Raw genomic sequence first — 283,677 nt, 5'->3', positions numbered from 1 at the left:
TCTAGAGGGAAACCCATATATATATATATATATATATACAGATACATATACATGTAACATATACATGTAACATATACATACATTTACATAAATATACAAATATACTCATACTATACATACACGCTATAAGCTTGGAACCAATTTTAGTCTTGATAAAAAATTTCGGACTATAATTATACTACATACTATACTATTGCATATTTTTATTGATATATGTATTTATTTTTTGTAATTCCTATCTCATTTTCAAACTCTCAGTCCAGGATAAAATGACAAAATAGTCAATTTCTATCCCACCTGCTTGAAGCTATTCTATCCTGTAGTATTTCGGAGCATAGGATTTGTCAACAAGCTTCAAAAGCTTTTCGTTGTAGATTTTTTTTATAATGCTCGCTTGCTATTGACATTGTCATTGTGTGTGTTTGTGTTTGGTTTTGATTTTGTGTTTGACTTTCAGCATTTTTTCGATTAGCTCGCGACCCCCACTAAATGTTTGTTTTGTTATAATTCACATTGTTGTAGTCTGGATCGCTTAATGTCAAGTCAGTCGCACATCCATGGGAAAATTGCGATTGGCATCGTTTTTGTATTTTTTTAATGGTTTTCACTGCCAAATTGTTGTTGTTTTTGCGATTAATCCTCGGCAATGGCAGCCACTTTGGCGCACATAATTGAGGATACGTTCGGCTGCACAAATTGCCAGCATTAATTGATTATGGGAGAGAGGATTGGGACGATGTCAACAGCAACGTTGCTTCATTCGAATAAAAAATGTAATAATCGGATTTTCATGGCTGCATTTTGGACCGTATGTGGCACATTTATTGTTTGACGCGCAACTCCCGCTGGGACTCTATTGGAATGAGGGCTGGGTGTTGGGTGCGTGGTGCAGTGCCCGACTCTGTCAAAGTTTGGTTCAGTCCATCGAACCTGACCTGCACAATATGCCACAGCAATTTCAAAACGCGACACTTGCGGCACGCACAGACCACAAAAGTTTACCACCCTCGCCCCCACCACAGGCTGCTGCCCACTGGCAACCAACCACCAAAAAAAAAAAAAAAAAAAAAAAATGGGAAGGCAATCGAGCATCTACAAAACATGTGCTTCACTTTTTATACTGCTCGTCTCGTCTTTTTTAACACCTCAGATTTATGGCTTGTCCGCTACCGTCAGTTAATTGTCTCACAATTGTAAATTGTTCATCTTTCAAACATGTCGGGGCTTAAGGTGACACTTGTGCCCCACATAAACATGAGAACCAATTTCGGGACAGCGCATATTTTTATGGCAAAGATGATGGACAATAGCTCAATTTAACTTTATTCTGGTTTTATATTCGTTTCGCCTTGTTTTCTTATAAGTTAATGATACATTTGGCATTTTATTGGGTCGTCGTGCCGCCAAAAACAATCTAAATTTAATTGCCCCCCAAGATTTGTGACAATTGCTGCTGCGTCGGCTTCATTTTTAATATTTCCTTAGAGGTTACTTTGACTTTTGTTATAAGGATCAGAGCACATGGTTGATACATTTATGCAATTTATTAACTTTTCGTATGATTCAGTTGATGACTAGAATATGTGTTTGTAAGATTTAAATATTTTTCCATCTGATCAGCATATTGAGATCCTATATAGACGAGTCCCAGCTACTTATGATGAGCATAGAGTGAGCAAGCTGAAAAAATCTTTTAAGCTACATATCAGCTGATTAACTGATACGTTCGGGTATATAATCTACGCTGCATCCTTAAAATGAATTAAATATTTGTATGAGCAAGTCGTTATGTCTGTTAAGAAATCATAATGCATGAAATATAAAAAAGTTTTTAGGTTTTAGACAATCAAAAACATTAGTTAAATAAAAAATATAAAAAACAAAAAAATTAACAGTTTAATTATTTGTATACAATTGAACAAATATATAAAAGGAAAGCTGCCTTTTTATAAAACTGATATGAACTGATATGGAACTGATATGGCCTTAAACTTAAACTTAATGCACATGAATAGAGTTTCTCTCTTTGTGTACAGAGTATAACGATATATTTGTCGTGTTGTAGCAGTGAAATTATATATCCAGCTAACGAAAACAATATTGTTTTCGCGCGAATCTGTTTTGATTCATATCAACAAAGCTTATGTAATTTCAGATTCCATATTGTTATTAGTGGAAATTATTTTAACAATGCACGTTGCAGATTTATATGCAAATTTATATATAAATTCGCTATTACTACAATATATAATAAAGACAATGCACTTCTTCACACAATTTTCCTGTCCAAATTTCCCAAAATTATACCAGACACCCTTTGCATTAAAATCAACCCTCATAGTTCAACTATTTTACCCCATCTCTATTAGCAGGCTCAAAAATGCTGTCACTTGCGCCATCTATCGGCAGTTAGATGCCTTAGAATAATTGTCGGTAAAGTAGTTTCCTGTATCGGATAATTTAAGAGAAACTACGCAGCAGTATTCTAAGTGCAGCTCTTAAATAACCACCCAAGGGGTGGCACAACGAAACCACCGCCCTTTCGACTCGCATGGCAGAATTTCCTACCGATAGCAAGGCTTGTGGCATGCGGATTGAGGCGTGGGCAGCCGTGCCGAATACGACTAAACGCCATGGCCGATGTTGGCAAAATGGAAGCTTGGCAACTGAATGGCCGACGCAGTGTCGGATTTTCATTGTTTAGCTGCTGCATACACACAAATGCGGGACACACACAGCCATACACAAATATACGCACACATATATGTAGCTAGATTGCGCATGTGCGTTAGCCATGCAGCCACAGCATCAGCAGCAGATGTAAAGGCAGCAAGAGCCGACGGCTGAGCAGCTCTATGCACTGGCCCTTAGTAAATATAGTGGATACAGTTATAAGCATAAATTGGAAAATTTCCAATGCAACAAACACATGAGATGGGTGGTACAGGGGGGAGGGGGAGGGTCCTTGGGTTGGCTGGGGGCTTGCGGCTGCATTGATAGACAGCAGACAAAGCAGATCTCACCCACACACACTCTCAGGCTTGCAGTAATTAATCATTTTTATGGATTATTAATGGATTTGCAAATGTTTTTGTTTCAGTTTCAGTTTCTGTGTTCGTTTGTTGATTGTTCGCCTGGCATCGGCCCATTTACTTATTTCAAATTGTAAATTGCTGGCGATTTGCTTTAGGGCACGGATTAGTGCTATTTATTCAATATCACCTTTGCGCTGGGTAGCCAGATTTGATTTATAAATGCTGTCCCTTCCCCTCAATTGACAATCAGATCGTTTGTATTTCTGCCACAATCCAGACACGCGTTAAACGTTCTGAAATGGGACCCCATAAAGAGCAGAGACAAGTAACTAGACTGTGGGGCGGACAAAAGGACAGACACATGACAGACTACAATGCCGATGATAGGCCATAAACGGGGCAATAGAATTGCTACAAAAAACAGAGACAGCAAAAATGTATAAGCAAAAAAAGGGGCAAAAAGTAAAGTGAATCTCATAATGATGCCTCGCACCTTAGACACCCTGAAGATTTATTGCATTCTACTGAAATAAAATACTGTACCAAAGCATATAATTGAGAATTCTTTTTAGTTACCTTTTCAGTATAATACTAGTGGTAAAATGACCTACGCCAAGTAAATGTTAATAATTTTTTAATAAATTATAGCCAACAAATATCATGATATAAGCAAAAAAAAAAAATGTGCAGATTGTCTGTTAAGTTATTTCGAAAATCTCCCTATCGACTTTTGGAATGCAAACAGCTTATCACCTATTCGATGCTATAACTTGTTGAGAATTACAAGCGTCAAGCAGCAATATAATGACAAAGCGAGGAAAACCAAAGGTAATTATGTGTATTTTACCCTCGGGCATCATCTGAACTACTAGTAGAATCCAATGAAACTATTATTATTATTAAAATGATGGGATATTACCTAAAATCTATAAGCCGGTAGAAATTATATCCAAATATTACATTATACGTCATGTTGTTCTTACAATGTATTATTTAATTTATATGCTTACAATAGTTGATAGTTTAGAAAAATGATTTCCTTAAAGCTAGCTTTGTATAATTTTCTTTCAGAGTAATCTTATCTCGAAATGACTTTGATATTGAAAAGGTTTTTGTCCAAGCAGAGCGCAACCTTATGATACCATTGAAGAGCGTGTACAAACAAGAAAGTGAACAACCCTATGCAAATATCAAGCAGGGGTAAAACCAGACGAGACGCAAACTCAAACCTCTTTCCGTCTTCTACAGTTTCTTTTGAATAGTTTTTGCGTCCTTGCTCACTGTCTAGTCAGGAGTATATCGTCTATTTGCCTATCTGTTTGTCTGGCTTAGCTATGCCCCTGCCCCTGCCTGCGAGTTCATTCAGCTGTCTGAGGCAATATTTGTGCGCTGCATACATTAGGTCAAGTTAAGGGCATGGGAAGAAGAAGCCAAGTGCAGTTAAGGGGTTGACATAAGGAAACGAAACGAAAAACCATTTGGAATATTTGTTTAATTAAATGCAAGTTGAGAGTAAAAATATAGCAAAGAATGATGCGTTAGATAATATTTCAAGCCTTAACTTAAAATTCAAGCCACACGCCCCACTAATTCAATAACTCATTGCCAGGGCCAGAGCAAATATTTGTAGCCAGGATGAAAATGCAAATTGAATTCGTTTGTCCCAGTCCACAGAATTGAGACCCCAATCTAACATGGCGTCTTCAGTGGCCAAAAAGTCGCAGCTGCCCAGGGTGGGTGGGACAATCGAGATTCGCAGCCAAAATGAAGCCCGCATTGCCAGCTTGGCAAAGTTGTGACTTTTGTCTGGGCAAGAATGTGAATGTGGGTTTGGCTTTAGCAAAAAGAGGGTGTTGGTTAGCAGGTGCCTAGACAAGGGTAGCGCTGGCTGCAGATCCCTCGGCGTTTTAGTGTGGGTGCAATAAAACTTATTTCCTTCTGGCCGAAGTGGTGTAGTGGTCCAAAGTTCTAACCCCTTAGAAATGCTCGGTTCTTTAACGATAGCTGTGTGTCTGTAAATTGAATTTGTTAACTGTGCAGGAAATTAAATAGTTTTAGTTAGTTAGTAAGTAATTTGCTACACAAATGAATTGAGTTTATTGCTGTGCCTGAGCCAAGCAAAGCAAATGCTTGAAAAATAATAATAAAAAGGAAAATAAAAACCAAACAAAAAACTTTTCAATTTTCTCGTTTATGTTGATTTTTTCAGCTTTTGTTTGCGTCACTCAAATGTTGCCCGCCTTTGTTCATCAAAGTAATTAGTAAAACTCTGAAGGACCTTCTCATTGCTGGTTCGCTTTTGTTCTCGCAGAAAGTTGACGACGGCCTCAGAGTCCAGTTTTATGTTCATTATGTGTACATGGAGCTTATTTGATTTCTGCATGTAAATTAGTCGACTGAGGCCATTTGTTGTATAAATTCAAGCACTCGCTCTTTTGCGGCTGGAGATTTTGGGAGCTGACCAGCGCTCGAAGAAGCCAAAAACTGGAAACTGTTTATACAAAACATGGCAGCAACACACACACCCACACACTCACCACACCACGCATTACACACAAGTAACAAAGTACCCGAGCACCCAGGCAGGGATCCCACTGCTAGAGCTAAGCGTGTAAACCGAGCGCAGGTCCTTTAACCAGGCGAAGCATGAGGAGTAATGCAAAGTTGTCAACACTGGGGAAAGGCAGAAGGAATATGTTGACGATGACGATGACGACGACGACGGCCACGGCGGCGGCGCCATGGCGCAGATTATAATTTCAAAAGAGACGAGCCAGGGACACGGACACGCACACGGACATACTGGCGGCAGCGAAGGACCTTCATTATGAAAGTTGCTGTTTTCATTATTTTCTTGCGCGAACGACTGCTGCGAGTGCCAGAGCGACGCCAGATCCTGGCAGCGGCAAACCCAAACAACTAATCTAAATAAAGCAGCGAGAGGGGTCAATGGGTAGAAGCCTTTGGCATGAGGACGAGGAAGAGCAGAGACCGTAGCTGCCGTTGCTTGTTTTATTTTTGCACCCTGAAGGCATTTGCCGAAAGGATTCATCTTACGACACTAGTGACCTCACCAACTGCGCACAAAACATGCGGCGAGCACTGGAACTGGAACTAGAGCTGTCGTTGCAGCAGGACATTGGTTAATCTAATGTGTGGGTAGTCCAAATACAGCATTGAGAGTGGGGCACTCACTGCTTTGTTATGTTTCTCTAGCGCAAATATAAGTTTGCCATAATGGCTGCCAGCAGAATAAGCAGCAGCGGCAGGAGAGAGGAGCACTTTGCTTGTACCTTGGGGTACAATCTGCCACAAATACAACAAGCAACCACCCAAACCAACCACCCACCCAAACTCCAGACCACTCCTTGCTTCGGGGTGTCAAAGTTGCGGGCCATGTTCAGGGCAACCAACTCGCAGGTCACAGCTCGGAGCTCGCATCTCCGGCATCTCTCTGAACTCGCATCTTTTGCTGGCCACGTCACGTAGCCAGCGCCGAGAGCTTCTCATTTATTTTACTTAATTGTCAAGTTTGAATTTTGAAAGGGTTGTCAGCAGCGCTCTCTACCCCGTCCGACCCGTGTCGCCATCACCCGCTCCCTGTATTAAAAATTTCGTTACGCTTTTGCTTCACTGCGTTTTGGGTTGTCAGTATTCAGATTAAGGCGTGGAAGAGGAGCTGGCATGCTCAAGGGTGAGCTAGGTGAGCAGCGCACTCGGTTGAAAATTACATTGTGAAAGTCCTTTCTAGCTTTAAGCAATCAAATTGGGGCTTACTCTAATTTTAAAGGTATTTCAGTGAGACTAGTAGGCTGCAATTATCTGTAAACTGAAGATAACATGACATTGTTCTGTTATATTGTGAATGCAAGAATATATATGTTTATAGAAGACATAAGACCTTGTGGACTGTGGTTGTATTCAATTCTTATATTCGCAAGAGTCTCAGCGTCTCAATGTCTTCTGCGAAACTGAACTAACTAGATATTTAAATTAAGTACAAAACTGAAGAATAACTAACTGCGTTTTTAGAACCTTAATAGTTGGAGCATAAGCTCCTACAACGATTGAAGAAGAAACTTTTCATAAGAAAACCTTAAATATCCAAAAATTCTATTACTAGTATGAATTAAGTTCTTCGTTTCAGGAAATATTTAGCGTCTAGCTAAGCAAAGCACTTAAAATATAGGAAAGACAGTTATACATATATATTATCAAAAGAATTGCATAGAAGGGCAACAAAACAGTGTGAATGACCGACAGAGAGACATAAAATGAGCGGCAATAAATAAAAGGTGTAAATGATATAGTATTTAATGCAGCATTAAAAAAGGAAAAGGGGAATTGAAGGGACAAATTGAAATTTTTTGCAAAGAATACTGAAATAACAAGTAAGAGGTTCTAGTGGGGAGCTCCCGACTAGGGTATACCCTGAACCCTCTTCTTCCAACAACAAATGCATTTATATATTCTATTTTAGAAGCTATACGTCAAGTTTGGTGACTCTAGCTCTTATTATTTACCAAAATTGCCCAAAAAACATGATATCGATATCAATTGCTTGGAAACGGAGTAAGTTATCGAATATCGGAAACAAACTCGATCTACGCAGGCACTAGGAGCACCTACATCTAAAATTTCAATGTCTCTAGCTCTTATAGGTTCTGAGATCCTTGCGTTCATACATACGGACAGACGGACGGACGGACAGACAGATAGACGGACATGGCTAGATCGACTCGGCTATTAATGCTGATCAAGAATATATATACTTTATGGGGTCGGAGATGCTTCCTTCTGCCTGTTACATACATTTGGGTTTTGCACAAATACAATATACCCTTATACCCATTTCTGATGGGTTCAGGGTATAAAAACTTTATTATTTTAGGAAGATCTCTAAAATGCGATCAGCTATAATCAGAATCAGTCTAAAAAAATAAACCAATACTAGCCGTAAATGGCTTAGCACGTAGCAAGCCTTACCGAAAAGTTGTAAGCAAACGTCATTGGATGCATTTTCAGTAGATTTCCATTTGGTAGCCGAACTGAAATGCTGGCCCAAAGAGTGCTGGCGGTTACAACCAACACCGCGAACTAGCATATGAGGGACACACACACACATACGCACACAAAGCAAACGGACCGAGGGACTGCCAAAGTTTGAAAACAGCTGCCCGATGTGCAATATAAATGTGGTTTTCATATTTTTGTGGTTCACTTCTGTGCTCAGCTTCTCCTGTGCGCCGCTGGCTGTAGTTTCTAGTGCCAAAGTACAGCCAAACTGAACCGCACACTCCCGCACACAACTACCGGTGGCCATAATGAACGCCATTCATAAAACTTTAGCTAAATACGAACATTCATTATAAAATAATTTCGCCCTAAAAAGAACGATAGGTGCGAGCGTAACGGGGTGGTAACTCTGGCCCTGGCAAAATTTACATGTAGAGTGAAAAAGTTGTGCAGCAAACTAAAAGATAATAACCAATCTATGCAGCTGGCGGTGCTGTTGTTGCCCGTGCGGTGCTTGGTTTGTCTGACAGGATACCAACTGAATTTTCGCCTGGCTGCGAGTGACCCTTAAGGTCCCGCTTCCCCCGATCCAACTAACTGTGTGGGTTTTTGTGGCACTGGTTGCTTCATTAAATTTCTGTTTTCATGCCGTCTCCCAACCAGCGACCTGCCAGCACTGTAGATATCCTTAACAATTTTGTAAACCGACTACAACATGGAGTGTGCCTTTCTCCACAACCTGTCCAAAGCATATTGGGCAGGACGTTTGCGTATTTCAAGAAAATGTCACAATAAATCCTCAACAGCCTGAAAACCGTTTCTAAGCCTGGCTACGTGACTTAAAATAATGAACAGCAGTCACGGTTACAACAACTGGCGCCTGCTCTAATCCATTACTAAATTAAACATTAACACTAAACTTATATAAATAAAATAAATAGCTAGACGGCGTGACAACAAATGGGCGCTTAGCTGAACCCCAAATGGCCTCAAAGTTTCACCCAAGCAACAAATGCAGACATATAAGAACCCTTTCTAATTTAGCCTAAAACGCCGACTGGTGCAAACTTTTGTCTGTCGAACAATAAATCATCAGGGCTGAAGAGTAAGAGGAAGAGGCAGAGACCTTTAATTATGGGTAGGCTCAAGAGTATTTGGAAACTAAACCAATACCCGAAGCACCAAGAGGAGCGGGCCAGACACAACTGAACACCCCAGAACAATTAAAACCCTTTACCCCTTGCTTCTTGTTGGTCAGCCATATTATTTGGGCCGGCCCAAAAATTCCAAGTAAGCTTAAAAAATTAATGACATCAAGAAGCTGACGGCAGCACTCGAAGGGTACCGCAAGTCCTTGGGGCGCGTTGGCAGGATCAAATTGCTGTGCAAACTAGAAATTTACATTTCATTTTCATTTTTGGCGTGGGGGTCGAGCATTTCTTATTAATGGGCTTTGTTTAACTTTGTTAAGTGCATGTCGGCATTCAAAATTAACCCTTCCGATATTTGAGCGGCTTTACTCACTTCTTAAAGTTACCAGCTCTTTAAAGAGCCAACAGTACATGGCAGCCGCATCCTTGTGCCTCTGCTTCTACGCACTCAGCGCACATAGTTTAATTGCACTAATTGCAAAGCAAATTTTCTAGTAGATTACCTTTTGCCGAAAGTGCAGTGCCTGCCAGGACATGCTCAGATTATATTTTTAGAATTTTAATCACATGGAAAATAAACGAAGTTGCGAATTTGCTGCATAAAATATGACAGGAGATGTGCGAGCGACAGACGGCAGAGGGCGCCAGCACGCTCGTTGCAGCAGCAACTCTGGCAACTCTGGCAGCTCTTCTAATCTCGAAAAATAATATTCATAATTATTATTTTAGCAAGCGAAAACTAAAAGTTGCCTTTGCGGCGCTCAGTCCTTAAACTGTGTCCCTCCCCCTATCAAATACCCATCGTCGAATGGCCCCAACGCAGCTGAGTGCATGAAGTTTATCCGCAAAGTTGTTGCAAAATTTTAGCAACCACTTTGAAATACTGCAAAAACTGGCAGCAACAACAAATTAGAAAAGCATTTTGCCAAATGCTCGCCAGGAGGATTTTGTGCACTGAGTTTTCAAATGCTTGTTGTTAAGCTAAATGTTCAAATGGTACGAAAACACTAATGAATAAAGAGCTTGCATAATGAAAATAGTTGTAAAGAGCATATACTGCTCTGGCTCTACATACCTTATGAGATCTAGCTGACAGTCGGCTTAGCCTCTGCCCTCAAAACGGGTCCCATTTTGGAATTTGGAACTACGAATCAAAGGGCGCACGCGTGCTGCTCACACTTAAGGGTTGACTGCCTGGCGTATCCCAGAAGCAGATAATACAGAGCTAGGCCCAAATGGGTTAGATCAATTAACCCTTGACTCTTGACACGCGTCCCAAAACGGGACAACCACAAACAAAAACCACCCCAATTAACTTTCTGAACTTTGATTTGGGTAAGTAAAAAAGCGAAAAATACTTAGGCTGCATCGGGGTCCCAAGAAATGTAATCCTTAGTGCTAGCTTACTAGCTAAGTTATGATAATTTACTTACTCTAGACTCTACGTCTACTCTGTTAGTTAGCATCATTATGCAGCGTAGTGTAGAACTTGTTTGGCAGCTTTTTGGTTCCCATGCAGCAGCTGAGGATCTTCATATAATTCCTAATGCCTGATGCCTAATGCCTACCCCTGTCAGAATTATTATTTGAAAATTTTGTGTGAATAAAACTTGTAAAAAATAGGGTGAAAAAGGTGAGGTGTTTGTGCAATGGTCAGAAACAAGTTTGAAGACATCAAAAGGTTGCCAAGATCTTCTCTTATTAATTGTCACACCAAACAAAAGAAATTTTCAGCTAAAAAAAATTGATTGTGTTTTGAGCGAGAAAACTGGTTGTTTACGCCAAAAAGGATGCACAGCCTTCAAGATTTGGATCGCCTGCGATCAGTTTCAGTTTGCAAGCGAACGCGTCGTGATCGTGTTGGAAAAACGCAAATTCGCGACTTTATAATGTGTTGAGCATATTTAAGCTAGAAAAGAAGGAAGCGCATATGGAGCTGATAGAACGGTAAGGCTTACAACTATCCCATTTCAAATGCCTTGGTTTTGGGTCAACTTAACGCGCTAGCCTAGCTTAAAGGGCACACTTGTGGCGAACCGCAGCACCAAAAACAAAAACAGACGGCGACGGCAAAAAAAAAAAAGAAAAAAAAACAAATAAAAAAGGTTACAAGGTTATTCAATCGTCCTTCGCCTTCGTCTAAAGCGGCACAACAACAAAAAACCAACGAATGACCAAAGCAAAACACAAAACGAAGCATAGGAAACTCACAAAATACAACAAAAAAAATTGTTAGCACTTTTCTTTTACTTGCACACACATTTCACATATTTTTACGCTTTTCCTTTTCGTCTGCCGCTCCACTGTTCTTTTTTTTCATTTGCCATGGCATGCTGCAAATTTCACAAAAAATAAATTTTCTAACAACCCAAACAAACAAACGGCAAAAAAATATATCAAATCCCAGCCAGACCCCACAAAGTCACGCGAAAAAATCAGCAAGTCGAGTGAGTGTGCGTTTGTGTGTGTGTGTGCGTGTGTGTTGATATGTGTGGGTGCTTTCTATACGTTATAGAAAAAATATTATAAATGTGAATGAGCTGCTTGCTTGTTGCTTGTTGCCAGGTTGGCCGGATGCTGTCCGCCCTTGGCCTTTGACCTACGCTCGCACTCAATTGATTTGATTAGAAAATGACGTCGATTTGTGCCAAAACTTTTCAATTCATATAAAAACCGATTGAATCATTTGTTTTTAAAAGTGCGCATTTTATATTTGTCAGAAGTAATATGCAAAAGCATTAGAAACTAAAATTATTATTGGAGTTTCAAAATATGGGTCAATAAGAAAGAATACAAAATTATGTATTAATGTGTTTCTGACAAATAGCTTGAAGTTTTAAATGTTTGTGGATTTTCAATTGGGCTTAATTCATACATACATTTGTCTTGTCTGATATATGTAACAATTTGAAGATTTAAGGTTTGTGATCATTTTATTCTAAGTTCCTGAAGTTTCATTTAAAATTCCATAACTTTACGATTTATTAAAATGATTTAATAATATTGTTAAATGATTGATGTTAAAATATATATAATGTTGTGTGGTTTATTTGAATTGTCATTTAATGTTGTTCGATAGTTGCCAGAGCATTTCCACGATATATGCAAGTTTGAAATCTATGTATTGTCGAACACACTATTAACTAAGATACTGCTTTGCAAATAATACGTATTGCTTATTTAACATTATATTAGCTCAATCCAATTAACTCTAATCAAAAGATACACATTACATAATTGACATACTTTGAGGCCTTTAACATTATTTAAGACCATGGAGTTAATACTCTAAATCAAGGACATTTTCGGTTATATAAAAACTCCTTGCATAAGGTAAGCCAGCAGACTTTTCTTATTAAGAAGGCAATTGGCAACTGTGGGGGCCTGGTTGGAGTCATCTGGTGGCCAAATCCGAGTTTGGGTCGGATGAAAAATAAGCAGTTGTGCAGCAAGCACCCGATTGGCTTTTGCCACGCACACAAAATGTGCATATAGAGTGCAACTTTTAGCACCAACCGAATGCAGTTGCATGCACACACACACATGCATGCCCTCACATGTACACGCACACACATGCAGCGAGCACTAACAACGCAATGCAGTGAAAAAAGAGTAGCAAGTGAATATTTGTTGTACATAGGCGAAAAGTAAAAAAGACACAAAATCAAAAAACGTGAAATTCAAAAACCCTTGTAGAAAAATGCACTTTTTCTGGGTGTGGCAGCGTCATGCATATAGGGGCGGCGTCGGCATCAACGTCAGCGTTGGCAGCGGCGCAATGCATTTGCATTAGAACCTGGGCCTGAGCTAGGCTCAAGCCAAAATGGCTGCCTAAAATGTACAGAACCAGCTCGAAAGTTCGCATGTAGTTGTGCGTGTACAGAGAGAATACAAATGCAGTTGCAAGTACAGCGAAACACACACATACAAACAATTACATATATACAGCCTCCAGGGCAGAACGAAGTAAGAGCAGAAAATATTCAAGCAACACAACAGCAAGAACGGCAATGAAAGAAAAACAACAACAAAACTAAAATGCATTTTTCACTCCCTTTTTTCTGACTGTATATAGGGCCCTGCCCCTTTGCAATTGTATATGAATGTGCTTATGTGTCTGTTTTGTATCCCTATTTGATATCCTAAAAAAGTACACAAAATTTTGGTGCGCAAGCAGCGCTGCCAGTGGAGGCAGCGAGCAGCGACGTTGACAGCACAAACACGCCCATGTTTTATGTACAAGGCGAGGCGCCTTTTACATGCGCAGCCACAGTGCTTGTGTGTGTGTGTGCGTGTGTGTATGTGAATTGCAAAAAAGGAAACAAAAAAGCGAGATGCAAAACACTAAAAACTAATGCGCGAGAAAGAGAAACAGACATTAGAAAACGAAAAGCGTCGCCTCGTTCGCATGGCCCAGCTTGTATGTATTGGTGAGCGAGCACAGTTGCCATTGTTGCGCATTACGCGAGAGAGCCGACAGAAAGAGCGAGCGTGACAGAGCACAAACGAGCAAGAGCGCAGCAGGCAAAGGTAACGACAACGTCCACTGCGGTTAGTTGTGGGTGGTAGCGGTCAGTGGGCAGCGGGCAACGCGCAGGGGTCGCCGGACATAGACGTAGTGTGTAGAAGTAGTTAGTGGCCGAGTCGCGTGGGCGGCTGTTGAGCTGCTTGCCGACTTGGCGTTGAGAGCGCCCAAGCTGCAGAGAGAGATAGGAAAAGAGAGAGGAGAGCAAAGAGGAACGAAAGCACAACCAACCTAGCTGCAACTAACTAATGATTTAAGTTTGAACAAATGGATCAAATGGATCGTGACTGGAATTTCTTAAGCCATTCAAAAAGGTTTTTTCTGATAACAAAAGTTTCTTAAGCCCCAGCTTGTACTCACTTTCTCTCTCTATGTGTGTCCCCCGAATGCGTTTCATCGTGTTTCTATGCGCTACTCTTTTCTGCGTATTTGCGTTTTCTATGTACACGACGACAACGATGATAATGACGAGTACGAGCGAGGACATACAACAACGAGACTGGGACTCGAACTTCACATTAGCTATACAAAAAAGGTCCTGAATCGTGGTTGCTCTCCTTCTTTCCTCGCATTTTATACACGTATGCATACTTATATATATATATATATATATATATATATATGTATATGTATATATATATATATTATATGTTTACGTTTGTATTTAATGTGTTCTCGTCTATCCTATGTTTTTTTGTATGTATGTATGTGTGTTTGCGGTTCAGTGTTGGACATCTTAAGCTGATGAAACTGTGTGCAATATGAAAAGTATAAAGCACGCATGCAAATACAGTTTTGAAGGCATTAAGAGACAATACAAAGAACAAGAACAAAATATCAGCTGTTTTACCGAGATTCTTATGTGCATGTATAAAAGTAGCAAATAATAATCGTAAAAAAATATTTTTTTTCCTATCGAAAAAAACACGCTCTAATGTCTTCATCCAAGTAGGGAATTAGGCAACGCTATTGCCTTATTTCATTTAAATGTTTGAATTAGTCTTCCATTTAGAACTAGCTTGGCTAGAACTAACAGATTTTAACAGACGTTCGGATTTCAATTCTATCTTTATCTGAATTCACCTACATATGTTCCAAATTAGTTTAACTCGTTGCTTTCAAAATAACTAACTAAAATTACTCTTACATTAATAATGCGTATGCTAATAATTCAGTTGAAATCGGGTCTTCTAAGATATATCAACAGATATTACAGACCTTGTCGACCAAACAACACATCCTGGAACTCGAGCCAGGCCGAGATCAGCTCAGCTTTGGTTCCATTAATCTATTAACCTATTAATATCATTTCTCTTCTCGCCAAGCAAGTGTAAAAATAAATTATTTTATAGATTAAAAAGTATAGGTAAAGATTTGCGCAGTTATGCATGGTCAGTGGCGTTATGAGATTTAAATTTGCCCGACATTTCGTTATTAATCAGCTGTATTTATCCGATAAGACCGGAGCTAACAAACAGTCAAAGCTTTATTGACACAACTTGTCAGCATGATCACAAACATATATATTTTATGAGTTCCAAAATCTTTTTGAATGAATTTTCTCGGAAAATAATATACTATATTAAAATAAAGAATTTAATGAAAAGTTAACATTGAAGCAGAAAAATAAATCAATGTGTACATTTTTTATCGAGATACGAGTTGGGTGTATCGCTATGAATTAGAGTTGAGCGCAAGCGGGCTTTTACGGCACAGCCCAACAATGCACGGACCAGTCCAGCCTAGCCCAGCCCAACACTGTTGAAAATACAGACGTTATACAAAATTCGATTCTTTGCTAAATTAAGGAATAAAAAATATCAGGATCTGCAAATAATTATATATTTCCAGCTCAATTTTTCACACTAACTCTCTTATTTCTCTTTTTTTCGACTGGTTTCTGTCTGTACAACAGGAAAAGTCTTGTCTAAGATTTTTAGGCGAAACGTGCAAATTATTGACTGATTTTTTACCGTAGCTTGACTTCTTGGACCGTCCGCTGCGGGTTGATAAGGTTTGAAAGGACCCGTACGGAACACACACCTAGTAAGGCTTAGAGAGCTATCTAGAAAAACTCGGCCTATGCAATCCTCTACTAAAAATAATCCTATAAAAGTAGCAGTATTTAAGATTAACTTAATGAATGTCTTAAAAGCGTTCACATCAATTTGAATCCACATAGCTGCCAAAGAGAGGGTGTTAGTTCTTTGGCTTAGCGAGTTAGTGCATTATGCGTTTTAGTTAAAGCATATCAATGGCTTAACTACAAAATTCTCATTAAGCAACCGAAAGAGAAAAATTAAAAACATCCATGGCATTCAATTAATTTTCCAATAAATTAAGGACTGTTTTGTATGTTCAGATTAAAATCGTGTACCCATCAATGCACACAAAAACGCATCTTTTTATGGATGGCATTCTTTTTGCCAGCAACCATAGTGATTCGGCCGGCAGCCTCATAATAAACGTAACTATAATACAAAATAAACATATAGCCGACACAATCTAAATATGGCGAAATTTATGTATTGATTTCCATTAAAATTATTTCGGTATAGTATGCTCTTGCATCGTGAAGTTTGGCAGCTGTTTTCATTTCTGGACTGGCTGTGGCGTTTTTCCAATTTGGGGCTCCGCTGGGCGTCCGGAAAATTGAAAATTTTTGCATAAACAAAACAATGCACCGGCTGCAGTTAGTGCAGCGTGCAGGGCAACAGTCGTCCCGGGAAGTGCATCATTTTTCATGGAAGGCGAGTGAGGGGGAAGGTTAGTGAGAGGGGGGCAAGCAAACAAAAAGCATTTGGTCCGGACATAGCCATCGAGCAGAGTTTAGCTTTGGGTGATGCATCATAGCCATGGGTCTACGCGCGGGTAGGCTGTGGCTGCATAAATCTATAGATAGCACTGCCTGCTTGAAATGGCTCCCGCTGCTGCCGCTGCTGCTGATGCACCTTGATATGCAATTTATGCACGTCATCTGCGCTGCGCTCAAATCCATTGTGCCCCAGACTAGCCAGAACCTAAACACAACCCACATCCACACATATTCCTATGGAGAGCTGCCCCCGCCTTCTGCTTTTTCCAGCCAATTTATAGGATTCGGTACAATCCCGTTGCTACGGGCATTTTGACTATGCTATCGTGCTATAATTTCTGAAAATTCAGAAATTTCTAGATCTCCAAATGTTCTAGTCAAATTTTAAAATAATTTTATATGGATACAAAAAAAAAAAATCCATTCCCAAACCATTTGAGAGAAAAAGTTTTCAATTTTTTTATTTTACCGATATTAAATATGTTTATAAATAAGGGAAGTACATATAGTTACAATTGTGTATCTGATATGATATTTAAAATGATGAATTATTTACAAAGAAGGGGAGGACATATTTAAATAATTCGCCTCGAAGGTAGGTCCATTTTTCCATGAAATTGTATTTTATGTTAATACTGTTGGAATATTTCCGTCAGTTTATTAAAAAGTCGCTTGATGGGCGCGGTATTGAGAACGAAGTTTGGGGATCAGGCCTACATGAAGATAGATCCACAAACATATTGATTAGAGTATTTAAACTTCGTTGAGTTCATTATTTCTAGTGGATTTTGTTGATTATTTTGTGTTTGTGGGTGTGTGTAGGCTGCGTTTTCGAGCTTTTCTATTTGCATTGTCGACCAAAGGCGTCGACGTCGACATCGGCCAGTGTCTGCAATGTTTGCCCTTTACGTTTGTTGTGCATAGAGTATGGTGCATCGTGCATTGAGTTTCAGGTACTGGGTTGCATCATGTTTTTGCCAAAATGCATTTTCATACGCCCCGTCAGCCGGCGATCCATATACATTGTGCACGCATGTGGGAGTCCCTGAATACATGACTCCCACCTTTAACGCCCGCTCGAACTGAAATGTGAATGCATCCAGTACATGGCCACCATGTGCAGTCGAGTGCACTTTTTTCTAATCAAACGAAAAAGGGAGTCCCAGGCAGCCAGTGCTGATGAAGAGCGATGGCTTTAAATTTAATTGATGTATTTCCGGCTACAATGTCCGTCCTGTGGCCTCCCTCATTCGGTAGTAATATGTAAAAATGTATGTCTGTTTATCAAATCGTGAGCTGAAACAGCTAACGGTTCTAAGAACAAGAAACAGAACAGAAAAATATTACAAAATTTCCTATATTCCAACTATAAAGAGAAGCGGTTCACAAATTTAGTTCGTTGAACGCCCATTTAGTATCAAGTTTTTTCTTTCAACATAAATTTAATTATTTAAAAAAATTTAAGTTACATGGGTTACAATAGGATGCAATTTATGTGATTTATCCTGATTTTGTGCCCTACACTGTATTTTTATATGCTTGATAAATATCAATAAATAAATCTTAGGAAACCAGTCCCTTAGTTGCATGAGTCGGACTTTCTGTTTCTAGAAGTAACAGTGTGATCATATAGATATCACACCAATGATCGGTCGACAATTAATATTTTTATGAAAAACTCTCATGGTTTTAACACAAAGTAGAGCAAAATCGGAAATAATTAGTTTTACATGTTCCTTACATATAAACATAAGCTTACCAATGCACAATATATCATACAAATCCTATAAGAACAATCGGTTGCTTCACTGCCATATGCATACAAGGGTATTTAATCTTCAGCGTCCTGAATATAGCCGATATTTCTATGGAGTATGAAAGGCTTTTACCTAATAAGTGTTATTTAAATTATTTAATTAAATTGGGGAACGGATTGTTGTGACAACAATTGTTCATCATATGAAATATTAACTGAAAACCAAAAAACTGCTGAGTTTCGCTGGAAATCGGTTGGAAGAAATAGCAATAGTATGAGCAATAGCGAACATGTTGCTGAAAATCCAGTCAGAAGGATGCACTGCCCGCAGCGTGCAACAGCAGGAAGGTACACGAACAGCATTTGCAGCCTGTGTTGCAGTCAAATATTTTTTCACTAAGCCGCGAATAACTAATAGGAGCGAACAGCAGTGGGATGGGCTGTACATAGCTCTTGATATGGGAGCATGGATATGGCTTTGACTTTGGCATCGGCTTTTGCTTTGGCGCTGTTAACGAACCAGGTCGAGCTCTGTCGTAGTGGGACTCTGAGGAGAAATATGAATTGTTCAGGATAGTTACAAAGTTATTAAAACAGTATTCGATTTGTTGAGATCTTATGTACAAGCAATAAGAAAGTTCTTAAAAAAGACGGGATTACTTTGAAATTATATCAAATGTTAAAAAGGATATTTTTTCATTTTCTAGCAAGTCTAAAAGTTTATTGGTTTTCTGTCAAAGAAAATTAGAATTTGTGCTACATTGTCAAATAAAATGTAGATCATACATAAATAAAATGGGAGATCTTGATCTTCTTATATAAGAAACAAACTCATTGCCTCACACAGCCTCACTGTGCAGAATACATTCAATTTAAATGTAGTTTTAAGTTGTGCAAATATTGTGCCCAAATGGTAACTTTCTCAAGCCCCGTTTTCATTAAAAAAGTACAAATAAATAGGCAAAGAGATGAGTAAACTGCACTTGTTTGTTATGCAGAGCCCAACCGTCCGAACATTACAAATACTTTACATCAGTCATATATGCATCACATATGTATATATGCATCTTTATACATATATATATATGCGCTGTGAGCTACAGTTCACGTATCTCTGCCCACCGCTGCTGCTGTATTTCTTCCAAAACAACAAACTAACAGCAAACAGCGCTGGCAGCCATGGCAACAAACTGAAAAATAAGCAAAAATCAAAATGCATGGCAACCATTTTGAATAACAAGTGTGCAGAGACCCAATATCACCAGCAGCAGCAGCAGCACTCGCAGCGGCCCACAACCCCCCACCCTCGTTGACGCCACTCCCACTCCATTTGCCAGGCCAAGGCCCGTTGCAAAGAGAAAGCAGTTGACGGGGCTTTTTTTCTGCTTTGGAGAAATGCATTGCGAGTGCATCGCAAGAAAAAATGCAGCCAACGGCTTCCTGCAGCCGCCTCGGTAACAAAACAACAAGCAGAGTGCAACCGTGTGTGGCAGCAACCCCTTGCCACATGCCGCCACATGACGCTAGCCAACCCTGGACTAACTGCACTTGTGCATTGTGCACAGGCTGAACGCCTCCTTTTGCGCCCAGTCAAAGCGACAAAATCAAATACTGAGAAAAATAAAATTTTACGGCACAGCAAAAGCTAAAAAGAAAAAAAATAAATAATACAAAAAAAGGGACAAGGCCAATTTTTTCAGCACTTGGCGACTTGGCGCCCGAACAGGACGAGCCGAAGCGACACAAGGATGAAGCTGCAGCAGCTGTGTGCGTGTGCGTGTGCGTGTGCGTGTGCATGGGTGGGATGGGAGTGGGGGCATGGGCGAAGCCTATTTCAAAAAATTGAAAATGCAAAATTTCATTTGTGCAGCGTGGCGCCCAGCCTGAACCAGGACTCGCACACACCCGTTGCCCCAGCCCGGACACACAACCCGCTGCCGCCAGGACAAATGCATTGGAGTTGGCAATGTCTGCAGCCACTTTTTGTTATTATTTTTGATGCCGAGGCCGGCGCAGCGACAAAGCAATTCTTCAGAAATGAAATGTCCTCTGCCTGTGCTCTGACTGCAATGCATTTGCCGTAGACCAATGCAGTATGGGCAGGAGGCAGGGATTGACTGGGGCTGGTTATGGGCGACAACTGTCAGCATCATAAGACTGCAGCCAGCGGAACAGAAGTGGCTGCACCCCCACCAGACCAGCTACCCTTTCTTGCTGCGCTGGCTGGACAAAACGTAAACGACAAATTTTGCTGCACATGCCGGAGAGGGCGGCCAGATTGGAGGCTTGGAAGCGTTAGAGGCTACAAGCGAGCAAATCAAATGCAATAAGCTAGGCCTATTTTTTTTGCCAGTGTAGCGATCTTGTTTTTCAGAAGATTTCCATATGTTGCTTGGAAACTGCAAGCTGAATTGTTGAACGCCCAAATTATGCAATACCTGAAACTGTTTTGGACATTTAAGAGCTTGTTTTTTTTAGATGCGCGAATTTCTGTCAAGCTCTAAATAAATATGAAGAGTGAGGCAAAAAATTATATTTACCTACTGCTAGGTAGTTGAACGCCAAAAAATATGCAGCGCGTTGCACGAGGCAGGCGGTAAGGAAACCCTGTGACAGCCCCCCCCCCCCTCCCCCCCCCCCCCCCCCCCCCCCCCCCCCCCCCCCCACCAACCCATTCCACGCACATCTCTCAGCTAAATGAAAAAACGCTGCAGCCGTCGCAGGCAGCTTGCAAAAAGTGAAATCAAAAACTGCAACTGCGTTGCGCAAGTGGAGCAGCAGCAGCGGCGGGGTTGAGTGTGTGGTGTGTGGCATGGAGGGGGGCATGTGCCGATGCGGTGCCATCTACTTCAGATCAAGTGAAAGGCAGCAGGAAAAAATGCAAGCCAAAGGCTGCAGTAAAAATGGCGCAAAACGAGCCAAAAACGCAAATGCAAAACAAAAAACCTACTAAGGGGGATGACCGGCGGTCCGACTGGAAAGACTGGGACGTTGGTGGCCAAGGACGACGAATCAGTGGCCATGTTGCAGTATACTACTGTACACTGTACAGCCAGCGTCGGGTCCAAGCGGATGCACATTGTTAGGGCACGGGCCGTGGAATTGGATTGGATGTCGCTGCAGCAGGGGAATTGGTGTCTGAGGGGGTGATGTCAAATCAACAGAGCCTTCGCCGAGACGCCTTATGGGGCCCAGCTAAGAATGCGGGTGTGAGTGCACATGCAACAACACCAAAAAAAAATGCATAGAAACTGCGACAAGAGGGCGGCAAGTGGGCAACTTGAAGATGCGCGCGGCAGGAATTCTGCATTTTGTATTTATTGCAGCTGAATGCCGAATGGGGATGTGGCTGCGAATGCATAGATTGGAGTCAGGGAAGGTGACAGGGACGACGGGCAGGGAGTATAAAGCGCTGGCTGGCTGCATTTGCTGACTACTTCGCCACTGCGGACAATAAGGCGACTTGGGCACGTACAGGAGTGCAGATGAAAAACACGCGAAATGTTAAGCTTGGCAATTTTTTGCTGCGTCTGGCGGTGCAGGGCGGGGCGTGGCAAAGCTTAATACTGTGGCATTTGTCTTGAACAAACGTCGTCGCAGACGCTGAAAAAATGCATAAAACGTTGCAACAAAAGTGACGCAGTGGACAGCAGGAGCTGTCCTGGTGGTAGAAAGGGTGAGCAGCGCAGCTGCTGCAACGTAGATTTGATGAACATTTCACAGGATGTGGCTGGACAACGTCTGCTGGCCGCTAACGTGCCAATGTCTAGCCTGTAATATGCAAAAACGCGACGCTCAGACTGTTGCCTTGAGGGGATTTTTAGCTGGCCCATCCAAGGCCCAGAGTCCGGGCCCGTGCAATGCAATTTTTCTTCATTGTAATTTGGCATTGGACATGAAGGCGTGGAGTTGCGGTGGTTCAAGGCCCGCTGCACTGATTCCTCCACCGCCAGACGAGCTGGGACAACTATGCCGCGCATACAAATTATGAACGCACTGTAGCTGCGGGGGGCGAGGGTTGCGGTGGGCTGCCGCGGAATCGTCATGTGTAGAACGCTGCCCATGGACCTGGGTACATTGTAAATTTTGCAATTTTTGTCGATTGCTGTGCCGTGGCTTTGTTACAGATTGGTGTCCGAGGGAGTTGGTTAGGAATTGTATGAGAAGTAGTAGGAGGAAGACGAGGACCTGGAGGAGGCGCACAAAAAACTACGCGGCATGGAACAACAATTTTTGGTCAAAATGCATTTTGATGTAGTCGACAGTCGCCATTTGAGACGTCTGGCCGGCAGCAAGAGAAAAGGATGCGTACTTTTTGGCTTGTGAAGTGCTGAAAAAGCGCTGCATGATTTTTTAGTGCGCTTTTGGACCGGACTTAAGTATTGGCAATTCGCTTTAGTTTGAGTGCTTTGCGCTGTACCCAGGACATGTCCTTTGTCTAAGCTGACAGAGCTGACTAATCTGAATGGATGCACTCTCCAGAGGTAGACACGCTGTAAATTGCTTTGGTGGGTGGGGTTAGGACACAAAGGGGCAGGTGTGCCAAATGGCCAAAAAAACTGCTATAAAAAACAAAACTTACTCAAAATTTATATAAATATGAGTTTAGCTAGCACAAAACTTTATCCTTTCAGTTCTCCACAATGCACTCTTTTCAATTAAATATTTTACGCTCTATGTCTGTTTCTGTTTCAGAAACTCGAGGGATTCACTTAAGCTCTTTTATCATATGCAATTGCAAGTTATTCAATTAATTTAATGGATTTTTGGTTTTACAATTATTACAGTGCCTGCAACCGAGCTGCCATCAACTATGTGCCATCGATCTCCGCTGCTGGTGAGCATTAATTTATTTTAAGCATGTAAGGGGCTCTAGTCAAGAGATCCTGACTAGGGAATACTCTCAAACCTCTTCTGCCAACACCAAATGCAGCTCGCGCTCGTTTAGTTTAGCAGTAATAAAAATAAGTTACCGCCGCCTCTACCCAACAGCCAAACCAGCGACTTGTCTTTAATGAACAAAAATAAAAAAAAAAAAAAACAAATCAAATAGCAGCACAGAAAACAATACAATCGCAATTGAAATGCTGCTGATAGAATTTAAAAAAGGGGCGCGTGAATGTGTCTGTGTCCATGGGTACAGAACTTCTTACAATTGGCGCTAGCTGCCGCTAACTTTTGTGTTACTTAATCGACCTTGATGAAATACATGATATGTGGTGGTAGCGAGGAGGTAACGACAGCTATAAAAAAAAGATACTTGATATATATACTATTCTAGAAGCTACATGTCAAGTTTGGTGACTCTGTCTATCAATTATCAATTATCGATTATCGAAAATAAACTCGTACTGCGCAGGCTATATTCCAAGGTCTCATCCCTTATAGGTTCTGAGATCCTTGCGTTCAGGCGCGGCTTGATCGACTTGGCTGTTGATGCTAATCAAGAATATATGTACTTTATGGGGTCGGAGACGTTCCCTTCTGGCTGTTACATACATTTGCACAAATACATAATGTCATTTTTACCCATTTTTATGGGCTCTGGGTATAAAAAGCGTTTAAGTCTCATTTAAATAAAGTTTTATTCAGTTTGCTTTCATATTTAAATATCTTCAGTCAAAATTAGTTGCAAATAATAAAATTATTATCTTTATATGCTTTGCGCTGCATTTGATAAAAATACTCATGGGACTTAAATACATTTTTTAAATAATTACTAAGGAAATTTTTCGTCTTTATCGTCCAAACCAATTTTATATTTTAAAAGTCAAAAAGATCCTTTAAGAATGTATGAATAACTCAATTGAATTTGTTATTGCAAAAACATAATTTTCTTCATGCATAAATATTCATTTTCTTTTACGAAATTTGTGCGTCGAAAATTCATGGTACAAAACCGGAATCATAAGAGCTAGAACTAACATCAGTGTTGCCAATTCAGATATTATCAACTTAAGTGTGGTTGTTTTCATAAGAAAGAGATAAAGTTTATAACAGATTTACCTATTTTAGCCTCGGGATGATTAGCAGCTGTTAGTAGCCAATTGTTGTTGAGAAAGCTAATTCAGATGTGGTCTATTTTAATTATAAGATTTAGCTATATTTTTGAAGCGCAAGTCTGTACTTTTATCAGCATTTTTACGCCTTATATGGTTTGCACTTCTCCAATGTGCACCAAAATTGAAACTCTTCAATGGCGAAATAGAGCCGAAACTTTAATTTGGGCCAACTTAAATGTGCGGTTAATCGAATAATCGAGCTAACTGCAGTGTAAACAAGCGAATGCAAAATGCATGGACTGAACCGGATAGAGCTTCCACCAGAAGATACACCGGAAGTGCGATGGCCTGGCCTGGTCTGGTCTGGTCATTAGGCGGGCACCAAGCGTCAGGGGGAATGTGCGGCATTGAAGTGGATTCTCTTTTGGTCAAATGCAAAATTGTCAAATATTTACATAGGCAATTTAGCATGCGGCAGGCGCGCAAATAATTACAAAAACGTACAGAAAACAAATACCTAATAGAAATGAATGAATAAAAATCCTAGGCCACATTCCGAATGAAAATAAATAGAGAAAGGCAAAAGCGCCGCAACGGCGAACAATTGTAAAAGCCTAAAGTAAATAAGCGTGTCGACAAATAGACACAAACGAAAACTGCAGGCTACAAAAATGAAAAACAAAATAAAATATTACGTGCATACAGCTTTGAAAGTTTAATGTCAATATAATATAATGAAATGCAATTTTAATTACCATTAGAAAACTAAAAAAAAAATAGAGACCATGCAATACTCTAAACAGAATTTGGAAACGCGCCCATAAAACAAAGAGAGACAGTGACAGGTGAAGATGCATTGCACACGAGACAGAGAGTGAGTTAGAGAGAGAGGGAGAGAGAACACATACGTATAGGACCTATGCAGTTCGCCCAACTTCGCAACGTCCCGTCCTCTTGTTCAATTGGTCGCAACTGCAGCTGACGATGCAGTTTAGACATGGCTGCACGACCAGAAAAAAACAAACAGAGCACAAATGACAACAAAACCAAAGCCAAGCAGATTCTCAGCAATAGCAACAACAATAAAAGAGCAAAAACATACGAATCCTAATGAATGATGCCAAAGATTTTTGCCAGTGTGCCTGGCTTATGGTAAAATATGGTCGCATGTCATAAGATCCCAGGCTATGAAGATTGCGGTTAGAGATGGGCAGCCGAAACCTGGATATTGAAGCTAGCCTCATCACCATCTCTTACTATCCTTGCTTAATATGTTTATAGATAATTCAAGGAAATACTCCATTTCCACATACATATGTTATATATTAAACAAAGCCGAATAAAACGGCCAGAGGGCTATGAAAAAAAAATGATTGCATTTTTTAAGGGAATATTTTCGGCTCGTGCTGGGCCGTTCCTCGAAAATGAAGCCCGGTCCCATCTCTAGATGGGTGCATACACATGTTTGCGCTGTTGCTGCACTTTAAGACTAATGCTCAATTTTATGACGGGCTGGCCTTAAACCCAAAAAAAAATGTTCGGTATATTTTTGGGAAAATCTGAATCAAGTAATTTGCATGGCATTTAGTCAGAAACCGACCGTACGTCTGCCGCCCAAGCTCATCTTGAGGACCAGCCCCAACGTGACTTTCAGATGCATTTGCATCAAAATGGTCGCCCAGCGGGTAGGAGGTATGGGCGGGGTATTCGACGCGCACTGCTAGTCATGTATATCCACACACAGACACACGATACACACGCACACACACATGCAGAGACATAGCTCCAGCAATTGTCCTCTCAACGTCATATATCGTAGCACATCCGTTGTTCAATGCAATTTTTTGGAGCTCCCAGCCCAAACGAACCTACCATTATAGTTCAGGCTACGGCTCTGGTTCCAACTCTGGTCCTGGCATGGTGCTTCCCGTCCGTCTATTCATTTGAAATGCAATTTCAAAATTTTTTTGCCACAACTTCTGCAACTCAAACTGCTCGGTCTGCCCGGCAGCCCCTAGCTCCGCCTACTGCATACCGAAAAGTGCATTTTAGGCACCGGCCTTCTCTCTGTAGTGACAGTTGGGTGCAAATGCATTGGCCGTCGCCCGTACCCAAATCCCAGCCAGAACTGGCAGGCCAACATTTGATGTACAGTATTTTTAGCAGCAGTGCCGAGGTCCGGGTTTTTACAGTTTAAATTGGGCTGCAAAAAAGTGCAATCTAGGCAAAAATGCAACAAAGGCAAAGAGCTGAACGTGTATATACACAGCGGGCTTTGTCTGATGCAAATCTATGAATGTGTGTGAGTGCGCGCGCTTGTTCTTGTGGATGTGTGCATCTATGTATGTATTGAGTATATACCCAGCATGCTTATTAGACTGGAAAGTTCTGACTGCACTTGACAGATTTATTCAAATTATTATTAAATAGATCTCTGATCTTTTTGCACATGATTACTTTAGTAAATCAATATATTAAATCATGCACTATAAATCTCAAACAAGGTAATTGATTAGTATTTATATCTCTTAAATATTGTTCTTTTAAATATTAAGATAATGCAATTGCCAGAATGGGAGATACCTTGATCCAAGTGCCAAGCTGCCGCTACCAAAGTCAAGCTTGTTTCTAAATATACATCTAAATAGTACACACACAGCTTAAATATGGCATCCAACTTTGTGTATATACCAAAGCACATGCAAATTCTAATTTTAAGAATTAATTTTTTTTTTCAATTTTAGCGAGAAATGCTAAAAACCAACTTTGGTGTATCTAGCTGTTAAAGTCTCAAGTTATACTTAAGAAACTATGTTCCCAAACCGAGGCTGTAGCTCTTGTAGTTTCTGAGATCGATTCGTACGTAAATACAGAATAAAAACACATGTTACATAACACATACACTTTTAACCCAAAAACTTAAAAATCGAAAACCAAGGTAAGACGGGTTCTAAAAGAATTTTTCGTGCGACTAGATAACCCCAGTAATTACAGAGTATTACAGGGTCATACATGCTACCGCACAGTTTAGCTGCGTGTGTATGCGTGTGGCGCTTGGTCCAGCAAAAATGCAAATTTTTTAAGCCATAATAAAAAAAATGAGTATCACAAAATTTGTGCATTGCAATTTCAAAGCCAGAAAATTTCGTTTAGGAAAATGCATCCTGGTGCTGACCTGGTGCATGCATGCCAGCCAGATGAATGGCCAGCTGCGACATTACAAGAAAATGACACAACAACTGGCGGGAGAGGGGTGGCTGTTTTAATACAGAAACTAAAGCAGACATGACAGTTGAAAGCTTTAATCTGCGTCAAGTCATAAAATTTCGACTGAAATGCGTAAGGGATCCCAGAATTTCAGCTTAACCAATCAGTTCCAGCTTGCGCTTGGCCGTAGACAACCCCCAAAAGGGCTAAGTGACAATTTCTACAATTAATTGACCGGAAAAATTTCATAAAACTTAAAAATTTGAAATTTACATGTTGAGGCATATAATAAATTACCCGATCCCAGCTTTGTCACGTACCCAACGATATCAAACCCAACCCAAAGCTTCGCAAATTGTCAACAAAAAAGGGTCTTCAAAAAATTTGGCAGCATTTAAACTGAACCCATCAGGAAAGCTCAGAATACAGCGACAATTGTGCAAAAAACCAAAAAAGACTGCCCAAGGCAATGGTAAATTGTTGCAAGTTAAATTAATGACGTTTAGAAAAGTTAAACTGGGGCGGGCTAATGTTGGGGCATGGTTGGGGAGGCATCTTGGCAACAACCCTTAGCATAATTCGAATCTTTCTAATTAAGAAATATTCTCATCTAAGCTCTGTTGACCGCCATTTGCCCTAGCTTCCTGCAAAACTGTGTGTACATAGCAAAGAGCAGCAGCTGCTTTAACCCTTGGAATGCACACAAGCTCTGCAACACACACACACACACACACACAACCAGAACAGATCTTGTGGTCCCAGAGTTCTGGCTGTGGACTGCCATTGTATGCATTGAAATAAAATAATAGTAAAAAGTTAAAATTCTATTCAAATTGTTTGCCAGCTGAAAACAATGTAATTTCATTCTATTTGAATATAAAATAGCTGACCAGCAGTCGCACTCTTCGCAGCCAACCATGAGTACAAACCCCCACCGAATCCCTTATCCAAAAACCCTACTAACCACTACAATGCCCATTCCCGGGTACATTCTCCATCTTATATGTCAGAAACTGCACAAAGTCGTCTTTTGTCTGCACTGGAAGGAGCACACAGGCACATTTATGTATATATATACATTTGCAAAAATGGGTAGAAAATTCTCACACTCAAGCAGAGAAAAGCAGAGCCCAATATACCCACGGCTGCCTAACCAGAACAATGTTTTGTATGATTACGTTGGAAACTTTACCACAGTTCCTCAACTGAACTCAAACTGAGTTTAGATAGTTGGCAAATGTTGCAGGCTGTCCCCTCTACAGCTCCCGCTCCCCCTCTTTGCCACACTTCCTCTAGCTCCCATGTAACGAATGCGGTTGCTGTGGGTGTTTTGCACTGGCAATAACCTGCACTGGACTGGACTGGACTGGACTAGACTGGCGAGAGCTGGGCTGGGCTATGGGCAACGGTCAGGTTGGTCATCTCGTGCTTAGCTTGGTTTTTATTGAAACTTTTGGTTTGCCACGAACGTAGCAAGGAATATTTGAAATTTTCCCTTTTCCCTGCACAGCTTAGAGCTGGGGCTGCGGGTGGGTTGCCTGCCGAGTGACCAATTGTATGAGCAGCTGAGGTTAGACCATGCGAAGATAAAGCTAGTCCACTAGCGTATTTTGATCACGAATTTATATTATTTATAATATATGTTAGAAATATTCTTGGGATGTGAGTTATATTTAAATTAATGAAATCGTAGCTGAACAAAAATGAAATGAACTCAGAATTTATTTTGAATCAACTGATATCATATGAAACTTTTACTTAGCATGATTGTGTTTGGTTCGCTGGTTCGAATAATTGCTTGTAAAACTCGATTTTCGACATATTTGAACCAGGTTTCGCTTCGAACTTTTGTATTCCAAGCTTGTCCTTAAATATATGAATTAGAATTGACTCACTGGATAGCTGCACGACTGGCTAATGTGTCTGAACGTCGAAATATTAACCGGGAGCAGCAATTTTCACTTTTTTATATATGTTTATTTTGTATTATTAACAAAAAAGAAAACATTTCCAACAAATTGAAAAACAGCAAAGCACACATAGACAATCTGAACGGCCTGAAGTTCAAGCGAATTACACAAGCAATTTCGGTACCACAACGAATTTCCAACATTATTCATATTATTCTTTCTTTAGTCTGTCAAACTGATTTGGCTCAAAACAAATTTGCAACTTTGATAACAAGCAATCCTTCTGGTTCAACTCAAGGTCCAAATAACTCAAAACTCTCAAAATGGCCAAGTATAAAGTCATTTCAATTTGAATTCAAAATTTTCTAATAACATTTCAGCTGAAACAATCTAATAACACACACCCATACGCGCAGGGATAAAGGACATACGCAGTACGACAAAGAGCAGAGCAATGTCCAAAAAGGACGAAAACGAAAGGCGCCACCCACGGACGTGACGATGTTCCCTGCTGCATGATAGTCGGCCCATAGTCTACATGTCTCTTGCACCCGTTTCTACTTAAATGGAAAAGCAAAAGTGTCGTTGGTCTCATTCGCGTTGAACATTTGCTCGCTTCTTTTGCCTTTGTCCTGTATCCCTTGTCCCTTGTCCCGTGTCCTGTGTCCTGCGTCCTTCAACATTGTCAGCCTGAGTCGACGCAGTCCCAGCTCCGAGTCTCGTACTCGTATCTTGGCAATAAAATAATGACTCAACTGAACTGAAAACTAGAAATGTGAATTGTAAATGGCGCACAGGACACTCGCCCCATTCACAGGCACACACACACACACCCATTCTATGAAAGAACATGCCACACACGTTACTCTTGGGTGGGCCAGCCTCTTGCTCGTAACTGACTTCCTGCCACCCCACATCCCCTTGTCTGCCTTTTAAATTGTGCAATTTTATATTCGCAAGTTTTTGTGTGGGCAGACTTTCCATCTCCTCGACACATTTTAGTCCATTCCTAAGCTTTTCTAATTGCTGCATGCCAGCAACTGGCCTTGCGCTGTGCCCTCACCTTTGCCCTATCCTCCACGAAGCTAGCTACAATGCGTAAGTTTTGTTGCTGCTTTATTTTTAGCCGCCACGTAGATACGTATATATGTATGCATGCATGTAACTTGTTTTGTAACTAAATAAAATTGTGTAGTTTCAAAATCGGTTTCGCTATAATTTCTCAAATCCGCCAAGCAGCATAAAGCTTTTGAACCAAAATTGGATTGGTTTGGAATAAATTACTTTCGCCTAACCATTGCATATATTTATCCAGGTTCACGAGCCAATCCTCAATCAGAGTGAACCACAACCTGAACCGAACCGCCTTGAATTTTGACAGACAGAATTTATTTAACTCTAATGAAATAAAGTATCTAAAATGTATGAAGATGAAATTAAAATTAACTAAAACAAAAAAGAGATCTTTTAAGGCCCATATAAAATGGATTCTCCTACGCCCTCTGTTTTTTCGTTTATTGACTCTGATTTTAGAATAGGGTGGTTTTTAAACAGCTATGTGTTTTTATTATAAGTATTTACCTAGAAGCTCCCAATGAATCAGTTTCGTTGCTATTTTATAATAAACGTTTTTTAAGTGTTGAATATGGTTTGAAGAACGCACAAGATATAGACTATGTCTTTCACTGTACTTGACTTGACATGTGCAACTGCAACAACAACAACAACAACAACAACTGTCTGTATAATGCATAAGCTGTGCCCGGGCCTTGGCTGGGTGGAAAGTTCTTCTTGTCAAAAAATAGGATATGCTGTCATATGCATTTATTGTGGCACTTTGCATAAGTTTCTCGCTTGGTTTATTCCATTGCTGGTTATCCTTTTTTGTTCTATTAGATGGAGTGGTTTTTAAAGCAGAAAGCTTTAAAACTTTAAGGACTCAATAGAAGTCTAAGGGTCCCTTTTTATTTTATAATTAGGAAATTAATGAATGCGTGGAAGTGCAAATTTGTTTGTGAAAAGGATGAAAAGTATGCAACAAAAATAAAACAACAAACAAAATAAACCAAGCAAAAATGACATTTTCGAAAGCTACAATAAATGGTTGATGGGAGTGTGTGTAAAAATAAATTGCTTGTAAAATAAAAGCTGGGTCCAAATTAACTTTTGTTTGCACTTCATAAACGTTGGTAGTCTGCGTGGGCGTGGCAAGGGCACATAATTATGTACCGCGCTTTCTTAAACCTGTATTCATATTTTCCCAAATTTCCAGCCAAAAGAGAGACGCAGCCACATCTAATATATATGCAAATGGCGCGTTTAAATGTAGCGTGGAAAGGGGGGTTTCCTGGGCGGGTAAGGGCTGGTCATTTTATTCCCGTTTTTGATGTCATTTCTTAATAGCCGCAAATATATAAAAATTCTGGCTCGTTGGGCAGCAAAGGCGCAGGGCAGCTGCTCAGCAGAAGATGTGCTCCGGCAGATAAAATGCGCATACGTCGCGTAATCCGACCAAGGCAACCGTGGACAAGCCACACGTGGCGTGTAGTCATTAAAATACGCACACACCCAAGGCGAGGTTTGTTAGTGTTTTCCTGAAAGTAGAAAACTAGCGAGTATATCCCGGGCTTGCCCGGGGCACGTATAACATAAATTCTTTCAAAAATCTTTGAAAATGAGTTTCAACAAAAACAACAACAAAATGCATTGCGATTTCCGACAATTTAACACTGTTGCGGGTGGAATTCCCGAAATTGGCGAAACTGGTATTCACTAAGTTAGGTTAACTTATGTAGAGCTTAGATAATAAGTTTGGAGCAAATTGGAAAAACTGCACTTTTTATCGAGGACGTTTGATTTTGCGATAGATCTTTGGAAATAAATTTGAGCACCACCAAATCTTTGACCCATTCCCATTCCACCAAGGAGGTAAATATTTTTCTAAAAGTATGAAACACACCTCAAATTAATTTGAACAGTAATCTTTGAACACGGATTTGAGCCCGATCGGATGTTAAGCAAAAAAGTTTCAAACGTTTTTCAGGATTTGTCCACACTTGCTGATTGAATTTCCCGAAATGTGCACTTTCATCACATAAGGTAACTAGAGAGAAAATTTCATCTTTCTAGCTCTTACGACAGAGAAAATTTTCAGCTTTCTATCTCTTACTGTTTGGGCTGTGCGTTAACCACCAATCCGTCAGTCAATAATTCAGTCAGTCAGGTAGTCAGGACACACAGTTTTATATATGGAAGTTATAAATTCTCCGTGCAAGAATCCCAGGCTAGTGCTTGTACGTAGAAATGTCTCTAGAAACTATAGTTCCCACTGCTATTTAACAAAATAGGTCTGTTGATAGTTTCAAAATAATTAAAATATACATAATAATAATAAGATGACCGTTAGTTTTTCTTCTTCAAAATAAATGGTAATAAAAAATAACAGAAATAATATAATAATAATAATAAAAATAATAATAATAATAATAATAATAATAATAATAATAATAATAATAATAATACTAATAATAATAATAATAATAATAATAATAATAATAATAATAATAATAATAATAATAATAATAATAATAAAAATAGTAATAATAATAGCAATAATAACATATTTTTAATGCAATAAACTTAAAATTGTCAGATATCTGTTTCGATATATATAAATCCAAATATAAATCGAAGTTCGTCAAGTGTGGTACATAATAAAAATTGATATTAATTATTTTTAATATTAACCAATCAATATTTAATGTACGTAACATGCCTATAACAGCAATACGGACATCGTCTCGTCTTTGCTATTATTTCCAATTTCAGTATATCCTTTTGTTGGCTATTTGCAAAAAACCAAGTTTGTAAAATACATAAAAAGGGGAATCTCGTTAAAATAATTGGAAAAGTTAAAAATGATCGATTGTTACAAATAAATATTAGAATTACTTAAAATCAAATGTAGCGAAATATATTTATTTAAAAACTTTTTAAATATTTTAAGCATTATAGAAAGGAACTATATTTTCAAATAAGGAGGTGGAAGAGCGGATCGGTAAAAAGTAATCTCTTGATAAATATGATATGATACATGCATATAAATGTGCATATTTTGCGGGCAGCTCAGTTTGTACAAGGGATATTCAATTTAATTTACTGTGGAAGCAACCCTCGTTTGAAGCGAACATACATATATAAATATATAGGCTATATATATAAGCACACGCGAAGGACATGTGACTTCTCTGCCTTGTGTGTGATTTTATGAGCGCTGGAGCTGCGCGGATTGCTGTAGCCTGAATTAGATGTAGGTGGTCAAAAATACGTATCTACCGACTGCCTTGTTGGCCCTTCCAAATGCTGCAAATCCTTGAGATCCTTGTCAACCCTTGCCGCTCCCAGTCCAGCTCATTTATGGCACCAACGCTGAAGTGTGGGTGTGGGTGTCCATGTGTGTGTGTGTGGGCTCTGTAAATATGAAAATAAATAAATCCTAAGCGTAAGCCAAAGTTTTGATGCATGCCCCCAAGCAGTTAAAATGTTGCCTGGCGAGCGGATTTCAAATCCTAGGAGCAGCTTTCTCTGCGTTCCTCCCTTCTTCAAACCTCGTTCTGTCTCGCTCTCTCTCTCTCTCTGTAACACGCTGCTTGTATTTGAGTTTGTTCGCCTGTTTGTGTGCGGGGCTGCTGCCTGGATCCGGAAGGGCAGTCAAAGTTATTTTAGGGCCACATTTTAAGCTCTTTGGCAACGCGTCCTGCGCATATACGGGCCGGTACGTGATGCTACCTTATCTGCGGCCGCGCCTCCAGTTGGCTCCCTATGTGGGTGGCTGTCTGAGTGGTTTTTGGGTGGTTTTAATATTTTAGGTGCTTTAAAGTTACATAACACCATGGTGCAACCATCTACCTCTATCTTATTTTTTCTCACACACACGCCCTTTCTCTTTACCTCCAACGTTATCTCTTTGCACGGTCGTGTGTGTGCATGTGTGAGGCACATTATTTATCAACAAACAGGAAATTAAAAAGGCATTTTTTTTTTGCTTGTCTTAGTACTTAGCTAGAATTTGATGTATGTGCGAGGCGACATCACAAAAGCGATTTTAATTAATTAGGCTTCTAGAAAGCTAAGCTCAGCTGAGGCAACCACGAGCTGCTCGTTTGCCCAAAATATCAACTTTTTACATGTGCAACGAGCAACGAGGTCCCTTATCAAATCCACCGCAGCAGCAGCAGCAGCGTCGACCAAAGCTAAAAACTATTAACTAGAATTTTCTATTAAAACTTTTAACTGCCAATGGCAAAAACTAGAACAAGATAGATATGAATAAAAGTTTTGAATATATACGATGACGAGAAACTCTACAACGGACGGGGCTTACAAAAATATTATAAGTTTGAAGGCTTAAATATAATATATAACATTGTTCGCAATTATGGTTATAAAACATTAATATTAATTACGGCAGTAAAGAAAAATATTTTAAGTTGGCACACACTTCAGACACCTCTGATTAGCTTCCATTACAGGGTATTTAAATATAATGATAAATGATGTTGTGCCGGTTATGCCCACAAGCAATTTTATTTTGTTGTAAACTCATATATTCAAAAGGAAAGCAAGCAAGGCTCCCTGTGGATCCTTCGCAGTTGCCGTGGTGCTTTTCCACTGTTGCTGTTGTAACCAAAAACAAATTATAACTTTTCTGAATGTTTTGTTTTTCTCTCCTTTCTTTACAGATTTTCCGGCACTGAACCTGTACACGGGTCTTAGTTTACTTGCTTGAATAGACGCTCACTAACCAACTAGCTTACAAGAAACGCTTTTATATATAATCCCAGTTGCTATTTGTAGTTTATTGGCTTATGTAGATACCTTAATAAATGCTTATTGCTGTACAATTATGCTTTAAATAAAAATGCTTTCAATGTTTTTAAAATTTTTGTTTTATACTAAACTATCTACGATCAAGGACAATAAGGAGAATGGAGAATAATTATATTATATAATATTACTAACGGATGGTTTCCTAACATGTAATGTATCTCATCATAAGCGTACTTTCTTTTCTATTTATATGCCCAAATTACCACATGATAGTATTCAATGCCCAAAGCCACTGACCACAGACGCCATCTATCGGCTGTCGGCTGCACTAAGCACAAGCAACCCTTGCCAAAACAAGACCGGCATCCGACAAATGCTTTCTAACATTTCAAATTAGAAAAGCTCTGGACAGAGCTTTGAACTTTTTGAAAGCATATCATACTTAAGTGCATGTCAGAAGGCCAATCAGAATCGTATTGGAAAGACATACGAATAAAATACAAGACTTGGAAAGGGGTATTCCCATCCAATTTATAAACTATAGCATACACATTTTTATTCATACTTAAGGTATTAATATCATTTAGTGAAATCAAAGATAAAATGGAATCAACTGACTGTGATTGCATCTCGTCTAACGAATACCCAAGGAAATTTACAAACGAGTAAAGACAACTATTTAGATATTTTTTGGCTCTAATTCTAATGTAACTCTTTTAAAAATCTATTGTTGCAATTTGGGGGATATTATATTGTTGAAACAGAGTCTATACAAATAAAATTTATTTAACGCTGCTCTGAACCAATTGACTAGATTTGAAAATATATCAAATTGCCATTATATAACATATCAATTTCTCATGCAAAATGCCTGAAGAGGGTAAAAGTTCCACAGAACAATCAAAGCGGCTCTTTTTAAACACTCATATTTCACTTTTGACATATTTGCATATTTTAATTGAAGCAGCAAGCAAAATCTAAGATGTAACAAGGAAGAGAACTCGTTAAAAGAGACTGTAGCTAAGAAAGAAAGTGTTAGTCGAGAAAAATTATTCTTAGGCTAAAATTCGAAATAATATTAACTAACGTTATTAATTAAAAATATTTGATAAATTGGAAAGAACATAGGAAAAAAGTTTTAAGGACAGTAAGTAAATTTGTTATAGAATAGTGACAGACGAGGACACACAATATTAATTATAAATTTTATTAAATAGAGTAGAGAAATAGTATTGGCAAATCATTGACCAGATCAGGGACACACTGTATAGTGTAGGCAGGCACTATAGGCAAACTATGCATACAGAAATACATACGATCGCATTCGGAAATGCAGTCTTCATTAACTTCAATGCTTATTTTCCGATCTTTATGAAATATTTCGTACTTAAATATGGCATAGAAAAGTGCGTATATACTAAACTGCAAGGCACATCTTTGACAATTGATGTTTCTCCAATTGTGGGTGGAATAGAATAGGTAGTTGGGGAAAGGTATTCTGAGCATGTGTATACCATAAAAAATCTGAATACCAAATCGGAATATTGTGCATCGAGCTCTAATTATATTCGGATAGTACCTTAAAAACCTCATTTAAACATTTTATATTTTTTGTTATACATTGTATAGTTGGAGATGCTTTCTTCCGCCTGTTACACACATTTGTACATTTTTTACCCATTTCTATGGCCGGTTGACAAACCGGCGAGTGTTCAGTAAACATCCACCTACCTGTTACGGCTCAGCGAAATTTGCGATAAAAAAAATCAAACAAGTGCATAATAGCAAATGGCCGAAGCGCTCCCATATCCGTGTTTTGCCTTTTGCATAAACATTAAACATTTTCAACCACCGCAAAGCAAAGACAATCAGACTGGCCATACGGACGAAGTAAGCTCCATGGTCACACGAAAAAGGTAGACGAGTATTTTGGTCCTTATCAACGACAATGCCAGGTCGTTAGGCTTGCATTCAGATTTCACTTGCAGACGACCATGCAAAGCTGTCGACTGGGGAGGTGAAGCCAAAGAATTGACCGGGGCAGGGCAAGGTGGAGCTGCGTGCAAGGACAGAGGCACATGGTGGCCGACGTGCCGGTCTAGGGCAGACATCAGTCGCACCCTAAGAGTCGACGATGGTTTTAATTTTATGATTCGGCAGGGTTAAAAACTTTTGAGCATAAAAAGGGGGAAGACTTAAATAAAAATAAAATGACGGCACAAATTTTCGCAGACACAGGATCTGGCCAAGAGCAAGTGCTTGGCCACTCTTGGAAGCCAGACAGGGTCCATGATTTGTAACACAGTTGCCAGATTCGCCTCAGCGATTCAACGGCTCAATCTCCTATAGGCAGCCAACTGGCAGAACAAGTTTATGCGAAAGCGTCTCAAACAATGGAAAATAATTCTCTTAAAAAAAGGCCACTGCACCTGAAGCAGCGAATATTAATGGACTTGTGCAATAAAGACGACAGCTGGCAGCCACGAAACAAGAACAAAGCAACGATTAAGTCGAGCAGAACAAAATATGTAGGGCCAGGTGCTGGTTGGGGTCGCAGGGTCACAAACGCAGGGTAAAGGGTGAAACAAATTTGTTGCCAAAAGAATGCGACAACAAAAGGCTCAACAACTGACAGCTGAAAAACAATAGAAAACTTTTGACTGTGCAACAAAAGAAATGGCCAAATGACGGCGAGGAAATGTGGCAACGACGATGATGGCAACCATTCTGAATAAAACTCGCTTTAAAAACACACAGCCACTCAGCTTTTTAAGGGGTACAACGGTTGCTTGGCTGGCCAAGAGGGTTGCATTTGGCCAGCCAAAGGGTTGGCCGCATTTGGCACTGCATACTTTCAGGCTTGCGCCTTAAATATTCTAATATACAGCTGGGAGCAATGCGAACGATGCTCTGCGCCGTGTCTGAAATGAATTTTAATTTCTTGTCTGTAAAAACCGCACAGCTCCATACCAACGAACCCCAAACTTCAACCCAACCCGACCTAATCCAACGCACAAGCACAAAAACAACAAGCAAGAAAGCAAAATCAAGTCGAATTAATTTCGAAAATCATGGCCGCAGCCAAGGGTGCCGCCATGTTGGTTGGTGTTCAAGGGGGGGAGCTTCTGCCATTGACAGCAAGGACACGGCCAGGACATCACGTGGTCCGTGCTGTGACCGTGCACACATTAATCTGCTTGCAGACGCCTCATGCGTGCCTCGAGCTCGTTTTGTTTGATTTTAATTGGGAGTGGTGGCATCTGCGGCTGCATGCAAAGTGCCTGCTCCTTGCAGATTTTGGGCACATCATCGGGCGGCTAGTTGGACGAGCTGACTGGCGAAAGTAAATCCACTTTCACCCTTATTTTGGTTCTCTTGCATGTCGCATGTTTGGCGCTTTGGCGCATTTTCAAAATGGCTGCTGTAATTTGTTTAGCCTTTCATTCTTTTCATTCAACGCTTTCAGTTGTTGTTTTTCCGTGTGCTTTGTTGTCTTTCATGCCATTCACTTTCGCTGTGTTTTTCTCTGTTTTTTCAGTGACCCCCCCCCCCCCCTGCCGCTGATACTCACTCGCTTTTCAACTTGCGTCCTTTTTCATGTCAAAAAAGGCTTTTTTCCTGCCTTTTGATAATTAATGCGCCGGAAGCTTTTTACAATTTATAAAATTACATTTTGGCTCATTAATTTTACTTATTGTTATTCCTCCAGCACAACAAATTGTTTTGAAGACCAACAATGGTTTCTAGCGTATTTTCCACATCGTGCATCGTGCTCTGCCATGTGATCTATGGCCAGGCAACTGATAAATGGCTAGGAATGATGTGTAGGACCAATCAATTATCCTTGAGTATCCTTGGCACCTCTCGTGTCACTAACAAATAGGCAAAGGATAATGAGAGCAGATAGACAGAAAACAACAGAAATTGCGAAAACTCAATACTCTAGATTATTGCATGGAAAATCTACGTATCATATGGATTACTTAACTATTGAGCTCACAATCAGATAAAAATTAAATTTTCGTTGTACATTTAAAGACTCAGTTTAATTATTAAGTAAATAAAACAAGTAAAAGGTTCTAGTCGAGAGTTCCCGACTAGGGAATATCCTGAATCCTCTTATTCCAACACAAAATGCAGCTCGCACTACGCACTCGATTGTAGTTATAAAGATAAATTTAAAAAAAAAAAAGTTCTCTTGGCAGGGTTCGAAATCGCAACTAACCGCATTACTTGCCGCAGTCTCAACTCAACAGCCACACCAGGCGCAAAAAAAAATTTTTCCTCGGTAGGGCTCGCACTCGCGACAGACCACACCGCCCCTACTTAACAGCCACATCAATCATTCAATGAGAAAAAAAGAAACGAATTAAAATAGCAGCACAGAAAACAATACAATCGTAATTGCAATTCGAAGCAGACGTGCATGAATTTGTAAGTGTACATGTATACAGAAATTCTTGAAATTTGCGCTAGCTGTCGCAAACACGTGTTTCTTAACCGATTTAGCTCTGCGTTGTTAGCGGGGAGGTGGCGATAAGTATGAAATAAAAGATACTTGATATATATATACTATTCTAGAGTAAACATATCACTTTTGGTGACTCTAGCTCTTATTATATACCCAATTTGCACAAAAAAGAGGATTTCGATATCGATATTAGTCGATGGCTTGGAAACGGAGCAGGTTATCGATTATCGGCAACAAACTCGATCTGCGCAGGCACTAGGAGGACCTACAGTCTTTCAAGTCTCTAGCGCTTATAGGTTCTGATATCCTTGCGTTCATATATACGCACAGATGGACAGACGGACGGACACACACGCGGACATGGCTAGATCGACTCGGCGATTGGTGGTGATCGATAATATATATATATGCTTTATGGGGTCGGAGATGCTTCCTTCTGCCTGTAACATACATTTTACATTTGCACAAATACGTATACCCTTTTTACCCATTTTCAATGGGTTCAGGGTATAAAAAAGGAAACATTTCAACACTTGTGCTCGCATTATTTATTTTAATTTAACGTTTATTATGGGAACAACTTAAATTAAATTTATATGAACATTTAAAATACTATTTAGTCACCTTTTGGTCCAACACAAAATTGTATAAGGGTAGGGTGAATTTATAAACCAATCTAATTGATTCGATTGAATGAGACCGCAATCTCCTTCGCGTCTCTTCTAATTTTCGCCAAGCCACACGAGTTGGATGATTTCCATGATTCAAAAATAAAGTTGGACCATCTGTGTCACGCTTTCAGTAAATTCATCCCAACTGCTACAATATCTGTATTATTATAAAATCTATAGAATTTATGGAGTCAACAGTCTTGATAAACGTTCTGCAATGAATTTTTAACTTAAATAACACAGTTTTTGAGCCTGCCCAAAAATTCAAATACAAATTCATTAAAATGCATTCCACGAAGCTTAGATGTTAGTATTGTGAATATTCATGTGAGTTTAATTAAAGTGGCTTCCATAATAACAGTAAAATTTAAAAAAAAAAAATAAGCAAAATGTAAATAAAAAATAAAATAAACAAATAAAAAATTCAAAGTAAACAGCAGTCCCTTTAGGTATGCAATGAAAAGTTTCTTGGAACTCGATATGATATGAAATTGACGTAGCATACCCACGGGGGCTGAACATCTTTAGAAAAGTTTAATTTGATTTGCGAAAAGTTAAAAGCAACTGCCAAATAGTGTAGTAATTTTCTGATAAAACCAACGGTGGGCATTTATTTAATAGAAAATTGTCGGTAACAATGGAACCACAGAGCGCAGCTCGATGTCGGCGACGCTGTGACCACTCTGACTAATTAAACAAATATTTAATTATAAAATATTTTACTGCAAAATGCAAGCAGACGTATAAAATTTATAGCAAAACTATTATGCCGCACACTCACTCACACACATTGGAAAATTTTGTGAAAACTCAGCGACAAGAGTCGGGTTCAAGTCCCCCATGGTACCATATATTCTAACTAAAAACGGGCAAAAGTTTTTTAATTTAATTAAATTAGAAGCAATTAGTAGAAGAGCTAATAAAAGTTAGCTAAAAACTGCAAGCTAGCGCATAATGTGGGCGTGTCGCACACAAATGCCGTTCCTGCTGGGAGTAGACACAACTCCTGGTTAGACACGGCCTTTCGTGTCCAACCGAATAAACCCGCAAATGAATTTGCTGTGGCAAGCTAAAGTTTCCAAATTACATTTCAAAGACCACGGAAATTTAGGCTACGAAATTGGCTAGAGAATTAGTTATATTGCATATCCTTATTTTAACTTACACTCAAGGAAACATACAAGAATATAAATGAGCAAAGAAAATTCGTATTACAAGAATCTTATCAACTTAAGTTAATAATTAAATAAGAATTTTGATTGCGATAGCAAATATTTTTCAGGATAAAAATAATTAATTATATGTATTATTATTATAATAATAAAAATAATATTAATAATAATAATAATAATAATAATAATAATAATAACAATAATAATAATAACAATAATAATAATAATAATAATAATAATAATAACAATAATAATAATAATAATAATAATAATAATAATAAAAATAATAATAATAATAATAAAAATAATAATAATAATCACAATTTCTAAACACAAAATTGTTGACTGTAAATTTAGAACATTTAGCTGTCAGTAAAATGTTTCAACGGTAAATATCCGTACACATGTATACGGCATTTTCTCCGAGTGTAAAGTAGTACATCAAGTAATTAAGCAAAGAGCTGTGGTGATAATTGAGTATCACTAAGTGTCATTAAGTGCTCCTATTCTGAAGCAGTCAGTGGCCTCTGGTGGCCTTTAAGCCAGCACAAAGGACTTACTGGGACGGAACGAGACGAGGTTAGACTGTTACTCACCGTCAGCCAGTGCGTAGCAAAGGATTCTCGCAACTATCTCAATGTGTGTGAGTATGTAAGTGTGTGCGTGTGGGTCTGTATGCGGTCGGCGGTTGGCAAATAACTAAATGTGTTTACTAAACCACTTACTAAACACTCAACAACTGGCACGACGAGTTGCCATGTTGTTGTTGTAACAGGACACCAAGCAGGAGCCGTATGCGACGTGACCAAGTGCGGCAGAGGCAGCGACAGCAACAACAATAAAAGGGTGGCCAAAGCACACAGAGAAAAAACAGAACCAAAATATAGAAAAAGTGCAATGGCTGGCAAACAAAACACGCGGCAACAGAGTCCAAACCAAAATCGGAATAGATGCATAGCATAGAGACTCGCCCAGAACCGCAGACGCGTCCATGGGCAGACATATTGCAAAGATTGCCAAGGGTTGGAGGGCTTTGGATAGAAGTAGAATGGAAAGGATGAGAACAAAGCGACTGTTTTCATTTTTCATAATGCTGTTAACCATGATATACATATATATATATATATATATATATATATATATTTATATATATGTGCGTGTTTGAGCTTAATATGCACATAGAACGTCACGAAACACGCACACAAAATATAAATGTTAAAAATAAAATGTGAAAAAGCAAACAACACAAAATCAAAGACTGCAAAGAACACACGCACACACACACACACACGCAACTACACACACAGACACCTCACCGTTCTTTTTTGTTGCCGAGTTAGCCTTTTTGCCCCCTTTTAGCATATTTTTGCTGCTTTTGTTGTTGCCGGCTCGTCTAGCTGCAGCTGCTGCGGCGCCGACGAGCAACGACGCCAACGACGGCAGCAGCCAATCCGAAGCCAGCAAGTAGGTGGAGCTTAAAAAAAGACAAAAAATGCAGAATTTCAGTGTGGAAAAAACGAGCAAAAAATACACAAATTTACCACTGGGTGGCGACAGCGGCGGGTGGCGCAACATTTTCCAACGTTTTTCTATACTGAGCACGAGCCGAGTGCCTTTCAACTGAGACAGGATCTCTGCACGTGGCTGTGTGTGTATGTGCGCGTGGGTATGTTGTTTTATTTGTTTGTGTTGGTGAGAGCAACGTCGTCATCGCCATCGTCTCCATTGCCATCTCCATTCCGCGTCGTTATGAACGTTGTTTCTGCTCCGAGTAGCGACAAGTTTTTCTTGCTTTGCTTTTGAGCCGCGCATTTTATTTGATTTCATTTTGTTTTTATTTTATTCCAACCTTCCTTCTTTTTTGTTTCTCTTTCTCTCTGTCGCTTTTGTGCGTTTAGCTTGACATGGGACGGGTAGAAGACAGACGAGAGAAACGCTCCCGTAGTGGGCGACATTGCACTGGCAGATTGCGTAAATTGTTTGCTTCCTGGCCATGTGGCGGTTACCAATGCACACTCAAATAGGCCCAGTTCAAGCACAGAAAGGGGAAGAGAGTGCCCGATAGAGTAAGAGGGAAAGAGAGAGAGAGAGAGACAAATAACAGAGGACACTTATTGATGTTTATATGGTTATTGATTAGCCCAAGCATTAGAAAGGAGTGAAAAGTTTGCCAATCGATAAAATTGCCATAAACGTCATTCAGGAAATTTTAGTTACAAATTCAAATGCAAGATAACTTAAAGAAAAATTGCATTGATAGGCCCTAAAATATTTATATATATATATATATACATACATCGTTGACCATTAGAAAAACTAGTCTGACAGCTTTAAGAGATCGATGGGCGCGAATAGGAGCTCTACAGCTCGAGACACAGCAAACACAAAAAGTTTTTAATCATAAAGTTGATTTTTTTTATTGTAAGATTTTTAATTTTTAACAAAAGTTCATTTTCATTCATTCATTCAGCTGTCTCAATGATGAGTTATGCTTAAGCTGATTGAGAATTTTAACGCACTAGGCAACGAAAACTAGCTAATCCACACAGACAAAGAAAACAGCAGCCAACCTAAGATTTGTAATCATTTAAATAAAAAACTATTAACGGAAATGCGTAAAAAAAAATGTTGTCTTTGTTGCATTTTCCTTAAATCGATCAATTTATCCTTAATGTGTTATTAATGTATCGTAAAAGCAAATATGTTGATGTATGTTAGCCGTATTACGTCGAGCTGAAGGTGTGATATATATTTATACATTTGAGTTATTGTTCATCACTTCGAGATCTTCACAGCTTTATCTTAATTCAGTAAAGCAAGATTCTGTAAAACTGTTTTGAATATAATGTGCAGCTTATTTTCGTAGCAGCTTTCTATAGAATTAAATAAAAGATTTTATTTATTATTGAGTTGCTAACTATAAGAAAACCAATATAGTCGTTTTCACTTTTATGAAAAACTGTTATTATAAATATAAATAATAATATGATATTAAACATTTAATATGACGAGCTCGCACGCTTAACCGATTAAACGCATCATAGTTTTTGCATTTTACATTAGATTCTATTTTCGGAAAAAATAACTTGTCTTTGATTTGTTTGAATTTTCCTAATTATTCATTAATTGCTCTCTACACCCGCCCAGATTGATCAATCAGTTTTCATGCTGCAATCACCTTTGAGCGTTTATTACAGAACTTTTCTTTCCTTATATATATATACATATATATATACATATCCACGAGTTTACGACTCAGCAAACATTCTCAATGGAATTGTAACGAGTACAAAGTAAAAATTATATTTTGTCGTAACTGTACTCATTGCGAGACCTTTTCGCTGTTTTTCTCTTTTTTCATTAATTTGTACACACACACTAACAAAACGCACACATTCGCGTCCTTTTCACTCGACTACAACTCGCCGGACGACGTGTCGGCGGCGGCAACTCCAAGTCATCCTTAAATGTTAATTTTGAATTACGAAATTTTTCATGTCAGACCCCCGCTGGCAAATGGGAAAGGAAAGATATTGGGGAGTCGACAGCAGGGAAGGTGGCGTACGAGGGCTGAATAAAGGGGGCTCTCAATAGCAACGCGTGAATAATTTAAGGACCAACAACTTTGGCCAAATGCCCAAAAAAACGCAAACAAAAACGAGAAAAACCGAAAAATCCCAGAAAACCCTTAATGCCCAATAGAGCTTAAGTTTGGACGGGGAGCTTTACGTGGCGAACCCACCTTTCCGGCTGAAGTGTTCTGGAGAGGGTCACAAAAAAATGGGCCGGAGACATCGTCGTCATCGCATTTTCCGTATGCAGCAATGCCGCATTGTTGTTGCTGTTGCTGCTGCTGCTGCTGTGGATGTTGCGGCATTTTATTTTCTATATGCGAAACGAGCGAAAATGAGAAAATAAGAAAAAAACAAAATGGCGGCTGTTTTTCTCTTTTTGTGCGTACTAAAAAGCGCCCCAGAAGCGTCGGCGACGGTCCGGCGAAGAAAAATGCGAAAAAATAAAATGCAGCAGAGCAGCAGCAAGCAAAAAAGGGCGATAAACGAGCACAAAGAAAAGAGAATACAAAAACGCGAAAAAAGGGGCGTGTGCCGACAGGGCGGTTTAAACAAATAAAATACAGAAATGCCGAGGAGGAAAAGCTCATGATTTATGATTTAAATTCTCTGTGCGTGGTGTGAAGACTGAAAGTCCTGGCAATTCCGTCTCTCTTCTGGCATCCCGTTAGCTTTCCACTGAACATGTATGTGTGCGTGTGTGTGTGCGTGTGTGTGCATCTGTGTCTGGAAGTCACTGTAGCTGCTTTTGATGCGTGTCGCCAGCAGATCATGGGCAAAGGACAACATCCAGACATCCTTCTTTAATTGTGCTCTCATCGTCGAGCCGCCCTCTGTGCCATCGCAGACATTGCATTCCTTTTTGTCTTTCAATTAAACCTGTTTTTTTTTAATAAATTACAATAATAAGATTTTCTTACTTGAGGCGCTTTTACTTAACTTTCTTACTTTAACATTCATCATTCAAGCTCCATGGCATGCAGCACCTTTCAGACGCCCATTAACAACGAAATGATCTATATAAGTTTTTGCGAGATAAACTATATGCATTTTATGCCGAAGAAGGCATTATTTGGTCAGTCCCTATGGCTAGGGATATCAAGATGTTTCCTACGAAGCCTACATTGTAGGTCTTTCCAGCAGCCTTTTAAGGTCCACAGAGAGGCGGGTCAGAAGTTGTAAAAATGTTGTCGAATTTGGTCTTTCACGAATCTTAAGGTACTATATAAATATATTTAACAAACAGTTCGCATTAGAAATGGCTAAGCTTCTTCGGTTTTCTAACTATAAATTTAATAGTATTTATTTTTTTTCTCTACGTTTTCTAGAAAACTTTTTTCTTAGCCTAACGAATATTGAAAACATATAACTTTTTACTATATTTAAAAATTACAAATATAATAAATAAAACTACAAAATTGGCTTTAATGAATATTTGTTTCTTATAAATAAGCACCTCGATACCCAAATAAAGAAACCTATTTACAACAGTCCCTTCATTTTCTGAGTTGAAAAAATTAACGTTCATAAATGTCTACATCGAAAATTTCAAAACAAACATACAATTGTAATCCCTAATTTGCTTTAGTTCCTATCGTGAGCTTTAATACTGGGTGCACCTAGATCGAAACGTAAAACACATAGAGTCTTTCTTGCCACAGAGGCCCTTTGGTGTTGGGCAAATGGAAAAGCCATTAACTACAGCTCCAACGGGTTGCAGGCAGCATTAACATTCCGCAGACCCACAACAGACTGGTGCAGTTGTCCTGTGGAATGGCTGCGAGCAGCGTGCTATTTAAGTAGGTTTTAGCTGCATAGGGAGTCGAAGCCACCGAATAAACCTATGTATGCCTTTGCACCTAACAGAAATTTGTACAAATGCAGCTGTCGCTGTATATGTATATACATATAAATAAAATAATTGAATAAAACGGACAAAAAGTTTCGCTTTGGTTGACGAGCAACAATGCTGAGAAATAATAAAAGAAATTCAAAATGGCTGACCACAAAAAACTTACCCTCATTTCACTGTGCATACAATTTTAAGGGTTCGTTTGGCCCTGGCACTGGGGTGGGTTTTCTAATAAAGCTGCAGCAGCAGCAGCTGCTTGACGAAATGATGTTGCTTCAGGGCTCGCTTTAAAGGCCAAGTACTATTCAAGAGCCAGCTGGATCGCAAAAAGGCAAATTCACTGTACTCTCCAATTAAAAGCGAGATTTTCCATGGAAGTTTTGCACATCGCGCGCCTCGCATCTGTTAGACATAAGTGAGTATATAAGAACCGGCTATGTAGATATCTGCATATGCTCGCCTACGTATATATATATATATATATATATATATATGTGGAGCATCGATTTCAGGGACCCCAAAAAGTGGGGGTTTTCTCTTTGGGGAATCATGATGGAACTTCTAAATTAACCTCTGGGAAATTTTAACGGTCTTAGAAGCATAGCCTCGTGACTTATGAGAAATTTTATATACAACCATTATTTTGGGTACACACCATGTAACGTGTTTTACGAGGACTCAGTTCCCGAAATACTCTCAGTATATAACATAAAAATTTTCCGTATAATGAACTTTATATATAAGGTCAGTTTTAGGAACAAAAACGCAGGGTTGCCATATGCAGACCTTTTTGCATAAGCAACGTGTATTATAAGGACACAGGAACGATGAGATTTGGTCCAGTTCACACTTCAATTTAGTAAATAACAGTCAAATAGCTGTCCCCAAAAACATACTGATTTTATATAAATATAGAGACTCATATATAGAGGTTATGAGGACTAGGGAACAGTGAATTTCGATAAAACTCACTAAACTAAATAAATATAACGCTAAACCACGTAAGACTCAGCAATATTTTATTAAATTTATACATTTTAAATTTAGTGGCAGACTGGCTTAATTGAAATTAAGAGTCAAATTTATTTTGAATGTAGTTTTGGATCACTTTAGGTTAAAGTAAAATTAATAATGTGAATTAACATAAATGACGTTATTAAATACATGCATTTAAAATGAATTTTTTTTTAATTCCAAAATTTTTTAACATAAATTAATATTAATATACGAAAAAGTATAATCCACTTATTTTAAATATGGTCAACATATTTATTATTTAATCTATTTGCGGAGTTCCTTGATTTAGCCTTGCGCTGATTATCTATCCATGTTTTTACTTGCGCCGGTGTCCTACATTTTAGATATGTAGAATTATTTATAACTGTGTTGCATTGATTAAGTGACGGCAATCCTTTAAGCGACAACAGGTCGCCAAAAGCCTGGTATATTTCTTCACGCTCTTCATTCGACCACCGGTTTCTTATCGTTTTTCCAAATGATGATCCTGTTAAATAATAGAGTTTAATACAATTTAGTGTGAAAAAGAATAACGTTTTAGTAATATAGAAAAATATTAAAAACTTTGCAGTCGGTTGCAACCGTCGCAATACTCAATCATAGACCAATAACAGATTAATACAGCCTACCAGAACAATTTATTAGGTGATATCAATTTTAAACATTCGCCACGCACCCAGTCAATCGTAGGCAAACTAATTTTTATCGATCTTCAGAGTAGTCCATCAATAGTATTCATGAAAAAGTTAGTCAAGCTCTAAGATTCTGTAAGATTTGCGATTGTGCAATTTAAAACGATTTTTAGGATTTACAACGCCCCCAGTGGTCGTCATTATATAATTGTAGCACTTTACCTATCGTGGATATATACGTGTATATATTTCAAGCCCAAAGTTTCTAACTTCAATGGGCCCGCAAAATAAGCACGATATATTTTTTCACTTTGCGAATGAGGATAAATAGGACAGACTAATCGCAATGCATGTAAGCACGTGACAAAAATATGTAGGTTGCAATTCAATACTCACTACTTGGACGCTTTCCTTTTGCATTGGATTTTTCTACAATTTCATCATCGGAAATATTAAATTCGCTTTCTGATCGCTGTTCAGAATAATCTGATTCCGAATCCTCTAAAGGATCATCTGCAAAATACATTTTAAGTATAATGTAAAAACATTGACAATAGGGCTTATTGGATAAGTAATTATTAGATAAGTTAAAATATTATATTCTACACAATAACTACACTTAGTATCACTCACAACCTTGATGAATATATTTACTCACTTTCTTTTAACTGATCAAGGGCTACTGTGTTTTCATCCTCAACATTATTTCCAAGAGCTGCCATAAGCATCTGGGATACTTCGGCAATCTCCGCTACTGTTACAGGGATTCTGTAGATTTCTTTGTGTATATCTTTATGATGACCCATAAAATTGGCAAGCCTATCAATTTGGACATCTTCGACGTTAAGCATCGATGTATAGGTAGCTAAATGCTTTCGAAGCATCGTTCCCCTTAAGGCCCCTGGGCAGCGAGCCCCACACTCCAGGGCAAATCTTTTTAGAATGGGGCAAGCCCGTACATACTGCTTTGCTAAAGGCTTGGCGTTAGGCACGCTAAATATGTAATCATTATTTTTCTTAACACCAGCTCTTTTACGATATTTAAGAATAGTTTCAATACAATACTTGTCAAACGGTGTGAGCAGCACTGGCACAGTTCGATTTAGTTTTCCACGGATAGTCAACCTTGTGTATTTTTGAGCAATTTCTCTAGTTTCTTTCGTGAGACGGTCGAAGTTTTCTTTATCCACATTTTCATCGATGGCGTGGCCTGTTAGATAGTTCTCAATTGTTAGTCTTTCAATTTCACCAGCTCTACGGCGGTTAAAAATTTGAAGGCCAATTAGTGTGCTTTGTATTAACGATGTCCATGACAAAAAATCAAACTTAATTTTCAGCACACTAAGAGAATTTTCAGACTTTTTTATCACATAATCAAAAAGTTTTTTGATGTCTTCTTTACATGGTAAGATAGTTGGTAGAGCTCTCTTTTTCTTTGACTGATCTTCTATAGCTTTTTTGTTTATAAAAAGAGGGATTTCGGTTTCCCATAGAACAAGAAAATCTTTAATTATTTTTTTTTTTTCATGATTTTGTGTTTTTATGCAATGAGTCCATAATATTTTTGCGCACTTTTTAATTAAAGTTGTAAGGTTCGTTGCGACTGAAGGTGTTTTAAAAAACAACAAAGAAGAGTCCCACTGAGCCACTTTTCTGATACAAGATATCATTAAATCCAAATGTTTGGGATTAATGGCGTCTTTAAGTTCCTGTATCTCATTGGGTTCAGATTTTTTTATTTCACATAATAGTCTGCTTAGCAATCTCATGTTTGCTCTGATCATATCGTACTGAAGTTCGCCGTGCTTCATAGATTCTGCGTTTGCGAATAAAACAATCAATTCATCATATATCAGATTCCGAGAAATTGGATCATCATTTAAAACAGGCATTATTTTTGTGCGCACAACGTCGTTTGCACTTTTATGCATAAAGCCGGTTTTGGAGCGACCTTGTTTAAGCAAGTCACGAGTTCCTTTCTTATGATCGCTGCCTTTGCAATTATTAATATGACTTCGTATTGTGCTTTTGGGAAAAAATCCAGAACATCCCTTGCAACATATGAAATCAACAACTTCATTTTTAGAATTAACTCGCTTTTGACGGGGCACGATTAGAGTTCCATTATTTAACGATGCATCGATATTATGGATATAATCACCATTTTTTCTAATTTCATCAATAAGTAATCTCCGAGTTTTGTCATTTTTCGGCAGGCATATGAATTTTTGTACTTGCGGCTCATTTTTATGAACAAGCTGCAAGTGACGAGCGAATTTTGTTTGCAACTTATTGCAAAATAAGCAAAAATGTTTCTTACAATTTTTTTGGGTTTTCGCAGTTTGAATAATCAAATCCCTGACATCACTTAGTGGAGTTTCAGTTGTGTAAGTAAAAACTTGTTTATTGGTTGAATTATTTAAAATGCTGGACTGGTTAGTTATATCCGGAGTATAACTGGAATCGAATCCATGAGTGGAATCTGGACAGTTAGTATTAAGCGATTGAAATGTATCATTTATCGTTGAATGATTTTGATTTTTTGCCGATGAATCTAGCCTATCATAGCCAAATTCGTTAAGTAGTTCCAAAGATCTTCTATTAGTCGATGAATTTTTAGTTGTATTGATAAATTCTTCGGATGCATCTATTTGAATATATTTAATAATAAATATATAACGAGGAATCCATATTAATTATTACTGGACATAATTCAATATTTTAAGTAAATATTTCGTATCTAATATAGTAGCACCAGGAGCTGTGCCTATATACATATTTAAGAACATTTATTTTACTTAACTTTCAGACCTGTAAGGATGTGATAGTATGACATAGTGTATACCTCCACTTCACTTGCAGTTAATTAATCATTCGGATGTGTCTCTATTACATCTTATATTTTAATGTATACAATTATTTTTATATTACGTTAAGCAGAATGAACGTTATTAAAAAATGTATATCTGTACTGATCATGATAAGCATTTTATTTATATATAGATAAATATTTATATTTTTCATTACCTTTACTAGAAACATATTAATATGAGACGAGAACAAGACAGCTGATAGGAACACAAACTAGCTGGAACGAACACGAATCAGTTAACAAACTATAAATTGGGTGATGTCAAGTATATAAAGTTAGCATTAGTAAATAAATATTAAAATTAGCAAAAAACGGTTTAGATATGTCGGGAGGCATATAGCTTAAAAGAGAATATACTAATCCAAGTAACGCAATGACGGATTGTTTCTTTGATATAGTAATTTTATGATAAGTTAATCAGATCTTACCAATATGAAAAATTTTTAATTCATAACATATAAGGTATTGAATCTTTTAATGTATATCTTCAGATTCTGGCTTTGAAACTGTGCTAATCAAAATTATACACATTTAACGCTTAAAATTGTGAAGGATTGCATTTATTTGCTGTGTCACTATTTGACTTATCTTTAAAAGTCAAATTTAACATTAGAATTTTAAACGGACATTAATATTGCAAGTACTGGATTTATCTTCATTCGTTGCTGATTCACTTTCATTTAATTTAGTGCCTGCTTCTAGTGTCTATAAATATTTTAGGTATAAGGGAAAGTTTCCTTTCATTTTTGTTTCATAATTTTGTGTTTAATTGCAATGAGTCCATAATATTTTTGCTTACTCTTTTATTAAAGTTGTAAGGTTCGTTGCGACTGAAGGTGTTTTTAAAAAAAACTTCGAAGAACTGAGCAACTTTTCTGATACAAGATATTAAATCCAAATGTTTGGGATAAATGGCGTCTTTAAGTTCCTATATCTCATTGGAATCCGATTTTTTATTTCATGTAATAGTCTGCTTATCAATTTCATTTTTGCTCTGATCATATCGTACTGAAGGTCGCCGTGCTTCATAGAGTCTACGTTTGCAAATAAAATAACGTCACTTGCACTTTTATGCATTGGGCAGGTTTTAGATCGACCTTGTTTAAGCAAGTCACGAGTTCGTTTTTTATGTTCGCTGCCGTTGCAATTATTTATGACTCCGCATTGTGGTTTTGGGGAAAAATCCAGAACATCCCTTGCAACATTTGACAAAATATTAGTCTTTAGAGTTAACTGGCTTTTGACAGGGCATGATTAGAGTTTCGTTATTTAATTATGCATCGATATTATCGATTTTATCGCTATTTTTCCAAATCTCAATAATAAGTTATCTGCTAATTATATCATTTTTCAAGGGTCATAAAAATGTTTTTACTTGCAGCTAATTATTATGTACGAACTGCAAGTGACGAGCTAATTTTGTTTGTAATTTATTACAGAAAAAGCAAAAATAAAAGTTACAATTTTTTGGGTTTTCGCAGTTGGAATAATCAAATCCCTTACATCACTTAGTGGAGTTACAGTTGTGTACGTTGAACCTTTTTTGTGTTGGAACACTTTATATAGTGCTGGACTTACTTATATCCGCAGTATAGTTGGAATCAACTACTTGGGTGGAACGTAGATAATTAGTACCAAGCGATTGATATGTATAGAATGCTTTTGCTTTTTTGATGGTGAGACTGGCCAACAAGAGGCCAGGCAAGGGATAAGTATTTTATTTATACATTTATTTCTTTTACATATTAATATAAGACGGACACAAGACAGCTGAATCAAACACATAATAGCTGGAGCAAACACAAAACAGGTAAGAATCCATAAGGTGAGTATTCTCAAGTATATAAAGTTAGCTTTAGTTAAAATATACAAATATATATAAATAATATATAATAAGGATGTACGTCAGAAGGCATATGGCGTACAAGAGAATATTCTAATTTAAGAAATGTAATGACAAATTGTGTATATTATATAGTATTTTTATGATAATTTCCTCAGATGTTGCCAATATGATTAACTCATAATACAATTTAAGACTGAACACTCAATAATAAATATATCACAATATATAACTCTGCCAGAAATTTTATGCAAATGATTTTTTATTTAGTCCTATTGGGCTTAATTTACTTATTTGCATACATACCGAAAGCTTCAAATTGGCCCGGGTTGCACTTATTTGTTGTGTCACTTTCTAAATTAAAGTCTGCTACTGGCGCGCCTTTAAAAGACAATGTTAATTAATTAATTTTAATATGACGTTAGTGTTTTACTTACTGGATTTATCTTCGTTAGTTGTTGATTCACTTTCACTGAACTTAGTGGCTGCTTCTAGTAATTCTATAAATATTTTATGTATTATTAATTTAAAAGTAACAAAATTGTTATATATGTACACACCATTATTAAGTTTCTGACATTGCTTCTCCAATATTTCTCGATCTTCTAAAGAAATATAAGAACATATACATACAAATACATATAATTATTGAAGGGAGAAATGTCAAGCCCAACTTACCATTCGAATCAATAATTTCCGCTTCAAAACTGCCTTTGCTGAATTTTGCAATGCAAATTTTACACCCTTCGTCTATTTTAATTTTTTTTTTTGGCAATACATAATATTGCTCGCACTTAATTAAGAAATACATCCTCTCGCACGCTTTCCAGAAATTTAATGGCGCCAAGTTTTCGAGCTACGCGACGAGTCAACACACGACAAGTCAAGTCATTTCTGTAAATATACTTTTAAGGCAGCTCTGCACTATCAAATTGAATACTCGAAACGCGTTCATTTTGCTCGTTTAATGGTAATCGATATTTATGCAATTAAAATAAGAGTAAAATAAGATGTGAGAAATATATTTGATTGATGATGGATGGTGATCACGAAAGCGGTCATAAAGAATAACTGCTAGCGGAAATAACTGTTTTAATTGGGAAAAAAATTAAGCCCTTTTTTTGTTAATAGATTCTTATTTTCATGCTACTATCGATATCTTACTTACATGTGAAGCAAGGTTTGTATTACGTCATAATACAAATAGAAAATACATTTTACTCTTCATGCATTATTATTAAACATTTCATGTTGCTTAATTAAACTAAGTTAATAATAAAAATTACCTATAGATGCCCGATTAATTGTAAGCATTTTTAACTAAAGACTCTAACTTAAAAATACGTTTTACATATATGGGCCTTGTACGTGATTTGAGTTAATAAAAAAACCAAGCTTATAAATAAAAAATTTGTTTTATTTTTTTATACTAAAATCACGTACAAATATATTTATAACAAAATTTTATTAGGTAAGAGTCGATAGTTAAATTTTCTTACGATAACTTGACTTTGGTCAAGATATCTTGAAAAAAAAAATTATTTTTTCTTACAACTTAATTATCGACCAATCGTTCCTCTAGCAATTATATGTTATAATGTTGCTTAATTAAACAAAGTTAATAATAATGCTTATATTTATAAAATACATGTTTGTCTAAATTACCGATATATGCTCGATTAATTGTAAGAAAATTTACCTAAAGACTCAATAAAATATATTTTAAATATATTTGGGCATTTTATGTATTCTGAGTTTATTGAAAAATAAAACAAATATTTTATGTGTAGGCCTTGTTATACCCTTGAAGAGGGTATTATAATTTTGTCGTGAAATATGTAACGCATAGAAGAAGACATCTCCGACCCCATAAAGTATATATATTCTTGATCAGTATCAACAGCCCAGTCGATATTGCCATGTCCGCCTGTTCGTCTGTCTGTTTCTATGAGAACTAGTCTTTCCGTTTTGAAACTATTTTTATGAAACTTTGCAAAAGTTCCTCTTTCTTATGCACGCAGAACATATGTTAAAACAAGTAAGAGGCTCTAGTCGGAAGCTCCCGACTAGGGAATACCCTAAACCATCTTCTTTCGACACAGTAAAGGGGAGGGGGTGATATATATAAAACGAAAAGATACTTGATATATACATTCTATTCTGCAAGCTACGAGTCAATTTGGGGACTATAGCTCTTATTATTTGCCCAATTTTCTCAAAAAATCAGACTTCGATATCGATTTTTATCGATTACATGGAAACGCGGCATGTTATTGAATATCGGAAACAAACTCGATCTGCGCGGGACCTAGGAGGTCCAACAGCAAAAAATTTCAAATCTCTAGCTCTTACAGGTTCTGAGATCCTTGCGTTCATACATACGGACGGACGAACAGACAGACGGGCATGGCTAGATCGACTCGGCTATTGATGCTGATCAAGAATATATATACTTTATAGGCTCGGAGATGCTTCCTTCTGCCTGTTACACACCATAGGAAATATCGGTCGAAAATTACGTTGTTGTATGGAAAACATTTTTGTTGTTCAAGATATCTTGACAAAACTCGGCACCTATTAGTTTGACTAACTCCTCCTCAAAATCATGTTAACATAGGAACATTTTAACATATAGCAGCCATGGGGACGATCGGTCGAAAACTAAGTTGTTGTATGACAAATTTTTTCGTATTTTAAAATATCTTGACCAAACTCGGCACTTATTAGTTATACTATACTCCTCATATATACGCAAAATCATGTCAACATCGGACCATTTTAACGTATAATTGCTAGAGGAACGATTGGTCGATAATTAAGTTGTAAGAAAAAATAATTTTTTTTTTTCAAGATATCTTGACCAAAGTCAAGTTATCGTAAGAAAATTTAACTATCGACTCTTACCTAATAAAATTTTGTTATAAATATATTTGTACGTGATTTTAGTATAAAAAAATAAAACAAATTTTTTATTTATAAGCTTGGTTTTTTTATTAACTCAAATCACGTACAAGGCCCATATATGTAAAACGTATTTTTAAGTTAGAGTCTTTAGTTAAAAATGCTTACAATTAATCGGGCATCTATAGGTAATTTAGTGAAATAATTATTTAATATTTATAAGCATTATTATTAACTTAGTTTAATTAAGCAACATGAAATGTTTAATAATAATGCATGAAGAGTAAAATGTATTTTCTATTTGTATTATGACGTAATACAAACCTTGCTTCACATGTAAGTAAGATATCGATAGTAGCATGAAAATAAGAATCTATTAACAAAAAATGGGCTTAATTTTTTTCCCAATTAAAACAGTTATTTCCGCTAGCAGTTATTCTTTATGACCGCTTTCGTGATCACCATCCATCATCAATCAAATATATTTCTCACATCTTATTTTACTCTTATTTTAATTGCATAAATATCGATTACCATTAAACGAGCAAAATGAACGCGTTTCGAGTATTCAATTTGATAGTGCAGAGCTGCCTTAAAAGTATATTTACAGAAATGACTTGACTTGTCGTGTGTTGACTCGTCGCGTAGCTCGAAAACTTGGCGCCATTAAATTTCTGGAAAGCGTGCGAGAGGATGTATTTCTTAATTAAGTGCGAGCAATATTATGTATTGCCAAAAAAAAAAATTAAAATAGACGAAGGGTGTAAAATTTGCATTGCAAAATTCAGCAAAGGCAGTTTTGAAGCGGAAATTATTGATTCGAATGGTAAGTTGGGCTTGACATTTCTCCCTTCAATAATTATATGTATTTGTATGTATATGTTCTTATATTTCTTTAGAAGATCGAGAAATATTGGAGAAGCAATGTCAGAAACTTAATAATGGTGTGTACATATATAACAATTTTGTTACTTTTAAATTAATAATACATAAAATATTTATAGAATTACTAGAAGCAGCCACTAAGTTCAGTGAAAGTGAATCAACAACTAACGAAGATAAATCCAGTAAGTAAAACACTAACGTCATATTAAAATTAATTAATTAACATTGTCTTTTAAAGGCGCGCCAGTAGCAGACTTTAATTTAGAAAGTGACACAACAAATAAGTGCAACCCGGGCCAATTTGAAGCTTTCGGTATGTATGCAAATAAGTAAATTAAGCCCAATAGGACTAAATAAAAAATCATTTGCATAAAATTTCTGGCAGAGTTATATATTGTGATATATTTATTATTGAGTGTTCAGTCTTAAATTGTATTATGAGTTAATCATATTGGCAACATCTGAGGAAATTATCATAAAAATACTATATAATATACACAATTTGTCATTACATTTCTTAAATTAGAATATTCTCTTGTACGCCATATGCCTTCTGACGTACATCCTTATTATATATTATTTATATTATTTATATATATTTGTATATTTTAACTAAAGCTAACTTTATATACTTGAGAATACTCACCTTATGGATTCTTACCTGTTTTGTGTTTGCTCCAGCTATTATGTGTTTGATTCAGCTGTCTTGTGTCCGTCTTGTATTAATATGTAAAAGAAATAAATGTATAAATAAAATACTTATCCCTTGCCTGGCCTCTTGTTGGCCAGTCTCACCATCAAAAAAGCAAAAGCATTCTATACATATCAATCGCTTGGTACTAATTATCTACGTTCCACCCAAGTAGTTGATTCCAACTATACTGCGGATATAAGTAAGTCCAGCACTATATAAAGTGTTCCAACACAAAAAAGGTTCAACGTACACAACTGTAACTCCACTAAGTGATGTAAGGGATTTGATTATTCCAACTGCGAAAACCCAAAAAATTGTAACTTTTATTTTTGCTTTTTCTGTAATAAATTACAAACAAAATTAGCTCATCACTTGCAGTTCGTACATAATAATTAGCTGCAAGTAAAAACATTTTTATGACCCTTGAAAAATGATATAATTAGCAGATAACTTATTATTGAGATTTGGAAAAATAGCGATAAAATCGATAATATCGATGCATAATTAAATAACGAAACTCTAATCATGCCCTGTCAAAAGCCAGTTAACTCTAAAGACTAATATTTTGTCAAATGTTGCAAGGGATGTTCTGGATTTTTCCCCAAAACCACAATGCGGAGTCATAAATAATTGCAACGGCAGCGAACATAAAAAACGAACTCGTGACTTGCTTAAACAAGGTCGATCTAAAACCTGCCCAATGCATAAAAGTGCAAGTGACGTTATTTTATTTGCAAACGTAGACTCTATGAAGCACGGCGACCTTCAGTACGATATGATCAGAGCAAAAATGAAATTGATAAGCAGACTATTACATGAAATAAAAAATCGGATTCCAATGAGATATAGGAACTTAAAGACGCCATTTATCCCAAACATTTGGATTTAATATCTTGTATCAGAAAAGTTGCTCAGTTCTTCGAAGTTTTTTTTAAAAACACCTTCAGTCGCAACGAACCTTACAACTTTAATAAAAGAGTAAGCAAAAATATTATGGACTCATTGCAATTAAACACAAAATTATGAAACAAAAATGAAAGGAAACTTTCCCTTATACCTAAAATATTTATAGACACTAGAAGCAGGCACTAAATTAAATGAAAGTGAATCAGCAACGAATGAAGATAAATCCAGTACTTGCAATATTAATGTCCGTTTAAAATTCTAATGTTAAATTTGACTTTTAAAGATAAGTCAAATAGTGACACAGCAAATAAATGCAATCCTTCACAATTTTAAGCGTTAAATGTGTATAATTTTGATTAGCACAGTTTCAAAGCCAGAATCTGAAGATATACATTAAAAGATTCAATACCTTATATGTTATGAATTAAAAATTTTTCATATTGGTAAGATCTGATTAACTTATCATAAAATTACTATATCAAAGAAACAATCCGTCATTGCGTTACTTGGATTAGTATATTCTCTTTTAAGCTATATGCCTCCCGACATATCTAAACCGTTTTTTGCTAATTTTAATATTTATTTACTAATGCTAACTTTATATACTTGACATCACCCAATTTATAGTTTGTTAACTGATTCGTGTTCGTTCCAGCTAGTTTGTGTTCCTATCAGCTGTCTTGTTCTCGTCTCATATTAATATGTTTCTAGTAAAGGTAATGAAAAATATAAATATTTATCTATATATAAATAAAATGCTTATCATGATCAGTACAGATATACATTTTTTAATAACGTTCATTCTGCTTAACGTAATATAAAAATAATTGTATACATTAAAATATAAGATGTAATAGAGACACATCCGAATGATTAATTAACTGCAAGTGAAGTGGAGGTATACACTATGTCATACTATCACATCCTTACAGGTCTGAAAGTTAAGTAAAATAAATGTTCTTAAATATGTATATAGGCACAGCTCCTGGTGCTACTATATTAGATACGAAATATTTACTTAAAATATTGAATTATGTCCAGTAATAATTAATATGGATTCCTCGTTATATATTTATTATTAAATATATTCAAATAGATGCATCCGAAGAATTTATCAATACAACTAAAAATTCATCGACTAATAGAAGATCTTTGGAACTACTTAACGAATTTGGCTATGATAGGCTAGATTCATCGGCAAAAAATCAAAATCATTCAACGATAAATGATACATTTCAATCGCTTAATACTAACTGTCCAGATTCCACTCATGGATTCGATTCCAGTTATACTCCGGATATAACTAACCAGTCCAGCATTTTAAATAATTCAACCAATAAACAAGTTTTTACTTACACAACTGAAACTCCACTAAGTGATGTCAGGGATTTGATTATTCAAACTGCGAAAACCCAAAAAAATTGTAAGAAACATTTTTGCTTATTTTGCAATAAGTTGCAAACAAAATTCGCTCGTCACTTGCAGCTTGTTCATAAAAATGAGCCGCAAGTACAAAAATTCATATGCCTGCCGAAAAATGACAAAACTCGGAGATTACTTATTGATGAAATTAGAAAAAATGGTGATTATATCCATAATATCGATGCATCGTTAAATAATGGAACTCTAATCGTGCCCCGTCAAAAGCGAGTTAATTCTAAAAATGAAGTTGTTGATTTCATATGTTGCAAGGGATGTTCTGGATTTTTTCCCAAAAGCACAATACGAAGTCATATTAATAATTGCAAAGGCAGCGATCATAAGAAAGGAACTCGTGACTTGCTTAAACAAGGTCGCTCCAAAACCGGCTTTATGCATAAAAGTGCAAACGACGTTGTGCGCACAAAAATAATGCCTGTTTTAAATGATGATCCAATTTCTCGGAATCTGATATATGATGAATTGATTGTTTTATTCGCAAACGCAGAATCTATGAAGCACGGCGAACTTCAGTACGATATGATCAGAGCAAACATGAGATTGCTAAGCAGACTATTATGTGAAATAAAAAAATCTGAACCCAATGAGATACAGGAACTTAAAGACGCCATTAATCCCAAACATTTGGATTTAATGATATCTTGTATCAGAAAAGTGGCTCAGTGGGACTCTTCTTTGTTGTTTTTTAAAACACCTTCAGTCGCAACGAACCTTACAACTTTAATTAAAAAGTGCGCAAAAATATTATGGACTCATTGCATAAAAACACAAAATCATGAAAAAAAAAAAATAATTAAAGATTTTCTTGTTCTATGGGAAACCGAAATCCCTCTTTTTATAAACAAAAAAGCTATAGAAGATCAGTCAAAGAAAAAGAGAGCTCTACCAACTATCTTACCATGTAAAGAAGACATCAAAAAACTTTTTGATTATGTGATAAAAAAGTCTGAAAATTCTCTTAGTGTGCTGAAAATTAAGTTTGATTTTTTGTCATGGACATCGTTAATACAAAGCACACTAATTGGCCTTCAAATTTTTAACCGCCGTAGAGCTGGTGAAATTGAAAGACTAACAATTGAGAACTATCTAACAGGCCACGCCATCGATGAAAATGTGGATAAAGAAAACTTCGACCGTCTCACGAAAGAAACTAGAGAAATTGCTCAAAAATACACAAGGTTGACTATCCGTGGAAAACTAAATCGAACTGTGCCAGTGCTGCTCACACCGTTTGACAAGTATTGTATTGAAACTATTCTTAAATATCGTAAAAGAGCTGGTGTTAAGAAAAATAATGATTACATATTTAGCGTGCCTAACGCCAAGCCTTTAGCAAAGCAGTATGTACGGGCTTGCCCCATTCTAAAAAGATTTGCCCTGGAGTGTGGGGCTCGCTGCCCAGGGGCCTTAAGGGGAACGATGCTTCGAAAGCATTTAGCTACCTATACATCGATGCTTAACGTCGAAGATGTCCAAATTGATAGGCTTGCCAATTTTATGGGTCATCATAAAGATATACACAAAGAAATCTACAGAATCCCTGTAACAGTAGCGGAGATTGCCGAAGTATCCCAGATGCTTATGGCAGCTCTTGGAAATAATGTTGAGGATGAAAACACAGTAGCCCTTGATCAGTTAAAAGAAAGTGAGTAAATATATTCATCAAGGTTGTGAGTGATACTAAGTGTAGTTATTGTGTAGAATATAATATTTTAACTTATCTAATAATTACTTATCCAATAAGCCCTATTGTCAATGTTTTTACATTATACTTAAAATGTATTTTGCAGATGATCCTTTAGAGGATTCGGAATCAGATTATTCTGAACAGCGATCAGAAAGCGAATTTAATATTTCCGATGATGAAATTGTAGAAAAATCCAATGCAAAAGGAAAGCGTCCAAGTAGTGAGTATTGAATTGCAACCTACATATTTTTGTCACGTGCTTACATGCATTGCGATTAGTCTGTCCTATTTATCCTCATTCGCAAAGTGAAAAAATATATCGTGCTTATTTTGCGGGCCCATTGAAGTTAGAAACTTTGGGCTTGAAATATATACACGTATATATCCACGATAGGTAAAGTGCTACAATTATATAATGACGACCACTGGGGGCGTTGTAAATCCTAAAAATCGTTTTAAATTGCACAATCGCAAATCTTACAGAATCTTAGAGCTTGACTAACTTTTTCATGAATACTATTGATGGACTACTCTGAAGATCGATAAAAATTAGTTTGCCTACGATTGACTGGGTGCGTGGCGAATGTTTAAAATTGATATCACCTAATAAATTGTTCTGGTAGGCTGTATTAATCTGTTATTGGTCTATGATTGAGTATTGCGACGGTTGCAACCGACTGCAAAGTTTTTAATATTTTTCTATATTACTAAAACGTTATTCTTTTTCACACTAAATTGTATTAAACTCTATTATTTAACAGGATCATCATTTGGAAAAACGATAAGAAACCGGTGGTCGAATGAAGAGCGTGAAGAAATATACCAGGCTTTTGGCGACCTGTTGTCGCTTAAAGGATTGCCGTCACTTAATCAATGCAACACAGTTATAAATAATTCTACATATCTAAAATGTAGGACACCGGCGCAAGTAAAAACATGGATAGATAATCAGCGCAAGGCTAAATCAAGGAACTCCGCAAATAGATTAAATAATAAATATGTTGACCATATTTAAAATAAGTGGATTATACTTTTTCGTATATTAATATTAATTTATGTTAAAAAATTTTGGAATTAAAAAAAAATTCATTTTAAATGCATGTATTTAATAACGTCATTTATGTTAATTCACATTATTAATTTTACTTTAACCTAAAGTGATCCAAAACTACATTCAAAATAAATTTGACTCTTAATTTCAATTAAGCCAGTCTGCCACTAAATTTAAAATGTATAAATTTAATAAAATATTGCTGAGTCTTATGTGGTTTCGCGTTATATTTATTTAGTTTAGTGAGTTTTATCGAAATTCACTGTTCCCTAGTCCTCATAACCTCTATATATGAGTCTCTATATTTATATAAAATCAGTATGTTTTTGGGGACAGCTATTTGACTGTTATTTACTAAATTGAAGTGTGAACTGGACCAAATCTCATCGTTCCTGTGTCCTTATAATACACGTTGCGTTTTTGTCCCTAAAACTTACCTTATATATAAAGTACATTATAACGAACAATTTTTGTGTTATATACTGAGAGTATTTCGGGAACTGAGTCCCCATAAAACACGTTACCCTAAATGGAGTTTGTTTCATTTCATTTTCATTTCGTAGAGTTGCCACATCGACCAAATGAGGATATATACATATTAGTAAAAAACATATATTATGGGAGAACTAGCGTACGAATTGTGTTTTGTTCTTTTTTAATGATCAAATGCATGCAAAATAAACCTAATCAGATTACATCATAGTTATGCAGATGTCAGCAAACGCATTTAAAATCTGTGTTCCCGAAAAATCTTCTCGCCATAAAGTGGACCAACTTTAAGATAATATAAAAATTATAGTATTTGAGGTACAGGCAAAGTGCTGGTTGGATAATGTTAAGAAAAGGTATTGTTATTTTTATTAACCCTTAGGTTTCTTCTAAGAACTAAGAATTATGAAGAATTATGAAAAGTCCCCAAAAGAGACATTCCAGTCCTAAAAATTTTAAGGTCAGTCCCCAAAAGAGCGAATTGTCCCCATAACCAACGCAGCATACAAAAAATGTCCTTATTATCGATGCTCCACATATATATATATATATATGTTTATATACTTACATCTGTATATCCATTTTAAATGCACACTGCGTTCGCCAACCTCAAATTACTGACAACATTACATTAAATACCCGCACACGCACATTGGAATAAATGTGTGTGTGTGTGTGTGTGTTTTGTGTGTGTTTTGTGTTTGCGTGCGCAAACGTGTCGTTAATTTAAAATTTTGCCGTTTTTAGTTTAAGCTCAACTCCAAAGTTGGGTATAAAACAAAATTTCAGTGAAAGCCAGCACGAATCGCAGAAGTGCTACTTGCTAATTGCAACATGTTGCAAATGTGTCGAGGTACTACTTTTTAAATCCGAATTCACCCTTTTTATATAGCTACATGTATATATAGATGTCTGTACAATCCATAGTATTAGAGTGGGGATTTTTAGTTCAATTTGCTGAATAAGTTCACTCGTTCATTTTCTGGTAGTGAACTAAATCAGTCATTTAGTTCACTCGTTCAGTTATTCAGTCGATCATGAACGATGAATTCTGCTAAGCTATTCAGTTGGTCATGAACTATTCGCTTAGTACAGTTAAGCAGTCGATCATGAACGATTATATTATTGGTTCAGTTATTTTTATACCCTGAACCCATAAAAAAGGGTAAAAAGGGTAAAAGGTCCTAAAAAGGCCTGTATGTAACAGGCAGAAGGAAGCATCTCCGACCCCATAGCCGAGTCGATCTAGCCATGCCCGTCTGTCTGTTTGTATGAATGAAAGGATATCAGAACCTATAAAAGCTAGAGACTTGAAAGACTGCAGGTCCTCCTAGTGCCTGCGCAGATCGAGTTTGTTTCTGATAATCGATAACTTACTCCGTTTCCAAGCAATCGATAAAAATCGATATTGACATCTTGTTTTTTGAGCAAATTGGGTAAATATTAAGAGCTAGAGTCACCAAAAGTGATATGTTGCTTCTAGAATTTTATATTTATATCAAGTATCTTTCATTTTATACCTATCGCCACCTCCCCGCTAACAACGCAGAGCTATAAATCAAGTTAATAACCCAACTTATATTGCCAACCAATTTAAGCCACAATTTTAATACAATTGACTTTTTAAGAATAAGCAAATATTCTATGGTACAATAAGGTATACTGTAGAAAATTTCATTAAGATCGGTTAAGAGCAAACCAAAGTTATATGTAACTGCGCAATTGGATGGGCAGCTAGCGAAAACATCATTGCAACAACTGCATTTGGTGTTGGAACAAGAGGGTTCAGTGTATTCCCTAGTCGGGAGCTCCCGAATAGAACCTCTTACTAGCTCATGTTTTCAGTTGAAAAAATAAGTTATACTTTTTTCTTTGATATGGATAATTACAAGTTGTAAGTTACAATTCAACAAATCGAAAGTGAGCTTAAAATCGCGCTCTCTTTTTTGTTTATTAACAACTGAGCATCTCAAATGAAAGAATCGTTCATAAACGGCTGAACTGCTGAATTTTATACATCGTTCATGAACGACTAAACGAGTACGTAACACATCGTTCATGACCGACTGAATAGCTGAACGGGTAAACTAAATGACCGACTTAGTTCACAAATCACTGAATAAGTTCAGTAGTTCATTTTAATGACCCGTTCAATCGAACTTGGTCTGAACTAAACGACACAACTTTAGATCGTATGTCAGCATAAAAGGAAAACGCAAAGTTTTAATTGTCTAAAGAACGTTATAGTCACAGGCACTTCATTTTTTATTACTTATTCGTATTACCTTAATAACATATTTATAATATATATTAAGTATTAATATATTTTTGGATACGTACCACAAATCTTTAATATAGACAAGAAATTACTTTTAAGTCAACGACAAAAACCATACCAGAGTACAATTGTTGTTTGAATTGCTATAATTAAATTTCATTATTTTGTGCTAAGCTTTTTGCTTTTGACAGTGCATATTTCGTTAAAATGAAATTAATATCTTCATTATGTACTAACAAATTTTGGGATATATTTATAAAAGTAGGGCTAATCAAACCATACAACTTATAGATGGCTCCGATTTTGCGTAGGGTGCACGATCAAATCAAAAGCCCCACACGCACAAAGCAGCCACACACTTGCAAATATGCAAACCAACACACACGCACGCTCACACATTTACGTACGCATTTACGGCAACTAACGGTTAGAAGAAGGTCCGCTCGGGGAAAGAGAAATTAAAAGCCATGCTGGAAAAAAGCGCCAGCCCACAAAAACCAAAAACAGTTGAGTAAATTATATACATCAAAAATAACAACAACAAGAGCCGCAGCAGCAGCAACCGTTCGCATACACACATGCACATAGGAGATGCCACATAAAAAGGTCTATGTACAGTAAATTATATTATATGCGGCCAAGTGTGTACTAAATAAGGTAATTTGTGTGTACACCAGCCAACGCCTGCCACACAACAACAACAACCAACAACGTCAATATCAACATCAGCGCGAACAGGCAAAAACAAAAATTCATTAAAATGAAAAATGAAATTCAACATTTTTTTGAAGTGCGGGGCTTTTTGGGGCTTTCGGCCCGGCAGCTGGTTAAATTTTCGCAATTTTCCCCGAACGTCAAATAATTTTTCCACTTGATGTATGCGCCTGACGCCAACGCAGCTAACACTAGACTCCAGGCTGTACATAAATACACACATATACAGAGCCCGGATGTTGTACTTTTTTGTATGCCATTGACTAGCTGGCCGGTGGGTTGGAGCGTACTGCAAGGGCAACTAAAACACAAATGTTAAATGTTCTAAAATATTATTCAATTTAAATTTTTGGTAGAAAATGTAACAATTTCTGAAATATATGTTTCATTTATTCTCTTAATTAAATTGAATAAAATAGTACGAATAACACTTTCAAAAAATGTCTTGTGCAAATGACTGAGCGCAAAATTTGTTCAGATTTTTAATTAGAAATAATATCATATAAAATTATTTATATAAAATATAAATTATGTATATATCATCTCTATATACATTTTATTTATGATTTTGACATCTTAAGGAGTTTGAAAACAGAAAATTTGAAAACCAGATGCATTCTTATTTTTATGTTATTGAACATACAAATAAAATAAATGAAATTATGCTAAGCTAAGCTTGGTAAAAATCAAAACGATGTGGAAATTATAATTGTCTAATTGCTTAATACATTATGCTTATATATATTTTGTTCTTTTTAAATATTATATATTTTGTATGCTATTGATGCCCTTGACACCATTCACCCCATTATAAATCATCTAAAATCTCTGTCCAATTCATTAACAGCTGTAGGCAATACTCATCGATTATAAATTAATTGAATCGGCCAAACAGCTGATTTTCGCCGAATGACCAACGACAACATTTGGGTATACACCCAGCACACAGCACACTCACACACCGTGATGCCTATATGACGTCATAATGTAAACATCATAAAAAACCAAAAAAATTAAGTTAAAATAAAAAAAGTTGCAGGAATGAAAATGACACGCGCCAACAAAAACAAACTGCAATTATATAAAAAATAAAAAATAAAAAAACGGGCGCAACAAAATAAAAAACGACAATGCCATTCGCAGCAATGACATTGACAATGTCAATGAACGGGGCAATAAACCAAAAAAAATCAACGAAAAAACGAAAAATGTAAAAAGTAAAAAGTAAAAATGAGAGCCACAACAACAAACCGTCAAAAACGATTCGAATGCCACGTGCCGGAGCATGGACGCAGTGCAACCGGCAATTATCATAAGCAGCAGCACATACACACATATGCAGACATACATGCCCACGTGTGTATGTGTGTGTGTGTGTGAATGATAGCCGAAAAAAGAATAAACTAAAAAATAAAAATATTTTTTAAAATGTCGGACTCCATGCGCGCTGGTCACTTTTTCCTCACCCGCTGTTGAGAACGTGGTGAGGGGCTCGGCATTTCGTTTAATGCCAATTACGTGTACGAGCCACATTAACCAACTCGCACACACCCCCTTGTGCACACACACACACACATGCAAACAAACACTTTCGCCTGCGCGAGTTGCCGAAAAATAAAAAAATAAACAACACAAAAATATCGCGAGTGTAGCAAATTCATCTTCATCCGAAAAATATGCAATGCCCAGAAACACGAGCGTCCACTACGTTAGGTATGACACGAAATTCCGACTAATCACGCAGCATATATATATATATATATATAAATATATATATTTAAATAGATATACATATAAGTATAATATATATATATATTATTTAAATATAATAATTTTTAAAGCATAGCCGAGAATACATATTTTCTCTAATGGTAATTTCTGTTCTTACTATATATTTATTAATTTATTTATTAAATTAAGCTTGAATTTTGCTAGGCTAACTGGTTACATATAACTGAACATAAAACAAAAGATAAACAAATCATTTTCTTTCGAATGAAAAAATTCCTTAAGCTTATGATTTACATATTGTGTTAAAAATTGAGTGTAACTTAACATTGATGTACAACAGTTTGTTCCTTAAGTTGTAAAATGTATATAAATTTAATATTATGTTAAATGTTAATTGTTGTAGGTTGGGTCCGGAAGGCCGGGGGGCATCTAGCTATAATACAACTACGTTATTTTTAAATACGATTTAAATGAATACTTGCATAAATCTATAAAAATAGTAATATATTGTTAATATATATAATAGAGGTATATATGAATAACTATTAATAGTGCACAAATTTAAAGTCCATCCCTAGCTGGTAGGAACTTAATTTAATTTTTCTTTTTTATTTTTTTTATTTTTTGCATGCACAGCTTATTGCACTTAATGAAACACGAGAGTCGCGGTCGACGCGTGGGTGGCTGTAACGGGTCGTTTGTCCTGTCTCAGGACCGTCTGCCATATGTGATGATGCATGGGGACGTGGATGCCGCAATGACAACGCCAGTTGCCATTGCCCACTCTCATACTCTCTGCCTGTAGCAAGTAAAGGCCACGCTTAAAATACAATGCCAAAAAAAGGAGAAAAAGCATTGCGCATACGCCACGTTGGACAATGCACCAGCATCAACAGCGCCCAATGTCCTCGTCCTTCACCTAGAATTATTTTTGTGATTTTTTTTCAGCAACGCTCTTTACATAATATGCAATTTTCATTTGGGTGCCGAAAAAATAAACCAAAACAAAGAAATCGCCTGCATTACGCATGTGTAAGTAGGAGTGTGAATGGGTTTGCTAGTGTGCGTGTGTCTGTGTGTACGTATATATGAGTATAAGTGCGTATTTCATCAATGTACGCATTAATAAGCCACCCAGCACCGGCATCTGGGCGCCGGGTGCCCACAGCAATGGTAGGACCATTGCCGAGGCCAACGCCAATCCCAATGCCAATTCTGATGCGGATGCTGATGAAAGTGAAAGTGTACAGAGAGTTTCCAAAAAAAAAGCAAAAAGAAAAAAAAAACTCAAATAAAATGATGCGCCCTGCCAAAAAATAAATATAATTGCAGTCCAAAAATAAAAAGAGCAACGCATTCACATGAAGCGACCGAAAACGAAAACGAAAAGTCGTCGACATTAATCGACTCGAAATTGGTTTAATTCATATTTAAATGCACGCCGCTGGACCGACAAGTGCCCGTCTGTTTGGATTGGGCGGAACTGAAGCTGGACTGTGGCTGCCCCATAGATCTGTTGCCAGCTGTTGCTGGGTTGGAAGCAACAGTTGCCATTGCCTGGGCGTTCTTTGTGCGACATTTCTGATCAATAACTCAATTAAATATTATTTATGGCAAATCAAATTGCCAGCTCTATTGCATGGCTAATGCCGAATGGCCCACATAGACGAAAATAATCCAGCGGCCAATTCAGCGAGGGTCACCTGCCAAACATTTGCATGCATATTAAGGTATAAATTTAGATTTGCACAGCCGCACACATTTCTACAAACACACACTCAGATGTGTACATAGATATGCTTGGCATGGATATACATTATTGTTTACGTTTGTCTAATACAGGGTCAATAATCTGCTGTCGACTTGGACAATTTTTAGTCAGTTATGTGCAAATATTTTGTAATAAATGTTGTTTAGAAAAAGCAAAGCAAAATGCAAAAAGCAATGGACTTATGATGACTTTAGGGCTTGCATAGATTGGTAGAGTTTGGTCGGCCTTCGCAATAGAAATAGCATTTTATTTCTGGAATATAATTTAACATTTGAGTTAAATAGATTGTTTATCTGAGAATTTCAAAACAATTCCTTCATTAATGCGTAAGTTCTCATTGTGCGCTTCTGCATCTTCTGTTATGAAAATCTATCTTTCTTTCTATTTTAAGACTCTTCTTGTTCTTTCTTGCCATTCTACATTTTGCTAGAATTTTCAACAGCCTTTTTGCTTGGTTAAGCTAACTTCTCTGTCTACTTCACGCTTCCTTTAACATAAAATTGCTTACTATTTTCATTTTCTATGTGGCACTTGGAAAGAAAACATTCCCAACCTCAAATTTAGTATTGACACTGGGAGCAGAAGAATTATGCACATAGAACGAAATTTGCACAACAATAAGATAAATTTATAAGGCTTTTTCTTTTTTTTTCACTGGTAAGCAAATAACTTAGAGTCTAGTGACTCAATCATTCAGGCAACTTAACAACGAAGATCTGGACTGTAATCAAAAGAAAATTACGTTGAACTTTATATGACTTTGCCTTTGTTCAAGGGGTTCTCTGAGTAAATAATTTGTTTTGAATCTTTGCCAAAACAATTCAAATTAATGAATTTATTAAAAAAGCTGCTCGTGTAATAAAATAAAAATAAAAATAATTTATAAATGCTAAATACGTTTTGAATTTCTAAGTACCCTCTACTGCAGCTATTAATCTTTTTTATTTTAAAATTAAATTTTGTTATTTTTTAGCAGGAATTCGCAACATCATCAATCAGAACAGGCTGCATTTTAATTAAATTTTAAGTGCTGTATCAATAACAAAAAAAAAAAAACGTGTATCCTTGAGAGAAAATAAAATAGTGTTTACAAAATGGCGTAAATAATTTCATTAGTTGAAGCGAGGTGGAAAAAGAAAATTCGCCTTGCCAGTGTTATCTTTTGCCTTTCTCTCTTTTCCTGCACAGTTTTAATCAGCAAAAGGCATTTATCTTGTTTGCCAAACTAATTTTTTATCTTGCCAGGCACAGCTGCACAGAGTACCAGGATGCCGGCCGCTGGGATACGGAGGATGTTGGCCCTGTACCCGGCGCGCTCTTCAAGCAGCGGGACAAGGAGTTATATATGTGCTTATCTAGTATGTATGATGTGGTGGCACTCGCTGGTCCCCAAAGAAATGCACATGTAACAGCAAAACCTTAACATACATTGTATGGCAAGGGGAAGAAGAGGAAGCCGAATGGTGCCAAGTTAATGGCAAAAACTTTTAACGCCCTCGTCCTGTGCGCGGTGGTGCCAGCAACAGCAACAGCAGCAGCTGCCACACATTCGCATTCACATCCGCATTTATTTAACTAACAGTAAAAAATTACTTTTGCCTGCTAAAAACCCAGACAGGACGAGCAAGTTTCCAAGGGAATTGCACGGCAGCTGATGGCTGCCAAGCGACCGTTGCAGAAAATGTTGGCAAATGGAAAAGGGACATTCGTTATGCTTAAGCAGAAGAATACGAAACTGTACTTGACAGCAAATGGCCAGGACACATCTCCCCTGCTGCCGTTCTCATTGCCAACTTGGTCTGCTCAACTAATAGCAAAAGGGAGCTATGTTTTTTTGTACATATATGTACAGAGACCTACCTATTCATACATATATATATGTATATATATGTACATATATAAGTTTAAAAAAAATAAAACCAAAATCCCCGAGCAAGCACAAAAAGTAATGGCCAACTGCACGGAGCAAGGAGCTTCTTTGCCAGCCAAAGGGTTTGTCCTTGTCTGCTTGTGTGTGTGTGTGTATTTTGTTGCCTGTTCGTTGGCTCGTTGCTTTGCTGAGGGGTTGTTTGCTGGTGGGCAAAAGTAAAATGGCGTCGCCTTAATTTATTTTAAGTGGTTGATGGGTTTAACTTACAGTACGCAAAAGAAAAAGACTTTAAAGATGACTTTTTATAGCTACGAGAGAGAGCGAGTGCGAGAGTAGCCAGCTAGTTGGAGAATAGGGCACGAGAATGTGCCAACTCTCGGCCACAGAGACCTATTATCCTGCAGGCCAGCCTGCCAGTCGGCCAGACAGCCAGCCATCCAAGCCAACCAGCCTGCCAGCCTGGCTTTGTCTTTTCTATAAACCATTATGCAAATAGCTTCGCTGGTTACCCCAAAAAGGAAGCAACTCGACCCGAGTACAAGTCAAATTTATAGCCGACTTAACAATTTGCACAACTTTGCGGGAGCCAGAGCCATTGGCCGGCCCAGGTCCAACAACAGGCCCAGAGAGTCTGGGGCGAGCAAAACAACCCCAAACAAAAACTAAAGGAGAAATCTCGAAAAATTGTAAAAACGATTAAATATAGGCGACCAACAGCAACAACAAAGACTAGCACACGAATCCTGAAGTCCCACACATACGGAGCTGAAATGAAAGCAAACGAATGCAAATTAAAATCGTCCCCTTAAGTTGGGCCTGGCTGCTCGATGGCGCCATAAAAAGGATGAGCCTGGCCAGCCAGACGATCCAGTCCAGTTCTCAGCTTCGGTCCGAGCCCATTCAATGCCCACATAGCCTGCCGCCCATTGCTTGTCCCGACATCGACCGTTTTATGCATAGGGGAGTCATTATATTGAATTGAACGTAAAAGCGCAGATAAAATGTGCAACAAAAGGACCAGCCTGGACGCAACCAAGCCAAGTATGTTGACTCGCAATCTCGTTGGGCCGAAGCAGTTAAGTGTGCCAGATCCAACAGCTGCCCCCAAACAGCCAACCGAACCGCCCATCGTCGTCGCCATCAACCTAGTCGAAAAGCCAGTAAAGCAATTGAGGCCTCAGACACTTAAAATGTAAGCCAAAGGCCGCCCCTGCTGCCTGTGTGTTCGGGGGTATGTGTGTGTGTTTGTTTGCCCAGTGTTCATAGCTGTCAGCTATAAGACACTCGGCTGAGCGCCCAGCCGCAGCATCAGAAGCAGCGATTGAGTTGCTGCCTTGGCAGCAGGCAAGGCCAGACGATAGGCAAGCGGCGGAAAGGATAACTGGATAACTCCATGTCTGTCTGTCAGTTGTGCAAAGAATGCCAAAAATGTTTGCCAATAGGGTGACTCACTAAAAAGATGCTAATAAATGCACCAAAGGAATGGAACCCCAATTTTTTTAAAGGAAAGGAAATGATAGAAATTTCAAAATTATAACTTTAGTCTAAGTAGGTAATAATCTTTCATAGAATCTTGAGCTAAAGATGAAACATATTTACTTAAAAGAATGCTTACCAATTTTACAAATTATTTACAAAAAACAAGAAATGTAATTCAATTAAAAATAGAAAATAGATAAATATAAAGTTAGATTTTTAATTCAAACGCCTATATATAACAAGTAAGAGGTTCTAGTCGGGAGCTCCCGACTAGGGGACACCCTGAACCCTCTTCTTCCAACATCAAATGCATACATATTCTATTTTAGAAGCTATATGTCAAGTTTGGTGACTCTAGCTCTTATTATTTACCAAAATTGCCCAAAAAACAGGATATCGATATCGATTTTATCGATTGCTTGGAAACCGAATAAGTTATCGATTATCGGAAACAAACTCGATCTGCGCGGGGACTAGGAGCATCTACATCTAATTTCAAGTCTCTAGCTCTTATAGGTTCTGAGATCCTTGCGTTCATACATACGGACGGACGGACAGGCAGACGGACATGGCTAGATCGACTCGGCTATTGATGCTGATCAAGAATATATATACTTTATGGGGTCGGAGAAGCTTCCTTCCGCCTGTTACATACATTTGGATTTTGCACAAATACAATATACCCTTATACCCATTTCTAATGGGTTCAGGGTATACAAATAATAATAAAAATATATGAAATGCTTAACACACAAGATTAGTAAGGAAAATATAATTAAATATATTATTAATAAGAAAATAATAATTTGTGAATAAATCTTAAATTATAAGGCATAATTTTGATAATCAAAAAATGTACCAAACAAAATTAAAAAATTTAATTTACCTTTAAAATATTTCATGGATATTGACAGAATTACTACTATTATCAGAACAAATGTTTATTATGCTTAAAAAAATTAATACTGAATGTAGCCTTTCATATATGTATTAAATCAATACGTTGCCTTAACGAACGAAATATAAATATAAATGTAATGAAGATATCAAAGCTTAGAAATACTGAACATAAGTTTTAATATTTAAGCTCAATTATGGTAAATAATTATCTATCGGCTTAGTTATATATTTCTATGTCAAAGATTTGAATATCTCGTTCAAGGAACCATTCTTCGATTAGTTAAGAAGAATAAGCAGATTATGATGTCAATTTACGATTTAAATAAATTTATTACATTTAATTTTCTACTTCTTTTTAAGCTAAAGGCTTAATCCCTGAATAAACTCTTACGTCACAACAGCTTTTAATTTTCATTCACAAATTATCTAGTAAGCATTTCAGATGGTGTCGACTTGGATCACCCTACTCCTTTTACTTGATTCTACCTGCCCGCACTTATCTGTCACCGTTACGTGTATATCAAAGTAACTGCATGCTTCCTCTTGATTTCAATGCCCCCAAAATGCCTTCCAGCTTGCCAGTGACTGCTTTTGCCAAACTTTGCTTCATATCCTGCCCAAGCAGGCGCTCCTTTCATCTCCCCCTCTCTCTCCCTCTCTCTCTCTCTGTCTGCCTTTCTCCCTTCCTGCTTATCTTCATTCAACTTTTTGCCACGTTACACTCGTTATCTTTACGCTGTGCCTGCATGTGTGAGAATGTGTGTGCTTTCTGTCGCTCTTCTTTCTGTTTGCATTTTTGAGCAAATCAAGTGAAATTACATTTTTCTATGCCATACTCTTAATGTTATTTGCATACGTATCCTGCAGACTGCAATATTTACAAATGAATTTGGAGTGGGTGGCGCTGGGCGCGGGGCGGGTCTGCCCGAGCTTCAGTTAAAGAAGCGGCAGTTATCCTCCCGCTAACCCGACCAGCCATTCTAGCTACGTTTGCTGAAATTCTTTCATATCCTTTTCCAACCGACGTTACATGCCCTCAAAGTGCCATTTTGTCACTGGTGCTTTTCCGGCCACCCACCCACCCCTTCATCTAGTAAGAGCCGCCATTTGCCTGTCATTTGCATTTCTTCTTCTTTTGCTTCCTCCTGTTTGTTTTCTTTTTATTTTTTTAATTTTTTTTTACATTAATATTTGTTTTCGTTTGATAATTTTCCTTTGCTGCCTTTTATACTTTTAAGTGCATAGTTTCAGGCGAGCTGCTGACCCTACCTCCTTCCCTGCCCCTGCCCCTGCCCTCACCACTCACAGCCTTTTCACTGGTTAGTTTCTCAGTTTTCTAGAGCATACACATGCTGTCTCTTTCGGTCGCACTCAGCACGACTTCCTTTGTCGTTTCGTCTTATTGGACTGAATAGACGCTGCAGCAAGAAATAAAAAAAGAGGACGTTGAAAGAAAAAAAAATCAAAATGAAACTATGTTCGCCGCATTTAAATGTGCTCCGCCCCTTTTATAATAAAAAAAAAACTGCAAGGATTTGCCTTTATTCACCAAGGCTTTGGTCAACGTCTGCTCCGTTCGCTCTGCTGTTTACTCTTTCTTTTAATTTATTTTATATCGCTACCTCCTTGTCCTGCGCGACAGCTGTAGCTGCATCCTGTCGCCATGATTGCGAATACTTCTGACCGGCTTGAGGTCGTGCACCGCGTCGTCGTCAAGGCTCCTTCAACACGCTTCCTGCCAATAAGATCGCCAGCTGCTGCCCCGGGATTGAGAGCAGGCGGAACTGCTATTTTAATAGCCACACAGGATGGCTTTTAATTGAAAGTTGCCATGCAATTTAGAAAAATTGAAAACGTGTTACAAGAAACAGGCAGCATCGACTTAGGGGGCTGGGGCAAGGGAATATATGTAACTGGTGCGCTTGTTAAGTTAAAGGAGTTTCTAAGTGGGAATTTGATTGCAGTTGTTGGGAAACTAAACTTACAGATAGGTTAAAAGGAAAATTGCCAGAGTGTTATTTGCTAAGTCAAATAATCAAATTTAATCTTTAATATTTGTTATAATATATAATATTATCATATAAATCAATTTATTCTTCGGTCGGTTAAAGGTTCAATCTACAAAAGTAAATTTGAAGAATTTATATAAATATTATAAATGATACATGGATAGAATATACGGGAACATAATGCCAAGATATAAATGAAATCTGTTGTTACTTATTCAAGAACTTTTTTTCTTTTCTTTCTTTTTACTTTATATTTACGTATTCATTTAAAGATTATTATTATTAGTATTATACACAATATTATGCAAAATATAGCTGCACTTATAAGCATTACTCGAAAATAAACAAATTGTTTTTTCTTTAACACAAGAAAGAACGGCTTTATTCGGCATAACGAAGAATAAAAAACTTTATAGACAAATGGCTTTCATGTTTTCTATGCAAAGGTTTTATTTCCGACTGAATACTATAAGAGCCGCATAATATAGTAGACTGATATATATGATATATATATACGGCCTTGCAGATATATTTTTTAGGAAAATAGTGAATCTTGTTATTTAAAATTTGCTCTACATATCTGAAAAAAAGTTTTCATACAAGAATTTGTTTCTGAGCGATCATATGGAAACTATATTGTACAGCGGACAACTCTACTTGTGATACGGATCAAGAATATATACATTAATAGATCGGAGATGCCACCTTCAGTTCGTCAAATATTTCTTGTAGAGATTTAATTACCCTCTACAAGAGAATGAATCAAATAAATAAATAAAATTATAAATATCTGTATATTTAAAAGAAAATCATGTTAAAACCATTACAGAGCAGATTATACACTTACAATCAATTACACAAGTATCTCATAATATTGAATAATTGCTCATGCAAGTCACACACCGAATTAACCCCTTAACTTGTTAAAGTACTCAAATCGTTTATTTTTATTCACAGCAAAATTAAGAGAACATTTTACGCTGCTTTGCTGATTATCCGCGTCCACTGCTTTGTCGGGCGATTGGTGGCGCCATCTGTGAACTGTTGGCTGCAAGAATAGAATAAACTGCTTGTTGCACTGCAGTTTATCCGCAAGAGGAGCCAACCCTAAAAGCGCACATCAAGCAGCATCCGATGTGGGAAACGGGTTTTACGCATAAGTTTTGGGATTTTGAACCCCTTCGAAATGTGGGCAAGATGAAAGGCTGATCATCCCTTGACCCAAGTCTGGACTCAATTCTCTTGACCAGTTTCAGGCAATGAAAATCATGAGAAAATGTTGAAATTTCATGCAGCATCTTCAGGTTATTTGACTCGTTTTTTTGCCCAACTTGCAGTTGGTTCAACGGTTAGTGACCAACGGCAGCAGCATCAGCTTAAAGGACCCGTTCCGAGAAATCGCTAACCAGCTGCAAGCTGCCTAGCACTCCGAGCCTGGGAAAATTGCGAGTTACCAAGTTTGGACAGGAACAAGTTGTAGACCAATTAAATGGAATTCCAACAAAGAAACTTTTCTCTCAAATTTTATTGTTAATTTATTTTATTTATTTTTTGTTGTTTTGTTTTAAATAAATGCACGCCTCGCTCTAGCTAAACACTTGCTGGCTCTTGTGCTCGTTCTATTTGAATGCGCAAAAGTTTTTGGGCTTGGCAGCAAAGTTCTGCAGAAAATATTCTAATGAGCTACAAAGTTCCAGAGCAGCTGAATGCAACTGGACTGAGAGTGTGGAACGGCCTAGCTTCCTGCCTAGACTCAGACTCGCACGGTGTGTGTGTGTGTGTGTTTTCTGGACATCCAATGTCAAATCAAATAAATTTTCAAGTGGATTTCGTTCTACTGCTTTTGTGAGCTTGCTCAAAGAAACTTTAAGCCAGGTTGCCAAATTTCAATTCACATACACGCTCACATACCCACGCACACACTAAAGTTAACTCAAAGACAAGTTGTTGGCAATTAGGCATTAATATTAATATGAGTTACACGTTACGGCTCACCTAAGCTCCTATCAGGTTTCAGCTTTCAGCACAACTCACGTGTCTTGGCCAAGCGACCAAGCAACCAAGCGACTAATTAGTTTTGGGCTGCTTTGCTTAGAGTGGCGTTTCCAATGTACCACCACCCCCCACACCCTGATGATGTCCACTGTTTATCGCCATCATATCAGGGGCCAACAGCCAACTGTAAAGTTTATTATGCAAAATACAGCGCGTTGCTGGCAAGCAAATGAAGCTCATTCAACGCTAAACAAAATGCTGCACGGCAAGGATGTGGCCAAGGCAGAGCCAATCGCCAGCGTGGAATATTTGATAAGTTGCAGCCCAGCCAACACACAGCCAGGCTGAGCCCAAGTAGCTACGCTCCTGCACATAAGGTATCATATTTAATATTTATGGTGACGCAAATGCGCAAAGTATGGGCTACTGCTGCTGGCTGCTGCTGCCTGCTTCTAAATCAGTTTAGAGCTGGGCACATGGCGACCACTAATATCGAACTATATCCCCTGGCAAGCCAATAAATCCAGCTGTGGCAGAACCTGTGAACGTGGCCAAGGCGGATAGCCTGGCAGCAACTGCTGCTGCTCCTAGTTGTTGTTGTTTGTTTGCTGGTAATTATAATTCGCCAAACTCGTGCGCAAAATAAATTAAGAAGAAAAAAAAGGAACTCAAAGTTTGTTAACTGGGCAGCCATGCCCCAACTTTATATACTTTATCCAAGTCCTAGCAACAACAACAACGACGGCATCAAATGCCTGGCAATTGCATTTTCGCTTGCATGCAAATAAAATTGCAACGACGTCGACGTTGAAAAAAACTTTTATTGAACTTGGGGAAATGAACATTTTGCATCTAGTGCTGCAGGGGGCAGCCACCACCCCTTTTCACAGCCCTGCGAATGTTGCCAAGGCACAACATTTTTCCATGCTGGTAAAAGTTAACTATGAAAACCAAAGGAAGTTAACTGCTGAAATTAGTAAAAGTACTGAAAAGTTGATAAATTTGCAAAAGAGCGGGTAGCGGATTGCCATTAACTACACTTTGGCGCTACATCTGGGGGCGCTTCAAATGCACTAGAGTAGTTCACAAATTCGAGTTTTACGCCCCGATTTGGGCCAGTTTAGTTGTGCAGATTATAGATATTAGTGTAGACTAAAGAAAAAAATGATGAGTAAATTATTGAACAAGCTTTATTCGACAAATATGTAAGTTCACTAAAAACAATCTGAACGTGGAAATGCTTAATGTGACAATTTCAAAAGGAATACGTTTTAATTTAAAAATAACTTAAAATAATCAATAATTTAAATGATAATTATGCTTCTTGTCAAAGATCACGTAACTAAAATATTTTAAAAATATATATATAATTTTTGTACTCAAATACATAAGCTATAAGAGCTAAACATTATTATATCATTAAAATTTAAAAAATAACATTGGCTTTTACAACATATTTACAAACATATTTAGAATGAAATAATTTCAATACACAAATAAAAAACAAGTAAGAGGTTCTAGTCGGGAGCTCCCGACTAGGGGATACCCCGAACCCTCTTCTTCCAACATCAAATGCATAGAAGCTATATGTCAAGTTTGGTGACTCTAGCTCTTATTATTTACCAAAATTGCCCAAAAAACAGGATAATGATATCGATTTTTATCGATTGCTTGGAAACGGAGTAAGTTATCGATTATCGGAAACAAACGCGAGCTGCACAGACACTAGGAGTACCTACATCTAAAATGTCTCTAGCTCTTATAGGTTCTGAGATCCTTGCGTTCATACATACGGACAGACGGACGGACGGACAGACGGACAGACAGACAGACGGACATGGCTAGATCGACTCGGCGATTGGTGCTGATCAAGATGGGGTCGGAGAAGCATCCTTCTGCCTGTTAAATGCATTTGGATTTTGAGGAAATACAATATACCCTTATACCCATTTTTAATGGGTTCAGGGTATAAATATATATATTACTTTTGTACTAAAATTCATAAGCTATAAGATCTAAAGGTTATTAAATTATTAAAATTTTAAAAATAACATTGGTTTTTAAGAAACATATTCAGATTGAAATAATTTTAATACATAAAAAAAAATATGTACATTTCTTTCAAATGTCAATACAACCTTAACGCAATTAGATGATAGTTATATTTTATTTTTATACCTATTAAAAGGATATGATAAAAGGCTGAAATTATTTATAATTAAATAATCCGAATTGTAATATTTAAATACGACATTAGTTTGTTAAAGAGTGTCAGATTAAAATATTTTAATTCTTAAATGTAATAAAAATTAAAAATAAACAGTCTGTTTACAATAAAAACACATGCAAGCCTATATTTATATTCAATATGTGTCTAACCATAGTCCGGCAATCATTGAAAGCATGTGGCTACCAGACGGGGCTTCTTTGGAGCGCTCCTGGAGCGCTCGTGGCGGCACAAAATGCCACCCGCTGCTTGCAGGCAACCCATTGACATTTTGCCAAACTTGATGTTGATGTTGAAATTTTTCATCAAGTTGCATAAAAATAACACCGAAAAACAGAAACATTTTTTTTGTTCGCATAGCTAGAAAAACAAGAACGAAAATCGTGATGGGAGCAAACTGTGAGGAAAACTCATCTAAAATGCATAAAATTTGAGTTGATGAACTGGCGGGCACACAAGTGAGCGGGTGTAGCAATCAACTGCAAGCTGCTGCCAAAGGATGTGAAGGAAGAGTAGCAGCAGCAGCAGCAGCAGGAAACACAGGAGCAGCAGCAGAAGTAGTCGTATCAGATGACTTATAGCTGGGACAGACGACAGAGTTATGACTGATGCAGCCCCAAAACAACTTATTGGCAAATTCAAGCCTTGAATAGAGAAAATGCAATAGCAAATTCGTGAATAATTCAAAAATCAATTTCAAATAGCCCACAGATAATAGTTGAACAAAAAGAGGCGCACACATTGATGCGCTCAGGATGAATGCATGGACAATACCAAATGCGAGAAGGCCGGACAATTGAAAGCAGGCAACATGGCAGCAACATGGCAGAATGGCAGCCCGACAGAAAGCATTTAGAGAATGCAAATATGTGAGCCCTTAGCTTTATAAATAAATAAAAGCAGTTGAAACAAATGCAAAGGACTTGGCAGACGGTCAGCAGATTTCTATTGGCGAAGGACTTGTGCATGTTTAAACAATACAAAAACCAAAAGAAACAAGATATTGAGAGCAAGAAACTGCCGCAAATGCCTGAGCACGCAGCCAGGCAAGCAAGCACACACACATTTATACTATCAAGGATCAAGCGTGCGAAGGACAACATTTGAGCACTGCTAGAAGGAGTGATGCTGTCTAGCCATAAGCAAACATATATATATCTCCACACACACACACTAACACACACACATTGTATTGCCAAATTTCTTGTTTTATTTCGACATTTTATTGTCGACAAATTCCCTTCCAGCCTTCGCTCATGCTCGACTCCTTGCAGAAGATGCGCTAAAGTGACCGTGTTGCCAGGGGCAATGACAAGCTCGACCAAGACGCAGACGTAGCCACTGCCAGAGCAGAGTCTGAGGCAACGTCACTAGCAACGTCATGTTGCCAAATTAAAGTTTTCAATTAAAATTTGGCTGTTATTGTCGTTGGGCTTTCAGTTGTCGTAGGATAAGGAAAGGGTCCTTTGCTGCAGCCCAGCCACAGAGGCGTGAGAAATAGGAGCTAAAGGTAGCCATATAAATATTAATACTTGAGTGTATAAAATAATTAAAAGAATAAGAGACTGTAAGCAGTTTGGTTCGCCTTATAATATAATCCATTTGAGGACTTACTGCGAATATTTACAGGAAGAATCTTATATATACATATATATTAGTCATTGCACAATTGCTTGAAGAGTCTATTATTAATACTTTTGTTTATATTAACAATTACTTTTTTGATCCGAACCGGTTTAAACCCGTAATTTAAAATTATTTTTACTATGAACTGCACTTTAAAAAAACCAATCGTTCAAAAAATAGCTGAACTAAATTGAATATAAAATTAATTTTCCCGGAGCATTAATAAATTACTCGACTTCTGCATTGATGGAAATTCAGGTTGATCGTAAAGACAGGGAATGTGAAAGGATGGTGCCACTAAAAATTTGTTTTGTGCTTTCATAATATTATTATTATAACTATTTTAATTCAATTTTAAGTTTATTTTAAGACCCTGACGAAGTAACAATTATACTTGGCTACAAATTTTTATGTTTTTCATTTAATGAAACAATCAAAAAAAAGTTGTAGTATTATCATTAGTAATTACTATTTATAAGTTTTGGTAATAGTGTTTAAATAAATAAATAGTATTGTAACTAAAAAAGAATTCAAATATTTCATTTATGATACGAAAAAGCTGCTAATAAAAAATTCCTTCCTAAAATTATATGAAGTTTTTATTAATATTCATCAAATTAAACGCGTAACACGGCTCAAATTTCATTAATCCTTTAATCAATAATCAAACGTCTCATTAAAATATTTCACTCCATCCTGTTCGTAAAATATATTCGATATTTTTGCATTTTAGACTCTCGCAATGCCCAACCCTTGTCCGAATGGCCGCCCAGAAACTACTCAAGCCATAGCCCCATCCACAGGGCATGAACAAATCTGCAGGGGCTCCAGCTCAACCCCCGGAACTACACTTAGAATGATCAGATTTGGGGGTGGATTTAAAGCAAACAAGGAGGAGCGCTGTGAAAGGGTTTTAAGGAGTTGGGTGAAAAATCTATGCAGGCGATAAGTTTTTATGTCTTGAGCTGATGGCATAGAAAAGTTTTTGTGGAACTATACACACACTCACACACACGCACACAATAAAAAATCGCCCACACACCCTCCGAATGGGGTCAATTTCGTTGGGGGTTGATTGCCATGAGAAGTGACTGAACGGGACTATGGCCGCACAACTTTGATGCGGGTGTGTGAGTGAATTTTCGTGAAAGAGTGAATGTGTGTGCTTGATGCACACACATACACACACAAGTACACATACAGCTTCAGAGTTGCCTCCAAGAAACATGCCCCGAGTATCGAAAGCAGCACAAAAGACGGACACAAAACATTGTTAGAGACTTTTTGCTTGGGGGCTGTGGGCGACGGGTTTCCTCTGCATAAAAGATAATGATGTTGCCTTGAACTTTTGGGAATAAATAATAGTTGTAGTTTTTTCTACCATGGCAATTCTCGTTCCCATTTACTTTCTCTCTCTCTTTCTCTCTCTCTCTTTCTCTCTCTCTCTCTCTCTCTCTCTCTCTCTCTTTCTCTCTCTCTCTCTCTTTCTACCTCTTGTCTGTTTGTGTCTCTTGTCTGTTTCTGTTGCTGTCTGCCTGTAAGCTAAGGTTATTATCTTTCAAGTTTTGCTGGCCGCTTTTAGTATCTCCTCTTGCTGTTGCTGTTGTTGTTGCCTCTGCCATGTTGCTCTTTACACGCAACCGGGCACAACAACATGGTCGAGCCGTAAAGGGACCCAAGGCCTTAAGCTTATAATTAATTGCATGTTTGGTCGAGACGAAATAATCCTTTGTACAAAAATAACACCCAGCCCAATACCCCGAATCCTGGTCCAACCGACACATCTTATATGCGACCAAGCGGCTGCCTGTGTGTGTGTGTGTGAGTGTGTGTAAGTACGCGTGTGTGGCCCCTTTGACCATAGTTTTAACAGCTCCCAAAGTTTTGTTACATGCCTTTTGGGAAATTTACAGGCAAATGAATGTTATCATAACTCAACCCCTACCCCACACACCCGACCCCCTGCCTCGCACATTAAGCCTACACTCCTGCAGCTTGGTCGGGTGTAAAGTATAGCTCACATTTATGTATCACATATACCTTTCATCAGACATCAGTCGAGCCACTGCCATTTAAAATTCGAAATGTTATTAAAATTGATGAATGTGCCGCTAATTAATGAAACACTACCTGCTTAGTATAACAACAACAACGGCAACAACAACACCTCACCCGTCAAAACCGATCTGGCTAATGTAACTTTTGTCCCACTAATTCACATTGATTCATGAGCTGCCCCAACGTGCACGGTTTCATATTATGAATATTAATGATGTTCCATTGTGCGGCTAATTACCGGCGCAAAATTTTCAATTTTACATCAAAAATATTTTCCTTTTATTGCCAAACTGAGACCAATCAATACCAGTTGTTTTAATTTTTACACTCATTGGATTTCTTACACTTCAACATATAACAAAATACTGTTATGCTATTGTTAACAACAAAAAAAAGAACTTGCATGAGAGGACATACCAGGTTAGTCTGGACGTCAAAGCAATGCGAAAGCTTTTCTGAAGTAAATATAGGTCTAAGGAAGGGAGTTTTTAGTGGGCGTAAGCCCCACATTCATTGCATCGGCTGACGACATATTCCCCCCATCACAAAAAAAATATATATATATATTTTTTGATTATTATTATTATTATTATTATTATTATTATTATTATTATTATTATTATTTTTATTATTATTATTATTATTATAATTATTAATACATTACACTTTAAAACCAATTTGGGGAAGCGCACATATTTTCAAACATTTTTTGAAAATTGGGTCTGTCTAGATTTAAGATCCCACACAGTCGGAAGGTCAAGAATATATCGACGGCGTTTTCTTCTGATCAAAAATAAATATTGCAACATTTTGTTGCGCAACTTCATTTTGTATGATGATTTTTATACCCATTTTAAAGAAGATTCATTAAATATGGGTAATTGTTTTTTACTATCTATAACTCTCAGCGTTAATCGATGAGTATTCAGGGCCAGAATTTTAAGCATATCATAAACTTGAAAAGAAATCGCGTTTAAACATAAGAGGAAATCACATTTGAAAGGTACAGTGGAATCAACTTTAGTTTTTTAATAAAAACATGTTACAAATATAAATTGCTAACAATTGCAATAAGAAGAAATTATAAGACACAAATGGCACTAAAATAGAATACAGTTTTTTGGCATATAAACTCCGTTAGCTAGCATCTTTCCCAGTCAATCAACCCCTTATACGGGCTGAGCATCTTCAGCGCTGGGCATCGTCCGGTCAGGGGTCAGATCCGTAAAGATTTTCTCACACTTTTTTTGGGCAGTTTTTTAACTCTTTTGAAGTAACTGGACAAGCGGGTTGCACCAGCTGGACCACAACCCGAAACCGATGCCTTTACGGGATGCTGTGGGAAAAGATGTTGCCCAGTTGTGGAATCATCTTCATGTGGGAAAGTGAGTATCAAGCAGCGGCAAAAAGTTAACCACAATCAAATTCCTAAATACTAACATTAATCAGGGCTCCAAGTCATGCTATAAATAACGGAGAGCAAACTCAAGCAATTCTGTTTAAGACCTTATCTGCTCGCTAAAGCTCTGGCCAACGAAATAAATTGCCAAAAATTTGCGTCAGGCGCATAAAGAAGCAGGTCCCCGAAAACTTTTCTAACAAAAAGAGCCAAATTTGGTCAGCAACAATTTGAACGCATCTTGCCCCTGCACACCCCCTCTACCATATCTTGCTACTGCAGAAGAACTATTCAAACTTTCGGTCATGGCATAATACCTCGGAACAATCTAATGGCCAGGCTCGGACGAGGACCCAGCACGTACAGAATTTAATGTCCCGCAGTGGTACTTGAGAAAAAGTAGTTGGCAGCTGGGAATGGATGGCAGCAGGGATTTAATGGTGGAAAGGGGGAGAGGGTGGCGGCTGAAGCTAAGAACTTTTACTTTGCAGCTGAAAAGTAACAGGACCCCAGTCTCAAAAATGGCAGCCAACCGAGCAAACTTTTACTAAAGCAAAAAGTTCGAGCTGCAAAAAGAAATATACACACAAATATGTATAAGTTGAGTGTATAATAAAATAAAAGAAGAAAGTCAATTTGTTTGCTACGAAACGAAACTCAAATGCTCTTGCTGATTAATTTAACAGAAATTGTAAAAATTGCAAAAAAAAACCCTTTATTTTCGGGCAGGTCTTTTATTATTGTGAAAGCTGGTATTTCCAATTATATATATTATACATATTTAAACTATGACCTATAAATTATAGTAACCGATAGCTAAGTAGTATTTTAAAAATGTTTGATATCAAACAATATATCAATAATATGTTGAAAAAAAAAATAGAACATATATCTGGGGTGCATTTGCAGACATATTGCAGATGTGCCGTTTATTTCTATATTTCTATATTTTAAATCGTTTTTTTACAAAAACTCATTTATCTGCCTATTGTTTTCATGAAGAATACAGTATATAATGAGAAGTACTCGTAATGGCTGAGTTCAGTGGGAAAATATTAATTAAACAAAAATGAAATGATATATATGATCTCAGTATTGGCCAATTGTTCATATACTAGCTAGATTATGTGTTATGTATGTAATGTATTATGTTGATGTATATGTAATTAAAACATCTTAGCTCCACTCAGGAAACTTTATTTCAGTCCACCTAATGAGATAACTTCATTTGTAATATTTTTCTAAAACTTTTCAATATTTTATAAATATATTTAGATCATTTTAACAAACATTGGGACTTATCTTTATAGATTAAGTTTAGAGATTACTGACAAATAACTAACAATAATAAACAATAATTTTGCCATCAGGTAATTCGATTCCTAAGCTTCGTGCTCAGTGGGCCGATCCTTAGCCCAACGTTAGATTTCGCTATCTAAAGAGTATAAGACCAAGTATATTTGAAAATTGTTGGCCTGGCACCCATTCGAGCCGCCCAGAGCGAGCAAGTGTGAGCAATGGAGCAATGGCAAGAAAACTTTCTCGTTCTGGGACAAACAGGCGATGGTCAGAAAACGGAGTCGAAATTTAATAGAAAATGTTCTTGTCGGAATTTTCATTTATAAATTTGCAGCAGTGCAAGGGACAAGGCAGGCACCCGGCAGGACTAGCAGGACTCAAACTATTTGCAGCAATGGCAGCAAATTCCAAGAAGTTTGGGCTGGGGAAAAGGGCTGTACGTGGCTTCTAAATGCTTTCATGTACATGTCGTTTTTGTGCCTTTTGCTTATGATTTATGGCAGCTGAGAAGCGTTCCGAGAAGATCTCAGTACCAAGCCAAGCAACGTAGTCGCCATTTAAGTGGAAAACTATGCGAAGGGAAAATGTATATGGGCTGAATGTCTGCATAACAACACACACACCCACCTACACCTACACCTACACGTATACATATTTGCATAGCGTTTTTGTATTAGTACAAACATTTCATGGCTGAATGCTTTTAATGTTTTACTTTTGATGTTGACCGCACGCATAATAGATTGATAAAAAGTGCTCGGGCAATACTGGGGTTTCTTCTGGTGTTATTGACATGCCATTTACAACACATTACCATCCAGAACAGGCCGAAACAGAACCAAGGCATAAACTAAAAATACATTTCAGTTTTAGCCTGAAGCATAAGGCTTAAACTTATGAAAACTTTTTAGGCTTTCGACTCCAGACACTGAGCGAAATCCCTCATCAAAGTCAACTTAATTAATGAACCCACTCAGCGGCAATTCCAGCAAATGGCGGGGTAACGGAAAATCAATATTTTAGCGCACACAACTCATGCCCATTCCATTAAATGCGAACTCGTCTTGCTGAGCCATGACGACATCAATTAAGGCACCATCATCTTGAACGCCTCCGAAAATGCTAACATTGAAGGTACAGTACCCACACATGTGCACAGTAAAACCCTTGCAGCTATAAGAAGAGGCGTGGTTGTGAACTCTCATCGACACACACATACACACACAAGAAAGGCACACACAGGGAACTGGTTTTTGCTTTCGTTGCGAAAACTCACCCCCGAAATATGTGAAGACTGCTTAGCCGTATACCCGCCTGTTTCTAATAAGAAACCGACGCCATTTTGAATTTTAGAACAACCCCTGCCCAGCGAGAAGCGGAAGGAGTATCAAGCAAAGCGAAAATGTTTCTTATTTATGACATTTTTATGCTAATGGAATATACGTGTGTGTTTGTTTGTGTGCGTGAGTATGTGTGTGTTTGTGTGTGGGTAGCAAGGAATGCATATATGTGTATGTGTGAAAAGCACATCCTGAGGGATTTAGGCATAAAGACGACGCATCTGATAAGAAATTACTGCGGGTCCTTCATTTGGTCCATATGAAAAAAAAATGTGTTGCAGATGGCGGCAACATTAGAATATTATAATAAAATAAAAAAAAAACAACTAAAAGTATTAGAATAAAATTGTATATACTTAGGAACTCTTAACAAAATATTATAAAATAATAGCAATTACTAATTTTTGAGAATTTCTTATTGCATTGTCCATTCAAAAAATAATACATTTTAAATCTTTTGAAATGTGGAAAGAGTTATTTACATTTACATTGAACACACCTTAAAACTGGAAATTAAAGCATGCAAGTATACACATTTATTAGTTTGGAATATGTTTTAAATTATATATTACAAATTCCCTTCACTTGTTTCTTCCCAAATAAGTTTCCTACCTTTATCAAGAAAGAGTTAACATTAATTTCTTAAATTTGTGGCGAGTTTTCAATCCACCTTCTATAGCAACTAAGTATTCCTAACATCGCACAATGAACCTTATTCTTATCTCCAAAATGGTACTAAAAGTATCCTTGTCCCCAGCTTGTCTCTTTATGGGGCTGCTCTGGCCACGATGCAAAGTAGCGCAAAAGCCCGATAAACTCTTTTAATGCGTGTGCGAAACATAAAAGAATCCTTGTGTTTGACATAATTATGAAAGCAAACAAATGTGCCACGCACACAGGAATACACAACAGCTCTTTCATAGGACACGCGCACAACTTGAAACAAAGGACTTTTCTTTTTATAATAATAAATAAATAAAAATAAAAAAATAAATGAAAATATGTACAAATGTGTGACATATAATGTGAAATGTAGCAGCGGCACGCAACGCATGGCTAAAAGGCAAACAAGGACACGCACACATACATAGATACACAGATACACACAGTATATGCTCGTAGATTTCTTAAAAGCCAAAGCTGCCGGCAATTGCCGGTTCGGATTCTGCTCCTGGCAGGTTTTAAAGAGGAGCTACCAGGACGCGCCTAGACCTCAAACGACAAACGCCCCCAGTTAAAGGAAGACCATAAGCTCTCTTTTGCTCTCTCTTTAACACTTTCTCGCTTTTGCCTTCACTGTGTACAGTCCGGAACCCAATCCAAAAGTCGTCTGCTCGTAAATCAACAATAAAAATTTCCAATTAATTTGCACATCACAAAACTTGCACGTAAATAAAACAGGAGCCATCCAGCCCTTACCCCCAAATTCCGCCCCATAGAAATGTCAAATAAATTGAGAAGTGAAGCATCAATAATGGCATAAAAATTGATTACATTTGCGACGAGACACGGACTGGTGTTGGCTGGGGCTTATAGTTGTAAATAGTTGAGGACTTTGCACAGCCCATGTTAACTATGCAGGAAATGTATGCCGGAAAATACACGCGCCGGACCCATTCGAACAGAAAGCCCCCCCCCCTTTCCCCCCCCTCCCCTTCCACTTCTCTTCAAAGCAGGAATGAGCTTTGTCAAGGGCCATAAACAGAAAACCCTTAACCTACCAAACCCAACTCAGTTAGTTTTACAGGCACATTTTCTTGCACCAACAGCATATCCTTGAGGCTCTTGCATGCGAGCATGTGCGAAAAAAAATACAAATAAGTATATATTCCAATGGGGCTTTCTGTGTGGGTTAAGTTAAACTACACATGTAGCAGGATGTGCCTCAATATAGTTTCTATACACACACACACACATGCGCATGCATACAATCTAATACCAACACATTATTTAAACTTGCACTGACGAGGGTAAAAAAGATGTTTCCTTGTCGTTGTTGTTTTTGTTACCATCTTGTTGTCCTGTTTTGATCTGTGCCAGTGTCTGTGCCAACTAATAAATATGACCGAAATGAAACTGCCCAAAAATTTCCACACAATCACACATTATGCAAAGCCATACAGCTGCACACACACACACTCACACACACAATAACATACACGCCCACTTGGTCTCACACATTAGCCGTATAGTTTTGTCAGTTGGCTTCCAAGTTGACTGCAAAATCCGCAAAAGAACGTTACACACACATTCGCATCCTTACGCGTGTGTGTGTGTGTGTGTGTGTGTATGTGGGCGAACGCTCACATTGCCAACTTTCGCTTCATAAGTGGTCGCTCTGCCTTCATGTGTGTGTTTGTGTACGTGTGTGTACGCTGAAAAATGAACCCATCATAGCCGAAAAACTACAGCAGGAAATTCGGTTAGCAAGTGTTGGCTCCCAATTCTACATACTATATGAATAGATGAGTGGGTATGAGTATGTGTGTGCTTGAGTGTGTATGCAAGTGTGTGAAATGTGTCCTTGCTCTTATATACCCTTTCGTTGGATATTTTTATTTAAATATAATTCATGCAATGTTTCAGCATCGAACGAAAATATTTCGGTATTGCTTAAAAGAGCTGAACTAAAAATATTGTATATTAATTAAATAATAGCTAGCCATATATAAATAATGACGATATTTCTTATTTAATATGAAACCTTTTTTTATACAAATTCATCCAGTTCTTAAGAAGGGAACAAATATCGCCTGGATAGCCCACCCTGATTAGGCGAAACATCATCATCTGTGTTGACATCAAAATAATTGTTATTTTTGTAAAACAAAAAACAGTAACTGTATTTTCAAATATTGCTGAATCATGAAAGCAGAAATAATAAAAAAAAAGCAAGAACTTATAGTCTTATAATCCGTTATGTTAGTTAAAGATTTATAGTTATCTAGTTTAATAAATAAAAAAAAAAAGTATAGAATCCCCTTACTTTGTACAACCTTTTAAGTCTACACTAAACCATTTCTTATTATTTAGGCACGCAGATAAAAGTACACTGTCATTAATATGTTTTACCTGCAATCACAATATTTGAATAATCACAATCAACTTACTTAACTCACAGAACAAAAAAATACATTTAACTTTTACGAAGACTGAAGGTAGATAAGACAACCAGATTAAAGGAATGTTACATTTTGTTCTTTATGTGAGTTAAGTATGTTCATATGAAAAAGTAAGTAAAACAATTGAAATGAAAAAATACTGAAAAGAATTGTTAAAGGTCATACGATTCCATCATAATGAAGTGTGTGCAATCGTCGTATATGAAGGGAACTTTATTTTTTTTTCTTTAAGTCAAATTATGGTAACATAAATGTGGGCAGCATCAGCCACATTAACATCAGCAACACCAACACCAACAGCAGCAACAACAATCGAAGAGAGAAGCAGCAAAAAGAAAAAAATATCTGGCCAACCAAAAATGAGGGTCGCCTGGGCTTGCATGAGAGATAGAAATTGTTTGAGTATTTTTAGGCGCCTTTTTAGTCCGAACATCGGGAAGCTCCCTGGACTTGCCTCCCCAATTTGCAATGTCCTAAAAAAGCCTTTTGTTGAAATTTTATTTAGTGTATGTATCTTTTGCTGACTTTTACACAAAACACATATGCACACACACACAAACGCACGCACACACACAACTGGCTACATGGTACGCACAATCCGTTTCCTTGAAAAGCGGCTCTCTTTTGTGTAGGCACTTTGCGTGTGTCTCGATTGTGTGTGTGTATTAGTGGGTGTGCTGTAAGGGCCTGGCAATGGCCGCCACAGCCATTGCTTGTTGTCCTCCTTGCCCTTGTTGTACTTACCCTTGCCAGCTGCCCCCCATTCAAAGCTATTTTCTCTCTGTCTGTTTTCACTTGTATTTTATATGAAAACTTTGCAGCACACAAATTTGCATATGTAGAAGTCGGCATGTATGTGTGCGAGAGTGTGTGTGAAGCAAATATATGCAAATTTCAAGTGTTTCCTCTTCGTTATAAACCTAACTTCAGTCCAAAATTAACAGAAATATGTAAATTCTCTTTTCGTTAAAGCCACCGACACGTCGTTCACAGATGAATCCAAAAATTATGACAAGGCTGCCAAAGAGCCTAACAGGCGCCTTCAACTCTTCGGGAGCAGCACACATTTTGTACACAACTGTACCACAGACACACAAGCACACACACACTGGCACACTCATACAAGCATGCAGACATTTTCACAATCCAAATCGTTAGACCATAAACGACTTGGCCAGAAATTGTACATCCCTTACCCCTACAACATATCTGTACTGCCCATCCATACATAGGCTGTGCTCCTAAAGAGCTGTACATCGGCAAACAATCAAGTGGGCATCCAGCATAAAGTTTGCAGCCATTTGAAATTTATGAAAATTGCTACGTTAGCTAATTGAGAAGCTCTCCGAGCTGAATGCATAAGTTTTAAAGAGCAGGGACTAAAATATCTTGAAAAAGATTAGCAAGGAATATCAAATTCAGTCGGGGTAAATACAACAATCTACAAGCAGATATATGTGTGCACACACATTTATGTTTAAGTTATTGTTGTATACAAATATTAAAAAAGTGTTAAAGCTATGATGAAGCTTAAAACTGTATTTCAGTTTCAATTATGAACAAGCATACAAACTGGAACTGTACAAAGTTAATCTGTAGCGTTATTCCTACCTAGTGTAATTGTACCAACCTAATCTCCCCTTGAGATACAACACATGTATATAGCTGTCGGTGATTAATTTGACTTAATAATACTATGCTTACTCAAAAGAATTCATAATTATAAACTCTAATCATTATTCAGAAATTTGGGCCCACAAAATGAATGTTGATTTTATTGTAAATACCATCATCATAACAAAAAACCTTTTTGGTTTGATTTTTTTTATCTTTAATACATAAATAAGAATTGTTTGATTCGTTTTGAGATATAATTAGTTTTAAAAATAATTGGAACCCGAAAAATGTAGCCGCTAGCTAAGAATTTAGAGTTAAGAATTAAGAGCTAAGGTTTCCCATCATAACCAAAGCTTTACTAAATTTATGAAAAATTATGAAGCTGACCTGATAATATGTTTACTTTCGGTAACTCAAAGCTGAGTTTGTACAATTATAATTATTATATGTGTATTATCTTATATTTATAATAAAATCTTACACTTTGGAGAATTTGTGCGTGCCTATATCATTACGATCAACTATCGCATAGGTCCGATATTTAGGTCTCTGGCCACACTTAAGGCAAAGCAGCATTCACAATAGACCGCTTTCCTCTACCTTTCTCTCTCGCACTGCTTACGTTTATTCGCCTCACAAAGTGTCCCATTTCAGAATACAATCGCACACAAATAGGAACGCGGATGCAAATGTCGTGACCCCACCTCTAACCCGTTGCCCAACCCGGGCCAAGCAGGGGCTAACGGCAACTTTAAATAATAATAAACGTACGTGGCAACCAAACGAAAAAAAGAAAAAACCCATCGAAGCCAACCCTTAACTTGTTGATATGCCCTGAGAGCCGAGGCAACAAAATGAAAACTCAAATTGAAACTTGCGAAAGCAACAAGCGGGAGGAAAAAAGTCAGCGACCGGGCAAATAACCGTTTGGCTACCAAGAAATGGTTGCATGACCCATAAGTTGGAAAAGGTATCTTTCTGGAAGAGCTCTTTACTTGGGGGACCTTACTTGTACTCTAAGGATTGGGTTGGATGCCCCGCGTTAGACCTGTGCTGCCCATAAATTCAGCAGTGACAAATTAAAGTACACAACTGCAAAACTTGTTTCCAAGCAATCCGACTGTGATGCTTATCTTGTCGGTCGCACAAAAATGCCTGAAAGTTGAAAAAAAGAAATTCTGTTAAAAATTTGAGTTTTTCCCATCACGGCAGCCAGACAATCGCAGTTCAAATGGTCAAGGATATTCAAGGATGTTGAACGCAACCGTTGGGCAGTAAAGGCAGACAAACTGGTTTTCGCGGTCCAGCAACCGTTGCAGCTTTCGACACCAGGTGTGCTACCCGATCCCAAAGCGATCTCGATGATGCTGGATGTTAAGAGCCGAGACCCACCACCATGAATAGAAAAACGCACTTTTTACCAAACATCCGAGCAACGGTTTTCTATAATAAACTAGCCTAACGGGTTTCTTTGAATGCATTGTTGCCTATTGTCCATATCCGGCCAGACAATGCACAAAGCTTTGCAGCCTCCCGATCCTGATCGTCATCCCCGTTAGCGAACGAATCTGGCTGCGTATATAAACCACGGCTGCTGCGCAGAATCAATCAGTTTCATTTCAATCTTCAAACGCTGAGGATCAACAGCAGCCAGGAGCAGCAGCAGCAGCAGCAGCAGCGGCACAAGGAACAGACGAGGACTTTGTGGATCAGCAACAGATCCTCCATCCTGCAGCGCGATGCCCAGGCAGCGCTAAGGAGGCTGTTGCACGCGGCATCACAAAAAATATTGTTTCAAGTTTACTTTCAACCGTTCCGGAAACCTCAAATCCAAAAGAACATATAAAATCAAAAAATTTACACAAGTTTAAAAAACAAAACCAAATATAACAACACCGAAAGTCAGATTAACTCTTATAACTACACAAACTAATAACACAATCTACAACAAAAATTGAAAAAACATAAAAGAACACATAAACAGTTGCAAAAGTACCCCAAAAACTCAATCTAAACATACTTTTGCGATTTTATTGAAAAGAAAAACCGAGGGAAAAATTAGAAAGTAAAATTTAAATATCCATCGCACAAGCAAAAAAGAAACTCCGCAACAAATCAAACAAAATTCATTTTTTCAAACAAATATATCAACGAATTATAAAATTTAATCAATCTTTTAAAAAGTGTACACAATTCGACAACAATTGGAAAGTTTTCAAAGCAAAAGCAAGCAAAAAAAAAACAGGACGAAAAAGGAAGCAACGCACAGATAATAATATTATTTTTATTATTTTACAGGTAAGTCAGACAAAATTTAAATAAGCTAAAATTATAAACAGTGCAAAAAAATGGTGACAAACATATCTTTTAAATTTCAAAATAAATGTGCATTTATAGGACCCACAACGAAAGCTGAGCAAATATCTAGCTGAACTTAAGCTAAACTAGCATGGATCGCACAGCAACAACAGCAAACAAATTCCAAACAATTGCCCGAAAATTGTTATGAAACTCAAACAAATTGTAAAATGTTTATTGCTCATATTTCTCTACTGCAATGACAATCGATTCAGCAAATTGACAAACAAAACGCCACAAAAACAACATAACCAGCTAAATTTGAAACGCCTTAAGAAACTGCAGTGCGGCTGCCCGCAGACCAAACCAGCAGCATTGTGCCCCAAACAAGAGACCAGGCCAGCAAATCATACAGAATTCAGACAAAAACTGCAAGGAAGGAAACCTAAATTCAAGTTAGCAACAATAACAAAATCAACTTTCGTAAATAATGGCACAAATGCCGCGACGGCGCTGATGATGATGACAAGGACGAAGATCGAGAGCATTTGACGGCGAAAGGAGCAGGCAGCAGCAGTCAATTATCTAAGGCAGCAGCTAAGCTGGGGACACAGTCGCCCCGCCGCAGATATTTAGCTGAATATATCTAAGCTGGGGCGCTGCCCCACAAAAGCAGCAGCAGCAGCAGCAGCAACCCCTAGACAGGAAGCCCTTCAAGCACACACTCACACGCACACAGACACACAAACGAGCCAAGTTCCTGCGGCGAATTCAATACAAGCACAACACACCCATACAGTTACTGCCACCAAGAGCGCAGCCAGAGAAATACAGAGAGCGAGAGCGAGCGAGAGAGCAAGAGAGTGTAAAAGCGAGGAGAGCGCAACACGAGAGCACCTTTGGCAATCCAAAAAAGCGCGCAACGAAAACCAAATTTCGCAAGTATGTTTTGAACTTTTGTTTAAGCGTCACGTTTTTCAGTTGCACTTTTAAAAACCTTTTCAATTCAAAGCCCCGCTCTTAGAGCAATTTAAAATCAATGAATTATCAAAAACGAGAATACAAATATTTAAAAAAAAAATTAATGGAAACCATTTAAAAGGTGAGCTTGTGCTGCGAACTGCACACACAACAAAACAAAACAAAAACAAAAAAAAAAAACAAAAAAAAATCGAAAAAAAAAAACAAATAATTGAAAAATATGTACATAGCAGCGATTTTCCATTAACAGCCAAATACGAAAATATCAAAATCTCAAGAAAATTATAGCCATACAGCATACTGCGAATAACACAAACAAAAAGAAACACTCTTCTTCCACGGCATCGCAGAAGCCTTCATTTCCAACCCCGTACCGAGCACCCCCCTGTTGACCACCAAATTTCACACACACAATGCAATAGTTTTTCATTTTGTGTAACAAAACGCAAATCGAATAATGAACGAAATTTTAAATTTGCGTTTCGTCTTTATAAATCTTTAGTTTTGCACAAACCAAATACTTTTAAACAAAACCCAACGAAAAAATCAAGTTTCGCATATTAAGAGCTTCAGGCATAAACCAACCACCAATTTGGCACATAACTTACACACACTCACACACACACACATACATTAGAACATAAACCAATACAGGGGCACACGCTCGCACACGAATACACCAACACACGCACACACACACACACACAAACTCACACCACTTTGGTAATAAAATGGCTGCAAAGGAAGCTGCTTCTACGATACCCAAGAAGAAAAGAAATAGCCCGACCCCAAAACATATTTCGTTAGCAAATTAGCTTAAAGAAAAAAGAACACAATTTTCATCTCAAGCCCAAATTTGTCTTAAGGCGTTTTGACGCTTTCAATATTTTTTTTCACATTTTCATAAGAACTAGATACGGCAATGGCGTTGCAGCAATTTTTCAATCGAAATTTTTGAAAATTAAAAAAAAAATATTTAATGCGCAAAAATGCTCAAATAAATTTGAATACAAAAGTGTATATATACTCGTAGCTAGCAGAAAATCGTTGCAGTCTAGCAAAAAAGAAAATAATCCTCTACTGGTCGTTGGTGATGAAACATAAGAATGCCTTTAATCCGAATTTAACTTTATTTCAAAATTCTATTTTTTATAAGATTATGGGTAATGCGGCAAATATTTACGGAATTCAAAATCAAAAATTTACCTTTAAATTATTCAGAAGCATTAGAAATAGGCAAATATAAAAAATTCATAACAAGTTATCTACTGAACTGCAAACAAATCTCAAAAAAATCTCAACTAAACTTTTTTGTAATATAAATTTTAATTATCTTTTTTAAAAATTCATATCTATATACAAAATTAGGTTTGATTTTTCAAAAATATTATTTTTAAGCAATACTAAAATCAGACAAACTCGATTTTCAAACAAACAACTTTTTTGAATAGGTTAAATCGGTTCATCAGTTAAATTCAGAGATAATCTAAAATACAAATCAAATATTATTTACTAAACAAAAAGAACAAAAATATACTAACGAACTCGAAATCAAAACATAAAATCGACCTAAAAACTTCTTTAAAAAAAAAAAAACAATACATATTTCTCAAAAAATTTAACAACTCTGCTGATCAAAATATCAAAACTTAAAACTCACAAACTCAATCACTTATATACATTTTATAAGCAAAATGGCGTGCACATTTTAAGAGTAAAATTATAATTTTAAATTACTATATATTACAAAATATTATTCGCACATCTAAAATATAGATTTAGCAATTCCAAAATCAAGCAAAATCAATTTTTGAAAAAAAAAAAATAGCTTTTTCATAAAAGTTAGGAAAGTTGTTCCAACCTTTTCATCCGTTCATTTTGAAAAATTCTCTTTTTGCATAAATGATGAAAGCTGTCCAAATCTTTTTATCTGTTCATTACGGAAAAATAATTAAATTTTATGAATATATTATTCACTAAAAAATTTTAAGAAAAGGAAAACCAACATGTATCGGAACTAAACTCAATTATTTAACTACATCAAAAACACATCTGTTTACAAGTCACTTTATCAAAACTAAGTGAAAATTAAAAGTTTACATTCCATTTTTGAATTTTACAATGAAAATCAGTCACTTCAACAAATTATCATTTGGGTTATTTCAAAAGGTCTTACACGAATTTATCATCCTTGTTAAAAGTACATTTCTCTTCTTTGAAGTGCATCAAAACTCTTAGAAAAATCAAATCTATTTTTTGCCTTTTCAACGTTTTTTATATTTTTAAAAATTTAATTCAAATCAATTTAAATTTATTTTTTTGATGCTAAAACTTTAAATTTCTAAAATCTATTTATTTGACAATTATTTACTCGCTTTATTCAACTCTTAATTTCCCATTTGAAAACTCTAGAGTCCAATTGAAATCTGCTTTAAATTATTATCACAAAAAATAAAAAATGCACAATTTTCAAAGAATTATTCTTACTAAAATTCGAAATTTTTTTTTAAGAAAGCTACCAATATTCGGTTCTAAGTTTACCAATTTTAGAGAAACCATTTTTTTAAATAGATAAATTTAATTAACCTTTCTTCATTTTATGACCGCAGTAGTTGCTTTTTTTACCTCAAAAGAGAAATTTGAATATATGTCATTTATTTTTGTTTAAACTTTAAATTAATTTAGCGATTTGAAAAACAAATTAATTTATGCCAAATCTTGCAAATATCAAAATCCCAAATATAACCCTCTAAATTACTTTTTTAATTTAACGAAATTCAATCCGACACACTCAAAATTACAATTGCAAATTTAATGAAACTAAAAACTTATCAGAGTCAAAATATGGTTTAAACTTTAAATTCAGTTACTGACCCAAAAATGTATTATTCTAAACAGTTTTCGATCCATTAAGACAAAAATCAATCTTTTGAATACATTATTTTACCAAAACAATATCAGAAATATTTAAATTGACATTTCGCAAACATTGTGACAAGCTACATACATAATTTCGAAACACTTAATAACAATTTTTTACCAAAATTATTTTATTTTAGAACTTGAAAAATCAAGAAATTCTAATTTCCAACTTTCGGCTACTCTGGCAAACATCAAATTCAACAAAATTCCAACACTAACCGGAAATCAAAATTCAAAATCTAGCACTCAAAACATAAAACGTTTCTATAGGTTAATTTCAATTTAAACAACAAAATCTGTGCAAAATAACAAAAATTAATTCAAAAACTGACAAAACTTAAGCCCAAAAATCAACCGAAACTTGTGACACAAAAAACAAACATGAAAAAAACAAACAACTCAAGTAAATTTCTAGATTTTCGATACAATCTGAGCATGTCACTGAAAACCGCCAGCAAATATGATAATATAAAAAATCCAAAAAAACCAACTCAAATTAACTGAAAAGTCGCAACATTCAGATGCCCTTTGGCGCATAATTATTACACATTAAGATGACAAATTACAACGAAATTCCCAAAAAGCAGCATTATAAATTACAAGTACCAACGGAAGTTTTAATGCGACAAAAAGACAAGAACAAAAAAAAAATCATTATAATCATAAAACAAGAGCAGCAAAAAGGCAAGCACTGGCAAGACGACAAGGATACAATTGTCCTGGCAAACTTTCTGGCAAAATCTTACAAATGGCGGCCTACTCACAGGCAGAGAAATAGGACAAGGCAGATAAATCAACGCGAACAAAACATTTTCAGAACAAAAACAACAACAGGCACGCGATTATAGTAAAAACTTTCGCATAGAAGGGGGTTGAAATTCAAAATAAGTTCAGCAGCCAAATTCGTAAGCCAAATCCCTCATACACACACACACACACCCATTGCAAAGCCAAGGAATTTTGGATAGCTTAAAATTGTAAACTTTTAACAGAATGAAAGCGTTTTTAAGGAAACCTCTGAGCGCATTATTTGCGCCTGACAAAAACGAAGACAAAAACACCAAGTTAACCGAAATCCAATTCAATATCCAAAGCAAAACCAAAATCAAAATCAAAATCAAAAAGCGACAAATGAAAACAGAACCAGCAGAATAACAACATCCACGCACTCGAAAGGCACACATATCAGGCATATCAGCACCCACTTCCAGCGATACTCCCTTTTAAATTGTGGTTAGGCAAGGTTTCTTTTGCAAAGGTTCGAATCCACCATTCAGCATCATACTCAGAGCCCTATTATGCAGTTGAGAGCACATCAAACAAAACTGTAAATTTATATAAACTACTGGCAATAGACAAGGTCGGAGCATAATTGCTATCAATAAATAAAATATGGTTGTCAGTAGGTGGGCTTGGGGGTGGGCAGTCGAGCAGCTCTGTCAGCCCACCCAATAACTCAAACCTTCGATCAACTTCAAACTCCAACGACCACTAGACAGACAAATTTTGATTTATAAATTCATTGCAAAAGTTGCCTGGCCAAGCGGCAGCATAAGCAACAGACTAAAAGCAACACCACCATCTAGAGACTTGGCAGCAGCAACAGCAACAACAACAGCAGCAACAACAGCAGCAACAACAGCAGCAACAACAACAACAGCAGCAACAACACCAAACACAAGAAAAACATGAGCAAAAAACCGTCTTTCTTTATGAAATTACACATTTCCGACTTGTACAACGACAACATTGAAGCCAAGACCCTAAAAAGCAGCAGCAAAAAGCAAAATCATCTATGAAAATTTACCCAAAAAATAAGGCAGACAACATCGATGCAGGCGCAGTCAAATTTTAACCAAATTCCATACCATTTCCACGGGTTGACTGAAAATTTAGTTATGTATCTTATTTACACACAAGAACACTTGAAAATTCTTTAGTTATTGGCACAGGCAAATAAGCAAAAACCAAAACCCAACTGTTTCATGCATTTTGGAAATCTGCAAAATCATCAAGAGAAGAAAGCACACAACAGCAACCAATCGTAGCAAATGGAATCTTGTACAATAATTCTATTGAAAAACATTCGGAAACAGAAAACAAACAACAAAAAAGAGACGAAAACAATTCCATTTATTAAAGCCTAGGATCTATGCAGAGAGAGAAACAAAAACGAAACCAAATTGAAAATACGTAAACAAAATCAGAAACGAACAAAATTCATTTTGGACACAAGGTTGGGGATACCTAGTGTAATTGCTTAGACTTAAGAGTGTTGTACTTGCAGGAAGACAAGTGCAAGACCCAATACCCAGGGCAATATAGTTAGCCAAGATTAGCTCAAAAGTAAACCAAACTAAAAATATTAAAAATCAAAACACAAGCTAAACCAAGCAAATAGCATAGGCCTCTTTCATGATATTTGGAAGAAATACTCGAATGACTAACAGTAAATTTAATTATGTAACTACACTCTGTATCCCCTTAGTTAAGCTAAAAAGAAGCTCTTACAAATTTCAGAGAAGGAAAAAAACAGAAATTAATGGGCCAAAAATGTAGATAATGCCAATCCTTTTGTCTAAAATGACAATTCTTCTAATTTTCCACAGTATTGTGGAAAATGTTTTAGACGAAACGATTGTTGCATTTTTTATATACATACATACTTATAAATGATATATTATAAACGATTTTATATTATTTTCGACTTAATCCCCGCCATCATTATTTTACATACATAGGTCAAAGTTCTCAGTTCTTTCGGCTTACATTCTAACATACATATGTGATAAGCAAAAATTAGCAAAAGTATAAAAACAAAAAATAACTGTGTTAATCAATCTCTTTGATGGATCTAAAAAACAAATAACCATTCTCATTAAGTAAACAACACATGTCCAAATATTATTTACATTTCATTTAAATCAAACATAAATTTTGTTTTAATTCTTATCTAAAAATAAAACCATATTTTTAAAGAAACTCATTTTGTAAACATTAGAAATAGTTGATATTTACCTAAAGCAAACAAAAATAATCAATAAAATTGTACAAGCCAATTTGCTCAAATAACAAAAATGCAAGATGCCTTTTCATTTAGAAACATTTTTTTATATACTATTAAAAAAGAAGGAACAATTTACAGGACCAGCACTAGCTTGGACACTAATTGGAGAATAATTTTTAAAATTAAAATGCAAAACTAATGCAAGGTTTTTAATACCCTTGCAGACATACCGCTAAGAAGTCATTTAATATAGCACTTACCATCAAATATTTAGATGTTTCGAATGTTAAAATAATCAAAAAAAGAATTTTAAACGCGAGTAAGCCCCAAGATTGCTTGCGACCATATTACATTTTTGGGTTTTCCGGAATTCTTCGACAAGCCGACGAAGAATTACCCTTGCAAAATAGGTTTCCACAGCGAACAACAAAACTATAATATAAAATATAAATATTTCATTTAGGTCATCGAAGTTTTTATTAAATAAAATTAGATCAGATTCTTCCTATTATGCCTGACTGGACTAAGAAATACATAATGGAGCATTTGAATATGTGTGCCCTTTGATACCAAAGGCACAAAAGGCACACATCTGCAGAAAAATCACATATACACAACACATGTATGTTTGTAGATCTATGGTTTTTTTTTTAAAGCTACGCAGGGAGAATGAGATGCACAATCAAAGAGTGAAAGCGAGGCACACTCTGCACACATGTTTTTGGGCTGTAAAGAATTAAAAACTAACATATATTATAAAAAAAACATCAGCAGCAGCAGCAACGTTGTGCGCATAGCGAGATACGGAATTGTATTGAATCAACTTCTAATAATTCTTAATATAAGACCAATATGTCCTAAATACAATCCCAGCTTAAGCTCGAAATAAGTTTTTATAAATCTTGATTCAAGAGCTCACGAACTTAAATCATACTAAATGTACGATCCAAAATACTTGTATTAATCAAATTTTGGTCTTTGATAAAGGCCAATTTAGTCCTTAAACAGAACTCTCTCATCAAATTCAAGTCTCCAGACTGGAAGTATAGTTTGTGGAGTTAAGAGAAAATGCCAACAACCTCATGGTTTATAATCGGTAACGACATAGTCCTCTTATTATTTGCTCAAATTTGCAATGAAAATATGTTCTATAAAATCAATGGCACATGTCGGTTGGTTACAATATTTACATACAAGGTAAACACAAATGTTATATGCAATTTGGATTCCGGTTAATACAATCAATTTGGTTCTGCTTTATGAAATGGTTTGCGATTTCTATACCACCTGAACAACGTGTGAACAGCGTAGAACATTTTTCACAGACTCTAAAGACCGGCAGCCAGCTCGCTGGGCGTCTCGACAACAGACTTGATCTTCCGCAGAAACAGCACCGCCTCACGTCCATCGATAATGCGGTGGTCGTATGTGAGGGCCACGTACATCATAGGACGAATCTTGACCTACAATTGACATAAATATATATAATTAGACGTATACACATGGCTTCAGTTGAATTCTGCGCACCTCGCCGTCGATTGCAACGGGCCGCTGCACGATGCCGTGCATTCCCAGTATGGCACTCTGTGGTGGATTTATAATGGGCGTGCCCAGCAGGGAACCAAAGATGCCCCCGTTGCTGATGGTGAAGGTGCCACCTTCCATGTCCTGAACGGTGATGGCATCTCGCTTCGCCTTGTCAGCCAGGCTGCCCAACATTTTCTCAATATCGGCATACTTCATGCTCTCCACGTTGCGGATAACAGGCACCAGGAGGCCACGAGGCGAAGCAACGGCTACAGAGATGTCCACGTAATCGCGGTAAATAATCTCCTACAATTTGGAATTTTAAAGAAAGTTTTTAAAAATATATTATACTGAAAAGGATAAAAAGTATTTTATTAATGAAATTATCTCGCATAAAGAAAGCTATTCGGCATATATCCTAATAAGTATCCACAGTCAGTTATACCCGCAAATTTTTATTTTTTTTGGTTGTTAAATCGCATAGAAAACTACTTTATAGGGTAAAAGTATAAATACATCTCAAGAATAGCATGCAATCTTTCTTATAGCCTTGTAGGGGGTATTATAGTATCGTTATATCTCCGATCCCATACAACATATTTATTCGGAATCAGTATTAACAGCCTAGTCGGTTAGCTATGTCTGTGTGTCCGTCTGTTTCTATGCAAACTAACAATTCAGTCTTCAAACGTTCTTCTTAAAACTTTTCATAGATCTATCGCCCTGTCGGACCGGAATCGGCCCAAAAATGCCACTAAGTTATAAGTCATATGTCTCTAGGGGAATTTAAAACTCATTTCTTTGCTTTTCGAAGTTTTGATATTCGATATCTAACTGACAACATCTATCAATTTTTCTTACCCTGTACCCAGGTAATAGAGTTTAAAGTATAGGCTATTATAAAGAGACGACATACTTACCTGACCACTGATGACAGCATTGACCACGGGCTGGTCCTGCAATGCCAAGGTACTGGCTCTCGAAAATATGGACATAAAGCCGAGCTTGACCTCGTGCTTCTTAACAAATGCATCCAGGTTCGCCTTTCGGAAGTCCATTGCGTAGCTGTCGGTGTAAAGATAACAAAGCGGATTATACAAGGCATGTAAAAGTTATTTTGGCAAACGCACCTCATATCAATCTCGTTGAAGGTGGTCAGCATGGCGCACGTGTTCTGTGCATCCTTCAAGCGGGCCGCAATCTTGAGTCGCATACGGCTCATTTTGACTTTTTGCTCAGAGCGAGTGCCCGTAATCGGAGGAGCTTGGCCCGCGGTTGGTTTCGCAGCTGGCGCTGCACCACTTGGTGGTGGTGGTGGTGGTGGTGATGGTGATGGTGGTGGTGTTGGTGTTGGTGGCGGCGATCGTGGTGGTGGTGGTGGTGTTGGCGCTCGTGGTGGTGGTGGCGGTGGCGCTTTGGTCGCTGCAGGTGGTGGTCCTGCTGGTACTGGAACTGGTGCTGCCGCAGTCTTGGGTGCGCCAGCTGACTTAGCTGGCGCTGCGCCAGGCTTCATTTTAAACAGTTCTTGGCCAGCCTTGACCGTGTCGCCGCTCTTAACCAGAATTGCCGTAATTGAACCCGCAAAGGGCGCCGGCACTGGCATGGTCGTCTTATCCGTTTCAATCTCCATGACAGGATCGTCGGCGGCAAACGAATCTCCCACTTTGCAGGTAAACCTGATAAGTTAAGGATGATATTCTAATTTCCGACAAAATAAATTTGTAGTGGGTTATTGAGACACTTACTTAATGTCACCCTCGGATATGGAATCTGGAAATGCCGGCACCTTCACCACCTGCTCCGACCACTTGCTGCTGGTGGTATGAAAGCTTTTCCACCCCAAGGTACTGTAAAATACTACATGTCATGAATAGTGCCCGACTCAAAGATACACAGAAGATCACTTAAAAGTTATACCTAACAGTTATTTTTTATTCTGGTTCAAGACGGAAATTCCTATTTATTTTGGTTGTCGACCGAACCTTTTACTAAATATTTTAACCGAAACGCATAACCAAACTATATTTTATTTTAACATAAAAAGCTTTTAAAGGCGATCCAGCATTTAATCATTAACTTAAGCCCCAAGCATTTAACTAATCATAGTTGAAAGCTTTCAATATTTTCAGAAGATCTATTTAAAAATTTAATTGCTTCATTAACATGTTTTATATATATGCCAAGGGTTTGAACCAAAAGCAGAATTTAGGCAGGTTCACGAACCAAGCCCAACGTTCTATTTTTTCTTTGTTTTTCATCCCTGATTATATTTAATTTCGTACCCCTCTTAATGTCAATTCTGATTTCTCCACATCTTACATCAATTTTTTTCTACACACACGAACCTGTCTAGAGCGGGTCGCCCTGTGATACTGATCAAAATATGATCGCTGTTCAGTTGCATGATAGATAGATATCTTACCGTATTTCATATTGACAGCGCAAAGTAGAACTTGTCTCTCGTCTCAAAAATTGCTGCTGCTTAACTGTCGCAATAGCAACCAGCTGGGTATACTGACGGGCGCTAATCTGAACCTGAAAGAAATATTAGAAAAGGTAAAAGTATTTTCTAAACAATCGCTGACCCTATTCCCGGAACGTTACTGAACTATTGGACTTACTTTGCGAATCCGTATGGTTTTTGAGCCAACTAATTGAATGTTTCGCCGCAAAGGTCTTGATAAAATGGAAATGACACTCATCGCTGTCTATATAATGCCTTCTACTCGCAGACGAGTTTTTAAATGCGAAAAATCTTTAAGTGAGTATAAAATTATTATCCAGATAATGCAAAGCAACCTTGATACAACTCTTGATTTCTCCCTTTTCAATAGTTCGGCTATTAGATAAATATCTGAACAATATGGCTGATCCAGGAAATTTTCTGTCCATGTGCACACAACCCCTAGTTACGAATATTTCCTATGTTTGATTTTCCACATCCAGGACTCCAGAATCTTAATTAAAACCTTTGTTTGTCATTTATTTTCGAAATATTTAAGCAATTTCGCAGTGTACTAATAATTGGAAAAAACATTTTTTTATTATTACATGTAAAATTCACAATAAAGGACATTAAGTAGCATAAGTAAAGACAGTAAAAAAAACTAATGAATACAAAGTCTTAATACAAAAATTATGATTTCTGCCCTGACCTGACACAAGAATATTCTTACATACTTGCTAAGAAGGCAATGCGTATGCCAAAATATCCTTTTGGGAATTGTCAGTTCTGCGTTTAAAGCTTAAACTGTGTTGTTAATCGAAACATTATTCAATATATGCCAATGGCTTAATCGTGTGTATCTTTACTCATAATTAAAGTTGAGGTTTTCATTGCATTAATTCCCTTAATTAATGATCCACAAATTCGACAAGAAAATATGAGTTCGCAGTATTTCGCTTTAGAAAGTTTATAGAGCAAGTTAGACTAAATACTGAGTGCCTTTCGGCTCTACTTTTATCAACAATCGGCGTTTTTTATATTCTTATTACGACCATATCATGATATCCTTAAAAAATTTCCGCTTAGTAACCAGCCAAAAACGAAGAACACCTGTGAACTGGTATCAATAACGATATCGTATTTATTAACGATATTGCCTTTCAGCAGGTGCATGTAAACAGCAGTTATTAAAGTGCAGAAAACAAATATAGTATGGGTATGTTTTGAAAACAGTTCCACGTCGTTATTAAATTTTATTATTTCTTGTGTTTGTATGTACTTTGCGCTAGTTAAACCCAAAATTTAAGTCGATTTGTGACACACTCGTAATTTTATAATAAATACATAAACGAAAAGTTCCGCTTTATACAATGAATTTGGCTGTGCTTCAGTTTTAAATATCCGATTCGATAATATCATTAGAACAACGTGGACGCAGCGCTAACAGACTTCAACTGTCCTTACAGACCGGCAACAATGATGGCTGGATTCTCGACAGCAGCCTTCACCTTACGCAGGAACAGAACCGCCTCACGTCCATCGATGATTCGGTGATCGTAGGTGAGGGCCACATACATCATGGGCCTTATCTTGACCTGCAAGAGATATTAAACGTTAAGCGAACTCCTTTTATGTTAAGAGACAATAACATACCTCGCCCTTGACGGCAATGGGGCGCTCAAAGATACCATGCATTCCGAGTATAGCACTCTGAGGCGGATTTATAATAGGCGTGCCCATTAGTGATCCAAAGACGCCACCGTTGCTGATGGTGAAAGTGCCACCGTCCATGTCCTCCACAGTGATGGCATCGCGTTTCGCCTTGTCGGCTAGCCCGGCTAAAGCTATTTCAATGTCCGCATAGTTCATACTCTCCACATTCCGGATCACAGGCACAACCAGGCCACGGGGTGTGGCCACAGCCACTGAGATATCCACATAGTCGCGATACACAATGTCCTGCAAAACATTCAAATCATGTATTGATTTATTTTAACTTCAACTACGGGAAAATATAAATGGGAATTCGTTCGTTTAACAGTATAAAATATACACAATTATTTAATTTAAGCTGTTACTGCTAGTAATAATAACTTAGTTAACAACAAAAATATTTGCGACCCCATCTCCGACCCCAGAAAGTATATATATTCTAGACCAGCTTTAACACCCGTATTAATATAGCCATGTCCGTCTGTCTTTCTGTTTTTAGCTTTATATAAGAAATCTTGGTAATATATTGTGTTTTTCAAGATATTTTCATCAAACTCAGCATTTATTCTGACATATCTATAATATCGTAATGCAAAAGGGTATTAGATCTTTAGCGGGCCGACGATTTAGTAACTCTTTCGATTTGCATAATTTTAAAAGACTGTCAATATTCGAGTTTAAAAACTGGTATGACATTTACACACATAAACAAATCCCCAAAATTAATATAACTACTTAAAATAAGCATTTATATTAAAAGACTGGCTAAACAAGCTAAGTCAATGGTTAAATAAAACAGGTTCAAGAACTAAGATACTTCGAAGATCAAAACAAATCTTTATATAACAGCTTTGTTTCGAGTCTGGTAAGCGTTAAGACGGGATTTTAGGAAATTTAACCTCCAAATGGGGTCAGATTTTATGAACAAAGAACTAATGCAGTCATATAAGTGAGCTTTGACTAATATTGGAAAGTCGCCGATTCAAATCCAGGAAAATTATAATTGTTTCTCAAAAAAAGCCGACTTTGTTTCTGAATGTTGTGACAGGTAATTTCTTCTAGTAACAATTTTATGACATGGAAATGATTGCAGGCTACTTTTAATCTGATGCATTTTCTTTATATGAACCGTTATAAATCGCTTTAGGCGGTCTACCGTGTTTCAATCAATATCCTATTACTTTATCGTTTTGCTACTATACAACATAACTAAAGTATTAAAATGTCTTATGAATTTTGGTTGACAAATATTAGATTCAGGAAATTAGAGTGCATATCTACGAAAAATAGTTTCATATCAGAAGACTATCAGATAGCGACGGGTAATTGCGTGTGATAAGGTAATAAAGAGGAGCGTCACGAGTGACTCAGTTGGGTTAATTTACCTGTCCATCGATGACAGCGTTGACTACGGGTTGGTCCTGCAGCGCATAGGCGCTGGCTTTCGAGAATATGGACATAAATCCAAGTTTGATTCCGTACTTCTTGGTGAATGCATCCAGGTTCGCCTTGCGGAAGTCCATCGCGTAACTGTCGGAGAAAAGATATCAAAGCCAATTATACAAAGCATGTAAGAGTTGCTTAACAAGCTAACCTCATGTCGATCTCATTGAAGGTGGTCAACATGGCACACGTGTTCTGTGCATCCTTCAAGCGAGCCGCAATCTTTTGCCGCATACGGTTCATCTTAACGCGCTGCTCGGAGCGTGTGCCTAAAATTTGACGCGAACCATCAGCGGGAGGCACTTTCACCTGGGCCACGGCGGGCTTCACAGCAGCTAGCGGCGGTGCAGCAGCACGAGGGGCTGCCGGTGGCGGGCGTGCAGCTGGTGGTGGTGGCGGAGGTGGTGCTGATTTCGGTGCAGCTGGTGCCGCAGCGGGTGCTGCAGCTGGCTTAGGTGGTGCTGCTGCTGCTGGAGCTGGTGCAGCCTTCGCTGCAGCTGGGGCAGGAGCACCAGCTGCCTTAGCTGGTGCTGCACCAGGCTTCATTTTGAAAAGCTCTTGGCCAGGCTTAACCGTGTCACCATCCTTGACTAGAATTTCCGTCACACTGCCCGCAAAGGGCGCCGGTACTGGCATGGTCGTCTTATCGGTTTCAATCTCCATGACAGCCTCATCGGCTCCAAAAGAGTCGCCCACTTTGCAGGAAAATCTAAAAAGATAATTCATGGCAACAAATAAAGAGAGAGCGCCTTTAGAACCAAGCATCAGATAAGCTATCAACAAAATTTACAACATGCCCCCCGCCAAACGGGCCACATGTCGGAATCTCTTGACTATAGTTTCACATACTTAATGTCACCTTCGGTGATGGAATCAGCGAACGGCGGTACCTTCACCACCTGCTCCGACCACATGCTGGTGGTGGTGTGAAAGCTCTGCCAGCCCAAGGCCCTGCAGGAGAGAGATATGCACATGATTAACTTAATCTGTATGATGTAAATAGCATTTCTTACCGCATCGCATCTTGGCAGCGCAGAGTAGGAATCGACTCTCGGCGCAACAGTTGTTGCTGCTGCTGAACTGCCGCAACAACAGCTAGCTGGGAATACTGACGGGCACTCAGCTGAAGCTGTGGGCGCAATCAGAAATGGTAAAAATTATTATCTCAAAAAAGAAAAAAAAAAGCAACAATAATTGTGCAATCTGTGGAGCTACTGCTGTTAGATGGTTGATCGTCACGAGATGAGGCTTGGGGGGCGTGGCACTGCCACGCAGGTTGCGCCTTAATGCATTGCATACATATTTTTTCAATTACATAACCACATTATGAGCTGCTAAAGCGGCCGCCAGCAAGACCGCAACAACAAAAACAACTGATCCAATACACACGAAATGTGGCAGCGCCTCCGCCTTCAACGCCTTTCAATTTTTTTGTTGCTTCGACTTTTGCTGACCAAAATATCTATGCGTATGACTCCTTCTTACGCTTACTTCATGATTCCGCATAGCCTTTAGGCTAATAGTTTGCACATTGCGCGGCAATTGCCTTGTTAATATAGATATGATGCCCGTCATTGCTGTGGTGTCGTCTCGTATTCGCTGCTGCGCTTGTTGTGTGTGAGCACTTTGAGTCAGAAAATTTTAAACTAATGCAGATTTGTGTTGGGGCTACGGCAATCCAACGTCGTTTCTCCCCTCTTGACGAACGAACGCTTCTTATGTCATGGCAAAATACTCAGCTGAGCGCGTAATTTTTCTTTTGCATACTGCGGTCACACTGTTAGTGTTGGTTAAATTATTACACATACTTATTTAGTTGAGTCAAATTGTTTAATGAACTTAATTTCGTGATGCTGTTAGATTGTTTGTTGGTTTGGTATTTATTTTATGAAACTAATATTTGTACTTAAATAAGGAGTAACCACTTAAATAAAATCTATGATAAAGTTACGAATAAAAAAAATTGATATTGATATCAGTCTGTATATATATATTAATATTGATAGTGCTAATTAAAATTTTGCCATTATGTTGTATTATTTTTAATAAAACATTTTTAGTAAAACAGCTGATTTGTTATCGATTACTTTCGCGGAAATCCAAATCTAAATAAAAAGAGGGAATATTCGGTTCAAGTTCAGTAACACTTGTTCACTCACTTGCGTACAAACTACTGACGCGTTATTGCCATTGAGCAAATTTTTGGCAAACGAAAGAAACGGAAAAACTAACAACCATGAGTTCAAAATCTCTATTTGAAACTGAAGATGATGTAGCGCAAGCCAACAAGTTCGCTAACAAGGCAAAGGAGTCTCCTTTCATGTTGATCGGTAAGTCCTGTGACTGCTGGCTAGAGTTTTTCGCTGAGGCGCACACATTTCCTATAGGATGTGACGTCACGGAAACTTTCCTATTACATTTGTATGTGTGCAAGGATGACAATGCCACCTTGACCTTCGCCGTTAATTGAAGATGTATGGTTATATATGTACACATGTATGTATGTTTGAACGTGCATAGAATTAAGTGACATAACTTTTAATAACACGGGAATTTCATCATAATATGAATGAGCGCGTAAGATGTGACATAATTGCCAACACAGCTCGCAACGCTTAGCGTTAACAGTTAGAAGAGAAAATGCATACATACATACATACATACATACATACTATTAGCACATCTATGACGTCGCGATGATTGGCGCGTGTATCGCGTTGGTGTTGGTGCGTCAGCTGCCGCCGTCTGGTGATTATCAGCTAGCAACAACAAATCAGCGCTTCGCGTAAATTTTCAATCGTATTTGGCTAATTTTTATTGTTTTCATAGGCATTGCTGGCTTTGTGGCGGCGGGTCTGATCGGTGCCTACAAATACAAAAACCGTGGCACGATGAGCACAAGTGTTTTCCTGATGCAGCTGCGTGTGGCAGCGCAGGGCACCGTCGTGGGCTGCCTGACCGTGGGACTTGGATATCAAATGGCTAAGGAGTACCTGTTTGACAAGGCGCCCAAAGAAAAGTAATGCTCGCTTCTTCGTATAATTTATTTAAATGTAGCTGTATATGTTATTTAGTGTAATTGTTGTTGGATTATCAGACACTACGCAGACGACCCGCTCATTATCAGCTCATTTTTTGTATATGCCATTATTTAACAAATTTCATTTTTATTTTAGTTTGAAGTCTTTGACTAATTAATACAAATTTGATTGATTTGGCCCGCACATTTCCCCGACACCCATCTGTCCAAACGAAACATTGCCAGAGGCTTTGACGACACTTAATACAAATTAAATAGCATACATATTTATTACCATAATATGGATAGCAAAGATTGTAACGCCCTCTACAGCCGGGGTATAAAAACAAGGAACCAGTGTTGCCTGAAAATATCAAATTAATTAGAAGACAGCTAAATTGGCAACACTGGTCACAACTGCGAGAAATTGTTTTAGCAATTTGCAAAATGTAGGATAATGTTTTGTATACCTGTGTAAGATTGTGATAATACGTGTTTTAAAAAAAAAAACCAACGATCTTAAATATGAATGTCAACTGTCGAATTGTCGGAACAGTCTGAAAGATGAATACCTCCTATGTAAATGATATATGATTAAAAACAATAATTAAGTTAATTAAAAAGGCGCTAGTTCTTTATCCATCCAACGTGACTCTCGACTTGTTAGCTGCTTGACATAACCTGTTTGCGAAATATTCTCAAAATTGACAAGTCTGATGTGCGAAATGATGAAACGCGCCTTCCTATAGCCAAAATCAACCAATAAAACAAGCTGCTCGTCTTCTCAGGTCGTCAACGATTTATTTGCTTGTTTGGATATATATATACATAAACATATATATTGCTAGTGGGTACACTTAGAACACCCTGATGTCGGGGACAATTTTCTCATTGTCGTAGATTTCCTTGGCATAGCACAGATTAGGGTAGTCAAAGGCGGCGCCGTAGCGATTCTTGCAACCGGAGGTGGCACGTTCGCCGGGTGTATACACAGGCTGGCCGATCACATTTGTTGTGGCAAAGTTGCAGGTCAGGACGAAGTGGTTGTAATAGTCGCGGGAGAAGCGCACCGCGGCACAGCCCACATGGGTGTTCTTCTCAGCGACGGCGATGGTGAATTTGGCAACGCCCTTGTTGGGCAGCTCCTCGGGGAAACTGCCCAGAATTTCAGGAGATGCATTGGAGCGTTCGGCAAACCAATTCTCAATTTGCTCCTTAATGATCTCAGCATCGGTGTACTCCGATTCGGCACCGCTGTAGCTGAAAATGGCATTGTTTTGGCCGGCGTAGGCAAAGCGTTCGGTACTACGGCACTTGTCCTTTAGCGACTGGCAGGTCTTCACATTGAACAGCGCCAAATGGGTGAGCTCCTCGCACCAGGACATCTTTGCCATACGTGCCGCCTTGGGCAGATTCTCGATACCGCCGCCGGCGACTTTGTTGCGCAGCTCATTGAACAGCGAAAGAATCAATTTCTGATGGGCATCGATCTTCACGGGACGCACATCCTTGGGGCAAAGTTCGCTAAAATTCTGCAGCGGCACAAAATTTAATCTTTGTTAATAGCGAAAACTCACATGACTTACTCCCTTATTATTGCAGGCAATGTGCTTGTCCAGGCATGTGGGCAGAGCACAGTAGTCAACAGCGGCGGCAATGCCTGCCAGAGCAGCCAATAGAACCAAAACTTTCATGGTGGAGCTGTTGCTGTGAATTGATGCCAGTTAGTTGGACTGAATTGTATTTATAGCGCAGCAACTTACTGGAATAGCTCAATATTCCATTTCAGAAGGAGATGGAATATTATCACAACTGGGTTCTGCAGAAAGTCTGTTTTCTGGATCGATTCTATTTGAATTCATGATACTGCAATACGATACGGTTGCCTGCAATGAATATGCATTCCAACGTATTCACCAATGCAGTTTTAAAGGTATGAAACTAGGTGAGAGTGCTTCACCAGAAGATAACATATACTAAGTTATGCCATGATTTTCATATACATATTAATATGTATATTAATTCTAATATGCCTGGAACAAAACTAATACTGTTCTGTTTTCACATTTTATGCATATTCTTAGCTACATTATAAACCATCTATTTTGGCTTGAGATTTATTTTTTATATATTGAGCAGTGTTTAAAAAAGGTCTTGAAATTCGAATTTTGTACCATGCTACGAAAGTTGAACCTTTTTTCGTTCTTGGTCCTTGGGTTTTTTCTCTCCTATTCTTTAAAAGGCTATTTACAGTGGGCGAAAATTATAATTTAAATCGATGGCAGTTCCTGAAAGCTTTAGTTCTATTTTAATTAGCTCTTGAAACTTTTATTTTAATTATTGCAATAATTTTTTTAGTAACATATGCTACATGCTCGGCATTTTATATTAAATTTAAATTTTAAATTAAATAAACAAAATATCACATTTTATTAACAGTTTAAGTAACGACTGCAGATTTAATAAGGTTGCGGAATCATGGGCATAACAGAATAAGGAATACCCTCATTGATGTGCACAATAAGCTGTTAACAACAGGTACGAAAATGTTACATTTCTGCAATTGTTACAGCGCTGTTAACACAGCTGAGCCTTAAAAATGTGGCAACTGCAAAACTACGATTTTTCTTTGTATTGTTAAACGCGTACTCCCGCTGTCCATTTGACTAAGCAATTTTCCTTCAAGATGGAAGGAATATTCAAAGAAAAATCTGATTGCCTTCCCAACGGAAATGCGTTAGCTAACGATGAGGTCAAATCTCCATTTCTTATTGGCGTAGCCGGAGGCACAGCCAGCGGTAAATCGACTGTTTGCAAAAAAATAATGGAACAACTCGGGCAGGCCGAAATGGACCATACGCAACGTCAGGTGGTGTCCATCAGTCAGGATAGCTTCTATCGCGAGTTAACTCCAGCCGAAAAGTTGAAGGCGCAAAAAGGCAAGTTTAACTTTGATCATCCGGATGCGTTCAACGAGGAGCTCATGTACGAGACACTGCAGGCCATTCTCAAGGGTAAAAAGGCAGAAATACCCAGCTACGACTATCGCACCAATTCGCTGTAAGTAAAAACAAACCCTTCTCTCTTAATTGATTTTCTGTTTATTTATTTATTTTTGCATTTTAGGGACTTTGATAACGTGCTGGTTATCTATCCAGCGGATGTGGTCCTCTTTGAGGGTATATTGGTATTTTATTTTCCCAAAATACGCGATCTATTTCATATGAAGCTCTTTGTGGACACCGATTCGGATACACGTCTAGCGCGTCGGGGTAATATTGTTTTGTGTACCTTTTCAAAATCTCTCTCTAAGATCATCTTTACTTATGCCTAGTCCCACGTGATATCAATGAGCGTGGCAGGGACCTGGATGCTGTGCTCACCCAGTACATGACCTTTGTGAAACCCGCCTTTGAGGAGTTTTGCTCGCCGGTAAGTGAGCGCAGTGTTGTCAACTGCCACTTCAATAAAATTAGCTGAATCCAAAGTCATAAATATCTTAAAATATCGGAATAAGCTTTCTTTTGCATAAGTTGGCAATGAACAGAACTTGTACAAGAGTAATTTTCATTAGAATTCCAAAAACAAAAGAAGCTAAATCAGCTGAAAATTGCATCGTATCAGGTTGCTGATCTGTAAAAATAGCCAAATATAGCTAGGAACGGCTAAACTGTCAATACTTTGTGATAGGCAAATTAAAGATTGCCTGCTTATCAATTAAATTCTTACTTTTACAGACCAAAAAGTTTGCTGACGTTATCATTCCTCGCGGTGCAGACAATACAGGTAAGAGCTATGCGACCAAACACACGGTACACGTGCTTTGCTTCAGTTGAAAACTTAATTAACTATCTACACTCATATACACACAACACACACTCGTGTCATGTTTGTAGTGTTTAGTTGAAATTTTTTATAGAGGTATTCCTGTATATATGTTTCTCTAGCATATGTAAAAAAAAAAAAAAAAAACAATGTAAAATCAATGTTTTTTTTTTAAAATTAATTTTTTGGGTTTTCCTGTTCCTGTGCCCGTTCAACTAACCAAACTTAAACCAATTTTACGATAGCCTGCTTGATGTTGTCTCCTTCTCGTTTCTCGATTCTTTTTGTTTTTGTTTTCGTTTCTGTTGTTACAATGTATTTCTTGCAGTTGCCATTGATCTCATTGTACACCATATCGGAGAAATTCTCGCGGCCACCAACATCGCACAGCACAACAACACAGTCAGAACTGCGGCCGCCAGCATGAAGCGCGATCACTAAAACTCCCCCTACTTTTTTTAAGCTCTTAAGCAAAATTAAAAAAAAAAAAAAAGAGGAAAAAAGCAAAAACAAAACATTTTCTGTTCCTAACTAAACTGACGACGCGCCCAGTGTTAAGCTTTCACTAACTGCAAATTATAGAGCGCGGGTCCTTCCCAATCCTAACCAATTAACTTAGCCTTAAGATGAAAAAGTTATCTATATTATGCATACCATTGTATAATGTATGCAATCGTGTATTGTAAGCTTGTTTTTTGTTTATTGAAAAGAAAAAAAACTTACTTAACCAACTCAAATGGCGTTTCAGCGTCTAACTCGGGCTCAAATATGTAAACCTTATGTTACAAAGTGGGGTAGCTATTAATTATGCAGTTGTGTATGAATAAATATTGTCACATATTATTAGTTTCATGTTAAAAATCCCAATTATTTTAAGCACTAAATGCCTAACTAATCATGTGTATGTATATGTTTATTCAGCTAAACCTACATATTAACTTAACGCTTTTGCCAAAAACAGTTTATGAAATGTTAAAAACATACAAGAATTGTTACTTTAACTCAATTTAACAAGTCACACACATGTGTGTGAGCCTAAATTATAAATAGCTCAATATTAAAAGCCATATAGGCTAAAAAGGATTATACTGAAAAGAAGTTAATCCACTCCATTTTAAACTTATTTAAAATATAAATACACTTTTTAAGAAAACTTTGAATTCGATATAGTTCGATATATACTTAAAATATTCTTTAGAATAGTTCTTTTTATAAAGCTCAAACTATATACAAATATAAAATTGTTACAGCTGGATTCTTCAGTTTGCGAATAAAGTCAGATTTATTTTAAATTAAAATTCTTCCTATACACTTCTTAAGATCATCATACTAACGTTTGTTACTCCAAAATAAATCTAATATAGAGCAATTGTTAAACGCAGGTTTTTTAGATCCAATCCTTCAATCATTACAAGTTTTAAATTGTTTAACTTAACTTTAGGCATAAAATAGATAAAACAACTTGTAGTTTTCAATATAAGTTAATAGAAAAGCTTTAATATAATACCCATTGCGCACACGTACACCTACATATAAGTAGATCTTGCAGGGGAGTACAAGAAAAATGATATCACTATAATAAGTTAATTAAATTGTTGCTAGCCTTAAAGTTGAATATAGTCTTAGCAGGTGTTTGTCAAGTGAGTACAGTATAGTTTCCAGTGCCTGCCACAAAGGCTCCCCTGGCATACAGACAGCAGTTGCCAAAAGGTAAGTGGCAAAAACGACATCACACCTAAGTGCTTAATTTGTTGGGTTGCTACGTTAAATATCAGTTTTTACATAACCAACTATTTTGCTAGATGCCAAACACATTGAATTAGAGTTTAATCAAGAGGTTCACATCTGAATGTGTTTTGCTTTGCAGTTGCCATCGATTTGATTGTGCAGCACATACGGGACTTTCTGAACAACCGTTCGTATCCTGGTTCAACGGGCAATATGGGGCTGTATATGAACATGGATCTGTGCGGTGGCGATGGCGCCTTCGGCGCAGGTAAGGTGAACTTATTCTGTAAAGCGCGTCCCCACTAACAAGCGAGCCGACTGCGTGGGAGCAACTCTTAGCCACAACAGATATTATCATACAATATACGATCATTAGATACACACTTAACCCTGCATGCTGCTACTCTACGAAGTCAGGCATAGACCTAAAATATTAAACTGTATATAAATATATATGTGTACTTTTGTGTGTGTTTCGTACATGAAAGATGCGGCTATCGGCAACAGCACCTACAATGCCATCAGGCGTTTCTCAACGCTCTGCAAGGAGCTGACCATGAAGGGCAATGCCTTTTTCGAGACGAACAAGAATCTGCCACATCACTGAGGAGCATCATCTATCAGAATGCAGCACACATGCGATTGTTATATAGAATTGTATTTTTCCAATAAATGAAAACAGCAAAAATCTATTTAGAGTTTGCATTTGTACATCGCATTAATCTTGCGTACATCACTGGAAGAGAAGCCGCGCCGTTGTCCCATCTGGCGGGCATCAGGATTGCTGCGCAAAGCTTTCAGTGTCGGCTGTCCGTTCCTACTGAAGCTGGTGGTCGAGTAATGCATCACACTAGCATAATCATAATCAACGCCAAAGCCCGATTGTGTCCTGGCGCTGCCCTTATCAAAGTTGGCCAACATGCCGGGCTTTACGTTCTCGCTCAGCACCTGCACGTAGGAATCGCGCTCGTAGCGATTCTGCTCATGGAGAAAGCCCAGCGCATGCATAAGTTCGTGTATGGGCGTGCCATATGTGCGCAAGCAGTTCGGTGACTGTAGGTTGACCTCTTGGCGACCACCTAGGCGTCCAATGCTGCTCCAGCATCCAGATTTACCGTTTACTATGGAAATGTAATCCTTTTCGTTTGTGCGCGGCTTGAAACGCACACAAGTCTTGTCGTGATACTCTTTAAAGGCATGTTGTATGTTGCCCAGCTCCTGGGTTGTGAATATTCCTTTGATTTCGTAGGGAACCACACCGCCGGGCCAACGTGTGCTCAGCGCTAGTAGGCCATTACGTGTGTCGTCGGTGCGGACGTCCCGGTAATTAAGTGGTATTAGTATATCACCTTCGTGGTAGGTGCCCAGCTCTTCGGGATTCTGTTGCGACTGCTCATTTTGGGAGTCTACCAAAACTCCAGTAGTTTCAGTATCCGGATTACCAAAAATGGACTCGCCCATCTCCGACAGGTCAATCAATTCGTCATCGTAGTATTTCTCCTCCTCAACGGCTCGTTTCTGGGCCTTGACGCAAACAAGAAGCAAGTAAATTGTTAAAACTGTTTGCAACTTTGCCATTTTGCGACATTCGCATACTGTTGTGGTGCTAAATGTGCGTGCGACTATATATAGAGATACGTCTGTACTGCCAGCTCCTCTTACCTAGACCTCTAAAATTGCCGACTTGGCGGCGGCGCTTTTTGTGTTTGAGTTGATAAGCGATTTGGGTGACGGCGTTTGCGCGCATTTTATCGCCGACATTTGGGGGCATATTCATTTGCATTGCGTACGGCTGCATATCCACGTGCGCCGTGATTTATGGCCACATTTATGTAGCTCATGTTATGCTTATGTGCATATTTGTGTCAAATGCGGCGACAAATCACATAAGCATTATAAAATTTACGATTCACAGCGTCTTCTTCTTTGTCTAACGGCTTTTGGGGTTTGTTGTTTTGATCAACAAAGCAAGTGTTGTAAAATGCTATTGATGATTTATCGGTACTTATCGAACTTGTAGCGATTTAAAAGTATATTTGCAAAACAAGAAATAATTAATTTACTATCACATCAATAATAAACTGCAATATAATTGAACATAAAATTCATAGAGGTTCGGCAGGTTATATTTCTTGTATATTTCATAATGATTTCAATTTAAATTGTTTCAGATAAGACGTTAGCCATAAGTAATTCCATAACTGGTAACCTAACATATATAAATTCTGCAAAATATTTGTAACCTTTGTTTGCCACAAAAGTTATAGTAAACAATTTTTAAATATTAATAAACAACAACAAAATTTCTTTTTAAAATTTATCATAATTTTAAGTTTCGATATACGTTGTACATTTCGATTGGTTTTCTAGATTTAAAATCGATCAATTCTGATTTTTTTTTTGCTACCTGTTGTGTTCACATAACTACCCCACCTGCCCGCTAACAGACAATAGTTGTCTCTCTCACACACACTACTGCCTAGGTCTAAATGTGAGCGCTCGAGCACGTCTGACTCAAAGTCTGCCTTCTACATGACAACGAGCGCGCAATTCAGTTCGCATTTTGTTCTCGGGCGTGTTGGACGTTTTTAGTTGTGGGAGCGGACACCGGAAATTGATTTCGTTTTGTCATTCTATGTTAGTGTGCACAGGTGTTAGTGACTGTTAGTGTTAGCCAATGCAAGCCAGCGCCCGTGTATTGGTGGAGCAGCCAATGCTGCTTGCAGTTCAAAAGGGCAGACAACAACGACGACCAGCAGGCAAAGCAGCTTCAAAAGCAATAACACAACAATACCTGGTGGAAAGCAACAAAATAAGCATTTAAGCCAACTCGTTCGTTTATGTTTACGGTGCGTGAGTGTGTGTGTGTGTATTTGTTCTTATGAATACGCAAACAAATCAAACTATAATGGCCATCGCAAGCTGCGAGTATTTGCCGTGTGTTCAATACTCAAATTCAAATTTAGATTCATGCTAGAAAGTGTCGCGTGCGAAAGTGTAAAATAAAAGCAGCAGCAACAGCAGCCGCGCAATTTTTTATGTAGCTGAAAACTAAAACCTGTTCTTGACGCTAAGTGCAAGTTACACATACACACACATATGCGCAAGCCAATACGTGTAAAGAGAGCTAAAGGCAATAAACAAAAACCTCAACGAGAGACTAAAACGAAAGACAACTTAAGCTCAATGTGCACTACGACTTTGAAGTAAATTCTTTGAACCACACACATTCACATCAAGACAAAATAAAAAACTGCACTTCATCGCCGAAAATTTACAAAAAACCTCCAATTCGAAAAAAAAAACGATCATGGCTATGACTTCTGCTGCTGTCTATGCGTCAGCAACCGCTAACAACGCGCACGTCACACAACAGCAGCAACAGCAAACAACAAATCAACAGAGGCAGCAACAGCGACTGAGCCGTGCGCGCACGAAAAGCGCAGCTCATATGACGTCGACGTACACGCTGCTGCTCAAGCGCGCCAATTCAGCGCCCCAATGGATATTTCTCTTCATATTAATTTATTTAGCAACAGGTGAGTGCTTATGCGCCTGCACATAGTCAGGACTCAAGAGAGTGACAGTTGACAATTGTGATTGTATTTGCTTGTGTGTGTGAGAGCATGTTTGAGGGAAAGAGAGCGGCTCAACTGGGGTAATAACAACATAAATACATACAATTCATATGACACCATTGTGGGCTCCAATTTTTTGCTGAGACACATTTTTTCGAGTGCACTGTATGTCTGTATGTTGTTGAGGAGACTGTTTATTGTTGTTGGTGTTGGTGTGGCCTTTATTGTTGCTTGTTTACAAAGCGACATGTGCCAATACGTAAAAAGGCGGTCGTTGCAGGGATTTGAATGGCAACACCTAAGCATAAATACCAGTTTAATGAGTAATACCTAAAGCTGCACCAAATTGCATCAATTAAATTATAATTATAATTTATTGAGTGTTTATGTGTCGATATGGCTTAAATACGTGTTTGCAGTTTCAAAACTTTGTTGTCGTAAAATTGAGCTTGTTTATCTCGAAAAAAGTTTCTTATCTAGTCTGGCATTCTAAAAATGTATATTAATCCAGATTGGACTGAATGAGACAATCAAATGTATTGAATAATTTCAAGAAGAACAGTTAGGCAATTTAGTTTGTTGATTGTTACTAAAATACTTATGATCTTTAAATTTAGAAATTCTTTAAGTCCTATTCTTTAGCGGCCCTAGGTCCTGAAGATAATTAAAGTGAAAAAAATCCAAATCCAAAAATCGTATATCAAAACTATCTTAAAGCTGAAAGATATTATATTGTATAAATCGGTGAATGGTGTCATTGAATGATACAAAAGTTTTAATTTACATAGTATTTTATTAAAGCTCTTAGCCGATTTTCAAATTCAAATAATTTAAAATTTGTGATTTCAATAGACTGGATATAACTTAAAAATTAATCAACTTTAATTTTGAAAAATAGTACATCTTAAATGCTTATTTAAGCTGTCTACTTATAAAAAAATTTGTGTATTTAATTTTTAGGAAATCAGAACATTTTCCATACAGATATTTGAGTTTCTAAACATTAATTAAATATAGCCATTGAAAAAGTCTGTGTTTGTTTCCATTCTCATGAGGATTATGAACAATATATTATAATAGTACATTCGTCATTATCTTCCTTTTTAAACTATCCACTCTAACGAATACACACTGTAATATAATATGTAGTCGCCTTAGAATTTCCAAATATTTGAAGTTTAGTATACACAATCATCTTTAAGAAAATGACGCATTGACAATTGAAAAACTATTTGTTGGGGATACCTTTGCTTATCTGTCAATCAACAAACAGCTGTCAATTTGAAAAAGGCCTTGCTATGCCCACTTGAGGGTATCGTGCGGAGTGCCCAAACTCGACTGATATTTTAACTACTCTGTAAATAGAGTATGCGTGTAACTACTGTTAGCTCATCGATTGTGCAAAAGAGCGACCTCAAAAATACGTTTATTTATTAACAATCCATGCATGTTTATGTGTGTGTACATATTTTGTTGTTATGTGCGTATCTTATCTGGGCGAAAGGTAGAGTATATGTAGCTACAAGAAATGCTAAGGCGGCCGGCAACTGGCAATGTGCTGGAGGCCAATCTTTGTCTAGTTATTGTTGTTGTAACAGTTGCACTTGGGAAAAGCCCTCTCGCTATGATGATGAGCAGGAGATGCAACAACAATTACAACAACTGGTTTTTCAGCCTCATCATAAAACGCAGCCAACTTCGTCGCGTCGATCATCAAAGTCGGGTTTCCATTGAAATGCATCTTAAAGGGAAAATATACTTTATTTTCAAAGAAAAAATCGCAGTGCAGGTAAAACACACATACACGTACATACTCACACACAGACCAGAAAATTACCTGTGCTACCTGAGTCGTTAACGTTAACAACACGTGACCCCGCGCTACCACCGCGGACGTGGTTCCGTCGCGGGTGTGTCACCCCCAGGCTGGTCAAGTGTTAAAGTGCAATCGGCCGGAACGCGTGTCGCATTCAGCTACTAAGCCTACGCACCCGACCGATGGCCATTGCATGACGCTGTCCATTAGTGCAAGTCGTTAGTACTTTTTATAACCCATACTAGGAACTATTTATATAATAATATGTAAGTACCTACATATGTACTCAGCTAAAAGTTCAGCTGCTAGCTTTTTGATACGAGATTTTTCAATAAATAAATCAACAGAACAAAAGAAGTAAAAAGCGGGCTGGGAAAAAGGAAGTGAAATAGGAATAAAATAAATGGAGACTGAAAGATCATACAAAAGTGTAAAAAAGAGTATTAGCTACTTAAACCTAACTTAACCCATCTTACTTAAACTAAACTTAATAATAAACATTATAAAAAGTATAGATTATGAAAATTTTAAAATCTTACTTGAATTCATGAGAATCGCATAGAAGGCCAATATTTGAAAGTACGCTGCCTTATTTTTAAATTGCAGCGCAGCGGAGATAGTTATAAAAGTTAACTTGGCCAAGTATCTTCCGGTTAAGACAATCATAAATTTTTCAAAATTATTGAAAGACGTACTTATTCATATTGGGAATATTATTATTTGCACTATAAGTATGAGAATTCTAAGGAGATCAGTCTCCGATTCCATGGTATCTCCTGATCGAGATCTTTCGATAGAAGTACTTTTACATTTAACCATGTTTAGTGTATAATGTGTAAGGTCTAAAGAAAGGGCAGATTTACGTTTACAGCGTTGCCAGTTTTCAGGCTTCGTTGGGTGCATCGATTTTCGAGTACCTTGAGAAGACTACAAACCGCAAAAATGAAAAATAAATTACAAAAAATAATACAAAATACTCGCACATAATGAAAATGTGACCAGCTGCTTTCGCTTTTAGTTGCAAACAAATGTTTAAATTGTGGGCGTTGTTGGGTTTGTTGTTGTTGTTGTGGTGGTGGTTATTGTGGTTGTTGTTGTCATTGACTTTATCAGAGGCATCACGTAGCTGCGTTTTATCTGTCGCTATTTGCATACGCAGCGAGTCGACCGCAACAGCCCAGCCACCTTTGAGTTTAACTCATTGGAGTTAAAACATTCGAAACCCAACAAACGAGTCGAAAGCATGATATCGCGTCTGGATGTTGTAAATTGTATGAGATGGTATGTTTATACTTTATGTGTGCTTCCCTAACTACATAAATGTTGTGTGTTGTAGATATTTTTATAACTAGCATGCTCTTTGACCTATAGACAGGACTATAACATTGAATACTATACCACTATTTTTATTATTTGTGCCCTTATACTAATCAATCTTCAACAGACAGGTTGCTCATACTTTTATTAAAAATTTTCGATATTGCAATTAAACTTGATTCTTACAACTCCAAAAACAATCATCATTTATTGTTTTTATTTTTAATCTAAAAAGAACGATTTCATGTTTTTCTTAAATTCTTGTTCACCATTTTAATGTACATAATATTCTAAAAATATATAAAATAGCAATATTTTAATTTTGTCATGCAATTCGAATAGCAGGACTAATTTTCGGCCCTTTAAATATACATATATATATTGTAATCGGTGGCACAAACAATAATCTACGAAAGCTAGAGAATTCAAAATTAAATATTAAAAATTTGTCGATATCTCCTCCCATTTTTATAATACCGATAAATATCGATTTTGTCATATGGTTTTTAAGCATAGCTAGCAAATTTAATGATATAAGTAGTTACAACAAGTTTGATAAGTAGATATAGGATAATATATAATAATGAACAAAATTTCAGCTTAGCATACTTCTCTTTGAAATTTGGAACTTAAGAGTACAAAATAATCGATCACGCTTTGGTTACATTCTTCTTTTTTAATTTTTGGCTCTTGTATTGAATTTCCCATTTCTAAAACTTTTCATTACAACTACGTGTGCACATTCAGCTTTTGACGAAATTTTGTTTCAGTTTACCATACAACAGTGCGACGCCCACAATTGTTGCAAGCCAGTTTTGACTGTTCGTCTGTGTTTGCTCAGACTGTTCCGGGCACGGGCGCGGGCACGGGCACAAGCACCGGAAAAGATTCTCAGGCATTTTTCAACAGTTCATTGCTTTGTGCTACTTTGCCGAACGGGTCTTCTGGATCGCTCATACGCAAGGGCTGTATCTGTATCTGTTGCTGTGGCTCTGGCTGCGGCTGCCTCCAATTGTTGTTGCCACTGGAAAACTGGTTCCCAGGCGAGTCGCGTCAGCGCAACGGCGGCGGCGCCAACAGTGACTCCACTTTGTGCCCAATTCTAAGCATTTTTGGGCGCGTTGTTATTCCCAGAAAAGTCTGAAGCCCATGACATAGATGAAAACGGGGTGGAGTTTCGCTGAATAAAGGTTGCCAAAAGCACTACACAGCCACCAAAGCGCGTTTTCTATGCGTTTCTAGCGCGTTTTTAACGCGTTTGCGTTCATGTGACGCGAATATTTATCAGAATTAATTAGCTTTTCTTCGCATGTGTGAATTGCTTTTGTTATAATCGTCTACCTATTGTATAATACAACAATATAATCAAGCCAGCGTATTTATCTAAATATTTAAATCGTCTATACGAGGAGGCATTCTAAGAATCACAGGCGGAACTTTGTGTGGGAACTAATTTGTTAAGTGACTTTAGACTTTGTTATATTCATTTCTGTTGCGCTTGTTGTTGTTTGTGTGTTTGAACCGAAAGGTGTCTGCACAAATGATTACCAAGTCGGAATATAAAGCGCACTCAGACATGAAAGATTTCAACGTGTTTGCCGTCGAACGAGAACGAGACTTGTTTGGCAAAGCTTGAACAAGAGATTCTTTTCAAGGCACTCGAGTGAACTTCTCTGATATGCAATTACAATGAGTCTAACTGATAAGAAAACTTACTGAGAAAATTGTAGAGAAAAGAAAGGAATGAAAAGAAAGGGCAATCTTCAGACTTTGTATTGCACAAGCGTACACTGTTTTCTAATCTTCGGTGAAAAGATTGGAGAGGCTCTACAAACAATAAACACAGCATAACTTAAATCATGAAAAGCTTTTAATTGTTTAGTAAAAATGTATATACCTACAGTACATCTCTATATATAAAACTGTTTGTCCTGACTGACTGGCTGACTGACTCATTGGTTATCAACGCACAGCCCAAACTGTAAGAGCTAGGAATCTGAAATTTTCACTGTAGTTAAATTATGTGAGGGAGGTGCACGCTAAGACGGGATTTCAGTAAATTCCACCCGCAAGTGTGGAAAAATCGCGAAAAACATTTTTATGAAACTGCTGAGGGAAAATTATAATTTGAGACTCACGTTGAAAAAATAAGGGTTTAATGCGAAAAAATTAATTATAATGATCACATTATCTAAAATAAAAGAAATCCTGTCGCACCATTAAATCAACGCATCATAAACTCTAAGGTTCCTTTCAGTATCCCCAGTGCCAAAGAGCATTACAGATCCTTTTATGGATCTTGCTTGTTATGAAATATTCGTCTGCGCAGTTATAAAATTTTAAGTGCAGAAAGGGGTTTCATTATTAATAAATTAAGATATATATATTTTTTATGGGGTTTACGGTAATGATAGTCAATGTGGAATAGGTTTTTTCATTACAATATAGACATACTATAGGTTCCTCAATTTTTGATTACCGCTCGTTAGCGAATTTTATTGTGCTACACATACATAATGGGATCGGGAAATACAGAGCTTTAACGTAGCCCAACACACGGATAACTTGCTTTTATCTTTTTCTCTCTCCCTTTGTCTATTTTCCTCTCTCTCTGTCTTTCTCTTGGACATGCATGTCGAACACATTAAAATATGCGATAGATCTGAAAATTTTGATAATCGTATTATTGGCAAACTATAATTAAACTTTAATCGCGACACGTTTTCACTTTTCCATGAATAGAAAAAAATTCAGCAGCAACAAAAACTGAAACTATAAACGGTATGAAAACGCAATAATTAAAAAGCAATTAAAATTTTTTTAAAAAATTAGAAACGAAATTGTTGTCGTTTTTGCTGTTACGGTTAGCAAATTAAAATTATTAAAAAGTAAGAGCCCAGCAAAAACGGCACAAATAATTTATGCAACTTTTGGAACATCCAATAAGCAGCAAAACAACAAAAAACTAAGCTAAAAATGAAATTTGTTCGTAGGCGTATGTTGCACAAAAGCTAAAAACAAAAACAAAAAGTATTTACAGCAAAAATTAAAAACAATAACAACATCGGCCGCAATAATAATAAAACATTTTGTGTGTGTGTGTGGGGGTTGGCTGTGAAGCAACCAATGGCAAAACAATTGAAGTATGACCAAACTAGAAAGAATGGCTATTCCCCGCACGCCGAAGATTAGATACTCTATTTAACTATGGGCTAAGAGAGTTAGTATACAACAACTCAATATCAATACCATACAGCTGCAGTTGCAGTCTACAAAAAACTCTCATTTGTCCAGATTCTTTCTATAAATCTATATAGTAGCTTTTTACATATGAGCAAAATCTGTTAGTACGATTTTGCTCATATGTAAAAAGCAAGTTTAAGATATTTTGAAGGAAAAAAGTGACTTATTTTTCGATCTATCATTCCTGTTGCAGCTATTGATATAGGGATCCGAATCGGCCGATTCGAATGGAACTACACAAAGTTTCATTGTGACGACCCTGGTTACATCGACTCACCTTGTACCTTATATATCTTATATATTATTGGGCATTTTTGCAACGGATGCCTTACATAATTCATGACAAATTTACAACACCCTTAGCAAGGGAATAAAAGAAAAAAAAAAGAAGAAAAACAGAGCCAGAGACGCAGCTGGGTTTTTGTTTTGGCCATTCGGAAAGCCAGAGGGTGGGTGGGTGCTGTGCCAGTTGATAGTTATTTGGAGCTAACAGTTGCAGCTAACGCCGCTTAGAAAGTTGGGAGAGTACAAAAAACCAGACGAAAACGCCAGAGCTGCAAAAATGAATACAAGCCAAACAGCCAAAACAGCTCACAAATCGCGACTGCAAAAATCGCATCAAACATGCAGTGACTGTCTGTATGTTTGTGTGTGTGTGTGAGAGCCACGTTGTCTTTGGCCTGTGTATAAGTTGGCGCTGATTAGTCATGCCACAAAGTGCAATGCAATGCAAAGGCTCAAAGCTGAGCTAATTTACATGCATACTTATGCAGATTTGCATGTGTGTGAGGGTTTGCTAACTAGGTCTTTCGCCTATGCAAAAGTGTGCAAGTCAGGAGTCTGAGCTACAATTTTGTTGTTACTCTTGTATTGTACGAGTATTTAGCATAGTTTTCGACATTGCATTTGCATACATTACTTTTTTCTGAATGTTAATTTTTTTGTAAAAACACTTTGGGGAAATGGGAAATGAATAATGATATAACTGAGTAGATTGTATCTATTAAACTACTGCATGCATGGGAAAATGTATAATTGTTTTTAAAGCTGAAATGAAAGTAGAAATTTATATTTGACAAAGTTAATGAATGTGAAAAATGATGTTAAGAAAACATCTAACCATTAATTTGCAAAAAGTATTAAAGTATTAATCAAATTTATATACTGATGTCCAAATGTTTTTAAACTAAATTTTGCTTGCAAGAATACAAGTTTGTTCAAAAACACAGTTCTTTGCAAATGACTTTTCAACTCAAGTTCAATTCCCTAAATAAAATACAAATCGGATTATGGCATATAGTGAAAATTGGGTGAAAAATGTCTGAAATGTATGTGCCTGGTATTTCATGTTCTTCTTTAAGTATCGAATATTCTTTTGTGGAATCTCCTATGTCAAGTGCAAAATAATAAATAAAGGTATATCGAATTATTTAATTACATAGATGTCATTACCCTTTTGCGACTTTATGCAGATTCTGCATATCTGCATGATCATAAATTTTGACGAACAAGCATAAATTCGAAGGGGTATTATCAAAAAAAGATATTGTCACAACTCTTCATTATATTATGCATACTGTTTTGTTAAAAATTCTTTGTGCTCATTTAGTTACGGGCATTCCAATTTTCTTTGTGGCGACCATTTGACACGCCCAACTTAAAGCTAAACGCGATTTTGACATAATTAAGCTTCAACTTTGAAGAGTCGCTTGCTACAAACTTAACGTTCCCGAAATAGAAAACTATGAATCCTCTAGTGAGTTGTGTGCCCCACCAGAAAATACTCTGTAGCAGCGAGATGCCTTTAAAAAGTTCTAGATCATTTCATCGACAGGCTGTGCTGTTTATGCAGCGGCTGGGCTATTTCTTCCCTCTGCCACATACTGAGGCAAATGCATCCTTGAATAACTTCGGTGTTTAAAGTCCGATCATTATAAAATCTTCAAAGCTTAAATATGGCCCCACAAAATGTGCATATCCCAAAGCCCAAGGGCTATACACATATGTATACTTATCGAGTCGGAGATGCATCCTTCTCTGCCTTGTACCAACCATAATAGAAAACTAAGAAAACTAAAACCCATAATACCCTCTTTTACCCAATCTCGGTGGATACAGGGCATAAGCAGAGCCATTAACAACTGTTTCTTTTATGGTACCGCTAAAAACTTAAAATTCGCTCGCTCTCAACTCAAGATCTCGTTCCGAGTTGCCGTAAAAGTCGACACCGTCGTCGTCATCATCGTGGCTGTCGTCGTATTGTCGATTCATTCACAAGACAAATAAGAAGAAGACGCAAGCGAACAGTTGTCAAAAATGCGAAAGCAAAAATTCTTTTTGCTTTTTCGCATTTCAAACGTTTATGATTATGAAATTTCCGTTCCGTTCGTTTACGGCTAAACACAAAAGGCCAATGCTGTTATACAAAAGAGCATGTCTACACATACAGCATATACAATAAGTAATTCTTTTTTATTTTAAATGGCATTTTCATACCCTGTATAGAAGTTGCTGAAAGGGACGCAGCCACGATCCGCACTGCTGTTCATTTTCTCTTCTCTTAATTCAAAAAAGGTTTACTTAAAGTTGAATTTTATTTATACTTTTCGCCTATTTTCGCATTATTACTTAAAAGAGTAAATAAACTATCAAAAAGTAAATAACAAAATAGTTAATGAGTTTGTTTTAAGTAATTGTAATTATCGCAATTAATTTATCAATTACCAAGAATTTGGCTTAGCTTCAGTCGGATTCGGTGGTAGCTAAATATATATTTTCTTCATCTTTTAATTATTGTAAAATAGGGTATCTGGGGTGTGAAAACTATTTTGTTTGCAGCATTCTTACATGCGTTTTGTAGCTTTTTTAATGTTCTTCTGCACAGTTTCGTACGTGAGTATAATATAATTATGAGCTACTTTACCAACGGCTTACTTACTGGCTCATTTACTTACCCACGAGTGGGCACGAAGCTCTCAAAGCGCTGACACACAAATACAAAAACCAAAACCAAAACCGAATGACAGCAAAACGTTTCCAGAACCCTTCATTTCCAACTGTCCGGCACACTAAATCGCCTTTTAATGCGAATCAAATGCCTTAAAAGCGGCGCAACAAAATCGATGGCCTCATAAGGTTTTCACCCCTGCGCGGGGGTGGCGTTGGGCAGCCGTAGTAGGGTAATGGTGGGGCCAGTTCGAGGTCTGGTCAACGCATTGCATGCAGTTGCTTTGTTTTTTGTTTAAACTGTTTCTAAGCCAACTGGCCTGTCTGGTAGTTAGGGCCAGGCCAGGCCAAAAGTTCAGAGTCATGTGGGGCAAGTCAGAGTTTTAAAAACAAAATGCTTGTGTGAACAGAATTAAATATAAACAAAAAACCTTCTTGTTCACACTTGCCAAATTTAGATTTATGACAAAATCGCGTTTTCAGCCACTTAACACAAATTCTAAACTGCAAATTTTGTTGTTGAATCTTTTTTTTATATTTTATTTGTTATTAAACAGCTACTGCCACTTAACCAATGCCATTGAAACCAGCTCGAAGACATATTCATATACATATGTGACCGCAGAGAATGTTTATAGGTACATATATATCAATATGAGCATATGTACACCCTCTTTAAGTATTTTGTTAAACATTTTCGACAGTTCGTTTCCTAACTTTGCTTATTACCTATGAGACAGATTGCATACTCTTCTTTTTGTTAACACATTAGTTATGCATATGCACCTCTAGCTTTCTTACTTCTGACAACATATGTATGTACATACATATGTTATTATTTTAAGATAAGCATTATTTGTGTAACAGGGCAAACAAATCAAAGACGAAGCAAACAAGAAAATATAATAGATACACATATGAACGTAAATAAATCATTTCGCAAAACTAAACACAAAAAAAATTTTATAAATTTAAAAAACCTTGAAAGCTGTGCCAACTGTTGAGAGGCAACCAACTTCTTTTATGGAAATTTAGAAACTTTGATATTGTATAGGAAATTCAAAAATTAATTGCATAGGGCTAAGCTCTATTATCTTCTTTAAAGTTTCATTATTATATAATAATTAATATAGTGTTAACATTGACAGATATTATTGCCTATGCCTTACACATAGGTCTTATTGGTTTCTAATTCTTAAACTAGTTGAGTAAACATTTCTATAGTATATTTTTTTAATTGGCTAATTTCAAGTACTGCAAATAACTTACACATTAATTCGAGTACTAATATATAAATTGATTACTTATAAAGATGCAAACTACATGTAGCTCTGTCAGATGTTTCTTTCGGTATGAGAAAAAAGTGAAAATATTTTTCAAGATTAAGGTATATAATAGCGTTTTCTTATATCATGATAAATTCGGAAATAGCATGTTTATTGAAAATCGGAAGAAATTAATAAATCGTTAATAACATTTTCATGTTTCTAAAAATTTACATTATCGTTTCCTAAGTACAACTTTCTTTCTCATAATTTCAACTTTTTCCACTGAAGAGATAAAAAAACTTGCTTATGTTTTGATTTTGCTTTTTTACGGTTTGCGCACTCACTCCATAGAGCCCGTGTTGTATCTTTAAGGAAAACACTTGAGCTTAACGTGTGGTGGTGTCTGCTGGTGCTGTCCAAACACGCACATTTGTATATGTGTGTGTATGTATGTCTGTCTGTATGTAAGTATGTATGTATGTGTGGTGAGGGCAACGGGAAAGGCGAATTGATTCTGCGCCGCCAGCGCAAATGAAAGTTGTGTTCCGAAGTTGACGTTGGAAGCAACTGATTAACATTAGGTGGCATCTGTGCCGGCAACTTTTCTAATTTGGTCAATGCTGCTTCGACTCAAACACTTTCCAGGCGAAAAGTCTGTTTGACCAATTGGCCAATTGCTAAATTAGACGTTAGCCGTGTACCCAATAAGACAAGTCGCGAAAAAAACGTGACAAATGAGGAAGTCTACGATTACAAATGCAGCAAAAACAATGTCTCTTTAACTGAGTTACCCCTCCCCGTTTACCCGCCTTGCTTGACCTGTAATCAAATGCGATTACCCGCTGCCTGGCCTTGTCCAATTTGTATACCCTATCAAAGAGTAATATAGCTTTGTCATATAATGTGTAACGTATCGGAGAAGTTATCTTCAACACCATAAGCTATATAATTTCTTGATCACGTCCGTATGTGTATGCAATATAATTTCTCACTTTACAAAGCAATGCATAGATCTGTCCCTTTGTTGCAGTAGGTATATTTGTCAGAATTGGCCGGATAGACCCACAAAATGGGTCAACGAATGAGTTTCCGAGACCAAACTCAGCAAATATGAGCTTCAATTATCGCCACATATGAAAACACTTCTGAGTCGATTGCTTGTTTGTATGTCTACTAGGGTATTTAATCTTCGGCATGCCATTTTTTTTTTTGCTTTTTACAATACTCACCTCATTTTCTTTACATTTTCTTCTCGGACAGATGTTGCCTCGGTGGAAGTGCACACGAAGGAGGCATATTTCAATGGGTCCGCTTATCTGCGTCTGCAAACGCCCATGCCCACCTGGGACCACTCTGCGATCAGTTTCCGCTCGTGCCGCGGCGGTGAAATACTCGCCCAGCAATATAACAAAAACTCAATAGTAATCTCAGTGCTGAACGATTTCCTGCAAGTTTCCCTCGCCGGACCAGCCGTCATCGGGCTGAACAATCGCCTGGACGTCAGATTGCCCTACCAACTGCTGGACAATCGCTGGCATACGCTACAATTCAAGTACGAGTACGGTAATCTCTATTTGCATGTGGATCGTGAGGCAATTATATTTGGTAAGTGATTATATTCCAATTAAAGCGGGCTAGTCAGTCATGGATCGTGTCAAATTGAAAAGAAATTGGGCTCGAAAAAAGTCTAGACATATCACTGACTATATTAGCTAACATTAAATTAATGAGACTTTTTGTTATATTCCGAGGGATTAAATTGTACACATTTATAAGTTACTTTGATCAAATATTGCAACATACATTTCATACGCAATTTTCATTATTTTTTAAGCTGTTAATAATTAAATAATAAAAAAATCGATTAAAAACTTAAGAATAATAATAGAAAACAGTTTTAAAAGCATTTGGTAATATTGTTTGGTAATTCGATTTGGGAATGAAAATTATGCCTAAATTATTAAAACCAAAAATCGTAATCAATTATCGGATGTTCCATATCCGTTTCATTAGGCAACGGAACTTTAAAACTAATTTTTCTGTGCTTCAATCTGAATCCTTAAATGACAAAAGAAACCCAAACAGTCCATAAATTTTTCAAAACTTCCATGCGGAAGCACAAGAAAATTCAATTTAAATTAAAATTAGGCTCGGCTTGCTTTAGTTCGGTCGTTTTTAGCGTGTTCGGCGCACATCTCAACATTAATACATGCATAATAAATATATAAATACAATTTTTTTTGTACACATGTTTAATTTTGAACCCTTAGAAAAAGCGATTATACAGTCCCCAATTTTAAAATCTTAGTCTCCAATTGCAGGTATGTGACACTAGCTAAAAATAACATATAAATGTTCGGAAAACTCTTCTACCAAGGCAGACCAACAAAATTATTTTACTAGGATATAATTATAAGCTATCAACCTACCTGCTTATTCAGTGCTATCGTTTGGCTAAGTAACGCTAAATCCATACAAACGCTTCGGATTCGTAAATAAGAACTGTCTCAGCTCTAATGAATTACAATAATTAAGAATCAACTTTGGTTTTTCAAAAATAATTAAATTTTACACTGATTAAGTTTTTTGTGGGCTTGAACATATTCATGTACTTTAAATAAGAGAACTTGAGAGAAAATCCACCTTTATGGAAGCCTTAACTACGTGACTTGTTAACCAGGCCCATAACCACGTATTGGGCAGCCGCATAGCTTCCATTCAATGTCCATCTATAAATGCTATCTATCGTTATGAAAAGTAATTCATGCATATTTCTGTATTAATTGCAGCCAACTCGACGTACAACAGCCAGTTTCTCACCAATCAGGACATCGGCAACGAGTTGGCCATTCTGATATTGGGCAATTCGTTCTCGGGCTGCCTGCTGGATGGACCTGGACTGCAGTTCGTGAATGCATCCAAACAGAATGCCGTCTTTGGAGTCTGCCCATTGTCGTATGGTCCGTGCAGTGAGCACGAAACATTTACCCGGGCGCAGGACAACTATTGTCTGAATGATCCCTGCATGGGTCATGGCACCTGTACTTCAAGTGCCGATGGCTACGAATGCCGCTGCACGGCACGGTACTCGGGCAAGAACTGTCAAAAGGACAATGGCTCGCCGTGCGCCAAGAATCCGTGCAATAATGGCGGCACCTGTCGCGAGAATTCACGCGGTGACTACCAATGCGTCTGTCACGCTAATCATAGTGGCGAACACTGTGAGACCGAGGTCAATATACATCCGCTCTGCCAGTCGAATCCGTGTTTAAATAATGGCGCGTGCGTTGTGCTGAGCGGCAGCTCCAGTCCCACCTGCGAGTGCCCTAAGGGCTATACGGGCACTCGGTGCGAAATCGATATGGACGAGTGCGCCTCACAGCCCTGCCAGAACAATGGTAACTGCATCGATAGCATCAATGGATTCAGCTGCAACTGCAGCGGCACTGGCTACATGGGCGCCTTTTGTCAGACGAACATCGATGAGTGCGATGATAATCCGTGCTTAAATGGCGGACGCTGTTTTGATACGTACGGCGGCTACACCTGCCAGTGCCAAGATGGCTGGCATGGCGAGATCTGCGAGAATCCCATTAGCTGCCAGACCCAGCAGTGCCTCAATGGCGGCACCTGTGTCGATAAGGCCATCGGCTTCCAGTGCATCTGTGCGCCCGAATATAGCGGTGAGCTCTGCCAACTGGGTCCAAGCTGTGCCCAGCAGTGTCCCATCGATTCGGAGTGTGTTGGCGGCGTGTGTATGTGTAAGCCAGGAACTTCGGGTGAGTAGATGATTCTACTTTTAAATATGGTTTCAGTGGTTCAGTGGTTCATGGTGTGGCGCATGTAACTCGTTCGTTTTGGTTTAGCTTTAGGGTTACCATATTTATCTGTGCCTCTCTTTCTATCTTTCTACCTGGTCTTCCACTTGAATTTTAATCTAACAAAAGCTGCCGCTTTGGAGCTGCCAACTTTGCTTGAATTGCATGGTCTGGGAGTAGGTGCGGGAGAGGGCGAGCTTGAAGGAGTGTCGACCACTCTGTGCGCCGGTGGCAAGAAGAAACGCTATATATCACCCGAGTGGCTCAAGCGCAAGCGTTGTGAGCTAAAATTAAGTAGGTCTACAGTTGCACTTCTCGGGACCCACTAGTGCTTGTGTTTTCATCATGGAGATTATAAATACATTAAAAAAAGCCCATAGATTAATGCTTGCTTCTTTTAAATTTACAATTTATAAGAGGATCTTTAAGCTAAACTTATAAATGCTTCAATTCAATGAGCAACCAATTTGTATACCCTTGTAGGAATTATTATAGTAGAAGGAGAAATCTCCGACCCCATAAAGTATATATATTCTTGAACAGTATCAACTGCCGATTTGATAAAGTCATATCCGTCTGTCTGTTTCTATGCTTGTCTATGCTATACTTGTCTCTCAGAGCTGGCTGGATCGCACCACTATATCATAGCTGCAATAGGGACATAGTTGAAATGTAGGTTATTGTATAGAATACTTCTTTGGTAAGATTTAAGATATCTTGACTAAAATCAGCATTTATTATGTCCACTATTCTCCTCATATATATGCAATATTGTATCAACATCGAATAACTATATCATATACATATATAGCTGCCATAGGAACGTTCGGTCTAAGATTAAGTTCATGTATACAAAACTTTTTAGTTTATGTAGGTATCCTACCCAAACTCGGCATTTATTAGTTAGAATATTTTGCATACATATAAACCAAATCCTATCGCACCACTATATTATATAGCACTATAGGAAGCTATATCGATCAATCGAAATAAGTTTTTTTATGACAAAATATTCAGTTTTCCAAGATATTTTCATCAAACAGCATTTTCGAGCTAAACTTTTTAGATATATCAAAACATATGCTAGACCATAAGACAAATGTGTACAAGGGTATATAATCTTCGGCGTGCCGTACAGTTCCGTCATCTTGCAAAAAAAATGTAATCACCATTGGTAAACATCAGAAACCTTACCCTTACATGTGCAGCTTAGGGGTGACAAAAATTTTAAGTAGCGCTAATAAAAGTGGAGAACCCAGTCAGAAAGAGAGCTTATTTGAAGGATCAATGTTGCCTAACTTAAATTCCAAATCGTTGAACTCATATACATTTAGCTATTAAATAATAAATGCATAATTAAAACGCTTTAAACTAATCCAAAATACTCTTATGTAAACACAAACAAACACATATACACTTACACACATACTCTACATATTGGTAACAATCCTGTGTATATATACGGCTATGCGAATTATATGTGTGTATGTAGGCCCCATTGGTCATTGCCTGCCAACAACAACAACACCGATACCAGAACAAGCAACCACTGCAACAACAACCCCAGCTATTCCCACAACAATTGTTGCAACAACAAGAAATATTACTACCACCAAAAAACCTTCAATAACCAACACAACAAGAACAGCAACAACAACAACAGAAAGTAAACTAAACAAACAGCAACAACAACAACAACAAGCACAAACGCAACGCTCGGCATCCCTGAACGCATGTCCCCAAGAAAATTGCTTGAACGGTGGCACCTGCCTAGGATATAGTAACAATTATACCTGTATATGTGCTAGTGGATACACAGGTTTGGCAACAACAACAACAAACAGGGTTGCACTGCAAGTTCTATGTGGGGAAATACTCTATACATTAAAACGATATATTGATATATAATTATTAATAAATTAATCTATTAAACCTTCCGTAAATATCGAATTTTCCATTTGGCTTTCATCTATTTATTATTATTTTTAAATAAAATCCAAAACACTTTTAAGAGAATCGAAATTCCAATGGAAATATATCCAATATATTTATATTTTGCTACACTAATCTAGAAAGCTCTTAAAAAATATTATTTTGCCTAAATCAGTTCTAAAAACGTTTAGTAAATATTGAAATATCGATTTAAATATTTACTATCCACTTTATGCTTGAACTAAATCTAGAAAATATATATTAAATACAGAGTTTTTATCTATATATCCACTGTATATCGTATTTTGCTTATATATCGAATTTTCGATTTGAATATTCTTAAATATCAATCTCCTTCATTAGCTCAGTTAATTTGTGGTGCAACCCTAACTAGATTAACTGTAAATATATAGGCTTGTAGCATTTATTATTTATAGAATTGTAGTATTTATTATTTTTGTTACACTTAGATTCTACAACGCTTAGAACCCCTAAAATGTTAGTCTTAAGTACAGTTAGTAACAAAAGCAGCTAAAGCATGATCAAATGTAACCTCAAATTTTGTTTGATTTTCAATTTGGATTTGACATTCAGGTTACAACTGCCAGCAGAGCACGGGCGATGGCGCCGCCGCTTTGGCCTTGACGCCCATCAACTGCAACGCCACAAATGGCAAGTGCCTGAATGGAGGCACCTGTTCCATGAATGGCACCCATTGTTACTGTGCCGTTGGCTACTCTGGAGATCGCTGCGAGAAGACAGAGAACTGTTCGCCACTCAATTGCCAGGAGCCAATGGTCTGTGCTCAGAACCAATGCATTTGCCCAGAGAACAAGGTGTGCAATCAGTGCGCCACACAACCCTGCCAGAATGGCGGAGAGTGCCTCGACCTGCCCAATGGGGACTTCGAGTGCAAGTGTCAGCGGGGATGGACAGGTCGGAACTGTGCCAACGATGTGGATGAATGCGTGCTGCAGCCAAAGATCTGCGGCAATGGCATATGCAAAAATGAGAAGGGTTCCTACAAGTGCTACTGTACGCCTGGGTTCACTGGCATCCATTGTGACTCCGATGTAGATGAATGCCTCAGTCATCCGTGCCTGCATGGCGCCACATGCCACAACAAGGTAAGTGTTTCACTGTACCAGCCATCAGAATAGAGTCTCCAGTTACTAAAATGTAATTAGTTGTTTTTCTTTAAATATGGAAAGCATCGGATATTGAGACAAGTGAGTGCTGATATAAAAAGAGAACAAGATGTAGAGCTTCGCTAGGGTTTTTAAGCTGATTTATCCTAAAAGTAAAACCCTTACTTAATCAATAGATTGATCACACTACCTTTCTCACACTGAGAAGGAATTCCTAGAGATCCCTTTTAAAATACGAGATAATGTCAATTTCTGCAAAGTTAGCGAGATATGTTATCGTGTTTTCCTCTTATATTTCCGCATTTCCTATTATCACTTTATGTAAATCTAATAAATCCTCTCCGATATTGTGCAGCCATGGTTTATCTTGCTTCCGTATTGCTTGCAATTTAAATTAAACCCTACTCCTATAATTAACTTAAATTTACAATTCATAATATTTTAATTCCGAAAAGTAAATTTAGAATTTAGTTGCATTTTAGGGCTAAGATACTTTTATATCTAAAAGAAACAATATTAATTTGTCTTTTCCTTCTGAAAAACCAGATCAATGCTTACGCGTGCGACTGCAAGCCGGGCTATCAAGGGGAGAACTGCGAAATTGATATTGACGAGTGCATTAGCAATCCGTGCTCGAATGGCTCCACTTGTATTGATATGATTAACAATTTCACGTGCTCCTGCATACCGGGTATGACGGGTCGCATATGTGACATTGACATCGATGACTGCATCTCGGCGCCCTGCCTCAACAATGGCCTCTGCATAGACGAGCTGGGTGGTTTCCATTGCGACTGCGGCGGCACGGGATACGAGGGCAAGAACTGTGAGCTGAATATTGATGAATGCGTGTCGAATCCATGCACGAATGGCGCCAAGTGCATAGATCAGGTGAAGGACTATTTCTGTGAATGCCATGCTGGCTACAAGGGAAAGAACTGTGAACAGGATATTAATGAGTGCGAGAGCAATCCCTGTCAATACAATAGCAGCTGCTTGGAACGCTCCAATGCCACCTTGTATCAGCTCAGCAGAGTTATGGACTTGCCACGCGTATTCAGTCAGCCCTTCAGCTATGAGAATGCTAGCGGGTAAGTTAAGGATGCGAACAAGCGGTGCTTGCAAATAAAAATATATACATACATGATACACTGTTTATCTGGAATGACTGACTGATTGACTGACTGGTTAACCAGGAGAACCTAAACCGTAAACGCTAAGCTTAAAAGTATATGTAATGCAGCTTGGGAAATCGAAATCATTTTTTTATTTTAGTTTGGGTAGATATAAGTTTTCTAAGGGCGGAAAATGAGTGGACAATTTATACCTAAAATCCGAATTAAAAAACTTGGAAGGGACACGGCGGGGAAAATCGTATTTATCCTAATATCTTATTTTCCAGCTATGAATGTGTTTGCGTGCCAGGCATCATAGGCAAGAACTGTGAGATCAATATAAACGAATGCGAGAGTAATCCGTGCACCAAGCATGGCACCTGCAATGATGGAGTAAGTGCATCAATTAATTAGCTAACAAAGCGCCATGAAACTTATTGGTTTCTATCCCTACAGATTGGTACCTACACCTGCGAATGTGATCCGGGCTTTGAGGGTACACACTGTGAGATCAACATTGATGAATGCGATCGCTATAATCCCTGCCAGAATGGCACCTGCATTGATGAGATTAATGACTACGAATGCGACTGTGATGCCAATTTTGGTGGCAAGAATTGCTCTGTACCGCTAATTGGCTGCATCAGTGGTCCCTGTTTGAATAATGGCACCTGTCGCCCATTTTTAGTCAACGAAACGATACACCTGTTCAACTGCTCCTGCGAGCACGGCTACCAGGGGGAAACCTGCGAGAAGACCACAACCTTGTCCATGGTTGTCAGCAGTCTGATAACGGTCAAGACGCAACGCGACGAGGGCTACGACATTAATTTGCAATTCAAGACAACGCTGCCAAATGGTGTCCTTGCCTTTGGAACCTCCGGTGGTCAGAACGGACCGGTTAGCTATATACTGGAGCTGATTAATGGAAGGCTGAATTTACATTCATCGCTGTTGAACAAATGGGAGGGCGTTTTCATTGGATCAAAGCTGAATGACAGTAATTGGCACAAAGTGTTTGTGGCCATCAATACGTCGCACTTGGTGCTTTCTGCCAATGATGAGCAGGCTATCTTTCCTGTGGGTTCCTATGAGACAGCCAACAATAGCCAGCCATTGTTCCCACTAACCTATCTGGGCGGAACCATACCCAATTTAAAGTCATATCTAAACCATCTGACGCATCAGCCCACCAGCTATGTGGGCTGCATGCAGGATGTCGTCGTCAATGGCAAATGGATCTTTCCCGACGAGCACAACGAGCCCGATTTGGATGAGAATACCAAGTTGTCCTATGTACAAAGCGGCTGTCCGCGCACGCAGCAATGCAACCCAAATCCGTGTCACTCCAATGGCGAGTGCACAGATCTTTGGCACACCTTCACCTGCCACTGTCCCAGGCCCTTCTTTGGACACACATGCCAGCACAGTGAGTACTTGTATACAGTGCATGACAAGTATTTGGCATAACAAACTCTTCTATACTCATTAGATATGACGGCAGCCACCTTCGGACATGAGAATACCACACACTCGGCTGTGATTGTGGAGACGACAGATGTAGCCAGACGCGCCATACGCTCCATTTTGGACATATCCATGTTTATCCGAACGCGTGAACCAACGGGTCAGGTCTTCTACCTGGGAAGCGATCCGCGCAAGATGCCCACAAAGAGTGAGTATTTCTAACAAAGTCAAATCCTATCTTAATGTGCCTCTCCCGTAGACGTTGGCGACTCGTATGTGTCAGCTAAGCTGCATGGTGGTGAGTTGCTGGTGAAAATGCTGTTTAATGGTACGCCGGAGGCATATACGGTCGGTGCACAAAAGCTGGACAATGGTTACAATCATCTCATCGAGGTGGTGCGTAATCAGACACTAGTGCAGGTCAAGCTCAATGGTACCGAGTACTTCCGCAAGACGCTGTCGACGACGGGTCTGCTTGATGCACAGGTGCTCTACTTGGGCGGGCCGGCCCCAACGCGCGAATCTTTGCTGCCAGTTAGCACAGAGCCGGGCTTAGATGAAAACAGCGTGCCCGTAAGCAGCAGCACGCCGTCCAAGGAGTCGGACGATAGCAAGGATTACTTCAAGGGCATAATACAGGATGTTAAAGTGAGCAATGGTTCGCTCAATATGATCGTCGAAATGTATCCATTGAATGTGACCGATATAAATGTGAACGCCAAGCCCTTTGGAGCGGTCAGTATTGATCGAACGTCGGTACTGCCGGGCGAAGTGTCGGACGATTTGTGCCGCAAGAATCCGTGCAAACACAATGCCGAGTGCCGCAACACATGGAACGATTATAGCTGTAAATGCCCGAATGGTTACAAGGGCAAGGATTGTCAGGAGATTGAGTTCTGTCAGCTGGTGACCTGTCCAGGCGGCAGTATCTGCCAGAATCTGGACGATGGCTACGAGTGCTTAACCAATATCACATTCACTGGCCAGGAACATTCGCCGCTGGCCTTCTCCTACTTCAAAGAGCAGCTGCCAGATGAGATTGGCGGCATGACCAAGCAGCCGCTACTGAAACCGGTAATTGAAATTGCCTATCGCACACGTGCCGGTGGCACTCTGCTCTTTATTGACAATCAGGATAGCTTCTTTGAAATTGGCGTGAATGGTGGCCGGGTAACTGTCACATGGAAGCTGACCCAGTTGCACATTGGTGAGTCAGGGCGCTTCGAGAAGGAGAACACGGATGGCGAATGGAATCGCATTTATTTGCGTGCACACGGCGGTAAACTTGAGGGCGGCTGGAAGGGTTGGGAATCGATGGTAGATCCCACGCCTGGCTTCTCAACGGACATCGATCAGGCGGCGTTCCAGGATCTGCTCTTCAGCAGCACCCAAGTCTATTTGGGCGGCATGCCAGAGTCGCGTCAATTGCGCGGCTCCACACAATCCTCCCAGCAGGGCTCCCAGTTCAAAGGCTGCCTGGGAGAGGCGCGCGTCGGTGATCTACTGTTGCCCTATTTCTCCAATGCCGAACTCTACCCGCACACAGAGAATGTGTCCGTGCAGCTGCATGCACAATTTCGGCTGAACTCGACCCGACCCGAGGAGGGCTGCATTTTGTGCTTCCAAGCGGACTGTAAAAATGGCGGCTACTGCAATGCGCCCAACGATGAATACGCGTGCACCTGCCAGGCGGGCTACGAGGGCGATGACTGCGCCACGGACATCGACGAGTGCCTCAACACGCACTGCGAAAACAATTCCACATGTATCAATCAGGTGGCCAACTTCTATTGCGAGTGCCAGCCCGGCTTCGAGGGTCGCTACTGTGAACAGAACATTGACGAATGCGCCGCCCAGCCATGTCACAATGGCGGCAACTGCACCGATCTGATCGCTGCCTACCGCTGCGACTGCCCCGACGAGTACACGGGTCCGCAGTGCAGTGCACTCAAGCAGATGACTTGCGAAAATGAGCCTTGCCGCAATGATTCCACCTGTGAAAATGGATTTAGTAAGTCAATATATTGATTAACTAACTGTATCTAAGTCATCTCTTTAAATATGCTAATGCACCATTTATGACGAGTTACCTATCAGATTACAACTGTTGTAGTTAGTTAAACAAAGCCCCTGTGCCATTAATATCATCAAGCAGAGACCACAAATTAGCCTGGCCATTAGTTTTATGCATTGTGTACGCTCCTTATCTATTCAGCTGCTGCAAAAGTCAGCTTGCGAAATATGCTTCCTTTTGCTTAAACGGCCGATTGGCCAGTATCTACCATGACTATCTGAATCCTGTGTTGTTGTTCTGGTTACATCTTTAAATTGTACCCGATTCTTGGCAGTCCATCTCATGAAACCACAACTTGTGTGGTTTTCGATGCTAGCCCCTAAGCAATATCTTGTAATTAGCTTCAAGGATATAGATTTCCTCCAAAGACTTGAATGCGGAATTTTTTGCGATAGCTATGTAATACTTATTCTTAACTTGTTCTAAGAAATGATCTGGAAAATATCCCCCAGAGATATTGGCTGTTTCTTGCTCATCTACTGCCAGTTTTGCTTAGGATAAGTTTTTTTTTAATATTTTTAAATATAAGATATTCGCAATTCACACTTTTCTCTTAATAAAAATGTGTAAAAAGTCAATCGCATAAAGAATCCAAATTTAATCCCGCCCATATAATCCTTCGCCATTAAACCCTTGGGTATATTTTTCGAAAAGTGTAAAACAATTCGAACAAACCGTTTTACATACAGATACATTAATATTTAATTAATCGTCTTTACGCTTAAGATATACAAGATATTAATATATGCTTACTTGTATTTAATTTTTAGATGCTCAAACCGGGAATAACTTTACCTGCACCTGCTCTACAGGATTTGAGGGCCCACTATGTGACATGCCCTTCTGCGAGCTGACACCCTGCTCCAATGGAGGCTTGTGCCTGACCACAAATTCCGTAAGCCTACGTTTATTTAGTCTCTGAATACACATTTTAAGACTTTAAGCTTTTACAGATACCAAATTGCAAGTGCAGTCTGGGGTATGCGGGTCGCCTTTGTGAAGAGGAGATCGATGAATGTGCCTCCAATCCCTGCATGAATGGTGGCCAATGTAACGATCTTGTAGGTGGCTATCAATGCAACTGTACGTCCACTGGCTTTGAGGGCGTGCACTGTGAAAACGACATAGACGAGTGCATCGAGAGCTTGGAGTATTGTGGCGATCTCGGACGCTGCATCAACATGCCGGGCAGCTTTAAGTGCATTTGCCAGAAGCCCTACTGTGGCGCCTTCTGTAACTTTACCGATCCGTGTAATACGCTAAACATTTGCGCCAATGGCGGGCAGTGCGTGGAGAACTGCGGCGGCGAAGCGGATTACTACTGCAATTGCACCGAGGGTTTTATGGGAAAGAACTGCACAGCGCCGGTATGTTAAAATAATTCACAATTCTAGCCAACTCTTCTAATCAATATGTATCTTTAGATAACGGCCAAGGATGATGGTCCATCGACAACAGACATTGCTATTATTGTCATACCTGTTGTTGTCGTCCTGCTGTTAATCGCTGGTGCACTGCTGGGCACGTTTCTGGTGATGGCACGCAATAAGCGTGCCACACGTGGCACCTACAGTCCCAGCGCACAGGAGTACTGTAATCCTCGACTGGAAATGGACAATGTGCTGAAGCCACCGCCAGAAGAACGACTTATTTAGTTAGCACCAGTACCAAGCCTCAATATAAACAAAAGATATTTTACAAAATCCGCCCATATAAGTACAATGCGCTCCTGTTTTGTTGTACTAAGTTTATCTTTAGTTAAGTTCGTCTTTAAAAGGTGCTCGCAAAGCAATCAATCAGGCTTCCACAGAGCAACTCTGCAGCAATCCTCCCCCACCCCCCTCCCCTCTCCCACAGAGACACACTTAGACTTTAATACCTACGCTTTAGTTAGTAAATAATTCAGTTTTCTATTTATTATAGCGAGTAACTACTCACTTTATAGTCGTTATATAATTACTGTTTAGATTCAGTATTCGATGTAAACAGAATGAACGAATGAAATATATCTAAAAGCTGCGAACAAAGTTATGCTGCACACAGAAACGGAAACACGAAATTGAAAATAGAGTTTAAACTAAAAATAACAACACAATTCGAAGCATTCCATGCGCAAGCCCTTAAATACGATAATGTACAAGTAAAATTTTGTAAATAGGTGTGTATGCCCGTTTTTAAACTAAATTAGCTGAGCTAAATAAAATCCTATATACCTTTGCATGCATACATATATATGTTTATTTAAACATGCCTATATATATATATATAAATCATTTATTGCGGCCTTATAGAAAGAGCATCAGAACTAATTATACGTAACTATTAAGTAAATCAAATATTTTGCTCTAACATTTTTAAGCGTAAACTTAAGAGACTGTACTATACATATATTAAATATTTCGACTTTTTTTCAAAGAAAAGATAATAAATACAAATAATAAGCGAAAAAGATTTTGTAATTTGGACATATAAATATATATGTAGATTGGGTTATATTGGAAGACCTGCACGAAATTTATTAAATATGCTGGAGATCTATAAAACCAATTTGAGATATATTGAAATTTGCAGTCACGAGTAGATTACTTTTAAAGGCATAGCTCTGGCACTATTATATATCAATTGGAAAGATTGAATGCTTATCAAATATTCATTTAGGCTTTATCGATATTTCTATATAGAAGTATCCACTTTTTATTCCGGCTTAGGGGGTTATAACAAACTTTCTAAACCCGATATATCTTGTCAGATGTACGAAACTGAAACAAATTTTTATATCCAATTTGTAGCAAGTAGATTGCTAAATTTTATTCACCGACTTATATATGACGTTTACAGATAAGATGTAGACGAGTCTGCCTTTAAACATAACGCAACAAATCTATTGACAACAGTTTTAATATTTCAATGTTTTGTGGTTGATGTTTTCGCGAGCTAATGTCTAGTATATAAAATATTAAATATGCAATGAGTAGCCAAATAAAGTTCACAAATTAAATTAAACAAAATACAAAACACAGTTTGCAAAGTAAAATTGTTCGTGAATAGTTTGCGCTACTTTCAATATTTCTGATGCGAATAGAAGAGAATCCAAAAAAGTGTGCAATCAGCTAAATAAAAAAATGCTAATGAAAATGAGCGCTAGTTCGAGTGGTTGTCCTCAGCCCAGTGACGCCACCCATTTAAATTTGCTTTGCATCTCCGGATGATAAAATATGCACTCCAGCTTATTAATGCAGTTCTTGCCATAACGACATGGTTTTGGGTGATAGAACGTGCAGCCCGCCTTTGTGCAATTGGGATAATATTTGCACATGGTGGTTGCTGTGGTCGCCGTCACCGGTGCGGATATTGATTTGTAATTTTGCACAGGTATCACATGCGAGGCTACCAATATAAAAAATATATGAATTACGACTTAATAAGATTAATATTTGACCACATGTTGCACTTACACAGAGGCGGCGCCGCCAGCTGCACGTGACTCAGATCCCGGTTCCCACTGTGCGCAAAGTTGCAGTCGATGCTCATGCAGGCCAAATCGAATTTACACTTTGGATGCGAATACATGCACTTGTCGGCGAATTTGCAGTTGGGAAAGGATTTGCATGGTGCCGATGGATGATAATATTCGCAAAATTGCTTGCTGCAATTGGGATGGTATTTGCAGCGCTCCTTTGGCTTCGTCACCTTTAAAACCGTTGAATCCACACTGACGGCGCTTACTGCGCATAAAACGAGGTATAGGAAAAATAGTGAAAATATGAGTAGACAAATCTATTATTTAGCAAGTAAGAGGTTCTAGTCGAAAGCTCCCGACTAGGGGATACCCTGAACCCTCTTCTTCCAACATCAAATACATACATATATTCTATTTTAGAAGCTATATGTCAAGTTACCAAAATCGCCAAAAACAGTATTTTGATATCGATTTTTATCGATTGCTTGAAAACTGAGTAAGTTATCGATTATTGGAAACAAACTCGATCTGCGCAAGCACTAGGAGGACCTACATCTAAAATTTTAAGTCTCTAGCTCTTATAGGTTCTGAGATCCTTGCATTCATACAAACGGACAGACGGACAGACAGACAGACGGACATAGATAGATCGGCTATTGGTGCTGATCAAGAATATATATACTTTATGGGGTCGGATATGCTTCCTTCTGCCTTTTACATACATTTGGAATTGCACAAATACAATATAACCTTACACCTATTTTTAATGGGTTCAGGCTATAAAAATTATAATGCGTATATATAAGTAGACTGAACGCCATAGCAATAGCAGAGTAAATGTTAGCAAATTGACCTATGCGTAATTGCGCCGTTCTCGGTTATAACAGCATGTTTTCAAAATCAAATCGAGATTTAATTATGAAATGCGTTCCCAAATGTCACCTTTAAGTAAATATTATGCATTTTAACATAACGCTCGCTTATTGCATTGGGGATGCAGTCGCTGCAGTAAGAAACCGTTTCTAGATAAACTCGATTTATGAAATATTAATAATTACCGAATGCTTAAAAATTAACGATATTCTTGAATTAGCTATAGGGTATCTTCTTATCGATCACTCTCCGAGAAGAGCATAATTACTTGTTGGAATTATGTATTGTTAGTATGATATGTTTCTTATCGTATATTTTTGCGATCCGCCGAGGGTTAGCTTAGGGCATATAAATTTTATTACCAAAACGAGCACTCCAAATGGAAAAATCAGCGATTAGAAATTAAGTCTCAAAACGTCCTCGCATTAACGGATATGCTAATTCGAAGAACTTAGGTGTCTGTTAGGTTTAACATGTTTGTCTGTTAACATTACATTAACAGCGGCACGTAAAATTACCTTCCACAACTAAGAGAATACTACAAAATAATGTAACATTCAAGGTACTTACATGCCGGCAAATTGTCGTACTTTCGATCTTCTGCATTGCGTATAGAGATTCGCCGTCGTTCCATGGACGATTCACGCTCTTTGCTGCCGGATCGACGTTTCTTTACCGGCTGCAACTCCTCCTCCTCCGTCTTAAGCTTGAAGCGTATGGGCGTGTGCTTGGCCTTTGCAGGCGCCTCTACTGTTGCCGGAGTTGGAGCCGCTGTCGCCGCTGTTGATTTCTCACGGCTAAAATCGCGTTTCTGCAGCCGCATTGGTGGCAGTGGTGGCGTAGTTGAGCGATTGCTCTCTTCTGGCTGAACTTTTGAGTCTGTCTTAAGGTCATTTGAGGAAGAGGCGGTCGTATTGGAGTTGCTGCTCTGCCGTTTTTGGGAGCCATGCTTACGCGGCGATTCAGGCAACTGCTGCTCCTCCTCATCGTCTTCAGCGTCATTCTTGATGATGATCTTCTTGATTTCCGGCGCTTGTCTCAGCACCTCGCTGCGATGCAGACTGCGCGAAGGCTTTGGTGGCGGCGTATTGCTCGATGTGGAAGGGGAAGATCGCGACGAACTGCGCGCCCGTTTGGATTTGTTACGCCTACTGTTGTTGTTGTTTGTTGAGGAAGTGCAGGTCGTTGAGGTTGGCTCAGCGCTCAGAAACTGCACTGTTGTGCAACTGGTCGAGGATACTTGCGGGGAAGGCGTGCGTTTACGTGGACGCTTGCGATAGGCAGCAGAAGCGACACTTCCCAACGACTTATCACCATTCAGCGTCACCACAAATTGTGTTTTGGGTACACCAGCTGTGGAGCCACCGACGCTTCCGGCACTTTTTTCCACATGCATGTCAATATCCATGTCCACTTTCGCCGCATCATTGTGTACCAGCTGTGGCACATAAGCCTCATAGTTGCCAACGCTTAAGCTGGGCACATACTCCTCCTCCAGCTCCTCTGCCACCAGATTGATTTCAGCATGTGGCTCGGCCGAGTGACGCATCCGCTTGCTATCTCTGTGCAGTACATTGACCACCAGTTCCCGCCTGCTGCGCCGAAAAAGCTCTCTTCCAGCTCCACTTCCACTTGAATCATTTGAGCGCCGTTTGCCTAACGTGGAACTGATGAGCTCTGGCTCGTCTCCAGTAGTTCGTTGCTTTAAGGCCGCGACAGCAGCTGTTGCCGGCGTCACTGTCGTTTTGGCCAAGATCGTGGATCGCTGTGCATCGGCAACGGCTCGAAGCAGCAGATTCTTGCAGGCCTGGCGCCGCGGCGAAACCTGTGGCCGTGGCTTAATCTTAATAACCGAATTAACGGGCTTATCCAGCAGATCCTCATCGTCGGATGGTTCCGGGGGCTTATTAACAGCGACAATCACACGCGACCCAATGCGATGCTTGAAGTTGGTTTCGGGACTACGGCTAGGTGTGCGTCGACTGCGCAACGTCTCTCGCTCTCGCCGGCGACTTGGCTGGCTATCGTTGCGATGACTACGTTCACGGCCACGTTCAAGTTTCTTGCTCTCCTCCTGCTGCTGCTCACTGCGTCGGCGATGAGCTGGTACATAAAGCTCCAGCTCCTTTTGTACGCGTTGTGGACGCTCCGGAGGCGTTAACTGCTGTTGTGGCTGCTGTGGACCTTGGGTCTTGCAGCCTAAACGCTCGTGCACCGAGCGACGCTCCGAACGCTCGTCACTAAACTTTTGCTGGGCTGTTGTTTCAGTTTGAGATTTTGGTTTTTCTCTAGCTACCTCTGGTTCGGTCGTCCTATTAAACACAATGGGACTTTTTGCTCGGCGTGTGCTCGTACTGGCGCTGGATGCTTCTGTAATTGCAGCCGTGGAATCTTGGCCAACAGATTCATCCTGCTCGTTGATACTTAGCACATCCTCGACAAGCTGTTGGCATTCCTCCTCTTCGCTTTCATCGTCCAGCTCACCAATCTGGCGCAAATGCTGCTTGGCCGCATAGATTTTACGCTGAATTTCGGCCAATTCAGCAATATCCTTCTCCCGATTGCCACTGGTGGTAGTTGAGCTGATTTCCGACACGGTTGGTACATCGAAATCTTTTGTTGTCGGCTGCTGTAGTAGCTGCGGCTGCGGTGGCTCATCATCTTCTGCTGCTTTGCGTTTTTTCTTCTTGAGCAGCAACTCATCATTTAGGCTACCATCCATATCGAGCGTCTTTTTAGCTTTTTCGAGTAGCTCTTCGGCAAAGACATCTGTTATGGAGTTAATTGCCGGCATAGAGTCGGCTGATCTTTTTGTAATATCAACTGAAGTATTAGGCAAGTCGTCGCCGGATTTTCTGTGCGCCCTTTTATCCCTTTTGTCCTTGCCCCTTTTGTCCTTATCCTTATCCTTGTCTTTGTCCTTTGCTTTGGGCGCCTCGGCTTGACGAGATTTGCGTTTCTTACTGCCAGCTGAGAAAATTGTCAAAATGAACTGTAAGTTAATATAATAATAAAACAACTCACCACTTGATGCGGGCAGCGTTACTTCCTGCAGCTTTTGAAGAACTTCGTGCAGCCATGTTACGAAGAGATCCGTCTGATCGCCGAGGAACAGATTTAGCTCTGCGTTCATTTGCTGTTTGGTGCGTTTATTGGCCACCATTACCATTACATAGTCAGGCAGCTCGTCGTCGATAAAGCCGGCAGACCCGCCAGTGCCTAATTCGAGTAGTTTCGCCTTTACGGCACTCTGGAATATTATTAAAATATAAAAAACCGAGTTGATTACGAGTTCATTGATTTTTCGCGAAGTGAAAAACTAAACGTACGCGCATTTTCTGACCAATTTCGCTGCCCAGATTGCAATCCATGTTGGAAAATGTGCTGGTTATACAGTGTGTGCATTAAATGTCGGGTTTTGTTGCTTTTTGCCGAGCTGTTACAACATGGATAGAAGTAAAACCTACAAAAAATAATATTTTTCTAGCAACTGCAGCACAATGTCAGTGTGACCAAAATTTGACAAGCTAAAAAATACCAATTTATAATATTCATGTTATTTAACATACTGAATGCTCAACAGCTAACGCACAGACTGACTTTCTTAACGGAGTAGCCTGAATGACAACTCGTAGTGTCACAGAAGAAGAAGCTGAAAAAAGTATTTCAGGCGAATATCAGTGCGACAATTTTGTACTTTCGTAATAAAATGTGTAATAATGGAAAACAGGCAGCCCAGTTTAAATGATGTGATAGTGCCAGGTGCGTTATATTGTCAAAGGTTATGAATCTGCACAAATTTGGCGACCATTTGGCCGTAGTCCAAGAAGTACGCTTCCTCTGGCTGGCTGGCTGGCCTCAGCCTTAGTGCCCTGGGCCCGTGAGTGTAGAATCTGCGCGAATGGCCGACCCGAAATAAATGCAATTTTATGATAATTATGTGCATTTGCCAAGCAACTTGTTGCATTTATTGTGTACCGCATTACTTCTATTTCAGAATTGTACTTCCTTATTTCCAAATTTCTTACTGCGGGGCCGCTGGAAGAGACTGCAAAGGTCGGTGATCGGGCGTTTTGTTGAGCGCCGCCCTGCAAAAAGAGCGCAATTTCGTCGTTTGAATTTCGCTTTTGTTTACAAACATTTTACTAACCCGATTTCCAAATATTCAATTTTCAGGTTCTAGTGCAAGAATTAGAACAAAAGAAGGTAAGCATCAGAGTATTCGTTTTTGTTGTGAGGTAACGCACTTAAATTATATGATTTTTGTTTTTTGAGGAATTTTCTCTGGTATGCAATTTTTAATGTAGAAAGTCAGCAGCGTTTGTTTATATATTTTGTTTTGGTTTGTCGTCGTCGCTGCTGTTGTTGTAGCGCCGGCAGCAGCCTGCACCGTCTGCTTATTTCAGAGTTCAAAGCTATACTGAAACTGAACTGAATTCGCATAACGGTGCGACAGTATGGGAGAAGTCCGTCTGTCTACTGTCTGTCCGTACCGTCGTCTGTCCGCATAATAAAAGTAGGTAAAAAAATAGGCTCCCGGCTGTGACGGAAGCGACGGCGACGTCATTATTTTGGTGCCCAGCAAGTGCAAGTGATAACAATTTTTGATTGCCGCTTCTTCCTTCGCCCACAGGTACTGCCCCGGCGCATTGACTGGCTGGGCAATGAACATGAGCAGACCTTTGCCGAATTGGTGAGTGATTGTTATGATTTAGTGTCTATTTTTTTTTGTAGTGATTTGTGCTTGCATAATTGAAATTTGTTTTAAGATTTCACGCCTTTGTTTTCGATTTTTGTGTGTCTGTGTGTGTGTGCGTGCGTGTGCGCTTTTGTGACGTCACATAGCCATCGATTGATTGAAGACATGTGTTGAACAATTAATTTTTTGCAATTAATGAAAATTAGTTTAATGCAACAATTAACATTTATTTTTAAATTAATAAATAAATTAGATTAAAAAAATAGTATGCAAAAATGGAAAGTTATAATAATTAAGTGAAAACATGATTAAAATATTGCATATTTAAGTACGTTAGAGTAAATTTTGAGCAATTTGTTAAATTAATTAAAATTATGTACATAGTAGTTTTAATAAGAATCTGTGGAAGCCGACATCTTGCTTTCCATACATTCATACCATATACGTATGTATGTATGGGTTGCAAGGCCTTTGACAAGTCACCATCGATGCGTTAGAGCGAGACGGCTAAAGATACTTGCGCACAAAACTCTGCGCACTGTTCAGTGACATGTGTTGTGTTATCGATATCGATAAATTGTTTTTAAAAATATTGTAGGAACAAAAATACGCGCACATTGGCCCGAATCATCTGCTAGAAATATGCAGTCGTCTTGGACCGCTTGTCGACAAGGAGTTGGCGCCGAGCGTACCAGGAATAACTTCACTGCTTGGCACAGGCCGTCAAAATTTGTTACGCACAAAAGACACTGTCTACCGGCATCGCACCCTGCGCGATTATTGCACACGTCTCCATGGTATATCATTGCCAGATTCGAGACTCACAAGGCCCACACACAATTTAGGTGAGTTGTAGCTAAAATTATTATCAAGAATACCATTTAATCAGTTGGGTAAATATACTTGCAGCCAAGGTAATTACCGGCCGCGAACATGGGGGTGTGGTGCGTCGTAAGCTACTGGTGCCCACAGATCTCTATCGGAAAACAAAGCTGTTGCGGCGCACTGTTGGTCACTTGTCGTCGGTATATTGTGTGCTCTTTGATCGCACTGGCCGCTACATAATAACTGGCGCTGATGACTTGCTAATCAAGATTTGGTCCGCTGCGGATGGGCGTCTGTTGGCTACGCTGCGCGGGGCCTCAGCAGAAATTACCGATATTGCCATTAATTTGGATAACACAATGTTGGCCGCGGGCTCAGTTGATCGCATTTTGCGCGTCTGGGATATGCAAACAACTTCACCAATAGCAGTTCTTGCCGCCCATACGGGCATGATAACTTCGGTTAACTTTTGTCCATCACCACGAAGCGATCTCAAATATTTGGTGACAACCAGCACAGATGGCTCTATTGCATTCTGGCAATATTCGACGCCTCGTGGCCAAAAGATAACATTCGCACCGAGGCCCACACAATACCACGAAAAGTTGCGACCAGGACAGGCACAAATGATGTGCACCACGTTCTCGCCGGGAGGAATGTTTTTGGCCGCCGGCTCTGCAGATCATCATGTGCGCGTCTATATGATGGCCGAAGATGGACCCAAGCGTATTCTCGAAACAGAGGCTTACACAGATGCCGTAGATTCAGTCCAGTGGTCGCATCGTGGGCTGCGTTTCATATCGGGCAGCAAGGATGGCACAGCCCACGTCTGGACCTTTGAGTCGCAGCAGTGGAAGAGCATTAAATTATGCATGACCGAACGGCTGCCAAGGTTTGCACCCGGTGCTATCCGTGTCGATATTAGATTTTAATTAAATACTTATCTTGCAGCTGTCCAGAGCCGGAAGAAGGCAAGAAATTAAAGGTTACAATGGTCGCCTGGGATGCTTCAGATCGTTATGTCATTACGGCAGTCAATGATTTTACTGTGCGTATATCTGAGCAATTATATATTCGGCAATAACTTATTACTTAATTCAACAGATAAAAATTTGGGATTCAAAATCAGCTAAGTTGCATCGCGTACTGCGTGGTCACAAGGATGAGCTGTATGTGCTAGAATCAAATCCAAGGGATGAGCATGTTTTACTCTCTGCCGGCCATGATGGACAGGTATTTCTCTGGGATATTGAGCAGGGCGTGGGTGTGGCCCAGTTTTTTAATGACATCGATGGCCAGGGACATGGTAGCGTATTCGATGCCAAATGGTCACCGGATGGCACCATGATTGCGGCCACCGATTCACATGGTCACATACTTATCTTTGGCCTAGGTATTGGTACAGATAAGTATAAATTGGTATGTTCAAGATTTAAAAAGTTCCCAAATTTAAAAATTAACGCTTTAAAATCCCCAATTTTCGCTTATAGCTGCCAACAGAGCTCTTTTTTCACACGGATTTTCGACCGCTGCTTCGTGATGCACACCATCACGTGGTGGATGAGCAAACACAGATAATGCCGCATTTAATGCCACCGCCATTTCTGGTCGACGCCGACGGCAATCCCCATCCGACAAAGTATCAACGGTTTGTTCCCGGCCGTGAAAGCTGCAGCACGGATCAGCTGATACCCAATCTAACCGTGGGAATTGACGGGATTGTGATCGAGGATAATATAAATGCGCCGCCGAACGCTGCAGCAGCTCCTGGACCTGCTGCCGCTCCTGTTGCTGGAGTGGGAGGGGGAGCCGCAGGAGCAGTTGGAGCAGGTGGAAATTATTCACATATCGATCGAATGATTGCTGCACTCGCCAATCGTCAGGGTAACAATGCCAACGCCAACGATGCCAACAATGCAAATCAGTCATTTGAGCGCCTAATAATGCGCCAGGGTCAGGACCACATGCCCGATTCAAATTCCTCGCGCAATACCCCGCAACGTGGCAACGTGCTAGGCGGGCGTCGTTCTCTAGCTGAAGGCGCACCTCGTCAGGGTTGGGCCGCAGCACTGCCGGTTGCAGCGCCAGCTATGGCTGAGCAGGCGCAGGTCGAGCCTCTGCTGGCATTACCTGCCCAACAGGCAATGCCTTTGAAATTTGTGCGTCGCACCTACGTGCGTCCCATGAAGTATGCCCAACTGCAGAACCTCAAGCAGACCATATATTCGATCGGCCAGTACGAGATGCAGGAATATAAGCGTGAGATGCGTCGCCGTCCAATAATGATAAATACGGCAAGTGCAGCTTCGGCGCTGCTGGCTGGAGTCGGAAGGCCACGCAATACGCGATCCAACGGCGCCGGACGGCCAGGACGTAGACGTGGTGCTCAATCTGGTCAACAGCAGCAAAGTGGCCAACAACCTGCGTATCGTACGCGTGCTGTGCGTGGTCAGGAGGAGCACTATGATGATGCCGCGGCGCATGATGTGCAGCGGGCACATGAGGAGGAAGAAGAGGATGATAGCAGCAACAGCTCGGGTGATACCAGCTACTCGAATGTGGAAGAGAATCTAGAGGATAGCAGCGATGAATCAGAAACAGATAGCTCCGATTACTCGGATTGGGTGGCTGATACGCCCGGACCAAATCTTGAGCCACCGAAGCGCTCCAAGCGCAAACCACTGTCACGTCGTCGCACTATAAGCGATGACAGCAGCGATGATGCGACGCCAGGCCATACAGCAGTCGGCAATAAAAAGCGTGGACGTAAACGTGTCCTCATCCCACCAACTACACCTAATGGCGAAATCCCTGAGCTTTACCGTCCAGCCGAGTGGCTATCGGAGGTGATACCACGTAAGGCGCCCTACTATCCACAAATGGGCGACGAGATTGTTTACTTTCGCCAGGGCCATCAGCGCTATCTGGAGGCGGTACGTCTTAAAAAGGTCTACAAGCTGTCGCACAGCTCTGAGCCCTGGAATTTTCGAACACTCCGCGATCATGAGCTGGTACGTGTGATTGGCATTAAATACGAGATTCGTCCGCCGCGTTTATGCTGCCTCAAACTTGCCATCATCGATGACGAGGGCAACATGACGGGCACCACGTTTAAAATTAAGTACCATGACATGCCCGATGTACTGGATTTTCTCGTACTGCGCCAGACCTTCGATTTGGCGGTGCAGCGCAACTGGAGTATCTCCGATCGATTTCGCTGTATGATCGGCGACGGCTGGTGGATGGGCCAGATTGAGTCACGTCATGCGCTTAGTGCCGATTTTCCCGACTCATTTTTTATGTGTTTCCGCGTGCGCTGGGATAATGGTGAATACGAGTACATGAGTCCCTGGGATATGGAGCCCATCGATGAGCAGCGGCTGCCAGATGAAGTGGGCGGTGCTGTACCCGTACTGCCGGAAGAGATACGCGCCACTCTATATCAGCCCAAGTCCGAGGAATGGCATCGGGGCGATCGCGATGGCACGTGCCGTCGTATAATCAATGGACTCGAGCAGGTAAGTTCTCATGTACAGACGATTAATGAAAATATCCAAATTGAAGAGCAATAACTGAAAGAAAAGCATTCACATAAAGTATTTATGATTGTACTTCAATCGTCAATTCCAAATTTAATATTAAAATAAAGTTGGTATCAGTCGGATTATGTTTACATTAGGAAAGAGAATGGAACACATTACAAACCTTCTATGATCAAATAAATTAATAATATTTTGACCATCCCCTGTAAGTCTTGATACTTCGAACTAGCCACTTGCTTTGTACAATTGAAATTAAATTTTGTTATACTAAGCGACGTTTTCTGTCTTAAAGTTGAATGGAGACTACCGTTTCATTAAAACAAAAATAAAAGATTGATTTTCGCCTACTATTTAATATAAAAAAGCAACTAATAAAATAACAAAAAACAATATAAATTAATACGCAACTTTAATAACTTTTGTTTTGGTCTCTTTCAGGTCATGCGTTTGTCTATAGCGGAGCATTTTCTGGCGCCAGTCGACCTCAACATTTATCCAGATTATGCCTATCTAATTGAGTATCCCATCGATTTAACAACGGTCAAATCGCGCTTTGAAAATCACTTTTACCGTCGTATAACCTCGGCACAGTTTGATGTCCGCTATCTAGCCACCAATGCGGAACAATACAATCGCCGGCACACAAGCATCGTGAAGCATGCACGGATTGTGACTGATTTGTGTCTGCGTATCATTAGGTAAGGGATATATGTTTACAATAATTTCTCGCTATCATACGGTTTTCGAAAATGGTTCCATTTTTTCATGAACTTAACGTTTAACTTCAAACAGAGAAGCGGATGAAATAGACGTGGCGGCCGTTTATCACCAACTAGTGGACGTTTATCACTCCTCAGAGTCAGAAAACGAAGCTGATTCGGATGTTGTACCATCGACCAGCACCGGTCCAACCACCTCAGCAGCTGCTGCCCGCCAGCGCGTTTCGTCCACTCGACGGCAAGCATAATAAACCTTATTAATTAATATTTAAAAATTAAAGTGAATTGATTGCAGGTCGACTCGTATACGCTCCGACGGCGACTGGCGCTCTGATTGCCGGCAACTATTGGATATGATGTGGCAGCGGCCTGATTCATTACCATTTCGTGAACCAGTGGATACAATTGAGTTTCCGGATTATTTGGAAATCATTGCCACACCGATGGATCTGCGTACAGTCAAAGAGGATCTACTGGGTGGCAATTACGATGATCCATTAGATTTTGCCAAGGATGTGCGCCTTATATTCCTCAATTCTAAGAACTACAATACCAACAAACGCTCACGGGTGAGTCCCCTGGCTGGATCTGGGTACTGCTACAGATCGTCATTTATTTCAAACCAATGCCAAACACGCATCAAGCGCAATTGTCATTGAAGTTAATCTTATTGTGATTTTGTTGCTTTCTTTTTGGGTATTATGAGCCTTAATAATAGCTAAATGGATAAACAGATAAATTAATTAATTCGATTTGAAATGCAGAAGAATAATTTGATTAAATCACCAAACAAATTATTTAGATATTCTACAAGCTTACCAAATATATATGAATATTTGTTTTACTTTTTTTATATGTATATTATTACTTTTATAAAAAAAAAGCATAAACTAAATTTTTTATGTAAGCCAATTATAAGCTATCTTTATGAAGTTTGGCATTGACCTCATTTTTCGAGGTAGACGGGAAAGGTTAACTAAACCTTAAAGTTACCATAGGAATAATCGGTCTTTAGCTGTATAAAAAACCTTTGTTTTGAAAGATATCTTGACCAAACTTTTATATCATGAGTTTTGATCGCGTGTATCGAGAGTAGAGAAAATTAGAGTATTATATGGCTCAGATTACCACTAAATCGTGCTTCTTCCTGCGTTCTGTAAAAATAATCTTCAACGATCTAAAAAATAAATTTTCTTTATTTTGTTTATAACTATTTTATTTTGTATGGGCTAGTTTCTATCTTACTGCAGTTACATTTACATATTAATTTCTGTCTCTTTTGGATTTCACAAAACTCCCGTACTGTTTAATATAAATAAAGATGGGATTTAAATAGCACCGACACAAAATAATTATGTTGTTCCTAATTTGTTATTTAAAATTGGTTTTTAAATAAGTAGAAATTCGATTTGTTTCGTTATATATCCTATTTCCCGCACTGCTAACACCACACAAGCTCACACACCAGCTCATCTCTTCTTAACGTTTCTTTTGCAATTTGTTAACATGCCTTCAAACTTCAAAAATTAACTACCACCCAACTCATAAACCATCAATCGAATCACTCGAATCAATCCAAACCCATCAAATATTTCGAACTAAACCAAATGAATGACGATCCGTGACAATCAACTAAAATAGGATAACTTAGCGGTAAGGTTGCTCTTGGGCTACTACTTCTACATAACTCAACTCCCATTGATTCGATTTAATTCTGGAGCTCATCTCACTAATTGCTCTCATCACTTCTATTACAGATCTATGCAATGACATTGCGTCTAAGTGCCCTCTTCGAGTCGCACATCAAGACGGTGGTTAGCAGTTGGAAGGCGGCGCGCAGACGCGCCAACAAGAACAAGTCCGGCAGCAGTGGACGCGGCTCTAGTAGCCCCAGCAAGCGAACGCCTACGGATCGCACCACGCGGCGCACACAAAAGCCGCCTGGCGCTGCCAGAAGGCTACCAGCGCACACGAGCGAGGAAGATGAGGACGACGACGATGATGATGACGATGATAGTGTCGCGCCGCAGCAGCAGGTGCCGCGTGGCACTCAGCGCGGCAGCAGGCGTCGCAATGGCGTAGCCGTTAGTGCCACAATTTCGAGCTCTAATCGTGTGACATCATCGTCGTCTAATCCGCAGCAGCGACGCCACGAGAGCAGCAGCAATTCAGACAGCGATGAGGAAGAAGAGGAGGAGGAAACAACCTCGGATGCTAGCAGCGATGACAATGAGGATGAGGAAGCGCACTCCAATGGCAGCTCGCCGCAGCAGACACGTCGCCGCCGGGGTCGGCTAGCGCGCCAGAATGTCAGTGATGATGAAACCAATGCCAACGACTCGGAAGAGAGCTACAACCCTAACGAGCGGCGACGTGGTCGTGCAGGCGGTGGTGGGGGCAACAAGCGCAAACCCAACAGCCGGCTCCACCACAGCAACAAAAGACATCGATTGGATCAGACTGTTCAGCCTGGTGGCAGTCGTGGTGCTACTGTGGCGCCCACGCGTCGCACACGCCGCTTGCTAGGCAGCTCTGAGGACGAACATCAGGCGGAAGCCTCTCATTCCCAACCAGATGATAGCACTCAGGACAGTCAGACACCGCGCAAGAAAGGTCGACCAGCGAAAAACAAGAGCGCAACGGCTACTGGAAATGGGCCGGGCACTAGTGCGGCTGCTGTATCAGCCGGATCTAGCCTTGAGAGCCCCTCCCGAATTACGCGCGCCAATGGCGGACGATCACAGAATGCTGCCGAAAATGATCACAGCTATCATCTGCCCGTTCGTAATGGTCGCATTATTGATTCGGATACAGATTCACATGGACCAGTAGGTCGACCCACAAGGCAGAGCGCAAAACGTGCGCTCATGGATTGGGCACGCGGCAGTGATATCGAAGAGGAGGAGGACGATGAAAGCGAAGAGGCTGAAGAGGTGAGTTAATGAAAATATAATATTATAATATATAAAACAATAACATGTAACATGCAATTTTAACCTAGATTCTACCCACGCCCACGAAGGACGACATGCCGTCGACTAGCCGGGCTGCCTTAGGTCAAGTGGCCAGTGCAGCCATATCAGCACGTCAGCTGCGCACAAATCGCAATACCGTGGTAACAGCTGCCGCAGAAAGCGACGATGATGATGACAGTGATAATGAGCCGTTGGCTAATAACCAGCAAAGTAAATTACAACAAAATTTCCTTTGAATTTTGCAGTTGAAATACATTTTTATATTTTCATAGAAACTGCCACTGGACCTGCGAAGACCAGCACATCAGCTCCTCATCCGTTGACATTGCGTCGCCGTTTACCTTCGGTACCACGAAGCATGCATATGACGCGCTCGCACGCTACATCTACTACCAACAGTTCCAATCAGCAGGAGCCGCCAATGGCTGCGCACGATCACAACTATTTGGGCAGCGAGTCAGCGGCGGCCTCGCGTGCCCCTCGGCGCGTATTATCACGTCATCAGCGCAATGCGGATGAATTGGACACAACTAATGATCCGCTGAATAGTTCTCGTTTGCTGTCCATATTGTCTAATCACAGACGTCCCACCTCCACAACAAACAGTGTAACAACGCGACGATTGCGCTCTCGTAACAGTCAGGAGCATTCGCAGGGCGAAGAGGAAGACGAGCCAGCGGCGGAATTGCCTGATGGAGAGGAGGCCGCTGCGTCAGACGAAGGCACCGATGGCGGCTCCAGCTCTCAGGGCAGCAACGACGACGATGATGATGAAGAACCAACTGCCACAGACTCTGAAGACAATCAGCCCCTAACCAGCTACGTATCGCCCAGCAATGGACGCACATCACGTAAAACCAAAACTTCTTCCTCATCGGCAGCGACCGCAACACAGGGACGTGAACAGCGCCAACGTCGTCAGCTTCGTGCCACCTCTGATCAGTCCTTTAACGATGACGATGATGATGATTATGAGGCTCCACGTGGTCGACCTAATAGGCTACGAAGCAATCAGCGCAGCGGTCGCAATCAGAAACGTCCGCGCTACAATGAGCAATCAGATGAGGACGATCAAAATCTGGGGCACAGTCAGCGTAAGCGCTTACGCAACGGCGATGTTCAAACGGCGACTAACAACAACAATAGCTCACAAGAACGTGAGGATCAGCAACGCACGGAGGATGGCAACAGCAGCACGGCGGAAAGTGACGAGCAACTGGTGAGCGTCAGCAGCCGGGGACGCGTGCGCAAGATATCAGCAAAGGCGCGTGGCATATTTAAGGATTGAAATTGGGCGCCCAGCTGCGCTGCGCTCAAGACTGTTTTATGTATAAATTAATTATAGTCGTATGAGCAAATAACATTTTTCTATCATTTGCTTCTTATTATTGATTAATGTGTAAGAGTAATTCATTGTCATTGTAATACGTCAGGTGTCCTTTGTACCGCCATCCACACCCACTACTAAGCCCTTCCCAGGATAGGCTTAAGCAAATTGTGTTCTCATTTAATCATATTCACTATATATAACACAGATCCCAAAAAATTGTCATGCTTTGTTCAAGAATTTAAGTTCTTATTCTTTGTGGCACGCTTTCCAGTCTTTGCCGCTACACATTTCCATGTAGCTGCGCCTCTGGCTGCTGCCGCAAAAAAACTGTATGTATTTCTATATATATATAATATACATATATTTAAATAAAAGTAGCATTCAAGGATCACACACTTCATTTAAAATAGATTATAAAATAAAGTATCAACAAAAACAGATCTACTTTAGTTGTCGTTAATGTGTGGGCGATGATCCAGTAACTATATCTATTTTCCAATTTACTCAAATTGAATTATCTCTCTGTTCAGATAGATACAATTAAAAGCGGATTAACTTAATTTTCGACACTATTTAAGCGTTTTATTTTGACTCTGAACATATTGTTCGGCTAGCTGTTTGACCCGTGCCGCATTTGCCTCCGTACCGTGCTTCATCTCAAAGTCCAGATACTTCTTGTAGATGACAAGCATTTTGTCCGGCTGCAACTTTTGAAGAACTGCGCGTTCGAGTACATTTCTTTAAATAAAAAAATTAGCCGGGATTCAATTTGATTTCAATTGGATTCAATCTGATTTACTTACCGTGCGGATTCAATTAGTTCCGATTTTATTAACATATCTACGTAAAGGACCCAAATATCAATTCGCTTTGGATATGAGGTGACAATATCATCCAGCAAAGTTTGCGCCATGGCATTATCATCGTTCTGGGCATACAGTTTCGCAAAGGCCACAATGCAATTGATGTCTGCGGATAAAAAGGACCAAATTCAATTTTTTTATGACTAGGTATAATACTAAGTCCATAGATATCGAGAAAATCTAAAACTCATCATTTCAAAATACCTTTGTAGCACTCGTAGTTTTACATCACAATAAATTTGTATCCCCCGTCAGTTGAGATGATAGCGGATAAACCGTATATACCGGCCCAAGTTTTGTGTTTCAATTTGCCGTGGCAAATTTAAATCAACTCGTCTAAAGTTATATTTTATATAGATACATATATGTATTTGAATTGAATTCATGTCCCCAAAACCCCATTTTAAAGTGCATCTCCACATAAGGTCACTACAGTAAAAATTTCAGCAATCAGTTAGGAAAAATATGAACTTAAGAATGCTAAAGTCGAGTGTGCTCGACTACAAGATTCCCTGTAATAATAGAATTTTGGAGGAGGCATTCGAAAAGTGAAATATTCTTAATGTGGGTACTATATGATATTTGAAAACGACGAGATATCGACGAAAAATTACATTATTAAATTTAAAATCTCCGGTTTTGCAGTTTGCCAGACCAATCCGTTTCTACAGACGGACATGGCTAAATCGACTCAGGTCATCGTCCTGATCAAGACATGTCTCCCTCTGCCTGTTATACATTTTACATTTGCACAAAACCAATATACACCCTTTTTTCCATTTTCAATAAGTAAAGGGTAAATTTATAATTGCTGTTCAGTACTTACGTTGATTTTTGGGTAAAACGCTTAGCGCACGCTGCAGCGTAGGCTGCACACGGTCCGCCATTCCCAGCCAGAAATAAGCATCGGCAGTTACACGCCACACCTGTGGCTCCGATCTAAACTTGCGCGTTATTAGATTTAATGTGCTGACGAGACGTTCCCTAAGATTGTGCGACTTGAGCACTTCGACAAGGTTTAGGTAGGTTTCAAGCGGATCGTTATGGCTAAGTGCCTCCTTTAACACATCGTCAAAATTGGATGAATTGTAGCTTAGCTCCAGGTTGATTAGTGCAGTCCATATATTGCGCAGTTCTTTGGTCTCGCGAAATGCTATTGTTTTAATGGCGCGTCGTGCAATGTCTCGTGCTTTATCCACCTCTGTATTTGAGAGGAGGAAGGACATGTACTGGATCCAGGACTTGCTGCTGTTGGGCTCGGCTAGTACCAGACGTTCGAACTGATCAATTGTTTCTGGGCGTTGATTAGGATCAGCATTGCGCTCCTCGATCTCGCGCAAGCGCTGTTCCTCCTTCACTTCTGCCTTAGCCTTTTCCTTGGCACTAAGTCGTTTTTTCTTGCTAGAGTTCGCCTCGGCCTCGGCTGCTGCATTGTCGTCATCCTCATCGCTGGATGTGTCCTCTGGCCGCTTGCCATTTAATGCGCCGAGGTCAGTCTCCCAGAAGCTCGAGATGCCCGGCAGACGTATCTTGGTCGCAGTATCATTTGCTGCATTGCATTTGAGCACATTGGCCTTTGCAGGGATTTTATCCTCGAAGAAAAGCTGTGCCTCCGTTTGCTTGCCATTATCTAGCGGCTTAATTTCAGCTTTTTTGTCATTTTTTAATTTATTTGCGTTTGATTTGGGTGCTGTTTTAGCTTCCATCTTGACTTTTTTCGACTTAACGGGTGTTTCTTCTTCAGCATCGACGGCGGCTGCACGTTTTACGCCCTTCCACAGCTTCCAGACGGTCTCTGGCACAGCAATTGGCAGCTTGTCGTGTATAAATGCAAGGTTACAGAAATCGCCCTGGCGCAGACAAGCACTGGCAGAGCTATCAACATCGTTGGGATGCAGGCGTACCGGACAAAATATCAACGGATTGCTGGCACCCTTTTTTAGTGAGCACACCACAATGCTGTCTAATTTAAGCAAAACTTTGGCCTTCATGCCCGACTTGGCGATTAAATTTTGCGGAAGCTCTTTGCTGCTGCTGATGTGTTCAATATCCATCTTCTTATTGCTTATGAGGAGCATATCGTTGGCGTAGTCGATCCACAAAATAACGGCTTGTTGTTTGCTGCCCACCTGGGGCGCCGTCGCTGTGCCTGCCAAGCTGCCAATTATCAGTGCAGTTATATTCTTGGAGCCATCCAAGTGATACACCCAATTGTTGGTCGTCGGATCAATGCCCTTGAAAATGACATCAACTTTATCGCCCATACTATGCTTGGCAATGGGCGCATTCAGTACTTTCAATTTATTTCGAATCTGTGATACTTCGTCCAGATAACTGTAAGGATTTAATTTAGGTCAGGGATGTAAGCAATTGAACAGTTTTATCCTCATACCTTTCCACCCGGTTTGCTGTCTCAGTGAGCTGGCCACTCCACACATCTGAAAGCTTGGCAGACACGGTCAACGTTTTGGTCTCCAACTCCTTGCTGAGCACCTTGACGTACAGAAGCTGATCCGGCGCCAGCATGATGGGCACTTCTCGCGCGGTTTGTGGGCACAGCATCTTTACGTGCAACTTGACCAGTTTATTGTAATTACGTACGGGTACCAACAGCTCCAGAACCTGCTCGCTTGCATGCTTAACATGGGCGCGGAGTACATCGCCCACTTGCACTGTGTGCCAATCCTTGGTAAGGTTCTCACTGAAATAGGACACATCGCGTAAACTAAAAATGTTCTGCATGATGCAGGCGGCTTCGGTGTGTGTCCCGACAGGATGAGTGCGTTTTTGTGCATCCTGTAGATCCACATAGTCTGATAGAAAACGCACTGGCATCAGACCGACAAACTCCTCGGTAGACTCCTCGGCACCTGTCATTGATTCATCCTGTTCATCGCTAGCATAGGTAATTTTGATTTCCAGACCAGCATCTAATGCATTTGTCACTTCAATGGGACATATTTCGCCAAGCTGGAACTTTTCCTCGGGCAGTGTTAAGAGTACCTGATCATTATTGCGTCCAGCAATCCGAAACTTCGTAGTTTGACCGGCGAAAAAGGTGCTCTCAATTAGTTCGTTCAGGCGCTGTTTGTGCAGCACTCCCTTGATGCCGCTACAGAACTTGACGAGTACATAGCTGGGCTCACACTTGACCACGGTGCCAGTGAAGAGACTACCAGGCTGAGCCGACTGCAGCGAGGTAAGCAGTTTAACGCTCTTGTTAAGATACTCGTTCCGATTGCTTAAATAACAAATTTTACGATCCAGGCAAATATCCAAAACACGGCAGCGTAGACGTTGTCCCACCTCATACCGCATATTTGGCGCCAGATGCAGCTGCTCAATGATCCCGTTGACTTTCCCAATTTTAACATTGTAGCCGCCAATTTTGGACTCAGGCTTTACAATACGAGCTTGAACAATATCGCCCGCTTGAAGATCCTCCAGTGTGTACAACTTCTCGTTTAATATATTGGCATCGTCGGTGCAGTAGTAGAGTGACTCGATGACATCATATCCAAGCACACGCACCTTATGCTTGCTCTTGCTACTGTACTTTGCCAACACAACGTCCTGGTCGTAGTTTCCCTTATGGTTCGACTTAATGGAGCCATACGAAATCAGACCCTTATGTTTGTGGTTGAGGAGCAGTACGATACCGCCTGTGCCATGGCGCAGCACGCGTGCTTTCTCCACAATGCTGCCCTTCTTTAGGAGTTCCTGCTGCTCATCATCTTCCATTGCCGTCATTTCAGTTGTCACGTTGATGTCCAAATTAAGGGTCAAATATACCAACTTGGTCAGGGGCATCACGTAGAGCACCCGCGCCAGGTACTCCTCGTTAAGCTCATAATCTGGTGGCGTGTGCAGTGCCTCTGCCAAATGATGCTCATTCACGTAGCCTCTAAACGATTCGTTCATAATGCTCCCCTCCAGTCCATTCTTAAGATGTTTTATTACCTTAAACTTTACAATGCTACCAGGCAGAATGTAGTCGAGGTTGGTTTCGTTCTGGCTTTTAATTTTCAACTTGTCCTGATCCAAGCGCACACACTGGCAGGTACTCTTTGCGGAACTGTGCTGAATTTGCTTGACTTTCAGGAAGATCAACTGGCCAATGTGATGCTGTTGTGCCGCGTCTGCGATGGGAACAAATGCCTGTAGCCCCTCAATGCCGGTTTCGATCACACAGCCGTGCTCCTGGATTTCCTCAATGGCGCCAGAGAAGATGAAGCCCTTCTTGATGCTGGCGTGGTGCAAGCTACTGTTCACTTCTGCGGGTTTAAGTGACAGTAACAGTGACATCCGATTCCTTTCCGGTATCTCTGTTTTTATGGCGCGCCCATAGACAATCTGTCCCACGCTGAACAACACAGTCAGATCGTGATATTCACTGCCATCGCCGGCCATATAGGATTGGGCCACACGTGCATATGCATCGGATATATCGGCCACTAAAGCGCGAGCTGTCATGCGTCCGGGCAATGCTATTTGTATTGAGGTGGCGTCCGCTGCTTTTACAACTCCCATCACCAGCATTCGGTCCCGAAGTGTGTCATATGTGAGCGTTTCCGCGGAGAACGCTTGCAGTTGGTCACTGTGCTCACCATCTATTTGCTTTTCCTTTGGCTTGGGACCTTTCTTTATCTTTCGCTGTGAGGCACCAAAAACCTGCAAGCCGCAAACCTCTAAATTTAGAACTAAGATACCCTTTTCTGTTTGTACTTACGATATTCGATGGGCTGCTTTCGGCATTTGCTTGTAAATTTGCTATTCCGCCGCGCGGAAAGCTTTTTTCATTTGAAACCATTGCAAATAGTATTAAAGCGTTAAAAATTTAAACAAGAAACACCGCAACGTGCCCTGTACAGTGTACACGTGCTGGACACTTTAAATACAAATGCTAAAGTAGTGCTGTACAACGTTCCATGGTTAAGTGCTGGTAAACTTAAAAGGCGCAACATGTGTAGAAAACAGTATGATGATTAATATTTATTAAACACGATTGCGAATTAAAAATTTAACGAGGATTAAAAACTGCAACAACATAATTTTCCTCTAATTATTAAATCTTTATTTAACAAGTATATGCTATTGTTTATTTGGTATGCGGCATGTGGCGTCCACATTAGTATCGACACAGCTGCTTGAACGTGTGTGGGTCCCTTTATTCCGGCACGCATGTGAATTGTGTTAATTTTATTTTGTTACAAAAATGCAAACGTTACGGGAATTTACGCGGAAAACAAAACGCGGTAATATATTAAAAATTGTACGAGAGCATTATCTACGTGATGACATTGGTTGCGGCTCAGATCTTTGCCAGTATTGCTTTCAAAACGAGGTCTACCAATTGACGTCGGAGCACGACATCAAGAGCAGCATTTTCAAATTTCCACACTACATTGTTTTGGATACCAACGTGGTTCTGGATCAAATCGATGTCCTTGAGGAGGATGTGCTCCACAATGTAATCGTGCTCACCACGGTACTGAACGAAGTGAAACACAAGAGCTCATCCATCTATAAGCGTCTCAATGAGATTATTCACGATCGCACGCGCAATTTTTATGTGTTTGTCAATGAGCATCATAAGTAAGCCCCGTCGATTGGGTACTTAACCAAAATGATTCCAATTTACACTTTCCAGGGACACCTATGCCGATCGCGAGCCAGATGAGAGCGCCAATGATCGCAATGACCGCGCCATTCGCTTGGCTGCCAAATGGTACGATACCCATCTGCATACCTCTCAGGCATCCAAGACCTTTCAACGTAGCGGACGCACAGCCACACGTGTAGTGCTGCTCACCGACGATGCTGTCAATCGCGCCAAGGCCGAGGCCGAAGATATTTTGGTAGCTAGTGCGGTAGATTATGTTAAATCGCTTGAAGACTTTCCACTGCTGGTCGACAAGCTGTCCCAGAAAACATTTGAAAATGAGAAACAAGCGCTGCCCCAATATCCACCGCATTTGAGCGTGAAGGAGCTGCTTGAGGGCTTGCGACACAAAAAATTACTGCAAGGCTCGTTCCAGGCATCTAGGGAGAACTATCTCGAGGGCAATGTCAATGTGGAGAGCTATGAAAAAGGCGTAAGTCTTTCGTTCTAAATCCTAAGTGCTTAGTGGAATGACATTGTGATGAATAAAGCGACTATCATTCCAAGGCTTACAATCAATAACATTACTGTGAAAAAAATTGAATTCTTGGACTAAACTATTACCCTTCTATAATTCACAGATTTTAATACAAGGCCGCGAGTCGCTTAACCGCGCCGTAGACGGGGATATTGTTGCCGTTGAACTGTTGCCTGAATCCGAATGGTCAGCGCCCAGTGAGATTGTGTTGGAGGAGAAAAATGTGTATGCCGATGATGTGCCCAGCGAGGAGCGTGTTGAAGAGGAGAAGGAAATGCTGCAACAAGTGCAGACCGCACCAGCTACAGAGCGCACACCCACCGGTCGCATTGTGGGAATTGTGCGTCGCAAGTGGCGTCAGTATTGCGGCATTTTACAGCCCAGTCTGATTGAGGACACTACACGACATATTTTTGTGCCCGCCGATCGCAAGATTCCGCGCATACGCATCGAAACGCGCCAGGCAGCGAAGCTGCAAAACCAACGCATAATTGTGACCATTGACAGCTGGCCGAGGAACTCGCGCTATCCGCAAGGGCATTTCGTGAGATCGCTAGGCCCTCTGGGGAACATGGCCACGGAGAACGAGGTGATATTGCTGGAACACGATGTGCCGCACTGCAAGTTCTCCGAAGAAGTGCTCAGTTTTTTACCCAAAATGCCCTGGACCATTACAGAGGAGGATTATGCCAAGCGGGTGGACTTGCGCGATTTGTATATTTGCTCTGTAGATCCACCCGGTTGCACGGATATTGACGATGCACTTCATTGCCGCGAGCTGCCGAACGGAAATTTAGAAGTGGGCGTTCACATTGCTGATGTTAGTCATTTCATAAGGCCAGGCAATGCATTGGACAAAGAAGCTGCCGCGAGAGGTACGACTGTTTATTTGGTTGGTAAACGCATTGACATGGTGCCGGAGCTTCTAAGCTCCAATCTTTGTTCGCTGGTTGGTGGCGTGGAACGATTTGCCTTCTCCTGTGTTTGGGAAGTGGATAATCAGGCGAATGTTTTGTCTAAACGCTTTCACAAGAGCGTCATTAAGTCTAAGCGGGCTATGACCTATGAGGAGGCCCAGGTTCTTATTGATGACTCCACAGAGACTGGCGAAATCGCCAAATCGCTGCGGCATCTTAATCGTCTCGCCAAGATACTCAAGAAGCGGCGTATGGACAATGGGTAAGTATACAGTAACCGCATCTTCGTACTCATGTAATAATGTTTCACTTAAGCGCATTGGTGCTGGCCTCACCGGAGATACGCTTTCAAGTGGATAGTGAAACGCATGAGCCGCTTGAGGTGGAGGCCAAGCAAATGCGAGATACCAACTCAATGGTGGAGGAGTTCATGTTGCTGGCCAATATAACCGTGGCACAGCACATTGCGGCGGAATTCACAGAGTGCGCTGTGCTGCGCCGTCACCCGAAGCCGCCGCCGACCAACTTCGATCCGCTGGTAAAGGCTGCACGATATCAGGGCTTCGAGGTGGCCATAAATACTGGTTTGGAGCTAGCGCATTCATTGGATAAATGCGTTAAAGCCGATAATCCTTACTTCAATACAATGATACGTATCCTAACCACGCGCTGCATGATGCAGGCGGTGTACTTTATCAGCGGTAGCCTGCAAAAGGAAGAGTTTTTCCATTATGGCCTGGCTGCCGATATTTACACACACTTCACCTCGCCCATTCGCCGTTATTCGGATATTATGGTACATCGACTGCTGGCAGCCTCCATTGGGGCCGATAGCACCTATGCCCAGCTTCTGGAGCGCAAATCCAATGAGGAGCTGTGCAACAATTTAAATTATCGCCATAAAATGGCGCAATATGCTGGACGCGCATCCGTAGCACTTAACACACATCTATTCTTTCGCGGCAAAGAGGAAGAAGAGGAGGGGTATATTTACAATAAAAAGTCAGATACATCTTATTTGCTAATCCATTCTTTCTTTTAGCTATGTTTTGTTTGTTCGCAAAAATGCCTTGCAGGTGCTCATACCCAAGTACGGACTGGAGGGCACATTATATCTGAAGGGCGACAAGGATGGCAAAGACGGTCTGGAGCGCACTAAGAGCGAAGTAATATTCACATTCAATGAGGAGGACCATACGCAAAGATGTGGCAATGTGATTTTCCATTCCTTTGATCCTGTCACGGTAAGGCTGAGTCTGGACTCGAGCAACGTGCAGCATGAAAAGTTGATATTCAAACTGGTGAAGCCATACATCAAGGGTTTTAGTGTGGAGACAGCACCGGAAGCGGGTACAGCAGCAACTGCACAGCCTCCGGCCAAAAAATCGAAGAAGGACAAAAAAAAGAAATAGGCGAACGTATATTTTGTTATAAATATCTTCTACTGTTTAATTAAACCCTAGTTTAATGCGGAAAAAAGTAAAGAATATTCAATTACCTTCATATATGATAATATTTTAATTTTATTTACGTACTTCACTCCAACTGAAAATATTAGAGCATGTCGGAAGACATGGAGCGACGTCATCATCCAAGGTATATTAACCTTATGAAAAAGCTTCAGTCGTTGAAGAGAAACGATTGCAGAACGAGATTCTCAAATCGGTTGGACGTCATCGACTCGAGCTTTAGAACGAGACCCTTCTGATCAGTTAAAAGTTAAATTTCGGAATGCTCTTGTGTGGATAGAAAAGATGAAATCGAATTGATTTTTCAAAGTTCACAATGAAACATATGTAGTATAGTTTCTTTTAACTTTGGTCTTGACAATTCTTCACTATTAGTTTTTTATTGAATTTAACTTAAAGCTAATTCCATATGCGTTCATAGTTTAATTTGAGTGTTAGTTTGGCTTTATATGTAAAAGTCGAATGTTTTTCTATTTGCTCATTATAAAAACATTGTTGTCATGGCTTTTTAATTGTGGTGAGAGTATTACTTAAGTCGAAAACACTTTAAAATACTCATGTAGTGAGAGTGTTTCGATAAACCTTTGATCCAATGTTTTTGAGCTCTGGATTTCACTTGCTGTGCGAGCAATTAAATATCATTGCAACGTTTCGACTTTAAGGCGACGGTCGTGTCTAAGCTGGAGCTGTAATTTCCTATATAGCCTATAGAGGATCTACATATACATGTACATTAATATATACCCAATAAACTCATTGTTCAATTGACGCATTTGTGAAAAACTTACGAAACAATGGAGCTGGTTACCGACGCAGTGAATAAAACCAACATTGAAGGCAGTAAGTTTCAAGAACTAACCTTCATTGTACTAAAATATAAAAAAAAAGGAAAGAAATAACTATCTATGTTCTAACCAACATTCTGACTGTGAATACATTACATATGCGTATATTCATACTATATAAATAATAAAAATAAATATAAGTTTTTTGAATCGAATCTTCGTTGACGCAAACGCCTAAACCATCAAAATTATTAAGTTCGCTTTGGAATGGTTAAACAGGCAGAACTCTTATTATTATCGTATGTCAATGGCGCTCTGATTATGCTGTTCTGTCTGGCACAACCGATATATACCATACATAGGCAATATGCGTGACAAGTGACCGCGACGTAGTCGTTCGAATATATATACAATTTAATTATCCAATATCGTATATTGTGAAAGTGTAAATTAGTTTTGCTTTGGCCGATTTAAGTCTTCATCGAGCGCCCAAATTTATGCAGCATTTAATGAGCCACCCAACTGTACATCCCATAAGACAGTGCATTGAACTCGAAAACTACTAATCGACTTAATGCTCTTCACATCAAGGTGTTGCTTCGTCTATATATGGAATGCCAGTTGATGCGCACAGTCCATTCTACTTGGAGCTGTACCGCAAGTCTGTGCAAAATCCAGTCGCTTTTTGGGAGGAGCTGGGACATTTGCTGGACTGGGACAGGCCATGGCAGCAGGTGCTGGATAACAGCAACCAACCATTTACCAAATGGTATGTGGGCGGCTATTTGAATGCCTGCTACAATGCCATAGATAGGCACATACTGGCCGGCAGGGGTGACAAGGTGGCGCTCATCCATGATAGTCCGCTGACGGAAACGGTGCGCAAGGTCACTTACCAGGAGCTGTACGATCAAGTTGTACTGCTCGCAGGTGGACTGGCCAAAATGGGCGTGACCAAGGGCGATCGAGTGGTGATATACATGCCGCTAATACCCGAGACCATCGTAGCCATGCTGGCTATTGTTCGTCTGGGCGCCATACATTCGGTGGTATTTGGCGGATTTGCTGCACGGGAGCTCTGCTCGCGCATTGAGCACGTTGAGCCGAAATTGGTGATCGCCGCTAATGCGGGCGTGGAGCCAGGTAAGGTGGTTCCATATCTGGACATACTGCACTCGGCCATAAATATGTCGCGCTGGAAGCCACCGCAACGCAACATCATTTTTATGCGCGAACAGGTTGCCTTAGATATTCTGGATGATAAAGCCGACATACTCTGGTCAACGGTGCTGGACATGGGCAAGGCTAGTCAACCGGTGGCCTGTGTGCCCATCGAAGCCAATGATCCACTTTATATACTTTACACGTCCGGCACCACGGACAAGCCGAAGGGTGTGCTGCGCACGATTGGTGGCCATCTGGTGGCACTGATGTACACGCTGAAAATGATTTATGGCATTCAGCCTGGCGATACATGGTGGGCGGCCTCCGACATGGGCTGGGTTGTGGGACACTCTTATATATGCTACGGTCCACTTTGTCTGGGCGCCACGAGCGTCATGTACGAAGGCAAGCCAGATCGCACACCGGATCCGGGACAGTACTTTAGGTAAGTATTACAAGGAGAAAGCCTCCTCTTACACGAGGCTTCCTTTGGCCCTCGGTAGTTTTTAGGAGAGATCGCTGTTACTGACTTTTGCTTTTAGAATTATTGACCAGCACAAAGTATGCGGCATCTTCTCAGTGCCGACCTCTTTTCGTGTGATACGACGTGCTGATCCGGAGATTAGCTATGGGCGGCAATACTGCATGAAATCCCTGCGTGCCATTTTCATAGCTGGCGAGCACTGCGACTACGAGACGAAGGCCTGGATAGAGAAAACATTCAAGGTGCCGGTGCTGAATCATTGGTGGCAGACGGAAACTGGCTCAGCTGTAACGGCTACATGTTTGGGGTTCAAACATAATCTCAATCCACCCATGTATTCTACCGGCCTGCCCCTTGTGGGCTACGAAAGTAAGTATTTACTTGATAATTAGATTTTTCGAAAGTCTGTTAACCACTGTTGTAACTATGCACAGTTAAGGTACTAAAGAAGGATGGCACTGAGGCTCTTCCTTCTGAACTGGGTCGCATTGTTTTAAAGCTGCCGCTGCCTCCTGGCAACATGGCTACTCTATACAGAAACGATGAGCTCTTTCGGAAGCTATACTTCCAAAAGTTTCCGGTATGTCATGCTACTTGATTATAAAGATTTTATAATTTCTTGTATGGTACTTGCAGGGCTACTACGACACCATGGACGCCGGCTACAAAGATGAGCGCGGCTACATTTTTGTCACGGCACGCGATGACGATGTCATTAATGTGGCCGGCCATCGTCTGTCCACCTCCAGTCTTGAGGATGCTGTGCTTCGGCATCCTGACGTTGTTGATGTGGCCGTATTTGGTGTGCCGGAGGCAACTAAGGGACAAGTACCACTCTGTCTATACATTCCCGTCGATGGCTGCAAGAAAACAGATGCCAAATTGTCCACGGAGATAATCAAACTCATACGCGATGTGGTGGGTCCTATTGCAGCCTTTCGCCTTATCACCTCGGTCAACAACTTGCCGCGCACGCGCTCCGGTAAAACCATGCGTAAGGCCATGGCTGACTTTGCCCGCAATGAGCGGGTCATCTTGCCGGCGACCATCGACGATGCCAGCGTATTTAGCGAGATACGGCGCGCTCTGCAGCATTTGGGCTATGCGATGTCTGCGCCCGATCCCATAGTGGCCAAGCTGCTGGACTGATCTGGCCACAGCCGACTCATCCGCTGGTGTTTTTGTGCAATATATTGTAGTTAGTTTAAATGTTCCACGAATCAAATAAAGTATCGTTTTAAAAATTATTTTGAAACTGCAAAAATAGTTCAAAACATGGGGAGCTGGTAAAAACTAGAGTCGTTCAAAGAACACGAATGATGACAATAAATATCAAGACTATTTGAAATTTAGTTGAAAGTACATCTTTAAATTCTACACACACACACTCACATCCATATGTGTAATTGCGAAAATAATTTAAATGTTAATGCCCGGTGGTAGCGAACTATGCCCTCCAACCGTTCGAACTATTCGTATAATATGCGCGCAACTAAAACTCAATCAGTTTATTCAAATTTTGTGCAAATTTTGTGCGACATTGTTTGCTATCATTGCCCATGAATAGTGGAGGGTGACAGCGCGTGTATCGCACCCAGTCCCATACCCACTTCCATTACCATTCCATTCCATGCCTATGCTGCATTATGTCCACATATGGCGACCACTATACTGTTTGGCCTGATTTCTGCACTCAACATCAAAGACCGCAAATGTGTTAAGTGTAACCCAATTAGTGGGCTGCGAATGTGAATACACTGTGAGAACACTCTTGCGAACGTGAATACACTGCGGCACCTCACAGTGGAGTACATTTACATAGATAAGATTTCGAAATCTCTGCTAAATTGTGCTCTTGGATGGGATTTGTTCTCAGTCGGTATTAGTAGAAATCGTTGAGGAACATTTATACCGACCTTTTGCAGATATGCGAGGAGAATCGTGAAGTTCATAATTGCTCAGTTTGGTCAAGTCATCTTGAAAGGCAAAAACTCATTTTTCGATCAACTCTTCCAATAGAGCTTTATGCAACAGCAGTGCTATGATAGTCCGACTTTGCTCATGTGTAGGAAGCATGGTATCTTAAAAATCACAAAAACAGCAGGGGCGTGTAAATTGTATATTTATCAAATGATTGTTTTAAAGGAGTGAGTCTTAAATATTCTCGCCGCAAACACTCCTGCCTTAAAATATCAATAATTCCTAAATTCAGGCAATACTTGAAAGTATCTGCTTATGAGATTTTGACTCATTAACCAAAATCAGTAAAACTTTTCTCCACCTGTTGTTTAGTTAGGTACAGAGTTTTAATTTATTTAGTTCAATTCGGTTTTTGTAATACTTAATCTCGGAAAGACTTTTTCAAAAAGTCCGATTAACAATCAAAAAACAAAAATAATTTAAACCGAAATTTTGGTCAACTGGCGCTTCAAAAATGTACCGAAATTCAATGGAAAAAAAAGCTAGCAAAAATATGTGAACTCATCTGTGCTCAGAAAGTATTTAATAGTTAATACTTGGAATCGGCACATAAATCGCGATTTCTGTGTTAATTAAAAAATTGCACCGAGGGTTTGGGCCAAGTAGCCACCGCTATATATCTGCTAATGGCAGATAAAACAATGGAATAACATTATTATAAAATTATATTATCGTATATTATAATTCTGCCCTGATACTCTTAAAGCAAAAGCACTGTTATTGTTTCGTTTCGCCCTACACTGCTTCCGCTAAAGTTGAATTATTAGTAATAGAATGAAATGTGACAAATTTGATTTGCTTATGTAGCATTGACACTAAGTTAGGCATTTCGTTTTCCTATACTTTCGCCCACAGGTTGGTTGGCCCATTTTCTCTTCTCAATATGTAAAAAGGCAGAGTCCAATAGTTTGAATGCCAATCACGCGCCATGGCAAATTAATTGCAACGTTTCGTCTGCAAATCCCTAGCTCATAAACTGAAGATTACTTTACTTACCTTTCGTACAAACATAAGTGTTTGCAAGTTAACTGCAGCAGGTGTGTGTCAACTCATCTGGCATTCGATTTAAGGCGAACGAAAGATGCTTTAACAAAAGTCTATCAAGTATAATGGCTCGTAAGTGCAATATTAACGCACATAACTACCTTTAAGTGGGCGACGCTCATAAAAATGCGCTTTTATAACATAATTAAAAGCTGATAAAACTTATATAATAGATCAACATATTGAGGAATTCATCGCTTCTGTTTGTCTTACGATATTTTGCTTGCTTTTGTCTAAAAGTTCCCAAAGCACACATAATCAACGTTCGCTCGGTGGTCGGTGACGTATGCGTAATATTTGTGCACGCCCACCAACCGGCATGCTCCTGTATCTGTCTGTTTAAGCTCAACATGTGGTCCTTTGTCATGTGTGTGTGTGTGTGTGTGTGTGTGTGTGTTGGACCAATGGCAGCCTTGCATTAGGTCTGTGTGCGTGCTCAGCGGAAGTAAATAAAAGCTGATGTCCTGTCAAGGCAGACCATCATTCGAGTGCCTGCGTTCAACAAGTTCAATTCTATCAGGCAGTGAAGTCATCTACAGCAGAACCGCAGCCAGTTAATACTTTTGCAAGTTTTTGAACATTCCAAGTGATCTTAAACAAAATTGACAACAGGTAAACAAAATGTACATAGATAAAATATTGTAATTAATAAGAGTGCAAAAGTTAATGTAAAAATAACAGTTCCGTACATTTGCATATAAAATTCAGATTCATTTGGTGCAAACCCTTATCTAGTTAGTAGTATTCTTTGAAAAATTGATTCTTAAATAATTTCAGTGTTTATTGTCAGACATGAACATGTGCACATTTCTTAGTTTTAAAGAATGGAATTAAGTGACAAAGCTATCCAAATCAACAGTGATGTTATGACATGTTTTTAAAATCAAATTCGGTGCCTCTAGTTAGGCTCTAGAGACTATACCTATAGTCGATGCATTTAATCAGTGTCAGATACTAATAAGGCATGTATATGGCAGCCAGCTCTACCTTTTATTTTTATGCAATTAAAATTAAAACCGTTAGTAGTTGGTATTTTTTAAATTAGATATTATCATTATTTTCAATAGAATATTTAAAATTTTAAAAGTTTTTACTTATGTTTTTCATATCCTTTTTTTGGTTTTTTAACAGGTATGAACTATTTATTACCTTAGCTTATCAATTTCTGGGCACGTTCTTCTTAAAACATAAAAGTCTGATATTCATTAAATTTTACGACGAGGGTAATTGTCAGTTCGCAAGAAAATATATACTGACAAGAATATTGTCATATCGAATAAGCTTGATCATTTTGATAATGATATTATATATTTCTTGATAGAATTTTTTTTACAAACTTCTTTCCGTGCGCTGGTTTTTCGTTATCAAACCCAAAGTTCTCCAATAAAAGATTAGCTTTAAGCTTTTTCCATTTGCGCTGTCTTCGGGCAAATGTAAAAGATTTCGCATTTGGTATAAAGTATTTTCTGTCATTTTTCTTCCGTCTTTCATTTGATGTAAAAAATAACGGTGCAACGGCTTCTAATCTACGCAAATGCACGCCCAACACGTACATGACATTAGAGGCTTGAATACAGCATTGTTTGGTGTTGACACACAAAGAAAGAGAGACAAATTCATAGATACACATATGCATGGCCAACTAACTTGCCACTGATTGCAGCAGCCATCATTCGTAACACGGGCCGACCCGTACGAGTGCATTTGACTTTTTTATAAGTATACATCTTCATCAGGTTGGGGACAGGTTGCCATTGTCGTTGCCTACTCTGCCTGGAGCTTAATAGAAACAAATTGTCTGATTCGTAAACACGTTAGCGAACATTAGAGCCGACTTCTACTGGCTGCTGTCATCAAGGTTAGCAGGGAAATTTAATACGTTGCCGCTGGCTGCAGGCAGAACTTCTTTCAAGCACAATATGGCATTGTCCTGGCAACAGCAGAGCGCAACGATAATCAGGCACGTAGCATGCAGATTATTACAAGTTAATCAAAATAAGTTGAGCACTCGGCCTGAGCTGCTCGTTTCTGATGCTTCTGTTACCTTAATCCGCTTGCTAATCGTGTTTTCTGCAAATTAAAACAAGAGTGCTCTAGTCGGAAGCGCCCGACTAGGAGTTGCCCTAAAATTCGCACAGTGCTGTCGTACCTTCTTCTATACATATAAACACAAACGGATATATGTACATACGCAACGGCTGCGCTTTCTTCCAACCACCTTGACTACATAAATTCGGCGCCGATCCTCATGAACTTTTCAGAGTTCAAATATGGAACTCAACTATGTGTATTTATCGAAGCTGACCAAGAATATATATATAAATATACCGATTTTAAATAGGTTGAGGGTATATAAATTTTAATCATCTGATGTGCTGTACTTGCAGTATGTCTCACGTTCAGAGCTTTGCGATTTGCTGCCTTGCCATTGTCCTGTTGGCTGTGTGTGTGCAGAGTGCAGAGGCAGCCTCGCAGGCACCACTATGCCAGCCCGGCATATTCGAGGAGATGCCTGAACATATCAAAAAGGTTTGCATGGCCCTGGAGAATTCCGATCAATTGAATTCTGCACTCAAATCCTACATCAACAACGAAGCGTCTGGTAAGCTTTATTAAGTTACCCCCAGAATTCATAACAAAAGTGTGCAATTTTTTATTTACAGCTCTTGTTGCGAATTCCGATGATTTGCTAAAAAACTATAATAAACGCACAGATGTCGATCATGTATTCCTGCGCTTTGGCAAACGTCGTTAAAAACCTTACCGTATAACCCACAAAGCATTCTCAAACGATTCTACGATACGACCCTGGATAACGATCGGTAGTTTTTTTTTAGCTGAAAACACAACACAAATGGCGTCTTCTCCCTCTATGCATAATGTATTCTCGGCACATTGGCGTTAAACATTTAAAATTAATCAACTTGGAAGCTCTCTAGTTCAATAATAAATCAAACAATTTAATGTATACTTACTCGTTAATATATTATATTTGTATATACATATATTCGTACATACTCAAGGACCCCCGAAGAACGTATTGTACATGTTGATCTCTTTATTTATATTTTGTTTTAGAACACTTTATTACTTCTTAATTACAAAAAAAAAAAAAAAATGTTTGTAAAACACATTTATACCACATAATATTCAATGATAATTAACAGTACATATTTCCCTTACACAAAGCACTTGCAAAAATAACCTATATATAATTAAATTGTTATGACGTTTGAAAATGTAAATCTTTACTGCATTCATTTTTAAATAAAGTATCTTTTTCTTCTCAAACTCAATGCGTGAAAAAATGCAATCAAAAGTTTATTTTTCGATATTTTTAAAAGGGAGCGGCACATATGAATTTAACACAGTCAGTTGTTTCCTGTGTGAATTCGTAACCAGCATTTTTTATTGGGCATCATATTTGGGATAGAGATAAAAATAAGACTTGAAAATCAGTATCATTTAGCTGTAAACTCGGCTCGGGTAATAGGAGATTGCTTTACTATGAGACCAACTATTATCCTCTTCAAAAGGTTTGGTTGTGTTTTTTTTTTAATTATTGTCAAAATCGTTCATCATTTCTCGATGTTTGTAAAAATGTCCAAATCATAAATCGAAAATTTGACATTAGACAGCCGTTATTCTGTAAGGAATTCTAAAATTCAGTCTGCTAAAATTTAATATTTGTATTAATGTAGTACCACCCTTTCCAAAATTAAATACTTTTCACTCAGCATTATTCCAAAGCCTACTTATCAATGTGTAGATATATATGTGTGACTGTATTTTAGATTTTCTCATAATTTTTCATTTTGATAAGTCATAACTTCGATTATCATTTACTTGCCACTTACAATCTCAATATTCGAATTATTTTTATTTTCTTAAATTACCGAATAAAAGTCTATGGATACTTCCACAAAAAACAATATTTTTTTTATTGTAGTTTCGCACCCACATTTTTTTCAGGCTTATTTATACATGAAATGTTAACAATTACAACAAAAAAAGAAGGTAACTCGACATTAATGCCCCCAATGATTGAAAAATCACTTTTAAAAATTTCTAGTAATTAATAATTTCCAGATTATTAAAGTTGGTAACTTTTGATCACTGTTGTTCCTAATAACACATAAAATATTAACATTATTAAACATTAAATTCATATTTGTGTCGTCTTTGGTTTAACATTAGTCAACGAAAGTATACTGCATAAAAAATAATTAATATTTTTAAAATTTCACAAGTCGATTTTGGTGGTTCCGTAGATCAACAATGTGCACAACAATTTAAAGCGTTGTTATTTGTAAGTAGTAAAATCGCTCCAATGGATTTTAAGCGATAGTTCAGTTTCAGCTTTTTTTGTTTGCTGTAATAAAAATGTATTAAAAATTCTGCATATTATAGCATTGTTTATAAATTTTAGATCACTTGCGTTGTTTTCTTTGCAATGCACGCTTTTATTAAGTAAATTATTTAATTAAACAAAAATTAAATAAACAATAGAGCAAAACGTAAATAAAGCATTCCACATTAAATGGTGAAATAAATATTCTTGGTAAAATTCTTTTTCTTTTTTTTTTTAATTCTATAATTTAAAAAATCTTAACAAACGATTTAGTTAGCAGATTTTTGGACTTGAATTGTTTATTCTTAGGTATTTGTACTTTGATTTCATTGTACTTTAATTTACTAGTTTTAACTGAATATTTTCAGTATATTTGTTCAATGCGTATTTGCTTAGATTTGCATAAACAAGACCAACAAATTCAGTTGAAGGCGTAAGAATTATTTATATGTATATGGAAAGCGAAATAAATGTTATAAGTACCTGGAGTATTATTCTTCTTTTTTTTTTTTTGTTTGCTTAAAGCAAAAAAATGTTGTTTAACTTCATTTAGAATATTTAAAGTTTTCTTTACTGTTAATTTATGATACTTTATATATTTTTTTGTTTACTTTTAATATTCATTGTTACTCTGGATATTTTTGTCTTATTTGTAGGCATTGGGAAAATAATAAAAATATATATATATATTTGTATACAAAAGCCTTACTTTCATAGTTTCGGAATGGCTTTTTGCTTTTATCAGTCTTTTTTAATTTTATATATCACCGTTTTGAACTGTCTACTGTTCAGCCTTTGAAGCCACATTGAAATTGTTTGTAATTTATAAATTATAAACAAATAAAATTTGTTTTCACAAAAAACAAAAGTGTAAATAACATAAAAGTGCAATAATATAAACAAAGTTTATCAAATTATTTCGTTTCTTTTTTTGTTTTTAGTTATTAATAATTTTTTTTTTGTATTTTCACCTTTTTTTATAATCCTTTTAGTAGATTTCCTTCACACTTCTAGAACGTTTAAAAACGCCTTTGATTTTGTTAATTTAGTTTTCTCATTCCTGTAAAAAGAAAACTAAATGCTAAATGAATTTGATAGAAATGCGACAAGAGGCCGCATTTAACATAGTAAAACTCAACAGTTGCTATAAATAGGTCTGTACACTAGTAACTCTCAGAAAGGGACAGATGTAGAGTAATCTTAAAGAACCCCGGACAATGGATGGAGTTTGTTTTGTACTATATAAGGATACAATCTAAATTATTTAAAGCTTTTTCTTTTTTTTAATTTTAAGAATTTGAGTGTTGAGTTACCATATAGTTTGAGATATTTAATAGTTATTGGTTTTTAGCTTTTCAGCGGCTTGCAACTTAACTTACCAAATATGAGTGTATTTCTTTTTTAATATTCGTTTGTTTTGTTTTTTTTTTTTTTGTTTTCTTTTTCTTTTGAAAGAGCGTTTGAGCATTTGAATTAAGCTTCTCTTGGAACATTAGTATGTTCTTTAGACACTCGTCTTGCTTAAGTTTGTTTTTTCTTTAATCATCAGTTTAAATATTTTACGCGAAGATTTGTGTCTATTTTTAAATTTGTATCAATAAACATTTTAGATCGTTTTGAATGCGACAGATTCTTGTTTCTTTTCGGATTCATTTGGTTTTGGTTCTTTTTTTAATGCTTTCAATTTTTTTGCATTTTGATATATTGCACATTATGGTTTGGGCTGTTACTTCAATATGATTGTGGCTTGAATTGTTAGAGTATGTAGTTTGCTGCTTCTTGATAAAAAACATTTGTAATATCTTTTTGTAATTTGTGTTGTTGCACTTATTTTGATTGGCTTAATTAGTTGAATTTGTACTATAGATTTTTGGTTAAACAAAACATTTGAAATAATAATATTTAAGTTTAAATAAGTTTAATGCATTACACACATTTTTGAACATTATTTTATTGACTTTGATAAATTTTAAGATTTTTGCTTTGTTTTGCTAATAAATTGTTGTGTATTTCTTTGTTTTTTCCTTTTGTTTTGCTCAGCTTAATGAATAAAGTTACATAATTACGATTTTGTAGCTTAAATTGTTGCTATTATTAGGAAAAGAAATTATAATTGCGTTCTTTTTCACGTCAGTAGATTTTAGAAACAAATAATATTTGGGGAATCTTAGTTAATTTTTCAGTTATTTAAGATATATAAAAAAAATAAGAAATAAACAAAAGTTTCAATTTATAAAGAGATGTTTTGCCTAATAGCAGATTCCTTAAAAACTAAAATTTATACATTGCAATTGTTGTATACAATATGACATGATTCACAATATTGATTTACTTTTGGATCGCATTCATCAAATAGATAAATTGAAAAATAGTTTGTAAAATATAAAGAAATATACATAATCCGATTTATTGGCGGGAGCACTTAAAGCGATGCAAGGCTCCATTTGTCCACTAACAAAACATTTAACAACAGGCGATACAATCTTCTTGCCAGTCACAATGATAGGGTATTGCAAAGACGAACAAACACAAAGGTTTCGGAAAATTGGATAGGATAGATAGGGAGATGAAAAGCAAGACGTAGCAACACGTTTAACCTTAAACGCTAGGAAAAGAGAACTTTATGCTTAAGACTAATTGTGTGTGAGTGTTTTCAATGTTTGTGGGTATGTGTGTCTACGTGTACGTATTAATTTATATAGCAAGCAAATTTTTGCATTAAACATTCATATGGTTATGCTCGTTAGCCCTAATCCCTTGTTTTGGTTTTTGGCATACGTGTTGGAGCACGCGCAGCGTTCTTCACTGTTGGGTATCGCCATTCGAGGGATGCGGCAGACTGTAGTTTAGTAATAGGCAGCTGCATTTGAATAATTCTGCGAATATGCCTGCGAATCTATTGGGCAGTGGAAGGTCGCAAATTTTGATGATGATATGCGCAATTAAAAATAATATTTCCATCATTCACTTACCATAACCGGCATAGGCGCGTTCATCGTAACCAGCGCTCTGCTGACTGTAATCCGCCTGTCCAGCTGAATTGTAATCAACGGTAGCCGAACCATACTGCTGGCTATAGTCTTGGCTATATGGCTGATAGCGCGTATCCGGCTGGGTGGCATATCCCGTGGAGCTGTTAATAAACATGGTTAATCTTAACAACCCCCTTTTCCAAGCTGTAGCTTTAACTAAGTGTAAAACTGTAACTTACTTGTAACCCTGATATTGACTCTGATCGTATTCGGTGCCATGATGCGACGCATAGCTGCTGCTGGCCGGCGTGCTCGACTGGGTTGTGTGTGCTGTATAGCCGCTGCTCTGGCCATAGCCATTGTAGCCTTGCTGAGCAGTTGCCGAAGCACTGTAGCCGCTCTGAGAATATGGATCGACCTGCTGTGTCTGGTCGTGCGTCTGATAGCCACCATGATGACTGCAGTGAACGTTGGCATTAATATTATGTTTAATTTGAGTGTTTTTTATTTCTTCACATTTGGGGTAGCGTAGGAAAAATAGCTGTCAGATAATAGTCCGTTTCAAATCTAAATTTCTTTACGGAAGATTCTTTGGCAAATGTTACTTTCCGCTATACACAGGCACTTCCGGCCGACTGTGTAGTGCCAAGACTGTGTGTCTGTTTCTATGCAAACTAGTTCCTCACATTTGAAGCTGTCTTCGTGAAACTTAGGAACGGTCCATCTTTCTGTTCCAATATCGTATATCCGTCATGAGAATGTTCGATCGAAAATTAAGTTCTTATATCGACAATTTTTTTGTTTATTAAGATGGTCTTAACCTGAACCCCTGAGATTTATAAGTTTGACTGTGCTTTCTAATATGAGCAGGGAAAATAGCTATCAAAATGTTGACTAAGATGATGCAGGTTAGCATTAAAGAAAGGCAAATTGTTAGCCAGCCGAAAAGTTATTGAACTTACCTTTGCGCTGGCGCGTGATGACTGGGCGGTGAGCCATATGTTGTTTGTGGCATATGCTGGGATGCCGAATGATACTTTGGTGTCATGGGCCGCTGGCCATAGGGTCCGCCCTCGTATCGTCCACGCTTGGGGCCTGGACCTCCGGGTGCGCCGCGTTTGAGAGCTGGTACCGGTGCAATTTGTGTATTGACATTATGTGCCTGTTGGTGATGTTGCATGGGTGGCCGACTCATACCTTGATTGTAGCCACCGCCGCGTCCGCGCATAGAGCCGCGACGAGGCATTCCTCCATGTTCGCCTCCTGGTCCGCCCATGGAGCTAGCATGATGTGAGTGCGGATACATGCCATTGCCGCCGCTGCCGTTCATGTGTGGATTGTAACCGCCGCCTCGTCCGCGACCGCTGAATGGACCGCCGCGACCTCGACCCCGACTTATATATGGAGGCGGTCCTCCACCGTTGCTACTACTGCTGCCAGGCGCACCGCTCGCCACGTGTGAGTTAACCGCTGTTGTGCCTGTGCCGGCCGCTGCTGAATCCGTACCGTCTTCACCTGCTGCTTCGCCTGTCTGCTGCTCACCAGCTGCTGCAGCCGTGGGCACCGGCGATACAGTCTTGTTGTTATCGGCACCCGTGTGCTGTTTGGGCGCTGCATGGGTTTTGATATGTAGCTGTTCTATTCAACTGTTGTTGTTACATTTTGTGTACTTACGCTGTTGGTATATTGGTGGGCGTCCGCCTCTCATGCCCATTGGAGCACCGCGTGGTTGAAAGCCGCCGCCACCACGGCCTTGATAGCCCAGTCCGCCTCGAGGACGCATGCCGCGTGGAGGTCCTTGCATCATACCCTGCATAGGCGGCCCACCGCCGCCCATGCCACCACCGCGCATGCCACCCATAAAGTGACCGCGACCCATGCCGCGTCCACGTCCCCGCTCGAAACCACCGCGCATGGGTGGGCCTCCGCCGCGGCCTCTGTAACCACCGCCACGTGGCCCACCTACCGGGGGGGCCGCTACTTGTGCAGCTCCTTCCATGCTCTTGCTGAGGTTATAACAACAACAAAGGCAATGCTACTTTTAGTTATTTTACACAGCCCGCAATACTGAGAGGCAAACACATACACACACTACACTCGGACGCGCACACACTCTGTCGTTTTTAGTTTTCACGAATTATTAAACCATACAAAGCATTTACAATAGTTTTGTATTATATGCCGCTCTATTACCACTATTTTACGACTTTTCTTTGTCGGTAAACTATTTTTGCAGTTACCTAAACATAAAAACGCGTCCGAGCAAAGTGAAAAAATATGGCGGCGACTATTGATTTTTTCGTGTGTGCAGTGTTAGATTTTATCGATAGAATAATTAGACAAATTTTGTATCGATATTTTCGGTGTTGTTAAATGCAGTTGTAAGGACGTTAGGTAGAACTGGCGCTGACATAAACAAACAAGTTTTCCACGTATTCAGCATTTGCCAAGCTTAAATTGCGTGTTTTATTTGTAATTTGAAATGTCGTCGTGGATAACGGGGCTGGCGGATAAGGCAGAGAATATACTAAACAAAATTGACCAGAATGCTGCTACGGCCTTGCATATTGAAGCTGGTCCAGCGTTAGATGCTATGAAGAACAGCCTTACCAGCAGTACACAATCTTTTAAAACCACACTCTCTCCGGCCAAGCGTGGCACAAGTAACAGTAGCACACCGATGTCCTTGTCCATGGTTGGCAACAGCGCCTCTAGCGCCAAAAGCGAGGGCTCCCATGTGGCGACCACAGAGTTGCGACAAAAGTTAACCGCCTCGGCCAGTTTCTCAGTCAATCCAGACAACGGGAACGGTATGGACACCCATGAATTGGCGGCATTTAAGATCGCTCTTAACGAGATTACTAGCGAGCGCGATGAGTTGCGTTTGAGACTTGATGAGCTAAACCACGACAGTGAGATCCTTGCCCTGAAGCAGCGGGTACAGGAGTTGGAAAGTCTAACTCAAACGTTATCTGAGGAACGCGACAGGGCCGTCCACGAGCTTAACGAGGCGCAAACTGTTCACATGGCCTACGTACACTCCATCTCTGAATTAGAAACGAATCTCGCCAAGCTTCAGCAAGAATACATAAGCACAGCGCACAAGTTACAAATGCAAACCAAGGAGACGGATCAACAGCGCCAAGAGCTGCACGAGTATCGCGTCAAAGCGCAGCGTGCACTGCAAGCGAAAGATGCGCTAATTGCTGAGCTCAAACAAAAACCGATTGCAGAAGGCGCAGAATGTGAACTGGCTGCCAAAGAGAGTGAAACGCATTTTCTTCAAATCGAATACGATGCTCTGAAACAGGAGCTGCAGCACGCCAGCGAAGAGCAGCAGAAACTACGGGCTCAGCTGGATGATTCCATTGCGCTGGAGCGCCAACATGAGTTGGAACTCGGCATCGCCCGTCAGCGTGAGCAGTCGCTCATCAAAGATCTGCGTACAGCACGTGAGCACAATATGGCCATCGAATCGGAGCAGCGCATGCTTACGCAGGAGTTGACCTCGCTGCGTCAACAGATGAGCAATCAATTGGCCGCCGCCGCCACACGCCTGCAGGAGAAGGAAAAACAACTGCAACAGCAACGGCAGCTTGTAAGTGAGACCGGATTTACAAGTGCAAAGACTGACTACGAAAACCGCTTGAAAGCCCTAACTCAATCGCTGGTCGAGCGTCAGGGTCTGCTGGAACGGGTCACTGCGGAGCGTAATGCTTTGCGACTGCAGCACGAGAACATGCAGACACAGCTGCAGCAGAGCATGCACTCCCTGGAGATGGGTCATCAACGTGGCATCTCCAGTTCGCGCAATACGCTGCTCTCCAACAGCACTGATGACGGTATGTTTATGATTGGCTACTGGCATGTGGCTATAAATTGGACAATTAAATTAAGCTTTATTTCCAGTCAAGGCACAGTTTCCCCTGCTCATGCACCCCAGCCCGTTTGACAATCGTGTTGCACGTCGCTTTAAGCGCGCCCTGCGCCAAGCAGACTCCGTAGGCATACGTGTGGGCGCCTTTTTACGTCGCTATCCAATGATGCGTATTTGCATAATTGTTTATGTAGCGTTGTTGCATCTTTGGGTTATGTTTGTGCTGCTCTCCACAAGTCCCAATTGAATGGTAAAACAAACATCCGTTACACATTTTTCGGATTCTAATTTCAAATATTGCATATTATTTAGTATTATTTATATAGATATATGTTACATAACTTGGTGGTTCAATTCTGTGTTGCCAAAATTGATTACACTTTTTGTGTATAATGTATTGCTTAGAGCTATTTGCTCACAACAAAAATAAAAGAAAAAAAATGATCTATTAAAATTTAAATTCAATAAACATCTCGACTATGTACAAACTATGGTCACGAAAATTGCAAGTAGCTAAGCTTTAAACATTAAGCAAACAAATAACAAGACAAGAAAAATTCATTCTACATGTCGAAAGTCAAGTCACAGTTCCAATATTGCATATTGATTTCAACTATATATAGCCGTTATAGTAAGTACCGATTACTCTATATCTGTATTACATATTTAAGTCAACAAGCATTTTTATAAGTTGGGCCTGTCAACAGGGCAGGCCATATGCGCTGAGCCAGATTGGTGAAATGGAGTTAGCATCCATAAAGAGAGACAACAAAAGAGAGTTTTAGTAGTAGAGACTTTTGGGGCGATTCGCGTAAAACAGGCGCTATATGCCCCGCAAACGTGTATATCAGTCATCGGCATAGTAGCTGACATAGACCGCATCGCCACCGATGCTGATCAGGCACTGACCCTGCAACAGATAAGAAAAGATGCATAAGCACATATAAATAAATCGGTTTTTATATATATTACCTGATTTTTGTGCTGATTATCAAATAACATCAGTTCGGTCAAATAAAAGGACACCATTGCATTACCTCCTAGAGAAGCAATATGGGCGCGCACCACGGCCAGCAGCTCAGTGATAAAGCCATGCACGAATCCGCTAATTCCACCGTATTCGCGTATGGAAGTACTCTCCCTAATAAAGAAGAAGTTCAAGTTCCCCAAATACTTTTCAATCCGTCCACCTGGTATGAAGCTTAGTGGAGTCAAGTCCACTCCATGACGATCGCGTAGCGGAAACTGTTTAAAAACATCCAAATAACTGAGTGGGGAACAAGAAAAAGAATCCTCCACTTACGTAGCGATTGCGTGCCAATGGTGTCATGTTAAGCGGCTTGGCTGGCGGTAAAGCTGCCGCTAAATTATTTAATCGCGATGGCGAAGTCTTTCGCACTTTGAAAGAACTCATGCCGAACGGAGGTATTGCTGAGCTGGTCGGTGTGGGAGTATCGACCATTTGATCTTCATCCAGCGGAAAAATGTAATCCTCTTCTTGTAGCATTCGCTTGCCATTTAGTTCAGGCTGCGATTGGGTTTCATGGACAACGGACACTGGTTGCGTTGCCGCATCATTGAAGCCATTCTGCATCTGTGCCACCGGCGCTCCCCGGCGTCGATATTTCATTTTGTTAGCATCGCTCAGACCCATGGCCATGCCAGTGACAAGTAATTGGATTTGGTCCTGTGTGAGCGTGGAGTTTTAGTAAATATTCTCGATTATTTTTTGAAATGCTTACCGTTTCAGGCAAATCCAATCTAAAACGCAGATCGCATATTGCACAGGGTATCATTGTGCGCAGCTTAAAATAGATGGTCTGTAGAAGTCTGGAATTTAACGAAATATACAAATTATTCAGTTATAAAATTTGAATCGATTTGGAAATAGAATAAGCCGTTTATGTTGATTAGGAATCCCAAGAAGGGATAGAGTTTCCAAAAAGTGGGAGACACCCCTTAAGTGAATTTGAAAAAAGATCTTTAAAAATAAGTCGGATCGGATGCTAACTAAAACAGTTTCGTACAAACTTGCGGGTGATATTTCCCAAAATGCCGTCTTAGCATGCACCTGCACCACATAAGTTATCTACATTGAATATTTTTGCTTCCTACTGCTGGTGTGTGCTGATCACCAATGAGTCAGTCGGCCGCGAGAAACACCTTTATATATAGTGACAACTGTAGTTAAAGGGTAAGATCTTACCAGCCAGTTTTTTTTGAGTAACTTAAATGTTAACAGCCTTACCTAACATTGATATTCTTTCATGTAAAATGTAAACGCATAAATGTTACAACTTCAAGTTTAGTGTGTGTATCCACAGGATTTTTACATATTATTAGATTATATAATTATGTTTTTGGTAAGGCTTGGATTACTACTCACCGCTGAAAGTGTTTAGGGAATCCATTTACGCTTTGGCCCACCTCGAGGCGAGCACGCCACACTTGCGTAAACATTTGAAGATTCTTAACACCATCCAGCTCCAGCATACCTGGCACCTGTTGCGTGTTTACGACATGAAAGCCTTCGGGTGGATATGGTTCCATGAGCAACGATATAATTTCCAAATCCTCAATATCATCAACCTCTAGTACACACATCTCTTTGTTTCCGCAATTCAAGTCGATTTCATTCATTTCCTCATCATCCGAATCATCACTATCCGAATGCTTGTCTCCCACGGCACCACTAGCGCTGACTATGTCAGGATCCATGCTTTTTAACTGATAAATCTCTTGGTTGCGCTCAAATGTCTCCTGCAGCTTTTTCTGTAGTTCGTTGAGTTTTTGTTTGTCCGTCCACGAGTTGCCTGCCACAATTTTAGGCACCAGCGGCACGGGGAGCGCAGTCAGAAAGAGAGCTGTACCCGTGGCAATTAGCGCTATCATGCGCTCGCCAATGGCCACCTGGGTGCGCAGTCCAAAAATGGCATTCATGCCCTTGGCCTTCAGCTTATTTATCAGCACACGGTGCAGCTCGTATTCCAAAAAGGGCAATCCATCGGAAATATCTTTAGCATTCAGTTCGGCACGCAGATCCCGCTTAGCGCGGACAACTTGCGCTTGCATGAAACAACCGCGTCCAGTAACCTGCATGAACTCTGGAACCTCCAGCGTGGCCAGCAGCACATCTGGCACCCGGCCTTTGCGGCAAATGGCGCACTTCTTCATCTTCACCGAGCTCAGGTTGTATGGCACATGACAGATCGCACAGGTTTTGCGTGGCGCATTAGGAGCTGGCAAGCCATAGCGCTTGCTTGCCGATCCCGAGCCATTAGCTGTAGCTAATGAGCTGCCGTCCTTGCTAGAGGCTGCTGCCTCACTAACGCTGCCGTTTGCTTCGCGCTCCTCCAGCGAATTGGACATCGCAGCCACATTGTTGCTTGCCTTGGATATGGCAAAAATATCTGTTTGCGAAACGGACCGTTTAAAGACCATGTTTATGACTGCTGCGGTGCCTGTGGCAGACAAAACGCACACATCTTCACTGTGTAATTAATTATGGACTAGTTAACTTATTGAACTTTGTGTTGATAATTATTTGATTTCTTAGGCTTACGATATTGTTGTTGACTCCATGTAACCTAGCACCACGTTACAGCCCAAAGAACGGGCATGAGAGCGAATTTCCATGCGCAGCTCAGTCCACCAGCTGTCCCGTACTTCAGGCTCATCGGGATTGGGCACACGTTCTAGGAGTTTCACCGACCTGGCCGCTACAGTTGCGCCCAGGTGCAGTATGAAGCCAGTTGGATATTTAGTCATAGTTAGGAATGGGTATTCCAGCATATCTAGACTATCCGTTGCCTTGCTGCCCACTGTGGGTGTGGTTAGGCGCATCATGGCCGTGGCCGCAACCAAACGCTCGCTTGCCACGCAAATGGAGTTGCCTGCCAATGGAATTTACTAATCCTTTAAATCGGTCTTTAAATATAACATTTTTAAGCGATGGGTCCACATATTTACAACGTTTAGGGACACAGTACATAAGATATCGAATTCGTTAATGCTTAAGGGAGATAGTTTGGTTTTGCTTACATCAAGATACATTTTTATTCCCTTGAGTTGTTATATCACCACATTCAGTGCCAAAACTTCTTTTGAGCAAAATATTAATTCAATTTGATTATATATACGGAATCTATGGAAAAGGATTTATGATGTATCAGTCTGATGTCTATGATGTATCAGTCCTTAGCCTATATAATTGATCGAATGATCTCCTTTAATAATGTGATCAAAACATACTTTTTCCAAAAATCAGAAAGGCAAAGATAATTGTAGAAGTTTTCACGATGAAGCCCCCACTATTCTGGATAATGTATATATTTATCAAAAGCTAAGATTGAGCTATTCAATTTGATTGTGGTCTATTGATGACCAAATATGAGAGTTAATATTTATTATTGACAACTTTTACAACCATTTATATATTTGCCACACTTTTCTCGGAAATGGTATATTTAGATAAAACTACTGATAGTCTTTTTGTTCCCAATAGTCAGAGTCGGGTGCTGCAGACTAATTTATGTTTGCATCATGCAATTTGATTTATTTTATGATATTTAAATGGGTTCGATTAACAGATATGTTTAGATATACACTCTTAAGGTTAGATACTATTTTTATTATTTTTTTTTTTCGTTTTATTATAGACATATAAGGGTAAATAGAAAGAGAGATGAAGGATAAATATAAATATAAATATAAATATAAATATAAATATAAATATAAATATAAATATAAATATAAATATAAATATAAATATAAATATAAATATAAATATAAATATAAATATATAAATATAATTATAAATATAAATATATTTATATTTTGTCATCAGTTTAGTTGACTTACGTATATATCAAGGCTGCAAACTCAAGACAGGCTTTAATCATTTTCAAATTTATTCTACTTTTTTTTTTAGCCATGAATAGATATGGTTCTGTACGGGTCTATGGTCGGCTGCTCTTTAGTCAGGAATTGAGAGCTTAGATTTCCTTCACAGTAGTTTCTCTTAAACTGGTCCGGTTCAAAAAAGGGTTTGCAGTCTTGATTTATATTTTTATTTATTATGATTCAGGAAAGAAAGAGGAAAAGAGTCTAGCTCAGGCGAGGCTTGAGCGAGAGACAGAGCTTTTAACAACATATAAGGAGCGAACGGATGTTAGCTGCAATCACCCACTCACTTACACACACACATATAGCAGGGAGAGGTTTGACACACAAATACATTGATAATGAACATCGAGAATGCGAAAGAGACAGACAGAGAGAGAGGGAGAGAGAGTAAGACGACAACTACTTACGCTTGCGATGCAATATGTAGGCTATGCCTGGATGGCGTTTGATTCAGCAGCAGGCGCAAATAGAGAACATTAGAAGAGTTTGTGAGTTACTCAAGAGAGGCACGAGACACACAAATACACTCGCACACACGTACACACACTTTCGCAAGGAAAAGCAGCAGGGGAAAATCGCTTAGACTAAGTATGCATACAAGTATTAATAACCTGGCTTAGCCTGTGCTTAGTTGCTATAACTAGTTCAAAAAGGGAATGGACGACTACATACCTTTTGGCGTTACGCTTAAATCGGAGTCGGATGAGCGACGACATATCTCACCCAGCTCTTTGGTCTGCACCATTGTTGTAGCTGTTGAGGTGGTGGATGTAGATGCGCTGTCTGCATTGCCACCGCCCGAAATTCCGCTCTTGGATGGACTGGGCGTAAGCTTCATGCGATTGCTGCTAACCGGCGATGCAAACCTTTTCCCACTCGCATTACTCTCGATTGTCGTAATGGTTGTGGGAATGAGCACGCCCTGTGCCGGCGACTGTTGCTGCTGCTGCTGCTGCTGAAGCTGCTGAAGATCGCTGCTGGACCTAGTTGAGCGTTGTTGTTGGTTTTGTATGGCAAATGGCGAAACAGAATAGCATGGAGCAAGCAATGATGATTTATTATTGTTGTTACTATGGTTAGTACTATTAGAAATATTTACAACATGGTCTAGTTTAAAAACGGGAGGATCATAATATTCAAAGGCACGCGTCTGTGTGGGCGATAGCTGTGAGCTATTGTCGGATTCAGTTGGAGTGGGTGTCGAGGGGCAAATGCACAGCACGGGCGCAACTGGCAGCAACGTGTTCGGAGCTATTGATGATGGCGCTGCTGCTGGGGGTGATGCTGATTGTGCACGGGTATCAAACTCTACTAATGGTGCAACATCTAGACAATTAACGCTAGCGAACTGACTAAGCGTGGATTCATAGCTGGGCAAATGATTCAGCTGCAGCATGGATACGAATGCACTCAGATTTGCACAGGGCCAATCCATGGCACTGTTCGTGGGCAGCTCCGGCTGTGAACTATAATATGACTTGCGCTCCAGTGACGGTTCCAGTGCAGCAGTGGCAAGCAGCAGGGCACGCTTCGGTTGTATTGACAGTTTGGGCGTCAAGTGCATCAGTTTCTGCAGACGACGCGAGAAACCCTTCAGATCCTCAAAAAGTGTGTGCCGTTTGGGTGTCAAGTCTAATTGGCTGTTCTCACAGCTGAGCGTCTCGCCGGGCCTAATCCAGTTATCCTGCAAATTATCATCATCGAACCGTTCGTCTTGCTCTTGTTCATCTTCGCTGGACGCTTCTGCTGCTGCACTGTCAATGCCTGTGGCAAGCGTTTCAGTTATTGACAATGACTCCGTTGAGTCCGTGGAGCACATGGACTTACGCTGAAATAGATCCATCTCCAGGTCCGGTGCCGAGCGAGTGTTCTCTTGATACTCGGGCAACTGTGGGACCGCTAGTAGGCACATGGTTGGCCCTGCGCCTGTATTATCACTTATGGAACGCGTTATTGCCTGCGTTGACCGCTTGCCCATCGAGATACGTGATTTGCGATGACGCTTGCCACTTGCTCCGGCTCCACCAAATAGACTGCTTAGTGATTGAGTGGCATTCTCTGGTATCTTGGGCTCCATGCGACGCAAAAGAGTTGCGTATTTCTCGCTGAACACATTCCGCGAGGACAGGGTCAAACGGTGCATGCGATGTCGCAGCTTCTTTTCCCGCGTCGGCTCTCCACGTGCATCTTCTTGCCTCAACAAGTTCTGCATGACATCCCCATCCTCCGTATCGCTGCTGCCGCTCTCCAAATAGAACAACGTTGCCGCCGCCGCTGCTGCTGCTGCCGCCGATCTGGCACTCACACTGGGCTGTTTATATATATTAAGACGATACTGTGGCGAACGGCCGGACAGCGGCAGGCTAGCGCTGCTGCCGCCGGTGCAGTTTAGAAAATCTAAATACTTTTGAGCTCTATGTGTGCTGTTCATGGTTCGGTGGTCAATTGGGTGAGTGGTGGCGTTTTTAAGTGTTATAAATACGACACAAAAACAACAACGATTGAAGGGGGTGCAATACAACAACAAAAATACGACAAGGAGTACAAAACAGGTTTTATACAGATATGAACGTTAAACGAAGATTGAGTTATTCGTGAACGACGGGTAAAGGGGAAAACATTCAAGAGAAGAAAATAGAATGCTTTAGAACATATTTTCAGCTTGAGCCACGTGGACCTACTAGCAGACCTACTAATGGACGCAAACTAAATATGCTTGGGGCTTATACCTTCTTATCATGGAATTGTCTTAAGCAAGTGCGATTGGAATTTCAGGTTCGATATCAAATTTGAATATAATTTATACATATATCTACAGTCTTGAAAAAGTTTCTTTTTGTTTTGGCATTTTTTATTTAGAAAGAGAAAATCCCTGACTCCATATATGTACTTATATTCATGACGATAAGTGGAATCGGTAGCAACCTAGCCTCTCAGCTTCAATATTTTGTAGTCAGAATCAACCGAAACGCGTTTTGGATACTTTAACAATTATTTCGGTCGATCGAGTCAAACCTCAAGTTTTTTCTGTACTAATTAAACGGACCGAATAGATACATATGTCATAAAGGGTTTTATACTGTTTACCTAAGTTATTGGCTGCTTTTTCCGTGTGTTTCTTGAGATAAAAGCATGCGGAACCTTTAACCACTATAGAAGGTGGGATCAATTCGTAAGACATTTCCATAGTTGAAAGTTATACTGGAAACATTTCATTTAATTTTCAAACAAATACTCACTCTTCGATGAGTGGTACATCCGCGCTGGTTGGCTGGCTACTGGTGTCCTTTATCAGTGTTACCGCTGTGCCGACGCCACGTGCGACAACACCCACATCGCCCTCCAGGTCAAAGCATTGCGTATAACCGATGACAGCATTGGCGCCCATATTGATGGCCTTCAACCCCATCTTTCGTTGCACCTGCCCGGACAGTTTGAGAAAGACAACCTGACGTGCCTCGTTGGAAGCGCGCGGTGTACGTATCTTGTCAATCCATTGATATTCCGGATCATCATTGACGACCAGCTCCTCGACAAAACCATGTATGACCTGCGCCCGAAACCCAAACGGAACACATTGTGCTGGGGGAAGAGAATAGTTATTAAGTTAGTTAGTTATTATTATTCTTAACATGTTAACGTGCTCTACGCACAGTGGAAGAAGGGAATGCCACACGAGCTCTGTCGGAACTTGTTGACATCGGAGAACAAGTCTACTTTGACAATGACGTTTATTTCACCACGTATGCCATGCATTGTGTCGAAGACGGGTATCCAGCCAGAGAGCACTGTGCCCTTGCCATGGCCCGATTGACTAGAGCTCTCCAGGCACAGCGGATTCAGACTTATGTTAACCTTGCCAATCGCATCATTTGCCGAATAGGTGTCATAGTCCATAAGACGAATTTGCAGTGGCTCGTCCTGCAGTTCGGCGTCATCGACTTCAAAGCGAAACCTGCAGGAAGCAAATATCAAATATAACTGAGAGACGAACAAGTGGTGCTACATACCAATCGGTGTTCCATGTCGGATTAAGACTTTTCCGGAATACCTCGGTTTTGTGCTCCTTATTAGCCAGTTTAATTTCCACAAATGCGTCGGTTGTCTCGCTGCTCTTGTCCATCACTGGCAGATTACGCGCAGCCTTTATTTTGACGCCCACCTTGCCTGGCATTTTATTGCCTGCTGACGCAACTCAAAAAGCTCCTAGACTGCCCCGCACAACCAGCACACAGTGTGTGACTTTTCGCCCAATTTTCTGCACAATATTTCAATTTGCACGTTGTATTTTATTATTTTAAGTTATGTTTTTCATTTTTCTAGTGATGTCAGTAGCCGCGTAATCGATATTTTCTAACTAATCCTTATCGATTTAAACTATTGATAACTTTTACTTTAATGACGGTATTCCCCTTCTGCTTTTACTTAATACATATGTATTCCACATTTCACAGTTGAATTGATGTTCTTTGAATGGAAATAATAATAATAATAATGAGGAATGTGGTTTAAAGATACCGTAAGATAGTTGTAGTCATTATAACTTTGCCATATCCAATAAAATGTTATCTTGTCCTTTTATTGATAAGATTATTATTCTTAACATATACATATACTGAGACTTTTACTGATTAAAACCTATACATGAATGTTTTTTTATTTTTTATTTAAACATATTTTTAGCACATCTATAATAATTTGAATAGACTAATAATGTAAATGTTTTTACATAACTAATTTATAGAGCGAATAACTCGACAGTATTTTATTGGTTAAAATCTTCAGATAAGTTTATTCCTACCAAAATGTTGAAAATGAAAATCTTACTGATATTAGGATGAATTAATCATATTGGCAGTCCATATAATCTGTACATTGCAAGCTTAATACTTAAAGACTAAAATACGAATTATTTTCCAATGCAAAAATCTTTAAAGACCACATCGAGTATATCTTCGCAGCTGACATGTCCAGTGATGCGTTCTATGCAGCGCACAGATTTACGTAGCTGCTGCGCTGCTATGGCCATGTCTGGGTACACATCGGGTTTGTAATCTCGTAGAAATATCTCGATGTGATCAATGCACCGTTCCAATTGCTGTCTGTAACGCGTGTGCGTGATGCGTGGATGTTCCGCCTGCGGTACGCCACATAGTTGCTGCAGCAGCTGTTCTAAGGAGCCCAGAAACTCGGGCAAGTTGTCTTGCTTGTGGCATGATAGTGCCAACACATTGTCCAGTTTTCTGAGACGCTGAATTTCCTCCGCTGACAGGATGTCCGTTTTGTTTGCCACTAACTGCAAGCGCTTTCCACTGCACAGCTCCGGCGGTATGTCCAGCTCCTCCAAATAGCTATCGATGTGGCCAGTTAGTGCCTCATTGTTTTCCACCTTACGTAAAGCTCTGGCGTCTGTGAGTAACAAAATAAGATCGGAGCTGGCTAAGCATTGTTTGGCACGCGCCATGCCTTCCACCTCGATAGTATCTGTGGTGTGCTTGCGAAGGCCTGCTGTGTCCGCAAAGACAACTGGATAGCCGCCAAAGTTATGCATTGTCTCAATAATGTCGCGTGTTGTGCCTGCCTGTTCGGTCACAATCGATACGGCACGCTGACAGAGTAGATTCAAAAGGCTACTCTTGCCTACATTTGGAGCACCGATGATGACTGTGCGTACACCATCCCGTAGCAGTTCGCCCTGTCTTTGATCATTTAAATGTGCACGTATTTCCCGTTTCACGGCATTTAGTTCTCTGGTCAATTTTACTATAACGCCGCCCTCTATTTGCTCCTCTTCAGCAAAGTCAATATACGCCTCCAGATGAGCGGCACAACGAATGAGCCGTTTGCGCCAACTGTCATAGAGCCGACCCAAGGCGCCGGTACTTTGCAGGAGAGCCTACAGAAGGAGAATTCACATTAACTTATATAATATATTATATAATATATATGTGATATACCTGCTTGCGTTGTGCTTCCGTTTCGGCGTGTATTAGATCGGCCAATCCCTCAACCTCGGTTAGATCAAGTTTGCCGCCGAAAAACGCACGCTTTGTAAACTCACCAGGCTGAGCGGGTCTTAAGCCGGGCAACTGGCCAAGTGCATCCAGCATTGCCGCAATAACGGCCAAAGAGCCGTGCACCTGAAATTCACAAGCGTCCTCGCCCGTGAACGACGCTGGTCCAGGAAACCACAGGAGCAGACCGCGGTCGATAATCTCTTTGCTGGTGGGATGATAAAACGATTTAAGATATGCCTGTCGCTGTTTTGGTTCGTATTCGCCATTATCAACAATGGCGCGCAGCGCCTGCTTTGTTTGTGGGCCGGAGACACGTATTACAGAGACGCCGCACTTGACGTGGCCCGAACTGAGGCTGTAAATGGTGCATCCACTTGAACTGGCAAAGCGGCGAAAAACCACAGAAAATCCATTTGAAACGCTCCTCAGCAGCGCCATGGCAGACGAAACGAACGACCAAACGAACGATAATGTCAAAAACAAAGAAACAAAAAAAGAAAATCAAAATCAGATGATTTTTGCAAGCGATACTTTTGGCGATAGCGAGTAAATGAGTACATATTCGCGACAGCTGTTGTCAGAGTTGCCACATAAATTGCAGTAAATTTGAATTTATTTCGTCTTATGATTTTTGATTGAAAAATTGATTAGTTTTGATTTTCATTTTTGGTTGTTAAATCATCTTCGTCGGGTTTTATTTCACTCTTTTTCTTTGGCTTGTAAGCCGCTGGTCTACCCGGACATAATTTGTTAGTTCTTGGCGATTTGTCTTTTGGGTTTTTCGGTTTGCGTTTCAAACGACGCCAATAATCATAATCCCTTGGTCCTTTAATGGGTAACTTGGGTACCTTTAGCCCTTTTCGAAATAATCCATCTTTGCGAGTGCCCAGACAACGTACAGATTTAAAAATCAATTGTCTACCAAACTGTGCCAGTATCATTACGATTTAAGCGAAAGTAAAAAACCAATAGGGAAATATTTGTCTATTTTTAAACGAACAATTTGGAAACAACTAAGCGATTCTGCTTAAATTTAAGCAAAATAAATAAATTTGACATATGACAAGCATTTGTTACCAGGAATTTGTCAAGAGCAGATAGATTTTTTTCGATTACCAACACAGGTTCTGAATATAAATCTTTCCTTCAATGCACACGAAACGCAGGGTACGGCAATATTTAATTTTCAGCGCGGCGGGCAATTTGAAAAAAGCCGAAAAAAATTAAGATGCTTCCTTCCCTACTTGAAGCCCATATAACCAACAAATAAGTTAACGCCCAGAGTCAAATTTATAGATCTATTTTACATACATATTATATTCACAAACTTAATTACGCGTAATGTATAAATGAATATTACAACAATATGAAATAATTGTCCTACCAGTAAATTTAATGTTCATATTACAATTTAAAAAAAACTTTTACATTAGCGTATCGAATTAGTCAGTTAATGGTGCGGTTAGTAATAGAATAATTTCCTTTTGGGATGTTTGCTATTCAAGGATCCTTCTCCAACATGCGGTTGACTGAAATGCGTTGTTTTACCAAATCTATTACGGTTTATCATGGCGTTATTGTTGTCCCATTGTTTAATAAAGTCTGAAGCCTCGTCGTCCCACGGCTTGGCCGTTTCAGGGCGAGTTCCAGTCTTTCGGCGACAGATTGGGATGTGTCCCTCCGATTTAAACATTCTTCGCTGTTTGGGCTTGGGCTCCTCTGGAAATTTTGTCCAAGTGCAATCATATGTGCGCTCCTGAAGCTGACAATGCTTGTAGTGGGAATGATCCAATCGTTCGTTTTCTCCCCAACCACTTCCTTGGTTCTTGTTCTGTTCCCACATCGAGAGACGCTTGCTGGCCTCATATTTCTCTGCCTTTTGCCGTTCCCTAAATATTGCCTTCGCGTCCAGGGCACGAGGGCTAATACGGCCCAGCGGTACGCGCTTGGCAATGTGTCGGGTCTGGGCATGTGCAATTTTCGCGTTTAGCAGCTCCATGCACCGATTCACCATCATCTTTGTAGTATTATTAAAGTTAACCATTCTGAATACGAAAACTAATTGGGGCCACTTCTAACAATAAAATTTACTAGGTTTTTTTTTTTTTTTTTAAGTTTTGTAATATTTTGTGCCGTGCGAGAGTGCCGAAAGTTGTACTTTTTAGAAAGGAGCAATAAATGTAACTGAGGCGAATAAGTGCTACTTGATGATTACAACGACAGACCATATATCATGGATAACTTGATCTTATATTGTGTTTGTACTGCCTGGATTACTTGAATTAGTATGTTGTAATTGGTGACGCATTGTTGTACCGGTCACCCGGTTGGACAATTAGCGCACCTATGACAGTCAGTACTAGAGATGGACCCGTGTCGTGTTATCTTTCGCTATGCGATGAACAACCTGATCCAATTTCGTGCCCGAATTGGGTGCAGAAACACTAATGAAAATTGAAAATTTGAAATTGAGTACAAATTAATGTAGGTGCATTAATACAGAAAGCCCAAAATTAAAATATGAATGACATAAGCGAATTAATACCAGCTGTTGGTCATCATGGTTAAAAATGTGTTTAAGCTACGTGCGGCAAGTTTTGGAAATAGTCGGAAGTGTGATCGTCTCTAGTCCGAGAGCTATTTCTTCTGAGGTGCCGACAGACACTCAGTTTAGATACGTATGTTGACTGCATCAGTATGGGGCGTTATACACTTGTGCTACTCTTCATACTACTTGGATATTTTGCTGCGGTTTTCGCTGCAGGCAACAAGACAGAGTCGGTGGCGCCTAAGGAGCGCTTACTTTCGCGCCGCGTTCGTGCTCTGGTCTTCCCCAATAAGGCCTCTGTGTTGATAACGGCAGCATTGACCAAAATTATTGTAGGCGGTCGACCAAGTGGACTGCAGTATAGTTTAGAATTTGATATGTATGTACCGCTACCGGATACTGTGGAGGGCTGGCGTCCAAAAATACTCCTGGATCATACAGCTAATAAAAAACAACCAGCTACAAAGCCAAAACGTCGTTGGGATTGGAATTGGCAGGGATACGGACAGAATAGCTCAGTTTATAAATATCCTTATCGTAGACCTAATATGTACTATCGTGGACCCTACCAAGCAGAGACCTATACCAAGTAAAGTCCAACTAAGACTTAGCTAAACAGTTTCGCTTTAATATATATATATATATATATATATATATATATATATATATATATATATATATATATATATATATATATATATATATTAAAGCGAAACTGTATATATATATATATATATATATATATATATATATTTATATATATATATATTTGTTTTGCTTTTTAAATTTATGCAGATATGTTAAACCCAAAACACACAAAGATTACTTCTATAAAAACCCTTGGCAATTGAGCGAGGAGCCCTGGCAACGCAGTCATCAGCCCACTGCTGAGGAAGAAGTCTATGAATCCTGGGTACATGTGCCCAGCTGGAAGCTAAATCGTGACTATAGAGAACGACGCGCAATCTTTGATCAATTTGAGGCAATGGGAAATTTGTAAGTGTGCTTGACATAATACATTTTATTTTTATTGTACTATATTATACATATTATAAATTATATTATTACACAAATAATAGGCGTTTTTTTTTATAATAGCTTTCAGATGGACCTAAGATCCTGCATAAAACGAGCCATGTGTGAGTTAAAGGCCAGGTTTAATGAGAACCATGGCCAGGGTATGCTAATGGAGGACCTCTTGCGGATTATATTAACGTGAGGTTTACTACTAGAAGACGAAATGTTTATGCTAATCGCTCCATTTTAGTGTGCCCGAAGAGATAACCGATGTTAAATATAAACATCGCGTGGATGTGCGTGACTGTACTCGTTTCTATGCGGTTTCCTGCCCGTATAGAGTGTTGGAATTTCTGTCATGGAATGTTAGGCATAGTTCAAAGAAAAAGTAGACATTGAGATTACAATCGTAGTCAATATGGGGTATAGTAAAACGTTAGCTGAAATGCTCAGTCTACAAATTTAACAGCTGGAAGTCAGTTCACCTTTTCGTTTTCTCTAGACGGTTTGGTTTATTTTTTGGAATATTTTCTAAATTCAATATACAGTATTTCGGATTGTTAAACTAAAAATAAAATTAGAAAGAAAGAAATTTTTGTAAAATGTTGGCCCTCAAATCGTTGGTAAGACGTGGGACTTTTAGCAAGTTGCCCAGCTTTCGGGCTATGGTTTCCCTGCGTATGAAATCCAATAAATGTGAAAAGAAGAAAGAGAGCGTTTGTCCAAAGAAGTTTGACAACTTCCCATGCGGAAAACCAGAATTAATGTTGACTCCACCGCCAAAGGTTAACGAAAAAAGGATAGCTAAGCAGCCGTCCATATGGTTGAATCCCTTCTGTGACGAGGAAGCTGTGTACTGCCCATTCAATCCGCGATTTGATGATATCTACTACGTTGAATCGGATAAGGCCAATCGCAAGTACTGGCAAACCTGGGTATCTTGCCCTCCGGTACAGCTAAAGAAGAAGAAGATTTGCTGCTTTGAAAAGGCCAAGGCTGCACCACTGAGGCGCCGCAAGAACCGCAAGCCAAAAACTGCTTGCCCACAGCCCGAAAATTGCGATTTTGCTGAAAGCCTCGACTGCCCGCGCTTTAAGCGTCGCTGTCACCGTGCGGGTCGCATTCCACCCGACTGTCTAAAGACGAAAAGGCCACTTATTTGCACCAAGCCCTTAACACCATATCCGGCTTTCTCTGAATGCGTGCGTATGAAGCCCAACGCGCTACCGTTAAGCGAGTGCATCTGCTGGAAGAAACCTATGCTCTGTGAGGCCTGGGCCGAGTGGCGTCGTCGCAGTATGAGAAAAACTATGAGATAGGACTAAGTGCTGATTGGGAGAAGTGCGTGCTTTCTTGGGTTACTAAATTAAACCAGCTTAAAATCATGTCAAAAAATATGTAACCATATTTTAGTAAAACACGCAATCACGTAAATTGGATCTAATTGTTTTTTTTTAAATGTGTGGGTTATCAAAAACTCAGCTTCGTAATATGCGTTAACCAGTTCCAAACTCTTTGATTGCAATCGCTGTAGGTTTTTAAGCAATCTGCTCCGCCACGACCCGCATCTCTAGCGTTCAAATACTTTTCGGCGACGTTATCCACGGTGGGTCTGTAAGAAGGGTTGATATAAGTATTAGTAGTATTTGCAAATAGCTTAAATACTCACATCAGCACTGCATTGAGAATTTCGCTAAAAATATTACTATCCTCGAAAGGCAATTGAGAGATTTCACATATGCTGCGTAGCAGACAGCTGGCGCCTCGTTCACTACCATCCAGCCTACGGCGAGAAACGGTGTTGATGCATCAAATCATATAATGCAATTGGTGAGATCTGCACACTTACAGTTCCATGCCCGCCTCGATGGTATCGTAGACCCAACTGCGCGTATCGTCCCGGTGCAGTGTCGCCTGCATGCCTTTGCGTAACTGTCGCGCTGTGGAAACAAATGCAGTTGTATTCCAAAAACTCCACCAATATATTGGTATGGTTGTGGGTATATATTGGTTTTGAAAGTTATAAAAGAACCAAAAGGATTGATCCTTATCAACTTGTTTGACAGGATGTGCTACGCCGCTGACGAACTATAAAAACATTATTTTAGCAATGATGCGAGATTTTTTATTCGAACGAATTGTGTAAATGACGTACCTTGACAACGCCCTGGCCATTGAAAATAGCCACACGTTTTGCTCGAATAAGTTTGGCTGGTGGATTAGCTCGGCTCGGAATCGGCACTCCACTTACGTTACCCTGACTACCATCTGTAATAAAGCTAGGCTTGATGCTGTTCGTATGGGCAGCTACTATTGCCGTTCCGCAAATTATCGCTAGCAGCAGCACATTTAAAATTCTCTGGTCTTGGTTGGGGCTCATCTTGTTGCCATTAGAACGTTTGACATACTAATGTGGTCATTGCACCATGTTAAGCATTGAATAGAACTTCAAAAGGCCACGCAACATTTATTTGCTTAAGAAATTGACAGTTGAGCTACACCAACAATAACAGAGCTGTGCTGTTTTGTCGACATATCAACCATAGTATAAAAAATTATAATCTAGAGGTTATGGAACAATTGTACTTTTAAATAATATATTAAATGAAGAAATGGTTTCTTTTGTTATAATTTAATAGTGTCTATAATTTGCAATGTTTCCTTCAAAGTTAACAGCCTCTTTAACATGTTGTCAAACCAACGATTTAAAAGGCTGCGGACAAGAAGATACTAGTCAATTTATTTTTGTTTTTCATAAATTATGACTTGTGCTTCGGAGAATCTTTTTATTTTTTGTCCGTTTCACAAAAATATTTAAAAAAAAGTTACATTTCATGTTCTTTTTAGCTAATATGCCTGTCAACAATTTAGCAAAAATTAAAAATAAAATTTTGCTTTTACCATGTTGTAAAAATAAACATTTCATTAATTCTTGAGCGTTAATTCTGTTAGCGAATATTTATTTAGAATATTTTGTTGACAGAAATTTAAAAAATATTTATAAAATATAATATTAAGCGTTTGTCAAGTTGAAGTATACAATATGCAAACAATTTATAAGAACTGTTTCTCTTCACTTGGTATGTATGTATATCTAGAAAAAGGAATTTCGTAGAAACACCTATTTCTTACTTTGCCAGTGTAGTCTTTTAACTGTTGTAGGGTATTAGTTCAGTATGGGTGATTTTAGGTGCAGGTATACAATAAATGATGCATGCTATTTTTTTTATTGTTTTTCAGAAACTGCGTTCCAGTTTCTGCAGCTTTTACCCTTCTAATTGGGACTCACGCAGAACAAATGTTTGACTCATTAACAGTTTGGTTAATTGAAGAGCCACATAGAGAAATCGGAAAACCGGAACGCAGCTTGGCTTATCATATGTCATATGGATCACATCGAAATGCGACAGCCACAGCAGCACAACTCGAAATCTTCAAACGGGATTCTCGTTGCGATCATCGTTTCGATTTCAATCACAGGCTCCTGTGGCCTTTTGCTATTTCCTACATCCACGGTGCTGCAGGTGACGTCATCTATGTCGGTGCCTATTGATATACCAGATTCGCGAAAGGTCTTCATGGACTTGGGTTTTCAAATGAATTATAATTTGCCATTTGATCTTGCATCATTCTACAATCCCACCATTTGGTCCAACGCACTAGAGCGTCGTAAGCGTAATTTAAATAACTTAACAAGCACAGCCATGGATCTGCTAGAGGCTGAGCGTGGAGTACATCCCCGGGATTTCACTGCCGGCGAGCTTTATTTGGGTATAGAGGGCATATTGCAGGACTACGGCTTTCACAGATCCTGCTTGCTGCGCAGTGTCTGCGAACTGGCACTGCATCCCTTTGCGGATAATCACAGTTATAGCTATAATCTGATTGTTCAGATCATCAGCTTTTTGCTAACGTAAGTGCACTCCACTACAGAACATTAACATCTGACTGAATACTCTTTCCTACTCATACGATAGGCCTTCGCAGCATGATGGCTTTGGCCCCAATGAAAAGTTATATCAATATCGATATGAACGAGCCGAGAAATTGGGCTTCATGGGCGGTGATTGCCAGCAAGCTTATCCAAAGTGTAAGTTGGATGTGCTCAATATTGTCACCAATCTAGTAGGATGAAATAAAATTACTTTAAATCTATAAATTAATGACTAAGCCACTTAATGGAAATGGGTCATTGTTGATGTGGTTCAGGATTTGGGCTTGTGGTTATATCAAAGTATAATTACCAATTTCTAAAATAGAAGAAGTGGGAATTAGGAAATAAGTTGGGCATTGTTGGAACGTCAATCTTTTCGTTTATTAACTATTGCTTTTAAGATAGAGTATGAAATTCATTCACATAGAATATAGACTAGGCTAATTTTTTTAAAATCAAACTGAAAACAAAAATGTTGAAGACAAGTTTAATACAAAATATATAATAGATTGATTTTGGAATGTAAACAAATAAAGGCAATTTTCAACAAATCTATTCAATTGTAAAAGTTGATTTTAATTGTTAACACATCTGCCAGGCAGAAATAAAAATTTAATTGAAAGTGACCTATAAGATATGTGAGATAAAATTGATCTGTGTATTCAAAAATGTAGAGAAAGCGATTAAATATTTATTGATTGCGGGGCAACTATTGTTCTAACACTGATTTGTGAAGAATATCTATTCTTTTTATATCAAATTTCGCGGTCTGTAATAATCAGAGAGCATGTCATCCTGATCAATAATTGATATTGAGACTTTTGTTTAAATTTTAAGCATTTGTTAATGGATACAGGGTAGATAACTACGTGTTTATAAATTCAATAAAGATACAATAGGCGCCTTAAATAACAAATATTATGCAAGTCTTCAAATTAATTTTATGTTAGTGGATAAGTTTGCTTATGGCACTTAGGAAGTCGACCGGACACTGTCTATAAAGTTGGGCACAATCTGCGCCCATAAAGCCCTGTTGCTCGGCATGCTCATAGATTTCGCGGTAAATAGTTTCGCCTGGTGCAAAGGCCGCATGCAGAGAAGGACTGAAAGTGTATTGTGAGATATGTGACACATGGCTCAAAAATAGATCCGATTACTTACGTTAGAGTAAATGTCAAGAGAGCCGTCAGCATATTCTGTTCCTCATCATGAAACGGATGTCGAGCCAGTTCGCATACACTACGCAGCAGGCAGGTCTCATCGAAGCCATAGCGAATAAGCATATTTTCGATGCTCATATAGAGCTCCCCAGCGGTAAGATCGCTGGGATGCATATTATTCAGATCCACTGGCATATATTTTTGTGTCTCATTGCGCAGCTGACGTTTGTCACGCCGGGCAAACTCATCTGGCCAAATGGCAGCCGCGTAAAAACTGGATGGCTTGCTGGGCATTGCGTAGTTCATTTGCAAGCCCCAGTCCCAAAATAATTTGCGTTGCGGTATTACGATCGGCACTGATAAGGCCGCCGTTACCTGGTACACCGACGAGGCCGGAAAGAATAGAGACATTTTGGCACTGGCCTGGCACAGGTACAGCGCTGCCACCAGACCAAAAATGAAGCGCACACTCTTAAGATACATTTCGTAGTGAAACGAAATGGAACACAAAACGACAACGATAACAACGCACTACCCAGCTGAAGTCCAGACAGACCCGAATCAGATGCTAATGAAACGCACAGACTTTACAGTTTACATCACGTGCTGATTATTCAGTGTATTTAATCATTGTGAAACATGACCTTACTAATAAGTCTCAAGATATCGTGTTTGCAATGCGCATAGAGGTGGCCGCAATCGTTGCCAAGAAATCCATAAAGCTCTGCCTGTTCGTAGGCTAGCTTATAGACATGCTCACTTTCCAGAAAACCATCATGCTGTGTTGGACTGCAAAGAAAAGATATAATATCTATATATAAAGAGGTATCTAGTAGGTATAACTGGGAAGCCCAAACCCACCTCAATATAAACGTCAAAATATCAATTAATATGTGCTGATGCATATCGTCGAACGGATGCTTAGCCAGTTCACAAACGCTGCGCAACAGGCAGGTCTCATGGAATCCATATGAGGTGAATGCATCCTCAATGCTCGCATAAAGCTCGCCAGCTGAGAAATCCTTAGGATGTGTTTGTGTTAATGCATTGTAACCATATTTCGCATACAAGCTTAGTTCATTGTTATCAGTGCGAGGTAGTTCCCGCTTGGTTTGATAGTTTGCAAAACCCGGCCATATGGGTATGCTATAAAATGAGCTCAAGTCGCTGGGCAAGTCGTAAGAAATGGCGAAACACCAATCGATCAGTATTCGACGTTCCGGATAGAACTCAGCAATAGGCACGGAAACAGAGGAGGTGAGCTAACAAAATGAAATTAAATTTTGATAAATCAATGGAAAAGAAAATTCTTCTTAGTGGAATTGACATAAAGTCCTGTATATTGCGTAGCATATGTGATTCGAAGCGTCTTTTATTGCCACCAGGATATCCCGGCCTTGTCCGGGTCTGCTGGTTGCACATTTGCCCACATTCTATCCTGAAATCTACATCTCAGGTTAAGATATTTAAAATATTTTGTCATCTATTGAATTAAGAACCACAATTTGGAATCAACGCTTTCCGCTTGAACCCAAAAAGAAAACTTGTCTTCATAAATTTTTCATCCAAGAGCAATGGATATTGAGATAAGTGTGAAACACGAATTTTCAATAAGTTCAAACTTGAAACCCAGCAAATTGTTTACCCCCATTTTCACCGAGGAGAGGTGAATTTTTAAAAAGTGTGAAAGGCCTCTGACATGAATTTAAGCAGAGATCAAAATGAACCAAAAAACCCGTCTCGCAATTTTTTACAAACACATGAGGTAGTTGCAGTATTAATTTTAACTTCTTAGCTCTTATACGGTCAGACATTCAGTCAGAAGACACAGTTTTATATAGCCAAACTTTTGCTTACCCCCAGGGAGGATGATGCCGGAAATAATAACGTGCTGGAATATTTGCAGCCAATAAGAAAGATTAGTACTTGGTAGGGCAGCCGAGTATGTTCCATATTTCAGACTAAGAGAACTGTGCGGCTTGAATCGGACACCTTTACTGATCAGCCTGTAAATAAAAAATGTTCAAATTGGGTCTCTGGGCTAATGGAATCTAGTTATAAGTACAGTCAATAAATCAAGAAATCAATCAACTCAAAGTAAATATTGAACCAATCTGTTCACAGTAAGTACTTACCCCATATGCAAGTGAAGCTTTGAAATCATTTCGTTCTGTGCGTTTGCTGTGCCTTAAATGCTGCACACTCAGTTCTTTGTACTTTTGGTGCTACTCAGTAGTAGTCATGGGGAGCTGAGACCTCAACAGACTCAACTGAGGTCAGCCTATGAGCGAGTGTTCGGTCGCCGGAAGCGTGCGGTAATCTTTCCGCCTGGCTCATTCTTTAAATTTACTTGCAACTTTAGCAATGGTCTGCTCTCGACCTATCCACGTGGCATCACTTTCCAATTGGAGGAAGCCGTTTATTTTCCCATACCTGGCACTCGAGACGATCTGTATCCAAAGCGTTTCCTGTCAAAGAAAACAACAACACCAAAGCCTCTGACAAGGACAACAGATACGTATGTGTATATACCCGGCACCGACTGGCGTTTTAAGGCGCAGGCATTGCCAAAGCCGAGGCCAAGACCGCATCAGCCTAATCTTCAACCTCCAAAGACCCAACGTATTGATCTCGACGGTAACGCTAATCCTCACAAGTGGCAGCAATGGGCAAAGTATGGAGCAAACCAGGCTCAAATATGGCAAAGCAGTGCGAATAAGCACCGCTCGCAAATGACCAACAAGACCAGATGGGCGAAATGGACTACACCTGCCCCGAAGTGGACAGCCGACTGGACAAGGCAATGGCTCAGACCTAGACCAAACGAAGTTGTCGAATCTCGACATTTTCATGGCCATCGTGACCGAAGACAACTCTTCGAACACTTTAGTGGACTTAGTGCACGGTAATAACATCTAAAGAATATTAATGAGTGGTTCATACCTTAAGATGAAACTCCTTTTCAGCTTTGGAATTGACATAAAGTCCTGTATATTGCGTAGCATATGTGATTCGAAGCGTCTTTTATTGCCACCAGGATATTCCATGCTCCAGGATATGTTGCGTATAGTGTTCACGTAGGTTAATTAAGTGCTGCCAATTTAAACGTGTTTAATGGGTTTCATGCTTATATTTAGGATGCCCCGACTAGATGGACTGGAGGATGATTATACCCGCGTTATGATGAAGGATGCCGATGCCTGTGCTCAGGAGTTGAAGACCAAATGCAATATGAACTTATTGATTTGGCTTTTAAGTGGTAGATTAGACAAAATAAATGCTGTTAATAATTAAAAATTAACTAAAATGTAGTTTTAAAAAATACAAAATATAATATTTTCCTTGAGAAAAGTAGTTTGAAATTTTATTATGACCGAAGCTCAATAAAAGTCAGAAAAATATCCTCTGTGAATCTTTATACAATGCAATGTTGTGTAATTTTTAAAAATATTTATAAATATTCTCCTAAAGCATCAATCTTGTACAGATAGATAGAGATGGAACGAGCTATCTAATTAATAAATACATCCAGAACGGTTTCTCCCAAGCCTGAAAGCCTAAGCCCGTCTGAACTTCATTGGCAAGAACATATATTTAATATGGAGGGCTACCCAATTTGAAAAGCACTTAACATGCAATATACCAAAATTTTAATATTTTTAATGGAAATCTTAAAGAGGATTAACAGGCTCGTAAGTGATTCCTGCACGCTCCTCTACAAATTATATTGATCTATATATCTGGCATTTCGAACCGTTTTTAAGCAAATGAATGTCGTTGACTTTTTTTTTTTTTTGAAATACAAACATCAAATTCCTCACTCAATTTTTTTTTTGTTATTGCTATTTGCTTAAGAATTTACACTCAATCTGAATAGATCATAATCTATTAAGTGTACCTTAAGTGTACTTATTGAATCTACCAGCTATCGTTAGCTTTCTTTTGACATCTCAATCAGTTAATGTCAGTCATGAGATGCAGTCTTTGGATTCAATTGCTCGGGCAACTGGCATTTGCGCTGGTGGTCTTTGGCGAGCGAAACAGAACAGAGTTAAACCATGTTGTGGAACGTGTTTTCTCGCGTCAAAAGCGCTTTGTGTTGTTTCCGAAGGGTTCGAATTTGAAATTTACCGGGTCTATAAGTAAAGGTCTTCTCTCTAGCTTCCCCAAGGGCGTGGCCATGAACATTGAGCAGGCCTGTTACTATCCAGTGCCTTCGAGTCGTGAGGATGTCTATCCGAAACGTTTTCGACCCAGAACAACTACAACTCCAGAACCCAAAACAACCACAGAGCCAACATATGTTTGGATAGCTGGTACCGATTGGCGATATAAGGCAACACCAGTTAAGAAGCCAAAGCCATTAAGGCTTCATCAACGCATAGACTACAGGCCTCAAATGCCTTACTATGCCGATCCGGCAAAGTGGAAGCAATGGTCGAAGTACGGAGAGCGTTTTGAGAATTGGACACCAGCAAGACCATATTATGAGAAATATAAGCAGCCTGGGAAGTGGAGCAAATGGACAACGGCAGCGCGCAATTGGAACAAATATGGCAAGCGTTGGTATAGATCGGTGGAATCGCAACACGTTGAGAGTCCAATAGAAGAAGAGCCTTACGATCCCGAAACAGCACCTTATGAAGCTGTTACCTATCCAGATCTGGAGCACTTCACCGACTGGCAACAATACCATGGACATCGCGATCGTCGGCAGTTGTTCGAGCAATTTGGAGGGTTCCGCAAGCTGTAGGGCATAGGGCTTTTTCAATTTCTGATGCAAAACTATCTTATATATTTTCTCTCTTGCAGTCTTGGTATCGATACCAAAGCGTGTATCCTACGCGCCATCTGCGATAGCAAGCGTTTGCTTCTGCCACCAGGCTACTCCATGTTGCAGGATATAGTCCGTTTGATCTTTACGTAAGTGATTGCTTTCAAAATATAACGGACATCTTATTCAGAACCGATCTTTCATTTAGCCTGCCCACCATTTCAGGCGTGGAAGATGACTACAGTCGTATGATGCGCATGAATGCAGAGGATTGCGACCGACAATTTAGGGATCAGTGTAAATTAAACCTGTTGGGTGTGTTGCTTGATGGCAAGTGGGGTCATTAAATAAAACGACATTGAAACAAAAATTGGTTTCTCTTTATTGTATAAATGGTGCATCCCAGATGGATAGCTTGCACTCGGGATAGAGAGCAGCGCAGTCACCTTTATGGGCATGAGCTTTGTCGTACCGACTATCTCGATAGGCTACGGGCTCATGATCCAACGCCTCTGGTATGGTAAATACCGCACGAAGCAGTTCGCCAGCGAAGCTACCGGGCTCATGCTCATTGGATTTCTGCCCAGTTTCACATAGAGTACGCAGCACGCATTGATGTCCATTGTGACCGCGTCTGAAAAACAGAAATATGAGATAGCATCTCATTTTAAAAGTTGATACGAATAAGTGGAGAATAACCCATTGCAATTTCTCAGGCTCCAACTATCTAGATTTTCATTTACTTACTTATCAAGATACTTTTCAATTCTTTCATACAAGGTTTGCCGACTGTTCCGATGATATTTGATCTGTATGTTCTCCATTCGGGTTAAGTCAGCATCGGGTACATTGGCAACACCACTACGTCTGTGACGATGATGCAGATTGGCTGCATCTGGTAAGCTTCGTTTGCCAAATACCGGATATATTTTATGATGACGCGGCGGCGTCGACTTCGCCTTGTGCGGGGTCCTCTGCTGCTCTTTGGCCGGTGCATAATATCCATTTGGCTGGCGAAGATTGCTGGGTGAACTATTGAAGCTATTCCGCTGGCGCACTGCGTTCTTTAAACTAACGGACAAAAGATTAAAAGATATATCGGTATATTTTAGCATTTACTTACTGCGAACTCAAGGCCCAGTAGGGATAGCGTGAGTTCTGGGCCTGGTTATGGCGCTGCAAATACTTCAGGAAGGGATTGCGTACGCTGCTCAGTGGACTGCTGTAGTAATAGTGACTATCCTTGCGTCTGGCTGGAATGCTGGGTCGTCGGTAAAAGCTATCCGTATATTGATAAGTTGGATGCATCGGTGTGCGAAACACTGGGGAGCTGCTATAGTAAGAATTATAGTTGCTGCTCCCACCTGCTCCATTTGACAAGTTAATGTAGTTAGGCGTGTAGCTGTTGTTGTTGTTTTGGTTGTTCGTTGGCTTTTGGGCATCATCCACATAGGTTATGTTGGACACAGTGTCGTTGCGACTAACATCTATTGTGCCATCTTCCAACTTGTCCAATAGATCCTCAAGCGCTTCACTGGGCGGCTTGCTGGGTAATTCCCAGGCCAGGGCAACGGTAATCCCCAGCACTAAATAGTTGGTGTAGTCCACAACGCAGATGACTTCGTCGAAAACTGTGGCCGGAATAAATGAAGCATGTAAATGGCAACGTTTAGGGGCATTAACGACGAGACAGACTCACCCATCTGAAAGGAACTGCCCTCCGGAAATATCAAATAGCGTCGCTTCCTCGAGAGCAGCTCCTGTGTCTGCATTGTTTGGCTCCTGGCTGATTCGTTAAGTTTCGACTCGATGAGCTGCTCAAAATCCGAGTTGCCATCGCTTCCATCAGCATTGTCTACATTCAGCAATGGCCCAAATGTTGGCAGCTCAATGGCACCGCCTCCGGATTTCAGTACATCGCCCTGGCAAACACCTAAGCTGGCCAACAGCAACAGCAGCAACGGGATTAAGATCGAGGGCTTGCTTCTTGTTTTGTTGTTGATGCACATTTCCTACACTTGTGGTCAACGCGTCGTCCATACGCCAACTGTCAGCCAAAGTTCCCAAATGCTGACTCAACCAATTGTTTGAAAGACACGGACAAAAAGCAGCGCTTAGTTCATGGCTGGGCTGTTAATTGCGGCTTGTACCCCGCTTTCCCATCTCTCCACACAAACTCAGCACAGCAAGCATCTAATATGCCCGCAGAGAGCTCGCAAGTTTGTCTTGGCATTGTTGGTGTAACGTATGAGAGCTTTTTTTAATACCCTTGTAGAGGTATTCGCACTTTATCATACAATGGATAACGCATTGAAGCAGACACCTTCGACTTCATTCAGTATATATATTCTTGATCAACATCAGCAGCTGTATCAACAATGCTATTGTCATGAAACTGTGCACAAATCCTTCTTTCCGATTGGTTCGGGCCATTATAACTCTGCAATTGTAAGTTTCCCTATTTTCCTAACACAACGCCAAAAGCGAATCAAATCAAAGCACTTTTTTAAAATATATATCTGCACAAGGGTATTTCATCTTCGGCGTGCCAAAAAAAGTTATTATTTTTTCTCTTATTAGTTTTCACACTTTTCTTCTTGTGCTATAGCTTAATGCCTCAAGGCCGGGTATATCAAATTGTTACAAAACTGATCCAAAAAACGTAAAGATGACCCTGCTGTAAATGTGTTATATTTTTATTGTTCTAATCATTAAGATAATCGTCCGAGTCTATTTGTTTTCAATTGGTTTATTTTGGCTTAATACACATAATTTACAGGGAAATTCACAGGCTTGTCATACCCCTCTTCAGTAATTTTAATACATTTTCCCCCTCTGTTTTGTTCTGACTAGCAGTTTGTCTTTCGCTTTGCCTTTGTTTCGTATGCTCATTGCTCTATTTAAAGGCTCAAATTAGTTTTTCACGCTGCCAATTTTTTGGACGGAACTGGAAAGTTCTTAAGATAAGCCACATGGGTTAAGTAGCCATTAATATTATATTTAGTTTGCGACTACATCAATAGAGTTTAATTTTCTCATATTTTTATACCCTTGCAGGGGGTATTATAATTTTGTCGAAGACATCTCCGACCCCATAAAGTATATATATTCTTGATCAGTATCAACAGCCGAGTCGATACAGCCATGTCCGTCTGTCTGTTTCCATGCAAACTAGTTTCTCAGTTTAAATGCTATCTTTATGAAACTTTGCAAAAGTCCCTATTTCTGACGATCGGTCGAGAAGTAGGTTCTTGTATGCAATTTTTTGTTGTCTTTCAAGATTTATTAGTTTTACTATGCTCCTCATATATATGCAAAATCTTATGAAAATCGGACCACTATATCATATAGCTGGTATAGGAACGATCCGTTGAAAATTAAGTTGTTGTTTGATCAAACACGACATTAAGAGATTTCACTATGCTGTCTTTATTTTTGCAAAATCTTATTTACATCGGACTATTATATCAAATTGCTGCCATAGGAACGATAGGTCGGAAAGTAAATTATTGTATAAACAACGTTTTTTTTCAAGATATCTTGACCAAACTCGGCATTAACTACTTTCCACGTGCTTCTTAGATACGAGCAAAGCACTATGAGCATTATGAAAACGTTGGGTCGGCAAGGGTATTAAATCTTTGGCATGCCAAAGATAGCCCTTCTTTCTCGTTTCATTATCGAATCTTGGCCAAATTAAAGTGATGAGTAAACAGGAAAAACAGACAAGGGAAACATATCGTTATATCAACATGGTAATGGAAGGTTTATTTTCTTATATATTTTATTTTATTATTTACACAATTAAATGTGTTATAATATAGGTATAAGTTATCTAAAAAACTGTTTCTAAAAAGCATTGGCTACTATGGCCTTAGTCAAAGACATTACTATACACATATGCTCACCAGCGGCTCGAATACGGATTCTCGTTGTTCTGAGCACTCGTTGCACTGAGCACTATATTGTTTTTATTGAAAAGACTGAAAACATTAGTGTTACGACTATTTGATATAATTGCTTGGACTCGTAACCGAAACCCCACGATTTTCTCATTTACATTTATGCCTCCAGGCATTGGTATATAGCACGTTCTCTTTGTTCGTAACAATAATAAATAATAAATCATGAGTATATTAAAGACAACTTTTCTTTATTCCAACCAAAATGTGTGACTGCAATCGCCATAAATTTGTCGACAGCTTCCTTGCTGCTGATGCGCTTCCAGATAATGTGGTGAGATGTGCTTCAGCACTTCGCCAGCTTCGTTGCTGCTGGGCAATTGAAAGATGGCCGACACCAGCTCCATAATAAAGCTCTGGGGCTCAGCTGCCGCCTGCCTCACGCCCGCTTGACGCTGCCCCGATTCGCAGAGTGCCCGCTGAATGCATGCGGTGCCATTGAGCTGTCGCCTGTGGGACACGGATAAGTACAGTGGGTCATGGCTGTGTAAGTCTCTCTGGACAGCACTTACGACTTATATAATCGTTCGATCTTGCCAAAGAGCAGCCCTCGGGAGCTCAGATGCTGATCCAAATGCAGACGCTCGATGACGTCATCCTCTGCATGTGGCTGAACGTCTCGCCGTCGTCGCCGTCTTCCGAATACTGGATAAATCTGATGCTTTGGTGGTTCCCTTAGCATCTGTCGTGGACGTTGTTGGAAGCTGTACCTGTTGTTATATGTTTTATAAGTATGCATGTGTGGCATTAATTTAATTTTTAAGTAACATTTAGATTATATATGCAAACAAAAAAATTGTTTTTAAATTATTTAAATTTCTTTGACGTAATCCGGTTTTATACCTGATAAACTGACTAATAAACAGTCGAAACTTAACCTGAATCGAAAGTTTGTTGAAGAATGTCTTAGTTGAAAATTATTTTGTTGTTTGGATAATTTAAAATACTGCACTGTAATTTTGAAAAATTAACTTAATTCGAATAATATGTTGCTTCTCATAAAAATTTTGATAGAGATTATTTAAATTGATCCACTGAAAGATGCAGAAGATTTGAGTGCCAAGGCTTGAACCAAAAGCTGGGTTCAGAAGCAGATGTAGAAAACAAGATTAAGGCGGGGCCTTTAGGGTTTATTCGACCTTCGAAGTGTGAACCGGACCACCGAACATTTTTATTTCGTTTACTTTTATTTCATGCAACTCGTATTGTAAAAAAAATGTAATTAAATATTCTTTATTTATTGTTGGTAACATTTATTTTTATAAGGGTCTGTTTGCATACATACCTTCTCGTTGGCTGCTCGTAGGAGCTCCACTGTTGCTGATTTTTACGCCAATTTTGCTCAACCCTCTCTTTGTTCCTCTGCCACCAATTGTCTGACCAGTGGTCAGCATTGCCACGTATTTGGTTGGCGGTTGCAACGTTTGGGGGAGAGTTCGCCCACTGTCGCCACTTTGGTATTGACTGTCGCGTATGCCAATTAGTCGGTCGTCGTGCATGCTGTTCTCCATTAGGAAAATTTGCATAAACGGAAGAACCCGCGACGTTCTGGACATTCGTATAGTACGGGTAACTGTCGACATTGGATGCAGAACCTGAAGCTGATGCAGAGGCAGACGTTGATGTTGGCTGCGCATGCATTGCTTTCCAATTAATGTCGGTTTGCATGTTGTTCCCGTACCCCGTTGTGACCGTTCCCAGTACGCTGTCGTTGCGCCGCACCGTGCCCAGGGTGCCATCGTTTAAGCGGGTGCGCAGGTTGTCCAGCAGCTCACTTGGCGGCTTGCTGGGTAGCTCCCAGGCGACAGCACAGGTGATGCCCAGAATGGCGAAATTGGTGTAGTCCACAATGGGTATGATTAAATCGAAGACCAGTTGAAATGAGCTGCCCTCGGGAAACAGCAGATACCGCTTTTGACGATGCAGCAGCAAAAGCTGTTGACGCGACGAATTCACTGCAAGTGTAGTGGAGGCGTCTTTGCTAGTGAGCTCATGTGAAAATGGAGATGTTTTCAATTCAATTGAATCATTCATGTTTGCTCCGGCTTTCAATATCTTATTACTCTGGCACAGCAGCAGCACCAAGGTTATCGCTAAGGCACAGCCAATCACTATTATAATTGTTTTAGCCATTGTTTGGGTCTTAGTCTAACTTTCGCTACGGTTGTGACAATACAGAATCTTACAACTTCAGTAAAATTGAATAAAATAACAATAATAACAATAATAAAAATAAAAAAATTAAATATATTATATGACTTAAGTATATTATTTTATATATATGTGTAAAGAAGGTTTTATGTATATTATTTGTAAATAAATTTTTATTTATATGCTGCCATGTGTTTGCTAACTTGACGATGATCCTGCGTGACTTAGGCATCTGAGCGTCAAACACAGAGTCAGAATCACATTTGTTCAATTTTTGGGGCTTTGATTATGCCTGAAGTTGGCGGGCATTAAACATAAAATTTCTATACCACGTGGATATTCATTTGAACCGGGCATCGCCAGGTAATTTCTTTTAGTAAAATAAAATAAAATAATAAACTGTACGATGTAAGCTCAAATAAGTAAATAAACAAAATTGTTTTATTCGCACTTGAATTCACTTGTGCAAATGTGCAGTTAGTTCGTCGCCGTTCAGACTTATAGATCACATTGAGCAATTGGGCCACCAATTTGTCGAGTTTGCCTTTGAATTAACACAGACACGCGCATACACTCACTCCACATACAATTTGCATAATTTCACTTTGTGGGCGATGCGCCGGGACACTTTCATTTGGTGACATTGCCAATCATGCGTTAAATTAATGCAGTTTTTAACTGTTAAAAATGTTGCAGAATTTCAGTTTGGAGGCGGGTAAGAGGTTTCGCATGCACAATTAAAACGCGTCCATTTTGAATGCCTCTTGGGCAATTGGAACCAAATTTATGATGCACACAATTACCATTAGGGTCGATGAGCTGCGCAGGGATCGGATATTTCACCTTTTTTTTACATCTGTGCCATTAGCTGTCAGAGCTGAACTGATACGACAGACTGAGGCCTCTCCGGTTAGTGGTTCGATGGGATGTCAGCACCGTTTAATTGTACAATTAGCACCCAATTGAGTGTCGTTAAATGGGCATTTAAAGGTGCGAAATACACTCTGCTCTGGGCTGAAATTGTACGATAATGGTCCCATTACCGATGGCCATGTGCTCGAACTTAATAATATATTGCAGAGCCTGCGGGTTTGCATCGCTTTGAGAATTACAAAATAAAAGTTTTAATTATTGAGTAACATTTTTATGTTTCATATCGTGGTTTTTGAAACATGTGTTTCATTTATCGATACCGAGTTTATTTTTCACTAGCGGCCTTGCCGGTGGCACGTATAAAAAAAATGTGCTCAAAAAGCCTTGAAAATGATTTTGAAACTGACCGGACGGTAAAGAAAACAAATTTCATACAAACATATGAACCACTGCTGCGGTTGGAATTTCCCAAATCGTAAAAAAACGTATTCATTAAGTTTTTATGAATAGCTTTAAAAATAACTTTAAGCAAAACGGAAAACATTAAAACATCACCAAACAATCTTTGAATTGCACTTTTTACCGAGAATGCTTTGATTTTGAGAAAAATGTGAAACACGTCTCAAATGATTTTCCCTATGGATCCTTGGAAATGAACTTAAGCGCGAAACGTCACCTACCAAATCTTTGAAACCCATTTCCACTAAGTAGGGATGGATTTTTCAAAAATTGTTTAGCACCCCTCAAATGAATTTGAGCAAAGATCTTTGAAAATGAGTTTGAGTCTATCTGATGGTTAACAAAAAAGTTTCTTACCAGCGTTTTTCGCGATTTTTTCATACTTGAGGGTGGAATTTCAGGAAACCCTGCCTTACCGTGCACCTTCATCACATAAGGTAACTACAGTGAAAATTTCAGCTTCCTAGCTCCTACGGTTTGGCCTGTGTGGTGATCAACAATCAGTCAGTCAGGATAAACAGTTTTATGTATAGAGTTAACAGCTTGTTGAATGGTCAATATGCAAAAAATGGCTGGAAAATTTAATTACCTTTGTGTTATCGTTTTTAAACACTATGGGACATTTTAAAAACTTAGTAACTAATTGACTTGTAGTTTATGCTCTCAATTGCAATCAATAACGTGTGTTATAAGACGAATATTATAAGGCAACGTAAAAATGTTTAATTTAATACAAAAATTTAAGTTATTTTACTTTTTTTTTATTTTAAAGCGACACTCATTTCGGCTTAGTGTTTAATATGTATCTACTTAGAAACTGGATTAAGCATTTAAGATCTTACTAGGTATTTGTCCGTTGTTTTATCATGCGACAGTTTGTATTGTTAACAATTAAAGACCTATCCAAGCATAGAACAAATCTTTTAGTATCTTTATCTGCAAGACTTACATTTGCAAATGAATCTGCCGCGTAGCTCACATTGAAAGGGAACTATTTGCTGGAGAACGTATATTGAAGACCCATGCAAAGTGCAATTTTTGCTCCCTCACACACACCCACACACAGAAACTCAATCAACACCTCCGCTTAAGTTGCCACCCACAGCAATTATCGCACATGCAGGTTTCCCTCTTTTCTATGTGCACACACAAACACGCCGCACACAAACCAACATAAATTTAAATAAAAGCAAATTTTCAGCTCCTTTTTGTTTTTTTTTTGTTTGTATTTTTTTCTAGTTTGCCCCGGTTTTTGGTTGCTCATGTGAGATTTTTGCTAATTTTTACCAAGTTGAACTGTAAACAATGTCAGCATTGTAACCAAATGAAAACAAATGCAGCAAACAAAACACATTGCGCTGCTGCGGGTGGCATTTGAGTACGGTTAGGGAGGGGGTTGAAGGGGTGTAGTATATGTTTGTATTAGTTGCTGGTGCTCAGACCCTAACGAACAGCAGTTGCAGTTGCCATCGCAGTCGTTGCAGCAGTCGCAAAAATTTTCGTAGCATGCAAAACATTTGTCAAATGTAAATTAGCAATGGGCCTGGTGCTAGGCAAGGGAGTGCCTGTTGGAGGAGAGTGGGTGCTGCTGCTGCGGTTCTTTCTCTTGGCAAGGGGGGAAGGGGGACAGAGGCTTTCCGCGGTACAAATCGCATAAAATCACACTTAATGCCCGCAGGCATCGCACCGAGACGTGAATGTCGCTGGCAAACAAACGTCTACACGTGTAGAAGGGGGTCGGTTGGTCTTTAGCAGTGCTGGCCGTAAAAGAGTGAGGGGGGCGCTATGTACTTTCAAACACACACACTATTACACTATGACAATTACCTACTGCTGCTGGTACTGGCGCAATGTTGCAGCCAAATGCGGAAGCACTAACATGGCCCATTCCGTTTCGCTTGCCCCAACCATTCCCAATTTTCAACTTATTTCTTCTATTGTTCCCAATTATCGCATACGGAATACACAAAAGCAATGTTTAATGTTTTTGTTGCAGCAAATTTTGTGTGCCACATGCCGCTTGCCACACCTAAAGCTCGACACCCGCCCCAAAGAACAAGTCAAACTTTAATAAGCGCCATTTCTATTGTTGTTATTGTTGTTGCTGATGCTGCTGCTTGTTGAAGCGGGTGCTGCCCACATTGCGTATGAGCAATTTACATGTCGAGTATCAGCTGCGACTCGGTCTGTGTGTCAGTTTAAATGTGTGTATGTGTATGTGTTTGTTTATGTTGTAAAACAAAGTTCGCTGTGCTCTCTCAAGCGCATTCCTCAACCAGATAAGAAAATTTGAATTTGGAATTTTTGGCAACAAACTCTGCAATCTTTGTTCCTACCCAAAACCATAGAGAAATTCAATGCTTAATTAAATTAATTGTCTGAGTTGTGATTAAGTAAGCTGCCAGCCTAAAATAAAAATGTAAATGCTTTATATTTTTCATATAAATCAAAGAATATACACAGAGCAAGCTTTTTTAATATTACTCTTATAATTTGGCTACCAAAATATTATCATTAAAAAGATTAAAATTCGAATTGGATAAAGCTACTGAAATTAGAAACATGTTGGCGAATATTATATTAAAAAAACATAATTTTCATCATACCAATTTGAATTGTAGCTCATTTTCTGAAAAATACGTGTATTATTTATAGCCAGGTGGCATCTTTATGGTCGATGGTTTTTGGGAAAGTTTTGCTGGCAACAGTAAGTAAATGACAATTTTGTAAAATATTTTTGAACAAGTTCTTGACAGAACTCAAGACAGTGAAACCAACCAAAACGAAAAAGAAGCGCTATCTTCGGCATGCCGAAGATTTAATACCCTTGCAGACCCAACCTCTTCATAATGCTCATAATGCTTTGCCGTATCTAAGAACAGCTGTGAAAATAGGTAATGCCGAGTATGTTCAAGATGTATAGATATCTACAAAAAAATTTTTCCATATAACAACTTAAGTTTCGACCGATCGTTCCTATGCCAGCTATACAATATTGTTTTTTGATCCAGCCGGTTCATTCATATGACTGCGTGCAACGTGCAAAGTGAGACTTCTGCAAAAGTTTCATGACGATAGTTCGCATAGAAACAGGCAGACGGAAAGACGGACATGGCTATATCGACTCGGCTGTTGTATACATTATGGGGTTGGAGATGTCTTTAGATGTAGGTCCTCCTTGTGCCTGCACAGATCGAGTTTGTTTCCGATAATCGATAACTTACTCCGTTTCCAAGCAATCGATAAAAATCGATATCGATATCCTGTTTTTTTTTGGGCAATTTTGGTACTACTACTACTACTACTACTACTACTACTACTACTACTACTACTACAGCATACCTAAAATACAGTCATAAAACTTACAAATATATCAGCAAACAAACCTGGTCCATTTTCAATTGTTTATGTTGGAGAACCACTTTAAATTCATGCGCCCTCAGTTAGCAGCTCAATTATTAGGTCCAATGAACCAGGTTAAACTTGAAAGCTTTGCTAATTAGCACCTAGGCGTGAGCTAGAGCTGGTTCAATGAACTGAGCTTGTTAAGAGTATCCTAACGGTATTTCATCATCACTTCGGAAAATAAATATGGCACAGTTGACGGAACGGATTAGCGCCTTTGGTGAAGCACTCCGAAGAAATTAGCAAAATATTTGTGTTTTATATTATTATTATGAATATAGAGCGTAAAAGCAACTGAGACTGCGTCTGGGACGGATACTGGGATTGAGATTGGGACTGTAAACTTGCTTCGTATTTCATTTTGCTGCTGATGTCAGTCGCCAGTATTTTAATTATGTCAAATTTGTGATGCTTTTCTGTGTGTTGTTGTTTTTGTGCTGTTGGCAGGCAGCAGGCAAATGTCAGCAGCTAATTAGAGAGAGTGAGCCAGCGGCGTCGAGCGACTCATTCAATGTCACTTTGCATGGGCATGGTCTTTGTCGTCGTTAAAGGTTACCAGAGTCCCCAACTCCCAGCTAGGGATGTGGCAACTACAACAACAGCGACAGAGACGTCGATGCCACTTCAGCGCCCGCCTTGGAGGCTGTTGCTGCTGCTTGGCCTTGTCATCATTTGCATAAGAAATTTATCTCAATGAGTAGCTAATTGGGAAATTGCGACATGCCTTGAGCCTCATACCTCCACCAGTTCCCTGACCACCCCTCACACAGTCAACAAAAATAGAGCTGTACGAATCCTTAGCACGTCAGTTTTATTTCTCTAATCCTTGAACTAATTTAGAGAACGAATCACTGCAGCTCCTCAGCTTAGCATTTGGTCTTAGCAATGCCGACTATTCAAATAAGAGAAAAACTGATTTTATTGAATTATTTAAATCTTGTTTATATTTGCTTTCAAAATAGTCCAAGGACAAGTGAGAAAGATAAATAGAATTTATAGATTAGACTCTTATATATTTAGAATTGTATAACACTCTTTCAATACTTGTTGCCTAAAATTATTTAAATTTCTTCAATATTGACTTTATGAAATAACGCTAAGAAATGTAATAAGGTTGAATATATTCAATTATTCAATATATTTTATTTATTTAATATAGGTGAGCTGAAATTAAATATATACACCAGCAAATATGTACTCTTTAGAAATAGATACATTTTTTATTGTGGTAATGTTTTTTTTTTATATTTGCTCATAAAAAAGGATAAATTAAAAAATTGTTTTAATTCTTCTTGTTTTATTAATTTCGCGAGGTCAGCACTATTGGAGTGGCCAGCATTGTGTGAGCGGGAATGAGCATTTGACTAATTGCGAAAACACTCAGTGTGATATTATAGGCAGCTTAATTTAGATATACACATTCGCAAACACAATTGGCCAACTGAGTTCATTAGCAGGTTTCCCAGTCCCGCTGGCCTCCCCGTTGGCTGTGGGCGCATACATGGCTTGCAGGCCATATCAATGCTCTGGCCTGCCAACTCCAATTGCCCGATAATGCGAGACAAACCCCAAATTAAATTAATTGCACATTTTAATTGACAACGTATCAAATCAATTTGCATCAAAGACGGCGATTAATGTATGAATGCAACCGGATCGAGGCCTGTTTGTCACTTGCCCAGCCTTTTGGCAAGCATAATGAGTTGGAGCTGGCGCTTGTGGCTGTCCATTTAACATTGTTGGGCCTTTGAATGCCAATAAATTAAACCAGGTGTGCAGTAGGGCGTGTTAAGCTCACATATTGTTTGGAGGCAAGTAAAATGCCCACGGAGCATATAAGTGATTAGCCCGCGCCCATAGTTCGAAAAGGGCAAGATACGAACCCCAAAAATGAATCTTTAGTATTTGGCACCACAATTGTTGCATTAAAGAAAATATTTTGTAGGTAAAATATTTTAATTGACTTTAAAAGCAGTGGGAGATAAAATAATATGATATCGCTTTCTTGTCATTCCTTGACGATAAAGCGGAATAACCCAAGAAATGGTTTATAAACATCTATTCCCAAAAATGAGCTTTAGTAACATAAAATGTTTGGCTGGTATCGTTCAAGCGTTACTTATTCCTACCTATATCGTAGGCGATTTTATTCTATTCTATTTGTATGCAAATATTTTATCTTCTTGCCATTCTATTTATAAAGAGAACATTAAATGGAAATTGACAATTTATACTAGATGACCTTAATATTTCTGACACTTTTTATGCTATCCTGTTTATAAAATTAAAAACATAGTTTCTGCATAAGTGGGGATATTAATGTTTGCCACTCTTAAATGTATGGTATATTTGTTTACAGCTAATGGCTAAAAATTGACACTTGACAATGGCAATTTTTAGCATTTAAAGTGGTTTAGAATTATTTTTAATTGCTTGAACATGAAACCAAATCAAATAAATAAGTGCGATTCTAGGCCTGGACCTCCGATACTGTCGAATTTCAATTTTTTTGGTTACTAAAAAGTGTGTAGTTGACTATGCTAACTACCAGCATTTAATGTGATTTTTTAATTAATATTAATTGCTTTAATTAGCATGAAATAAAATGAATTAAGTGAATAAGATGAATTATTATGAATATTCTTCATTCGGGATGAGAGTAAACATGAAGCGATCGTTTGGTATATGGGAATAAAAATGGATCAGCTTAATGTTTATACCTATACCTTATATTCCACCCAGTGCTTAAGATTTACATTTCCGTCTGTATGTAAGAGTATGTTTTTTTTTGGTAAACTTAGTATACATATTTAGCTGTAGCCAAACAAAAAACAAATACTAGAAAAATAAAATATAAAAGACAAATTTTGGATATTAGCAGCGGGCCAAAGGTGAATTTGGAATGCAACTGGGAAATGCATGTGGATGTGTTTGGCTGACTGCGGCTGCTGCAATTTCCCAGAGCAATTTCTTACACAGCAAGCATAATTATTACTTGATTGAGGCTGCCGAAGTGTGTATGTCTCACTGTGTGTGTGCATGTATGAGCCAAAGTGCCTGAGAGAAACACAACAATCGCTTCAACTTTGTATACTTTCTACCATTGAAAATGCGTAAAAAAGGGTATATGATATTAAGTGTTTCTAGAGGCTTGCGAATTAATATTAAATATAATTAAATAAATGAAAAATGCATTATTCAGCATTAAAGAAATTACAATTATTCTCCTTAAAGAAGTTACATAATCAAGCTACAAAAATTCGATAAGGATCAGAATATAATAACAGAATTTATTCAAAAATGCATTTTGCATAACGTAGGTAGGAGTAAGAAGAAATACGACCCTGCATAATATACATATGTATATGTGCGTAGTTGTGTATAGAAGGCTGTTTGCTAGGGCACCCGGCGCAAAGTACAGGGTGTTTTCCAATCGGGTGCTTCCAACTAGATCACTTTCTTTTTTTTTTTTATTTGTGGTCGTCCCTCTGCCAAAAGCGGAAATTCATTGTATGCGCAACAAACTTGAAGAGCGCATGCAACAACTACAACAACAGCAAAGGCAATTGTGCACTTACAACAAAATGCCTGCATGTGCACGCATGCATGTTCGTGTGTGTGTGTGCGTGAGTATGCATTTTAACGCCAAAGTATGCGTGCGTGTAATTTATGTTTTCAACTTAATTAAAGTTAATTTTTAATGCTGGGCGTGGACGACAGGACTGCTGGCGTGGGCGCGCCAAAGGCGCTTAAAGGCGCTCGCAAACATTTTAACAACACTTGGCATTTCATGCTGGTGACATTAAACAGCATCAGAAGCAGCAACTGCAACTTTTGTCATGCAATGAGGTCAACAATGAGCGTCCGCAAAAAGTATGCTGTGTTTTTTTATACTTGGTTTTCTGCTCTGCTCGACTGTTTCATAAAAATGCCAATTACATGCATGCTGCTGGTTGTAATAAAAGGGGTCACTTGGAAACGGCACAATTTAATTATAAATAAAAAACAACAGACCTTAGCTGCTATGAAAGCAACAGATTAAATGCGATCAATAGTTAACTAAGATTTAATGAATTGGCTGTGATATTAAAAAAAAAACGATTTATATTACTTATTCTGACTTTATTGGTATTGGCTGAAGGAAATGTAACTTCTCGCTGACCTTAAATTTATTTTCTTTAAAGGCAAGTGGAAGGTTTTTTAAATAAATGTGATAAATAATTTATAATAAAAACGATTATAAAATTATTTCAACTGATAAATTAATTAGTTATTGACAGACAGATTAACTGATTATAAATTAACTGAACAAATTGGCAGACTTGTTGACAGACTAACTGGTTCATTGATTGGCTCACTGATTAATTGACTATTTTTAAAACACTTGGCTAAATCCACACCAACATAAACATTTCTTGAACGGATTGGCTGTCTGATTTATTGAGAGGCGAACCGACTGATTGATTTTTAATTACTTAAATTTATTTCAAAAACGGATGATCTTTAATTAGATTTAAATATAATTTTATTTGATATGTGTTTTTTTTTTTTTTTCTCAAACGGTTATACACATTGGTTGTCAATAAAATCAGGTTTTTCTTTTAAATTAAAATTGACTTACCATGCAATTAAAATGTATTTATTTAACCCACTGTTGTGGGTGGAATTTCCCAAATCTCTGAAACACGTATTTATTAAGTTCTTATGTAGAACTCCGAAAAAAGTTTGAAGCAAATCGGACAAATCTTAAAACTTCACCAAAAAAGATGCTTTGATTCTGCGAAAAATGTGAAACAGGTCTCAAATGATTTTTCATATAGATTTAAGCGCGAAACCTCACCCACCAAATCTTTGACACCCATTTCCGCCAAGGAGGAATACATTTTTGTAAAAGTGTGAAACACCCGTCAAATTAATTTGAACAAAGATCTTTGAAAATGAGTTTGTGGCCAATCGGATGATAACCAAAACAGATTCATGCAAACGTTTTTCGCGATTTTTCCATACTTGCAGCTTGGATTTCCCGAAACCCCATCTTAACGTCCACCTTCATCACGTAAGGGAACTAAATTGAAAATTTCAGGTTCCTAGCTCTTACTATGCGTTAATTACCAATCAGTCAGTCAGGACAAACAGATTTGTATATAGAGGTATAAAAAAAAAAAAATTAAAAAAATTTATTTTTCTTAAATGTAGCTTCCACCAAAACTAAGTTGATTAATATTTTTGGTACGGGGAATGGGTATCATGTGGTCGGGCTCTCTTGTCAGGAGCAGTCTTGGCTTTGGCCTCCCCATAAAATCAATAAAATTTCTTGAAACCACAAAAATAGGTATAAATGAATGTAGAGACATGGTAAATAACTAATTGGTTTTGTTTATTAAAATGTTGTGCTCATTGAATTCTTGTTTTAATTAATGGTTATAGCTAAATCAATACGATTAGATTTAGTAAATTATGCACACAAGATTAAATCACATATTTATTGTTAGACATCATCTGTATATGGCGAAATGCTGTCAAAGCTAAGCGGGCAATGGCTATGCAAAATCTGCTGGCAGTTCTCTTCGCGCAGGTAGGCCATGTGATGCTTCTCGTGTTCATCCAGGCTGTTCAAAAAGAAAAAAAAGAAACAAACCAAATTGTTTAGTTGACAGTTGGAAGCCAATTTTGGCACAACTTACGTAAACATATACTTAAATAGTTTATGCAAGAAACCCTGACTATGATCCCCAGATATTGCTGTGCAATATGCCTTCAGGACACAGGCCTGACCGTCGAATCCACTACGGTCCATAAGCTCATGGACCAGCTCGTACGTATCCCTTCTGAAGGGGCGATTCTCACGCTTCACTAGGACTGGCGTGTTGGCACGAAACCCATAGCCATGGGCCCAAACTGTTGGCTTTGGTATCACATTGTTTTTGACGTTAACGCGGAACTTTCAAATTGAAAAACGTACAATTAGCTATGGACAATGGCAAGTGAAGCTGTTGCTGCTCAACTGTTACCTACAAACAAACGAGTTGTCTCTATAATGTCCAAAAAGCGTTTGGGTCGACTGTGCGGCGATGTTGCATTTTGCTCCAATGCTACAGCCAGGGTAGCCAGAGCAGCAGTAAGTAACAGAGATAATCGGAGAACGCCCATTCTTGCCGCTGCAGCCGAAGAGTTTAACTAAACCTCGAGTGACATGTTAGAAAAGTGTCAAATGCATAAGATTCTATGAGAAGTCAAACTCGTTCTGATTATAATACTGATTGTGACTTTGCTGCTAATTGATCTAATTCACCAAACTCCAAGTTTCAGTTAACGAAAATAGTTAACAAAATTGAAAAAAGTTAAAAAAAAGAAGAAAAATTAAGCCTTTAGGCGTTAATCTCTTGATCTGAAGCTAACATTTAAGAAATGTGATATAAAATTAAAAAGTTAAATTAAAACAAGAGGTTCTAGTCGGGAGCTTAATAAAGATAAATTAAAAAAAAGGTTTCCTTGGCAGGGTTTGCACTCGCAACTGACCGCATTACTTGCTAACGACTCTACTCAACAGCCACAACAGCCAACAAAAAAAGTACAGTTTCCCCGGTAGGACTCGAACTCGCGACAGACCGCAGCACTTGCTACTCGACAGCCACACCAATAATTGTATTTTGTTGAAAAAAAAAAACGAATTAAAGTCGCAGAACAGAAAACAATCGCAATTACAATGCTGTTAATAGAATTCGAAGCAGACGTGCATAAATGTGTGCATGTACATGTATACAGAAATTCTTGCAATTTGTCCAATCCAATTGTGCAGTAAAAGAAAATTTTGGGTTCTTCTTAACCGATCTTATTGAAATTTTCTACAGTATATCTTATTGTACCATAGGATATTTCTGCATTCTCAAAATGTCAATTGTATTAATTTAACTTATTATAGCTCTGCGGTTGAGTGGCGATAGGTATAAAATGAAAGATACTTGGTATACATTTAATATTCTAGAAGCAACATATCAAGTTTGGTGACTCTAGCTCTTATTATTTACTCTTATTTATTACGGACGGAAAGACGAACGGACGGACGGACAGACTGACGGACATGGCTAGATAGAATATATATATACTTTATGGGGTCGAAGATGCTTCCTTCTGCCTGCTACATCCATTTGCACGAAAACATTATACTATTTTTAAACATTCTCAATGGGATCAGGGTATAAAAACGCTTTCTAAAAATTTATATTTTAGGATAATTTTATCAAAATGGAATACAATAATCGAATGGAATAAAAACAAACATGAAAAATGTTCATTGCATGGTGATTTTTTAATATTTAATAATTTTGAAATCGACTCATCTCAAGCAAATAAAAAAACAGACAATATTCATAAATCTTATGAAAAATATGAATAACTTTAAAATTTATTAAACAATATTTTGACTTTTTAGAAAGTTGATTAAAATTCTTATGTTATAATGAGTACCGAGTCACTGACCATTCCCAGCTATGAGTAGGGTCATAGCTTGCCGGATAGGCTATAAATTTTCCCCCACCAGGTCGGCGATTTCCCATTACTATCTCTTTATCTTATTTACTTAACACTCTATATATCTAGTATACATTTCTTTACTTCATTAACAACTTCTTTCTTTCTTTTTTCCTATTTATTGTTATTATTTTTAATTTTACTTGAGAACACTATTTTGGGCTCTGATGCTTTTGGAAAATTTTGTGTTTTGATTAGGTTTTTAGTATTTAATTTTTACAAATATGTATTGAATAATTGGGAAGACCATGAATAAATAAATAAAAACGTTCATCTAAGTCTAATCTAAGTCTAAAACCAGAGTGATAATAGAGTGGTAGTGGCAGAGAGCCCTATTCGCTGCCTAACCAATCAAAGATTTCTAGAAAGAATAAGATAAGATTGACTAGAGTCGCAATTAAACCCTGAACCATCAGGATGACTCCAAGAATGTTGGTTTGCCCGCCCTGATTTCTGTCCGAAAATATCCAACAACTCCTGTATGAAAACTAAACTGTTTTCTCAGATAAATATTTTTGAAAAAACTGGCCAGCCAGACAGGTTAGTCCCTGCGGGCTCTAACAGGTTTTTCGTGTAGCCCACAAGCGTTTTTACAGATGCGACACTTTCACCAGATGTCCGTGACATCCTCTTTCCGCCACCACTTAAACCTAGATTAGCATAATCCTTTGGTTTTGGTTAAATGCGTATTCATATTCTCTTAACTTTTCTTTTCATAAATACACACTCACCTGAATATTAACTTGAGCAGCTTGAACAACATTCCGCTTTTCTGCTGGGGCTTATCCACATCAAAAATTGCCGTACAGAAAGATTTCAATAAACAGGCACGTCCATCAAAGCCATGGCTATGAAGAGACTCGATTGAAACAAACGCAACAACTCCATGAAAACTCCATGACTTACCCATCTAAGGCATTTTCCACTTTTGAAAACAAATCGCGTTTGAAAAAGATGCGGTTTCCCTTTTTCTGATCCTTGGGCTCGGGAAATGGATAATTGGCACGAAATCCGTAGCCATAGGCGATTAGTGTGTTGATTTTAAGCAAGTTGTTTTTCGCATTGGTACGCCACTGAAAAGCAAAAAAGTGTGTGTGTAGAAGGGATTGAAGGGTGCCTGCTTATATAACCCACCGACATACGCGAGCCCTTGGGAAACTCCAAGTAGCGTTTGCCCCGTCTCAGTATCCTGGTTTCATTGTTACCTGTCACCTGGTTAAAGTTGTCATAATGCATGTCAAAGTTGTTGCTATTGCTATCATGGCTGTGGCTGGGACTGGGATCGGCCATTGCATCACCAACCGCATCGAAATTGTCAGCACTTTGAACGACAGTTGGGCACATTCCAAACAGAAGCAGCATCAACAGCAGCAGCAGTCGGGTAGCTGCTGATGGGCGTGCTGACAGGCACAACAAGGAATCGCTGGTTCGACGTTTGAGGCTGTCAATTCTGCCGATAATTAATACTCTTCCAGCCGTCGACATCATATTACGACAAAATTTGTTCCCTTTTTCTGTTATTTTATTTCCCTCAATTTTACAACAAACTTTTGTTTACATCGTCTTTGGCTTGCGTGATGTTGTGCTCGCGGTTGAGCTCGTGCGACGCGCTTCAGTCCAATTTTTCCTGATGACTGATATGTCTGGTATATAATATCAGTTTGACACAAATACCGGTAAAGACAAACCTCAGCCCCAGCTCCCGCCTCAACCCAAGGCAAACAGACAAAAAAACAAACAACAAAAGTAACCAACTGAGAAGTCGTTGCCCTCTTCTCTTTGTTGTTGTTATTATTGTTGCGTTTGCTTATTTACTTATTTATCGCTTTGTGTTGTTGTTGGTGCTGTCACATAGCAAGTCTCTGTTTCTGTTTTTACTATATTTGTTTATTTCTTCTATTTTTTCCCTTACTGGCCATTTTCTGCTTGTATTTAGAAGAGCGCCGTACATGCCATCCTCTTGTTAACACTTTTTCTCTATCTGCATCTGGCACAACTCTTCATGTTGATTCGTGTTGCCATGAAGAATTTACCGCGGGAAGCATAGACGCAGTCATGAAATAGGTGTGAAATTTGAATCGAGCTTAAATCTGTTCAAACTTTGCACTTGATAGTAAGGAATTGCTAATTGCTTTCATGTAGAATTTTCCAGATGTTCTGTTTTGATATTTAAGATAGAATACAAGATTTTAATGTATTCACTTCTTTTTGGGAAATGTTCTATATACATTCATAACCTAATCCAACTCTTGACTAGTTTTTAATTCACTAATAAGTGAAATTATAGATGATTTTAAACCTGCGATATGCACATCACTAAAAGAGTAAGAGTTAAGGTAGGCGGAAACAATGAAAGAGACAGAGAGAGAGAGAGAGAGAGAGAGAGAGAGAGAGAGAGAGAGAGAGCGAGAGAGAGAGAGAGAGAGAGAGAGAGAGAGAGAGAGAGAGAGAGAGAGAGAGAGAGAGAGAGAGAGAGAGAGAGACAGAGAAAAAGAAAAAATATGAGAAGAAATAAAGTTTATTGTAAGTCAACGCAACTCGTGAATAAAATGTTTAAAATAAAATGATGAAAATGCCGTCCGTCAAGACTTGAAATTTTAGCTTTGGGTACTCCTAGTGCTCGCTCAGATCGCGTTTGTTTCAGATATTCGATAGCTTGTCGCGTTTCCAAGTAATCGATAAAAATCGATATCGACATCCTGTTTTTTGAGCAAATAGAGTCACCAATCCTGATATGTTGCTTCTAGAATATCATATATATATATCAAGTATCTTTCATTTAATACCCATCGCCACACGCCCGATACCACCAAAAAGCTATAAATCAAGTTAATAGCCCAACTTATATTGCCCACCAATCTAAACCACAATTTTAATGCAATTGACTTTTTGAGATTACACAATTATTCTGTGGTACAACAAGATATACTGTAGAAAATTTTATCAAGATCGGCTAAGAAACACAAACGTTATTAAAGAAAACGTGCTTTGACTTTCCTCGTATCAACGTCAGCAAGCGCAAATTCCAAGAATTTCTCGTCTGTTTCCAATTCTATCAACTGCATTGGAATTGCGCTTGTTTTCGGAAACCTCTTACTGGTTTACAATTTATTTTTAGGTAAATGGTTCCGTTAAATATTCGGCATATACTTAGTAAAAACAGATTTCCTGCTTTACTTACGACAGTTGTGATCTAGATACCCTCAACTTCAGGGTACTTCCGACTAAAGGGCATTAAAGATAGCAGGCCAAATACATACAAGTTAGTGGTCGATGGGATTATGGTATCTACTTGTTCCTTTTCAAAGCACATTTATGTCATTTTGAATTCACGCATAAAAGTTAATGATTTAATATACATTTTTATTATTGCTACATAAAGCCACACATCATTAAATTGTCATGACTCAGCTGCTGAGTTTATTAGAAGATTTATCTTAGTTCGTAGTATATTCCAGGGATCCAAACAGTTAGATGTTATCCGCTAAAAAAATTAGCTAGATACGCTTATCTTAGGTTTACGTTTTATAATATGCAAGAAATATGATTTTATTAATTTTTATTCGTGAGAAAAAATAAGAAATGTATTTGTATTTGGCCATCCCTGGTATGTCCTTAACAAATATTGTCAGCTGTCTATGTCAACTGGAAGTTTCTCAGCGCTTAAATGCTCCACTCAATTTTCACTCAACTGTCATGTCAAGCAATTTTCCGAGCTTGTTGATTGAATTAAATTTCGAAAAGTTTGCCAAATGTATTTGTTGTTGCTTCGACGCTGCTGTTGTTGTCGTTGTTGTTATTGTTGCTGTTGTTGTGTTTCTTTTCAATTAAATAATGTTCGGGCTTTTGTGCAGGTCGAGGCTCCAGACGGCAACGGACACTGACACACATCCGTCAGCCACAGCCCGCCTCGTTGAGGCTCTTTTCCACTCTCGGAGCCAGACAATACAGCTCGACATGGCCCCGATTGGACAAAATGGGGTGCATGTTAGCTGTGGAAGAGGGGGAATGCAGGCTGTTGAGAAAAATGAATTGCCATTTATATCCCGGTGGCAACAAGTGACCGGGATGCCAGGGGGACTGATAGGTGAGTGGCCATTAAAACAATTTCATAAGACAATTTTTAGTATTGCAATTTATTGGGCATAATAATTTTTCGGCGGAGACGAGTATTTTCCAAACGCCAACTCTAGTAGCGAAAACTGGCAGCCATATTGCTTGGCACAGTCAACATTGTGGGCGTGGCGATAGGCATTATCGTAGTGCACAATATCTAAATTTTCGTGCAGCTCTCGCGAAAAAATGCGCTGCTTAGGCAGACTACACGAGAGAAAGAGGGAGAGAGAGGGATAGAGGGAGAAAAAAACATACATTTGTATTATTTAGTTACTCTATTAAATATAACTATTATATATTTATTTTTATATATAAATATTTAATAACTAATTGACCCACCTGAAGATTGTACGCAGCATCTCACCAACCATGTTCATCTTTGTACGCTGAAAATACTGACGACTTTCGCAGAGAGTACGCAAAATGCAATCACGCCCATTGTAACCCATGCTGAAAGTCGCAAAGGTTTGTAAAAAATTTATTTATTTGTATAAAAATCAAATCTAAGAGATGAAATGTATTCGGAGTGCAGATGGACTTTGGACTTAATTTGGGGGTTAATTAAGACTACCATTTGGTGCCATATACCAAAGCATATTTATAGGATCAACATAGTGCCATTACTTATCAACAATAGCTTCAATATCCTGATAGATAGCACTTCTGGCTCGGCGCCGTAAAACTGCTGCCGTTGTTGGACGCCGTGAGAGGCCGTGCAGGCTCTCCAGGATCCACGTATTGTTGGGCAGATCATAGGCAACGCCCCAATTTAGGCCGAAACTATTGTGGGCATAGTAGGGATTGCCAATGATGCCCACAGTGAAGCACACAGAAACCTGAACATTGAAAATGGCAAAAAATCAGAGATATTATTCCACTTGCTTCGCCGGGTCGAGGGTGATATCTAATGTGACAGTGACACATACGGTAAACGAGGAGCCCTCGGGAAAGCTGAGATAGCGTCTGGGCCGGCTCAGTACGCGCACGGATTTCGCCGGCGAGACGGCGGACGGAGCAAATGACGCAGACGTTGTCTTTGCACGTTCCATCATATTCATCAATGTTGGCGTCGGCCATAAATCATTGGAAGCGTTGGCACTGGGAAGTGGGGCGTCGGTTTCATGGCTCATGAGAGTAGTTGGCAGCCAAGTGGCTGCATTTGCAGCACTTGTCGTTGCAATTAAATCGTAAATCAAAAACTTTGCAACAATTAAACGATAATTAAACAATACGAGATGCGCGTAAATCATGGCCAGGTACGTGCAACACAAGTCGAAACTCTGACTACAACTGCCAGCAGACAACTGCAACTGCAAACTGCCGCAGACAAAGGGTGAAGAATTGCTGCCAAAGAAATTGCCAAAGTGCAAATGTGCCAATCGACAGTTGGCGTCGGAATCCAAGCTGCAAGCTCGTTGCAGTGCCACCACTTCCAGTGGCAGTCACAGTCACGTTTACAATAAACATGGCGCAGACAGACCACACAGCCAGGGACACATATACACACATACCCACACATTCATTTAGAAGCTGTGGCATGCCTAGACAGTTGCTGCGCTTTAATTGAATTGCCTGCAACGGTCTCTGGGATGAGGCATCCACCTGCTGGTCGTCGTGGCATGTGCCTTGTGCAAAAATAGTTAACGCCTGTGGCAAAGTCAAAGATGCCGCCGCCGACAGCGACGATGAAGATCGATCGTTTGATTGCCATTCAATTGATGGAGTGGAACAGAAGCTGCCCGAAGTTGGTTAAACTTAAATAATTTTATGCGTTATTAGCTTTTAAATGTATATAGTATATAGTAAGTATATATAGTAAGTATATTCCGACCCGGGCTTTTAAAGAACAGCCGAGTATTTAAAGAACTTTCTATAGCTGAAACACCAGAAGATGTGCGCGTACCTAATTGAGGAGCTTTACTGTTTCAAAATGTCCTCGAATTATAAGAAATAAAAATATGTTTGTTTACTTGTTAATAGTTAGTGTACCTTTATTGTAAGGGTATACACAATATTTCCCTAAAGCTTTCAGTTCAGTTCAGCAATATTTGCAATTGTATTCACAAATTTGCAGAAGTGAGCGCTTAAGCCTATTTAGAATAAAAAATTTAATTTTATAAGTTACAGCCCTAACTCAACCTCATGACGAAAAACGTAATCTCTATATATAAAACCGTTTGTCCTGACTGACTGACTGACGGACTGACGGACTGATTGGTGATCAGCGCATAGCCTATACCCTAAATGCTAGGAAGCTGAAATTTTTACTGTAGTTACCTTATGTGATGAAGGTGCACGTTAAGACGGGATTTGGGGAATTCCACCCGCAAGTGTGGAAAAATCGCGAAAAACTTTTCTAAGAAGCTTTTTTGTTTATCATTCAATCGGCCTCAAGCTCAAATTCATTTGATGGGTGTTTCACACTTTTCCAAAAATGTATTACTCCTTGGTGGCAATTGGATTCAAAGGTTTCAAAAATCTATATGAAAAATCATTTGAGTCGTGTTTCAAACTTTGAGCGGAATCCAAGCTCTTTTTGGTAGAAATGCGATTCTAAGATTTTTTATGCGCTAAATTTGAAGTTGTGTCCGATTTGCTTCAAACTTATTTTCAAAGCTCTACATAAGAGTTTAATGAATACGTGCTTTAGCGATTAGCAAAATTCTTCCCGCAACAGTGGTAAATTGCCGGAAAACGGTTGTATGAAAGTTGTTTGTCCGGTCGGTTTCAAACTCATTTTCAAAAATCTTTGAGAAAATTTATTTATTTATCAAAGGTTTAATAAAAGAAAGATTATTCTTCAGCTTTAAGATTCTCACCGCAAGACTGGGCGGAAACCGTTGATTTAAACACTTGGTTCTTTATTCAATGCAGGTGAAACATACTTTTAAAAATAAGTGGAGATCAGGATGGAAAGATTTAAATTTTTCACGGGCATGTACTTAGTGGAAAGCTCATATCTAAAATTGTTTTCACAAAACGTTCCACGGGCAAGGCCGGGCAATACCCGCTAATATTAGATATATTGAGGGTTTTATAGTGTGTGACAAAATGTGTTACCCAGGAGGCAGGAAGATTAGAATAGGATGTAGGCAAATAACAACTAGTCGCAACTATATTTTAAAGTCGGACACTCCTTTGGAGCGGATGACGCTCACGGTTCGCCTTTCCCTTACTAAGAGATGATAAGCAAGTGCACGTTCATGTGTATGTGTATTTCTTGAAAAAATATTAAAGAAATGCAGACTTAGTAATTGTATAATTCAACAGTAATACATAGATTAGCATAAATTAAACCACACACAAACTTAATTGAAGTATTTTGGAAACTTATAAAATTCCCCGTGCTCGCATATCGAGAAATGTCAAACAAAGCTTCGTTGTGTGTTGGCCATGTCAGTGGCTGGAAGTATTGGAACAAGCAAACAAACAAATAACTTCATTAACCCCACATGGCATACAACGCACATACATATACACACTGTTGTCTTGCTTGGTACATGCACAATATTACAAGGGTGTGCGAGTATGTGGCCGGGAGTCTTTTGGGGGCCCTTTTAGAACAAAAGCACCCGTAAAGCAGAGGCCAAAGTCAATGACAAAATTGGCAGGCATCAATTGTGGCCGCTAAGCAAAACAGACAATCGAAGCAAAAAAGAAACGACTCGAAACGAATCGATTCGAATGAAAACAATCATAAAATAGTCGTATCCCAATCCCAAGATGAGCACGTGTATAAAAGCCGTGCTTAGGTCAACGGAACAGCCCGCAATAGTTGGCAAAGTTAAAGGCAAATGGGCTGTCCAAAAACTTCTGATGTCCACTCGAAGCTTGGGCAGGCACTGCAAATGAGGCTCAAATAGACCAAAGCTCTTTGATTACCATGACAATGTTCGTGTGTGTGTTTTGATTTGATAAGGCCAGGGCATTTTACAGATTGAATATACTAGATATATAAATTTGAAAAATGAATTTATGTAGACGTCACTCCTTCGAAGGCGATGCACATAATTCTGCCCAATTATGTTCCATTTTGTTATGCATTTTTGCTTGGGTCAATATTAAAGTTGCGCTAAAAGACTTTTCGGATATTAAACTATTTCCGAGGCATACAAAAAGCCAATTTAAATGCTAATATAAAACACCAACATTTTATTATTATGCCAGCCACACGCATTCACACTAAGGCACACGCATACAAGCACACATACAGCCGCACTCACCCACATAGAATGTTGAAATGCGTGGAGCAGCAAGGGACCTTGGCCAGGGGGCAGTAGAGACTGTAAGGGGGCGACCACTTGGGCTACGAAAGTTGCCTTGGGTTTTCCCGCACTGTGCGTGATAAGCCAAGTGCTTGGGCTGATTTTGGCACTAGCAAACACAGACAAACACACACGCACATGTTAATATGTACGTTTATATATTTAAGTGAGCATAAATCTATATACTCTCACGCTATGAGTGCAGACAAAAACAGAGAATCAATTCGTATACGCACACAGTTCAGTGGGCAAACGCACAGATAATTTGGGTATTTAAAGTAGCTACATACGGTTTTTATATTGTTAAATATAACATATATATAATATTGAATGCCCAACATATACCAAATGCAAATTTTATGTACGAGTGTCACATTAACGACTGTCTGATGCTCTGTAATATAAGAACAACACACTAACAACATCTGCTCATACGTTCAATTTATAGTAAAATATTTAGCTCACTATATAAGAAATTATTAAGTATTTTTGTTAGCTACAGGGAAGTTCAATTGGTAGAAATATTTTACTGACCATATGACCTTTAAATACACCATATAACAGAATAACATTCAGAAGTACAAGGCACCTGGCTCACCTGTCTATCATCGTCTCCAAGTTTCCATAGAGATCACGTCGATGCCTGCGTTTGATTTTGGCGAGTGCTGTGCTTGGCTTCCTTGTGTTCCAGCCATGGGCATTCTGCAGCACCCATGTGATATTGGGCAAATCATAGGCAACACCCCAATTCAGACCCATGCTAAGATACAACAAGTTGGGATTACCGAGGACGCCTGTGGTCAGGCAGACTGCGGCCTAAGTTGGTAAAGAATTTGGCTTAAACTATGCAGAAACTTTGATGCTGTGGTGCGTGTGTATTGTTTGTTGTATGTGTTTTGTGTGTTCACTTACAGATGCCGATGAACCCAAAGGAAATGCCACAAAACGTTTCCCCCTCGAGAGTTTACGCTGCGACAACGGCCTCAATGAAGCAGCCGGCGGTGCCAATGGGTCCAGTTCCTCAGCGGCTGCCAGCGTGGTATTGTTGACATGGTTTTCGTGATTCGTATGCGCATCAATGGACGTTGCCAGATGCGGCGATGTGGCAAACACATCCAGGGCATAGCTCTTGGCCCATGCATTCAATGATAGCTTGTGCTGGCACTGGCCCAACAACGACAGCAACAGCAGCTCCAGCAGAGACACCAGCCAAGTGTTTGACATATTCTGGCTGCGTATTTTTTTACAACTGATTCGAAGATTGGGCCTTTGATTTTGAATTTGAAAGGCGGCTTTAAATTTGCCATTCCCATTGATTTGTGGCCGATGCCAAGCTGTTAATTAAATTAGATTGCAAAACTGGTTCAGAGCATGACCCGATTCTCGTTGGCCTAGCCAGCGCAGTCAAATCGAACTAATTGCTTGGCCAAACAAACTTGCATTGCGGTCAATCATGGGCCGTATTCCAGGCCCAAATTGACTAGCCACGCAGTGCCTTAAATTCTTGGGCCAACTTTGCTCTTCAGTTCGGCAAGCGCCTGGTTCCGTACTTTAGTCTTTAGCTGTGCGCTTGCAATGGCCGTTATGGGAAGTCGCATATTCCGTTTGCTCCTGGCGTTGCTGTTTAGCTTCTCATTGTCTTTGGTCAGGGCTGGTAATAACAGCAGCTTTGGCTTCAGCTCCAACATCTCCGACAGCTCCAACAGTTCCAGCCGTGCAGTCAGTTATCTCCGTGAGAAACCACTGCATCTGCCGCACTTGCTGCAGCGGCAAAAGCGTTGGCTTATCTTTGAACTGGGCACCTCCGTCACAGTGAGTAACAATGCTTTAAAAGGATCTATATGTGCTCCAAGGGAAGTCATAAAATGGTTTGACATAATACCGTGTGAGCTTAATACAGTGTTCCTCAACGTATTTAAAATCCTAACCAAATAAAAATCTAAAGACACAATTTTAATAAAAACTTATATATTATAAAGTAGTTAAGAGACGATTAGAAAAAATTCAAAAAAATAATCAAATATTTTATTATTATTATTGTAATATTTATATAATTTCTTTTATTATTGTTATTGTTATAATTTTTGTTATGCCCCAAACGCATTGAATGTGGGGTATAATGGCTATGTCCGATCGCAGAAAGTAGATATATTCTTGGTCAGCATCAATAGCCACGTTGATCTAGCCTTGTCCGTATGTATGAACGCGGCTATATCAGAATTCATATAAACGAGAGACATGACTAAATCTCTTAGGTTTTAAGAATAGTCTAGAATAGTACATACACATCAAGTATCTTTTATTTTATGGCTTCGGCTAAAATAATAATATATCGTAATAATACATAAGTCTCGGATTCAATCCCGCATCCTCCTAAAATTACTTGATTACGGGTCATCCAAGAGACTCTGTAAAATAATTAATAAATAAATACCTAGCTATTAAACAATATCTTGATCTAACCATTTTGCAGTGTCCATTATCATTTCATTCTCTTGTGTTTGACAGGTTACGGCCAATTGTGCAAAGGCTTTGGTGGACACCATACCCAGAGGCATGGTACTGCTTGCCGAGGCAACGGCAATTTATGATTTGCCTGGATCGGTTGACGATTGGTTGCCACGTCGCAGACGCAAGCCCAAGCCCCCACCTCCGCCACCACCACCACCCCCACCACCACCACCACCTGCACCAACTCCAGCATCAGTTGTGCCAGCTCCAGTTGCTGTTGTACCAGCTCCAGCACCCTTACTCTTTTCACAGCAACCGGTGATTGTTCCTTTAAGTCCTGCCGATCCCGTACAGTCTTTTTACTTTGATTATCCGCACGTAGCACCGGTTCTGGGCCGCCGCAAGTCCTATGTGAAGCAGGTACACAGCGGCTGTCCGGCATCCAAGCTAGTAAGAGATGCGTACGGCAACTATTATTGCCGGCCCACAGCAGTTTCACGCCGACTGCGGCGTGAGCTTCAAAGAAATGGTGCCAATCTCCTGAATGACGGGCAGAGTCCACATGGAATGCTGTTCGATTTGCTAGGAATGCTGTCTGCGATGTAAGTACACTAAATATCAAAAACTCGTGCACTTATCAATTCATCTTCTCTCTTGCTCTCTCTGTCTCTATATCTCTTTTTCTTTCTGTCCCTTACTGAAGACATCAGTATGAACCGCGTTACTGCATCATGCGGACTCTTTGCGAGTCCCGCCATCTGCTGGCACCACCCGGCCAATCGCTGTTTCACGATATCTTTCGCATTCTGCTGCGCTACGTGCATCCGGAGATTGCCCATAAGCCCATATATCGCAAGGCCTTTACCAGTGGACATTCGCTGCATGAGTGCGCACAGTGGTATGGCGCGCACTGTCCCCAGAGTTTTTTGCTACACTTCAGCACACAGTTTAAGCGTCAATTTGCAAATGCATTTAATAAAGCGACCTAAAAGACACAATTAAAAACGTTATTCACGCATGGGGAAAGCGTACTGAACTTTTGTTGACCTGCTATGAAATAATGTGTTATAATACTCCTGTACAATTGTTTCTATTTCCCACACATTTAGGTGTTTACTGAAATAGGGACTGAAAGATGTTACTATATGTGTGCATATACAAAATTAGAAGATAGCCCGTGCTGAAGTCTGAATCAATTTAACCTATATTTTTATTTATAAGTATATAAATATATTCATAATAATGTGCTCACCCGAAATTGAAAATTATTTTATTGTAGGAGGGTGACAAACATTTATAAACACATTATTAAAAGAATGAAATAAGTAAAAAGCGGATTATAGAAGCTAAGGAAAGAGCGAGAGGAGTAAAGTGAGAAAGGGACCAAGAGTGTAAGAGTTTAAGAGTGCATGTTTAGCTTGAGCTTATGAGAATCGCATAGTAAAGCACTCTTAAACAATTTTTGCAAAACTGCGTGGTAGTTATCAAAAAAGTTATAGAATCTTGGCTTGCGTTTCGTATGAGCTGTTCTTGTCCGCCAAAGTTTTTATATTTTCATAATAATTGAACCAGTCAACAAAATGTATAATATATATTTTTTCGGCGCTTTTGATGTGTTCTCGATTGCAAAAAAACTCTTACTCTTCGATTTTATGTAGAGCACTCGGCAAACACAAATTTTTTAAAGGTTGCCAAAAAAAATGCCTGTCTATAAATTGGCAACAAAAAAAATTTTTTTTATTATGTGTAAGGCCAAAAAGTGCAATTGAATTTCAGTAAATATCCCAAAACTGACATTTTTATTGGCATACAGTCATGTAAACACGAAGAAAAAATAAACATAGTGCGTATACATGAATAAATATGTCAGTTATACATATATATATACATATATATCTCTATGTATATTTCATTTATTAAATGTTTCAACTATAATTTCTGTTTGTTTTTGGCTTTCATTGATGGTAAAAGGCCGAAGTTTGAATGTAGATACAAATTTGCGTGTAGCAAATGCCGATGGTGTGGACATTTGGGCCATGTCGGAGGCATAACAGTAACCAAATAATTGTTAGCCGTTGTGTCACATTTTGCACCATGTCGCTAATGAGCGCACTCAACAACGGTTGAGCTAATAGGCTACTAAAGAGGTAAATACAGGGCCAGCTAAGTGCGGATCAGGTAAGCAGCACTGAAATAGCCAGGAATCTGGCCAGTCTCGGTCCGAATGCGATGCTGTTAAAATGATGCGCTTAATCCATATTGTAATAATTGCAATACTTTTGCTCTCAATGACGCACGCCTCTCTGCTGGAGTTGGGGCATGGAACAGGGGCAGATGCCAATGCCACAAGGGCTGTGCCGAAGCTACTTAGTCGTCAAAAGCGTTATTTGGCATTTCCGGAGGGATCGTCGGTTTCGGTGTGAGTGCTGCCAGTTAATGTGGCTAAAATGGCAACTAACTAATATCGCTTGGCTAGGCGGCAATTTGCATGACCATCGGTATGATTGGTAATCCCGATGTGGACTATCTTAGTTGGGCCGTCAACTGGGGCGTGGCCTATAATCTGCCCAATCATAATTGGGTTAAACAGCATGCACATGGCTTTGCGAATCTCACCAAGCCAATGATGCAGCGCCGGTCGCGACGCAGCTTTTACGATGAGATACAATCCTCCTTTGATCAGTAAGTATGTCCGTTTATAATTCCAACCCAAACTCACCCAATTCCATGGAACCCTTTTGACTAGCATGGGCTTCAATGGACGTGCCTGCTTGGCTCGTGCGCTCTGCGAGAGTGCCAAGTTTATGCATGCTCCCGGCCAGCGAGGCAACATGTTGGAGGAGTTGGTGCGCACCGTGCTTAGCATGCCCTCATCGCCAGTGACGGAGCATGAGCCGCCGGCTCATCATCACTATGACCTCATTTATCGGCGCTCCAAGCGGCAGTCGCGCGACTGCCACGAGCTTTATCCGGGCTGTCAGTTTTCTCTGTTGGCGCTGGCTCTTGGCAAATATGTGGCAGCCCCTGCGCAGTTTACCAAATATAATTTTATGTGAATAAAACTAATTCCATAATAACTAATTTCCATAATTTTTCTAATTGCGCACAATATGCAATCCATTTCCAAAAACAGAAGACATTGCATTTTTTTTTAAAACAAATTATTTTCATTCTTCTTTATTTAATAACGCGTAACATTTATTTATATAGTAATTGTTTTTCTTGTTTTTATGCATTTATTTATTTTAGTTTTTAATTTTTGTTTACCTTTTATTTGCAATTGTTGCTCTTTATATTTTCTTCAATTTTATGCTTGCCATTTTCTGAGAATCTTAGATCTTAGCTTCACTGCAATTTTCGTTTTTAATTTTGTTTGCAAATGCAAATTTTACGTTATTCATTTTGTTTGCTAGCATTTAGTTATTATTTTTTGTTATTTTATATAGTTTGTTGTGGTTGTTGTTAAGTTACTTTGTTGCTCAAGTTACATTTTGTGTGCTTGAGACTCTGCGCGTGTCAATTTTATTTTTCTCAGTGTGGTGTGATTTGTATTTGTTAGCATAATTTTTGTTCTTGTTGCTGTTTGTTGTTGTTATTCAAAGGAGCTTGTATGTATTTTGTATATATATATGTATATACATATATATTTATGTACGTTTTGTATGTGAAATGTAAATGCAAGTTTTAAAATTTAATTTTTGTTTGGCATTTACCTTGAATATTAATGCGCAAACACATTTGTTTATTTTGGGCTTCTTTGTTGTTCTTCTTCATTTGCTATGTAATTTTATTTGTTTAGCCTACGATTAAGCCAAACATTACTTGTTTGTCTCTTTGTTTATTAATTGCAAATATTTTACATACTTTTTCTTATACTCATAGCTTAATAAACTTACATTTTGTATTTGATTTAACTAAATACTCAATTTAGTTAAAATTGATTCGTGTATAATTTTTGCAAAACTTTTTTTAGTCAGCGCTGAAAACGCCTAACCTAAAATTGGTTTTGTTTTGACATTTCGTTTTGGTGTCAGTTACGGCTATTTTTATTAATATTTGTGTTCTTTTTTCTTCTCGTACTTTTTATATTTATTGATCAAATATTTTTATTTAGTGTAGCATGCGCAATGGCATTTAATATTTAACTTTAATTTGTGGTGTTGTTTTCCCCAGTGAGTAGCAAGATTTTATTTCTTGTAGTTTGCGTTTTCTTTTTTGTAATTTTGTTGGGCTTTTAAGTTAAAAATCTTGTTGCTAAAATTTATAATAATATTATTTTTTGTTGAATTAAGATAGAAATTGAAAAACTGTTTGTATTGTACACAAGAATGCAACATAAGCGCTTAAAACTAACGGCATCTAGCAGTTAATACACAAAATATACACACATATGCATACACATATACCATAATTCATATATATACGTATATAAATATGCATCATGCAAGTACTTATGTACGGCTGATTTAAAAATTACAACTATGTTCATTAACTAAGTAGCTTACAAATTTGATTACTGTTGCCTCATTCACATACATACATACACCTATACGCACACATACAAATTATTATGCTATTTTAAAAATGATGTGATCAAAACGTTCTCGTATGCACTTAATACAATTTAAGTAATTAATTTGTGTGGATTCTAGCGGTTGTGTCTGTGTGTGTGGGTGTAGATGTGTGTGTAGATGTGCACTTGCATTTGAATACTTTAACTGTTTTTTAAACAATTATAAGCTACAAATTTGATCAAAGTTATACTGAAATTATATTTTGAAGCTTTTTTGGAATATGGGCTTTCTAAATTTGCAAGAGGCGAATGAATTATCACTTAATTTTACCTACATAACTACTTTCTCTCTCTGTCTCTTTCTCTATAATATTTTTTGAAATATTATACAATAGTTGGTGGAAATTGTCAACAAAATGAAATCGTTAAAATTTGTTAACTGCGCTTTGTGGCTTCCGATAGGTCTGACAATGGGTTTAACTGGAATGCGTTGAAACGTTGCTGATTTTTCATGTGCTTAGATGTGTGCTGAAAATTTGTTTTTTTTTTTCTGTGATTGAAACCTTTTATTCATTGCACTTTTAAAAGTTTTATTTTTTTTTTTTTTGATATATTTGATGTGTGTTTGGCAACTCAACGCAAAGTTATCTGTGTGATAATAGCATTAATTGTATGTACATGACGTTAGTAAGAAGGAGGGGGTAGAAAGCAAAAAAGTCTGGAAACATGTGATTTCTATTGTCAGGTACTTAATAAGTTTTGAAGATAGTGGGGATTGTATGGATAGAGAGCGATTGGAGGAGATCTCGGCCCTAAAAGTATGCAATAAAGACTTGGCGAGATGAGTTGCTGTGCAGTGCTTTTGTGTGTATGTGTGTGTGTGTGTGTTTCTATGTGTTTGTGTGCTTGCTGTGGCATAAGTTGAATAAATATTTGGTTTTACATTCATCAGCTCCACTGGCCAGTGCGCTTCCAATAATTTGGTTGAGCAATACGCAGACTTTGATTCTTGTTGTGTTTGCTACAAAAGACGACCTTTGATTGGAAGACATCCGATTTTATGTTTTTGAATCTCAGGGTCAAGCCGCATATATATATCAAATACTTATTTTTGGTTTGATAATTTACTTGTTTAATATATTTTGTTAATAACTATTTCACATTTAACTAATTATGAATATTGTAAGTGCTAAGTGTGGCTCCAAAATTTTTGCATAAAATGAAACACTTTGTGGTTGTGAGCGCCCTTTCCGAATGATATTTAACAACCAAGCAGCTTTATTGATGATGGGATAGCTCAGCTCAGTTATACTTTGCAAACAGTCTACCAATACAATTTATATGCTAGGTGTCAGCTCCTTAAGTCCGGCAATGTTTCAGTGTTGGAAAGGGCACTTCAGCTGCTTCATCTAAATGGTAGGTGTGTTGTCTAGCACTTGTGTACATGATTTCGTTGTCTGCTGTGATAACTTTACTCAAAATAAGTTTACCTGAAATAAATTCTAGTTGCTCTTTTATCTGCTTTAATTAATGCTTTCAATGTGTTTCGTGCTATTTTGGTCTGACTGTTAATGTTATCATACGGGGTTTGGATCTAATTTTGTGTCAGAGCCTATTTTTTTTCTCTCATTTGCTTAACTTTTTTGTTGTTTCTGTGTATGTATGCGGGTTTGTGTGTATTGGTGTTGGTGTAAGTATTGACTATCTTTGATATATACACTTTATGAGTATGTTACTAAGTATATAGTATTATTATATTATAGCTACTGGTTGCCTTAAGTATGACGACTTAAACCACAATGTTAACTTCGAGCCCCGTTTTGCAATGTCTGAATTATCGTACGAGTACCTTACTTATCTAGTCGTTTTCTTTTGAGTGTGAATCTGAGATACACACATTCTGAATCTACATATACATATCAATATATATTTAATGTATATGTGTGTATGCAGATATACGAGTATTTGTTAATGTATTTTTTATATTTTATTTTGTCTTATTTGTGGCAGTTTTTTAATTACATGTTTTTTTGTTACCAATTTCGGTTTTTTTCCTCTTTACTTGCAGTGCTCAAAACTATGCAGCATTATTATTATAATTTTAATTTGCCTTAAAGTGTATTCTTGCATTTTTTTTATTTTGTTGTTTTTCACATGAAGCACACTAAACATTTACCTATAACCTGGAACATTCAACTAAACGCGTTTTAGAAAGGCAAATTCAAAATGTTTGACATTACTAGCATAATTTGCAGTTAAACACGTTGGGTTTACTTTAAATATTATTAACATTAATTATTATTAATTTATTACATACATAAATGTTATTTAATGTGCAAATGAACTGTACAATTATGAATTTGAATTGTACTAACAGACTAACTGACTGACTGACTGTGGAATGACCGATTGTTTGCTTGTGTGTGTTGAATGTGCACGCGCACACGCACATACACACACGCACACGCACAAGCCTCTTTGATTATAACCTAAAAACACAACCAATGAGAGCATTTACACGTCCATGTATTTGACTTTTCGAATTGCCTTCGAACTTGCATAGTTGGTACCATTTTGTTAGAGTTGTATTATTATTTATTTTATTTTAATATTTATTTATTTTAAAATTTCTCTATTAATTTTTTGTTTTGCAATAGCGTGTCGATTTTCCCAAGTGAAACAATTTACAAAAATGGTAATTGAAATTTAAATTTCTATTTTGCTTGACTTTTAATCGTTCTTTATTTTAACAACTGTTTGAAGCCCAATAATAGTTTTTGAGATACACAATTCATATGCGATATTATTTTGTCCAAATTCGCATTTACGTTATATAGTTTGATTTATTCACAGAAATGTTACGCCATTTACTTGTCATTAGTTTGTTTTTCTGTTGCTTCTATTCATAATTAATATTTTTTAGTTGATTGTCTAAAACTATAACAAAAATTTGTTAAGCTTACATGTTTTTTTTGCTTTGCGCTATTTAAAATTGTAAATTCTTCGAAATTAAGTGAAGCTGAATGTGTGCTGGATTTAAGTACAGAAACTGCACTATTCACTAGAATATAAAGCATAGTTCAACACTTCATACGTTCGTCATGGAATGATTTTAATTTGAACCAGAAATTTCAACCTTATTTCGGAATGCACACAGGGAACAAAACAAGTAGGTCTGCACATACAGGTAGACGTAAGAAGGTTTATGTTTTTGAAACTTTGGTACGCATTAACTTTATACAATTAATTTTCAATGTGATACTTAAAATTACAAAATATAATTGCATTTTATTTACATAAGAACGTGTTTCTGAGAACTTTTATCAAATATTTTTAGAAACTTTTGGTAAAATTAATTTTGCTACAAATGGCTTTGTGGTAATTTAAGGAATAAATTATATTTGGAATTTTTCACTGGAGTGATTATTGCTATTATTATTTTTTTTATGTAAGCCAATAGATATTCACAGTGAGTAAGTAGAAAGCATTTTGATAGATCATCTTTATTTTGTTCAAAGTTTTCTGATTTATCTGATTATTTATTAAGTCCTGCTTTAAGGTTAATACATCCACCGTGTGCAGGTTTTTGCATATATAATTATGTATTTTAAATGTGTATGCATATATATATATATATATATATATATATATATATATATATATATATATATATAGATAGATATATATACTATATATTTGTAATGCGGGTGTATAAATATTTTTTTTCAGACTTTTTAATTATATGCTTTTCAAAACGGAAGTCGAGACAGTTGTCAAATAGTTTTTTGCTCATTTTGCTGGCATTTTTAATTAATTAATTTATTTATTTATTTATATTTCTGTGTGTGTGTATGCTTTTTGTTTTTAATTTTATAAGCTCAGTTGAATACGTTTAATAGTTGATGTAATTATTCAATGTACAACTATCATATTTTATTATGGGTTTGCTGTGGTTGAATGTGTATGTGTTTCGTTTAAATGCTTATGCAATTTATTTGTTTTTATTAGTAAATTGATTTATGATATTTTTTATATAACATTTATTTACGTTTAGTTAATAGCTAAATATTTAAAAAATGTTAACTGTTGATTTTTATGCACTTTACATTTTAATACACCAAAATGGTGCTGCTATTTAAATTTTAAATTACGTGTTCGTGTCTCAGCTGTGCTTGCTGCTCTTACTTAAGGGTTTTACTTCTGTTTAGTGTTTTTTTTTTTAATTGTTTCTTTTTTGTGTTTGCAGTGTGTGTTACGCTATTCGTTTTTGCATTTTCCTTTTAGCTAAATGATTTGAAAACGGCTGGGCTTCGCCAGGTGCATACAGCGCGATTTCGCATCCACATCAACAAACGTTTGTACAAACAATGGCAGACAAATAAGTAAAATTATTCAACTTCTAGTTAACGATTAACTGCATTAATGGATGAGAATTGGAAATATATAAGCCTGCATACCTATAATCTTACGCCCAAGAATCGAAACTACAGTAAATTCAAGATGAAGTTCTTAATGTATAACTAAGAGATCGGTTGGTAATAGTATATCTGATTTCTTGTTATGTGTGGAAAATTGCAGCAATTCTATAAATGTCTCCTGACACATAAATATCTCATGCAAACAGCCTCTTATTGGGCTTTCTAACAAATTGCCAATTACAGTTGCAATGACGCATAGTTGTGCAGAATTTCGAACAGTATTCATGCAGGTTCACACATTCACGAATATATACATAAATATTTAAATGTATATGTATACTCTCTGTCTATGCCATTGCGACACTATTTGTTGGGTTGGAAAACTATTTTAATTAATACACATTTACAAGTGTGGAATATTTTCGATTAGGAATTTTAATTAAACTTTTTGGCCAACACACGCAGGCAAAACGCCGAACCAATGTCAAGTCATGCCAGTATTGCTGCCGAAAACAAAAACAACAACAACAACAACAACAAGCTTAACATTTATATGCAGTAAAACAGCTTGACAACCCTGAGTAGAGTTGTCGCGGCATTCCTTGCTAATAGTTTTAGCAGTTTTCATTTATGGTTTTTGCCTCACCCATTTGCATCCAAGCTGTGCAAATTTTGTATACTTTTCGCTGTTTTTTTATTAACTTAACACAAGCAGTCATGCACACATACACACGTGCACACACTCATGAAAATTGCATTCCTCACTTAATTTGTTGCATACCCTGCGGCGCGTGCCAGCGCCCTGTGGCATTCGCGTTGTTAATATTTGTTGCTGTTGTTGTAGTTGTAGTTGTTGTTTGTGTAGTGGGAAAACTTTTCCGAAATCAATTAAAAATGCAAATAAAAAACCTTGTGGCAAGGTTCGTTTGCTCTGGCATTTAAATTGAAGGTGTTTCTGTGTGTTGCACTTAGCCAAGGCTATAGCAATGCCCAGCTCTGGACCTCTGCCTCCTGCTGCAGGCAATTAAAAAGTTTTTTAATTGATTCTGATTGTATTCAAAAGGCAAAGAATCTGAGAAACGCATAAGGCACACACAGCCTGTAAGAAGTTGCAACAGACCTGCGATCTAAGAATTCCCGTCTGCTTAAAATTTGAATATTTGAAGCAGCGAAATTGCTACAATTCATAGCCTTTGATTTTCAAAGCTTTAGCTGATGTTAAGTAATATTATATTTATTTTTATTTGATTAAAATAAATCATATCAAATATTAATCAAGGAGTAAATCTTTTTGGCAATTTGGCTATCTGTATTTTGAAAGTAAAACGTTTGTCTCGAAATTTATGAAATTGCACTTTAATTATTTTTTCAAATTTTCGTCACTCAGTGCAATTTAAATGTTAAAAAGTAACGTAAACGAATAGCACAAAATAGTCTAACAGAGTGTCGTATATTTTGTTTAATGTGTTTTCTTCTTTCTTGATTTGATTGCTTTTTTTTTTGATTTGTATTTTTCTTATTTTCCATTTTTTGCAGATTATGTTTTAGTTATTGAATTTGAGTTGTCTTAAATTTTGTGTAATTTTAAACTATGTATTAGTATATATATGTTCCATACATATGCTTGTTAGACACACTTACATTTATCATACATATGGTTATATGAGTGTGTATTTCTTGTAGTAAAAATGTGTGAGTTTAAAATTTGATGTTTGTGTTTGTCAACATTAAACTAAATTTATTTCAGAATTTCGCGCTTCATTTGACCAAGTCGCCTGTCGTGGCTGACATTTAGGCTTGTTTTGTAACATTAATTTTAAGTTGGCTTAAAACGTATGTGGCTTACCTAAGACTAATTAAGACTTAATTGTTAATCATGCTTAGATCAATATATATAATTTAGTTACTTATGTGTTAGGCATTACCTACTCTAAAACCAGTTTCAAACTTGACGCATTTTGCATAATTTGCATGAGCAAAGTTTTTGTATTCTTTGTGTTGCTTAAAATAATGCGAAAAATATGCAGAAATAGATAAATAATTAAAATTGATTACGATAACTGTTTCAAACGCACGCACACAAACACACTGAACACATGCAGTCAATTTTTTTTTGTTTGTTTTTTATTTGGATTTTCGTTTTAAATTTAAAATGCCATTTTAAAACATTTTGTTATGTGTTTTTGTTGTTGTTCTATTTTTTGAAACTTCTTTAGAACTAAAAATCAACAAGGAACTTTTGGCGCTCAAAAATACAATACAAATTACAAAAAGTTTATTTTTTTTACAACACTGGCTGCTGACATCATACATGACTGCACAACCGTCCAAGACTCACATACTTTAATATATACGAACGTTCTTTCACACAATCATCAGGCATCCATCAAAAACTTACTAACTAGATTCTATTCCGTTGGCGGAGTTGCATTGTCAGCCACTGGTCGTGTCAGTGTCATATATATATGTTATAGTTGATGTTCCAACCCAGTTATTTACGTCGTAACGTTATCCAACCCTACAGTACTTTTGTTGCATTACTTTACATACATATTTTGATCAACTGCTCCAAAACTCGCAACCGTTGTTTATTTCTTTCTTCTTTCACAATTTCCAATGTTCGCTTCGCTCCGCTGCTTACAATGGGCTCCATGAGTTGGTCATCGTTTCGCTATTTTTATCTCTATCGATAACGGGATTAACACTGTCAACGCTGATATTGATACTGCTGCTGATACTCTTAGTGTTGTATAACGCCGATGAGACGCTCATGGTTTGGCTCGTTGTATATTATCCACGATCATCGTCGCGTGCGGCGAACAGGGTTCGCAACGAGCTGATGATTAAGTTCCACCAGCCTGCTGCGAACCCAAGTGGACGTTATAAGGAGTTTTCACTACCCATTTTTAGCAGCTCGAATTTCTTTTTAGCAATTTTCGAATATAATATATCAATCGGCTGCGATTGATCGTACAAACTAGGCGCTTGCAATATAATAAGCGCTGTGCCGACCACGCAAGCGATTGCGAAAATCCAAAGAAACATACGATCCAATACCATAGCTACGTATTTCCAATCCTCCTCAACCTGTCAAAGATAATGCAAGTTCAGATGTTGTAGTAGTAAGAAAAATTATAGTAAGGATAATGTAAATACTTATAAATATGTCGATTTCTATAGAAGTAAAATATTTTAATTTCCTTTTTATTATGAACCGATACCTAAAGAAAACTTCTCCACGGTGCCCAGAATTACGGTACCAGACATCGTTAGCTTCCTAAGCACGGACACCTACACCGAGAGAGCGCTCAACTCCGTGGATTGCTTAGTACAGTGCCGAAAGTCGAACGACTACCGAGCGTTGGCAAGGCACCTTCGAGAGAAAGGCTGCATGTTCCACCACTACCAACTGACAGAGGACCGGCCATACCACATACCATGGGGACAACCATCCCACAAGCGAGTGCGCACTTGGCAAGGATTAGGATCGGTGTTGCGACCATTGTGGCGAATCACACGCAGCCAACTTCAAGGGCTGCGTACCTGCAGTACGCATTCCATAAAAAAAAAACAGCACAAGGTAAATGGCAGATCCGCAAGCTGCTCCAGGGATTGTCTCCCCCAAACAGCCCCTCCAGCCCGCAGCTTCGCTTCCGGTCAATAATCGTCCTATGCGGTAGCCAGCCCGCTGAGCGCATAGCTCGCTCACCGTCGCGCTGAAGGAACACAGGCAGCATTCCCAGTCGATCTCATCCAGCGTCGACCACCTCCCGTAAACTCCATCTCGCCCTGTCACGCTAGCTCCCTGCTAAGCCCAGAAGCCAGGAGTCTCTTCGCCAGCAAAAGGCGTCTGAGAGGGCTGTATATTCGGAACGGTGATCCCTCTGACAAGGCGGAAATGCTGGCTAGGACCCGAAGGGAAAACCTTGATAGCGTTCTTGTCCGAATATTATTATGATCGCCAAACCCGGTAACCCGCTAACTCAGCTGTAATCTTACCGCCCTATAAGCTTGCTGCCGACGCTTTCCAAAGTCTTTGAGCGACTCCTACTAAGTCGACTTATGGAGCTCGACGAGGCCACTCCCCTGGATCCCGGGCCATCAGTGTGGGTTAAGGAAGTCTCATGGCTGCCCTAAGCAGGTCCACCGAGTAGTCAACCATGTACTGGAGGCATTCGAAAAGAAGGAATATTGCGTTGGAGTCTTCCTTGACGTCTAAAAAGCGTTTGATAAGGTCTGGCACAAAACTTTGCTCCCTGCGCCATATTTCCGCATCTTGAGCTCATTCCTGGCAGGACGCAACTTCAACGTGACCATCAAAAACCGAAGCTCGGGTGTCAAAGGCATCAAAGCAGGTTTCCCACATGGCAGCTTCGCACGACCACCTGCAAGCTGGAACAAACGCAGTGCAACACTAGCTGCTGCAAGTCGACACTTGGACAGCTTATTGGAACATCGCCATAAACTGTGCCAAGTCCCCTTGCGTCACACTCACGCTAGCCAAGACAGTTTCCAGGGGCTTCGGTTAGATGGAGTTACCATTGAGCACACCAGCTCATTTTGCTACTTGGGCGTCCACTTGGACTGAAGGTTCATATGGGGATCCCACATCACAGCCCGACTGGCTCTTAAAACCGCAAAGCAATCTTCACACTTCCACAAAGACGCTGCATAAGAGTGGTCGAGGCCAAGGCAGCACGCAACGTCGCCGGTCTGCCATGGTATGTGACAACCGACGCCATTGAAAGCGATCTCCGCCTAACAAAGGTCGAAGATCAGTTAAACTTCTTCTGCAGCCGATACGTTGACAAGCTGGTGCAGCACACGAACGCGGCCGCCAGGGTCCTGGCTGACCCCATCTATACATAATCCCCTTAGTCATTCGCTTGGTAGAGATCAGAAGGCACTGATCGACTCCAGCGCAAAAAAATAAAACTTAAAAAAAAAAAACAATTAAATAAAGTAAACTAGTTGCTCAAAAATACATCCAAACCCAAATAAACCAACCCTTGTGACAGGGTTTGAACCGTAAACCGAACGACCGTTTATGTTGTCTGATTTTGCAGCCATGATAAAAATAGACTATTGCATGGAACATGTGTGTTATTTAATGGCCACCATAATAAGATATTCTTTTTTGTTTTATTTTTTTAATGCTCCTTTTGAAAAGCCGAAATTCGCAATGTTGTTGCAATGCTCGCAATTTTTTTTGTTTGTTTATGAAGCCCTGAAAAAATTGTATTTTGCAGTCATCATACGGGACTGCATTTATATTTAATTAAAATTATGTGATGTTTTAAAGCCTATACTTCCATCTGTTTTTAAAAGCTCTTCACAAATGCATTACCCAATCTAATTCAATTTCGTTATTGGTTCGAATTTTGCTGCAAAAGTTGAAACCAAACAAGAGCTGATTCGGGGCATTGCCTGGCTGTGGCCACAATGATTGGCAAATTTGCACTCTGAATCCCGAATTGCGCTTTCCGATTGCACAAACAACTCAATCACTCAGCTCGAATTCAGCTTAACGCGACGACACGACGCCTCTCCAGCTCGACTTTTCTCCCCCTTCACAGTTTTTGATTAGAGAAATGCAAGCAACGTGATTCGAACGGTTGCATGGCTCGCTGACTAATGCGGGTTATCAGGAGCGGGCGTAAACATGTCGCGACCCTGGTCGGGCATGGGCACGAGGATTGGGGTGGCTTGTGGCCTGATACTGGTCTGTCCAACTGGCGGGCATAATAATGTTTGCCATTGGTGTGTGGCTAAAATTGAATAATTTTGCATGGCAACATTTTCCCGTGTGACGTAATGACGTTTTCCGTGTTTATTTAACGTTTCGAGTGAAAACTTTTTAACGAATAACCATCTATTCGCTTTATTGATTTGAAAATAAATATTGACTTAAACTGTAATTCGGTGTTCGACTGTAATATACTCTGCAAATGTTGTCGCTGAATATATTTGTTCACCCACTTTTAATGAATGCAGGGTATAAAGTAAATCATATTTAATCAGTTTTACTTACGCTCTCAAACTTGTCTTTGTTTTTCACATGCTGCGCTATAAAGCGCGAACCTTCGATGGTCTTTTCCATCTCTCGTGCATAGGGCCTTTCAAACGTGGGACTGAGATCGGCCGCAGCAGCTGCGGCTGCCGCTGCTGCTGGACAACAGTCCGGACTGATGTCTCCATTGAGACCCGATGGACTGAACAGATCGTCGTCAGCGCCTGGCAATGGCAGTGAGGAGGGCAGCGGCGGGTCACCAAAGCAATGGGCAGCAATCCCGCCTGCGGCCGCCAAATCAAACCGATGCGATGCGGGAAGCACTGAAAAAATATGGCAGAATTTGAGATACGTTGAATGAAAGCGAAGGATGAGAAAGCGCTATAGATTTGATTCAAAGCGGCTGTTGCTTAAGCCCTAATTACTTGCTCTCTATTCATCTGTTTAAAAATAAATAAATGAAACAATTAAGTTTGTATGTCTTATTCGCTCTATTTGGCCAAGTTGGTGCTGTTGATAAGCCCCTCTTCTACTCTTTGTTACTCTGTGTTTTTGCTTATCTGTTTGGCTGCTCTCGTGTACATTTGTAATCTGTTGTCTTTCACTCTGCCACCTTTTTTTAAATCTCTGCTTTTATCTGCTTTAAGCGCTCAGCGCTCAGGTACTATTGTTGTTATTCACGCTCTTAAGCATATCTAAGTGTAACTCTCTTGTTGCACGCTGCAGTTGTTTAGCCGGAAATGGTTGCTCGCCCTCGAATCGATGGCTATTAATTTTCAATGTGAAAAGTAGCCACAATATAAAAAGTTGTAATTTATGTAAAATTGTCAAGTATTATATTAAATAGAATAAATAAAATATTAAGAAAGGTATACATTTGCTAAGAAGGAACAATCCAAGTGCACAAAAAATAGGAACAACCAACCATCTAGGGTTAACATGGACAGAAAGCAGTAACGACATTAGGTAAATCAGATTTGATGCTATTTCGCAATTCTTTCATTTTTATATTTCTCATTTTATTTTTCTTCTTTTTTTTATGCGCAAATGCAATTTACAACTTTTCTGTGCTCTGCTTTGTATGGGTGCAATTTTATTTTCACAATGTCCCTGAGCACAGTACAGGACAAAGGCTGCAGAGTAGCAGCAGCAGCAGCTACAGAAACGATAAAGAAACTCAGTAAATAGTTGGCTGCATTCTACTTATTTTGCACTTATTTGAGATCCCGTTTTTAAAGTTTCAATATCTCTGTTTCGCACCCATAAAAAAGGAAAAATGTAAAAGAAAAGAGCCAAAAGAAGTAAAGGAAACCGTTAATTGAAAGCCGGCTGGACTTTCGGATAGTAAAAAGTAGTCACCAAATGGCGAAGCCCAAGCCATCTTTGTGGGTTTTCGCGTTTCGTGGGTGACTGCACTTCCATGTCGTCTGCCTTTTGAGTGGTTTTATGTGTTGAATGCTTAATATTAAGTGGAAACTGCTAATGAAGTGGTGCAAAAAAATAGCTAATTGATAGGGCTTACAGATAAACGACAACAAAAAATGCTCACTTTTACTGGCTCCGCAAGATTAACTGATACACTTTAATGACTTTAAGTATATCTTTCTTCCATTTTGTTTGGATAATTATACGTACTTATTAGTATGTAAAGTTTTTAGTGAACATTTTTTAAAAGACTTACAATATATGAATGTAAGAAATAATTATATAGAAAAGGGAAACTTTTGCTAAATTGCTCTACTCTTAGACACAGATAATTTTAATTGATAGTTACTGTTATATAGCTTTCATATTTGTATAATATTATTTGAAAAATCGATAAACACAATCCATTCATTATGCTAAAATCTTGGGAATTTTTAGGTTTTAAATTTATTTATATTATATTACTATTTTATTTTAATATTTTAATGTTATATTTTTTTATTTTTATAATCGGTCGATCTGAGTTGAAATGTTAATTTTTTTCTTAAATAAATAAAGCATCTTTAATACCTATCTAGATTTCATCAAAAGTATATAAATTTCTTGGTTCTATTCGAAGCTGTTGAAGTGCTTCTGAGCTTCGCGAAATAAAAGTAGTTTCCTTTGTGACGATTCGTTTTTTTTCTCACTTACTTTCTTGCCACAATTTTTTAATGAGTATGGCAAATGGCGTCACGACACTGACAAAACGATACAAAACTAATTTAGAAAGCGAATAATTCTTGCCGAGTTGCAGCAACTTTTCACTTGCAACTTATGCAACTTGTCTACTTGTCTGCCAGTTAGTTTGTCTCGTTTTACTGTTAGTGTTTGTTTCTGTTGTCTGTATATGTATGTATGTGGCTGCTGCATGCCCCTTGCCAGTGCAGTTGCCCGTTAATTGCCATAAATTATTTGCGCTCAGTGCCTCTGGCAACAGCGGGGGACTTTCGAAATGCATATAATTTCAATGTACTTGCGCATATTTAAACGAAATATAAACTTGCCTGGTTGGAGGTATGGCTGGCTGGCAGTTTAGTTCGAGTATATGAACGCTCTGTTACCAGCTTAAGGCGCCTGCTAAAGCCAGTTGGAAACACGCATAAATTGCCAGGCGGTAACAAAAGCAGCACCTAGAATCTAGAAGCTAGCTGGCTGTAACTACAACTGCAACAATGCCAAAGTTTTGAACAACAAAAAGTTTGGCTAAGGCTGAGGTAAATATAGAAACTTGGCTGGTTTTCTGCAGCCTTCTGTTGACTCTGACAAAGAAGCTTACTATTGTCCTGCCTGGACCGAAATAAAACTATTGGAATACTTTTTTAAAATCAGTACTGGGATTTACCTGGTATGCCATAGTCACCGCTGAAACGCTTTGTGTCATAGTTAACAAACTTGTCCACGTCCGGCGGCAAATGATAGACATCTGTGAGCACCTCGGGCGGCTGATCATCTTCGGGGTCCTCCTTTTTGGGCCGCTCAATGCAGAGTAGTTTCGGCAGGATTCGTATGAAGACGCGCTGCACCCAAGGTGCCATGCGATGCGTCACTGGCGATCTATAATGTCAATCAATTATACACATGCCTCTTTAACTATAATTTTGTTTAAGTACGCACCTAAAGTTTACGTTTAGCACCGCAATTGTTACCACGACAGAGAGCGTGACCAGCATCATGGTGAAGAGCAGATATTTGCCCAGCAGCGGCACCGTCAGAGATGTCGGCGGTATAATCTCTGCCAGCAGCAGAAAAAACACAGTCAACGAGAGCAGAATGCTGATACAAAGTGAGATCTTCTCGCCCGAATCGCTGGGCAAATAGAACACCAGCACGGACAGAAACGATATGCCCACACAGGGTATGATCAGATTGACTGTATAGAAGAGCGTCTTCCGCCTCAGTGTCAGGTTGAATACAATGTCCAGATAGGGCTCCTCGCAGCAGCTGTAGAACTTTTCGTTACGCACCGCCGGCACACGCATGATATCCCATTCCACAGAGATATAGTAATCCTGCAGATCGATGCCCACCTCAATGTTGTCCGAGTCGGCCGTTTGCTTTAAATGTCGCAGGTCAACCTAAAGATAAAGAAAAAATTTAATTTGAATACTTGGTGTGTGTAGCGGCGCTTGCCACTTGTCACTTCCGCTATGCCTAATATAAGGTCAGGACTTTCGTCAACCCTTCGTTTTAGTTTTAGTAGTAGATCGACCCTTTAAGTAGTACCACTCACACCATCGAATCAATAAGCGTATGATTATGTACTATTTTATTTTATTTTTTTTTTAAATAAAACACCGATAAAGCGAATATAAAAGGTTATGTTTGTATTAACTTCAGTCTTACATGGTTGTATTTACTCTAGCAGTAGCTCTCTAGCGTTCAAGAAGATATAAAATGCATCAGTGGCCTAAAATATTCGATCCAATAAGAAATGCAAGCAAATGCAAACTTCCACGCACCTCCGGGTTAATAGCTGCATTAGCTAACCACGTTCTAGTGCGTGCTAAAAATTATTTTTTTTCAAAAACTAATAAAGATCCACATGGTTGAGCCAAATATTTATTGCTTGTCTCCTCATTGCTGATCATGCAGATCTGGTGTTTATTTGAATGCCTGTGCACCCAACTAAGAGTGCCTAGTGGAGTACCTGTCCATATTGCGGACAAAGATGTGACGGATTCAGCGCGTGCTCCACCGAACATGCATTCATCAACATCTGCACGGCTACAATCTAAGGTTGTATGTTACAGGCGAGAAAGCGGCAGATTAAGTTATGTCTGGTGAAAGCATTAACAAGGGTTTAATTCGATAAATTAGATCATATCGACGAAATTTGTTTCTGTCTTTCCGATTACGAAAGCTACAATATGTGTCCAAACCTTGGCCTCAATTAATGGAATGGGCTTTTATCCTTGAATCAAACAACATATTTACGTGAATACCACCAAATTTGCATACCAATTTTTTGGGTACTTAAAACTTCTTTTTAAATAATACGAAATTACGATACTATATGCAGAAAGAGTTTTGAGCGCGTTCAAATGCTTTTTACAGTCTACTCCCATGGTATTTATTTTCAGCTTTTTTTGATTTATGCATCAAAGGCTAGAATATGCAACAGCTGTGCGATTGTTTTGCCATTAACATTGATTTGTTGGCCCATTTTTCTCCAAGCGATGGGGAATCGACATTAACAACAACGGCACTCAACATTACACTAAGTCGTATGGAGGGGTAACTCTAAGGTGCTCTTGATTTTCATCAGATGTCGATTTGGATGTGAACGTGAATGTGGGTGTGGATGCTGATGATGGGAAAACGTTTTCGTACTTTTGACAAATTTTTGACAATCGTCAATTGCGCAACGAATTGCGATTGCCTCGTGTACTCCGTGAGAAAATTGAGTAGACAGCTGATGTTTTCGCCTTCGCTCACGTTCAGCTCGAAACGTAAAAAACATTTACGTTTAATCATTTATTTCAGTTCATTTGTTGCTGTTCTTGTTACCGATGTTGTTATTGGTGTCATTCATTTAAGCTTCTTTTGCAGCGATATTTCTTCCGTAGCTGCGAGTTCATAATATATATATGTATAGGTAAATACGAGCTAATGATATATTATCGGCAATCTACAGTACATCATCGTTTCGATTGACTAATGAAAATCATATGATACGATTTTAATTTATTGTTAGGAGCTCTCATTTTCAGATTTTACATATTTTATAAATTTAATTCAATAAACACAGTTTGTTTGTTTGTTTTAAAAAAAATGCACACGAACGCAATTTTCAATTATTTGCTAGCCATTACAGTAATGTCATTAATGCCTTGTAATATGTATACGTCGCCACTAACAGAATTCTTAATAGGCGAGGAAATCAAGCGAATTAATATATATATTGTATATATGTATTTGGAGGTGTGCGTGTATTTATGAAGTTAAAATCACTGAAGCATGGATGCGTAAATTCGCCTTATTTAGCAAAAAAAAAACAAAAAAAAAAAAAAACAATTAATGCACTCTTATTTACTTGCATGTGTTATTAGATACCATGTACCTAAATATGTAGCCTATGTAACTATATTGAGAAAAATTCATTTGAATTTTGTATTGTATTTAATTCACGATTTTCGATTCTAGATTTCGCTAAATTATGTGAGCATCGATTATGATTAAATTAGTTGCTGCAGTTCACATTTTAGGGACCGGTGGGAATATCTAAAAATATTTCTAAGATTTTTGCTGCCGTTAAAGTTGCACACCTTCATCAAATTCCTTTGTTTCATAATTTGTTAAATTTTTATGCTTGTCCTTAAAAAAGCGCAACAGGGAGAGTATTTTGACATTGTTACTAAAATGGTTTCCTATAAGTATGATTCATATAGCGACAAACATATATAATTCGGCTTAGCCTTGTGTAGAAGGTATAGGAAAAGGTTGTCCCTAATGGCATAGATTCTGATTTCATTTCTCTTTCTTTTGTTATATTGCCATGGAATTAAGCTTATATTGCTGTAGAAATTGTGGTTCAGTACTCAGTCCATCCAAGTCTTACAGTTCTTTACACACTTTAACAAAAAACTGAAGCAGCATTTGACTGTCTTGTGAGTGTATTATTTCTTCGTTTTGGGAAACTTAAGATTTCTAGGTTGCTTCTATATGCCATTTTCCATTAAGTCGTATGGAGGGGTAACTCTAAGGTGCTCTTGATTTTCATCAGATGTCGATTTGGATGTGAACGTGAATGTGGGTGTGGATGCTGATGATGGGAAAACGTTTTCGTACTTTTGACAAATTTTTGACAATCGTCAATTGCGCAACGAATTGCGATTGCCTCGTGTACTCCGTGAGAAAATTGAGTAGACAGCTGATGTTTTCGCCTTCGCTCACGTTCAGCTCGAAACGTAAAAAACATTTACGTTTAATCATTTATTTCAGTTCATTTGTTGCTGTTCTTGTTACCGATGTTGTTATTGGTGTCATTCATTTAAGCTTCTTTTGCAGCGATATTTCTTCCGTAGCTGCGAGTTCATAATATATATATGTATAGGTAAATACGAGCTAATGATATATTATCGGCAATCTACAGTACATCATCGTTTCGATTGACTAATGAAAATCATATGATACGATTTTAATTTATTGTTAGGAGCTCTCATTTTCAGATTTTACATATTTTATAAATTTAATTCAATAAACACAGTTTGTTTGTTTGTTTTAAAAAAAATGCACACGAACGCAATTTTCAATTATTTGCTAGCCATTACAGTAATGTCATTAATGCCTTGTAATATGTATACGTCGCCACTAACAGAATTCTTAATAGGCGAGGAAATCAAGCGAATTAATATATATATTGTATATATGTATTTGGAGGTGTGCGTGTATTTATGAAGTTAAAATCACTGAAGCATGGATGCGTAAATTCGCCTTATTTAGCAAAAAAAAAACAAAAAAAAAAAAAAACAATTAATGCACTCTTATTTACTTGCATGTGTTATTAGATACCATGTACCTAAATATGTAGCCTATGTAACTATATTGAGAAAAATTCATTTGAATTTTGTATTGTATTTAATTCACGATTTTCGATTCTAGATTTCGCTAAATTATGTGAGCATCGATTATGATTAAATTAGTTGCTGCAGTTCACATTTTAGGGACCGGTGGGAATATCTAAAAATATTTCTAAGATTTTTGCTGCCGTTAAAGTTGCACACCTTCATCAAATTCCTTTGTTTCATAATTTGTTAAATTTTTATGCTTGTCCTTAAAAAAGCGCAACAGGGAGAGTATTTTGACATTGTTACTAAAATGGTTTCCTATAAGTATGATTCATATAGCGACAAACATATATAATTCGGCTTAGCCTTGTGTAGAAGGTATAGGAAAAGGTTGTCCCTAATGGCATAGATTCTGATTTCATTTCTCTTTCTTTTGTTATATTGCCATGGAATTAAGCTTATATTGCTGTAGAAATTGTGGTTCAGTACTCAGTCCATCCAAGTCTTACAGTTCTTTACACACTTTAACAAAAAACTGAAGCAGCATTTGACTGTCTTGTGAGTGTATTATTTCTTCGTTTTGGGAAACTTAAGATTTCTAGGTTGCTTCTATATGCCATTTTCGATTTTGTTGTAACTGCTGCTCCTTTGACAAACGAGTTCCAAAAACTTTTCACAGTCGTGGCTGGTTCATTAAGCGCAGCTGCTGCCTGTTATCTCCTCCACGCACACGCACACGCACACCAACACGCACACACATGCAGCTGGTATAGCCGTGAGTGTGTAGTGTGTGTGCGAGAGTGCCTCGTGATTTATCACATGCCAACAAAAGAGCGAGCGAACGAAACGTGTCAAGTGTACAAAAACACAGTAAACATTAACAACAGTATTGAAATAAATAAATATATAACAGCTACACGAAGGCAGCCCCAAAGTGGGCCACGCCCTTTTCGGGAAGCCCATATAACAACCGAGTATGCCATGAACCCGCAGCGGGCAATAAAAAACGAAGCGAATAATCAATTGTCAGTGAGTGAGTTCTTTTGTTTAGGCACTTTTCAAGGTCGTCGCAATCGCATGTTTAAAAAGTCGTTTTTTCACGCACACACTTCACCATATACATATAACTGCTTCCATGTGCCACGCCCATACAGCAATCCGTCCGCTTGCCATTGAACTTCGCGGCTTAATGCTTTTATAATCGACTTAAGAGTTTGATTAGCGTTTGATTAGCAGACAGTCAATCAGATACGACAATAGAGCCAAGTACACCGAGCTCTTTACGGCATTGATGGATGGATACATCTGAGCTGTTTCAGCTCCGTTGATTGACAGCCCGCTCCTTGGAGCATGAGCATAAGAATATACATCTATACGCTTTTAAGTACTTTCACTTACCATGTAACCATCGTATGTCCACGAGCCGAACTTCATGAAACATGTTTGCTCGTCGAACGGAAAGTATTCGACATCAATTTCACAAAAGGATTTATAAATGGCAGGAGGCTTCCAAACCACTTTGCCCGTGTGATGTAGAATTGCTTTTGTCATTATTGTCACTTCATAGTTGCCATCGGCGCTGCAAATTAAGACATAAACAGAGAGGTAAATAAGCAGGAGAAAAGGTAATTTGCACTAAATCACTTTAATGTATTTTTTAAATCGATTATATTATTTAATATTCTTGCCATGATGTTCTTCTTTTTGCTTAAATGCGGGTTCCTTTCTAAAAATACAAGAAATAAAAGAAATTCTATGCATTTTAAGTAATGCTCAAATTACACGATAGCAATTGTGGACACCGCACGGTCAGGTTCATGTTTTCGTCTAGCAAAACGTTGATAAAGTTGACTTCATCTATTAATTGCCTCTAATGCGCTGTAAATTATGATAAATGTATTCCTAAAAATCGACCCACTTTGCAATTCTCATTAATTTTAGAAAGACTTCTAGCTATGCATGCTTTTAGTAAAATAGTTACTAGCTTTCTTGTTAATAAATGAAAGAAAATAATCTTGCGTATCTGAACTATTGCCAACACATACATAAACCTCATGTAAATATTTATGTATACATAATTCACTTATTACCGTAAGATAGATTGTAAATAAAAATTGAAATTGAAAAAAGAAAAAATGCATATATATAAAACTGTTTGTCTTGACTGACTGACTGACTGACTGATTGGTGGACAACGCACAGCCCATACCGTAGGAAACTGAAATTTTCACTGTATTTACCTTATGGGATGAAGGTGCACGTTGCAACGAAAAATCGCGAAAAAACTATTGTATGAAAAAGCTTTCTCGGAGGAAAGTGCGATTCAAAGATTTTTTGCGCTAAGTTTTAAGTTTTGTCCGATTCGCTTCAAACTTAGTTTTAAAGGTCTAGATAAAAACTTAATGAATACGTGTTTCAGCGATTTGGGAAATTCCACCCGCACAGTGGTAAATTGGTAGAAAACGTTTGTATGAAGGTTGTTTGTTTACCGTCCGATCAGCTTCAAAATCATTTTTAAAACTTTTTAAGAAAAATTATTTCGTACGTGCCACGGGCAATGCTGGCCTATATACGCTAGTATTTACATATATAGCTAAAATTCATTTCGAAAATTGGCATGGTTGGGTATTTTAGTCAGCATATAGACCTAGAAGTTTATCAGCTGTATTAGTAACGAAACTACAGAAGTTCCTATTCAAAAGTTAAAGGAAACTGTCTGACATTCAATATTTTAAAGTTATTAAGTTATTAGATGCGAATCATGTTTCCAATTTCAGAGACTATATTGCTGAAATCGTGTATTTAGGTTTAAATGTTAAGGGCTTAAAATTAATTAAACAAAAAACTTTTTAACTAAGAATGTTGGGGTTTACCATTCTGTCTTCGATTTTGCTAAGTGTAATTAACCATCATCTCACTTAGATAAGTCCCTGAAATTTCTATTAAACCGGATTTCTTACCTGTCTACATAGCTTTTTTCAATTTAAAACATTCTGACAAAGAGCTTAAAAACCACCAACTGCACACACACATAGAGACACAGATATAGATGCGTATAATAGACATTCACGCCAAGCCACATAACCATTTTCGGCAGCCATATTAACTTAACGCCATAAATCTCAGCTCTAGTATAATATTGCGGTAGACACAGGCTCGGTTTGGCTGTTCGACACCCCCCACATACACACACACACATACGCTGTCCTCTCTTTATCTATCCATTAGTCTCTTTCCCAGTGCTCGACTGTCATCGTGGTACATACGCTGGAGTATTCCTATTCCCAAAGTGCGATAGCTTTGGCTTTGTTTTCTTTAATTAAATGAATGCTGTTGACAACTTTATTATCAGCTGAACTTTGTGAAACCCAAAGCAGACAGCCACGCCCCGCAGTACTATCAACACAGCCGCAGCCACTTTATTTCTATTATTTCGAATCACGCAGGCGGTCGGCTACTCCGCGAATGAATGCATGACCTACACAGTCCCATCAATGATTCTATTTCAACTGTTTTAGTTTGCAGCATCAAAAGAAGCGAAGTAAAAACTTATTATCTTTCATTAGATTTACAAAAATAAAAATGGCGCTGAAAAATCGCGAATACAAAGTCAGCGAAACATTTTGAGCGCCTGCGGATTGCCTGCTTTCTCGGTTTTGGTTTCGATTTCGGCCCGAACAGATACAAAGATGGTGCTCAGTGTGACGCTCAGATTAACGCGCGCTGATAGCCGCAGCTGGCTGGCGATACCCATACGCCGCGTTGTCCAGTGTGTCCGTGTGTCTGCGTGCGTGTGTGTTTGTGTGTGTGTGTCACCGCGTGCCACCGCATCACCGTGAAGATAATGGCTGCAATTGTGGTGACCCCCAGGCGTGGTTTTGGTTTTTCGGTTTGGTTATAAACTTTTGTTCTCGTTCTCCTCATTTTTTTGGTCCTTTTTTTTGTTCCTTCCCCGCTGCCTTTTCGCTGTGCTTTTTGCAGCGCCATCGGCCATTTTAAATGGTTTTTAGCCATTAATGGCTGGCTCTCTGCTCGCCATAATCGTTGTAGATGCTGCTGCTGCTGCTGATGTTGTTGTTGTAATAACATTTTAAAATGCTTTGCTTTTGGATTTGTTTTTAGTGCACGAGTATGTCTGCCAGTGGCTATAGCACTGGCTCAGTCTATGCCCTGCCTCGACCAACGCCTGAAGACCTCATTGCTAATGGACGGCGCAGGCGTTGCCGCGTGACGGTGGCTCAGCCAGTGGTTATGGGCGTGTACTGCTAAAACCAACATAGGAAGCAATTTTCGCATTTAAAATAAATTTGTAATTAGAAGCTAAAATGTATTTTTAATTAGTTCTAGACTGAGTTGATCTAGCAGAAACCATTTCGTTCCAATTGCGCAACTTTTGTACTAAAGTTATAACAACCACACATATACGTCCAACACACAGATAAACATTTGGAAGCACTACCAAATTATGTTATTGCTTAGAAGCTATTATATTTAAACTAAGAGCGTACCAAATGCAGCTATAAGGTAGCAGCTGATACTTAAGCTGCTATTTGGACCTGAGTTCAAATATTAAGCTAAAAGCTAGTAGTTTTTAAAGAAAGCTGATTTTAGGCATAAGATAGAAATATTAAATGAAAATACGACTTTTTGGAACTTAAGATTATTAATAGTATTTGTTGTAGCTGCTTTTTATTTGGATCTATCTTTAAGTTTTTCTTTCTCTTATGTATTCGAAATTATTGTCAACAATTTATATATATAGAAAAAAACTGATCCGTTCTCTGTCTTATTACCCTTGACTCTTCCTATTTTTCTTTACCTCACTTACTTTTTACTTTACTATGGATATAGCTCCAAAATAAAAGAAGTTCTATCCATTGTTGTAAAAATGTGCAAATTAATGCAAAATAAAACATAAATAAACGCAATAAAAAAATGTTGTTCAAGAGCTATGAATTTTAGAATAAATCTTCAGCATAGGGTGTCAAAATGTCACTGGGTATCGAATTTCTAGTTGCATGAAGAATAGAGCTCTTACTTATTTAATTTGTACAAGGCTTTTAGCACTTTAAGTGCCAAGGAGAGCTTACAAATATTACCATTCGGCGGGCAGCCCCAGAGTATCAGACTCAATTGCAATTAATTTTAGACCACAACTAAAAACCAAAATCCAACGAGAAGAGAAAGAGCTCAGCTAACAGCTCGCTCGCATGCGATTTTAACTCCCGGGATGAAAATGAACTGCTGGAATTAAGCGGCTTTCACAAATATAAACAGATTCGTCGTCGCCGTCGTCATCGCTGGCGCCGTCGCCTTTCTGTTGTTGTCGCTATTTGGTAGCCTCCCCAATTTGGTTCTTAAAGCTTGCTTTGCCTAATTGCGAACACACACATACACTTGCACTCCGAAACTGCGGCTGTTGACGCTTTCTCGTTTTCGATGCGTATTTAATGAGCCGGTTAAAGCACACAAGTCTAATTATGCCTGGTCAGCAGAGTACCCATGGCATATATAGAGCAATCTTTCTCTTGGTGAATCGAAATTGCAATTTAAAATTTACAAACGTGCCGAAAGCGAATGCCGTTCGCTATTTGAAGTGACCCGCTAACAATTAGTACAACACGCGCACGGCCACGTCCAATAAATTACAACTTTTGAAGCTTGTTTCAAAGGCCGTACAACAACATGGCGAACATTATTTAATAGGCCAACATGGCGGTCGCGCGTGTGTATGCGTCTGCAAACGTGTGTACGTGTGTGTAAGCGAGGTAAAGTGTGGCACATACGCTGGCAGGTATTTGTACCCGTGGACCATGTTGTTGTTTTGTTACGCGTCTATGAAAGGCTCGTTCAACTATTTGTTGGCTATTCCACATTTAGCAGGCAATTAAACATTTTTCATTGCATGTAAATGGGCGCAATTTCGTTGGATTCTGAGTGTATATGTTTGTGTGTCTGAATGTGCGTATATATTTTATGCCGCTGTGCACTTGTCTTGGCGAGCAAAAAGTTGCTGCATAAAATATTGTCAGTTTCGCCGCTATTGTGAAATTAAACGCATTTTCTGCGATGCTAAGTTTTTCGACCAGTTGCATGGGGCAACGTGTCTGCATTCAAGTATACAACAACTGTGGCACTTTTATGAACAAGCATACTGCTTGATTTTATTTAATTTTTCAGTGATATGCGCTGTTTACTATCCGTTATTCATCCTTAATTTGAAATTGTTTTATTAAATCGATACACTTCTGTTAATTTTATCTGCGAAATACACATATTGGACAACGCTGGTGTATATAAAACTTGAATAACTCTTAAATATTAAACTATAGTAATAAACTCCATTGTTATTTCAAAGTGAACTTTCGCCTCTCTTAGAAACATTTTGTGATTTCTTTTTAATCTTTGAAATAATAAAATCTCTCCATGATATTAAATTTCTTTTTGAAATATATAGAAAAGCGTTTCAAAATAAATTGAAATATCTGTTTTATAGATATTTTATAACTTGATTAAATATGCTCTTAGGTGGCAGTCCAATAGAATATTCTTTCCAAGAAACTAAACTTGCATTTTGACTAAAATGGGTCAAATAAAAGGTGACAGGAAATTTCTGTGTCATCTCTTATAATCTTATGTTGGCATCAAGTTATGTGAACTTTACAGAGGCAATTTATTTCTATCAAACACAATTAACTACCAGTGTTCAAAGCGGGCAGAGGCTACTTCAACTCGAAGCGTTTAGGCTCTGATGCTCAATCTGGTAGTCGCTGTAAGGGGAAAGGCTTCTTACAGAAGCATCGCTTCATTATAGCCAGCACAAATTATTTTTGTCACTTTAAAAATTGTCCACATTGGCGGCGGCCGTCTCAGCAAACGACAATGGCGGCCACATAAAACGCAGTGCGTGTGTGTGTGTGTATTAGTGTAAGTACCATGGACTTGGTATAGTTACGCACAACAACATGACAATGCTTTTGTCGTTGTTGGCAAATGAAATTTAAGCTTTTTCCAAGCCATAAATTACGAGTTTTTATGACTCTGCCAAAACACACACCCCAAAAAGTATGCTATGCGAACAGTTGGTATTGCCAAGGCAGCAAAGCAGCAAGGCACCCAGCAGCCAAGCCAAGCCCAGCGAAAAAAACCCAGAAAAAAAGAAAGCCAATACGGCACATAAAGCGCGTAAGCCGATCTGCCAAAAGAGCGATGTCCTCTCTGGTGTTGTAGGCACAACTAAAGTGCCAGCCACATCGACAGAGTCAAGTGTTGGACGGCAAGGCATGTGTAACAGTGGAAATTATATGGGAATTCATGAGAAAAATCTAAACTGAATTGCAAGTATTTTCCAATTATTAAAATAATTAATAGGAAAATATATTGTATAGTATGTATGTTCCAATAATGTGGGCAGACCTACAGTAGTTATTTGTTTTAATTGTATAAAAACCAGCTGGAGCTCTTAGAGCCTGAGAGCTAGCTGAGGGAGGATAGAGAGCTGAATGAAAATGTATTTGGAATGGGATCCTTTCTCATAGCTTTTACCACTGTGCCGTATGCTTGCCCTGGCTTCACTCCAAGTGAAATACAACACAAGGCAAATTATAATAATTACAGCGAGCGTAGCAAAATAAAACGTCCAATTTGAGAAAGCAGACGAGTTGGCAGCCATTTTAGCTGAGCATAAAGGACTGTCCCTTCCCTTCCTTAGCACCAAGCTTCAACGAACCCTCGACCAGCTCTCATGTTACACATTGAAATAAAAATACGTTAATCATCGGCTGATAAATTGCAAGCGTAACTGTGCGCTTTGATTTATGCGCCCGTCGCGCCCATTGGGCAATTATGCAAATGGTTCCAGGCGCCAAAATGCCCAAGCTCACAGTTCGAACCAGAACGAATCCGGTCAAGGGGCATACGAAAATTAGCTGTGTACTTACTTGTTGTATAGCACAATATCCGGCAGCCATATGTGCTCGGAGGGCACATGCAGGGTATCCACTCCGCCGTAATCGTCGGGATTCCATTTTAATTTGTAGTCGTTCCACTCCTGCAACATATTTAAGTAGTTACAAAAATTGTTCAACAATTGTTCTAATAATGTATATAAAAAATAAAATTAAACAATTTATTCTAAAATAAATATGTCGTATGACAAAAGCGTTCGGTTAGATAATTTGCATTTAGATGAATATTGAATTCAATATGTAGCTCACAGTATCTGTTTGCTGGCTATTGCTGGTTGTCTGCTGCTGGCTTTATTGTTATTGCATTTAATGTTTCAATGGCTTTCCATTAATTATGCAGTAATTTATTGGTCTCTTAGCTGTTAGCGTTAAATTTAATTTTCACCATACAATTGCGACCGTAGGATATACATATATATATCTATATTGGCAGTGTCGTATTCAAAAATTTGGTGTGAAGACTTTCGACTTTCACACACCTAAAACATTTCACTAGAAGTTAAAAAAAACCCTTTCTAGAAGCATATGCATATTGGGGCGCTTACCTTTATTTGAAAGCAATATCTTTTACCTGAACATTTCATAAAGATCGGACACCGAAGCTAATCAAGAAGAAGCACATCCGCATTTATTTTATTGAAGAAGGAGACTCTAATGTTTGTAATGACAGCTTGGCACTGGACGTAGAGTATATCCTATTCAGGGACTTTTGACTGGAGCGCTCTACATGTGCTTTTCTTCTTCCGCGATAATAGTATACCAAAGGGTAACTTCTAGTCGGGCACATGAAACTGTGTATAACATAAAACTGTAATTTTATTGATTGCAACACTATTGATGTTGAATGTATGATGCATGCCACGTGGACATTGGTTGCAATTCACAATGAGATTATTGGGGTGCTCAAGCGTTGACCAAGCATGAAACGCCCAATAATTAAAATAAATGACCGTTGCAGACGATAATCATAATAAATGAAAATATTGATACCGCATTATTATTTTTATGTTTTTTTTTATACATCTTAAATCGGGTTGCACGCTGATGGTTCAGTGATTTGTAATCTATAAAACTAGTTAATTTGTCCGTTTTAATTGAACAATTGTTTGCTCATTCGGGCTTGCAAACTAATTAAAATATATGGAGCGGTAAAGGAAATGTAATTCTTAAATTTGTTTGTTTTTGCGACTTTTTGTTGTTGTTCATTTAATAGATTGTACATTTAATTGCGCTGTATGGAGTCATTTGGCTTTCTATGCAAAAGCCCGCCTAAATAGGGTATCTACAGTCAGTCGCACCACACGCACATAGATACATTTTAACAGTAATGTTTATGCGGGTGCACGTATTTGCGCCCTTGTTGACATAATGTGTGTGCATATTTATAGACGCGCAGCAATGCTCAGGCCAAACATAAATTGCAGTAACGACAGCAGCAACAATAAATATAAACAAATGTTAAAACTTGAATAATGTTTGGGTGTTCCGGATTTGTTTTACTCCAATTTATTTAACTACTATGACAGACATTTCCATTTGTAAATCTTTATTTAGCTGGCCCATTAAGCCTCGGACATACTTATGAATTCAATTATCATATGTTTTTACTGATTTAAATAGCAATTTTAAAATTCTGCAGCAAGTAACATATACAAATCCTCGGTGTTTTCATCCTACATAAGTTGGTTGTTGGCGACATAGGTTCTTCGTTTCTGTTAGGACGTCTTAAATTCTTTGTTTTGTCTAGACCTACCAGGTCCACCTAACTTTCTCTTTTCCTGATGAAATCGTTGCGTTCAGAATACTTACGGGAACTCACTGACCATTTTCAGCTCTTAGTAGGGGCATAGCTTGCCGGACAGGCTATAAATTATCCCCATCGGGTCGGTGATTTTCCAACACTATCTTTTTATCTTATTAAATTAACACTCTATATATCTAGTATATACTTCTCGTCTTCATTAACAACTTCTTTCTTTATTTTTTCCCATTTATTGTTATTATTTTTAATTTTACTTAAGAACGCTATTTTCGCTACTTATACCCTTCTTCTTAGCTGTAAGCTCTAATAGCGTCACTGACCATATTAGCTGTGAATAGGAAATAGCTGGACGGGCGGGAAAATGAAACACCTCGTTCGGTTGGTGATGCTTTTAGAAAAATGTGTATTCTAACTAGGTTTTTAGCATTTTATTTGTATGTATAATGTATTGAATAATGAGGATGGGGCTCGTGTTGTCGACCATTAATAAATAAATGCATAAAAAAATACAGTATAATAAAAATTAAATTTAAACCGAAAATGTTATTAAGAATGTATAAATTTGGTAAGTTTAACTATTATATTTAATTTATCTTTTTAATAAATTTTACATTAAAATTATTCTTTTTGATTTAATGTATACGTGGAGGATATATGTTGCTTTTGTCTACATATATTACAATAACAATATAAGAAACATATACGTCAATTATAAAAAGAATCTTATGAAATGTTGTGTACAATGTATATTTGTATAATTAATATATGTAAATTCAAAAAAAAAAAAAAAATGATGAAAATAAGTAAAATTTAATCAACATTTATGTTATGCTACTTTGCGATAGCGAATTTCAGTTGAAATCGTTTCCCAGAACACATGCGAATTAAATTTTTAATAAGCCGAAAATGATAATAGCAGAAATGCTCATGCACAAATTTTGAATAGAAGCGCGCGCACACACACATAGAAAACAGATGTGTTGCATAATTTATATCTAATTTTGGGGTTTGCTTTTGTTTTTTCAATTGGGTAACCAGAAACTAGGAATAAGCTTTTGAGAGCTATTGACTGCAATTTGTGCAGAAGATTTGTGTGCATATTTTATGCAAAAACCTTAAAGCTGTTCCATTCAAGTGCTTAAAAGCAGCTCGAAAAAACGCGCAAGTCAGACACTAGATAGAGATGTATATAGTTTTTTGGCTTTTCTCATGTTGTTTTAGTTGCAACTGCCCATCGCATTAGTGCGAAGCCAATGCACATATATGTACGCGTAGCTGCAGCAGAGTGGCCAGCGTGGCCACTTGGTCAAGTCCAAATCAACGCTTTCAATCGCACAGCCAAGGGATGGTCAGAATTGGCATTATAGGAATGTGAGGATTGGCTAGCAAAATGTATTTTGCATTTGCTTGCAGCGAAGCATGCAAATGGTGTATTCATGTTTCACGAAAACGTCAGGAAGTTTGCCAGTTGCCAGTTGCCAAAATCGCACCAACCAGCAAATAGTTTAAAAAGTAGCCAAAATAAAATTTAACAAAAATAGGAAAGTTCCACTCACCTGCTCCACCCACACGTTGGTAGTCATAATTTGATTTTTTAGATTCTGCAAAGAAAATAAATTGGGGAAATTTGGTAAGATGCGAGTTCAAGCAAGAATTCAATTTGTATTGGTAATGCAAATGCGTTTCAAGTTTGACCAAGTCTTGGCAAATGGGTCTGCCTGTTCGACTTTGAGATACTCTTTACATTGCATAAAAATGAAACTTTAAAATATTTTTTATATATATCGATACTGTTACACCTGATAGTAACTACGAGGAATCCGTGTTTCCGCCGGTTTGTGAACCCAGGTTTTCACTTCCAATATTTTTAATACTATATTCAATTCTTAAAATAAAATTATGGTTTTGAACGAAACCATTTTTACAGAAGATATATTACGGTTTTTGCTTAGGTCAGCAATTAGTCAGTAGTACATTTAGTACCTGAAATTTCACACTCAAACTGGTATTTTTTGGGTCTGTGCAATCGTAATGGAAACACTTTTAAAAATTATACGAACAGGGTGTAAAATACAGCTCAAGTGATTGGCTGAGCTGTCACCGGGGGGCTCGCGGCTGGTGGCTGGTGCAAGGTCTCAATATTTGTGACAACTTAAGCATTGAGTGGGGACCATCAAATTGAAAATCGTGGCGACCAGTGAATGTTTTTTTAGTGAACTGAACAACTTTGGTATCGGTTAACAAATGCGTTTGAAATTTGCTCAGCTGAGTGGAGGTTGCAGGGTGGAACTGTGGGGCTGTCGGTGGCTGTCAAGTAGCCCGTAGCCCCCGTCACCGTCCTGGGCTAAATGGTGCTGCAGTTGGTTTGCTTGAAGTGAGCTGCAGCAATAAGAAACAGTCAAAGTCGTTGCTGGAGACCGTATTCTTAAAGCATCATTGAGTTTTAATCAATTTATGTTGCGCAGACTGTCACTGAAAGAGAAACGAGATTAGAGTGAAATAATAAGAGTAGAAGTAAAACTGGAATTCCGGTCTGATGGGGTAGCTGATGCAATTAAAGTTAAGAGCAGCTAAACAAGCATAAAGTTTAAGCACCGCTGTGGTAAGCTGCGAAGTGGATTAAAAGTTAGCTTAACTATAAAAGCTCACAAAGCCATTTCGAGCATTAGATGAAGTGGAAAGACAAAATATACGCATAGTTCTATACCAACAATTCTTCCACAGTTAAGCATTTCAGTTGCGCTATGGTTGCTAGGAATATGGGATAAAAATGAGTAGGCAACGTGCATTAATTGGTTTGTTTCCTAAATTATATATTAAATGATATGCCTCCTTATACATACATTTGTTGTATGATGCTGATTTTGATGAAAATATCTTGAATTTTCTACGGATTCTTCATAAAAAGGTGAAATATCTTGAAAAAAATGCCGAGCGCAAAAAAACAAAAATGTTATTCTTAAATAAAAGACCTTAATTTTCGACCGATATAGTTGTCCGATCCGTACAGCTTAGACATATGTATCGCAACAAAAAAGTTTAAAGACGTTAGCTATGAAAATAATAGACTACATCGTATAGAAACAGAGATACGGGCGTATCTAGAATATATATACTTTGTGAGGTAGGATATGTCTCCTTCAATGCGTTACCCAATTTATGAGGAAACTTTAATACCCTTTACAAGGGTATAAATAAAGACAAATTTAAGGAACTTATTGTAATTAATTCTTTTTTCTGTACCAAATTAAAATTCTTGTCGAATTTTCTCGTGAATGCCAAATTTTATTTTGAACGATCTTTAGTGGTTTTTAAGACCATCTTTAAACAATTATTTTTCTAAACGTTGTATATGTGGACTTTGGTTTAAGATTACTTTCTTTGTAAGCAAAATGTATTTAATATAGTATTTAATGTCCTGCTCTCGATAAAAACATATTAAAAACTGGCGTGTATAACCCGGTCTTGCCCGAGTCACGTATAAAATTAATGTTCTCAAAAAGCTTTAAAAAATTATTTTGAAACTGATCGGTCGGCAAACCAACCACTTTCATACAAACTTTTTCCGCCAATTTACCACTATTGTGGGTGGAATTTCTCAAATCGCTGATACACGTATTCATATAATTCTCATAAAGAGCTTTGAAAGTAAGTTTGAAGCAAATCGGAAAAAAAAATGAAAACTTCACCTTAAATATTTTTGTGTTGCACTTTCCACCGAGAATGCTTTGATTTTGCGAAAAATGTGAAACACATCTCAAATGATTTTTATGTAGATCCTTAAATTCATTTGAAACGTAACCCAACAAATCTTTGAAAATGAGTTTGAGGCCGATCGAAGGTAAATAAAAAAGTTGCATTTAAACGTTTTTCCAAATTTTTCCACACTTGCCGGTGGAATTTACCGAAACGCCGTCTTAGCTCTTACGGTTTGGGCTGTGCGTCTGTCACCAATCAGTCAGAACAACAATTTAATATATAGAGATGAATAAATAATCGTTTGCTTACATACCTAGAAAAGCTCACAGAATTGTTTTAGTTTTTCGACAAAGCCAACGTGATATCTAAACTAAGGAAACAAGTAATTCATGTCGACGCATTCAGGATTCACCGCAAATAATTCAAGCATATCAAAGTGCTCTAATTTGCGCCTTAACAGATGTACGCACGGAACCATAATGTCACCTTCTATTCAGGCTCCAGAGTCCCTCCTTAATATCCACTTATATATATGGTATGTACAAATACACACACGTTAAGCGAGCAACGAGCTCGTGTCAAGCTCCTTGGCAGTTACTCGCATTATATTTACAACTGCTGTTCGCTTCCCTTTCATATTTATTTAGGTGGCAGGCGGCAAGCAACTCATTAAGCGTAAATATGTTGGGAGCAGGCGACAGGATTCAATAGAAAAAATTAGAAAACGATAAAATTGCGGAATAAATCACTTAAGCGTTGAAAAATGTAATTAACGACAAAATGATAATGACGCGTCGTAACGCGCTTTCCGTCGAGACATCCAGATAATGTCAGCAGCTAGGACGAGCGCCCCCGTTGCTGAAGCTAGAAAGCAATATGTTAAGATACCCAGTGTTAATAGATTTTACTGGTGGTTGCCAGCACACAGTGCGGTGTTGGTGGTGCTGCTGCCAAGATGACCTACTAATCACCCGCTCAGTGCGCTATCCAGGGATGCCAGCTAACAGTTCCCAGTTGCCAATTGCCAGTTGCTAGTTGGCAGCCAACGGCTAAACGTCTGAACGTCTGAAAGGTCATTAGGTGCGGGTGACGCGGAAAACGGGCAATAAAACGACAAAGCCAAGAGCAGGCACAAAGACAGCGGGCATAAGGAAGAGATAAAATTGCAGCTGCGTCAGGGCGTCGAGGACGAAGGCAAGCGTTGCGCGTATCCTTTATGCTTTATGTGCGGCATCCGCTGTAGTAGCTCCAACAGCAACATCAGCTTTCTCGCTTCGTCTCTCCGGCAGGCCATGTCCATGTCCATGTCCATGTCTATGCCGGTTCACACCTACAGCTGCCTAACTGGGTTTGTTGCTATGTAATTGGTGTAGTTTTTGTTATTGCTGTTGCGGCTGCTTGCTTATTCACACTTAGAGCTATGGCTGCCGGTTGCATTACACCGAACAGGATGCACAGGATATACAGTGTTTAAATTGCTTAAGCTGAAGCTTAAAGCATTTGAGATGCAACTGAATTTGCATTTTATGTCTGTGGCCACTGGGGCCATAGCAAGGATTCAGCAACGTTCTCGTCTTGGACTTGTTTACAATTTAAATCGAATTTCCTGTTTGCCGTAAATAAACTTTGCAATAACCGACACCGAGCTGCAACATAAAAATTCCTTCCCAGCTCTGACTGAATAAGTATTAAATAAAGTATGCAAAATGCGGCAGTTTCAATTGCATGTCGGATTCTTATAATGGTTATTATAAAATGTCAAATAAAGTTTATATTTGACTTACTGAGTTAACAGAGGTACATTACATTTAATTTCTAAGTATCTGTGTGTATACACTTGACCGTAATTGCTTTTATGCTTACTCTACATTCAACTTGGAATTTGATTTAATGTTTCTTCTCTCTGTCTCTCGTTCTCTCTCTCTCTCTCTCTCTCTCTCTCTCTCTCTCTCTCTCTCTCTCTCTATCTCTCTCTCTCTCTCCCTCTCTCTATCTCTTTCCCAGATTCACAGTTATAGGGCACAGCTTCCATATAATTGCGTTTTCGGCCAAGCAGAGCTCAAAGTAACGTAGCAACCAGCAATTAGGTCCAACTGTCTGCCTGACACCCCCTCTTCTAGACTGTCCCTTCACCAAATCTCGCCCATACATATATTTGGTCATAATTCACCTGAATGAGCAGCTGCAATGCCAGTAATAAGTAACTAATGCTACATACTGACTCGCAAATCACAAAGGTCAAGCCATAGCAAATGGAAATAGATGAAATTAAATTAAAAATACTGGCTACGCATCTGGTTGTAATCTGTTCTGCATATATACATATCCATGCACATATGTACTGCTGTCTGTTGCCAATGATTGCAATTTCCAATAGGAGTAAAAACCAACTAAACAAAGTGCAGAGATTTCGCTCGATAGCATTTACAAGGACTTGTACGCCAATAAGGAAAGCAGGCAACACGTGCATTCCAACGGCAACAACATTATTACAACAACAAAAAGTGACCATTGAACTAGTGCAATAAAAGAAATTCTGCGAATATTTCAAGCCAGTTGCCAGTTGAGCACACAGAGCGTATGTGTAATATTACGATGTGTGCATATTCTACACACACACGCATTCACACACATAAAAGCAATTTCGTTTATAAGCACCTTATGCAGAAGCACAGTGCTTGGATATGACACACTGAATCAAATACCAAACTAACCTAAAAAGAAAGAAATTAATCGAAAGAATGTAAAATTCTTTAATTAAAATGTTGAAATAAATATTTATATATGTTAAATTGTTTGCTCCACTCGATTGGCGGATCGGGAATCAATGCACAGCCGTACAGCTGGGTAGAAAAATATTCGACTGCTGCCAGTAACAAATTTCTACAGAATCGTGGATAATTTTTGAAATATTTCTTGGAAAATATTTTGGTTTTCCATCCAAAGCCAAAAAAAAAAAAATTCATTTTAAACGTGTTTTACTTTTTGAAAAATGGTCCGGATTAGCGGGATATGGGGGTCGTTGACATGTTTTATTCCAAAGGGTGGAAAACAGGGTGGAAAATTGATTAATAAAATGTAATAAAATGTAATGCCGCTTTAATAGACCTTACAATGTGCATTTATGTTCGACAAATTTTAGTTCTTGAATTACTTCTCTTTAATGCTTCTTGCCTTTTTGGGAAACCATTCTTAAATTTGGCTATGGCTTGAGAGCGCCAAGCCCAATGTGCATTGGTATGACTGGTATGGCTGGTACCGACTGTTTGGCATCCCTTTTAGTGGTCTTGGTGCTTAGCGCGTGATTTATAACAGCAAAAAAGGAGCCGAAGCCAGCAGGAAGCGAAAGACCAAATGCAGCAGGGAGCTGTAAAGCTCAGCAACTGTGTGGCCAACAGCACACGTAACTGTTAGCCAGTTTCCCATTTCCGGTTGTCATGTGCAAACCGAGCAGAAGATTGTGGGCCAATCGCTTGCCCCGTTGCTGCTGCTATTGCTGTGTTTGACTCTGCTGGCAATTGGAGATTTTTTTTCTTACACACAATTTGGCCCCGGCACTGGCCTCTGATATATTGCGCAATTTTTGCTCTCTTGATTGAGCAGTGTGCAGGGGCCCCAACTGCAGTTGTAAACTTAATCAACAAAACAATCATCAGTCGATGTACTATAAATCGCAGGGCCCATTGATTTATTATGCAAACAATGTTCACTACCAAGTGGAAGAGTTGAATCGGCGGATTGGGTAAACAGTGCTGGCTTAGTTCCACTGCCTTTTAAGCGTTTGGTAAACAGTTATTAATTACGCGGCTGCTGCTTTCCCGCGGCTTATACAAATGCCATTTGCCTGCTTACCGCTGCGCTGTTGGCTTTGCAAATTAATCTGCTTTGATTGTCATCTGAGCAGCTCAGTTGTCAAAGACTTGACAGCTAAACTTGATACCATTATTGCTAAAAACAAATTACTGTGATTTCGGTTAGCCAAATGCAAATGGTGTTTCACTAGGAGAATAAGATACTTTTTTGCTGTGGAGTATTTTAATAATCTATTTATATGTAATACCGCAACAATGAAAGATGAAAGAAAAAAAAACTAATTTTAAATTGAAACAAGTAAGAATCTAGTCAGCACTTTCCGACTAGGGAATAACCTCCTCGCGCTAGGAGGGCTCTCTTTCTTTAACAGTATTAAAGAAATGATTTATAGCTATGAAACAAAAGCCACTTGTATATTTATACAAGTTCATTTGCTCAGAAAACAGGATTTCGCAGATTGATTTTTATCTTGCTTGTAAACGCATCAGCCGAAAAAATACTCTCGGATACAACTAAGATTATTAAACAAGTAAGAGGTTCTAGTCGGGAGCTCCCGACTAGGGGATACCCTGAACCCTCTTCTTCCAACATCAAATGCATATATGTATATATTCTATTTTAGAAGCTATATGTCAAGTTTGGTGACTCTAGCTCTTATTTTTTACCAAAATTGCCCAAAAACAGGATATCGATATCGATGTTTATCGTATGTATGAACGCAAGGATCTCAGAACCTATAAGAGCTAGAGGCTTAACATTTTAGATTTAGGTGCTCCTAGTTCCCGCGCAGATCGAGTTTGTTTCCGATAATCGATAATTTACTACGTTTCCAAGCAATCGATAAAAATCGACATTGACATCCTGTTTTTTTTTTAGCAAATTGGATAAATAATAAGAGCTAGAGCCACCAAACATGATATGTTGCTTCTAGAATATTATAGATATTTCAAATATCTTTCATTTCATACCTATCGCCACCTCCCCGCTACCACCCAAGAGCTATAAATCAAGTTAATAACCCAACATTTATTGCCGATTTAAACCACAATTTAAGTGCAATTGACTTTTTCAGAAAACACAAATATTCTATGGTACAATAAGATATACTGTAGGAAATTTTATAAAGATCGTTTAAGAAAAACCAAAGTTATATGCGCAATTGAATGGGGCAGCAGCTTTAAGAATTTCTGTTTCCATGTACACACACACATTCATGTGCGTCTGCCTCGCATTCTAATAGCATGGTAATTGCATCTTTTTATTGGAATGTTATTTTAGTTCCTTTTTTTATCATAAGTACTTAATTGTTGGTGTGGCTGCTGAGTAGAGGCATAGCAAGTGGTGCGGTCTGTCGCGAGTTCGAGTCTTGCCAAGGGTTGTGTTGGAATAAGAGGGTTCAGGGTATCCCCTAGTCGGGAGCTCCCGACTAGAACCTCTTACTTGTTTATTTTTATACTCTTGCATAGGGTATTATAATTTTCTCGTGAGTTTCTTAGTATTAAAGCTATCTTAATGAAACTTTGCAGAAGTTCCTCTTTTTGTTGCACGCAGCACATATGTCAAAACCAGCTGGATCGGACCACCGTATCAAGTAGGAACCATAGGAACGATCGGTCGAAAATTAAGTTGTTGTATAAAAAACATTTTTCTTTATCAAGATGTCTTGACCAAACTCGGCCATTATTAGTTTTACTATGTTCCTCATATAAATATAAAATCCTATTCAATCGGACTACTATATCATATAGCTGCCGTAGGAACGATCGGTTGAAAATTAAGTTGTTGTATGGAAAACTTTTTTGTCATTCAAGATATTTTGATTAAACACGGCAATTAAAGATTTCACTATGCTTGCTCCCTTCATTTTTGCAAAATTAATACACATGCGCCATAGGAACAATTGGTCGAAAACTAAGTTTTTGATTAAAAACTTTTTTGTTTATTAAGATATCTTGACCAAACTCGGCATTAACTATTTTCTCTGTGCTTCGTATATACGGGCAAAGCACTATGATCAATTTGAAAAGGTTGGGCCTGCAAATGAATTAGATCTTCGGCGTGCCGAAGATAGCCTTTTCTTCTCGTTTAATATGAACTGGGTCCGTGTTTTCTGTTACTTTTATATCTATTTCAGGTTGCAATAAATTACAAACATTTTATTTCTTCTAGTGTTTAGATATATGTGTGTACTTACCACATCGATTAACTGTGACAGTTTTAGACCCATTTTGACCGTCAGACGATCGGAATTGTTGCCCACAGGTCGTATGAGTCGATTGTAGTTGCTTAGTAAATCGTCGTACAAACGTTTAGCATCTGGGTTGGCCAGGCACCCGGTCGTAAAGTGTAATGCTATGAAGACAGCTGCAAAAAGAACGCTACCCATCTTAGGCCAGGTCCAACCCTATAAGAAAATACGAAAATAGATATTTGAAACAGAATCAGAAATAAGTTATGGTTGCAGCGCTTGTAAGCTAGATCTTGCCCTGCATTTGCATTACAAATATTTTTTGTTTATTTATTTACTTTGAGTTTTCTTTGCACTGTACAATTTCTAAGCAAGCGTTGGTGAATGTGTGAGTGTGAATATGTATGCACTCATAAAATTTGCACATGTGTCAAAAGTATTGGAGAGACAGCGCCAAATGTGCACCGAGCTGCTCCGGTGCAACCATAAACACCATTTAATCTTTGGCTCAAGCACTCAAGATGGCCCAAGATAGGCTGGCTATATGTACACAGACCAACACACACCCACACACACTCACACAAACATATAAAAATATATAAAGCAGTGCATGTGTTAGCTGCATATCTCTTGCATGCTTATGTCTCTGCACTTTGCTGCCCGGCCGCATGTCCCTTGTGCTTAAAATTGTTGATATTGTTTAGCTGCTGTTAGGGGACATAATGTAGACTCTGAAAATATACTTTTCTCACTCTGGGCAAAACGTACTATTTTTTGTTGTGAAATAAAATCATTTCTTTAATGAAATCCATTAACCAAAAACATATACA

General features: G+C 38.7%; 32 protein-coding genes across 41 annotated transcripts; 15 read left to right on the top strand and 17 right to left on the bottom strand.

Moving 5' to 3' along the window:
* Positions 1–103,139: 103,139 nt before the first annotated feature.
* LOC115770942 (dihydrolipoyllysine-residue succinyltransferase component of 2-oxoglutarate dehydrogenase complex, mitochondrial-like) lies at positions 103,140–106,351 on the bottom strand. The gene is made up of 7 exons (XM_030716402.1): positions 106,193–106,351; positions 105,994–106,106; positions 105,317–105,418; positions 104,702–105,247; positions 104,492–104,636; positions 103,572–103,877; positions 103,140–103,507 (listed from the first exon to the last, which is right to left on the bottom strand). Exons 1-7 carry the CDS (start codon positions 106,271–106,273, stop codon positions 103,373–103,375), a joined length of 1,428 nt encoding a protein of 475 aa, XP_030572262.1. The 5' UTR covers positions 106,274–106,351; the 3' UTR covers positions 103,140–103,372.
* Positions 106,352–107,236: 885 nt separating this feature from the next.
* Positions 107,237–113,905, bottom strand: LOC115770873 (dihydrolipoyllysine-residue succinyltransferase component of 2-oxoglutarate dehydrogenase complex, mitochondrial-like). The gene is made up of 9 exons (XM_030716310.1): positions 113,779–113,905; positions 113,053–113,724; positions 110,665–110,802; positions 110,187–110,302; positions 110,023–110,124; positions 109,325–109,882; positions 109,116–109,260; positions 107,671–107,976; positions 107,237–107,612 (listed from the first exon to the last, which is right to left on the bottom strand). Exons 1-9 carry the CDS (start codon positions 113,884–113,886, stop codon positions 107,478–107,480), a joined length of 2,280 nt encoding a protein of 759 aa, XP_030572170.1. The 5' UTR covers positions 113,887–113,905; the 3' UTR covers positions 107,237–107,477.
* LOC115770945 (HIG1 domain family member 1A, mitochondrial) lies at positions 111,255–112,808 on the top strand. The gene is made up of 3 exons (XM_030716403.1): positions 111,255–111,503; positions 112,003–112,192; positions 112,350–112,808. Exons 1-3 carry the CDS (start codon positions 111,410–111,412, stop codon positions 112,369–112,371), a joined length of 306 nt encoding a protein of 101 aa, XP_030572263.1. The 5' UTR covers positions 111,255–111,409; the 3' UTR covers positions 112,372–112,808.
* Positions 113,906–114,788: 883 nt separating the features above from the next.
* On the top strand, positions 114,789–118,423 carry LOC115770796 (uridine-cytidine kinase). 2 transcript variants are annotated; one of them, XM_030716218.1, is made up of 6 exons: positions 114,789–115,252; positions 115,319–115,464; positions 115,527–115,624; positions 115,930–115,978; positions 117,885–118,013; positions 118,234–118,423. In XM_030716218.1, the coding sequence occupies exons 1-6, from the start codon at positions 114,879–114,881 to the stop codon at positions 118,350–118,352; spliced, it is 915 nt and encodes a 304-aa protein (XP_030572078.1). In that variant the 5' UTR covers positions 114,789–114,878; the 3' UTR covers positions 118,353–118,423. The 2 variants fall into 2 exon arrangements, with proteins under 2 accessions (XP_030572078.1, XP_030572079.1); XM_030716219.1 differs by lacking the exons at positions 117,885–118,013; positions 118,234–118,423 and adding an exon at positions 116,346–116,618.
* Positions 118,424–118,438: 15 nt separating this feature from the next.
* Positions 118,439–120,098, bottom strand: LOC115770872 (zinc metalloproteinase nas-4). Its single transcript, XM_030716309.1, has 2 exons — positions 120,090–120,098; positions 118,439–119,248 (listed from the first exon to the last, which is right to left on the bottom strand). Exons 1-2 carry the CDS (start codon positions 120,096–120,098, stop codon positions 118,439–118,441), a joined length of 819 nt encoding a protein of 272 aa, XP_030572169.1.
* Positions 120,099–120,342: 244 nt separating this feature from the next.
* LOC115770636 (protein crumbs) lies at positions 120,343–145,912 on the top strand. 3 transcript variants are annotated; one of them, XM_030715983.1, is made up of 14 exons: positions 120,343–121,284; positions 133,174–133,518; positions 134,703–135,692; positions 135,861–135,899; positions 135,936–136,025; positions 138,258–138,790; positions 139,358–139,902; positions 140,214–140,319; positions 140,383–141,355; positions 141,419–141,601; positions 141,653–143,404; positions 144,238–144,362; positions 144,421–144,834; positions 144,892–145,912. In XM_030715983.1, the coding sequence occupies exons 1-14, from the start codon at positions 121,056–121,058 to the stop codon at positions 145,120–145,122; spliced, it is 6,555 nt and encodes a 2,184-aa protein (XP_030571843.1). In that variant the 5' UTR covers positions 120,343–121,055; the 3' UTR covers positions 145,123–145,912. The 3 variants fall into 3 exon arrangements, with proteins under 3 accessions (XP_030571843.1, XP_030571841.1, XP_030571842.1); XM_030715981.1 differs by lacking the exons at positions 135,861–135,899; positions 135,936–136,025 and adding an exon at positions 137,224–137,550; XM_030715982.1 differs by lacking the exons at positions 135,861–135,899; positions 135,936–136,025.
* Positions 145,913–145,990: 78 nt separating this feature from the next.
* LOC115770639 (zinc finger CCCH domain-containing protein 14) lies at positions 145,991–151,321 on the bottom strand. Of its 3 annotated transcripts, none has more exons than XM_030715985.1 (5): positions 151,130–151,315; positions 150,825–151,050; positions 148,371–150,770; positions 146,923–147,192; positions 145,991–146,854 (listed from the first exon to the last, which is right to left on the bottom strand). In XM_030715985.1, exons 1-5 carry the CDS (start codon positions 151,169–151,171, stop codon positions 146,628–146,630), a joined length of 3,165 nt encoding a protein of 1,054 aa, XP_030571845.1. In that variant the 5' UTR covers positions 151,172–151,315; the 3' UTR covers positions 145,991–146,627. The 3 variants fall into 3 exon arrangements, 2 of the variants coding, with proteins under 2 accessions (XP_030571845.1, XP_030571846.1); XR_004018877.1 differs by lacking the exon at positions 145,991–146,854 and adding an exon at positions 147,986–148,138 and having other exon boundaries at positions 147,115–147,192; positions 151,130–151,320; XM_030715986.1 differs by lacking the exons at positions 145,991–146,854; positions 146,923–147,192 and adding an exon at positions 148,177–148,259 and having other exon boundaries at positions 151,130–151,321.
* A 98-nt stretch (positions 151,322–151,419) lies between these two features.
* On the top strand, positions 151,420–162,355 carry LOC115770635 (bromodomain and WD repeat-containing protein 3). The gene is made up of 15 exons (XM_030715980.1): positions 151,420–151,562; positions 151,798–151,856; positions 151,977–152,006; positions 152,434–152,493; positions 153,098–153,344; positions 153,409–154,216; positions 154,276–154,372; positions 154,429–154,743; positions 154,815–156,842; positions 157,305–157,564; positions 157,659–157,823; positions 157,881–158,154; positions 159,343–160,518; positions 160,587–160,770; positions 160,833–162,355. Exons 1-15 carry the CDS (start codon positions 151,520–151,522, stop codon positions 161,846–161,848), a joined length of 6,762 nt encoding a protein of 2,253 aa, XP_030571840.1. The 5' UTR covers positions 151,420–151,519; the 3' UTR covers positions 161,849–162,355.
* A 91-nt stretch (positions 162,356–162,446) lies between these two features.
* LOC115770637 (protein RRP5 homolog) lies at positions 162,447–167,605 on the bottom strand. The gene is made up of 5 exons (XM_030715984.1): positions 167,483–167,605; positions 165,146–167,424; positions 163,580–165,087; positions 162,694–162,859; positions 162,447–162,628 (listed from the first exon to the last, which is right to left on the bottom strand). The coding sequence occupies exons 1-5, from the start codon at positions 167,561–167,563 to the stop codon at positions 162,460–162,462; spliced, it is 4,203 nt and encodes a 1,400-aa protein (XP_030571844.1). The 5' UTR covers positions 167,564–167,605; the 3' UTR covers positions 162,447–162,459.
* A 307-nt stretch (positions 167,606–167,912) lies between these two features.
* On the top strand, positions 167,913–171,490 carry LOC115770599 (exosome complex exonuclease RRP44). The gene is made up of 5 exons (XM_030715936.1): positions 167,913–168,348; positions 168,404–168,848; positions 168,997–170,072; positions 170,126–170,794; positions 170,853–171,490. Exons 1-5 carry the CDS (start codon positions 167,969–167,971, stop codon positions 171,220–171,222), a joined length of 2,940 nt encoding a protein of 979 aa, XP_030571796.1. The 5' UTR covers positions 167,913–167,968; the 3' UTR covers positions 171,223–171,490.
* Positions 171,491–171,629: 139 nt separating this feature from the next.
* Positions 171,630–175,016, top strand: LOC115770600 (acyl-CoA synthetase short-chain family member 3, mitochondrial). Its single transcript, XM_030715937.1, has 5 exons — positions 171,630–172,119; positions 172,656–173,673; positions 173,771–174,081; positions 174,147–174,292; positions 174,349–175,016. The coding sequence occupies exons 1-5, from the start codon at positions 172,074–172,076 to the stop codon at positions 174,859–174,861; spliced, it is 2,034 nt and encodes a 677-aa protein (XP_030571797.1). The 5' UTR covers positions 171,630–172,073; the 3' UTR covers positions 174,862–175,016.
* A 2,219-nt stretch (positions 175,017–177,235) lies between these two features.
* Positions 177,236–180,029, top strand: LOC115770722 (dromyosuppressin). The gene is made up of 3 exons (XM_030716121.1): positions 177,236–177,348; positions 179,124–179,338; positions 179,400–180,029. Exons 2-3 carry the CDS (start codon positions 179,125–179,127, stop codon positions 179,489–179,491), a joined length of 306 nt encoding a protein of 101 aa, XP_030571981.1. The 5' UTR covers positions 177,236–177,348; position 179,124; the 3' UTR covers positions 179,492–180,029.
* Positions 180,030–183,384: 3,355 nt separating this feature from the next.
* LOC115770851 (serine/threonine-protein phosphatase 1 regulatory subunit 10) lies at positions 183,385–186,069 on the bottom strand. 2 transcript variants are annotated; one of them, XM_030716289.1, is made up of 6 exons: positions 185,734–186,069; positions 185,257–185,670; positions 185,022–185,184; positions 184,299–184,517; positions 184,060–184,220; positions 183,385–183,983 (listed from the first exon to the last, which is right to left on the bottom strand). In XM_030716289.1, exons 1-6 carry the CDS (start codon positions 186,056–186,058, stop codon positions 183,934–183,936), a joined length of 1,332 nt encoding a protein of 443 aa, XP_030572149.1. In that variant the 5' UTR covers positions 186,059–186,069; the 3' UTR covers positions 183,385–183,933. The 2 variants fall into 2 exon arrangements, with proteins under 2 accessions (XP_030572149.1, XP_030572148.1); XM_030716288.1 differs by having other exon boundaries at positions 185,022–185,670.
* Positions 186,070–186,529: 460 nt separating this feature from the next.
* On the top strand, positions 186,530–188,363 carry LOC115770850 (golgin-84). Its single transcript, XM_030716287.1, has 2 exons — positions 186,530–187,901; positions 187,969–188,363. Exons 1-2 carry the CDS (start codon positions 186,542–186,544, stop codon positions 188,181–188,183), a joined length of 1,575 nt encoding a protein of 524 aa, XP_030572147.1. The 5' UTR covers positions 186,530–186,541; the 3' UTR covers positions 188,184–188,363.
* Positions 188,364–188,450: 87 nt separating this feature from the next.
* Positions 188,451–197,153, bottom strand: LOC115770849 (C2 domain-containing protein 5). 2 transcript variants are annotated; one of them, XM_030716285.1, is made up of 11 exons: positions 196,852–197,153; positions 196,495–196,796; positions 196,081–196,423; positions 194,138–195,264; positions 193,514–194,092; positions 191,499–191,829; positions 190,323–191,426; positions 189,679–189,766; positions 189,240–189,623; positions 188,909–189,181; positions 188,451–188,846 (listed from the first exon to the last, which is right to left on the bottom strand). In XM_030716285.1, exons 1-11 carry the CDS (start codon positions 197,013–197,015, stop codon positions 188,784–188,786), a joined length of 4,758 nt encoding a protein of 1,585 aa, XP_030572145.1. In that variant the 5' UTR covers positions 197,016–197,153; the 3' UTR covers positions 188,451–188,783. The 2 variants fall into 2 exon arrangements, with proteins under 2 accessions (XP_030572145.1, XP_030572144.1); XM_030716284.1 differs by lacking the exon at positions 194,138–195,264 and having other exon boundaries at positions 193,514–193,824.
* A 388-nt stretch (positions 197,154–197,541) lies between these two features.
* LOC115770787 (tRNA modification GTPase GTPBP3, mitochondrial) lies at positions 197,542–199,912 on the bottom strand. The gene is made up of 2 exons (XM_030716207.1): positions 198,799–199,912; positions 197,542–198,737 (listed from the first exon to the last, which is right to left on the bottom strand). Exons 1-2 carry the CDS (start codon positions 199,294–199,296, stop codon positions 197,751–197,753), a joined length of 1,485 nt encoding a protein of 494 aa, XP_030572067.1. The 5' UTR covers positions 199,297–199,912; the 3' UTR covers positions 197,542–197,750.
* Positions 199,913–200,230: 318 nt separating this feature from the next.
* Positions 200,231–201,038, bottom strand: LOC115770848. Its single transcript, XM_030716283.1, has one exon. It carries the CDS (start codon positions 200,900–200,902, stop codon positions 200,321–200,323), a length of 582 nt encoding a protein of 193 aa, XP_030572143.1. The 5' UTR covers positions 200,903–201,038; the 3' UTR covers positions 200,231–200,320.
* A 517-nt stretch (positions 201,039–201,555) lies between these two features.
* Positions 201,556–202,828, top strand: LOC115770871. The gene is made up of 4 exons (XM_030716307.1): positions 201,556–201,995; positions 202,202–202,402; positions 202,505–202,621; positions 202,674–202,828. Exons 1-4 carry the CDS (start codon positions 201,556–201,558, stop codon positions 202,813–202,815), a joined length of 900 nt encoding a protein of 299 aa, XP_030572167.1. The 3' UTR covers positions 202,816–202,828.
* A 77-nt stretch (positions 202,829–202,905) lies between these two features.
* On the top strand, positions 202,906–203,867 carry LOC115770798. The gene has a single exon (XM_030716221.1). It carries the CDS (start codon positions 203,026–203,028, stop codon positions 203,740–203,742), a length of 717 nt encoding a protein of 238 aa, XP_030572081.1. The 5' UTR covers positions 202,906–203,025; the 3' UTR covers positions 203,743–203,867.
* A 26-nt stretch (positions 203,868–203,893) lies between these two features.
* On the bottom strand, positions 203,894–204,803 carry LOC115770870. Its single transcript, XM_030716306.1, has 4 exons — positions 204,579–204,803; positions 204,273–204,511; positions 204,093–204,206; positions 203,894–204,035 (listed from the first exon to the last, which is right to left on the bottom strand). Exons 1-4 carry the CDS (start codon positions 204,801–204,803, stop codon positions 203,894–203,896), a joined length of 720 nt encoding a protein of 239 aa, XP_030572166.1.
* A 1,006-nt stretch (positions 204,804–205,809) lies between these two features.
* On the top strand, positions 205,810–206,557 carry LOC115770869. Its single transcript, XM_030716305.1, has 2 exons — positions 205,810–206,336; positions 206,401–206,557. The coding sequence occupies exons 1-2, from the start codon at positions 205,810–205,812 to the stop codon at positions 206,555–206,557; spliced, it is 684 nt and encodes a 227-aa protein (XP_030572165.1).
* Positions 206,558–207,303: 746 nt separating this feature from the next.
* Positions 207,304–208,000, bottom strand: LOC115770867. The gene is made up of 2 exons (XM_030716304.1): positions 207,519–208,000; positions 207,304–207,460 (listed from the first exon to the last, which is right to left on the bottom strand). The coding sequence occupies exons 1-2, from the start codon at positions 207,998–208,000 to the stop codon at positions 207,304–207,306; spliced, it is 639 nt and encodes a 212-aa protein (XP_030572164.1).
* Positions 208,001–208,140: 140 nt separating this feature from the next.
* LOC115770866 lies at positions 208,141–209,470 on the bottom strand. Its single transcript, XM_030716303.1, has 3 exons — positions 209,375–209,470; positions 208,379–208,779; positions 208,141–208,306 (listed from the first exon to the last, which is right to left on the bottom strand). Exons 1-3 carry the CDS (start codon positions 209,468–209,470, stop codon positions 208,141–208,143), a joined length of 663 nt encoding a protein of 220 aa, XP_030572163.1.
* Positions 209,471–209,709: 239 nt separating this feature from the next.
* On the top strand, positions 209,710–210,811 carry LOC115770865. The gene is made up of 3 exons (XM_030716302.1): positions 209,710–210,422; positions 210,484–210,594; positions 210,655–210,811. Exons 1-3 carry the CDS (start codon positions 209,710–209,712, stop codon positions 210,809–210,811), a joined length of 981 nt encoding a protein of 326 aa, XP_030572162.1.
* A 584-nt stretch (positions 210,812–211,395) lies between these two features.
* LOC115770864 lies at positions 211,396–212,638 on the top strand. The gene is made up of 3 exons (XM_030716301.1): positions 211,396–212,266; positions 212,330–212,440; positions 212,500–212,638. The coding sequence occupies exons 1-3, from the start codon at positions 211,479–211,481 to the stop codon at positions 212,636–212,638; spliced, it is 1,038 nt and encodes a 345-aa protein (XP_030572161.1). The 5' UTR covers positions 211,396–211,478.
* Positions 212,639–212,672: 34 nt separating this feature from the next.
* Positions 212,673–214,300, bottom strand: LOC115770863. Its single transcript, XM_030716300.1, has 4 exons — positions 213,991–214,300; positions 213,415–213,922; positions 213,039–213,362; positions 212,673–212,925 (listed from the first exon to the last, which is right to left on the bottom strand). The coding sequence occupies exons 1-4, from the start codon at positions 214,298–214,300 to the stop codon at positions 212,673–212,675; spliced, it is 1,395 nt and encodes a 464-aa protein (XP_030572160.1).
* Positions 214,301–216,444: 2,144 nt separating this feature from the next.
* On the bottom strand, positions 216,445–223,395 carry LOC115770742. Of its 2 annotated transcripts, XM_030716144.1 has the most exons (4): positions 223,123–223,395; positions 217,539–218,346; positions 216,766–216,963; positions 216,445–216,703 (listed from the first exon to the last, which is right to left on the bottom strand). In XM_030716144.1, exons 2-4 carry the CDS (start codon positions 218,285–218,287, stop codon positions 216,445–216,447), a joined length of 1,206 nt encoding a protein of 401 aa, XP_030572004.1. In that variant the 5' UTR covers positions 218,288–218,346; positions 223,123–223,395. The 2 variants fall into 2 exon arrangements, with proteins under 2 accessions (XP_030572004.1, XP_030572003.1); XM_030716143.1 differs by lacking the exon at positions 223,123–223,395 and having other exon boundaries at positions 217,539–218,386.
* A 5,234-nt stretch (positions 223,396–228,629) lies between these two features.
* On the bottom strand, positions 228,630–232,156 carry LOC115770862. Its single transcript, XM_030716299.1, is given in 6 exon segments — positions 228,630–228,750; positions 228,826–229,109; positions 229,142–229,202; positions 231,403–231,519; positions 231,578–231,744; positions 231,806–232,156. Coding segments are annotated over 6 exon segments (1,101 nt in total).
* Positions 232,157–234,767: 2,611 nt separating this feature from the next.
* LOC115770861 lies at positions 234,768–240,276 on the bottom strand. The gene is made up of 4 exons (XM_030716298.1): positions 239,965–240,276; positions 235,412–235,623; positions 235,127–235,237; positions 234,768–234,991 (listed from the first exon to the last, which is right to left on the bottom strand). The coding sequence occupies exons 1-4, from the start codon at positions 240,274–240,276 to the stop codon at positions 234,808–234,810; spliced, it is 819 nt and encodes a 272-aa protein (XP_030572158.1). The 3' UTR covers positions 234,768–234,807.
* Positions 240,277–240,627: 351 nt separating this feature from the next.
* On the top strand, positions 240,628–242,492 carry LOC115770860. The gene is made up of 3 exons (XM_030716296.1): positions 240,628–240,864; positions 241,561–242,105; positions 242,207–242,492. The coding sequence occupies exons 1-3, from the start codon at positions 240,628–240,630 to the stop codon at positions 242,490–242,492; spliced, it is 1,068 nt and encodes a 355-aa protein (XP_030572156.1).
* A 937-nt stretch (positions 242,493–243,429) lies between these two features.
* On the top strand, positions 243,430–244,559 carry LOC115770627. The gene is made up of 3 exons (XM_030715971.1): positions 243,430–243,920; positions 243,980–244,185; positions 244,250–244,559. The coding sequence occupies exons 1-3, from the start codon at positions 243,744–243,746 to the stop codon at positions 244,557–244,559; spliced, it is 693 nt and encodes a 230-aa protein (XP_030571831.1). The 5' UTR covers positions 243,430–243,743.
* An 8,135-nt stretch (positions 244,560–252,694) lies between these two features.
* LOC115770626 (acetylcholine receptor subunit alpha-like 1) lies at positions 252,695–283,045 on the bottom strand. Of its 2 annotated transcripts, XM_030715969.1 has the most exons (8): positions 282,854–283,045; positions 274,704–274,748; positions 271,359–271,468; positions 264,817–264,997; positions 259,526–259,986; positions 259,254–259,465; positions 256,466–256,767; positions 252,695–253,521 (listed from the first exon to the last, which is right to left on the bottom strand). In XM_030715969.1, the coding sequence occupies exons 1-8, from the start codon at positions 283,043–283,045 to the stop codon at positions 253,315–253,317; spliced, it is 1,710 nt and encodes a 569-aa protein (XP_030571829.1). In that variant the 3' UTR covers positions 252,695–253,314. The 2 variants fall into 2 exon arrangements, with proteins under 2 accessions (XP_030571829.1, XP_030571830.1); XM_030715970.1 differs by lacking the exons at positions 264,817–264,997; positions 271,359–271,468; positions 274,704–274,748; positions 282,854–283,045 and adding an exon at positions 260,142–260,176.
* Between the last annotated feature and the right edge of the window lie 632 nt (positions 283,046–283,677).

The sequence above is a fragment of the Drosophila novamexicana genome, unplaced genomic scaffold (genome assembly GCF_003285875.2).
Source record: "Drosophila novamexicana strain 15010-1031.04,08,12 unplaced genomic scaffold, DnovRS2.1 tig00004560-arrow-pilon, whole genome shotgun sequence".
Classification (NCBI taxonomy): Eukaryota; Metazoa; Arthropoda; class Insecta; order Diptera; family Drosophilidae; genus Drosophila; species Drosophila novamexicana.
The sequence above is the reverse complement of the archived record's forward strand: the minus strand, read 5'-3'. Positions and strand labels throughout refer to the sequence as shown.

Coding starts and splice junctions, on each gene's coding strand:
- LOC115770942 (XM_030716402.1), bottom strand. CDS start 106,273: ATGAGTGTCATTTCCATTTTATCAAGACCTTTGCGGCGAAACATTCAA. Junction 106,107..106,192: donor AAACCATACGGATTCGCAAA/GTAAGTCCAATA, acceptor TATTTCTTTCAG/GTTCAGATTAGCGCCCGTCA. Junction 105,248..105,316: donor ATATCCGAGGGTGACATTAA/GTAAGTGTCTCA, acceptor TTAACTTATCAG/GTTTACCTGCAAAGTGGGAG.
- LOC115770945 (XM_030716403.1), top strand. CDS start 111,410: ATGAGTTCAAAATCTCTATTTGAAACTGAAGATGATGTAGCGCAAGCC. Junction 111,504..112,002: donor GTCTCCTTTCATGTTGATCG/GTAAGTCCTGTG, acceptor TTGTTTTCATAG/GCATTGCTGGCTTTGTGGCG. Junction 112,193..112,349: donor GACAAGGCGCCCAAAGAAAA/GTAATGCTCGCT, acceptor TTTTTATTTTAG/TTTGAAGTCTTTGACTAATT.
- LOC115770873 (XM_030716310.1), bottom strand. CDS start 113,886: ATGAAAGTTTTGGTTCTATTGGCTGCTCTGGCAGGCATTGCCGCCGCT. Junction 113,725..113,778: donor TTGCCTGCAATAATAAGGGA/GTAAGTCATGTG, acceptor GTGCCGCTGCAG/AATTTTAGCGAACTTTGCCC. Junction 107,613..107,670: donor CCATTGCCGTCAAGGGCGAG/GTATGTTATTGT, acceptor TATCTCTTGCAG/GTCAAGATAAGGCCCATGAT.
- LOC115770796 (XM_030716218.1), top strand. CDS start 114,879: ATGGAAGGAATATTCAAAGAAAAATCTGATTGCCTTCCCAACGGAAAT. Junction 115,253..115,318: donor GACTATCGCACCAATTCGCT/GTAAGTAAAAAC, acceptor TTTGCATTTTAG/GGACTTTGATAACGTGCTGG. Junction 115,979..117,884: donor TCGCGGTGCAGACAATACAG/GTAAGAGCTATG, acceptor TTTGCTTTGCAG/TTGCCATCGATTTGATTGTG.
- LOC115770636 (XM_030715981.1), top strand. CDS start 121,056: ATGGCTATGACTTCTGCTGCTGTCTATGCGTCAGCAACCGCTAACAAC. Junction 144,363..144,420: donor TGTGCCTGACCACAAATTCC/GTAAGCCTACGT, acceptor AAGCTTTTACAG/ATACCAAATTGCAAGTGCAG. Junction 144,835..144,891: donor GAAAGAACTGCACAGCGCCG/GTATGTTAAAAT, acceptor ATGTATCTTTAG/ATAACGGCCAAGGATGATGG.
- LOC115770639 (XM_030715985.1), bottom strand. CDS start 151,171: ATGGATTGCAATCTGGGCAGCGAAATTGGTCAGAAAATGCGC. Junction 151,051..151,129: donor AAATTGGTCAGAAAATGCGC/GTACGTTTAGTT, acceptor ATAATATTCCAG/AGTGCCGTAAAGGCGAAACT. Junction 147,193..148,370: donor GTACGACAATTTGCCGGCAT/GTAAGTACCTTG, acceptor TTTTATGCGCAG/TAAGCGCCGTCAGTGTGGAT.
- LOC115770635 (XM_030715980.1), top strand. CDS start 151,520: ATGGAAAACAGGCAGCCCAGTTTAAATGATGTGATAGTGCCAG. Junction 153,345..153,408: donor AAGGCCCACACACAATTTAG/GTGAGTTGTAGC, acceptor ATATACTTGCAG/CCAAGGTAATTACCGGCCGC. Junction 157,824..157,880: donor CGCGTTTCGTCCACTCGACG/GCAAGCATAATA, acceptor AATTGATTGCAG/GTCGACTCGTATACGCTCCG.
- LOC115770637 (XM_030715984.1), bottom strand. CDS start 167,563: ATGGTTTCAAATGAAAAAAGCTTTCCGCGCGGCGGAATAGCAAATTTA. Junction 167,425..167,482: donor AAAGCAGCCCATCGAATATC/GTAAGTACAAAC, acceptor TGCGGCTTGCAG/GTTTTTGGTGCCTCACAGCG. Junction 165,088..165,145: donor ACAGCAAACCGGGTGGAAAG/GTATGAGGATAA, acceptor AAATCCTTACAG/TTATCTGGACGAAGTATCAC.
- LOC115770599 (XM_030715936.1), top strand. CDS start 167,969: ATGCAAACGTTACGGGAATTTACGCGGAAAACAAAACGCGGTAATATA. Junction 168,849..168,996: donor TGGAGAGCTATGAAAAAGGC/GTAAGTCTTTCG, acceptor TATAATTCACAG/ATTTTAATACAAGGCCGCGA. Junction 170,073..170,125: donor AAGCGGCGTATGGACAATGG/GTAAGTATACAG, acceptor GTTTCACTTAAG/CGCATTGGTGCTGGCCTCAC.
- LOC115770600 (XM_030715937.1), top strand. CDS start 172,074: ATGGAGCTGGTTACCGACGCAGTGAATAAAACCAACATTGAAGGCA. Junction 172,120..172,655: donor TAAAACCAACATTGAAGGCA/GTAAGTTTCAAG, acceptor CTTCACATCAAG/GTGTTGCTTCGTCTATATAT. Junction 173,674..173,770: donor GATCCGGGACAGTACTTTAG/GTAAGTATTACA, acceptor TTTTGCTTTTAG/AATTATTGACCAGCACAAAG.
- LOC115770722 (XM_030716121.1), top strand. CDS start 179,125: ATGTCTCACGTTCAGAGCTTTGCGATTTGCTGCCTTGCCATTGTCCTG. Junction 179,339..179,399: donor CATCAACAACGAAGCGTCTG/GTAAGCTTTATT, acceptor TTTTATTTACAG/CTCTTGTTGCGAATTCCGAT.
- LOC115770851 (XM_030716288.1), bottom strand. CDS start 186,058: ATGGAAGGAGCTGCACAAGTAGCGGCCCCCCCGGTAGGTGGGCCACGT. Junction 185,671..185,733: donor CCCACCAATATACCAACAGC/GTAAGTACACAA, acceptor AAACCCATGCAG/CGCCCAAACAGCACACGGGT. Junction 184,221..184,298: donor AGTCAATATCAGGGTTACAA/GTAAGTTACAGT, acceptor GTTTATTAACAG/CTCCACGGGATATGCCACCC.
- LOC115770850 (XM_030716287.1), top strand. CDS start 186,542: ATGTCGTCGTGGATAACGGGGCTGGCGGATAAGGCAGAGAATATACTA. Junction 187,902..187,968: donor CTCCAACAGCACTGATGACG/GTATGTTTATGA, acceptor CTTTATTTCCAG/TCAAGGCACAGTTTCCCCTG.
- LOC115770849 (XM_030716285.1), bottom strand. CDS start 197,015: ATGCCAGGCAAGGTGGGCGTCAAAATAAAGGCTGCGCGTAATCTGCCA. Junction 191,830..193,513: donor TTTAAGCGTAACGCCAAAAG/GTATGTAGTCGT, acceptor TTCCATTGGCAG/GCAACTCCATTTGCGTGGCA. Junction 189,624..189,678: donor GATTGGATTTGCCTGAAACG/GTAAGCATTTCA, acceptor ACGCTCACACAG/GACCAAATCCAATTACTTGT.
- LOC115770787 (XM_030716207.1), bottom strand. CDS start 199,296: ATGGCGCTGCTGAGGAGCGTTTCAAATGGATTTTCTGTGGTTTTTCGC. Junction 198,738..198,798: donor CGGAAGCACAACGCAAGCAG/GTATATCACATA, acceptor CTCCTTCTGTAG/GCTCTCCTGCAAAGTACCGG.
- LOC115770848 (XM_030716283.1), bottom strand. CDS start 200,902: ATGGTTAACTTTAATAATACTACAAAGATGATGGTGAATCGGTGCATG.
- LOC115770871 (XM_030716307.1), top strand. CDS start 201,556: ATGGGGCGTTATACACTTGTGCTACTCTTCATACTACTTGGATATTTT. Junction 201,996..202,201: donor CAAGCAGAGACCTATACCAA/GTAAAGTCCAAC, acceptor AAATTTATGCAG/ATATGTTAAACCCAAAACAC. Junction 202,403..202,504: donor TTTGAGGCAATGGGAAATTT/GTAAGTGTGCTT, acceptor TTTTTATAATAG/CTTTCAGATGGACCTAAGAT.
- LOC115770798 (XM_030716221.1), top strand. CDS start 203,026: ATGTTGGCCCTCAAATCGTTGGTAAGACGTGGGACTTTTAGCAAGTTG.
- LOC115770870 (XM_030716306.1), bottom strand. CDS start 204,803: ATGAGCCCCAACCAAGACCAGAGAATTTTAAATGTGCTGCTGCTAGCG. Junction 204,512..204,578: donor ATGGCCAGGGCGTTGTCAAG/GTACGTCATTTA, acceptor ATGTTTTTATAG/TTCGTCAGCGGCGTAGCACA. Junction 204,207..204,272: donor ATCGAGGCGGGCATGGAACT/GTAAGTGTGCAG, acceptor TTCTCGCCGTAG/GCTGGATGGTAGTGAACGAG.
- LOC115770869 (XM_030716305.1), top strand. CDS start 205,810: ATGGATCACATCGAAATGCGACAGCCACAGCAGCACAACTCGAAATCT. Junction 206,337..206,400: donor ATCATCAGCTTTTTGCTAAC/GTAAGTGCACTC, acceptor CTCATACGATAG/GCCTTCGCAGCATGATGGCT.
- LOC115770867 (XM_030716304.1), bottom strand. CDS start 208,000: ATGTATCTTAAGAGTGTGCGCTTCATTTTTGGTCTGGTGGCAGCGCTG. Junction 207,461..207,518: donor CTCTTGACATTTACTCTAAC/GTAAGTAATCGG, acceptor ATACACTTTCAG/TCCTTCTCTGCATGCGGCCT.
- LOC115770866 (XM_030716303.1), bottom strand. CDS start 209,470: ATGGAACATACTCGGCTGCCCTACCAAGTACTAATCTTTCTTATTGGC. Junction 208,780..209,374: donor CGGCATCATCCTCCCTGGGG/GTAAGCAAAAGT, acceptor TCATTTTGTTAG/CTCACCTCCTCTGTTTCCGT. Junction 208,307..208,378: donor ATTTTGACGTTTATATTGAG/GTGGGTTTGGGC, acceptor TTTTCTTTGCAG/TCCAACACAGCATGATGGTT.
- LOC115770865 (XM_030716302.1), top strand. CDS start 209,710: ATGCTGCACACTCAGTTCTTTGTACTTTTGGTGCTACTCAGTAGTAGT. Junction 210,423..210,483: donor TTTAGTGGACTTAGTGCACG/GTAATAACATCT, acceptor ACTCCTTTTCAG/CTTTGGAATTGACATAAAGT. Junction 210,595..210,654: donor ATGTTGCGTATAGTGTTCAC/GTAGGTTAATTA, acceptor GCTTATATTTAG/GATGCCCCGACTAGATGGAC.
- LOC115770864 (XM_030716301.1), top strand. CDS start 211,479: ATGTCAGTCATGAGATGCAGTCTTTGGATTCAATTGCTCGGGCAACTG. Junction 212,267..212,329: donor TTTGGAGGGTTCCGCAAGCT/GTAGGGCATAGG, acceptor TCTCTCTTGCAG/TCTTGGTATCGATACCAAAG. Junction 212,441..212,499: donor ATAGTCCGTTTGATCTTTAC/GTAAGTGATTGC, acceptor TCTTTCATTTAG/CCTGCCCACCATTTCAGGCG.
- LOC115770863 (XM_030716300.1), bottom strand. CDS start 214,300: ATGTGCATCAACAACAAAACAAGAAGCAAGCCCTCGATCTTAATCCCG. Junction 213,363..213,414: donor TACTGGGCCTTGAGTTCGCA/GTAAGTAAATGC, acceptor TTTGTCCGTTAG/TTTAAAGAACGCAGTGCGCC. Junction 212,926..213,038: donor ATTGAAAAGTATCTTGATAA/GTAAGTAAATGA, acceptor TCTGTTTTTCAG/ACGCGGTCACAATGGACATC.
- LOC115770742 (XM_030716143.1), bottom strand. CDS start 218,386: ATGGCTAAAACAATTATAATAGTGATTGGCTGTGCCTTAGCGATAACC. Junction 216,964..217,538: donor TACGAGCAGCCAACGAGAAG/GTATGTATGCAA, acceptor ATATAACAACAG/GTACAGCTTCCAACAACGTC. Junction 216,704..216,765: donor ATCGAACGATTATATAAGTC/GTAAGTGCTGTC, acceptor CGTGTCCCACAG/GCGACAGCTCAATGGCACCG.
- LOC115770861 (XM_030716298.1), bottom strand. CDS start 240,276: ATGTCAAACACTTGGCTGGTGTCTCTGCTGGAGCTGCTGTTGCTGTCG. Junction 235,624..239,964: donor CTTTGGGTTCATCGGCATCT/GTAAGTGAACAC, acceptor TTCAATGTTCAG/GTTTCTGTGTGCTTCACTGT. Junction 235,238..235,411: donor ATTGAAGCTATTGTTGATAA/GTAATGGCACTA, acceptor TGCGACTTTCAG/CATGGGTTACAATGGGCGTG.
- LOC115770860 (XM_030716296.1), top strand. CDS start 240,628: ATGGCCGTTATGGGAAGTCGCATATTCCGTTTGCTCCTGGCGTTGCTG. Junction 240,865..241,560: donor AACTGGGCACCTCCGTCACA/GTGAGTAACAAT, acceptor TGTGTTTGACAG/GTTACGGCCAATTGTGCAAA. Junction 242,106..242,206: donor CTAGGAATGCTGTCTGCGAT/GTAAGTACACTA, acceptor CCCTTACTGAAG/ACATCAGTATGAACCGCGTT.
- LOC115770627 (XM_030715971.1), top strand. CDS start 243,744: ATGATGCGCTTAATCCATATTGTAATAATTGCAATACTTTTGCTCTCA. Junction 243,921..243,979: donor CGGAGGGATCGTCGGTTTCG/GTGTGAGTGCTG, acceptor TCGCTTGGCTAG/GCGGCAATTTGCATGACCAT. Junction 244,186..244,249: donor ATACAATCCTCCTTTGATCA/GTAAGTATGTCC, acceptor CCTTTTGACTAG/CATGGGCTTCAATGGACGTG.
- LOC115770626 (XM_030715969.1), bottom strand. CDS start 283,045: ATGGGTAGCGTTCTTTTTGCAGCTGTCTTCATAGCATTACACTTTACG. Junction 259,466..259,525: donor GTGCTAAACGTAAACTTTAG/GTGCGTACTTAA, acceptor TTGACATTATAG/ATCGCCAGTGACGCATCGCA. Junction 253,522..256,465: donor ACAAAGACAAGTTTGAGAGC/GTAAGTAAAACT, acceptor TATCTTTGACAG/GTTGAGGAGGATTGGAAATA.